Genomic DNA, 228,804 nt, shown 5'->3' on the forward strand with positions numbered 1-228,804 from the left:
TTGATGAAATGCTTGACCTAATTTTATTTAAAATTAATATTGATAGATCTATTTGTGTGGGAACGTACTGATTCACAACAGGACTGGCAATGTTTGGGCAATATTGAGTTGTAGACAAAGCAGAATTATGTTTGGAATATAAGTAGAAGCAGGAATCGAGGGAGTATACCCCGCCCTCAGGGGTCTTAAACTACCAACGATTCTATTAATGACTACATTCACAAAACCAGGATACTACTAAAGCACCCGAGTTGCTTGGATTTGATTTGATTGGGTTCAATTCCCCCTCTTGATGTTATGAAAAATATTGTAACCCGCATTGAGTTACTGGTTTAAAAATGCATCTTATTCCATGCTTGGTGGAGACTGAGGGGTATTGCTGAAGCCTGTAATCACATTTTGTTTCGATGCTATACGTTTCCATTGAGATTATGTTTACTTTGATTCAGGATTCCCTCAGCAGACTGTATTTTTTTATCCCGAAGGTTGTTGATTTTGTTTATTTCTTTAAAGAAAAGAGACACAGTCAAGTCTCTTTGAATATCGACTTTTTCTTACCTTTCCAATTATGTTCTGCTGTTTCTACCTTTTGCGACAAAGGGAATATTTCTCATTATTCCCCATTTGTTATCTTATAGCCGACTATCACCAGTTTGCATTTCTTTCCAGTCATTGTGTCCGCCCCACAGTGTACCTTACCACCTCATCTCAGGTCTTCTAGAGAAACTAGGTGAAAAAGCTGTCACTCAGTTTCCCTGGCGGTATTGTGGTTAGGATTTGGCGTTTTGACCGCGACAGTCTGGGTTTAGTTCCTGGCCCGAGAATGTAGAATTATTGCTCTCAACCAAATTCTGAATGAAACGCAATGATTTCCTCATCAAAATCCGCTCTGCCAGAATCAGTGGAGTAAGCTTTTCGTTTTACATCAGAAATGGAAATGTCACAAATGCAACCGGTCAGGGACAATTGCAGAAACAAAAAGCGAAGGACAATGATAGGCTGCAAAGCGCTGACGATAGAGATGATAAAACAAGATAAGATCTGGGTGGTATTGGGTCAGATTGTGCCGTTTGCACCGACACAAATAACTCTCAGATCTGGATGCAAATCTCCGGCTTACTAACAAAAAAACTGCTCACTGAATTAAGTATCAAACTCTCGAACTTCCAGTGAAGCAAATGCAGTTTTCCCTCATAAAACAATAACTGTGACATTAAGAAAGTGGGATGGGAATTACTCAGTTTAAGCGGTGACACTGCGGGAGGAATAGAGAGCTGGAGTTCAACCATCAAAGCAGCAAAGTTTCAAAACAATCAATTAAGGATCACATGCTCTACACTACTTATCATAGTGCTATAACTATCAGATTGCAATGGTAGGTAAGGAAGCTGACCACCAGAAGCCCAAAAGTCCAATACATTCCATTCGTTCATTAATAACATCAATGTGGACATATCGGCGCTGGACTGGGGTGGGTACTGGAAGAAGTTTCGCAACACGAGGTTAAAGTTTTATTTGAAATCACAAATTTGTGGAGTGCTGCTCCTTCATCAGGTAAAGTATCAATAACATCATTATGTGGAGACGCCAGCGTTGGACAGGGGTAGATACAGTAAGAAGGTCTGATACCAGGATAAAGTACAACAGGTTTGTTTGGAATCACTAGCTTTTGGACTCACCTGATGAAGGAGCTACGTTCCAAAAGCTAGTGATTCCAAACAAACCTGTTGGACTTTAACCTGGTGTTGTAATAACATCACTCGCAGCTCCCATTTCTTAGCTACACCTCCTTACAAACATTGCAACCCAGTTTCCTCAGGATTTGTTCTTGGATTTAGTATTTTCTGGCTTCCGGTCCTCATTTTGAAATTAGATTTGTTTCAATATCCAACGCAGTTGAATTGCAAACCTGACGGACAAATAATGAGAAACAAGTCAATCGGTAACACAAATCCCATGGTGCTCATTTTCAGATTCAGAAGTCAGCTTTTCAATCAAATGAAGAAATGATGCAGTGAAAAGATTTAGAAAGTTGCTGTGACGTTTTGTGATTCAGCTGAGAGGATGTTTCTCCCTTGGCTCCAGCGTCTCGAAATGAGCTCAGGCTCCAGATCATATGACAGCCTTTTAGAACTGAGGAGGCCATTCGGCCCATCGAGTCTGCACCAGCCCTTGGAAAGAGCACCCTACTTCAGCTCACATAAGTCCCCATAAACTAGTGACCCCACCTAACGTTTTTGACCACTGAGGCAATTTAGCATGGCCAATCCAGCTAACATGCACATCTTTGGACTGCACCCGGACGCAGACACAGGGAGGAAGTGCAAACTCCACACAGTCACCCGAAGCTGGAATTTAACCCGGGGCCGGAGAGCTGTGAGGCAGCATTGCCAGTCAAGTCGCTGGTCTGTTATGACAATGTTCTCTGTTGTAAACGGCACATTGAATGCCAGAGTTCCCCACACGTTGTAGCTGCAGCAAAATGCCTGCTCCAGGTGAGGATCGAACTCACAACCTCGGCATAGCTCGCTGTCGTGCAGCGCTAACCGATTGCGCCACTAGAGCACACATACGGAAGTACTTCTTCAACGGTTTGGGAATCCTTTGAATTATGTTCCACAGAGCTCCGTGAATCCTCAGTTCGTGAAGATATTGATGCCTCGGATGGAGATTGTGGGACCCTAAGGGAATGAAGGGTTATCGGGATCGTGTTGGGAATTAGTTTTAAGGTTGGGGATCCGCTGTGATCTTATTAAGTGTCAGAGGAAGCGCAAGGAGGCTTTTGGTCGATTGCAGCTCCTTTATTTATGTTTTATTTAAATGGAATTACAGCAAAGAGAATGGCAAACAGAAAATCTCGAATCTGGTAGTATGGCTAAGTGGTCCAATGATATGGAGATGCCGGCGTTGGACTGGGGTGAGCACAGGAGGAAGTCTTACAACACCAGGTTAAAGTCCAACAGGTTGGTTTCAAATCACTAGCTTTTGGAGCATTGCTCCTTCCTCAGGTGAATGAAGAGGTATGTTCCAGAAACATATATATAGAGACAACAATGCAAGACAATGCTTTGAATGCGAGCATATTTTTTTTAAGCATTTTTATTAAGGTTTTGCAGAATTTTTCATAATAAAACAGTAGTAACAATAATAACAAAACAAACTACAGTGAATATTAACATAGCGTAAAAAGAGAATATACTATAACAATTAAATAGACATTACCCTACGCAGCCCAGTCTTCCCACTCCATCCCAATGAAGCACTCACCCCCCCACCACACACCCCCGCCACCGCACCCCCCCCCCCCCGCCTCCCCCCTACGGATTGCTGCTGCTGACATTTTAATTTTCCCCGAGAAAGTCGATGAACGGCTCCCACCTCCGAGAGAACCCTAGCGTAGACCCTCTTAAGGTAAACTTTATTTTCTCGAGGCTGAGAAACCCAGCCATGTCATTAACCCAAGTCACTATACTCGGGGGCTTCGAGTCCCTGCACATTAATAAAATCCGTCTCCGGGCTACTAGGGAGGCAAAAGCCAAGACGTCGGCCTCTTTCGCCCATTGAACTCTCGGGTCTTCTGACACTCCAAAGATCGCTATCTCTGGAGTCGGCACCACCCGTGTGTTAAGCACCTTGGATATTGCCCTCGCGAGCCCTTGCCAGAACTCTCTAAGCTCCGGGCATGCTCAAAACATGTGGACATGGTTTGCAGGGCTGCCCTTGCACCTCATACGTCTTCTTCCCCAAAAAGCGTGCTCATTCTCGCTGCCGTCATGTGTGCCCGTTGGACCACCTTAAATTGAATTAGACTGAGTCTGGCACATGATGAGGAGGAATTAACCCTGCCCAGGACCTCTGCCCACAGACCAGCTTCCAACTCCTCACCTAGCTCCTCCTCCCACTTGCCCTTGAGCTCCTCCACCGGGGTTTCCTCCATCTCCTGTAGTTCCTGGTAGATCCCCCCCCCCGCCCCCACCCAGGTGCCGGAGACCACCCTGTCCTGTATCCTCAGTGGCGGCAGCGTCAGAAAGGCCACTACCTGTTTTTTCAGGAAGGCTCGTACTTGCAGACATTTAAAGGCGTTTCCTGGCGGCAGATTAAATTGTCCTCGAGCGCCTTCAAACTGGGAAAGCTTCTGTCTATGAACAGATCACCCATCCTTCTGATGCCTGCCCTCTGCCAGCTCTGGAACCCACCATCCATCCTACCCGGGACAAACTTGTGGTTGTTGCATATCAGGGTCTAGACCGACGCTCCCGCCACCTTCTTGTACCTCCTCCACTATCCCCAGATCCGCAGTGTCGCCACCACCACCGGACTTGTGGAGTAACGGGTCAGCGAGAACGGCAAAGGAGTCGTTATCAAAGCTCCCAGACTAGTACCTTTACATGACGCCACCTCCAGCTGCTCCCACGCCGCCGCCCCCACCCCCCCATCGGCCACTTCCTAATCATAGCTATATTAGCTGCCCAGTAGTAGCTGCAAAAGTTCGGCAGCGCCAGCCCCTCCCCCAACTGCGCCCCAACAGCAATCTCCTTACTCGCGGGGTCTTATTCACACACCCAAAGCCCGTAATGATCCTACTCACCCACTTAAAAAGGCCTGAGGGCTGAAGATGGGGAGGCACTGAAAGACAAACAAAAATCTGGGGAGGACAGTCATTTTCATGGTCTGCACCCTCCCTGCCAGTGACAGCGGGAGCATGTCCCACCTTTTAAAGTCCCCTTCCATTTGCTCCACCAACTGGGTCAGGTTGAGCCTGTGCAGGGCATCCCATTTCCTGGCCACCTGTATACTCAGGTAACAAAAACTGTTCTCTACCATCCTGACCGGCAGCACTTTCAGTCTCTCCTCCTGCCCCTTGGCCTGGATCACAAACAACTCGCACTTTCCCATGTTCAATTTGTACCCTGAAAAACTACCAAAATCCCTCAGGATCCGCAGAAACTCCCCCATCCCCTCCACAGGGTTCGAAATGTACAGGAGCAAATCATCCGCGTATAGCGAGACCCGATGTTCCACCCCCCCCCCCCCCCCGGAACCAATCCCCGCCAGTTCCTCGAGGCTCTCAGCGCCATAGCTAGTGGTTATATAGCTAGGGCAAATAGTAATGGGAAGAGGGGACACCCCTGCCTCGTTCCCCAGTGAAGCTCAAAGTACCCCGACTTCAGCCGGTTTGTACATACACATGCTACAGGCACCTGGTACAGCAATTTCACCCAGCCAATAAAGCCCTCACCAAACCCGAACCTCACCAGCGTTTCCCACAGGTACTCCCACTCCACCCAGTCAAAGGCTTTCTCTGCATCCATCGCTGTTACCACTTCCGCCTCCCCTCCCTCTGAGGGCATCATAATAATATTCAAAATTCTCTGGACATTGGTATTGAGTCGTCTGCCTTTAACAAGCCCAGTCTGGTCTTCCTCTATCACCCATGGGACGCAATCCTCAATTCTTGTGGCCAGAATCTTAGCTAGCAATTTGGCATCCACGTTTAAAAGCGAAATCAGCCTGTATGACCCGCAATGTTCCGGGTCCTTCCCTCGTTTAAGAATGAGTGAGATCAAGGCTGTGATATTGTTGGGGGGAGGGTTCCTTTCTCTCTTTTATTTTTCTCAAACAACTCCCAATCCTTTATTCATCTGACTTTGTAAAATGATCAAAATAATAGTGTATTTGCCATCTACAATTTAGAAAAAATTATCTTATTGCATTGTACAATGCCAATATTTTACTTTGCACACACAAGAATGAAAATACTCGCAACCACAGACATTTTGTAAGAACATCTCAAATGGTATCTAAGCCAAGATTAGTGTTTCCAGTCTTACAGAATGGACGTGGATGAAAATTAAGGTCTGCATCACACATCTTACATCTACTTCATTTCACACCTACCACAGTGTGCAGGAATTATTTGTACATTAACACAAAACATATTCTATAATTTTATATTAAAATTTCCTTGCATCAGGCCTCTCTTTTTTTGATTATCAGTGGCCCTACGTTGTCTCCAGTTTCTTAATTGTGTTTGGTGTGAGAACCATCACACATTGGGAAGCGTTTAGATCGCCAGCATCTACAATACACAGCTTTATCTCCCAGGTCTTCCACATCGAATGCATGCACTACATTAGGGGTATCCTTCTGGATGTCTAGATTAACCAATGACTTGCGGCATTTGCCTTCGGAGTATAAAGTTCTGTAGGCGAGGTAACCAACAGCAGCTGCTCCAATGGTCAGTGAAATCGCTGCAGCCCATTCTTTCATAGTAGAGCTGCTCCCCATCACTCTGACTGATTGCGGATTCCCCGCTTTGCTCCTCTCTCCGGCCTCAGTCACAATGTAACAAACTGCACCAGCCGACCGGCCGGCCCACGTAATACGCCGTCCCGGCCACAGCCTTCCAGAGGGCACTGCGCAGTCTCACGGCCGACCCAAGCGTCACGCGGACCCGGGCGGCCTGCACTGCCGGTTCCTTTCTCTCTAGCCTCATTGAAGAGCCTCATCAGGAGTGGGCTCAATATTTCCAAAAATTTCTTATAGAATTCTACATGGTAACCGTCCGGCCTTGGGGCTTTACCCGATTGCATGCCCTCTATACCCTTGACAATCTCCTCCAATTCAATCGGGGCCCCCAGCCCCTCCACCAGGTCTTCTTCCACCTTTGCAAACCTCAACTGGTCCAAAAATTGCCTCATCCCTTCCGCTCCCGTCGGGGGCTCCGACTCGTATAGCTTACTATAGAACTCCTTAAAGATTCCTTTCACCCCCCCCGGATCCAAGACCGTGTTACCCTCCTTATTCTTTACTCCCCCGATTTCCCTGGCCACCTCCCTCTTTCGCAGTTGGTGTGCCAGTATTCTACTCGCTTTCTCCACGCACTCATAGACTGCCCCCCTTGCCTTCCTCATCTGTGCTACCGCTTTCCCTGTGGTCAGCAGTTCAAACTCCACCTGCAGACTCCGCCGCTCCCTCAGTGGCCCCGCCTCAGGGGCCTCCGTGTATCTTCTGTCCACTCGGAGTATCTCCTACACCAGTCGCTCCCTCTCCGCTCTTTCTCGCTTTTCCCTATGGGATCGAATTGAGATGAGTTGCCCTCTGACAACTGCCTTTAGAGCCTCCCAGACCGTTGCCGCTGCTACCTCACCCATAGTATCGTTTGTTTCCAGGTAGTCCTGGATGTTCCTGCTAATCTACCCGCAAATCTCTTCATCCACCAGCAACCCCACATCCAGTCTCCAGAGTGGGCGCTGCCCTCTCTCCTCACTAAGCTGCAGGTCCACACAGTGCGGGGCATGGTCTGAGACTGTGATTGCTGAGTATTCTGTCCCCGCCACCTTTGGGATTAACACCCTGCTCAAGACAAAGAAGTCTATGCGGGAATAAACCTTATGAATGTGGGAGAAAAAAGAGAACTCCTTCGCTCTCGGCCGCGCGAACCTCCAGGGCTCGTAAAAACCTTCAGTTCCTTAGCGACAGCCGATCGCTTACCTGTCCTGGACTTCGACCGGTCCAGCTCGGGGTCAATGACTGTGTTAAAGTCTCCCCCCATGATCAGGTTGTGTGACTAAGTCCGGGATTTTGCCTAGCACGCGTCTCATAAATTCCACATCATCCAAATTTGGAGCGTAGACGTTCACAAACTCCACCCAGACCCCCTCCCACTTTCCACTCACCATTATATACCTACCCCCCTTATCTGCCACAATTCTACCAGCCTCAAATGCCACACCCTTACTGATCAGAAATGCTACCCCCCTGGTCTTCGAATCGAGGCCTGAATGGAATACCTGGCCTACCCATCCCTTTCTAAATCTTGTGTGATCTGCGAGCTTTAAATGTGTCTCCTGAAGCATTGCTACATCTGCCTTTAACCCCTTTAGATGCACGAACACGCGTGTTCTTTTGACCTTCCTATTCAAGCCCCTCACATTCCACATGATCAGCCTGGACGGGGGGTAACCCCCTCCCCCCCCCACCCCCTCCCGCAGACTAGCCATCGCCCTCTTTTGTCCAACCTCGAGCCTGCACCCTTCGCTTCCTCGAGCGCCCGCACAGGAAGCCACCACCCCCAACCCTCAATTGGTACCCCAAAATTGATACCTCCTCTGTCAGCAAAGCAGCATCTCCCCTCCCCTCCCCCTCCCAACAGCCCCACGACCCAAATCCCCCCGCTAAGCACCAGCTGAGCACTTGCTCACCCCCCACTACGCTCCCGAGAGTCAGCTGACCCATGTTGACCCTGGCAGCTCCCGCCCCTGGCGCTGTTCAGACTGTTGCCTCATTGTCCGGACCCCTCTCCCTACATGAATAAACCAATTAAACTACCTCTCCAGCCCCAGTGAGTAGATAGCAATACAAAACGAAAAATAAACAAAAGACACTGACATTGTCCCATGAGGAGACACTTGTTGAACCAAGGCTCCAACTTCCCAAAAAATCGCACTAAGTACAGGGCCCCCTCCCCCCTCCGTATCTCAACTTTGCCAAAAACACTGCACCCTCCAGCCACCACCACAGCCCTTACACGTACCCAACATTGTATGCAATCTTATATTAGAACCGGGACCGTGTTACCGAGCCCCATCGCCGCATTCCACCAAAGCTTAACTGTCCTTTAATGCGAGTCCAGCTTTTCTTGTTTGTCGAATGACCACGCCTTGTCCGCTGTCTCAAAATAGTGATGCCGTTCCTTGTACGTGACCCATAGCCTCGCTGGGTGTAGCATCCCAAATTTCACCCCCTTGCTGAAGAGGGTCGCCTTCACCCGATTGAATCCAGCACGCCTCTTGGCCAGCTCCGCACCCAGGTCCTGGTAGATGCGTATCGCGCTGTTCTCCCACCTGCTGCTCCATTCTTTTTTTGCCCTCCGCAAGACAAGTTCCTTGTCTGAGAAGCAATGTAATCTCACCACCATGGCCCTCGGCGGTTCATTCGCCTTGGGCTTCATTGCGAGGGCTCTGTGCGCCCAGATCCAGGGGTCGAGGGAATACCCCCGTTCCTATCAGCGTCTCCAGCATCTTGGACACAAATGCTCCCGCATCCAACCCCTCCACACCTTTGGGGTGGCCCACAATTCTCAAGTTCTGTCTCCTGAACCTGTTTTCTAGGTCCTTCAGCCTCTCCTGCCACTTCTTGTGGAGGTCATCCTGCGCCTCCACCTTAAGGGCCAATACGACCAACTCGTCCTCATGGTCGGATAGCTTTTTCTCCATCTCCTTAATTGCTTTCCCTTGTGTCGCCTGAGTTGCGATCATTTGGTCTATTGATGCCTTCATCGGAGCCAGTATGTCCTTTTTAAGATCAGCAAAGCAGCCCCTAAGGAACTCCTGTTGCTCCTGTGCCCACTGCGCCCATGCACCCTGGTCTATACCAGCCGCCATGCCGTGCCTCGGCGCATGCTCCGTATGCTTCTGTCTGTTGGGACTTAAACACTTCACCCGGCCACTCCTGGTCCAGCTATCCATACAACAGAGAGGGAATCTTTTTGGCAGTGTTCGCTTCACCAATCTGCCCCAAAACGTCCGTGAAAACTCCTGAGAAAGGTCCGAGAGTCCGTCCCAGACGGGAGCTGCTGAATGCATGACCTACTCCTCCATGGCCGCCACCGGAAGTCTCATCACTGCTTCTTCAATGGCCTTGGCGAGATCTTTTCACAGTTGTTCCCTCTGCTGCTGGAATTCAGCTTTAATAAAGGCCCACAAGTCAGCTTGAAGCCTATAAGCTTGCCGTTCCCCCGCCTGAATGCTGGAAGAGGCTTTTGTCTTTGCTGCAGCTCCAGCCAAATCTTTCACTGTTTCTGCCAGGACTGGTAACCAGGAGACATACCATTCCTGGGGGAAAGTACTCCTCCAACATTCACCTACATCTTTTCATCAAAATTCCACCCCGTATTGATTAAAAAAGAGCTCTTTTCTGTAACCTTGGGCAGGAGCTGCCTTGTGTGTGACCACTTACTCCATGGTCCACACCGGAAGTCCGAATGCGAGCATATGCAGGTAATAAAGATTCGGACCTGAACCCAAAGTTAATCCAGTTGTACAGCTCCTGCTTTTAACAAGTAGAACGAAGAACCACAATTCCAATAACAATTGTTTCGAAGGCAGGGCAGTGCAATTGGGTCAGCTGCTATTTCAGTGCCCACTAGCTCAGCCTGAGATTCGGATTGTGGTTTGGAGCCCCACGTTTGGTGCAGTTTAAACGTTGCTGCTTTCGTGAATGAACTCCAGCTCTCCATTCCTCCCAGAGTGTCACCACTCAAACTTAGTCTTGTCTCCATCCCGCTTTGTTAGTATCAGAGTTACTAGTTTATGAGTGAAAACTGCCTCTGTGTCACGGGAAGTCGGAGTGTTGAATGCTTAATTCAGCAAGATCTCAGGGTCAATGAGCTGCTTGGTACAAACAGACAGTTGGCGAACCCGAGCCTTGAAAGTAGGAACAGGGATTGTAGGGCACAAGGTATTGAGAAGAGATGGAGTTTACAGATACGAAGGTAAAGACACACCAGTATCTTATCTTCCTGGTCCTCCCGGACACTGAATACAGGAATGTGCGCAGTGCCAAATATTCACAGTCACAATCTCCTTCCAGCCTTCTGCACGCTGCTAAGCTTTGTCGTATTTAACGTCTTGCTACAGCTTTTCAGGTTCTGATGAGACCACATCTGGAACATTGTGTGCAGTTTCGGTCTCCACATTGAAGAGACAATGTACTGGCATTGAAGGTGGTTACAGCAAAGGTTCCAGAGATTCCACTCTGGGATGACGGGGTTTTCCTCTGTTAAGGGGCTGAAAAAGTTGCGCTGAAACTCCCTGGAGTTTTGAACACTGGGAGGTGATCTCATGGAAACCCACACAATTTGGAGTGGGTTTGATAGGGTGGACGCTCAGAGATTATTTCCTCTGGTCAGGAATCAAAAATACTGCGGCAGAGTCTCAGGATAAGGGGCTGATCATTTGTGATTGAGATGAGGAGAAATTACTTCACTCAAAGGGTTGTGAATCTTTGAACTTCTCTACACCAGAGGGTTTTGCATGTTCCATCATTGAACACATTTCAGGTTGGGATAGACAAGTCTTTGGTCGATCTGGGAATGATGGTGAGCGGGCTGGAAAATGGAATTGTAACCCAAGATCAGCGAACAGTTAATGTTTCGAGTCCAATTATCAAGTTTAATCGCATATTTGAAATACATATTTTCTTACATGAAATATGTTTCTAATGAATATTCATTGAATAAATAATGTTGGTAACACTGGATAACAGTTGAACCGGTAACACTTGAGAGATATATTTATTGTTGGCCAAGGACCCAATAACAACCCAGAACTGTGAACAATTAGTGCTGATAAAAACAGCAAAGAGTCCGTCCCTGGATGGCCTAGAACCACCAACCTTTGAGTTAACAGCCGAACATGGTGGTCAATTGCACCACAGAGACTGAAACTGCAGAAATTCACAAGATGTCCAAAACCAGGGGGTCACCAAGATCTCCACATATCCCAGCCCAATTCTATTTCTGGAATACCAGATCCAGATCTACATCATGAAATGCCTGATAACAATTCAGTGCAAGTCTATTTGGCTATTTTACCTCCAGTGTTGCTGTGGTGTACAGGTTATTTCCTTTCTCCTAACAGGGGCATGTAGGTGTAATGAATTCATGTCTCTCAGAGAGACTGAACGCAATTGTAGGGAAGGGAATTGACCACCTGAAGCCGAAGTCTCCACTGTTTTCCACTCACCAATACCATTATTCACAGTTGTACCTCCTTCCAACATTGTGATCCTTTTCCCTCAGGATTTGTTCCTGGGTATAATATTTACCAGCTCTTTGCCCTGAATTTGAAATCAGATTCATTTCAATATCCAACATAAATTGAATGCCCAACCTGGCTCTCAAACAATGGGAAACGGGCAGCACGGTGGCGCAGTGGTTAGCACTGCTGCCTCACGGTACTGAGGGCCCGGGTTCGATCGCGGCCCCGGGTCACTGACTGTGTGGCGTTTGCACATTCTCCCCGGTCTGTGTGTGTCTCAGCAGCCCAACACAAAAGATTGGATTGGATTGGTTTATTGTCACGTGTACCGAGGTACAGTGAAAAGTATTTTTCTGCGAGCAGCTCAACAGAGGTTGTTTAGCACAGGGCTAAATCGCTGGCTTTGAAAGCAGACCAAGGCAGGCCAGCAGCACGGTTCAATTTCTGTACCAGCCTCCCCAAACAGGCGCCGGAATGTGGCGACTAGGGGCTTTTCACAGTAACTTCATTTGAAGCCTTCTTGTGACAATAAGTGATTTTCAGATCATTAAGTACATGAGAAGAAAAGGGAATTAAATAAAATACATAATAGGGCAACACAAGGTATACAATGTAACTACATAAGCACTGGCATCGGATGAAGCATACAAGGGTGTAGTGTTAATGACGTCAGTCCATAAGAGGGTCATTTAGGAGTCTGGTGACAGTGGGGAAGAAGCTGTTTTAGGTGGACTGACTACGCTGAATTGCCCCTTAATTGGAAAACAAATAATTGGGTACTCTAAATTTATATTAGAAAAACAAACACTGGGGAACACTCGAGAGCATAAATCCCATGGTACTCATTTTCAGATAGACAACAGTCAGCTTTTCAATCAAGTGAAGAGATTTTACAGTGAAACGATTTAGAACAGGCATTTTCTGGGTTGTGTCTCGGGGTGGGCCACGGGCAGGTGGCGAGAGGATCATTCCCGATCCTGGGAAGAAGTATCGAAAGGCCGTGACTGGCTTTTAAAAATGCCAGCCGCGACCAGCTTCCAAGAATGGCGATTGTCCCGCGCATCCGTGCCCCCTCAGCTGGATCTACCAGTGCGCAGGCCCAGAGGCCAGTGGGGCAGACCACCTCTTCCTGACGTCAGCGTGCTGTGCCAACCAGATTTTCAAAAAATCAATGGAGTCTTTGTCTTGGGTTAGAAGGTTTCTTTGTGATTCGGACACAATGTAAGAGAACAACGGCAGAAGTTTGTCTACTCTACTTTATTGGTAAGAATAATAAGATGTATAATATTGTGGTAGTATGTATTGGGGGTCATGTGGGACTGGAAGCCCTAATGTCATTGGCTGACAGATCCCGGGTCCTGGTTGGCCGTTGACCTCATACTCCGCCCTGAAGGCGAAGTATAAGAAGCCGGTGCCTTCCCCCGCAGGCCAGTTTACTATCGGGCTGCTGGGGAACAGACACGCTTAATAAAGCCTCATCGACTTCACTCTTTTCGTCTCATGGAGTCTTTGTGCGCTACAATTTATTAAGCGTGCCTAAAAAGGACTATGGAGCTCAGGATCATTCCAGAATGCCTGAGGATCAGCCCCCACGCAGTGAATGCGGCAGCAGCCTTCAAACACTGGCAGACTTGCTTCGAGGCCTACCTCAGACCGACCACTGGCCGGGTCTCAGACGAACAAAAACTGCAGGTCCTGCACTCGAGGGTGAGCACGGAGATTTTCACCCTCATTGAAGACACTGACGATTTCCAGACGGCGTTCGCAGCACTGAAAAGTCTCTATGTCCGCCCAGTTAACCAAATCTACGCTCGCTACCAGCTCGCGACGAGACGGCAAGCTCCCGAAGAATCGATGGACGAGTTCTACGCCGCGCTACGCGCGCCTACGGCCCCGACCGCGCGGCAGGCCATTGGGCCCCGTACGTACCCGTCGCGGCAAACCCCCCCCCCCGGACACCCCACAGGCTTGCGCGGCCCAAACGCCGAGTCGCACCGGGGGCGCCCGCTGTTATTTCTGCGGCCAGGCGAACCACCCCCGACAACGCTGTCCGGCCCGCGCAGCCATCTGCAAAAGCTGCGGGAAAAAGGGCCACTATGCGGTGGTGTGCCGATCCCGCGAGGTCGCCGCCGTCCCGGGGCCACAGGGAGCCCTACAGGCAGTCTATGCCTCCCAACCCCCCCAGCACGCCATGTGCGACCGGCAGGCGCAGCCGCTCTGGGTCCCGACCACCGCGGTCCCGAGAGAACTGGGAGCTCTGCACGCCGCCTACGCTCCCCAACCCCCCTCCCCGCAGTCCATGTACGACCCGCCGCCGGCGCTCCCGATTTGGGTGCCGGCCAACACTCTCCACGGAGAGGAATGGGTCTTTCGCGTCCCGAACGCCACCCTCACCCCCGTCCCGCGCCCCACGCCTGACCCGCCGGCTCCGCCGACTTGGGCCCCGACCACCGCTGTCCCCGGTGAGGGAGCTCCGCGCGGTCCTAGCGCTCGCCGCCCCACGCCTGTCCTGCCGGCGCCGCCGACCTGGGCCCTCACCCCCGTCCCGCGCCCCACGCCTGACCCGCCGACCTGGGCCCTCACCCCCGTCCCGCGCCCCACGCCTGTCCCGCCGGCGCCGCCGACCTGGGCCCTCACCCCGCGCCCCACGCCTGTCCCGCCGGCGCCGCCGACCTGGGCCCTCACCCCCGTCCCGCGCCCCACGCCTGACCCGCTGGCGCAACTTACCTGGGCCCCGACCGCCGCTGTCCCCGGTGAGGGAGCTCCTCGCGCTCGCGGCCCCACGACTGACCCGCCGGCGCCGCCGACCTGGGCCCTCACCCCGTCCCGCGCCCCACGCCTGACCCGCCGGCGCAACTTACCTGGGCCCCGACCACCGCTGTCCTCGGCGAGGGAGCTCCGCGCGTTCCTAGCGCCCGCGGCCCTGGCGCTCGCAGAGAGGGAGCTCCGCGCGGTCCTAGCGCCCGAGGCTCTGGCGCTCGCAGAGAGGGAGCTCCACGCGGTCCTAGCGCCCGCGGCCCTGGCGCTCGCAGTGAAGGAACTCCGCGCGGTCCTAGCGCTCCCCAGACCCCCCAGCACACCATGTGCGACCCGCAGACGCCGCCATTTTGGGTCCCGACCACCACGAGGGGAGGAGGGGCGCCGCCATCTTGGACCGCCCCCGACCTGTACGACGCATGGGGGCGGCCATTTTGTCCACCCCCGACGCCATCTTGTGACCCCTCAGCCACGTACGATGTATGGGGGCAGCCATTTTGTCCATCCCCGACGCCATCTTGGACGGCAACAACGGACCACACCCCACTACTACAACCACAGCTCGCTTCGGTTACGCTCGATCAGGCTCGGCCCCGGACTCTCCAGACGACGACGACAACGGTCCTAATTAACGGCCACGAGACGCCATGCCTAGTCGACTCCGGGAGCACGGAAAGTTTTATACACCCCGACACGGTAAGACGCTGTTCCTTAACTACCTACCCCAGCGCACAAAAGATTTGCCTAGCTGCAGGATCCCACTCCGTACAGATCCAGGGATTCTGCAGAGTCACCCTAACGGTACAGGGGAGGGAATTCAAAAACTACAAACTTAACGTCCTTCCCCAACTCTGTGCCCCCACCTTGCTGGGCTTAGACTTCCAATGTAACCTACAGAGCCTTACGTTTAAATTCGGCGGCCCCATACCCCCACTCACTATCTGCGGCCTCGCTACCCTCAAGGTGCAACCCCCGTCCTTGCTTGCGAACCTCACCCCGGATTGCAAACCCGTCGCCACTAGGAGCAGACGGTACAGCGTCCAGGACCGGACCTTCATTCGGTCCGAAGTCCAGCGGCTACTAAAGGAGGGCATAATCCAGGCCAGCAATAGTCCCTGGAGAGCGCAGGTGGTAGTAGTGAAGACAGGGGAGAAACAAAGGATGGTCATTGACTATAGCCAGACCATCAACAGGTACACACAACTAGACGCGTACCCTCTCCCCCGCATATCCGACATGGTCAATCGGATTGCCCAGTATAAAGTCTTCTCCACCGTGGACCTCAAGTCCGCCTACCATCAGCTCCCCATCCGCCCAAGTGACCGCAAGTACACAGCCTTCGAGGCAGACGGGCGATTATACCATTTCCTACGGGTCCCTTTTGGCGTCACAAACGGGGTCTCGGTCTTCCAACGGGAGATGGACCGAATGGTTGATCAACATGGGTTACGGGCCACGTTCCCGTACCTCGACAATGTAACCATCTGCGGCCACGATCAGCAGGACCACGATGCCAACCTCCAAAAATTCCTCCAGACCGCCAAAGCCTTGAACCTCACGTACAACGAGGACAAGTGCGTTTTTAGCACCGATCGGCTAGCCATTCTGGGCTACATAGTGCGCAATGGGATAATAGGCCCCGACCCCGAACGTATGCACGCACTCATGGAATTTCCCCTCCCGCACTGCCCAAAAGCCCTGAAACGCTGCCTGGGGTTCTTTTCGTACTACGCCCAGTGGGTCCCCCAGTACGCAGACAAGGCCCGCCCCCTAATACAGACCACGACCTTCCCTCTGTCGACAGAGGCTTGCCAGGCCTTCAGCCGCATCAAAGCGGACATCGCAAAGGCCACGATGCGTGCCATCGACGAGTCCCTCCCCTTCCAGGTCGAGAGCAACGCCTCCGACGTAGCTCTAGCGGCTGCCCTTAACCAAGCGGGCAGACCCGTGGCCTTTTTCTCCCGAACCCTCCACGCCTCAGAAATCCGCCACTCCTCAGTGGAAAAGGAAGCCCAAGCCATAGTGGAAGCTGTGCGACATTGGAGGCATTACCTGGCCGGCAGGAGATTCACTCTCCTCACTGACCAACGGTCGGTAGCCTTCATGTTCGATAATGCACAGTGGGGCAAGATTAAAAATGACAAGATCTTAAGGTGGAGGATCGAGCTCTCCACCTTTAACTATGAGATCTTGTACCGGCCCGGAAAGCTGAACGAGCCGTCCGATGCCCTATCCCGCGGCACATGTGCCAACGCACAAATTAACCGCCTCCAAACCCTCCACGAGGACCTCTGCCACCCGGGGGTCACTCGGTTTTACCACTTCATCAAGTCCCGCAATCTCCCATACTCTTTAGAAGAGGTCCGTACAGTCACAAGGGACTGCCACATCTGCGCGGAATGCAAGCCGCATTTTTTCAGGCCAGATGGAGCGCACCTGATTAAGGCTTCCCGCCCCTTTGAACGCCTCAGTCTCGATTTCAAAGGGCCCCTCCCCTCCACCGACCGCAACGCATATTTCCTTAATGTAGTGGACGAATACTCCCGCTTCCCTTTTGCCATTCCCTGCTCCGACATGACCGCGGCCACAGTCATTAAAGCCCTGAACAGCATCTTCACGCTGTTCGGTTACTCCGCATACGTCCACAGCGACAGGGGGTCCTCTTTCATGAGTGACGAGCTGCGCCAGTTCCTGCTCAGCAAGGGCATAGCCTCAAGCAGGACGACCAGCTACAACCCCCGGGGGAACGGGCAAGTAGAAAGGGAGAACGGCACGGTCTGGAAGGCCGTCCTACTGGCCCTACGGTCCAGGGATCTCCCAGTTTCACGGTGGCAGGAGGTCCTCCCGGACTCTCTCCATTCCATCCGGTCGTTATTATGTACAAGCACTAATCAAACGCCGCACGAGCGTCTCCTTGTCTTCCCTAGGAGGTCCTCCTCTGGAACGTCGCTGCCAACCTGGCTGGCGGCCCCAGGACCCATCCTGCTCCGAAAGCATGTGCGGGCACATAAGGCGGACCCGTTGGTCGAAAGGGTTCACCTCCTCCACGCAAACCCCCAGTACGCCTACGTGGAGTACCCCGACGGCCGACAGGACACGGTCTCCCTGCGGGATCTGGCGCCCGCCGGCACCACGCACACCCCCCCCCGACACCATCAACCCAACCGCCCCCCTTCCTGCCGCCGCCGCACCCCGCGACCGCCCCCTTCCCAGGAGGATCAGTCCCCCTCCCCTTTGCACCGACAGCTGAAACCGTGCGGCTCCCGGAGGCGACAACGCTGGTACAAGCACCACCACCACCGCCGGGGCCGAGGCGATCGACACGGATGACCAGACCGCCCGACCGACTCGTGGCGTCGATGTAAAACAAAGATGGACTGTTCAATGAACATTTTGTTTTTCCTATACCCTCTGTAAATAGTTGTAACAGGACGATACTGTCCAATACTGTACTACCATGTAACTGTTCTATCCTCCCAGGACCAGCCCTGTAAACCCTTACCACCATACGAAGCATCACCCCGCCGGGTTCATTTTTGACAAGGGGTGAATGTGGTAGTATGTATTGGGGGTCATGTGGGACTGGAAGCCCTAATGTCATTGGCTGACAGATCCCGGGTCCTGGTTGGCCGTTGACCTCATACTCCGCCCTGAAGGCGAAGTATAAGAAGCCGGTGCCTTCCCCCGCAGGCCAGTTTACTATCGGGCTGCTGGGGAACAGACACGCTTAATAAAGCCTCATCGACTTCACTCTTTTCGTCTCATGGAGTCTTTGTGCGCTACAAATATAATATAAGAACACAACACAAGGATCTGTTGCCCATCGGCTCGTCGGGACTCCGGTGTCGACTGCGGCTTCGCGATTCAGCTCCTGGCATCTGCAGCGACTCAGGTCCGAGGTGAAGTCCAGCAAACAAGCAGAATGGCCGCTCAGTTATACAGGAAACTTACTGACTCGTAGCAGGACTGGCAAAGTTTGGGCAATATTTTGTTATAGTCAAAGTGCACAAAGCAAAATTATGCCGGGAATATAAGTAGAAACAGGAGTGCACCAGGAAAAAAAACAAGACAATCATTGGCCCCTTCTCGGCATCATTATGTGACTGGACCATTTTGTATTAAAAAAAAGAAACCAAAATTAGTAAAGGACAATAAGAAAGAGGATTGTGTGATTAATGTTGAGAAGATATTGTGTACCTGTCACTGGGAGAGAACAGGAATGAATTTGTTTCAGAATCTCAGTGATATTGACGACATCGGTTTCGGGAGTTTTCATTGCAATGTTTAAATGTTCACTCCCACATTTTCTTCCCCATGATTAGACCAATCTCCCGGGATTTCAGCCAGGGTACACCGGAGAGCGATGACTAGTGACATCGAAACAAACCTGTTGGACTTTAACCTGGTGTTGTAAGACTTCGTGCTGGGGGATGGGACAGTTCAGGGGAGGTGCTGGGGGAATGGGTTAATTTTGGTCATTGAATAACAACGAGCTGCAAAAAGGGACAGTAATCACGTGATGGAGAAAGCAGAATGAAAGGAATTATCACTGTGAATGCAGCCAGAAGCGCGGCCGAGTGGTCTAAAGCGCAGGATTTAGGTGCCAGTCTGTATGGAGGTGTGGGTTCCAATCCCACCGCTGCCAACATCCCAGCCGACTCTTTACAGCAAATACTTCTGATGGGTTCCAGTTGACTAGTGCCCTGCTGGATTTGGGTGGGTGGATGGAAGAGGAGGAGAGGCAATATACTTTACAGCTTGATAAGGAGTAGGTGGGGCTGAATTCCCTCATGCTCTTCTGTAAGCATTATATGAATAAAACTAACATCATGACAACTGTCGCCATGGCTGAGTGGTGAAGGCGGTAGAATTGAAATCCATTGGGGTCGTGTCGGCGAGAAAATCCGACTGATCGCGCTGCTCAGGGTTACTTCCTCAAGAACTTCATAAAAATTACAATGCAGAAGGAGGCCATTCGGCCCATCGAGTCTACACCGGCCGCTGAAAGTGCACCTCATCTTTTTTAAAAATATATATTTATTCATGTTTTTCAACAAATTTTCAACAACCCCCCCCCCCCCCCCAACAAAAAGAAAGCAACCAGAACACAACAAGTAGAAATACATTGGATTTCCCCCATATACAGTAAACCCCCATATAACAGTAAAAACACAAGTAGGGAAAACCCCCCCACCTTAACCCAAACGCCACCCCAAGAGAAACCCCCCCTCTCCCTGCCCCTGGGCTGCTGCTGCTGCTGACCTCCTCCTAACGCTCCGCGAGATAGGCGGTGGCAACCGTTCCTAGACTGAGGAACCCTTCCACAGACCCTCGCAAGGCAAACTTTATCCTCTCCAGCTTGATGAACCCTGCCATGTCATTGATCCAAGCTTCCACACTAGGGGGCTTCGCATCCTTCCATAGTAGCAAAATCCTCCGCCGGGCTACCAGGGACGCAAAGGCCAGAATACCGGCCTCTTTCGCCTCCTGCACTCCCGGCTCGTCCGATACCCCAAATAGTGCTAATCCCCAGCTCGGCTTGACCCGGGCATTCACCACTCCTCCAAAACCCATCCAGTGCCGGGCACGACCAGAACATATGGAAGTCATTTGCCGGGCTCCTCGAGCACCTCCCACATCTGTCCTCCACCCCAAAGAACCTACTCAACCTCGCGCCTGTCATATGTGCTCTGTGAGTAGCCTTGAACTGTATTAGGCTGAGCCTGGCGCAAGAGGAGGAAGAATTAACCCTACTCAGGGCATCAGCCCACAGACCCTCATCTATCTCCTCCCCAAGCCCCTCCTCCCACTTGCCCTTTAACTCCTCCACCGAGGCTTCCTCCTCTTCCTGCAGCTCCTGATAAATTGCCGAAACCTTGCCTTCTCCAACACATACACCCGAAATCACCCTGTCCTGAATCCCACGTGCCGGAAGCAGCGGGAATTCCCTCGCCTGCCACCTCACAAATGCCCTCACTTCCATGTACCTGAAAGCACTTCCCGGGGGTAACCCAAACTTCTCCTCCAGCGCCCCTAGGCTTGCAAACGTCCCATCGATGAACAGGTCCCCCATTCTTCTAATCCCTGCCCGACGCCAGGTCCGAAACCCCCATCCATCCTTCCCGGGATGAACCAATGGTTCTCCCGAATCGGGGACCAAACTGAGGCCCCCACCTCGCCCCTGTGTCGCCTCCACTGCCCCCAGATCTTCAGCGTCGCCGCCACCACCGGACTCGCGATGTACCTTGTTGGCGAGAGCAGCAGCGGTGCCATCACCAGCACCCTCAGGCTCGTGCCCACACAGGACGTCATCTCTAACCTCGTCCACGCCGCTCCCTCTCCCTCCATTACCCACTTACGGATCATCGCCACATTGGCTGCCCAATAATAGCCACACAAATTCGGCAGTGCCAGCCACCCCATGTCCCTGCTATGCTCCAGAAACACCGTCTTCACCCTCGGGGTCTTATTCGTCCACACAAATCCCATGATGCTCCTGCTTACCCGTTTGAAAAAGGCCTGCGGGATCAAAATGGGAAGGCACTGGAACACAAAAAGAAACCTTGGAAGGACCGTCATTTTTACCGACTGTACCCTACCCGCCAGTGAGAGTGGCAGCATATCCCATCTTTTAAAACCCTCCTCCATCTGCTCCACCAACCGTGTCAAATTGAGCTTGTGCAGGGCTCCCCAGCTCCTAGCTACTTGGATCCCCAGGTACTGAAAGCTCCTTTCCGCCCTCTTCAGCGGTAACTCGTCTATTCCCCTTCCCTGGTCCCCTGAGTGCACCACAAAGAGTTCACTCTTCCCTACGTTGAGTTTATACCCCGAAAAGTCCCCAAACTCCCTAAGGATCCGCATGACCTCTGCTATCCCCTCCACTGGATCCGCAACATACAACAACAGGTCATCGGCATACAATGACACCCGGTATTCCACTCACCCCCAAACTAATCCCCTCCATTTCCTGGACTCCCTCGGTGCCATGGCCAGCGGCTCAATTGCCAGTGCAAACAACAAGGGGGATAAGGGGCACCCATGCCTCATCCCCCGGTACAGCCAAAGGTACTCCGACCTCCGCCGGTTCGTAGCCACACTTGCTACTGGGGCTCTATATAGCAGTCTGACCCAACTGATGAACCCCTCCCCGAACCCAAACCTCTGCAACACTTCCCAAAGATACTCCCACACCACCCGATCAAAGGCTTTCTCCCCGTCCATAGCTGCCACTACCTCCGCTTCCCCCTCCACCAAGGGCATCATAATCACATTGAGGAGCCTCCGCACATTTGTATTTAGCTGCCTACCCTTCACAAATCCCATCTGGTCCTCATGAATCACACTCAGGACACAGTCCTCAATTCTCGTAGCCAGCACCTTCGCCAGCAACTTAGCGTCAACATTGAGGAGCGAGATCGGTCTATACGACCCACATTGCAATGGATCCTTGTCCCGCTTCAAGATCAACGAAATCCGCGCCCTGGACATTGTCGGGGGCAAGGTCCCCTCCTCCCTCGCCTTATTAAAAGTCCTCACTAGCAACGGGCCCAGCAGGTCCACGTATTTCCTATAAAATTCAACCGGGAACCTATCCGGCCCCGGGGCCTTCCCCGCCTGCGTGCTCCCCAATCCTTTAACCAGCTCCTTCAGCCCAATCAGCGCCCCCAAACCAGCAACCTGCTCCTCCTCCACCCTCGGGAACCTCAGCTGATCTAGGAATCGTCGCATCCCCTCCTCCCCGTTGGGGGCTCAGACCTGTACAGATCCCCATAGAAGTCCCTAAATATCTTGTTTATTCTCACCGCACTCCGCACCGTATTCCCCCCTCTATCTCGAACTCCACCAATCTCCCTCGCTGCCTCCCTCTTACGAAGCTGATGTGCCAGCATCCGACTCGCCTTCTCCCCATACTCATAAACCGCCCCTTGCGCTTTCCTCCACTTTCCCCACGGTCATCAGGTCGAATTCTGTCTGGAGGTTCTGTCGCTCCCTAAGTAGCTCCTCCTTGGGGGCCTCTGCATAACTCCTGTCCACCCTTAAAATCTCCCTCACCAACCTCTCCCTCTCCCTCCTCTCTTTCTTCTCCCTATGGGCCCTAATGGAGATTAGCTCTCCCCTGACCACCGCCTTCAACGCCTCCCAGACTACCCCCACCTGCACCTCCCTGTTGTCGTTGGCCTCCAAGTATCTTTCAATACATCCCCGCACCCGCCCGCACACCCCCTCATCCGCCAACAGTCCCACATCAAGGCGCCACAGCAGGCGCTTGTCCCTCTCCTCCCCACCTCCTCCTCCACCCAATGCGGGGCGTGGTCCGAGATGGCTATGGCCGAATATTCCGTTCCCTCCACTTTCGGTATTAGCGCGCTACTCAAAATGAAAAAATCTATCCGGGAGTAGGCTCTATGGACGTGGAAAAGGAAGGAAAATTCCCTGGCCTGCGGCCTGGCAAACCTCAATGGATCCACTCCCCCTATCTGGACCATAAACCCCCTGAGCACCTTGGCTGCAGCCAGCCTCTTACCCATCCTGGACCTAGAACGGTACAGTGCTGTGTCCAGCACCGTAGTAAAGTCCCCCCTCCATTATCAAGCTTCCTACCTCCAGATCCGGAATCCGACATAGCATGCGTTTCATAAATCCGGCATCATCCCAATTCGGGGCATATACATTCACCAGTACCACCTGCACCCCCTGCAACCTAACATTCACCATCCTCCATTATCCGCTACAATATTCAGTGCCTCGAACGGCACCCGCTTCCCCACCAGTATTGCAACCCATCTGTTCTTCGCATTCAGCCCTGAATGGAAGACCTGCCCTACTCATCCCTTTCTCAGCCTAACCTGATCTGCTACCTTCAGATGTGTCTCCTGGAGCATAACCACGTCTGGCTTCAGTCCCTTTAAATGCGCGAACACCAGGGATCTCTTGACCGGCCCGTTCAGGCCCCTCACATTCCAAGTTATCAGCCGGATCAAGGGGCTACTCGCACCCCCCCCCCCCGCCCCCCCCCCCCCGCCCCCCCCCCCGCTGCCGACTAGCCATCTCCTTTTCTAGGCCAGCTACGTGCCCGCGCCTCCCGCACCCTCCAGTCCCCCGCCCCGACCACCTCTGCTACTTCCAGCTCCCCTTTGGCCAATGCAGCACCAACCAAGTTCCCCCCCCTCCCCCCGCTAGATTCTCATCTAGACATTCTGCTTCCCCCATGACATTCCCGTAAGTCAGCTGACTCCTGCTGACCCCGGCCTCTCCCGCCATTCCATCGACCCCCCCGTGTGAGAGCCCCCCGCCTCTTGGCAGTCAGTGTGCGCTCCTCTCCAGCACTGCCCTTCCCCCCGGCCCCGCCCCCATCCTTCCCTAGCACGGGAAAAAGCCCGCGCTTTCCGTCTGAACCGGCCCCGCCCCCTCTGGCGCAGCTCCTTTTTGCGGCCTTACCCCAACTCCCCATCCCCGGGCCTCCACCCCCCCTCTTCCTCCGCGGGGCCCTGCCCCTCCAACACCGACGCCCACACTCTCCCACAGCCCCCACATCAAATCCATTCACCCATCCCCACTCAGCACCAAAACAAACAGAACATTCCCCAAACGCAGTAAACAAAGTAAACACAGTAAATATCCCCCAACGACAAACCCTCAGTTTGAGTCCAACTTTTCAGCTTGGATAAAGTTCCATGCCTCCTCAGGTGTTTCAAAATAGTGGTGCCGATCTCAGAACGTGACCCACAATCGCGCTGGCTGCAGCATCCCGAACTTCACCCCCTTCCGATGGAGAACCGCCTTAGCCCGGTTAAAACCAACTCTCTTCTTAGCCACCTCCGCACTCCAGTCCTGGTAAATACGGATCTCTGTGTTCTCCCACCTGCTGCTCCGTTCTTTTTTGGCCCATCTCAGGACACACTCTCTGTCCATAAAGCGGTGCAACCTCACCACTACAGCCCTTGGCGGCTCGTTGGCTTTCGGTCTCCTTGCCAGGACCCGATGAGCCCCATCCAGCTCCAGGGGCCTCGGGAAAGCTCCCGCGCCCATCAGCAAATTGAGCATCGTGCTCATATATGCCCCGGCATCGGGCCCCTCCACTCCTTCAGGGAGACCCAGAATCCGAAGATTCTTCCTCCTCGACCTATTCTCCAGGTCCTCAAAGTTTTCCTGCCACCTCTTGTGCAGCGCCTCGTGCGCCTCCACCTTCACCGCCAGGCCCAAGATCTCGTCCTCGTTCTCCGAGGCTTTTTGTCGCACCTCCTGGATCGCCGCCCCTTGGGCCTTCTGGGTCTCCACAAGCTTCTCAATCGCCGCCTTCATTGGCGCCAGCATTTCTGTCTTCAGCTCCGCAAAGCAGCATTTAAGGAATTCCTGCTGCTCCTGCATCCACTGCGCCCACGCTGCTTGATCTCCACCCGCCGCCATCTTGCTTTTCCTCCCTCGCACTTTCCGTTGCACCAGGATCACGTTTTTAACCGCTCCACTCCTGGTCCAATCCATATAGTGTCGGGGGAACCTTGCTGTCACCTTCCCACACTGGGAGCCGTCGAACAATTGCCGTTGGGGCACCTCTGAAGAGCCCAAAAGTCCGATCCCGGTGGGAGCTGCTGAACGTGTGACCTACCAAGGCATAGCCGCAGCCAGAAGTCCGAAAGTGCACCTTATCGAAGACGACACCTCCACCCGTAACGCAGCAACCCCACCCAACCGGGCCGCCCAATGGATTTGAACTCTGTCGCCTTCAGCACTCAGCCACGGCTACAGCTGTCATGATGCTAATTTTATTGACATAAAATCAAAGAATGCTCCTGTACAGACTGCAGCCTAAATCCTGCCCCTTAGCCCGATCAGCCACGTTACCATGTCTTATTATCGATTAAATGAAATGAAATGAAATATGAACATTCCTAAAACTCCCAAGTGATTTTCCTGTTTCACTTTCTCTTTCGTTTATTAGCAAGGATTCATCAAATATACAGTCAGAAATGGTACAAAAATTTCAATTGCCCATCCGACCTGGAAAGTCATACTGGGGAGAAACATTTCACTTGCACCCAATGTGAGAAGGAATTCACACAGTTATCCAACCGATTGCCAGTCCAGCAAATTCACACTCGGGAGAGACTATTCACCTGCTCCAAATGTGGGAAGGGAGTCACTCAGTTCTGCTCCCTGCTGTCACACCAACAAGTTCACACTGGGGAGAGGCTGTTCACCGATTACAAACTGGACACTTGCAAAGAATGCAGGGAAAATTGGACAATGCTAAGAAACAAGCAGTGTGGGAAAGGATTCACTACCTCATTCCACCTGCTGAGACATCAGCTAGTACATACTGAGGTGAGACCTTTTCAATGTCCAGACTATGAAACGTACGTTAAATCTTCAGAACCCAATGTTCATAGTATTCAATTGTGAACTTCGAGAGTATCAGTCTCTCTGGTGCAATTGATCACCACGTTCGGCTTTTAACTGAAAGGTTGGTGGTTCGAGACCATCCAGGGACGGGTTTTTTGCTGTTTTCTCCCCATCGGCATTCATTGTTCATAGTTCTGGGTTGTTATTGGGTCCTTGGGCAAAATATCTCTCAAGTGTTACCGGCTCTACTGTTATTCGGTGTAACCAACATTATTTATTCAATGAATATTCATTACAAACATATTACATGCCATAAAATATGTATTTCAAATATGCGATTAAACTTGATAATTGGACTCAAAACCTTAACTGTTGGCTGATTTTGCTGTACAATTCCATTGTCCCAACCGCACCCCTTCATTTTCGAATAGACCAAAAATGTATCTATCCCAACCTGAAATGTGTTCAGTGATGGAACATGCACAACCCTCTGGTGTAGAGAAGTTCAAAGATTCACAACCCTCTGAGTGAAGTAATGTCTCCTCATCCCAGTCACAAATGATCAGCCCCTTATCCTGAGATTCTGCCTACGTGTTTTAGATTCCCTGACCAGTGGAAACAATCTCTCAGCGTCCACCTTATCAAACTTATTCACAATTGTGAGCGTTTCGATGAGATCACCTCCCAGTATTTTAAACTCCAGGGAGTTTCAGCCCAAATTTCTCAGCCCTTAACATAGGAAAACCCTGTCATCCCAGAAAGGAACCTCGTGAACCTTTGCTGTACCACCTCCAATGCAAGTATATTGTCTCTTCAATGTGGAGACCGAAACTGCACACGATATTCCAGATGTGGTCTCATCAGAACCTGAAAAGCTGTAGCAAGACGTTAAATACGACAAAGCTTAGCAATGTGCAGAAGGCTGGAAGGAGATTGTGACTGTAAATATTTGGCACTGCGCACATTCCTTTATCAGTGTCCTGGTGGTGTAGCCATCTGGGATGGCCACGTCCCGATTACAAAATAGACACTTGCAAAGAATGCAGGGAAAATTGGACAATGCTAAGAAACAAGCAGGTGCAAGCTCTGTCTGTTGATTAGAACCTTAAACTCTCAGACAAGACAGAAACTACCAAACAATCTACATACTAATGAGCCATCTCCGGGGACAAAAGGGAAACATTTAGATACAGAATGTTAGGACAGACTCCCCGGCGCCAGAAGAAGCTAAGACAAAGCTGATTGACAGTCACCAGGACACGCCCAGTGATCAGGGAACCACCCCTCTATTGGAGGAAAATCGATACAGATGATTGGGAAATACCCAATTAGTTGAGGCCAAGTTCAAGGCCCGCCCAAAAGAGCGCAAAGCCCTTTTCAGTATAAAAGGTATCACCCAAGGGAGAATCTTCCTCCTGTGGCTTTGGCTCTCACCGAAGAGAGACACCTGCCTAGCAGCTGCACCAGACCAAGTAAGTCCCAAGTCAACGCACGTTACGGGATAGACGCTCCTAGTTGCTACCCTGTAAACAGCTCAATCCAGCAGCCTCAGAACCGAGCCACGGCCATTGTTCCTCTGACTGAGTGGGCACCCGAAGCTAAGTATAGGCTTTAGTAATAGTGGTAGTTTAGTTTGTAGAGTTTATGCATGAGTAGATTTGACTGTGTGTAAATAAACGAGCATTGCTTTTGAACTTACTAACTGGTGTATCGAGTCATTGATCAGTATTCGGTTCTGAACCTTGTGTCGAAAGATATCTGGTGACTCTTGAGCAAACGTGATTAAACAGAATTAACAGCCAACCCAAAGTTAGCAACATTTATTGGCGACATCTGACGGGATTCGACTTAGAAGTGGCCTAAGCACTCCGAGAGAACCCAAAATTTGAATTGAGAATCCAATTGGGAACAGAAAGAAAAACCACAGCGCCAAAACAGTACTGATCAAGCCTCTGGGATTCGGAAGTGTGTTAATGCATGTGTACTAACAGAGATATAAGATAAACCTGAGAGATTTTGTTGCGTAAAACTGTCAGGAGTTTTGCAGGCCGGAAATTAGCGTAAGCCATACCCCTGTTTACATCACAGCTTTATCACCCCCTGTTCCAAATTCAGTAGAGATCCTAGATAGAGAGAATGGCAATGAAGGCAATGGAACGCCTTATGAACCCCCAGGAATTTGGGGTCGCAGCGACCAGTAGAGTAGGACAGTGTCCCGTTTGGGAAGATGAGATCAGGAAATATCTCAAAGGGAAAGGATGGCCCCTTTGGAATGAATTCTGCAATAATGAGGAAACAGGACCCGGGAGTATAGGACATACTTGGTTGGAGAACCTGTCAGAGATCCACAAGAAGAGCTTGGGACAAGCTCACAAGCCGATGGCAATCGTGACCTGTTTGGCACAATTGCGAGGCACAGAGGAGGTCGTTAGGACGCTCCATAGAGAGATAGAGGAGAGAGACAGAAGTAGTGAGGTAGACGTGAGTGAGGTAGAGAAAGAGAATTGAGATCTGAAAGAACAGTTAGCAGCAAGGGACAGAGAGGTGCCAGTCTTGTCTCGCGCATTTGAACAGTTTTCAGGCGCAATATGATGAAGCCTACCAGGACACGCAATGTGCGGTCTTGGTAAGACAAGAAACAGAACAACAAGTTGAGAAATTGCAGAAACAATGCAGTGAGTTAAAAGCAGCCCTACGAGCACTCCATACTTCCACGACGGAACAAAGGCAGAGCTCAGTAGACCACGCAAAATGCCGGAAGCAAATTGCAGAATTGCAATCTCTGCTGTCCGTTCAAAATGGATTTCAGAGTACATTCGGACCCCAATTAGATCAAGAAAATGGCCCCGATTGGCAGGAATTGAACGAGACTGCCCATTGATACGTACATGGGACACGTACGCAGGAAAAACCCCAGAAAAGGAAAGCGCCCCAACCCCCAGCCGAACAGGCAGAACACACTCCCATGAATCCTGTAACCACACACTGTAGGGCCGCAGGAGAAGGAGAAGCAGACTTATTTTACACAACCCCGTTAACCGTGACCCAATTACGGGATGCGTGTGGAAAAATTACACCGTTCATTCCCACTTCAGACCCCCACCAATTTTTCGCGAAAGTCAAACAACAGGCTACCGTGTGCGGCCTGGACGAAAAGGAGCAAGTGAAGCTCACAGTTCTAAGCCTGAACCTTTCAGTTGTAGCAGCCCTTCCCGACCCACAGAATGTAGGAGGAGGCACATTCCAAGAGATGCACACAGCGATCCTTGATGCGATCGGCTTTAACAGAGGAGACCCCGTAGAAGGCCTAAGTAAGTGTAGGCAAAAGAAGACAGAACACTCCACAGCGTTTGCTGGACGTTTGTGCATTCACTTCACTGCAGTTTTTGGAGAGTTAGCTCGCGCCCATTTGTCCCCAGATAATATGGCCAAATGGACCCGAATTCTAGTCTCCCACGCCACAGAAGCAGGACGAAACGCTTGCGCAAATTATGACCCCTCAGATGAGGCCCACAATGAAAAATGGGTTTTGAAGAGATTTTCCCGCCCTTGGAAGTAATCAATTGCAGGCAAAACCGCATTTATAACACCCGATGAAGACCAGGCAGAAATGAACCCAGTTAAAGCACACCAGAACCTCGCATGGGTAAATGAGGGCAGGAACAGCCAACCCCAGCCAAAATCCCAAGAATGTTATAATTGTGGACAGCTAGGACACTTTGCACGAGAGTGCAATGTGCCCGAGAAGCAGCAGAGAAACCAACAGACAGGCACCCTAAACAAGAATAGGGCAAAGCCGATCCATAGCGTTAGCGCCCGTTCAGAGAATGCAGACATGAACGGCACCGACTGACAGTGTTTGGGCTCCCCAACTTGGGTCTGTGACACCCTTTCGGACAAGTCCGGTAGACCGGTAGTAGCAGGCAAAGTTCGGGGACAACCTGTAGAATTTCTTTGGGACACAGGAGGGTCCCGCACCACACTCAATTCCTCCACGATGTTTCAGCGAGACATGTGGCCCACAACAGACACCATTACACTCAGCGGTTTTACAGGCCATTCACAACAGGGACACATCACAGCCCCTATAGCAATACAGATAGGGAACATCACAACCAAGCACCCCGTAGTTTTAGTTGATCTGCCCCAGACAGCAGAACATATCCTTGGGATCGATTTCATGAGCTCCCATAACCTTTCTTTCGACCCAGTGAACAAGTGTGTATGGAAAATGGCAAAGGCAGAACGAGCCCCCGCCATGCTCACAGTAGGAGAATATGTAAATAGGATTAGCTCAGTAGGAGACTTCTGGTTCAACCCTCGAGCCATTAGTGCAGACAAACATGTTAGGGCAGTCCTGCAGGAACATAAAGCAGCATTTGCACAGCACAAGCACGACTGTGGCAGTTTGGCTGGCTTTGTGAACATTACAGGTCCCGACCCCAAACCTCAGAAGCAGTACGGATTTCCCAAGGAAGCAGAGGGAGAAATCTCCAAAGTAATAGAGAGTTTGTTGGATCAAGGCGTACTCAGATCAGTAGCCTCCACAAACAACGCACCGATTTGGCCCGTCAGGAAACCGGATGGATCATGGCGACTGACCATCGATTACCGGGAACTGAACAAAGTAACCCCAGCAGCAGCCCCCACCATAGCCACGACTCCCGAGACCATGCTCAAACAGGGACTCCAGTAAAAATTTCTTTCGGTTTTGTACATTAGTAATGGCTTCTGATCCATTCCATTGGCTAAAGCGTGCCAGTACAAATTCGCCTTTACATTCCAAGGGCAACAATACACGTGGACGTGCCTTCCACAACTCCCCCTCCATTTTCCACCGACAGCTGGCAAATGGTTTCGCAAAATTTTCCCGCCCCGATTGTGTGGTCCAGTATGTAGACGACTTGTTACTACAGACAGACGCAGAGGGAGAGCACATTTTGCTTCTCGCCGAGCTCCTAGCACTCCTAAAAGAAATTGGTTGTAAAGTCAACCTCAAGAAGGCCCAGATTCTGAAAGAAAAAGTGATTTACTTGGGAACAGTGATCACTCATGGTAAACGCGAGATTGAGCACAAGAGAATTGAGTCGATCGTCAAATTGCCCCTTCCCCACAATGTCTCAGCCCTCCGGTCATTTTTAGGACTGGTTGGCTACTGCTGAAACCATATTGACGGTTTTGCCACTAAAGCAGCACCGCTTTCCGAACTTCTGAAGAAGCAGGCACCTTGGGAATGGCTCCCACAGCTTTCAGATGCCGTGGACGCTTTAAAAAGAGCACTCAGCACAGCCCCCGCACTACAGGTCCCAGATCCACATTCCCCGTATGCAATCGAAGTTGCAAGTACCGACCGAACCCTTTCGGCCGTGCTCCTCCAGGAACGCCACAACCAGTTACGCCCCATAGCATACGCCTCACGCATGTTAGGCCCCGTAGACGGCCGACTTAAAGATGGCACAGTCAGAAAAATCCGCGCAGCCCGTTGGACCCTTCTTTTACAGGGACGGGACATCATGGTAAGGAGAACCAAAACCCACACCTTCCTTGCCGATAATTTGCAGTATGCAGGCACCCCTCATGAATGTGAGATCGTCACCACGAAACAGAAGACATGCCCATTTATTCCCAAGACACGCCCCGGGAAAACAGGTAGTACACCCCAGAGACCCCAGCCCACAGACACGTGCGCACCCCTGAAGACTTATGTGGATGGCTCCTCCACAGTGCTAAACGGAGAGAGAATTACCGGTTGCGGTATATATGTAGAGGACGCGCAGGGACGCGCCCTAGAGGAAATTTCCTTAAAGTTGTCAGGACACTTAGGCTCGCAGGCAGCAGAGCTGGCAGCAATTGCATATATTGTAGACCACCCAGACTCGTTTCCGACCCCAGCAGACATCTACTCAGACAGCTTGTATGTCTGTAATAGTTTGACAGAATTCCTACCACTCTGGGAAACAAGAGGATTTGTTTCCGCGGAAGGTAAACCCACCGTCAGCCCCGTTACTCCGCCATATCTTAGAGGCAGCGAAGGATAGGAAATACGGCATAATTAAGGTTCGCAGTCATCACCGTTCTTCCCCCCCCCCCCGGTAACATTAAAGCAGACGCCCTAGCGAAGGCAGGCTTCAGGCATGGTTATTTTTGGAACCCCCCCCCGAAAGCACCCCAGTTCACGCAGTTCAGGTCTCACAAAACAATATTCAGGATTTAGCAAAGGCCCAGAAAGAGGACGAGAAACTCAGGGACGTTTTAAAGGGAACCTTCCCAGCCCCATACGACAAGTTTAAAAACTCAATAACCACACATGACGGTGTGATTTTAAAGGATGGCATTTATATAGTTCCCTGCCAGGACAGGAACCAGATCATTTGTCAGTTCCATGACCATCATGGACACCAAGGAATTGAACCCACCCTAGCCCACCTCAGACCGCTTTGCTGGTGGCCTGATTTGAAACTCGATGTCACACACTACATAGAGAATTGCTTAATCTGTGCCCAGAACAATCCGGACAGATATGTGAAAAAGGCTCAACTTAGTTATACCCGCCCCGTTAATGGACCCTGGACAAATCTCCAGATAGATTATATAGGACCCCTACCCCCGTGCAGAAATGGTTACAATTATGTGTTGGTGATCATAGACACCGTCACAAAATGGGTGGAAGCATTTCCGTCAAGAACTAATACGGCCAAGGCAACGGCTAAAATATTAACACACATCTTTACAAGATGGGGCCTCCCATGCAGTATAGAGTCCGACCAAGGCTCCCATTTCACCGGACGTGTAATGAAAAACGTCCTCACGATTTTCGGCATTAGACAAAAGTTCCATATCGCATACCACCCACAGTCAAGTGGTATTGTAGAACAAATGAATAGAACATTGAAAGCCACCATCAGGAAAATGGTACAGCAGAATAACAGCACCTGGGATTCAGTTCTCCCATTTGCTTTGATGTTTTTAAGAAACACGGTATCGACATCCACAGGTTACACCCTCCACACCCTCATGACCGGACGCCCAATGAAAGGCACTGAGTATTTATTAGGACTGGATTTGGCCAGCCCCGAAGTTACAGCTCTCACGCATGAAAATGCGGTTAAACAACTACTACAGATCATAAAGGCAGCCCAACTCGCCGCAGCAGTGAGACTTGGAACCAGGAAGAAACAGAGCAAGGCTTGTTTCGACAAAACAGTACACGCCGCTGAGTTTACAGTAGGGCAACAAGTTATGCTTTCCCTTTATAACACCAGTTCATTCCTCTCCCTGAAATTTTCCGGACTGTACTCCATTTCGGACAAAGTCAGCTCCTCAGTATACAAAAAACCTATCCCAATGGTAAGTCTGCGTGGTTTCATATAACCCAGCTCAAGGCTAATGGCTCACAGAATAACCACACACACCACATCCTGCTTGCAGCAGCAGCCGATCACGCCCCGCCCACAGATGACTTATTCCTACCCTCCCCCAATCACTCCAGCCCGCCCTCAGACACCACTGCAACTCCACCCCCAGAGGCACGACTCCGCGTCTCCCTTCCCTCAACCACCAGCGAGAGTGACAGTGATAGCGATCACAATGACGATAGCCATAGCACACCAACTTATGACTACACCCCTGCACCAGGCCCCACTCCCAGCGAATCTGAGCATGATTCAAGCGACCCATTTGACATCATCTATATCAAAGCCCCTGACGCAGACCCACCGCCCGACGATTACGGACTGAAGCATAGTAGCTCCAACCATGACACTCGATTCTGGCAACGAGACAATTCGTTCAGGCTCATCCGGAATGATGAGATGGACCCCAATTCGCCCCAAGCAGCTTTAGCACGGTTACTACAGACAAGAGTTTGGCAGCCGGGAGAAGATGATGACTTAGAGTCTGACTCCCACTAAACGAATCCCTTTGCGACGCTGTTCGCTATTGAGCAGTGAGGTGTCCAGATGATGGAGAAAAAAGGAACCAATGGAGAGATACGGTGTCCTTTCTGATGGTACCTGCACCATGTTTGTTGAATGTTTGTTCGTTGGTGTTATCGTTAAGTGTTGTGTGTAAACTGGGAACGTTTTTCACGGCCCCCCGGCTGTTAAAGGTTCAAGTTTGTCCCAGACAATAGTTCAGAGGAACTAATTTGTCTACAGAACACGACTCATAGTTGCTCTCCTAATTCAAGAGGCAGCCCCCCAATGACGACCACATTCTTGCCCGTCCTTGCCAGTTTCTCAGGCAGTGGAGAAACGACATTGGTCCCCGCCATGCCTGAGGACCCCCCTCTGGTCAACTACACTCGGGTAGAGCACAAACGGCATTGATCACCATCCTACTCGGGGATTCCACCCATTTCTTACCCACCGCGGCCCATACGCACCCCATTTTGGCACATTACGTTCGAAATTCTTTTGTTTTGTTTTGGCAACCCTTAGGTTGCTTCCCTAAGCTATTTACATCCTCAAACATTGGGATAGTAAATCACACAGGCTGCGAGACGGCTCGCAGTATGGCAGTATTTTTCTTAGATGTCTAGTCCCAAACACTCGGTTTAAAAAGAAAAATGCGGGAGTCACAGATGGTGACCAATTATAAAGGGAAATTGGCAATAAAGGACAGACAGACGGACATACGAGATCTTAAGCAAGATAATAACAGAAATTATCCGTGTGTTCACAGAACTCCGGAACCTCAGGAACCCCAGAGGAAGACAAAGAAAAAGTCCGACAAAGATGAAGGCAGCCTTCGTGTTCACATGGCTCTTAGCGGGATCCCTTCAGTTGCGCATGGACGCTACACCCCTGCCCCCTACCACACAAACCGTTGAAAGTTGCCACTCAAGTGGATAGAGCTGTGAAGAAGGCCTATGTTGTGCTCGCGTTCATTAACAGAGGGATTGAATTTAAGAGCCGTGAGGTGATGATGCAGCTGTACAAAACTTTGGTAAGGCCACATTTGGAGTACTGTGTACAGTTCTGGTCACCTCATTTTAGGAAGGATGTGGAAGCTTTGGAAAAGGTGCAAAGAAGATTTACCAGGATGTTACCTGGAATGGAGAGTAAGTCTTACGAGGAAAGGTTGAGGGTGCTAGGCCTTTTCTCATTAGAACGGTGAAGGACGAGGGGCAACTTGATAGAGGTTTATAAGATGATCAGGGGAATAGATAGAGTAGACAGTCAGAGACTTTTTCCCTGGGTGGAACAAACTATTACAAGGGGACATAAATTTAAGGTGAAAGGTGGAAGATATAGGAGGGATATCAGAGGTAGGTTCTTTACTCAGAGAGTAGTGGGGGCATGGAATGCACTGCCTGTGGAAGTAGTTGAGTCGGAAACATTAGGGACCTTCAAGCAGCTATTGGATAGGTACATGGATTACGGTAAAATGATATAGTGTAGATTTATTTGTTCTTAAGGGCAGCACGGTAGCATTGTGGATAGCACAATTGCTTCACAGCTCCAGGGTCCCAGGTTCGATTCCGGCTTGGGTCGCTGTCTGTGCGGAGTCTGCGCGTCCTCCCCGTGTCTGCGTGGGTTTCCTCCGGGTGCTCCGGTTTCCTCCCACAGTCCAAAGATGTGCAGGGTAGGTGGATTGGCCATGATAAATTGCCCTTAGTGTCCAAAATTGCCCTTGGTGTTGGGTGGAGGTGTTGAGTTTGGGTAGGGTGCTCTTTCCAAGAGCCGGTGCAGACTCAGGGGGCCGAATGGCCTCCTTCTGCACTGTAAATTCAATGATAATCTATGATTAATCTAGGACAAAGGTTCGGCACAACATTGTGGGCCGAAGGGCCTGTTCTGTGCTGTATTTTCTATGTTCTATGTTCTAAATGACTCTCACTCCTGTAATACACGGAACCCCAAGATAACTAGCCCAGCGACAGCTAGCAATACCTCGACCTGGTGTGATAAGTTTATCACCTGGTACTCACTCTCATATGTAGTCGAAGCACTCTAAGTCCTGGCCGTACTTTGCAGTGTTGTGCAAACGTTGAGAGTCAAGAAATGACAAAAGAGAGCATATCGCTCTCGCACCCTGGTATACAGATTTAAGTCCCCCATTTTCGGATTTCACCAGACCCCCGAACCCATTGGGACGGATTAAAGAGCATCCATTTTGTTTAATGTATACTGTGGAATAAAGAGATGTAAACCTCTGTGTCTGACTGCCAGGCCAGAGAAATTTGTGTGCTGCTATTTTGTACAGTTTAAGATGTCTGGAATATTTTTGGATTGTTTGTATTTTTGGATTGTTTGAATGAGGATAGTTTATTGAGAATAGTTAGAGGTTCCAGTTTTTTATTTTTCTGTAATGTATGTATTAATGTCATAGCGCCCCGTAGAGTTTCATGATAATGAATGTATTTAAAATTGTTTGGCATCTTTGAATTTGTCTATATATGTGTTTCTGGAACATACCTCTTCATTCACCTGAGGAAGGAGCAGCGCTCCGAAAGCTATTGTCATCGAAACAAACCTGTTTGACTTTAGCCTGGTGTTGTAAGACTTCGTACTGTATTTAAAATGGTTTAGGTAAAATTGTGTTGCACAGGATAAGACAGTGTAGAGCCTAAGTATGGGTGCCCCGGCTGGTCAGAGGATGAAGACGACATAGTAATGTGATCCTTAACACTTTGCGTTGAGGATCACAGGGAGGGAGTGTAGCTATCTGGGATGGCCACGTCCCGATTACAAAATGGACACTTGCAAAGAATGCAGGGAAAATTGGACAATGCTAAGAAACAAGCAGGGTCAAGCTCTGTCTGTTGATTAGAACCGTAAACTCTCAGACAGGACAGAAACTACCAAACAATCTACATACCAATGAGCCATCTCCGGGGACAAAAGGGAAACCTTTAGATACACAATGTTTAGGCAGACTCCCCGGTGCCAGAAGAAGCTAAGACAAAGCTGACTGACAGTCACCAGGACACGCCCAGTGGTCAGGGAACCACCCCTCTATTGGAGGAAAATCGATACAGATGATTGGGACACAATTAGTTGAGGCCAAGTTCAAGGCCCGCCTAAAAGAGCGTGAAGCCCTTTTCAGTATAAAAGGTATCACCCAAGGGAGAATCTTCCTCCTTTGGCTTTGGCTCTTCACAAACAAAGACAAAGAACAAAGAAATGTACAGCACAGGAACAGGCCCTTCGGCCCTCCAAGCCCGTGCCGACCATACTGCCCGACTAAACTACAATCTTCTACACTTCCTGGGTCCGTATCCTTCTATTCCCATCCTATTCATATATTTGTCAAGATGCCCCTTAAATGTCCCTATCGTCCCTGCCTCCACTACCTCCTCCGGTAGTGAGTTCCAGGCACCCACTACCCTCTGCGTAAAAAACTTGCCTCGTACATCTACTCTAAACTTTGCCCCTCTCACCTTAAACCTATGCCCCCTAGTAATTGACCCCTCTACCCTGGGGAAAAGCCTCTGACTATCCACTCTGTCTATGCCCCTCATAGTTTTGTATACCTCTATCAGGTCGCCCCTCAACCTCCTTCGTTCCAGTGAGAACAAACCGAGTTTATTCAATCGCTCCTCATAGCTTATGCCCTCCATACCAGGCAACATTCTGGTAAATCTCTTCTGCACCCTCTCTAAAGCCTCCACATCCTTCTGGTAGTGTGGCGACCAGAATTGAACACTATACTCCAAGTGTGGCCTAACTAAGGTTCTATACAGCTGCAACATGACTTGCCAATTCTTATACTCAATGCCCCGGCCAATGAAGGCAAGCATGCCGTATGCCTTCTTGACTACCTTCTCCACCTGTGTAGCCCCTTTCAGTGATCTGTGGACCTGTACTCCTAGATCTCTTTGACTTTCAATACTCCTGAGGGTTCTACCATTCACTGTATATTCCCTACCTGCATTAGCCCTTCCAAAATGCATTACCTCACATTTGTCCAGGTTAAACTCCATCTGCCATCTCTCCGCCCAAGTCTCCAGACAATCTAAATCCTGCTGTATCCTCAGACAGTCCTCATCGCTATCCGCAATTCCACCAACCTTTGTGTCGTCTCCAAAGAGAGACCTGCCTAGCAGCTGCACCAGACCAAGTAAGTCCCAAGTCAACGCATGCTACGAGATAGACACTCCTAGTTGCTACCCTGTAAACAGCTCAACCCAGCAGCCTCAGAACCGAGCAACGGCCATTGTTCCTCTGACTGAGTGGGCACCCGAAGCTAGTAATAGTGGTAGTTTAGTTTGTAGAATTTATGCATGAGTAGATTTGACTGTGTGTAAATAAATGAGCATTGCTTTTGAGCTTACTAACTGGTGTATCGAGTCATTGATCAGTATTCGGTTCTGAACCTTGTGGCGGTGTCGAAAGATACCTGGCGACTCTTTAGCAAACGTGATTAAACAGAGCCAAATTAAGAGCCAGCCAAAAGTTAGCAGCAGTGGACCAGGAAGATGAGATCCTGGTGTGTCTTTACCTTCTCATCTGTAAACACCATCTCTTCTCAATACCTGTGTCCTACACTCCCTGTTCCTGCTTTCGAGGCAAAGCTTGGGTTCGCCAACTGTCTGTTTGTATCAAGCAGCTCATTGACCCTGGGAGCTGGACGGACAGAGGGAGCTGGATAGGCGAGATAGCGACAGAAGCAGAAAGAGATGTGACATGAATGTGAATTTCATGTGTGTCAGTTACTTTCAGTGATTAACATCTGCCGTCTGTTGTCTTGTACGTTTCACAGGAGCCGCAGTGATAAGGTTGGTGGGGTTTGGAAATTGAAATGTATACATGAGCAGCCTGTAGGGCTGGGTTTTGGTGGGCTTTTAACGCCAAAATTCTCGATAACTTGCCGCTGTTGGGTTTGTTTGGGAGGAGAGCCACCTGATGTGCGTCTGCTTAGCACATCGCCGCCACCAGAAGTCGGTTTTATTCTTTCTCCGTGGTTTTTGCAATGCATTTTTGAAAAAGGGGTTACCAGTGTGGGGACCTAATGGAGAACAGTGGAGCTGATAAAGTTCGGGGGATAATTTCTTGCTGTCAATGTATCAATTGACACCCTGGAACTATGAAACAATGAATGCTGACTGGGAGAAAACAGTGAAGTCTCCATCCCGGGATGGTCTTGAGCCATCAACCTCCTGGTTAACAGTTAAGTGCACTGACCAATTGCACCACAGAGAGCAAGACAGAGGTGATATATGAGATTTCCTAAACCAGGATATCAGCGAGTTGAAACTTCAGATTGCTGACACCGGAATGACAATTGTTCTCCATCAATTTTACACTTCCAAAATGTAATAAGGACACAGGAATTCCACACCGAGTAAAATAAGAATCAAACGATATGGATACTACCCGGTAAATCCCTGCCAGATTCATGTTCTGGTCAGTGCCTGACTGGCCGATCTTTTATACATTGGCTAATTGAGATACCCCGCCCCTAGCGGGGAAGCTCGTAATCCGCAATACACACGGGGAAGATAAGCATTCTAACCCTGTAGCTCCGTGTGGATTATTATATACCCCTCCAAAGTCCGAAGACACCCTCGATGAGCGATGAAGTGAAGAAGGGGGAGCAGGCGGAGGTCATTGGTGTCCTTTGGCGCATGGAGCTTATGTGCCAAATCAGTTGGCGTATACTTCACCGGTGAACGGCGTCTGCAGCAGGAATGTCATGGCAGACGATCGTCAGGAGGTGGCTGAACTCTACTGAGTCGGCGCCTGAGGCCTCAGAAGTCTGCCTTTCCATTTCGCAGTCGATGGACAGGTCGGGCATGTCGGCGTCGCAGCAGGCTGGTTCAGCAATGGAGCCGGAGGTTCCAGGGCAGGCTTCTTTCGAGGCACTTCATGAGGGGGTAACCCTCCGTGAGCGAATGTGATCCAGGTGTTGTCACATTAGTTGCCCTGGACCTGAACTTGACGGACAATCCCAGAGAGCCAGTGCGCACTGTCGTTGAAGTTATGAACAAAATCCGTATCATTAGCTGTGAAGTGTCGAAGAGCTTGATGTCAAACTGGGCAAGCCCTTGCAAACCTTGGTTACGGCGCGCACCTTTGTGCCAATGTCCAGGATAATCAAACTCAATCATTCATGATTACCATCTCAGTGGGGACTACCCCAAGTTACTGTGTGCGGCATTGTCCAGTATGAAAATAAAAACCTTGCCAGTCTTGTATCCGCCAGATGTCTGTTTCTTGAACCCGTTTCATGTCTGCATGGCCCGATCTGCCAAACCATTTGATGCTGGATGGTATGGGGGCTGCAGACAAGGCGACTCCTGTTGCTTTTCCCAAAAGCGGCAAATTATTTACTTGTGAGAGAGGCCCCGCTATCGGTCATGTGTACCTCAGGGATTCCGTGGGTGCAAAAAGAAATATGCAATTGCTCAATGGTTACCGGGGACGTTATCAACGCTATTTTGTGGACCTCCAGCCACTTTGACTGGGTGCCCAACAGAATGAGCAACATCAAACCCAAGAAGAGACCGGTGAAATCGGTGTGTATGCAAGCCTGCATCTTAATTTTGGATACTCTCGGATGGCCTTTGTGCAAGTCCTTCAAGACAATAGCCTGTCCCTTTGCTGAGTCAATCCTTGTTCCCCACAGGAGGATATCGTCTTCCGTCAGCCTTGCCAATTTGGAAGAGAAAGCCTTCAACTCCTCTGGTAGCTATTGCTGCTGTGCAGGGTGTACCACCAGATGTCACACTTTGGCAAGCACAGGTTAGGTTTGCATCCAGTGACGCACACACGAGGCAGCGACAGGCAAGGAATCCATGAAATTCAGGACCGCAATCACTTTGTCCGCCATAGTAACAAACTTCCAGACACAGGTGATCAACTTTGCAGCACGACGAAGAACAGACAAAAGAAGCCATCAGACTCCTTATTGAGCTGATGGCTGGTGAGACAAGGGGGGGTTTCATAAGAACTAGGAGCAGGAGTAGGCAGAGCCTGCTCCGCCATTCAATGAGGTCATGACTGATCTTTTGTGGACTCAGCTCCACTTTCCTGCCTGAACACCATCACCCTTTATTCTTCATTAAACTATCTATCTTTATCTTGAAAAGAGGACAATGGGTCTTGATTAAGACAGGAGTATCCTGTCTTTCCCATTAACCAGTTGGGGTCTGGTTAGGAAATGGCCAATGGTGGGTGTATATATATATATATATGACTCAATCTAAGTTTCCCAGTGTAAGAAAGCAGCATAGAACAGATCTTGAGCTATCACCTGAGTTCCCCAGGCACAACCATCGCAAGAAAAAGGACTCTGGGGTTTCGAACCCAGAGAAGACATCAACACTGAGAGGTCAGAGCCTGCCAGCCTCCTTTTCTAAGTGCGGGTAAAACCCAAAGCTCAGCTGTGAGTCTGAGTCATATTTTCTTGAGTAATAAAATTATGAATAAAATTGCATTAAACTGTGAACCTGTTTTATTCCTTGTTCATCTCGCAAATAAGGGTACCTGAGTAAAACGTTTGACTAAGTAAACTGGTCGAACGTATCAGAGGTTTTACATGTACAACAAACCCCACCTAACCTAAGGGACACCAAGGGCAATTTAGCATGCCCAATCAATCTAACACACCGATCTTTGGACTGTGGGGGGAAACAAGAGCACCCGGAGGAAACCCACATAGACAACAGGGAGGAAGTGCAATCTCCACAGTCATCCAAAGCCGGAATTAAACCTGAGTCCCAGGCGTTATGATGGTGCTCGAAAGTGTATTTATAAGCAGCCAATAACAAAGCCCAGTGCTGAATCCTCATATGCTATTGACAGTATTGCCTCTTCTTCACAGAAGAGGCCCAGCAATGGCTTGTTATTGGTGGTGATAAAAAAAAAGGTGACCATAGATATATTGGTGAAACCGCTTTACGCCAGTCCTACTTTTTCCAAATGGGCATATTTTCTTTTTGCCGCAGCCAGCTTCTGGGAGGAAAAAGTGATCGGATGGTCACGGCTGTCGCTCTTCAATGGGACAGAACTGCCCCATGCTATGCAATAAAGCATTACATATGATATATAATGGTTTTGAAGAGTCAGAATGTGCCAGCACCTCCCCCATCCCCCCCAGAAGAGGACACCCGCGGTTTCACCTTTTTAAATGCCACATCCTGGGCCTTGGCCCAAGCCTGGTGCTTCTTCAAGAGCAAATGGAGGAAGGCTGGGACAGTATCCAAAGTTGGAATAAATCACCCACAGTAATTTAGTAGTCCAAGAAAAGAGCGGATTTCTGTGGAGTCTCTCGGAATGGGGGCCATTTTAACTGCCTGCACCTTCTTGGCCGTCTCGGTCCATCTGATATCCCAAATATACTACTTCCTTCGTGTGAAACATGTTGCTCCATATTTGGAGAACCACTTCAACACCGCCTCGAGGTTCTGCAAATGTTCCTGGTCCATGGTACCTGTAACTAACACGTCGTCTAAGTAACCCGCAATGTGCGGCAAACTACGCAGGAGGTTCTCCATGACGTGCTGGAATACTGTGCACACCGAGGATACGCCGAATGGGAGCCGGGTGTACTCATAGAGTCCTGTGTGCGTATTAATCGTGACATACTTCCGTGAGGATTTATCGGGCTGCAGCTGTAGATAAGCATTGCTCATTTCCAATTTTGTGAATGTATAGCCACTGGTCAATGTTGCATACCAAATGCGTGGTAAAGGATAACGATCTAATCTCGAAGCTGTCTTCACCATCAATTTATAATCTCCGCAGAGGCTGACAGTCTTATTCCTTATTCATTATGAGAACCATCGATACCACTCAATCAGTAAAACGCACAGGCAAACTTTCTAAACGCCAAGGTTCGGTCTCAACCTTCTCCACTATTGCGTAGGGAACCGGGTGGGCATGAAAATATCAAGGCTGGGCTTCCATGTCCACCATCCCTTTGATACAGAAAACAGACTGGAAAACCTCTGGAAATTTGCTCAGCACCGTACATAGACTGCCAGACCCCACTTGGAGGATATACTGTCAATCCAACTGCAGTTGGTGCCGCCAATAGACTGCCAGACCCCACTTGGAGGATATACTGTCAATCCAACTGCAGTTGGTGCCGCCAATAGACTGCCAGACCCCACTTGGAGGATATACTGTCAATCCAACTGCAGTTGGTGACGCCAATCAGAGCCCAAAAGGCGAGTGCCCCTAAACGTTCACCCCCACCCCTTGCATGCCACGTTCTGCACTTTCTTGGGACAGGGAGATCTGTAGCACCTGAAAAGTTAGGGAAACTTCACCCAAAGGTTTTTCTGAGTTTCCATATTATTAATGCAGACCAAACGATTGCAGAGCATATCGGACAAAACAGTTCCACCCAAAAAATGCAGCTATCATCCGTAGCCAAGATATGAACTCGGTGATGGACTCACCAGTGGACCCCTCCAGCATATTAAACTGATATCTTTGAATGATTATCGACGGGGTTGGGTTAAAGTGTTGCTCCACAAGTGTCATGAGCTTCTCAAATGATTACGTATCCATTGTCGCCGGGTGGGTGAGACTCAGAATCACTTTGAACGTATGTCAACAGTATGATCGTCTGACACTCGTTCTCTATGATATTGTTGGGTAGGAGTAAATAACATATTCGTTCAGTGAATTGGCTCCAGTCTTCAACACCAGCGTCAATTGCATCTGACCGTGCAAACAGAGGCATGGCAAATCAAAGAAATCCAAGCCTGGCTCCAGAAAATTGGTGAGGTGGCTCAGCTGAGTAGGTTGCAGCGTTGAAAGCAAACCAGTTTACTCCTCATCACCAGTTTAATAAAGACACAGAGAGTCTACACCGAATAAAATAAGAAACAAGGTCTTATTTACACAAACAATATATGCACTACCCAGTAGAGCCCTAACGGGTTTCTGTTCTAGTCAGTGCCTCACTGGCTGACGTTTTATACATTGGTTAATCGAGATAACTTGCACCTAGCGGGGGAACTCATACTCTGCAAGCAGCATGGGGAAGATAAGCATTCCCACCTGTAGGGGGTTATTACACAAAGTAAAGGGTGGGAGATTCATTGTGGATACATGGGTTTAGTCTGATACTATCCTCTTCAGACACATCCATATCACCAGGAACCAGCTCACCTACAACCAATGCCATCTCCCTTCGAGCTTTTTGGTGTCTTGTCTGTTACCAAGTATTCTGATTATCCTGAGTTTGATATTATGTTTGAATTCCAGATGTGCAGTATTGAGAATCCTTTCAATGTCTCAGATCAGTTAATTCCACTATAACGTCAGAGTCAATGTTCCAGCGTCTTAAAAAAGCGAAAGGTACCTTGGTTGTCTCTGCTCAGTCGGACAGTTCATCCATCATTCTCTTGATTTTGGTTCCCAGAGTTTCTAAAAATTCACAAAGCTGGAGATTGGGTTTTCCAGTTTAGTTCATAGGAACAGGAATAGGCCATCTAGCTTGGTTTGATAGAGCAGGTGGGAGAAACTGTTTCCACTGACAAGGATCAGTAACCAGAGGATAGGGATTGAAGATGATTAAAGAAAGACAGATTTGAAATTATGTAGCGCCTTTCCCGATCACTGGACGTCACAATAAAATCATTATTGTAATGCCGGGTTCTGTTTCTATTATTCTCGTGTTCCCTTGAAAATTGACTAATCCCAGCCTCCCACATAAATATAGGGTCATTCAAAAATTAAAACCAAGCTAATTTATTTAATTTTTACTCACAATATTAACATCTGAAAGTGGGCTGCAGTTTATTAACGTCAACAGAAAAAGACCCTAATGAACATGGTCCAGTCCTGGATGTGATTAGCAGCAAATCCAATAACTGTAGTTAGTTGTGAACTCGCTGGTGCCTCAGAAGATGGGATAACTGAGTGAATCCCTTTCCACAAAGGGAGCAGGTGAATGGTCTCTCCCCGGTGTGAATTCGCTGGTGTGTCAGCAAGTTGGATGACCGAGTGAATCCCTTCCCACACTGGGTGCAGATGAACGGTCTCTCCCCACTGTGAAGTCGCTGGTGTTCAGTGAGTTGGGATGACCACCTGAACCCAGTCCCACACTGAGAGCACCTGAATGGTTTCTCGTCAGTGTGAACACGTTGGTGGGATCTAAATTCCCCGGAACTTCTATAGCACTTGCTGCAGTCTGGGCATTTAAAAGGTCTCATATCGGTGTGAACTCGTTGATGGGACATCAGTTCCGAGGAACTTTTGAAGCACTTCCCGCAGTCTGGACATTTAAAAGGTCTCTCCTCAATGTGAACTTGCTGGTGTGTCAGCAGGTGCGAGGATGTAGTGAATCCCTTCGCACACTTGGAGCAGGTGAATGGCCTCTCTCCCGTGTGAACTCGCCGGTGTTTCAGAAGGTCAGACGACTGCGTGAATCCCTTCCCACAGTCAGAGCAGATGAACGGCCTCTCCCCAGTGTGAACTCGCTGGTGTATCACCAGGCTAGACATCTGAGTGAATCGTTTCCCACATTTGGAGCAGATGAACGGCCTCTCCCCAGTGTGAATTCGCTCGTGACTCAACAGGTTAGCCAACTGAGTAAATCCCATCTTGCACTCGGAGCAGGTGAATGGTTTCTCCCCAGTGTGAACTCGCTGGTGCCTCAGTAAGTGAGATGACTTAGTGAATCCCTTCCCACACTCCGAGCAGGTGAATGGTCGTTCTCCAGTGTGAACACGCTGGTGCATCATCAGGGCGGATGACTTAGTGAATCCCTTCCCACACTCGGAGCAGGCGAATGGTCGCTCTCCAGCTTGAACGAGCTGGTGCATCAGTAGGTACGATGACATAGTGAATCCTTTCCCACACTCGGAGCAGGTGAATGGTCTCTCTCCAATGTGACACCGCCTATGAATTTCCAACACTCATGGGTAATTAAATCCCTTCCCACAATCCTCACACACCAACAAATTCTTCACGTTCTGATTATGCTTCAGGTCAGATCAGTCTAGTAATCAGCTGAATCATCGTTCATACACAGAACACCTGTATGGTTTCTCCCCACTGTGAACAGAGCTTTATCCTTCCATTTTCAAAATCTGATGATATTCTGGTGACATGAAATTGGGCGGTTGTCAAGCCTGATGTGATGTTGGATTTCAGTTTTGTGACTGCAAATCCTTCATCTAATCCCCTATGAAATTGACATGAAACAGAAAAAAGAGAGTTAGAGAAATGTCACAAAAACACAAAGGCAGGTTGTGAAATTGAGCTGAATGAATCTGGTAACTTGTGAGGCCGGCACAAGGAAAAAGTGACCAAGAAAACTGGATTGTTGTAAAAACCCAACTGGTTCACGACTATCTTTCAGAGAAGGGATCCAGCCACCCAGTCTTGGTTTACACAAGGCCGGTGCTTCGATGTGAGGAGGGGGAAGGTGGGCAGGGTTAAGACAGATGGGACGAGAAGAGGCGAAGGTAAGGAACTTTATATATCTACAAGCAGACAGAATCTCTCAAACCCTCAACCTCCACCATCTCGGTCGGCACGGTAGCACAGTGGTTAGCACTGTAGCTTCACAGCGCCAGGGTCCTAGGTTTGATTCCTGGGTTGGGTCACATTCTGTGCGGAGTCTGCATGTTCTCCCTGTGTCTGCGTGGGTTTCCTCTGGGTGCTCCGCTTTTCTCCCACAAGTCCTGAACGATGTTTTGTTAGGTGAATTGGACATTCTGAATTCTCCCTCTGTGTACCCGAACAGGTGAAGGAGTGTGGCGATTCGGGGATTTTCACAGTAACTTAATTACAGTGTTAATGTAAGCCTACTTGTGACACGAATAAAGATTAATTAAATTAGAAAGACCAGATTCACATGTGTATATGAACACCATCACCTCGAATTCACACACCGTCCTGACTGGACTGAGATCCAGTCCTGGATGAACAGAAATTGCCTCCATTTAAATACTGGGAACACTGAAGCCACTGTCTTCAGTCCCCGTTACAAACTCCACCCCATGCACTCCGATATCATCCCTCGCCCTTGAAACTGTCTGAGGCTGAACCAAACTTCACAACCATGTTGAAATACTTATTTCTAAATTCAACTTTGCAGGATTGTCAGGGCTGAGTTTGCTGTGGGTGTTTCTGGTGTCTACGTCTATGCCTGGTGGCTAGCCCTGTTTCATATCTTTTTATTCACTTTGGAGCACTTGGATACAACAAAGGGGTTTCCTCCACCATTTCAAAAAACACTAAGAGTCAGCCAGATTGCTTTGGATCTAGAGTCACATGTTCGGCAGGCAAGGTGAGGGCAGCAGATTTTTTTGCTAAATAGCATGGCTGAACCAGATGGCTTTTAATGATCATTAACAATGGTTCCTTGTTCACCATTGGACTTTCAATTTCAAACTTTTATTAAATTCAAATTTCACCTCCTGCCCTAGTGGGATCCAAACCTGGGTCCCAAGAGCATTATCCTGGGTCCCCAGACCATTACCCTGGGTTCACCCCAAGATGACCTACCAACCACATATCGGTGCTATCTCCAAGAATGGGCTTCCATCTGTGTTAGAAAATACTTCTTGATATCCTCATGGATCATACAATCATAGAATCTATAATGCAGAAGGAAGCAATTTGGCCCATTGAGTCTGCACCCGGCCCTTGGAAAGAGCACCCTAGTTACGCCTCCACCCAGTAACCAGTAGTCCCACAGAAACCTTTTGGTCACGAAGGGGCAATTTAGCATGACCAATCCACCAAACCTGCACATCTTTGGACTATGGGAGGAAACTGGAGCACCCGGAGGAAACCCACAGACCCAGGGAGAAAGTGCAAACTCCACACAGTCGCCCGAGGCCGGAACTGAATCCGGGTCCCTGGAGCTGTGAGGCAGCAGTGATAACCACTGTGCCACCGTGCCGCCCACATGGGATGATAGGGATTGTGGGTTTGGAAGGTGATGTCAAAGAAAACTTGGTGAGTTCCTGCAGTGCATCTTATAGGTGGTACACATGGCTGCTGCAGTTCGACAATGGTGGAGGGATGGAATGTTTGTGGAAGAGTAGCAGTCAAGCGGACTGCTTTGTCCTGGATTGTATCAAGCTTCCTGAGAGTTGTTGGAACTGCACTCATCCAGGAAAGTGAAAAATTTCCACTACACTCCTGACTTGTCCTGGTAGATGCTGGACAGGCTTTGGGGAGTCAGGTGAATTACTCACCGTAGGACTCCTATCTTTTGATTGCTCTGGTAGCCACAGTATTTATAAGGCTAGTCCAGTTTAGTTTTTGGTCAATAGTAACTTGAGGATGTTGATAGTGGGAAACTCAGTGATGGTAAAGTCATTGAATGTCATGGGGCATTGGTTAGACCCCCTCTTGTTGGAGATGGTCATTTCCTGCACTTGTGTATTGTGACTGTTTCTTGCCTGCATATTGTACAGGTCTTGCTGCATTTGTAAAATTGAATGAGAAAGATTTTGTTAGGGGAGATCATGTCTTATGATTGCAACAGACTTTTTCAAGGAAGTTACAAGTGGGATTGATGAGGGTAATGCAGTGGCTATCATCCACATTGAGTTCAGTAAGACATTTGACAAGGTCCCACATGGCACACTGATCAGAAAAATGAGATCCCATGGGATACAGGAGAAGGTGGCAGGCTGGATCCAAAATTGGTTCCGTGACAGGAAACAAAGCGTAATGGCCAATGGATGTTTTTGCGAATGGAAAGTGGTTTCCAATGGTGTTCCACAGGGCTCAGAGCTGGGCTCTTGCTGTTTGTTGTATATATTAATGATTTAGACCTAAATGTGGGAGGCATGATTGGAATATTTGTAGATGACATATAAATTGAGCATTTAGCAAATAGTGAAGAGGATAAACATAGACTCCAGAATGTTATCAATGGTTTGGTTGAGTGGACAAAGAAGTGGTGAAGGAATTCAACCCAGAAAAGTGTGAGGCAATAAATTTGGGGAGGGCAAACAAAGCAAAGGAATACTCAATAAACAGGAAGATATTGAGAGGGTTTGAGAGTAAGAAACCTTGAAGTGCAGGTTTACAGGCCTGCATCTGAAATGCTGTAACCTGAGCAGGTGCTGGAAAACGGGAACAAAATTAACGAGTTTCTTATTTCTCTTTTTTGGTCGAAGCAGACCTGATGGGCTGAATGGACCCGTTCTGTACCGTGTCCTTTGTATGATTCCAGATTGAAGAACATTTCCCTCAAAAAATATGGCGGCCACACATGCGCACTGCTAAACATTGCTCACTGGAAACATGGCGGTTCTGAACTCGGGTCTGTAACTGGGGGGGAAAAAAGTTTCCCCGTCCAGTGCAAAGGGGACCCGAGAATTGCTTTTTCGGGAGCCGTAGTTGACACAACATGTTTCCAAAGTCTTTCCGCCCGCCCATCGGATCCATCTCCCTCTCCTCTCCCTTCATTTTACCCACTTACTGAATCCGCATCAGATTAACTTCTCTCCACCGCCATTACTCCCACTGCGCATGCTCCACTCCCAGCCTGGCATGTCACTCCGATTGGCTGGAGGATCAGTCGCTCCCATTCGGTCATCCAGTGCCCTCTCTCCTCCTATTGGTCCAGAGCTGACTTCAATCAGCCAGGTATTGTGACGTTTTACATGGTCATGATGTGGAGATGCCGGCGTTGGAGTCGGGTGGGCACAGTAACAAGTCTCACAACAGGATTATTTAGAATCACTAGCTTTCGGAGCACAGCTCCTTCATCAAGTGCAGACTTCACCAGGTCACCTGATGAAGGAGCTGCGCTCAGAAAGCTAGTGATTCCAAATAAACCTTTTGGACTTTAACCTGGTGTTGGAAGGTTTCAAATGGTGAGAGCAGCCACAGACTCAGCCTGACTTGCTGATTCTTGGTAGCATTTTCTATCCAGCCTGGAAACTTTGTGTTTCAAATTGATACTGCTACAAATCCCACCCCAAAACAGAAAATGTTGGAAACACTCAGGAGGTCACAGTAATTATTGGGATTGTTCGTGTTGTGTATTTTTATTTATCCCAGTGTTCATAGAACCATTGAATGCCTGCAGTGCAGAAGGTGGCTATTCGGCCCATCAAATCTGCACCGACCATATCGCGCTGACCCCACTTAACGTTTAGACACTAAGGGGCAATTTAGAGTGGCCAATCCACCTTACCTGCACATCTTCAGACTGTGGGAGGGAACCAGAGCCCTTAGAGGAAACCCACACAGACACAGAGAACAAATCCATACCGTCGCCTGAGGTCGGAATTGAACCCAGCCTGGTGCTGTGAGACAGCAGTGCTAACCAGTGTGCCACTGTACGCCTATACCCCCCCGCCCCCCCCCCCCCCCCCCCAGACACTCAGAATAAATAAACAGGGAGTAGCTGGAAATTCGCTGCAAGATCGTCTTTGTCTGGAGATCAAATGTCTGTTGTATAATTGTCCCAGGGCTCCTGGGAACTCATCCATCTACTAAACTGTGCTGACTTTAACTGATATATTTTAAACAGGTTTATTTTAAATGCATAACACCTGTCTTAAAGCTCAGGATAGTCACAAAACAAATTAAATCTTCACAGAATAACTTTGATGTTGTGGCCATTTCGGAGACATGGATAGAGCAGGGACAGGAATGGTTGTTGCAGGTGCCGAGGTTTAGATATTTCAGTAAGCTCAGGGAAGGTGGTAAAAGAGGGGGAGGGGTGGCATTGTTAGTCAAGGACAGGATTACGGTGGCAGAAAGGCCGTTTGATGAGGACTCGTCTACTGAGGTAGTATGGACTGAGGTTAGAAACAGAAAAGGAGGTTACCCTGTTAGGGGATTTCTATAGGCCTCCAAAAAGTTCCAGCGATGTAGAGGAAAGGATTGCAAAGATGATTCTGGATAGGAGCGAAACCAACAGGGTAGTTGGTACGGGGGACTTTAGCTTTCCAAATATTGACTGGAAACGCTATAGTTCGAGTACTTTAGATGGGTCCATTTTTGTCCAGTGTATGCAGGATGGTTTCCTGACACAGTATGTAGATAGGCCAACGAAAGGCGAGGCAAATCAGATTTGGTACTGGGTAACGAACCAGGACAGGTGTTAGATTTGGAGGTAAGTGAGCACTTTGGTGATAGTGACCACAATTCGATTACGTTTACTTTAGTGATGGAAAGGGATAGGTATATACCGCAGGGCAAGAGTTATATCTGGGGGAAAGGCAATTATGATGCGATGAGGCAAGACTTAGGATGCATTGGATGGAGAGGAAAACTGCAGGGGATGGGCACAATGGAAATCTGGAGCTTGTTCAAGGAACAGCTACTGCGTGTCCTTGATAAGTATGTACCTGTCAGGCAGGGAGGAAGTGGTCGAGCAAGGGAACCGTGGTTTACTAAAGCAGTCAAAACACTTTTCAAGAGGAAGAAGGAGGATTATGTAAAGGTGAGTCATGAAGGTTCAGTTAGGGTGCTCAAGAGTTACAAGTTAGCTAGGAAGGACCTAAAGAGAGAGCTAAGAAGAGCCAGGAGGGGACACGAGAAGCCTTTGGCAGGTAGGATCAAGGATAACCCTAAAGCTTTCTATAGATATGTCAGGGATAAACGAAGGACTAGGGTAAGAGTCGGGCCAGTCAAGGACAGTATTGGGAAGTTGTGCTTGGAGTCCGAGGAGATAGGAGAGGTGCTAAATGAATATTTTTCATCAGTACTCACACAGGAAAAAGACAATGTTGTCGAGGAGAATACTGAAATTCAGGCTACTAGACGAGAAGGACTTGAGGTTCATAAGGAGGAGGTGTTAGCAATTCTGGAAAGTGAAAACAGATAAGTCCCCTGGGCCGGATGGGATTTATCCTAGGATTCTCTGGGAAGCTAGGGAGGAGATTGCTGAGCCTTTGGTTTTGATCTTTAAGTCATCTTTGTCTACAGGAATAGTGCCAGAAGACTGGATAGCAAATGTTGTCCCCTTGTTCAAGAAGGGGAGTAGAGACAACCCCGGTAACTATAGACCAGTGAGCCTTACTTCTGTTGTGGGCAAAATCTTGGAAAAGTTGATAAGAGATAGGGTGTTTAATCATCTGGAAAGGAATAATTTGATTAGAGCTCGTCCAACACGGTTTTATGAATGATAGGTCGTGCCTCACAAGCCTTGTGGAGTTCTTTAAGGTGACCAAACAGGTGGATGAGGGTAAAGCAGTTGATGTGGTGTATATGGACTCCAGTAAAGCGTTTGATAAGGTTCCCCACGGTAGGCTACTGTAGAAAATACGGAGGCATGGGATTCAGGGAGATTTAGCAGTTTGGATCAGAAATTGGCTAGCTGGAAGAAAACAAAGGGTAGTGGTTGATGGGAAGTGTTCAGACTGGAGTCCAGTTCTTGTGGTGTACCACAAGGATCTGTTTTGGGGCCACTGCTGTTTGTCATTTTTATAAATGACCTGGAGGAGGGCGTAGAATGATGGGTGAGTAACTTTGCAGATGTCACTAAAGTCGGTGGAGTTGTGGACAGTGCGGAAGGATGTTACAAATTACAGAGGGACATAGATAAGCTGCAGCGCTGGGCTGAGACGTGGCAAATGGAGTTTAATGCAGAAAAGTGTGAGGTGATTCATTTTGGAAGGAATAACAGGAAGACAGAGTACTGGGCTAATGGTAAGATTCTTGGCAGTGTGGATGAGCAGAGAAATCTCGGTGTCCATGTACATAGATCCCTGAAAGTTGCCACTCAGGTTGAGAGGGTTGTTCAGAAGGCGTGCGGTGTGTTAGCATTTATTGGTGGAGGGATTGAGTTTCGGAGCCATGAGGTCATGTTGCAGCTGTACAAAACTCTGGTGCGGCCGAGAATTGAGGGGAGATAGATATGACAGATGTCAGAGGTAGGTTCTTTACTCAGAGAGTAGTAAGGGCGTGGATTGCCCTGCCTGCAACAGTAATGGACTCGCCAACACTAAGGACATTCAAATGGTCATTGGATAGACATATGGACGATAAGGGAATAGTGTAGATGGGCTTTAGCGTGGTTTGACAGGTCGGCGCAACATCGAGGGCCGAAGGGCCTGTACTGTGCTGTAATGTTCTATATTCTATAATTACCAGAGTCATTGTCAGACTGGAAACTTAAATCTTAATTTCACTCTCAGTCAGGAACATATCACAGTTTGACATCAATCTCTGATTTGACAACACCCGTTTATAGCATTCACCATTTTTCTTCCTATCTCTTAACACAGCTGTAATGGAGTCTTCTGTTCCTTGTCTCGGAGCTCTGAACCATGGCAGAGTGTGGCTGGGACACATTTCGTACACACCTCAGGATTAACCCAAGCGGGGTGAAGAGACATAAGAAAGACTAAAGTGCTGTTTGTCCCTCTCAGTGTGACAAGGCTGACTTTCTGTTCCTTTCTGAGCTGCAGCCAGCTGATGTCAAACACTCAGATAGGAAAGACAAAAATCGACAATATGTTTAAAACAAAGCTCTTTTTTTTTTTGCACAATGATCCAGAATATTCAACTCCAGCCCAGTTACAGGGGTTATTAAAAACAGCAGAAACAAATCTAGCTGTCTGAATAAACATGGGTCAGTCCTGGATGTGACCAGCAGCAGCTGTAACAGCAAAAACCAATTCCTGCAGTTACTTGTGAACTCACTGGTGTCTCAGTGGGTGAGATGACTGAATGAATATCTGCCCATTCGCAGAGCGGATGAACAGCCTCCCCACAGTGGGAATGTATTTTTGTGTCAGCAGATCCGTTTTAGTTTTAAATCGCTGCTCACGGACAGAACTTTGAGGTTTCTTATCAGTGTGACCAAGTTGTATTGTGGTTAGATGACTGGGGTGAATTCTTTCCACACACGGAACAATGTGAATGCGTTAGTGGACACTTGAGTTCACAGGTTCAGCTGAACCCAGACCCACAATGATAGAACTTGTCAATGTGAATGTTTAAAAAAAATATTTTTAAAAATTAATTCAGAGTACCCAATTCTTTTTTTTTCCGAATTAAGGGCCAATTTAGTGTGGCCAATCCACCTACACTGTACACAGGGAGAATGTGCAAACTCCACATGGATAGTGACCTGGGGCCGGGATCGAACCCGGGTCCTTGGCACTGTGAGGCAGCAGTGCTAACCACTGTGCCACCGTGCAGCTCCATCAATGTGAATATGTTGATATACGTCAGCTCCACAGAACATTTATAACACTTCCCACAATCCAGACATTTAAAAGATCTCCCATCAGTGTGAACTGGCTGATGTGTCAACGGATTGGATAAATCAGTGAATCCCTTCCCACACTATGACTCTATGACATGGAGCAGGTGAATGGCCTCTCCCTGGTGTGAACTCACTGATGTTACAGCAGGATGGACAATTGCCTGGACTTCTTCCTGCAATGAGAGCAGATGAATGAAGTAGAACTGGAGTGAAGGTGCTGGTGAACCATGAGTGAATCTGGGTTTTCAAACCTCTTGTCACAGTCTTAGCATTTAACCCCCCTCTCTCCAGTCTGAACTCGCTGTGTGTGTGGAGGCTGGTTGGAGAAATATGGGAATTCAGCACTCGGGGTAGGTGTGAGTTTGGAGACGGTTTGGTCCAGTGGGCTAATAGCAGGGTCAGAAACAGCAGAGACAGCTGATCGCATTGTCTCAATCTTAGTGACAAAGAAGCTTATTGTTGAAGGTGAGATTGAGGGGACAGGGGAGAGGGACAGCCCATCAAAAGCAACAGTGAAATACAATTACTGCACACATTTGTGAACCTACTGGTGTCTCAGTGAATTGGATGAACAAGTGAATTCCCACATTCGGAGCAGGTGAATGATCTATCTCCAGGGTGAACTGGCTGATGTTTAGTGAGGTCAGGTGATCTCTGAACCCAGTCCTACAGTGAGAGCACCTGAATAGTCCCTTGTCAGTATTTTCTCATTCCTTAGGAGATGTGGATGTCACTGTAAAGTTCAGCTATTATTGTGCAAGCCACAATTTCTCATGAACTGAGTGGTTTGCGTGCCATTTCAGAGGGCATTTAAGAGTCAATTACATTGTTATGGGTCTGGAGTCACATGTAGCACAGACTGGTAAGGATGGATTATTCCCTTCAGGACTTCAGTGAACCAGATGGGTTTTAATGCTAATGGTTCCATAGTCGTTAGACTTTTCTTACCATGTTTTTATGAAATTCCAGAGTATTACCCTGGCTGTCTGGATTACTTACCCAGTGACAATCCCACTACGTCACTGACCTCCATTAAAGTCAACCACATTGCTGTGGGTCTGGAATCAGGAGTAAGCCAGACCAGGTATGAATGGCAGGTTTTCCCTGAAAGGACATCTGTGAATCAGATTTTGTTAACTTAATTTAAATTCTCCAAACTGCCATGAAATTTGAACTCTTGTCCCCAGAACATTATCCTGGGCCACTGGGTTTATAGTCCAGTGCTTTCACTATTATGCCATTGTCTCTGTCACAGTGTGAGCATGTTGATGGGTTGTCAGGTTCCCGGCACTTTTATAGCACCTACCGCAGTCAGGGCATTTAAAAGGTTTCACATCGCTGTGAACTCGCTGGTGTCTCAGCAGGGTGGATGACTGAGTGAATCCCTTCCCACACTGGGAGCAGGTGAAAGGTCTCTCGTCAGTGTGAAGTCGCTGGTGTCTCAGCAGATATCGTGACTGAGTGAATCCCTTCCCACACTCGGAGCAGTTAAATACACTGCCCTTGTTGTGAACTTGCTGGTGTCTCAGCAGGGTGGATGACTGAATGAATCCCTTCCCACACTCTGAACAGGTGAACGGCCTCTCCCCAGTGTGAGTGCGCTGGTGTACAGTGAGGTCACCTGATTGCCTGAACGCAATCCCACAGTGCGAACACTTGAATGGTCTATCATCAGTGTGAGTGCGCTGGTGTACAGTGAGGGCAGACGAAGTCTTGAACCCACTCCCACAGTAGTTGCACATGTACGGTCTCTCGTCGGTGTGAACACGTTGATGGGACATCAGTTCCCTGGAACTTTTACAGCACTTTCCACAATCTGGACATTTAAAAGGTCTCTCATCAGTGTGAACTCGCTTGTGTGACAGCAGCTGAGATGACTGAGTAAATCTCTTCCCACACTTGGGGCAGGTAAACGGTCTCTCCCCAGTGTGAACTCGTTGGTGTTTCAGCAGGTTGGACGACCGAGTGAATCCTTTCCCACACTCGGAGCAAGTGAATGGTCTCTCCCCGGTGTGACTTCTCTGGTGTCTCTGCAAGTTGGATAACTCAGTAAATCCAGTACCGCACAGGGAGCAGGTGAACGGCCTCTCCCCAGTATGAATTCGTTGATGCACAGTGAATTGAGATGATTGCCTGAACCCAGACCCACAGTGAGAGCACTTGAATGGTCTCTCGTCAGTGTGAATACGTTGATGGGAGATCAGTTCCCCGGAGCTTTTATAGCACTTCCCACAGTCTGGACACTGAAAAGGTCTCTCACCACTGTGAACCCGTTGGTGTCTCAGCAGGTGGGATAATTGAGTGAATCCCTTCTCACACTCAGAGCAACTGAACGGCCTTACCCCAGAATGACTACGTTGATGCTTTTCTAGGTCAGATGGGTACTTGAATCTCTTCCCACAATCTGCACATTTCCACCGTTTCTCTTCAGTGTGACTGCATTTATGTTCTGACCAGCCAGATGATTGGTTGAAGCCTTGCCCACACACAGAACACATGTACAGTTTCTCCACACAATGAACAGTTCTTTTTCCTTCCATGTTCAAACGCTTATGATATTCAGATTATGGTAAATTGGCCGACCCTGTCAGATCCAGCGGTGTTGTCAGGTTTCAGTTTACCAACTGCAAATCCTCCCCTGTGAAACTGATTTGAAACAGAAATAAGGGTGTAAGAGAGAAGCCACAAAAACACAAAATGAGGTTGTGAAATTGAGTTGAATGAATCTGGTAATGTGGGAGGCCAGCACTAGGACAAAGTGACCATGGAAGTGAAGGACAGAGATTTCATATATCTATAACACAATAAAACCCTTGATGGAATCGCCCAATTCCCCCTCCCCCACTCCCTAGAAGGATTAGGGTAGCAGGGGAATGTGAGGCACACATTGTCCTGACTTGTCTGAAATCAAGTACTGTTGAAGGAGAAATTCTCTCTACTTGCATATTAGGATGACTGAAAGCCTAGTCTTCAGCCCCCACTACAAACTCTACTCTCTAGCCACTGACTCCATCCGTGGGCAGAATGGTAGCACAGTGGGTTGCACTGTTGCTTCACAGCTCCAGGGTCCCAGGTTCGATTCCTGGCTTGGGTCACTGTCTGTGTGGAGGTTTGCTCCAGGTGCTCTGGTTTCCTAACACACGTCCTGAAGAATGTGCTTGTTAGGTAATTGGACATTCTGAATTCTCCCTCTGTGTGCCTGAACAGGCGCTGGTGATTAGGGGCTTTTCATAGTCACTTCATTGCAGTGTTAATATGAGCCTACTTGTGACAATAAAGATTTATCCCTCTGGGAAACGTGTGATGCTGAAACAAATTATTCACAATTTTGGTGTCACAACTGACCTGAGGATGAGCCTAAAATTCCATATCACATCATCACCTCAGTAACATCACCCGAGTCCCCCCACTCAGCTCAACGGTTGCTGAAACTCTCATCCATTCCTTTGTTAACTCAGACTGAACTATCCTAACACACTCCTAGCTGGCCTCCCACATTCTACCTTCCTATAATGTTGAAGTTATCCAAAACTGCTGTCCATGTGTTCATTCACACCAGGTTTTGTTCACCCATCACCCCATGTTCACTGACCAACAATGGTTTCTGGTTAAATATTGAAATTTTAAAATTCTGATCCTTGTTTTCCCTCCATGATTGTGACTATCCCTATCGCAGTAATTTCACCCAGCCACACACCCTCCAAGATCTCGACACTCTCCTGCCTCTTGAAATTTCCTGATTTTAATCACGATTGGTGAGCATTCTTCGATTTCTCTGGGCCACAAGCTCTGGAATTTCCTCCTTAAACCTCTCTACCTCACTTTCCTCCTCTAAGGTTGCCTTTTTGATCACATGCCCTAATTTGGGAGTTTGGGAGTTTAACCACAGATTTTATCTCCTGATGTGACTCAGTGTCAAATGTTTGTAACATTTCTGTGAAATCACAGAATTTACAGTGCAGAAGGAGGCCATCCGGCACACTGAGTCTGCAGTGGCCCTTGGAAAGAGCACCCTACTTAAGCCCACACCCCGTAACCCCACCGAACCTTTTTGGACACTAAGGCCAATTTAGCACAGCCAATCCAACTAACCTGTACATCTTTGGGCTGAGCAAAGAAACCAGAGCACCTGGAGGAAACCCACGCAGATGCGGGGAGAAAGTGCAAACTCCACACAGACATTCACCCGAGGCCGGAATTGAACCCGGGTCCCTGGAGCTGTGAGGCAGCAGTGCTAACCACTGTGCCACCGTGCTGCCCCAAGTCCTATGACTTGGAAAATTTCATTATGTTCAAGGTACATTGTCAAAGGTACGCTGACTTGAAATATATCGTTATTCTGCCTCACTCTGTCATTGAAGAGACTGAAGAACATTGCCCCCAATTAACACGGAGACTGCACATTCTCTCTGACGTCCACTGCCCCTCATAAAGACGGCGCTTACGCAAATGCCCAGCTGCACATTGTGCGCTGGAAACATGGCAGCCGTTAACTCGGGTCTTAACCATGAAAAACCGACAACTACGCTCAGTGCAACCGGGGGACGGGGAAGTTCGTTTTCGGGGTTTGCCGTTTCAACAACAAGTTTGCAAGACCTCTCCGCTACCCCGCCGGATCCATGGTTCCTTCTTTACGCCTTTTTAACCCACATACCCATTGCATTCCAGTCTCTCCATCACTATTACTCTCACTGCGCATGCTCCACTCCCAGCCCGGCACCGTTCCTCATTCACTCCGATTGGTTGGAGGACCTGCCGTTCATCCAGACCAGACCCCTCTCGTTCTATTGGTCCGGAGCTGCCGTCAATCAGCCGGGCATTGAGACGGGTTGAAATGGTGAGAGCGGCCACAGACTCAGTCTGACTTGCTGATTATTGGCAGCATTTCTCTGTTTGGGAGTTTAACCACAGATTTTATCACAGAATTACAATGCTATTGTAGGCTATTCGGCCCATCGAGTCTGTGCCGGCCCTTTGAAAGAGCGCTCTACTCAAGCCCACACCTTATCCCCGAACCCAGTAACTCCACCCAACCTTCTTGGACACGAAGGGCAATTTAGCATAACCAATTCACCTAACCCACACATCTTTGGACTGTGGGAGGAAATCGGAGCACCAGAGGAAACCCACGTGGACTGTGGGAGGAAACCAGAGCACCCAGAGAAAACCCATGCAGACAAGCTCTGGAATTTCCTCCTTAAACCTCTCTACTTCACTTTCTTCCTTTAAGATAGTCCTTTTGGTCACGAGAACGTGCAGACTCCGCACAGACAGTGGCCCAAGCCTGGAATCGAACCTGGGACCCTGGAGCTGTGAAGCAAGAGTGCTAACCACTGAGCTACCATGCTGCTCTTGAAGCGCTGCCCTCGTGTTCGAGCTCGAGACATCAGTTCCAGACCCTGCTAGTCCGGTTTGGACTGTTTTCTAGCTTTTGGGCTTGGTGCAAGGTTCTGCTGCTCTTCTGTCTGTCTGCTGCCTCTTCGAGCATGTGTTTCTTGCTATATCGGTCTGACTGTGTGGAGACGAAGGAGTGAAGGAAGGAATGATGTGGAGATGCCGGCGTTGGACTGGGGTGAGCACAGTACGAAGTCTTACAACACCAGGTTAAAGTCCAACAGGTTTGTTTCGATGTCACTAGCTTTCGGAGCGCTGCTCCTTCCTCAGGTGAATGAAGAGGTCTGTTCCAGAAACACATATATAGACAAATTCAAAGATGCCAAACAATGCTTGGAATGCGAGCATTAGCAGGTGATTAAATCTTTACAGATCCAGAGATGGGGTAACCCCAGGTTAAAGAGGTGTGAATTATCTCAAGCCAGGACAGTTGGTAGGATTTCGCAGGCCAGATGGTGGGGGATGAATGTAATGTGACATGAATCCCAGGTCCCGGTTGAGGCTGCACTCATGTGTGCGGAACTTGGCTATAAGTTTCTGCTCGGCGATTCTGCGTTGTCGCAGGTCCTGAAGGCCGCCTTGGAGAACGCTTACCCGGAGATCAGAGGCTGAATGCCCTTGACTGCTGAAGTGTTCCCCGACTGGAAGGGAACATTCCTGCCTGGTGATTGTTGCGCGATGTCCGTTCATTCGTTGTCGCAGCGTCTGCATGGTCTCGCCAATGTACCACGCTTCGGGACATCCTTTCCTGCAGCGTATGAGGTAGACAACGTTGGCCGAGTCGCAGGAGTATGTACCGCGTACCTGGTGGGTGGTGTTCTCACGTGTAATAGTGGTATCCATGTCGATGATCTGGCACGTCTTGCAGAGATTGCCTTGACAGGGTTGTCTGTTACGCTCCTCTGTGTACCCAACAGACATCTACAGACGTTGAAAGATGCCATTGTACGAACGGGATATGGCACTCGACTCATCGATCGACAGTTCCAACGCGCCACAGCGAAAAACCGGACCGACCTCCTCAGAAGACAAACATGGGACACAACCGACAGAATACCCTTCGTCGTCCAGTACTTCCCCGGAGCGGAGAAACTATGTCATCTTCTTCACAGCCTTCAACACGTCATTGATGACGATGAACATCTTGCCAAGGTCATCCCCACACCCCCACTACTTGCCTTCAAACAACCGCGCAACCTCAAACGAACCATTGTTTGCAGCAAACTACCCAGTCTTCAGAACAGTGACCACGACACCACACAACCCTGTCATGGCAATCTCTGCAAGACGTGCCAGATCATCGACATGGATACCACTATTACACGTGAGAACACCACCCACCAGGTACGCGGTACATACTCGTGCGACTCGGCCAACGTTGTCTACCTCATACGCAGCAGGAAAGGATGTCCCGAAGCGTGGTACATTGGCGAGACCATGCAGACGCTGCGACAACGAATGAACGGACATCGCGCAACAATCACCAGGCAGGAATGTTCCCTTCCAGTCGGGGAACACTTCAGCAGTCAAGGGCATTCAGCCTCTGATCTCCGGGTAAGCGTTCTCCAAGGCGGCCTTCAGGACCCGCGACAATGCAGAATCGCCGAGCAGAAACTTATAGCCAAGTTCCGCACACATGAGTGCGGCCTCAACCGGGATCTGGGATTCATGTCACATTACATTCATCCCCCACCATCTGGCCTGCGAAATCCTACCAACTGTCCTGGCTTGAGACAATTCACACCTCTTTAACCTGGGGTTACCCCATCTCTGGATCTGTAAAGATTTAATCACCTGCTAATGCTTGCATTCCAAGCATTGTTTGGCATCTTTGAATTTGTCTATATATGTGTTTCTGGAACAGACCTCTTCATTCACCTGAGGAAGGAGCAGCGCTCCGAAAGCTAGTGACATCGAAACAAACCTGTTGGACTTTAACCTGGTGTTGTAAGACTTCGTACTGAAGGAAGGAAGAAAGGGAGAGGCAGATGTGTCGGGGAACACTGATCCAGTGTGACCCCAAAACAACCTTCTGGAGATGCTGCAACTCCCATTTCAAAGCGGAACATGTTGGAAATACTTAGCAGGTGGATTGACTGCTGCTGCCGCCTTTTTCCCATGCCACGGACTTTGGACTGGGAGGTGTCAGGTGACTTGATGCTATGCTGCAGGAGCGGATGGGCAACGGCTCGATTCAGTTGTGCACATCAGGTCATATCAGGATACCTTGTGAACTATTGGTGACCTGTGTTCATGGCTATGTGCTGCTCCCGGTTTGGGAGCTGTGTAAATTGCTGCTGTTTTATGTTGCTACTTGGTTTAATTTTAAGTTTGGTAGTTGTATGGGGTCTGCATATGAGGATATTCATAATATTTTTAGTGTCACAATGTAGACTTAGATTAACACTGCAGTGAAGTTACTGTGAAAATCCCTCATGGCACCTTTTTGGGTACACAGAGGGTGAATTCAGAATGTACAATTCGCCTAACAAGCACATCGTTTGGCACTTGTGGGAGGAAACTGGAGCACCCGGAGGAAACCCATGCAGACACAGAAAGAACGTGCAGATTCCGCACAGACACAGACTACAGCAGGGAGATAAATCACTTGGTTGCATGGTGTACCGAAAATAACCTCTCTCTAAATGTTGGAAAGACCAAGGAAGTGATCATCGACTTGAGGAAGTGTAACACATCACACACTCCTGTCTGCATCAATGGCGCTGAAGTGGAGATGGTCGATAGCTTTAAGTTCCTGGGGGGCACCATCAACAACAGTCTGTCTTGGTCCACTCACGTTGATGCAACAGACAAGAAAGCCCAACAATGTCTCTATTTCCTACGGAAGCTAAATAAATTTGGCATGTATGCATCGACTCTCACAAACTTCTATAGATGTGCGATAGAGAGCATCCTATCCGACAGTATCACAGCTTGGTAGGGCAACTGCTCGGTCCAAGATCGCAAGAAACTGCAGAGTGTGGTGAACTCAGCCCAACGCATTACACATGCTTGCCACCTTCATTGATTCTGTATACACGTCCTGCTGCCTCAGAAAGGCAGACGGCATTGTCAGAGACCCCTCACACCCACGCTTTTCCCTCTTCCAGACTCTTCCGTCAGGCAGAAGATACAGAAGTCTGAAGACCTGCACATCCAGACATAGGAACAGCTTCTTCCCCACAGCTACAAGACTCCTCAACGACTCCCCCTTGGACTGATCTGTTCCCTTTAGGAACACTATTCACGATGCCCAATGCTGCTCTTGCTCATCTATTTGCTTTGTTTGGCCCCTTGTTCGGCACTGTAACTAATCACTGTTTGTCGACGTACCGGTCGAATCTGGGTCCTCGGCACTGTGAGGCAGCAGTGCTAACCACTGCAGCAACATGCCACCAGGGATTCCTTGGTTTTAAAATTAAAGATTGAAATCCACCTCAAAGGTATAAATCCCAGCAACTGTCCAGCCACACTATAAGACCATAAGAAATATGAGCAGAATTAGGTCACTCGGCCCATCGAGTCTGCTCCACGATTCAATCATGGCTGATATTTTCTCATCCCCATTCTCCTGCCTTCTCCCCATAACCCCTGATCCCCTTTGCCTTTATAATACACAAGTTATAAAGGCAAAGGTTAAAAAGAAATAAAAGAAATACACAAAGGAAACCAAGTTAAAACTTGAGGATCCACCCCATAATTAACCGATGTGGATTAATATCGGGAATAGATACCAGCACGTTCTTAATAAATTCCGTGTCATCCCAATTTGGTGCATATACATTGACCAAAACCACTGGCTCGCCCGTTAAAATCCCACAAACGAGTACGTGTTTCCCTCCTGAATCCACCAAAATATTAGCCACTCAAAAGGTCACTCTCCTATTGATCAGCATTGTGGCCCCCCGTGTACAAGCATCAAATCTCGAATGAAACACTTGCCCCTTCCATGCTTTCCGCAGCCTTGTGTGATCCCTAATTCATAAATGGGTCTCCTGTAAAAACAATTATGTCTGCTTTCCAAATTTTAAGGTGGGCAAACACCAAGAGCTTTAACTGGGTCCATTTACTCCCCTCACATTCCATGTAACCAACCTAACCGGGGGCTTCTGGACCCCCCCTCTTTCCTAGGATCAGCCAAATCACTTGTTCCCCGATGTAATCCAATAGGACCCCAGCTTGCACCAGCTCCAGGCTCACCCAAGAATACTGCCACTACGCCCATCAACCAAATCCAAAACAAACAAACCTTTTTTAAAGTGTGCTTCTTGAAGAGATTTTAATTGATAACAGAGTGTACAATATCAACATTAAAAAAGGGATGTTACAGAGTGCGATATTAGAGAAAAAAAAAAACAGCAGAGGGCAAAGACGAAACATACCAAAGGGAGACCCATGAATTCAGGTGGTGCAGATATATGGTTGTGTCCCCTTAAGATAAGCCTATTCCTTCCTTCCACCCCTTCCTCTCTTTTTTCGTTGACTGTTACACTCCCCCCCCCCCCCCCCCCCACCACACACCCCCACCACCCCCCACCCCCACCTTCTGTCCTCTGAGGGAGGCAAAGGATACGGTGGCTGCCCCTACCCCAGAAAGAGCTCTGGCTGATCTGATACCCCAAAGACAACCACTAGTGGACATTGCTCCACCCTCACCCTCAAAACCTTAGACATGGCCTCAAAGAAGGTCATCCAGTAACTGACAAGCCTGGTGCAAGGTCAGAGCATGTGGGTCTGGTTGGCCGGGCTTCCCTGGCACCATTCACATTTGTCCTCCACCTCCGGGTACAGCACACTCATTCTTGTTCTGGTTAAGTGTGCCCTGTGCACCACGTCTAGCTGCGTAAAACAAAGGAATCTTCATCGACAGCAGACTAACCCCACCCCAACCTCTCCGCATCCCAGCCCCACCTCCCCAAACACTAAACAGACAACCCAGCAAAATCCAAAGGTTCCCATCCCACAAGCACAAACAAAGCAAAACCAACAAACCTAGGCTTGGTGCCTTAAAAAACAAAAGACCCTCCTCCCCCTCACACCACCCCACCCCCCAACCCCGCCCAGGTAACCAGCTGCAGCCGTCTCCCCCGCTCCACTCCTGTTAACTATCATAACAGCTCGCAGGGTTGGGTGGCACGGTGGCGCAGTGGATAGTACTGCTGGCTCATGACACCGAGGACCCACTTTAGATGCTGGCCTTGGGTGCAGTTTGCACGTTTCTTTGCAAAGTCATTTATATTCTCTGGTAATAGTCCTTGTCCCTGAAGATAACCCGAAGATGAGCCAGGTACACCACCCAAAATTGCACTTTGTCCTTGGAGGGCGCCTCATGGTCTTATTGAACGCTATCCGCCTTCTTGCCAGCTCTGCCCTAATGTCCTGATATATTCTGATGGGATAGCCCTCCCATCTACATTCTTGAGTGTCCTTCGCACAACTCCTTGTCCAAGTTACCCATGAAATTGCACTACAATCGCCCGTGGTGACTCACCCGATCTGGGCTCCTGCCTCTGATCAGTTGGCCTGGTCCACTACAGGAGGGTTCGGAATGAACCCCTCCCGCCTCAACTTTCCAAACATTCTCGACACATACTCAGTTAGACTTGTACCTGCTAGGCACTCTGGCAGCCCAACAATCCATAAATTCCGGCAGCCGGAGCAATTCTCCATGTCGTCGATCTTGACATTTAATACCCTCTGCCACTCCGTCAGCATCGCCACCTCCGCCTCTAACGAGACAATCCAATCGCTATGATCCGTGAGCGCCTCCTCCACCTTCCTAATTTCATTCGCGTACCTCCAGCCGCTGTTCCACCCTGTCCAAAGTTTCATGAATGGTGCATGGCCTTTGTCATGCCCACAGCCAGCGTTTGCCAGTTTCATGAACTCCCTCGTTAAGAAGTCCACCAACGGTCTTCGGGGTTTCAGACCAGCCAGATCTATTCCTGGGGAGGAGGGCGGACGCCCTTGCCTTTGCCTCCCTGATCGCCTGCCGTAGAATCCTGTTCAGCTGGCAGTCAGCAGCACCACCCAAAGCTGCCGACTGGCTGTCCGACCTCTTGGAATCTCTCCAAATGGAGAAAATTAAATTCGCCACCCAAGGGTCAGATGACGGCTTCCACAGAACGTGGGAGCCATTCATGCAATTGTTCCAGGATCCTGTTTGTGGCCAACGAACTAGCGGAAGAATAACCAGGTAGCCAAGAATCAGGGTAAAGTAGCCAAAGCATGAGAGGGAGAGATAGACCGGGAGAGGGTGGAGGGGGACAGTTAAACCTAAGAGGAAAGAAAGGCGAACCACAGAAAGGGGGGGGGGGTGAGAGGGAAGAGACAGGGAACAAGAGAGGAGAACCAGGGAGGTGGGGGGGTGGCAGGGAAATGAGAGCCGGAAGAAGGCACGGGATACAATAACGAGCTTGGCATCTCCAGGAGCAGGGAACGAGGAGAAGAAAGACGAAAGACGGGAGGAACGGCAGAAGTGAAGGTGAGCGCGAGATCCATCCAGGAGAAGCAAGCGACAACACCAACACCAAACCCATTCGAGTATTGCCCACTGTAACTGTTTCTCCGGCACCCGAATATATATTTACCTCCCCAGCCTACCTATGTGTTGCAAATAATTTTGCCAGGTGTACAGAGTTGCTGCTGGTGAGCTGGGGCACAATACCCTACCAGTTATTCTATTTTATTTTAAAAATGATTTACTATTTTATTTTCTTTGGTATGTTTGGGTGTGCACTTCGCTTCTATATATGTATATATATATATGTTTCTTATCCTGTGTACATACCGGTAAATATACTTTGTTCAAAAACCCAATAAAAAACATTTATAAAAAAAAAGAAGTCCACCAACTTCTTGATCATCCACTGTGGAAGGGAAATTAACATAAACCAAATTCGAAGCATGCTGGGAAATGCTTGACTATAGTTCAACACTGCCTTTGGACTAAAATAAGTAGGTCAGGTAACATAAATGAAAAACTGCTTAATATTCTGGTCTTGGCCTTATCATGAAGCCACATTGTCCTCCGAAAGATAGCGAAATGTGTACTCAAGTTGTTTTTAGCCAAGGGCAAGAACATACGTCCTATGTATTTCATCTTACGTACTTTCCAAGGTCTATTTAATATAAACATGCCTGTTTACTTCAAGTTGTTATTTCTGACTATAAAAAATGCTGTATTCAATCGAATCTCAGAGTGCAGTGCACTGGCTTTTGTAGCTGGAACATTCTCTCCCCGCAGACATGGGGAGAATGTGTAAACTCTCCACGGACAGTGATCCGGGGCTGGGAAAATCCCGGTTTCTTGGCGCCTTGAGGCTGCAAAATTTCCTACAATTCTAACCTTTCCTGGTTTTAAGAAAAGGTCAGGGAGGTGAAGGATGACATTTGTTTCCCCTGCACCCATGCAGCCTGACTTCCTGAGTTTTCCAGCATTTTTTCCTTTCACCGCGGATGTCTGATAGACTTTTGATGGCAACAGAAGGATCTTTTGTTGACCACCCTACTTGGAGCAGTTGTCTCCATAGCTTAATGGTTATAACAGTGATCTTAAACTTTGCTATCAGGTGGAATGTCGGAACGTGATGAGAAACGCTCTTGTTTGGAACAATACATGTAATGTGAGAAAATAGGAGTGGTGATGGTCAAAGAGACTTGGGTGTTTTTGGACAAGAAATGCAAAACATTAACATGGAGGTGCAGCAAACGATTAGGAATTGTTATGGGTGAGGCGTTTTCAGAACCCCAAAATGTATCATGGAGTTCAACCAACCTTCCCCTTTAATGTATTTGTTGCTTTTCCTACCACACGGCTTGTTCCCTAGGTGTGGGATTACAATTATGGATACGTGGGTTTTTAAACACAAAACAATGTTTATTCCATGAACTCAACTTAACATCTTAAATAAACATTGGATCTCTTAACACCCCTTACTTCAAAGATAACTCAGAAAATATTGCAACAGTAAATAATTCCTCCAAATGTTCCTTCAAACTTCCAAGAGACTTAACACCTTTAAACAGAATCACATCACTGTTATGAGTTTAAATCACCCAAATGATCCAGGGATAGTATTTCGTGGCAGAGACCAGCTCACTGCAAACACAGACACTCCCCAAGCTCTTTTCAAACTGCAAAACTAAACACTGCAAAATGGCTGACCTGACCTCAGCTCCACCCACTCTCTGACATCACTGTTTTCTTAAAGGTACATTGCTTAAACATCCATGTCTTAAAGGCGAATGGCAAAGAAGAATAAAGAAGCTTTACTACAATTCTGGCTAGTTTTGTTGAGACCAGGTCCGGAATACTGCGGGCAGATTTGGTCTCCACATTTAAGGATGGATTTACTTGTATTGGAGACAATACAGTGAAGGTTCACTAGATTCCTATGATGAGAGACTGACAAAACTGCGCTGAAATTCTCAGGAGTTTAGAAGAATGAGAAGCGATCTTATTGAAACCTATACAATTCTGAGTGGATTGGATAGGGTGGATGCTGAGAGATTGTTTCCACTGGTCGAGTAATCTTTTAAAAAAAAATTAGAGTACCCAATTCATTTTTTTCCAATTAAGGGGCAATTTAGCGTGGCCAATCCACCTACCCTGCACATCTTTGCATTGTGGGGGCGAAACCCATGCAAACATGGGGAGAATGTGCAAACTCCACATGGACAGTGACCCAGAGCCGGGATCGAACTTGGGACATCGGCGCCATGAGGCAGCAGTGCTAACCACTGCACCCCCGTGCTGCCCCTCTGGTCGGGTAATTTAAAATACGGGGCAGAATCTCAGGATAAGGCTGAATATTAAGGATTGAGAGAGAAATTACTTCACTCAAAGGGTGTCTTTGGAAATCACTACCCCAGACGGTTTGGATGCTCCATCATTGAGCACATAATTTCAGGTTCCGATAAACAGGTTGCTACTCTGCAGAGAATTGATGGATATGTGAAGCAGGTGGGAAAATGGAGATGAAACCCAAGATCAGCTATGATAGTATTGAATGGCGGAGCAGGCTCGAGTAGTCTTCTCCTGCTGCTATTTCTTGTGTTCACAGTAATTCATGTAATAAAAACAGAAAGTTGGACTTCCGGTGGCGGCTATGAGGGAGTGAGTCGCACATTCGGTGGCTCTCACTCTGGCTGGCTTTTTGGACCTGGTTTCCCGACTTTTCGGAACTTTTGAGCGCTAGAAAAGACGGCCACAAAGTTGCTGATTGAAGTGTGCGGAGCTGGATTGAAACAAAGAAGAGCAGAAAGCAGCTAAAGCAGGAAAAGAAGGGACAGAGACAAAATGGTGTGGGAGCTGACCCGGGACCAAAAGTGGCTGACCGGACCACGGACCAGATGATCCAAGCAGCGCTGGACAATATGCTGCAGGTCATAAAAGGAAGTTTTGAAGACATGAAGCGGGATAACTTAGAACCGCTGCAGAAAGTGGAGGAGCAAGTGAACCAAAGGCTAGAGGCCCAGGACAAAAAGGTCAAGGAGCTGGAGCAAGTGGTGGAGGAACAGGCGGATACACAAATGATCGTTGCAATAGAAATAGATGGTTTGAAGGAGCGACAGAGAAGGCTGCTTGACAGAATTGAAGACCTGGAAAACAGAGCCCGCAGACAAAATTTGAGAATTATTGGCCTCCCAGAGGGGGCTGAAAGAGCGGATACCATGACGTTTGTGGCAGACTTGTTGCAGCAGCTGATGGGGGCTAACTCCTTTCCACGACCGCTGGAGCTGGACAGGGCACACAGGGTGCAGGTGAGGCAACCGCAACCGGGGCCACCCCCTAACGTAGTGGTCAGGTTCCACAGGTTCACAGACAAGGAGTGGGTCCTTCAGTGGGCAAAGAGTACGAAGAGCTGTACATGGAACAACAATGTCCTGCGCATTTACCAAGACCTAAGTCAGGAGGTGGCCAGGTGGCGAGCAGCCTTTAAAAGAATTAAAGAGATTTTGTTGAAAAAGCACGTGAAGTTCAGACTGCTTTTCCCGGCGCGGCTTTGGGTCACGCACCAGAGCCAGCATTACTACTTTATGGACCCCGATGAGGCGATGGAGTTCGCAAAGGATCAGGCACTGGTGCCGAACTGAGGGACCATGGGCCAAAGTCAGAGTCTGAGTATTATTGTTTGTGGGACTTCTAGTTTTCTTGGATTGACTTTATATTTTTTGTTGCTTCACAGGTACTTTGTAGTTGCTTTTTTCTGTTTTCGCTGCCTATGTGTACAATGGGCGAGGGGGGGGGGGGGTATCATTTTGCTTTTTCTTTGTGTTTTTCTAATTTTGGAGCTTCCAACGTAACAGAAATTTGGCTGGGAAGCAATGGGGGTTAAAGGTATTGGATGTAGGGGGGTGACGCGGGTACTGTGTTGCTGTGTGTTTTTATTATTAATGCGCAAAGAGGTGATCGGTATCATTCATCTGTTTACACAACTGGAACAGCATTACAGCTGGAGCGGTCTTGGGTCTTTGTTTGATTGCCCTTGTTTTTTTGTTTGACCTCCCTTACTGCAGGGAGACTGCTTGAGCAGGACACATCAGGGGGAGGGGTGTGGGTGGTGGGGGGATGAGCTCGGGAGGACAATGGGAGCGAGACAAGGGGGCGACGGAGGGATGAGTCACTGGGCTAGTGGGAAGCAAGTCAAGGGAGTCATGTGGGGGGGATGCATACAGCCAGTATATGGCAGGGGTCGGGTTACAGAGGGGTGTTGTTACTGGGGGGGGGGGGGGGAAGTTATTTTGCTGACATGTGAGGGATCTAAAGTAGGTAACAGAGTGGAGGTCGGGGGTGGGAGCTGCCAGGAGGCGAACTGGGAGGGGCGTGGCACATGGGCTGGGGGCGGGCCAAGAAGGGGGGTGGTTGATCGGCAAGGGGGCGGGGCAGGTGCCCTCCAACCAGGCTGATCACCTGGAATGTCAGAGGACTAAACGGGCCAGTCAATGCGTGTGTTCGCGCATTTACGGGCTCTAAAGGTGGACGTAATCATGCTGCAGGAGAGGTGGGGGGTGGGGGGTGGGGGGGGGGGGGTGGGGGGGGGGGGGGCGGGGGTTGGCCCATGGAGAGCCAGACGGCCGACGGGAAGGGAATATTCGTTCTACTCGCATGTTCACAAAGTACACTCTAGAATCAATTTTTTCATCATGAGCAGGGACTGTGTAGGCGGGGTAAAAAGTACGGAGTACTTGGCAATATCCATCTCGGATCATGCCCCACACTGGGTTGATCTGCAGGTCTGCAAAGGGAGCTACCAGCATCCGCAATGGAGGTTCGACGTAGGATTGCTAATGGAGGAGGGGTTGTGCGAGAGACTGCGGAAGTGCATGCAGGACTACCTGCAGGTTAATGACATAGAGGAAGTCTCAGCAGTGACCTTGTGGGAGGCGCTGAAGGTGGTGGTAAGGGGGAGCTGATTTCAATTCGGGCCCACAGAGATAGAACAGACAGGGCGGAGATGGACAGACTGGTCAAGGAGATAGGGAATATGCAGAGGCCCCGAGGGAGGACCTACTTAGAGATAGACGGAGACTGCAGGCCGAGCTGGGAGTGTTGTCCACGAGCAAGGCAGTGGAATAACTCAGGAAGGTGTGGTCTATGAGCATGGGGAGAAAGCTAGTAGAATGCTTGCGCAGCAACTCAGGAGGAAGGAGGCAGCCAGAGAAATAGGCATGGTAGTGGATGGTATGGGAAACAGGGTGGATGACCCATCAGGACTGAACAGGGTGTTTTGGGAGTTTTACAGCAAGCTCTATGTCTCGGAACCCCCTGGGGAGCCGGGGGAAATGAAGCATTTCTTAGACGGACTGACCTTCCCAAAAGTGGGTAGGGGGCTGGTAGACGGACTGGGGGCCCCGATCAGAGCTGAGGAAGTACTGGGGGGCTTGAAGGCCATGCAGTCGGGTAAATCCCCGGGGCCGGATGGATACCCAGTGGAGTTCTACAAAAAGTTCCCGGAGATAGTGGGGCCGGTGCTGACTTGGGTATTTAACGAGGCAAGGGACAGAGGGACGCTACCCCAGACGATGTCACAGCCTACCATTTCGCTGATATTAACACGGGATAAAGACCTGGAATCGTGTGGGTCATACAGACCTATCTCCCTGATCAACATCGACGCCACGCTCCTAGCTAAGGTCTTGGCACTTAGAATTGAGGACTGTGTCCCGGAGGTGATCGGGGAAGACCAAACAGGGTTTGTGAAAGGCAGACTGCTGATAGCCAAATTGAGAAGACTACTCAATGTGATCATGATGTCCCCGGAGGGCAGAGAGGTAGAGGCAGTGGTGGCAATGGATGCCGAGAAGGCCTTTGACCGGGTGGAGTGGGACTATTTGTGGGAGGTACTCGGACCGTTTGGGTTCGGGGAGGGCTTTGTTGACTGGATGAGACTATTGTACCAGGCCCCAAAAGCTAATGTGAGGACGAATAGGACAACATCAGAGTACTTTAGACTACACCGGGGGACCAGACAAGGATGCCCACTCTCCCCGTTGCTGTTTGCATTGGCCATAGAGCTGCTGGCGATTGCCCTGAGAACTGCGAGGGGTGGAAGGGAATGATTAGGGGAGGGTGGAACACAGGGTATCGCTCTACACGGACGACCTGCTCCTGTACGTATCGGACCCGCTGGCTGGGATGGACAGTATACTAGGAATATTGAGAGAATTTGGCAGGTTTTCAGGGTACAAACTGAACATGGCTAAGAGTGAGATGTTTGTAGTGCAGGCGAGGGGCCAGGAGAACATTTAGGATGGTCGGAGAAAGTTTCCGATACTTAGGGATTCAGGTGGCACGAGACTGGGTAAGGCTGCATAAGCTAAATTTGACTAGAGTGGTGGAGCAAATGAAGAGTGAGTTCAGGAGATGGGATGCACTCCCACTATCACTTGCGGGGAGAGTGCAGACAGTAAAGATGACAATCCTCCCAAGATTCCTGTTTATTTTTCAGTGCCTCCTGATTTTCATCCCACGGTCCTTCTTCAAAAGGGTCAACAAGATGATTATGGGCTTTGTTTGGGCGGGGAAGTCCCTGCGGGTGAAGAAACCGATGCTTGAGAGGAACTGTAGTGAGGTGGGGGCTGGCGCTGCTGAACCTCAGCAACTACTACTGGGCGGCCAACATAGCCATGGTAAGGAGTTGGATGGTGGGTATGGGGTCTATTTGGGGGCGAGTGGAGGCGGCTTCGTGCAGGGGCACCAGTTTGGCAGCCCTGGTCATGGCCCCCCTACCACTCCCGCCGGCCAGGTACTCCACCAGACCGGTAGTGGTGGCAGCCCTGTGGATCTGGGGCCAGTGGAGGAAGCAGGTAGGGGAGGTGGGAGCATTGGTCTGGCTCCAATATGCGACAACCACCGATTCGCCCCTAGGAGAATGGACGGTGGATTCCGAGCATGGCGGCGGGCGGGGGTGGGAAGGATGGGTGACATGTTCTTGGGAGGGGGGGGGGGGGCGGGGGGGGGGGCGGGCTTCTCGAGCATGAGGGCCTTGGAGGAGAAAGTTGGACTAGTAAGAGGGAATTACTTTCGGTACTTGCAAGTGCGTGACTTCATACATAGACAGGTCCCCTCCTTCCCACGCCTCCTGCCAAATGGGATCCAGGACAGAGTAGTGTCTAGGGGAGAGATAGGAGAGGGGAAAGTCTTGGATATTTACTGTGAACTTATGAAATGGGAAAAGTCCCAGACAGAGGAACTGAAGCTCAAGTGGGAGGAGGAACTCGGCGAGGAGATGGAGGAGGGGGTATGGGTGGAAGTCCTGAGTAGGGTAAATTCAACTGCAACATGTGCTAGGCTCAGCCTGATTCAGTTCAAGGTCGTCCACTGGGCCCACATGACGGTGGCCCGGATGAGTAAATTTTTTGGGGTGGAGGACAAATGCGCGAGGTGTGCGGGAGGGCCAGCGAATCACGTCCACATGTTTTGGGCATGCCCAAAACTTCGGAGATACTGGGCGGGTCGTCATGTCCCAGGTACTGAAAACTAGGGTGGTAATGAGTCCAGTGGTGGCAATATTTGGGGTCTCGGAAGACCCGGGGGACCAGGAGGAGAGGGATGTCGACATCTTGGCCTTTGCTTCCCTGGTAGCCCGCCGACGTATACTGCTGGCATGGAGGGACTCAAAGCCCTCAAAGACCGAAGCATGGCTATCGGACATGTCGAGCTTTTTAGGGCTGGAAAGAAATTAAGTTCACCTTAAGAGGATCTGTATTAGGGTTCGCCCGAAGGTGGCAACCATTCTACAACTTCTTCGCGGGGAATTAAATGTCAGCGGGGCGGGGGCGGGGCGGGGGCGGAGGGTAGATTAGAGTAGAATAGGAGGGATAAATAGGCGGGTACTGGTCATGAGAGAGGAGTGGTCTTTTGCACTATGTTTCTGCTTTGTGTTGATATTTGCACATTACTGTACACTGTAACGGTTTACAATGCCAAAAATACCTCAATAAAATTGTTTATTTAAAAAAAACCAGAAAGTTATGGAAATTCTCAACAGAATTAAGGTTTCGACTCCAATATGATTCCGATTTGACCTTGTAACTGGGTGTGAGTTACAGCATTGTGCTCAACATCGAGACGGGGAATTGAACCAAGCCAGTAAAAGGATTGTATCCAAACAGCTGGGGTGATTATGCATTAAACTTGTTCAGCAAATTTAACTGCCAACTGAAAGGGTGAAGGTTCGACATTACCTCAGAACAAGTAGGCTTCCTCTATTCCTGCTTCTACTTACATTCCCGACATAGTTCTGCTTTGTGTCATTTTGACACAAATAAATATTGGCCGAAGTTTGCCAATCCTGCCTTTATTCAGTACGTTTCTGCACAAATAGGTTTATTAATAATCATTTCAAATAAAATTAGATAAATTTAATGAAACATGGGCATAACATCTAACCTATTAGAAATATCAAGTTCAAAGCAACCGATAGAAATTGATTGTATGATTGCAGATATCGAACTGGGACCCACCATCACACCGCGTGGATCCATTGCCTGTTTAAATGTTGCTCAGTGGAATTTCAATCATCCTCCACTGCTTGGCATATGGCCACTGAATCAATAAGTTGTCAGAACTAAAAAAAAACACACAAATTTCTTCTCGCAACTTTCAAACCTGTTTATATTATCTGTATCATTTATCGTGAAAATTGATTAAGTAAGTGATGGTAGGGATGTGTTCATCCCTTCGGGTGATTAAACCACATTTACACAGGAACACTCACAGACACATAAACTGAGAGTGACAGAGGTATTGAGGAGAGACAAAGCAAGAATGTCACCAATTGGGCTCAGTTTTGTTCCAATTCTCACTGGATATTCGGTGACGTCTTGCTGATGAATGGAAATGATCGAACGAGTAAGTGAATCAGGAAAATCACTCGGGAGTGTTTGCACCCCATTTCACCACCATTAAGACTGAGAAGATGAAGTAATTCTGAGCAGCGGAGCCGGCAGGATTTGAAATCTCGCGGTGATCGCCTCTATCACCTTAACCACTCAGCCACGATTCAGCCGACATAAATGTGCTAATTCATGTAATTCATCTAAAATCAGAGAATGGCTACGCTGTAATTTCTAATGCCTTTATTTCTCCCTCCCCCAAATACTGTCTGCTGTCTCGAACCGATTAAAAGGATTTGCTCAAGTGACTGAAATGCAAATCAGCAACAGGCTGGCAGCGGTGGGATTCGAACCCACGCCTCCATAGAGACTGGAGCCTAAATCCAGCGCCTTAGACCGCTCGGCCACGCTACCACATCGCTCTGCGCTCTTGGTAATTCCTTTCACCGTTTCCAAAATTTCGCTTTCCCCATTATGTGGTCAGTGCACCGTTTGTAAGCCAGCTGCCTATCGACAAAATGTCCCATTCCCCAGCTCCTCCTCTGAAATGTCCCATTTCGCAGCTCCTTCGCTTTCCGTGTACCTTGGCAGAAATCCCGGGAGATTGGTCAGGATAATGTGGGAGTGAACACTTACAAAATAATGTGCAATGAAAACTTCTGATATCCATTCATTAATGCCACTGAGATTTTGAAACGAATCGAGTGCTGTTCTCTTCTCACACAATCCTCCTTCTTATTGGCCTCCTGCTGATTTTAGTTTGTTTTCCTTAATAATAACAATCTTTAAAGTCACAAGAAGCCTTACATTAACACTGCAATGATGTTACTGTGAAAAGCCCCTAGTCGCCATATTCCGGCGCCTGTTCGGGTTCACAGAGGGAGAATTCAAAATGTCTAAATTACCTAACAGCACGTCTTCTGGGACGTGGGGAGGAAGCCGGGAGAGCATGCAGACTCCACACAGACAGTGACCCAACTCGAGCATCAAACCTGGGATTTTGAAGCTGTGAAGCAACAGTGCAACCCACTGTGCTACCGTGCCGCCCACTTCAGTAGCAAGAAGACATCAAAAAGCCAAAACAACATAAGTGGAATGATGATACATGGTATCATTGCCACGTTACCCTATAGCTCAGTGGTAGAGCATTTGACTGCAGATCAAGATTGCCACCTGGATGTGAAGCACACCAGTGCCTGACCGCCCTTCCTAAGAGTGAGGTGCAGAACCTCAGTCGCATGTCCCAGAAGAACTCTACAAGCATTCTCTGAATTCTTCTGACAAAGTCAGGGGAGGGGTCAAAGTGACCAGCCGATACCACAGCATGGAGACAATCAGCTGGTTTATTACGACGCCTGCAAGGCAGCACTCGGAACCATCCTGTCCAGCATTTCAAGTGAGCGGTGGCCTTGGCCTCCAGCTTCTGCCAGTTAGCCGGCCAGGATTCCTCAGCTGGATTCCCAAGTAGAGGATGCTGGTTGTGGTCCAGGTGAGAGCTCCACTGGGAGGAGTCTATCTGCCATGCACCGACCAGGATTCCAGAACACTTGGCCAAGTTGATTGTGGCAGAAGACATAGCAGAGAGCCTGGCACTCTCGCACCCTCTGCAGGTCAGCGGGGTCCATGAACATGAGGACCATGTTATACCTAAAGGCTAACCCCAATGCCCAGACTGCGCAGAGTCTGTCCCAAGAACCTCCTCAGCATGAGTCATGGGAAAGGCTCCACTCAAATGGAATAAAGTTGGCCAGAAAAGGGGCAACCTTGATGCACTCCACCCCCAATGAGAAGAGCACCTTCAGGGATCCATTAACCTTAACAAGACACTGCGGCAGTGTACAGAAGTCGGATCCAGGAGGCAAAGTATATACTGAACCTGAATGCTTGCAGAGTTCCAAATAAAAATTTGTGATCCACCCTTTCGAACGCCTTCTCCTGATTCGGGGGTGGGTGGGGGTTGAAAGGGGGGGGGATGTGTTGGGGTCGGCTTACCTCTGGGGAGGGGGCTTGTTACTGGGGGTGGAGTGAATGTAAGCCCGTTTGTGACTTCAGGAGGAAGGTGTGCGTGAGGCCGGCTTGTTCCAGGAGGAGAGGACATGTGCGTGAGGATGACTTGTCACTGAGAGGGGGGACGGGGGACGGACAGCATGCGCGCTAGGCTGGCTTGTCACTGGAGGGAGGCGCGCGAGGCTGGCTTGTCACTGGAGGGAGGCGCGCGAGGCTGGCTTGTCACTGGAAAGGGGGGGGGAGTGGGCATGCGCGCTAGGCTGGATGGTCACTGGAGGGTGGTGTGCGAGGTTGGTTTGGGAGGGTTTGCCCGTGAGGCCAGCTTGTCACCGGGATGGGGTTAGCACACGCACAAGGCTTTCTTGTCACTATATCCTAATGTGCAATGAACAATGACACTTTAAAGTGCCAAGTTCCACTCAAGCCTCCGTACCAACAAAACTGCTCAGTCACAAAATTATTATATTCACTTTCTGTGGGACTGATAGCAGTGGGTCAATGCCAAACAGGATCCAGGTGAGAATGATCTGATTCATAAGACTAAGGTAGAGTGTTCGGGAACTCCTCCTGAATCTTATTCACATCAAAATATCTGTGAGGAAACACTGGATAGAATGGGATTGTTATATTTGGAACATTGGACTCAAATGGAACATTTGATTGGAGATATAGAAGATTGAGACCGAGATGAGAGTGGATCGGAAGGATCGAGTTGTGAGCAAAGAGATCAATAACCTGGGACATAGATCCAGAAAGAAAGAAATCCTCACAATTATATAGCGTCTTTCACCACCGCCACAATTCCAAAGTGCTTCCCAGTCAATGAAGCCCTTTTGAAGTGAACTCACTGTCGTATTGTAGGAAACGTAGCAACTTCCACAAACAGCAACGTCACAATAAGCAGAGAATCTGTTCTTGTGATGTTGATTGAGGGATAAATATTGGCTAGGACATGGTCCCCTGTTCTCTGTTAAAATAGTAACATGGAACCTTCTATATCCACCTAATAGGGCGGAGGGGACCTCAGTTTATAATCTCAAACAGAGGACAGCGCATTTGCCCATGCAGCACTCTCTCAGTGCTCTGAGGGTGTGTCAGCAGAGATGACAATGGGATTTGGCATCAGGACCTTCTAACATAGCGGATAATGTGTTACTGAATGGGAATGTATTACGGAGTGTTGCATTAATTCTGTTGAGGAATTTATTTCACCCAGAGGTGGGGCATGGAGCTTGACTGAGGGAGAACAAGACCCCATCCCGCCCCCTCATATCATTGGACTAAAGAAAAGAACACTTGGAAAAACAGCTGAGTGCTGTAATATACAGGGTGAGACAGTAAGACCTAGACCGTGGCATTGCACTCGATTGTTCTTTCGCACGGCATAGACCTGAAGGATTGAATGGCAAACTTCTGGTCATTAAGTATTTCTGTTCATTAAGTGAATGGAAATTGCTTATTGTCACAAGTAGGCTTCAATGAGGTTACTGTGAAAAGCCCCTAGTCGCCACATTCTGGCACCTGTTCGGGGAGGCTGGTACGGGAATTGAACCGTGCTGCTGGCCTGCCTTGGTCTGCTTTAAAAGCCAGTGACTTAGCCCAGTGTGCTAGCCCCTAAGTTCAACGCTTAAAACTAATGAGATTTTTACTGTATGATTTGTGTGTGTTTGCAAGAGATGTATTTGTAAATGGTAACGGCGAAGCAGGATGGAGAATTTCAGTGTGGGATAAAGTTAAATGGGTCAAGAGAAGCAACACGTTTCAAATCAGACCAGGACTAGATGACAGATACAGAATTACTTTTCCACTTTAGCTTCTTCACTGGTTCCATTCCCGTTGATTTGACCTTGCATCCTCGTCCTTTTTGTTATGTAATCGCCCACATATTCAATCACAAACTTCTCTTTTTGTTCTTCCCCCATCCCCTTTCGCTGTCTGTAATCGTTCATCTGTTGTAACTCCAATTTTTCCTGCAGATCTGTTGGATGTTCAGTGATCTGAATCATTTACTGTTTCTCTCTGCACAGTCTTGGTCTGACAACTAAGTATTTCCAACATTTTACTTTTTGTGAATTAGAGAGAGCCAGATGGGCACTACTCCATTTCTTGGGTGCTTGACACTGATTTCGGAATTGTAGTGCTGATTATAATAATAGCTTATTGTCACGAATAGGCTTCAATGAGGTTACTGTGAAAAGCCCCTGGTCGCCACTTTCCAGCATCTGTTCAGGGAGACTGGTACGGGAATTAAACCCGAGCTGTTGACGTTGTTCTGTATTACAAGCCAGCGATTTAGTCCACTGTGCTAAACCAGCCCCTGTTTTCTTTACATGTGAAATTGCCCATGTGTTGCTACCTGGCAAAGTTGTCTTTCAATTGTGATGGGGAGATGGTTCCATAGTGGTAATATCAAAGTGGGAAACTCTATCAATATGAAGTTTCTCGAGAAGTAGGTCATGAGACTCATCAACCCCATACTCCCAGAATGCCCTGATCTACTCCAATTTGCATACTGCCACAACTGGTCCACAGCAGAAGCTATCTCCCTGGCCCTACACTCATGCCTGAAGTGTCTCGACAACAAGGACCACATTCATTGACAACAGCTTCACCTTCAACACCATAATCCCAGCCAAGCTCATGTCAAAACACCAAAACGTAGGACCTGACTCCTCCTTCTGCTACTGGATCCTCCACTTCCTGAGCTATAGACCACAATCAGCAAAGATAAACAACAACACCTGCTCCTTGATACTCATTACCAGAACCTCACAAGGCTGCATAATTAGCCCACTACTATACTCTCTATACACACATGGTTGTGTGGCAAAATTTGGGTCCAACTCTGTCTACAAGTTTGCTGATGACACAATAGTACTGGGTTGGATCTCGAACAATGGTGAGTCAGAGTACAGGAAGGAAATAGAGAACCTACTGGAATGGTGTAAAGACAACAATCTCTCCCTCAACATCAGAAAATCTAAGAGCTGATCATTGACTTCAGGAAACGAAGTACCATACACAACACTGTCAGCATCAATGGTGCCAAGGTGGAGACGGTTTACTGCAAATTCCTAAGTTTGCACATCACCAATAATCTGTCCTGGTCCACCTACATTGACGCTACGACCAAGAAAGCACAACAGCACCTATACGTCCTCAGCAAACTAAGGGGATTCAGCATGCCCACATTGACTCTTACCAATTTTTACAGATGCACCATAGAAAGCATCCTATCTGTCTGTATCTCTGCCTGGTATGGCAATTGCTCAGCCCAAGGCCGTAAGAAACTATAAAGAGTCATGAACACAGCCCTCATCAGGTGAACCCGACCTCCCATCCATTGACTCTGTCTACATCTCCGGTTGCCTTGGGAAACCAGGCAACATAATCAAAGACCCTCCCATGTGGGTTATTCTCTCTTCTAACTTCTTCCATCAGGCATGAGATACAAACGTCTGAGAACATGCACTAACAGGTTCAAAAGCAGCTTCTTCCACGTTGTTACCAGACTCCTGAATTACCCTGTTATGGACTGAACTGATCTTTCCACGCATCTTCTCTACTGAGTAGTACTGCATTTCATATGCTTCATCCACAGTCAATGTATTTACATTATGTATCTATCATATGTCCTATATTTTCTATGTATGGAATAATCTGTCTGGACTGTACGCAGAACAATACTGTTCACTGCACCTCATTACATATGGCAATAAACCCAAATTCAAAGTTGGGCAGCACGGTAGCACAAGTGGCTAGCACTGTGGCTTCACAGTGCCAGGGTCCCAGGTTTTATTCCCCGCTGGGTCACTGTCTGTGCGGAGTCTGCATGTTCTCCCCGTGTCTGCGTGGGTTTCCTCCGGTTTCCTCCCACAGTCCAAAGATGTGCAGGTTAGGTGGATTGGCCATGCTAAATTGCCCTTAATGTCCAAAAAGGTTAGGAGGGATTATAGGGATAGGGTGGAAGTGAGGGCTTAAGTGGGTCGGTGCAGACTTGATGGATCGAATGCACTCCTTCTGCACTGTATGTTCTATAAATAACTCTTGTGATAATCCAGTAGCAGAGGTTCAAATCCCAGGATAGTGGCTGATAGAATTAGAACTGAACTTAATTGAATCAGTAAAAGAATGCATTGAAAGTCAGTGTCAGAAATGATGAAAAGAATGTAGATAATTATAATTATTGTTCTTTTGGAATATTAAAACATCCATGTTCAAGTTATTTGATGCACAATCAGCACATTCTTGCTGACAAGGCACAATTCAAATGTCCCCACGTATGGGGGGGAAAATAACATTTATTCACCCACCAGCGGAGATTCCAATGAGTTTGTGTGTTAGTTCACATCGAACTGTTCCATAGAACCCCGACAGTGCAGGAGTGGTTTGTTCAGCTGGTAAATACATTCAGAACAGGAGTGGAGGACCTGTGCACTTTGGTTTATCTGTCCAAAATGCAATTATAAGTCCAGGTCCTATGGCTCCATCGTCATCAGACAAGATACGATAATTAGGTATTCAACAATATCGTCTTCCAATGGCGATGTCACTTCCCAGCATGCTGGACAACAGAAAATGTACCCAACCCGGACTGGAGCCTTTTACGCAGGCGCAGTTGAGTGTTTTGAATCGAACATGCGCAGTATGGTTGCTGCAGCTGCAGGAAAGTGGTGACCTCGACTGAACAAAAAATGAGGAACAGCCGACTGTAGGAGGGTAATGGAGGCGACGGAGAGGGTGGGGAGACTTCATAAATACCCAGTGAAGGGCAAAGGGCCAAAATAGTGATGTACAACGCCCCCGTTTATCACGAATCGGGCGGTAATCCCGGGGCCGCTCCTTCCGCATCCAGTTCCGTATGTTTACAGTGGCAAGGTGCAACAGGGCGCATGCGCGGTAACCCTGCTCCAGCCAGCAGGAGAAAAGGATAGTGTGAATTTCCATCCTGATTTGATTTATTATTGTCACATGTATTAGTATACAGTGAAAGTATTGTTTCTTGCATGTTGTACAAACAATGCATACCGTGCATAGGGAAGGAAGGAGAGACCACAGAATATAATGTTAGTTTTAGCATACTTAATGTTACAGTCAGTCCTGGACTGACACTGATAGAGTCTGGAAACGTCTTTCACAGGGGATTAGCTAGGGAGGATTTACACAGAAAACGCAAACCAAGACAAATATTTGTCTCTTAATTTCTATTCTGGACTGGCGCTGTGTTTTTAGCAATGCTTTTTACTTTACCGTCTCCTTTGCCGATGTGTTCACTTGACTGCATGACTGCTACCCACCCACGAATTATGTGCAGTTGGCTTACCAGCTTTATCTTCCCACAGTATCTTTCATAGTCGGGAATTATTTTTTCTTGCCCTATAGTCCACTTCACTTACGTTTCAAATCTGCACTATATTTATTCCCAAGAACGCATTCTGCACAAGCTGAAAGGTCTACTCTCTCTCCAGAGGAACTCCCCGTCATCCTTCTGACACTGCTTCCAACACCACTCTCTCTTTCTCCTGCCATAAAGGCCCAAGTTTTGTGTATGTCCAGACTGTGTGAGAGGTTCCCTTCCCTGAAGGACTTCAATGAACAACAATCCAGCAACTTTATTGGACACTTTTTGCGAGCGTCGGCCCTACAAATGATCAAATTAATTCAATTCAGTTTCACAACCTGCCTTTATGTGTTTGTAAGTTCTCCCTTTTCTGTTTTCAATCAATTTCACAGGGGATTAGAAGATTGCATTTGCGAAATTGCGAAACATCACATAAGGATTTGACAGTCGCCCAATTTATCCTAATCTGAATGATTTTGAACATGGAAACGAAAAGTACTGTTCACAGTGTGGAGAAACTGTACACCTGTTCTGTGTGTGGTCGATGCTTCAGCCAATCACATGGCCTGTCAGAGCATAAATGCTGTCATACTGCGGTGAAACCATGGAAATGTGCAGATTGTGGAAAGGGATTCAAATCCCCATCAAAACTGGAAATTCATCGACGCACACACACTGGGGAGAGGCCATTTACGTGCTCCAAGTGTGAGAAAGGGTTTACTGATTCCTTCAACCTGTTGACACACCAACGTGTTCATACTGGGGAGAGGCCATTTATCTGCTCCGAGTGTGGGAAGGGATTCACTGATAAGTCGAACCTGTTGAGACACCAACGCATTCACACTGGGGAGAGGCCGTTCATCTGCTCTGAGTGTGGGAAGGGATTCATTCAGTCTTCCTACCTGCTGACACACCAGAGAGTTCACACTGGGGAGAGACCATTCATTTGCTCCAAGTGTGGGAATGGATTCATTAATTCATCTAATCTTATGACACACCAAAGAGTTCACACTGATGAGAGACCTTTTAAATGCCTCGAATGTGGGAAGTCCTATAAAAGTTCCCAGGAACTGATGACCCATCAACGTGTTCACACTGATGACAGACCGTACAGGTGCTCTCACTGTAGCAATGGGTTTAGGAGATCATCTGAGCTCACTCTGCACCAGCGCGTTCACACTGGGGAGAGACCATTCACCTGTTCCAAGTGCAAGAAAAGATTCACCCATTCATCACACCTGCTGAGACACCAGCGAGTTCACAAGTAACTTAATTCAGTGGACTTTGTTGTTCGCTACATTTAATACTGGGCAGAAACATGGCCGATGGAATATAATGTCGGAAAATGTGAAGTTATGCACTTTGGTCGAAAGAGTAAAGGAGCTGAATATTATTTAAATGGAGAAAGACTGCAGAACGCTGTAGCACAGAGGGATCTGGGGGTTCTTGTGCATAAATCTCAAAAAGCTAGCGTGCAAGTTCAGCAGGGAAGGGGGAAGCCAAATTAAATGGTGGTCTTTATTTCTAATGGAATGGAGTATAATAAAGGGATTTTTTTGCTAAAACAATATAAGGCACTAGTTAGATAATACTTGAAATACTGTGAACAGTTTTGGTTCCCTTATCTAAGGAAAGATATATTGGCATTGGAGGCAGTCTAGAGGAGGTTCACTAGCTTGATCCTAGATATCGAGGGATTTTCTTATGAGGAGAGGTTGAGTAGATTGGGTCTGTACTCATTGGAGTTTAGAAGAGTGGGAGGTGACTTTATTGAGACACATACGATTCTCACAGGGCTTGACAGAGTAGATGTTGAGCAGTTGTTCTCCCTTATGGAGCAATTTCTGCTATCAGAGGGTAGTGACTCTGGAATTATTTAATGCATGGGGCTGTAGAGGCGAGGCGGTTAAATATGAAACATGCAGATTTTAATCAGTAGGGGAATCAAGGGTTATGGCAATAAGGTGGGAAAGTTGACGAATTTCATATCAGATCAATCATGAACTCATTGAATGGCGGAGAAGACTTGATGGCCGAATGTCGTACTTTTGTTCCTACGTCTTATGGTCTAACAATGTTCATTAGAGTCTGTTTGTGCTGATAATCAAGTCCAACCCAGTTAGAGGGGTTAATATTCTAATCATAATAAAATAAATTAACTTTGTGTTAAATACAGAGTGTCCTGACTTTTTAATATCTCAAACATTTCCCTCTCCCTGTTTCCTCCATTTTCATCTGGAACGACAAGTGTGAGGAGCTCATGGAGATTCTTTCTCACTAAGATTGAGGCAATCTGATCAGCTGCCTCTGTTGCTTCACTCCTGCTCCGTAGTCTGCCAGGCCAAACTTACTCTAAAGATCTTTCCTACCTCGTGATCAACTCAGATGTATCTTTAGTTTCCCACCTGTCTCTCCCCTTCATACTCTCTCAAAAGCTTATTTTGTCCTTTTGACCTATCCACCCTATTCCCACGAAACTGTTGAATGCCCAGAAGAGTTTTGTAGAAGTAAATTTATGTAGGGGAGAGATGGGGTTCCAGTGGGGAGAGCATTGGAAAATTCAAATCAGGAGGTAACGGAGACAAGGTGAAGATTTCACCCCAAGAAAAGACTTGGCAGCACGGTGGCGCAGTGGATAGCACTGCTGCCTCACGGCGCCGAGGTCCCAGGTTCGATCCCAGCTCTGGGTCACTGTCCGTGTGGAGTTTGCACATTCTCCCTGTGTTTGGGTGGATTTCACCCCCGCAACCCAAAGATGTACAGGGCAAGTGGATTGGCAATGTTAAATTGCCCCTTAATTGGAAAACAATTAATTACGTACTCTAAATTAAGAAAAAGACTTGAGGTGGATGACTTAACAGAAGGAGTGTTAGTGATGGAGAGGTTCTGTAGTCAGCAGTTCAACGCAGGATCAGATCAGAAAGTAATACGGTAATTGTTAATGTTCAGTCTCAGGCCGTGTCCAGGGAGGAGGGATGCAGTCAGTGCAGTGGGGGGCGAGTTGTGGGCATGGGTAGAGGGGGAGGGAGTTGGCCAGGGAGGCACGAGAAGTCAGTGATAACAGATAACTGTAAAATATAAATTTAGACTTGCCTTTAATAACTGACTGCATGCTGATCTCATTTTCAAAACCTTTACTGGATCAACTGACTAAAGTGCCTGATCGAATAAACACTTTTTCATTGACCGGAAACCTATACCTTAAACTATAAAAACAACTGGTTTATTTTCTGTGATACATCACATGCTCCATAACATTACATTTCTTATAGAAAAAAGATCATTTTTTTCCAGCCTCCAGTGGGTCGCTTTCTTTTTACATTTCCAGATGGGTAACTTACCAACTGAGTACATATCTCACTGTGAGAACTATACGGTACAAGGGCTATGTGGTAGCACATTGGTCAGCATTGTTGCTTCACAGCACCAGGAACCTGGGTTCGATTCCCAGCTTGGGCCATTGTCTGTGTGGAGCCTGCACGTTCTCCCCGTGTCTGCATGGGTTTCCTCCGGGTGCTCTGCTTTCCTCCCACAAGCCCTGAAAGACGTGATTGCTGGGTGAATTGGACATTCTAAATTCTCCCTTAGTGTACCCAACCAGGCGCCATAGTGTGGCGATGAGGTGATTTTCACAGTAATATCATTGCATTGTTAATGTAAGCCTACTTGTGACACTAATAAAGATAATTATTATGTCATCCTCCACCCATGAGCAAGGCAAATCTTACAACCTCTTTTAACTACTCATAAACTCAGTATGAATCTGTTTGTGAGCTGCCAGTCTCATTCTCTATGATGAACACCATATTCCATTCTATCGACTTCCTCTTCGCCTTTCCGGTTCTCTTTCTAATCCCTTTTCTCTCATGTACTCACCCATTTCCTCTTGAAAACACTTAAGCTATTTCACCTCACCCATGTTCTGTGAGAGTGAATTCCATATTCTAACCACTCTGAAGTAAAGATATTTCCCCTTATTTACCTGTTAGGTTTATTCGGAAGTGTCTTTTACTCATGGAGGTCTTATGGTGCAGCGGGTATCGTCCCTGCCTCTTAGTCAGAAGCTCTTGGATCGACTCCAACCCCAGGACTTGATGGCCAATGAAGGTGCATTCATATTGCAACCAAACTGGTTGATTGTCAATCTGCAACATACCATTGGCTGGTGATAATAGCCGGAGAAAATTCTGGTCAGCCACACTTGATGTGGACCTGTCCCTTCTGGCTGCCAAAGACAGGGCCCTGGGATGGAATATATGTGTCTTCCGGCATGTATAAGTGAGCCACACTGCGATGCTGACTGAAATTCAGTATATCACAAGCACAATCAGGTATTGTTCAATCATAGAATCTCATCTAATATACCCCAAGATGTTTCAAAGGTTTCTCCAAAACTCTGAATCTTCACCATTTGAATCTTGGGCAGCATGGTGGTGCAGTGGTTAGCACTGCTGCCTCATGGCGCAGAGGTCCTAGGTTTGATCCCAGCTCTGGGTCACTGTTCATGTGGAGTTTGCACATCCTGTTTGCATGGTTTCAACCCAGTCTCTGTGGCGCAATTGGTTAGTGCATTCGGCAGTTAACCGATAGGTTGGTGGTTCAAGACCACCCAGGGACGGTGTTTTCTCAGGCAGCGCTGTAGCATAGTGGTTAGTGCTATGGCTTCTCAGGGACCCAGGTTCGATTCCCGGCTTGGGTCACTGTCTGTGTGGAGTCTGCATGTTCTCCCTGTGTTTGCATGGGTTTCTTCCGGGTGCTCCGGTTTTCTCCCCCAAGTCCCGAAAGATGTGCTATTAGGTAATTTGGATATTCGGAATTCTCTCTTTGCGTACCTGAACACGCGCCGGAATGTGGCGACTAGGGGCTTTGCACAGTAACTTCATTGCAGTGTTATTGTAAGCCTACATGTGACAATAAAGATTATTATTAACTGGAAGGAACAGGATAGCAAGTGTATGTGAACATCATCATATCCAAGATCCCTTCCAAGTCACACACTGTCCTGATTTATCTGACTTCCAGTACTGGATGAGTAGAAATTTTCTATATTTAAATATTGGGAAGATTTAGGCCAATGTCCCCACGACAATATCCACTCCCTAGACATTGATTCCATCCTTCCTCCCAGCAACTGTTATAGGCTGAAACAGACTCTTCACAACCATAATGAAATATTTCATCACAAAATGAGCTCCCAACACATATCTACATCATCACCAAGACCGCCTATTTCTACCTCAGTAACATCGCCCAACTCCAACCCAAACTCAGCTCATCTGCTGCTGAAACTCTCATCCATTCTTTGTTATCTTAATTATCCTAATGCACTCCCGGCCAATCTCCCACAATCAACCATCACCCAAAATACTGCTGCCATGTGCTTACTCACATCGAGTTTCACACTCAGGAGAGACCTTTGAACTGTTCTCCCATCACCCCTGTGCTCACTGACCTACAAAGATCCCAGCTAAGTAATGTCAATGTTTTACATTTCTCATCCTGTCAAATCCCTCAGTGGTCTCACCCCTCCCTATCTCTGTAATCTACTCCAGCCTCACAATCCTCTCTGAGAAATCTTCACTTCCTCCAATCCTGGATTCCTAAAAATTCCCATTTTAGTCGCTCCACCAGTTTGGCCACAACTGCTCCAGGGCTCAGTTTAAAAATAAAAGGTTCAGTCATCTAAGACAGGGATGACTAAATTCTTTTTTCTCTGAGGACCGGAGTCTTTGGAATTCTCCTCCTCAGAAGTTGGTGAAAGCAGACTGCTTGAATAATGTTAAAAACGAGCTCCAGGGCTCGATAAGTTCCTGATAAACAAGGGGATGAAAGGTCATTCGGGATAGATAGTAATTGGGGTTGAGATTACAATCAGAACAGATGATTTTATTGAATGGCGGAGCAGATTCGAGGGGCTGAGTGGCTGAATCCTGCTCCAAATTCATTTGTTGGATCCCACACTGCGTATGTTCCATTCGCAACTCAGCACTCCGCATGTGCAGGCATCTTGTGGAGGGAGGATAGGGCAGATTCTGATACGCTGAGAATGCTGGGACATTTAACAAAATAATTCTTGGCTGAAATAATATTTTGTGATCCGATTATAATTGGATCCAGAGAACCAAGACTACATTGTTAAATCAATTTATATATTAACTAAATGCATGCCCTCCCCACCAAAATTCTGTCCTGGGTTTATTTAACCGCAGAATAAACCCCTGCAGTTAGATGGAAATTTACTGGAATCAAAAACAGGTCGCGTGAACGAGTTATTTTCTCCCCATATATGGAACATTTAAGCCATGTCTTGCCAGTCTGCCCACGTCTAATTCAGTGGGCAGACTGAATAAATCCCTTTGTATGTGTCAAACATTTGAATGGTCTCTCTCCGGTGTGCCTGTGCTGCTTGATCAGTAAATGGGATAACCGAGTGAATCTCATTGCACTTTCAGCGAATAAATGCTCTTTTCACGGTGGGATTTACTCTTGGTTTTCAACTTACACAAGAATCTTAAACGCTTCTGATAATGACTTCCACATTCTTATCACATTCTGGGTAAGTGAAACAAAATACCTTCCCACATTCCAGAGCCCCAAACACTCTTTCCAGGTAACACAGGAAATACTTATACAAACATACACAATAAGAGCAATGCAGGTCATTCGGTCCCTCAAGCCTTGGCCATTCAATAAGATCATGGCTGCTCTGTGTTGAGTTCCACATTCCCATCTACCCCTGATAACCTTTGATTCCCTTCCCTAACAAGAATCTCTTTAGCTCCACATGAAAATAAACATGAAGTAACCCCATCTCCACCGTCTTCTGAGGCAGATAACTCCAAAGTTGCACAAACCTCAGAGGAACAAAATTCTCCTCATCTCTGTCCTAAAAGGGGGACTCATGGCTCCCTAGTTCTGGGCTCAACCACAAGTGGAAACATCATTTCAATGTCCACCTCGTCAAGACCATTCAGCATCTTACATGCCATGGGGTACGGGCCTCTGGCACGGAGTCTGTCCCTGTTGCTCAGAAGGGAAGGGGGGAGAGGAGCAGAGCATTAGTAATTGGGGACTCGATAGTCAGGAGCACAGATAGGAGATTTTGTGGGAGCGTGAGAGACTCACGTTTGGTATGTTACCTCCCAGGTGCAATGGTACGTGATGTCTCGGATCGTGTTTTCCGGGTCCTTAAGGGGGAGGGGGAGCAGCCCCAAGTCGTGGTCCACATTGGCACTAACGACATAGGTAGGAAAGGGGCAAGGATGTCAGGCAGGCTTTCAGGGAGCTAGGATGGAAGCTCAGAACTAGAACAAACAGAGTTGTTATCTCTGGGTTGTTGCCCGTGCCACGTGATAGTGAGATGAGGAATAGGGAAAGAGAGCAATTAAACACGTGGCTACAGGGATGGTGCAGGCGGGAGGGATTCAGATTTCTGGATAACTGGGGCTCTTTCTGGGGACGGTGGGACCTCTACAGACAGGATGGTCTACATCTGAACCTGAGGGGCACAAATATCCTGGGGGGGAGATTTGTTAGTGCTCTTTGGGGGGGTTTAAACTAATGCAGCAGGGGCATGGGAACCTGGATTGTAGTTTTAAGGTAAGGGAGAATGAGAGTATAGAGGTCAGGAGCACAGATTTGACGTCGCAGGAGGGGGCCAGTGTTCAGGTAGGTGGTTTGAAGTGTGTCTACTTCAATGCCAGGAGTATACGAAATAAGGCAGGGGAACTGGCAGCATGGATTGGTACCTGGGACTTCGATGTTGTGGCCATTTCGGAAACATGGATAGAGCAGGGACAGGAATGGATGTTGCAGGTTCCGGGGTTTAGGTGTTTTAGTAAGCTCAGAGAAGGAGGCAAAAGAGGGAGAGGTGTGGCGCTGCTAGTCAAGAGCAGTATTACGGTGGCGGAGAGGATGCTAGATGGGGACTCATCTTCCGAGGTAGTATGGGCTGAGGTTAGAAACAGGAAAGGAGAGGTCACCCTGTTGGGAGTTTTCTATAGGCCTCCAAATAGTTCTAGGGATGGAGAGGAAAGGATGGCGAGGATGATCTTGGATAAGAGCAAAAGTAACAGGGTAGTTATTATGGGAGACTTTAACTTTCCAAATATTGACTGGAAAAGATATAGTTCAAGTACATTAGTGTGCAGGAGGGTTTCCTGACACAATATGTTGACAGGCCAACAAGAGGCGAGGCTACGTTGGATTTGGTTTTGGGTAATGAACCAGGCCAGGTGTTGGATTTGGAGGTAGGAGAGCACTTTGGGGACAGTGACCACAATTCGGTGACGTTTACGTTAATGATGGAAAGGGATAAGTATACACCGCAGGGCAAGATCTATAGCTGGGGAAAGGGCAATTATGATGCCATTAGACGTGACTTGGGGGGGATAGGGTGGAGAAGTAGGCTGCAAGTGTTGGGCACACTGGATAAGTGGAGCTTGTTCAAGGATCAGCTACTGCGTGTTCTTGATAAGTATGTACCGGTCAGGCAGGGAGGAAGGCGTAGAGCGAGGGAACCGTGGTTTACCAAAGAAGTGGAATCTCTTGTTAAGAGGAAGAAGGAGGCCTATGTGAAGATGAGGTGTGAAGTTTCAGTTGGGGCGATGGATAGTTACAAGGTAGCGAGGAAGGATCTAAAGAGAGAGCTAAGACGAGCAAGGAGGGGACATGAGAAGTATTTGGCAGGTAGGATCAAGGAAAACGCAAAAGCTTTCTATAGGTATGTCAGGAATAAGCGAATAACTAGGGAAAGAGTAGGACCAGTCAAGGACAGGGATGGGAAGTTGTGTGTGGAGTCTGAAGAGATAGGCGAGATACTAAATGAATATTTTTCGTCAGTATTCACTCAGGAAAAAGATAATGTTGTGGAGGAGAATGCTGAGACCCAGGCTATTCGAATAGATGGCATTGAGGTACGTAGGGAAGAAGTGTTGGCAATTCTGGACAGGCTGAAAATAGATAAGTCCCCAGGGCCTGATGGGATTTATCCTAGGATTCTCTGGGAGGCCAGGGAAGAGATTGCTGGACCTTTGGCTTTGATTTTTATGTCATCATTGGCTACAGGAATAGTGCCAGAGGACTGGAGGACAGCAAATGTGGTCCCTTTGTTCAAAAAGGGGAGCAGAGACAACCCCGGCAACTATAGACCGGTGAGCCTCACGTCTGTAGTGGGTAAAGTCTTGGAGGGGATTATAAGAGACAAGATGTATAATCATCTAGATAGGAATAATATGATCAGGGATAGTCAGCATGGCTTTGTGAAGGGTAGGTCATGCCTCACAAACCTTATCGCGTTCTTCGAGAAGGTGACTGAACAGGTAGACGAGGGTAGAGCAGTTGATGTGGTGTATATGGATTTCAGTAAAGCGTTTGATAAGGTTCCCACGGTAGGCTATTGCAGAAAATACGGAGGCTGGGGATTGAGGGTGATTTAGAGATGTGGATCAGAAATTGGCTAGCTGAAAGAAGACAGAGGGTGGTGGTTGATGGGAAATGTTCAGAATGGAGTTCAGTTACAAGTGGCGTACCACAAGGATCTGTTCTGGGGCTGTTGCTGTTTCTCATTTTTATCAATGACCTAGAGGAAGGCGCAGAAGGGTGGGTGAGTAAATTTGCAGACGACACTAAAGTCGGTGGTGTTGTCGACAGTGTGGAAGGATGTAGCAGGTTACAGAGGGATATAGATAAGCTGCAGGGCTGGGCTGAGAGGTGGCAAATGGAGTTTAATGTAGAGAAGTGTGAGGTGATTCACTTTGGAAGGAATAACAGGAATGCGGAATATTTGGCTAATGATAAAGTTCTTGGAAGTGTGGATGAACAGAGGGATCTAGGTGTCCATGTACATAGATCCCTGAAAGTTGCCACCCAGGTTGATAGGGTTGTGAAGAAGGCCTATGGATTGTTGGCCTTTATTGGTAGAGGGATTGAGTTCCGGAGTCAGGAGGTCATGTTGCAGCTGTACAAAACGTGGAGGCTTTGAAGCGGGTGCAGAGGAGATTTACCAGGATGTTGCCTGGTATGGAGGGAAAATCTTATGAGGAAAGGCTGATGGACTTGAGGTTGTTTTCGTTGGAGAGAAGAAGGTTAAGAGGAGACTTAATAGAGGCATACAAAATGATCAGGGGGTTAGTTAGGGTGGACAGCGAGAGCCTTCTCCCGCGGATGGAAATGGCTGGCACGAGGGGACATAGCTTTAAACTGAGGGGTAATAGATATAGGACAGAGGTCAGAGGTAGGTTCTTTCCGCAAAGCGTAGTGAAGCCGTGGAATGCCCTACCTGCAACAGTAGTGAACTCGCCAACATTGTGGGCATTTAAGAGTTTATTGGATAAACATATGGATGATAATGGCATAGTGTAGGTTAGATGGCTTTTGTTTCGGTGCAACATCGTGGGCCGAAGGGCCTGTATTGCGCTGTATCGTTCTATGTTCTATACTTCAATCAAGTCACCCTTCACTCTTCTAAACTCTGGTGGAAAGAAGCCCAGCATTTCCACCATTTCCTCATTAGACAATTGGCTCTAGGTAACATAACATAACATGAGGATAAATATAACTTACACTGCTTGCAATTTAATATTGTGTACTTGAAGCTCCAAGTGTGATCTCCACACGGAGGAGAATAAATTCAGATTTGGTGACTGTTTTGTGGAACATCACCATCCAGTATGCGAGTGCGATCCTGGGATTCCAGTATTTGTCTTTAGAATTAGCTGCCCCAGTCCCCAGCAACTGTGATATTAACAAAGTGGGATGGAGCAAGAATCAGTTTGTACGGTGACACTGCTGGAGGTTTGGAGAGCTGGAGTTCACCCATGAAAACAGCAGTTTAAAAACAAAGGCATCTAACATGGGGCTTGAACACAGGACCCTGAGATTCATAGTCTCTTACTCTACATACTGAACTACCTGGGCATGTATGTGCAATGAGACCACATTGCTCATCACAGCGAGATAACTGTGAATGCAATGGTAGAGAAGCATATTGACTTCCAGAAGCTGAAGCGTCCAATGTTCTCCACTCAACCAGCAATGCAGATTCGATAGGCTGAAGAGCTTCTTCTTCACTGTGTTTTCTGCGATTCTGTGAAGCTCATCAACAGCTTCTACTTCTTAGCTTCTCCTCCTTCCAAACGTTGTGGTTCATTTCCCTCAGGATTTGTTCCTGGATGTAATGTCAGCCTAACAGGAAGTGACCATTTTAATTCTGCGATTCTGAGCAGTTTTGATGGTACGGGAGCTCATATTTGAAATGTAATGATACATCGATCGTTAGGCTGCATCAACAAACTTGTCCCTCATAGTTCCATTGACATGGAGAGTAATTTTCAATAACAGCTTCAGTGGATTGAAAAACAGAATTGAGTTGTGCAGACACATTGCAGTTCCAATGAAAGGCTACAAACAGAAATGTAAACTTTGTTCCACTCTTCACAGATACAATCAAATCGGCTGAAAATTCCAGAATTTTCTGTTTTTCTTGCAGATATCAAGCATCTGCATTAAGTTGTTTTTGTTTAAGTGAGAGTGCTGAGAAATGTGGAATTGGTGGCAGAAATCCACGTTTCAGCTGGAAACTGGTGGTGAAAATCACAGTGTGAATAAGATAATCACCAGCTGAAAGTGGAAAAGGATTCACTCGGTCTTCCCATTTACTGATTATAATAGTCACACCGGAGACAGACCATTCAGATACATCAATGGATTCACACTCCGGTCAGATGTGACCTGGGACTCGGGGTTTCCCCAGAGTTCCCACCTGGTAACACTGCAGCTGCGAAGTTTCCAAGGATTGCAGCTTCAATCTGTGCATTCTTACTGACAAGAAATGGTTTCAGTGTGCCTGGGGAAGGAGTCACGTGTTCCCTCCACCTGCTGACACTCCAGCGAGTTCATATCTAACTTCATGTATTTTTCAATTGTTAATTACACCCAGGACGTAAACTACCCTCTGATAAATGAATGGAAGGACTTCCCAACACAGAAGCTCCAAACGCTCAAAGGCACCATTAAACTCAAAATGATGGTTACGATGAAAGTGGCGGTTGGGGAGGCACTAATTCCCCTTCAACCCGCGCTGGAAAAGACGGAGCCGTGTCTGAAGACACGGGAGGCAATGATCAGAGAGCTGGAGAAGGCCGCAATGACTAGAGCGACCGGATCGTGTCACTGGAGATGGAGTTCGCAAGGTTGGTGGTGACGCAAGGGACACAAATGGTTGAGAACCAAGAGAATCGGTTGCACCGCATTGTGGGCCTACCAGAGAGTACCAAGGGCAGGAAACCTACAGCGTACATGGCACAGATTCTGGGCAAACCTGTTGGAGTGGAAAACTTCCTCAAAGGCCCCAGAAGTGGACAGAACCCACAGGTCAGTCCGGTCAAAGCTCAAGGCCGGGAGCAGCCGTGAGCCATCATTACGAAACTGCACTGGTCCCAAGGCCTGGATCCTGAACTGGGCAAGAGACACATGGTCCTATAACTGGGAGGGACACTCGATCTGCATGTGCCAGGACATTGGGGCAGACCTGGCCAAGCAGAATTCAACACAGCCAAGGTGGCCCTTTACAAGAACAATGTACGGTTCGGACTGCTGTACCCCACCAAGCTCTGGGTGCCTTTTCAGGATAGGGAATACTACTTCACTGCACTAGCAGAAGCAGACGGATTTGTGCACTAGCGCATCTGGGAAGGCAACAATATCAGCAGTGAATCAGACTTCTTGTCTCAACGGTTAAAAAAAAGAGAGACTATTTTCTCAGAACTTATCTGCCCAGTGTTCGATCTGACGATGGGTGAAAGGAGGGGGGGAGAGCAGTAGGTCGCAGAAGGGGATGACGAGGGAGAAGCGGGAAGAGATCTTCAATAGTCGAGGGAAGGTGTAAATCCGGGAGCGGGGGGAGCACCCCAGTAGCTGGTGAGCTGGCACAGGCAAGTATGAATGATAGGAGGGCCGTGGCACAACTCCTGATGGTGACAGAGTGCTTGGCAGCTGGGGGTAGGAAAACTCATGATGGGGGGAGGGGGTGAAGTAGCGGGCAAATCAGAGGCAGGACAGCTGGCGGGGGAAGCATAGAAGAGAATAGGGAGGGGGAAGGGGTGGGCAGACAGGCCCAGGGGTATAGTCGAGGGGTAGGGGGTGGAGGGGAAGAAGATTGGCTATGACAAAATCAAGGGAACCTAAAACAACCATTTTGGAGGGCCCGCACCAAAGGGAAACCTGGAGTTCAGGAGTGCATTCACATGGCATACAGAATGATGGTGGCTATCCTGGTTGACACCTGGACAAAGGGAAATCCCAGAGCGCAGGGGCACAGCCATCTGGGGAGTATGGTGACCATGACCATATTGGATGGCCCCCAAACAAAGGGAAATCCCAGAGTGCAGGGGCGCATCCACAAGTTAAGTATGATTGACCGTGCAGGAGAGGGGGGAGTGGTGGCACGGAAACCCCCATCTGGATAGTCACCTGGAACATCAGGGGGCTTAACAGCCCGGTGACAAGACCCAGAGCTTCACCCATCTGAAAAGTCTTCCTCCAGGAGACCCACCTGAGGGAGAATGAATTACTCTGGGTAAGAAAGGGCTGGGTGGGAGAGACTTACCATTTGTGCTACAGGATGAGGGCTCGGGGTGGGGTGGCCATACTGTTCAATAAAAGGACTGTGTTTAAAGTGACGTGGACGGTTATGGACCAAGGGGGACAATGTATCATGGTTGTGGTGTCCAGGAAGGGGAACCAGTGGTCCCTGTAAACGTGTATGCTCCCAACTGGGATGACACAGAATTCCTGAAGAAAATTATGGCGGAAATGCTGACATAGGCACATATTTTTTTCTTCTTTTAAAAAAAATAAATTTAGAGTATCCAATTATATTTTTTCCAATTAAGGGGCAATTTAGCATGGCCAATTCACCTATCCTGCACATCTTTGGGTTGTGGGGTGAAACCCACACAGACACGGGGAGAAGACACAGAAACATATTGACTCATCATGGGGGATGAGTCACTGCATAGAGGACCCACGGATAGATAGATCAAACCCCAAGTTGGGGGAAAAAAAAATCAAACATGGCAAAGGAATTGAATGTTTTCATGGAACAGATGGCGGCAGTGGATCCATGGAGGTTCACATACCCAGGGCAGAAGGAGTTCTTCTTCTGCCAGGTACACAGGGTATATACAAGGATTGATTTCTTTGCAGTGGGGAAAGTGGTGATTCCAGGGGTAGTAGGAGCGGAGTACTCCATAATCCTAATTACCGAACACGCTCCAAACGATGTGAATGTGAGGCTAGAAGCTCAGAAACAGCTTGTGGGGGTACAGCTTAGTGGTAGAGCATTTGACTGCAGATCAAGAGGTCTCTGGTTCGAGTCCAGATGCTCCCTGTGCTCTTTGGCTGTCATTTCTCCTTCATTGCAACAGTTAAAAAAATTCTCACCGTATCTTCGCATGCAGACACCGTCTGGAAAACACTATGAGACGTCATCGGCTGCTTGAACGTAAAGTCGATTCTGTTTTAGGGGGGAGCTGGCAAGGTGGATACAGAACTGGCTAGGTCATAGAAGGCAGAGAGTAGCAATGGAAGGATGCTTTTCTAATTGGAGGGCTGTGACCAGTGGTGTTCCACAGGGATCAGTGCTGGGACCTTTGCTCTTTGTAGTATATATAAATGATTTGGAGGAAAATGTAACTGGTCTGATTAGTAAGTTTGCAGACGACACAAAGGTTGGTGGAATTGCGGATAGCGATGAGGACTGTCAGAGGATACAGCAGGATTTAGATTGTTTGGAGACTTGGGCGGAGAGATGGCAGATGGAGTTTAATCCGGACAAATGTGAGGTAATGCATTTTGGAAGGTCTAATGCAGGTAGGGAATATACAGTGAATGGTAGAACCCTCAAGAGTATTGAAAGTCAAAGAGTTCTAGGAGTACAGGTCCACAGGTCATTGAAAGGGGCAACACAGGTGGAGAAGGTAGTCAAGAAGGCATACGGCATGCTTGCCTTCATTGGCCGGGGCATTGAGTATAAGAATTGGCAAGTCATGTTGCAGCTGTATAGAACCTTAGTTAGGCCACACTTGGAGTATAGTGTTCAATTCTGGTCGCCACACTACCAGAAGGATGTGGAGGCTTTAGAGAGGGTGCAGAAGAGATTTACCTGAATGTTGCCTGGTATGGAGGGCATTAGCTATGAGGAGCGGTTGAATAAACTCGGTTTGTTCTCACTGGAACGAAGGAGGTTGAGGGGAGACCTGATAGAGGTCTACAATATTATGAGGGGCATAGACAGAGTGGATAGTCAGAGGCTTTTCCCCAGGGTAGAGGGGTCAATTACTAGGGGGCATAGGTTTAAGGTGAGAGGGGCAAGGTTTAGAGTAGATGTACGAGGCAAGTTTTTTACGCAGAGGGTAGTGGGTGCCTGGAACTCGCTACCGGAGGAGGTGGTGGAAGCAGGGACGATAGTGACATTTAAGGGGCATCTTGACAAATACATGAATAGGATGGGAATAGAGGGATACGGACCCAGGAAGTGTAGAAGATTGTAGTTTAGTCGGGCAGCATGGTCGGCACGGCTTGGAGGGCCGAAGGGCCTGTTCCTGTGCTGTACATTTCTTTGTTCTTTGTTAGAGACGGACAGGGCACAACATCTTCCATGGAGGCTGGACACGTCCCTCCTGGCCGTTAAACCATTCTGCGAACGGATATCAGAGGCCATAGATGGATACTCTACTAACAACCAGAATGGGGAGGTCACACCCTCCACGTTCTGGGAGGCACTGATAAGAGGAGAAATTATTGCGTACACAACACACAAAGATAGGAAGGAGAGGATGGAGCGGTAACAGCTGGATGACTCCATACTGGAGGTGGTTCGGCGGTGCTCCTCCACCCTGACTGTGGAACTACTGGTGGAGAGAAAAAAGGTACAGATGGACTTTGACCTGCTCTCCACTGGGAACACAGTGCACTGGCACCGCCAGACACGGGGACCTTTTATGGGCATGGAGACAAAGCCAGTCGCCTGCTGGCTCACCAGCTGAGAAAGCAGGCAGCTACAAGGGAAATAGCACAGGTTAGGGATGGTAGTGGTAAGCTAGTCACCACATAAGAAATGGTCAACAAAGCCTTTGCAACCTTCTACGGGAGCTGTACACCGCTGGGCCACCGGCGGGGAACTCGGGGATGATGCAGTTCCTTGGCGGACTGGATATGCCGGTTGTGGGGAAGAAAAGAGACCGGGCCTGGGAGCAGCATTAGAACTGGGAGAAGTCATAGAGTATGAATTCCATGCAGGCAGGGAAGGCATCGTGGCCATATAGATTCCAGGTGGACTTCTACAAAGAATTCACACCAGCACTCTCCCCGCACCTGTGGGAGATGTTCAAAGACTCACTATTAAGGGCACCCTGCCAACAACACTGGAACAAACCTCAATATCACTGATCCCCAAAAAGGACAAAGACCCGGCTGAGTGCAGGTCCTTCAAGCCAAACTCACTACTCAACCTAGACACAAAGATCCTGGCAAGGGCCCTGGCGAGGTAGCTAGACAGCTACTTGCCAGAGGTATCATAGAATTTACAGTGCAGAAGGAGGCTATTTGGCCCATCGGGTCTGCACCGGCCTTTGGAAAGAGCACCCTACTTAAGCCCACACCTCCCGCCCTATTCCCGCAACCCAGTAACCTCACCAAACCTTTTTTGGGGGGACACTAAGGGCAATTTAGCATGGCCAATCCACCTAACCTACACATCTTTGGACTGTGGGAGGAAACTGGAGCACCTAGAAGGAGCCCACGCAGACACGGGGAGAATGTGCAGACTCCGCACAGACAGTGACCCAAGCCGGGAATCAAACCTGGGACCCTGGAGCTGTGAAGCAACGGTGCCAACCACTGTGCTACCATGCCAGTAGTCAGGTAAGATCAGATAGGCTTTGTCAAGGACAGGCAGCTAACTTCAAACATCAGGTGCCTGCTAAATGAGATACTGACCCTATCCGGGGAGAGAACACAAGAAGTGATCATCACCCTGGACACAAAAAATGCCTTCGCCAGTCAAATGGAAGTACCTCATAGAGGTACTGGAACGGTTTGGATTTGGACCAGGGTTCACATCCTGGGTGAAACTACTGTACAACGCTCCCATGGCGAGAATATGGACAAACACCACCAGCTATAAATACTTTCGACTGCACAGAGGCATGAGACAAGGATGTCCATCATCCCCACTGCTGTTTACTCTGGCAATCGAGCCATTGGCGATTGCCCTCAGAATGGCGAAGGGATGGAGAGGTATCCAATGGGTGGACAGAGAGCATGGAGTCTCACTCTACATGGATGACTTGCTCCTCTACATTTCGAATCCCCAGAACACCATGAAAGGGATAGTGAAACTCGTCAAGCAGTTCAGAGCCTTCTCGAGTTACAAGCTGAATCTGAGTAAGAGTGAGATCTTCCCTGTGGACCCACTGGGTGATGGACACACCTGCGGAGGACCGCCGTCCAAGCTGGCCCCAAATAAATTCCACTACCGGGAGATCCAAATAGTCCATGTGTGATGAACGGTTACTGTACCCTTATCATCATGTAAGGTGATGTCCCATTTGAGACCGGGCTTGGAACCCTGGGGGAGTCCGCCCACATGGGAGCTGTATATAAGGGGCCGCCTTCTGGGCGGCACCCAGTAAGCACCCGTCTCGGCACCAGGCTAGTTCTTAGCTTATTAAAGCCTTCTTTACCGTTTACTCTCTAAGTGTCGTTATTGAGGGTACAACACCATGACTGGAAACGGATCAGGAAATGAAACCTGACAAGTCTGGTGGAGGAAATCAAAATGCAGAAAGGGCCCAATCCCACTCTCCCTTGCAAGGAGACAACAAATGATCAAAATGAACGCACTGCCCATGTTCTTCTTCATGTTTAGACCCTCTTGATCTACATGCCCAAGGTTTTTTCAACAGTTGACAAATTAATCATGATGTTTGTGTGTGTATTTGTGGGGGGTGGGGACCTAAGGACCCAAAAGAAGATCCGAAAGAGGAAAAGAAACATGGGAGGCCTGGCCCTGCTGAACCTACAGTTTTACCACTGCGGAAAGAGTGAGGGTATGGGTGAAGGAACCAGGAGCAGTGGTTGAAGATGGAGTAGAGTTCCTGCATAGGGATGTCCCTCCAAGCCCGAGCCACGGGAGATTTCCCATCTCCCCCAGCCAAACACTCGAGGAGTCTCCACCGGACAGCAGCCACACTCTGGACATAGTACCAAATGAGGCAGCACTTCAGCCACACCAAAATGTACATCATGGCCCCCATCTGAAACTACCACAGGTTTACTCCCACAATAATGGACAATAGTGTAGTGACCATGGGGGAACTCATGGAGAGGAAGACAATTGCCTGTAAATAATATGTACTGATTACTATTTGTCTTTTTTATTTTCTGTTTCTGTACTGTTCTGTAATATGTAACTTATGAATCGTGAAATATAAGATGTGAAAACCCAATACAAACATTTTTTTTAAATTACAGCAAGGATAGAGACGTAAACATAGAATCATATAAATTGGAGCAACAGGAGGAGGCAATTCGGCCCTTCGAGCCTGCTCTGCCATTCATTGTGATAATAGCTGATGATCCATTCAATTGCCTAATTTCACGTTCCCCCCATATCTTTTGATCCCCTTTTCCCTAATCTAACTGCTCCTTGAAAACAAATGTTTATTCCTCAACCACTTCCTGTGGGAACGAATACCACAGGTTCACCACTCTCTGGGTGAAGAAATTTCTCCTTTTCTGTCCTAAATGGTCTACCCTGTATCCTCAGACTGCGACCCTTGGTTCTCGACACACCCATGAACGGGAACATTCTTCCTGCATCTACAGTGTCTCGTCCTGTTAGAATTTTATAGGTTTCCAAGAGATCCCCCCTCATTCTTCTGAACTCCAGGGAATACAATCCTGATTCAATCTCTCCTCATTCGTCAGTCCCGCCAGCAGTCTGGGAACTGCATCCTGCCCCAGTAAGCGTCACTGTGAAGCAGTCTGGGCACGACGTCTTGCCGGTCAGCATCACAGTGAAGCAGTATGGGAACGGCGTCCAGCCGCAGTTTGTGTCATCGTGAAGCAGTCTGGGAACGGTGCCCTGCCCCAGTCAGCGTCACAGTGATGAATTCTGGGAAGAAGAAAATGGGCAGCAGGGTCGCATAGTGGTTAGCACAGTTGCTTCACAGCTCCAGGGTCCCAGGTTCGATTCCTGGCATGGGTCACGTTTTGTGTGGAGTCTGCACATTCTTCCCGTGTCTGTGTGGGTTTCCTCTGGGTGCTCCGGTTTCCTCCCACAGTCCAAAGATGTGCAGGTTAGGTAGATTGGCTATGCTAAATTGCCCTTACTGTTCAAAAAGGTTGGGTGGAGTTACTGGGTTATGGGGATAGGGTGAAGGTGTGGCCTTGGGTAGGGTGCTCCTTCCAAGGGCCGGTGCAGACTCGATGGGCTGAATAGCCTCCTTCTGCACTGTAAATTCTATGATAAGTACCTCTATGATCCCAGGATTCAGTCTGGTAAACCTTTGCTGCACTCCCTCTGGAGCACGAACATCCTTCCTCAGATAAGGAGTCAAAACTGCACACAATATTCCAGATGTGGCCTCACTAAGGCCTTGTATAAAAATGTAATCTTTATTAGTAAAACAGGTAGGCTTGCATTAAGACTGCAATGAAGTTACTGTGAAAATCCTCTAATCGCCACTTTACTGTGCTTGTTTAGGTATACTGTGGAAGAATTCTGAATGCCCAATTCACCTAACAATTGCATTTGCCTGTACTCTAATCTTCTCGTAATGAAGGCCAGCATGCCATTTGCCTTCTTTTGCGCCTGCTGTACCTGCATGCTTATTTTCAGTGACTGGTGTACGAGGACACTGAAGTCTCGTTTCACATTCCCCACTCCTAATTTATAATTTATGGCCATTCAGATAATAGTTCGCCTTCTTGTTTTTGCTACCAAAGTGGATAACCTCGCATTTATCCAAATTATACTGTACCTGCTATTAATTCGTCCCTTCACTTAACTTGTCCAAATGACACTGAAGGATCTCTGCATCCTCCTCACAGCTCACCCTCCCACCCAACTTGGTGTCACCTGCAAATTTGGAGATATTACATTTTGTGCCCTTATCTAAATCATGAATATGTTTTGTGAACAGCTGGGGTCCTAGCACCAATTCCTGCGGTACCCCACTAGTCACTGCCTGCCAATTTGAAAAAGACCAGCGGGAGATAGAGGAGCAGATATGTAGGCAGACTTTGGAAAGGTGTAAAAGCAACAGAGTTTTTTGGTCAGTGTTTATAGGGCCCCTTGACAAATACATGAATAGGACTGGAATAGAGGGTTAAGGACCCTGGAAGACCATAAGGTTTTAGGTTAGATGGGACAGCATGGTTGGCGCAGGCTTGGACGGCCAAAGGACCAGTTCCTGTGCTGTATTTTTCTTTGTTCTTTGACCCGTAAATTCCTACTCTTTGTTTCCTGTCTGCCAACCAGTTTTCTATGCATCTCAATACACTACTCCTAATCCCATGCACTTTAATTTACACATTAACCTCTGATGCGGGACTTCGTCAAAAGCTCAAATATGGCACATCCAGTGTCTCCCCTTCGTCAACTCTACTGGTTACCTCCTCAAAGAATTCCAGTAGATTTGACAAGCATGGTTTCCCCTTCATAAATCCATGCTGTCTCTGTCCGATCCTGCCACTGTTTTTTAAGTGCTCAGCCATAAAATCTTTGATAATGGATGCTAAAGTTTCCCCACAACCGACATCAGGCTTACTGGTCTATAATTCCATTTTCTCTCTAGCTCCCTTTTTAAATAGTGGAATTACATTAGCTACAGTCCAAGCTGCATGAACTGTTCCGGAGTCTATAAAATTCTGGACCTTCTTCAACGTAACTTGCCCTTTCTGGACCTCTGGAAATCTTATTGAGGAAAGACTCATAATCCCCATCACCATCTTCGCCAATTACCAGGATTCCCTGTTTGTCTGTTTTCTGTCAGATTGTCTATCAATTGTTCTCTGTAATATGTCAATGCCATTGTACACTCCTGGCTTCATTTAGGAACCTCTCCATTCACATTTAACCGAGACTGTAGTTCCTCAAGCCTATGAACTCGACTATTGTGATCCCACTCCTAACACCACTTGTAAAATTTAGCTCTGGGAGTCCGGGATTACCCGAAAAGGGCGTCTGAGCTCAGAAGGGATTTGAAAGTAGTTTATTGAGAAGCAACCTTTTAAATATGATACAGAAGCTAAATGGACAGAAAACACTCAACCCGTGGCAGGTGAGAACGGTTTACCGGTCCCGGAGGACAAGCGGATGGAGGATGCAGAGTGAGAACTTGTCTCCGTATCTGATGGCGGCGAATCTCCTGAGCAGGCAGGATGACTGAGTGAATCCTCTCCTACGCTCTGAGAATGGTTAACTGGTGTGAGCCAGAGTGTGGGTGTTGGGCTGAAGCCAGTATGGATCACTTCAAAATCTCTTTACTCTCACAAGCCTGTTTTAATAGACTGTTGGTTCACGTACGGGTCATGAGATCCAATCATTTCAGGGTTAGAAATGTCTTGTTTCAGGGCCTGTGCTAGAGACATGTCCTTGGCAAACATACAAAGCCTGTCCTGTGTTTATCAGTGTGGTAGTCTGTGTAGAAGTATTACGGTACCTAGTAATGCTGGAACCCCATTGGTAGATAATGTATGTTTGCATTGGTCAAGCTGTATGGTAGCTCCCCCTGCAAGGCAGGGTATAAAAGCCCGTGCCACCCCAGCAGCTTTCTTTCTGTACCTGAGCTGCTGGGGGAAACATCTAGCTTATTAAAGCCTTCAGTTGGATTACAACCTCGCTTTAGTCGTCATTGATCGTGCATCAATCAGCCAACCAGTTGCTATGGAAGCTTTCTTCAAAGGACAGGGATAGTCGATACATTTGTGGAGATTTTAAAAGATTAGACAGTGTTTTCGGACAGTCCATTACTTGGATTGAATTTATCTCCAATCCGGTGCCAAGGTGATTTCTGTACCAGGCGGGAGGGGTAACATTTGGGAACTCTTGATTCTCCACCAATTCCCATTCTCCATGGGCTGGATTCTCCGCCCCACCAGATTTCTGTTACACCCCGCCAGCAGCCGGTCAATGGGGTTTCCCATTGTGGGGCAGCCCCACTTCGTTGGGAAACCCTCGGTCTGCCGGCAAAATGGAGCATCCCGCCGGCGGAGAATCCAGCCCCTTGTTTCTGTTGGATAATGGGAGGTTTTACCATGTGAGATGTGTAAGTCAGTAAGAATTGTCAGCAAGGATTAATCAGCACTTTCTAATTGGAAATGTTAATCAGTGGAGCCTCTCAGACACTGAATTGTAGAGTTTGTACCAAAGATCAATTTAGGATTGAAGTAAAAGTTCAGAATCTTGTTGTAAACTAATTTCTGATGAGAGTTCCTGAATTGAGGAAAGATCAAAGACAGCGGTTCTTAAAGGAACACTGCAACCCTGAGAACATAGTCAGCTATAGATCCAGAACATTAAACTCCAGCTCAGTTACAGGGATTATTAACATCAACAGAAACAAACCCCAACTGTCAGAATGACCATGCTTCAGTCCTGGATGTGATTAACAGCAGCATCCAATCCCTGCTGTCACCTGTGAACTTGCTGTTGTCTCAGCAGTTGGGATGCCCATGAGAATTGTTCCCCACACTCACAGCAGGTGAACAGTCACTCTCCAGTATGAATTCGCTGATGTGCAGTCAGGTGGCCTGAAGACCTGAATCCACTTCCACAGGAAGTACAGTCCCTCCTCAGTGTGAACTCGCTGATGATTCAGCAGGTTGGATGATTGAGTGACTCCCTTCTCACACTCTGAGCAGGTGAATAGCCTCTCTCCAGTGTGAACTCGCTGGTATGTGAGCAGGCGGGCTGACTGAGTGAATCCCTTCCCACACTCTGAGCAGGTGAATGATTCTTCCCCGTGTGAATGCACTGTTGTCTCATCAGGTTAGATACCCAAATGAATCTTTTCCCACACTGGGAGCAGGTGAACGGCCTCGCCCCAGTGTGAGTGCACCGATTAATTACCAGCCAGGATGCACAATTAAATCCTTTCCCACAGTCCCCACATTTCCACTGTGTCCCCATGGTGCCGGCGTCTTTATGCCCCTTAAAGTTGGATGATCAATTGAATCCTCATCCACACCAAGAACAGGTGTACAGTTCTCCCCACTGGAACACTCTCACTCTGGTGTGTGTTTGTGTCTTGGTGTTTTTCCATTCAGGCTGATGTTTGAAATCTTCTCCCACACACCGAACATTTCTCCTTCCACATTCAAAGACAATGAAACTCAAATACTAATGAATCGAGTGACTCGGTCCGATCTTGATGTGATGTTTCATTTGAGTTTCCGATCTGCAAATCCTAGCCTTCTAATTCTCTGTAAAAGGAGTTTACAAAAGTCACCACAGTCAGCACAGGACAGAAATTCAGAACAGACAATTCTAGTTTCTATGGGGCATTTTGTCCTCTCTTATTCCCCCAAAGCTGTAAATCCCTGGCCCGCACACTCCCTCCTCCCTGTACTGAAATAGAATCATAGAAGTTTACAGCATGGAAACAGGCCCTTCGGCCCAACCAGTCCATGCCGCCCAGTTTTTACCATTAAGCTAGTCCCAGTTGCCCGCACTTGGCCCATAACCCTCTATATCCATCTTACCCATGTAACTATCTAAATGCTTTTTTAAAGACACAATTGTACCCGCCTCTACTACTACCTCTGGCAGCACATTCCAGACACTCACTGCCCTCTGAGTGAAGAAATTGCCCCTCTGGGCCCTTCTGAATCTCTCCCCTCTCACCTTAAACCTATGCCCTCTAGATTTAGACTCCCCTACCTTTGGGAAAAGATGTTGACTATCTACCTTATCTATGCCCCTCATTATTTTATAGACCTCTATAAGATCACCCCTAAGCCTCCTACGCTCCAGGGAAAAAAGTCCCAGTCTATCCAGCCTCTCCTTATAACTCGAACCATCAAGTCCCGGTAACATCCTAGTAAATCTTTTCTGCACTCTTTCTAGTTTAATAATATCCTTTCTATAATAGGGTGACCAGAACTGCACACAGTATTCCAAGTGTGGCCGTACCAATGTCTTGTACAACTTCAACAAGACGTTCCAACTCCTGTATTCAATGTTCTGACCAAATGAAACCAAGCATGCCAAATGCCTTCTTCACCACCCTGTCCACCTGCGACTCCACCTTCAAGGAGCTATGAACCTGTACTCCGAAATCCAAATAAAGTTTTGGACAATTATTTTTGTATCTTTTTAACAAAATTCTGCCACAAGAGATAACGATATGTTTGATTATTCGCTTCAGTCATTACTCGTGACAAAACATTAATCTGAAACCCCCTGACTGACCGTACGGAATGGCAGATGTCAACCTTGTGTCCAAAGGTCGCTGTGTGGAGATTTAATGAGCGTTGGTGAAGGTGGTTTCTCCAAATCTTCCAGGAGTTCCTTCCTTCGTTCTCTCCCCATCTAACTAAGCTAAATCTGGGATCAGTCTCATGGTCCATTCTGGGTTTCTTCCGGATGACTAATTAACTCTAATTAAATATTGAGAAGACTGAAGACACAGTTTTTCAGTCCCTGCTCCAATCTCCATTCACTAGATCCCTGGGAACACTCGGAGATGAAGTCAGTCTGTTCACAATCTCAGTGTCAGTTGATCCTAAAATAAGTTTCTGAGTTCATCTCTGTATTATCACTAAGATCTCCTGTTTGTGCTTGTCCTGAGAGTGAGTGACATGGTGGCACTGTGGTTAGCACTGCTACCTCACAGCACCAGGGGTCTGGGTTCAATTCTAGCCTTGAAGAGTTTCTGTGTGGAGTTTGCACATTCTACCTGTCTTTCCGTGGGTTTTCTATGGGTGCTCCGGTTTCCTCCCACAGTCCAAAGATGTGTGGGTGAGATGGATTGACAATGCTAAATTGCCCCTTAGTGTCGAAGGGTGTGCAGGTTAGGTTATGGGATAGGAAGGTGTGGATGGGGGAGTGGACCTGGGTCGAGTGCTCTTTCAGAGGATCGGTGCAGACTCAATGTACTGAATGGCCTCCTTCTGTACTGCAGTGATTCTATAAATGAGTCAAAAAGCTTTGACAGCCGTTTCCTTTTTCAAGTTCAAATCATAAAATCACTACAGTGCGCCTTTTGGCCCATCGAGTCTGCAGCGACAATGTGAATGATCCCGCCTAAACTTTTTGGACATTGTCTCCATCCACAGATACGCTGAGTATTTCCAGCAATCTTCTGCTTTAATATCTGCTTCTGATTTGCACCTTAGATAAACTGATGTTTATTCTCGCCTGTCTGCACTTGTCTATGCTGTCAAATCTTAAACAATCAGGTTATCCTTCTCTCTCCTTACCGGAGAAAAAATTTGAGCATGTCCAATCTTTCCTAAGGGGAGTAATCTTTTTTTTTGAAAATCTATTTATTCAAATGTTTCAACAAATTTTCAACAACCCCCCCCCCCCCCCCCCCCCCGCAACAAGAAAAAGAAACAAAAACACAACATGCAAAAATTATACATTGGATTTCCCCCATACAATAACCCCCAATATAACAGTATAAAACGACGAGTCAGAATACAGGCGGGTGATAGAGAACCTAGTGGAGTGGTGTAGCGACAACAATCTCTCCCTCAATGCCAGCAAAACTAAAGAGCTAGTCATTGACTTCAGGAAGCAAAGTACTGTACACACCCCTGTCAGCATCAATGGGGCCGAGGTGGAGATGGTTAGCAGTTTCAAATTCCTAGGGGTGCACATCTCCAAAAATCTGTCATGGTCCACCCACGTCGACGCTACCACCAAGAAAGCACAACTTCCTCAGGAAACTAAGGAAATTCGGCATGTCCACATTAACCCTTACCAACTTTTACAGATGCACCATAGAAAACATCCTATCGGGCTGCATCACAGCCTGGTATGGCAACTGCTCGGCCCAGGACCGCAAGAAATTTCAGTGAGTCGTGAACACCGCCCAGTCCATCACACAAACCTGCCTCCCATCCATTGACTCCATCTACACCTCCCGCTGCCTGGGGAAAGCGGGCAGCATAATCAAAGTTCCCTCCCACCCGGCTTACTCACTCTTCCAACTTCTTCCATCGAGCAGGAGATACAGAAGTCTGAGAACACCCACGACAGACTCAAAAACAGCTTCTTCCCCACTGTCACCAGACTCCTAAATGACCCTCTTATGCACTGACCTCATTAACACTACACCCTGTATGCTTCGTCCAATGCCAGTGCTTATGTAGTTACATTGTATGTGTTGTGTTGCCCTATTATGTATTTTCTTTTCTTCCCTTTTCTTCCCATGTATTTAATGATCTGTTGAGCTGCTCGCAGAAAAATACTTTTCACTGTACCTCGGTACACGTGACAATAAACAAATCTAATCCAACACAAATTGGGGAAACCCCCAACCTTAACCCAAACACCACCCTAAAAGAAACCCCCCTCCCCCCCCCCCCCCCCCCCGGGCTGCTGCTGCTGACCTCCTACTAACGCTCCGCGAGATAGTCTAGGAACGGTTGCCACCGCCTAGAAAACCCTTGCACAGACCCTCGCAAGGCAAACTTTATCCCCTCCAGCTTGATGAACCCTGCCATGTCATTGATCCAAGCTTCCACAATAGGGGGTTTTGCATCTTTCCACAGTAACAAAATCCTCCGCCGGGCTACCAGGGACGCAAAGGCCAGAGTACCAGCCTCTTTCGCCTCCTACACTCCCGGCTCGTCCGATATCCCAAATAATGCTAATCCCCAGCTCAGCTTGACCCGGGCGTCCACCACCTTGGACATAGTCCTCGCAAAACCCCTCCAAAGCCCATCCAGCGCCGGGAATGACCAGAACATATGGACGTGATTTGCTGGGCTCCCCGAGCACCTCCCACATCTGTCCTCCACCCCAAAGAACCTACTCAACCGCGCCCCTGTCATATGCGTTCTTGAGTAACTTTAAACTGTATTAGGCTGAGCCTGGCGCAAGAGGAGGAAGAATTAACCCTACTCAGGGCATCAGCCCACAGACCCTTATCTATCTCCTCCCCAAGTCCTCCTCCCACTGGCCCTTTAACTCCTCCACCGAGGCCTCCTCCTCTTCCTGGAGCTCCTGGTAAATCGTCGAAACCTTGCCCTCTCCAACCCATACACCCGAAATCACCCTGTCCTGAATCCCACGTGCCAGAAGCAGCGGGAATTCCCTCACCTGCCGTCTCACAAACGCCCTCACTTCCATGTACCTGAAAGCGTTTCCCGGGGGTAGCCCAAACTTCTCCTCCAGCGCCCCTAGGCTCGCAAACGTCCCATCGATGAACAGGTCCCCCCATTCTTCTGATCCCTGCCTGATGCCAGTTCCGAAACCCCCCATCCATCCTTCCCAGGATGAACCGATGATTCTCCCGAATCGGGGACCAAACCGAGGCTCCCACCTCGCCCCTATGTCGCCTCCACTGCCCCCAGATCCTCAGCGTCGCCACCACCACCGGACCCGTGGTGTACCTTGTCGGCGAGAGCGGCAGCGGTGCCGTCACCAGCGCCCTCAGGCTTGTGCCCACACAGGACGCCATCTCTAGCCTCTTCCACGTCGCCCCCTCTATTACTCACTTTCGGATCATCACCACATTGGCTGCCCAATAATAGCCACACAGATTCAGCACGCCAGCGCCCCCCTGTCCCTGCTACGCTCCAGAAACACCCTCTTCACCCTCGGGGTCTTATTCGACCACACAAATCCCATGATGCTCCTGCTTACCCATTTGAAAAAGGCCTTGGGGATCAAAATGGGAAGGCACTGGAACACAAAGAGAAACCTCGGAAGGACCGTCATTTTGACCGACTGCACCCTACCCGCTAGTGAGTGGCAGCATAGCCCATCTTTTAAAATCCTCCTCCATATGTTCCACCAACCGCGTCAAATTGAGCTCATGCAGGGCCCCCCAACCCCTAGCTATTTGGATCCCCAGGTACAGAAAGCTCCTTTGTGGTAGCTCGTCTATCCCCCTTCCCTGGTCCCCTGAATGCACCACAAATAGCTCACTCTTCCCTACGTTGAGTTTATACCCCGAAAAGTCCCCAAACTCCCTCAGGATCTGCATGACCTCCGCCATCCCCTCCACGGGATTCGCAACATACAACAGGTCATCGGCATACAACGACACCCGGTGTTCCAGATCTTCAATGTTGCCTCCACCACCGGACTCGTGGTGCACCTTGTCGGCGAGAGCGGCAGCGGTGCCGTCACCAGCGCCCTCGGGCTCGTGCCCCTGCAGGACGCCATCTCCAACTTCTTCCACGCCGCCCCCTCTCCCTCTATTACCCACTGACGGATCATCGCCACGTTGGCTGCCCAATAGTAGCCGCACAGATTCGGCAGCGCCAGCCCACCCCTGACCCTGCTACGCTCCAGAAACACCCTCTTTACCCTCGGGGTCTTATTTGCCCACACGAAACCCATGATGCTCCTACCTACCCGTTTAAAAAAGGCCTTGGGGATCAAAATGGGAAGGCACTGGAACACAAAGAGAGACCTCGGTGGACCATCATTTTGACCGACTGCACCCTACCCGCTAGTGAGTGGCAGCATAGCCCATCTTTTAAAATCCTCCTCCATCTGTTCCACCAACCGCGTCAAATTGAGCTCATGCAGGGCCCCCCAACTCCTAGCTATTTGGATCCCCAGGTACAGAAAGCTCCTTTGCGGTAGCTCGTCTATCCCCCTTCCCTGGTCCCCTGAATGCACCACAAATAGCTCACTCTTCCCTACGTTGAGTTTATACCCCAAAAAGTCCCCAAACTCCCTCAGGATCTGCATGACCTCCGCCATCCCCTCCACTGGATTTGCAACATACAACAGGTCATCGGCATACAACGACACCCGGTGTTCCTCTCCCCACCGAACCAATCCCCTCCATTTCCTGGACTCCTCAGTGCCATGGCCAGCGGCTCAATTGCCAGTGCAAACAGCAAGGGGGATAAGGGACACCCATGCCTCATCCCCCGGTACAGCCGAAAGTACTCCGACCTCTGTCGGTTCGTAGCCACACTCGCCCACAGGGGCTCTTTTCTAGCAGCCTGATCCAACTGATGAACTCCTCCCCAAACCCAAACCTCCGCAACACTTCCCAAAGATACTCCCACTCTACCCGATCAAAGGCCTTCTACGCGTCCATAGCTGCCACTACCTCCGAGGGCATCATAATCACATTGAGGAGCCTCCGCGCATTAGTATTTAGCTGCCTACCTTCACAAATCCCATCTGGTCCTCATGAATCACCCCCGGGACACAGTCCTCAATTCTCGTAGCCAGCATCTTCGCCAGCAGCTTATCATCAACACTGAGGAGCGAGATCGGTCTATATGACCCACATCGAAATGGATCTTTGTCCCGTTTCAAAATCAAAGAAATCAGCGCCCTGGACATTGTCGGGGGCAAGGTCCCCTCCTCCCTTGCCTTATTAAAAGTCCTCACGAGCAACGGGCCCAGCAGGTCCACGTATTTCCTATAAAATTCAACCGGGAACCCATCCGGCCCCGGGGCCTTCCCCGCCTACGTGCTCCCCAATCCTTTAACCAGCTCCTCCAGCCCAATCAGCGCCCCCAAACCAGCCACCTGCTCCTCCTCCACCCTCAGGAACCTCAGCTGATCTAGGAATCGTCGCATCCCCTCGTCCCCCGCTGGGGGCTCAGACCTGTACAGATCCCCATAAAAGTCCCTAAATACCTTGTTTATTCTCACCGCACTCCGCACCGTATTCCCCCCTCTATCCCTAACTCCACCAATCTCCCTCGCTGCTTCCCTCTTACGAAGCTGATGTGGCAGCATCCGACTCGCCTTCTCCACTGTGCCTCTGCTTTCCCCGTGGTCATCAGGTTGAATTTCATCTGGAGATTCCGCCGCTCCCCAAGTAGTTCCTCCTCGGGGGCCTCTGCATAACTCCTGTCCACCTTTAAAATCTCCCCCACCAACCTCTCCCTCCTCCCTAAGGGCCCTAATGGAGATTAGCTCTCCCCTGACTACCGCCTTCAATGCCTCCCAGACTACCCCCACCTGCACCTCCCCGTTGTTGTTGGCCTCCAAGTATCTTTCAATACATCCCCGCACCCGCCCGCACACCCCCACACCCGTCAACAGTCCCACATCGAGGCGCCACAGCGGGCGCTGGTGCCGCTCCTCCCCCAACTCCAGCTCCCCCCAATGCGGGGCGTGGTCCGAGATGGCTATGGCCGAATATTCCGTTCCCTCCACTTTCAGGATTAGCGCCCGACTCAAGATGAAAAAATCTATCCGGGAGTAGGCTCTACGGACGTGGTAAAAAAAGGCAAATTCCTTGGCCAGCGGCCTGGCAAACCTCCATGGCTCCACTCCCCTTATCTGGTCCATAAACCCCCTGAGCACCTTGGCCGCAGCCGGCCTCTTACCCGTCCTGGACCGAGAGCAGTCCAGTGCTGGGTCCAGCACCGTGTTGAAGTCCCCCACCATCCCAATTCGGGGCATATAGGTTCACCAGTACCACCCGCACCCCCTGCAACCTACCACTCACCATCACATATCGACCTCCATTATCCGCTACAATATTCAGTGCCTCAGACGACACCCGCTTCCCCACCAGTATTGCAACCCCTCTGTTCTTCGCATCCAGCCCTGAATGAAAGACCTGCCCTACCCATCCCTTTCTCAGCCTAACCTGATCTGCCACCTTCAGATGCGTCTCCTGGAGCATAACCACGTCTGCCTTCAGTCCCTTTAAGTGCGCGAACACCCAGGCCCTCTTGACCGGCCTGTTCAGGCCCCACACGTTCCAAGTTATCAGCCGGATCAAGGGGCTACTCGCCCCCCCCCCTGCTGACTTGCCATCTCCTTTTCTAGGCCAGCCACGTGCCCGCGCCTCCCGCACCCTCGTCCCCCAGGCGGCGGAGCCCCGCCCCGACTACCTCTCCTACTTCCAGCTCCCCTTTGGCCAATGCAGCAGCATCCCAGTTCCCACCCCCCCCCCCTCCCTCCCACCCCCCCCCCCTCCGCCCCACTAGATCCACATCTAGCCATTTTGCTCCCCCCATGACACTCCCGTAATCAGCTGACTCCTGCTGACCCCGGCCTCTCCCACCATTCCATCGACCCCCCCCCAGTGTGAGAATCCCCCCACCCCTTGGCAATCAGTCTGCGCTCCTCTCCAGCACCGCCATTCCCCCCGGCCCTGCCCCCATCTTCCCTCACACGGGAAAAAGCCCGCACTTTCCGTCTGAGCCGGCCCCGCCCCCTCTGGCGCAGCTCCTTTTTTGTGGCCTTACCTCAAGTCCCCAACCCCAGGCCTCCAGACCCCCCCTTCCTCTGCGGGGCCCTGCCCCTCCAACACTAATGCCTACACTCTCCCACAGCCCCCACATCAAATCCATTCACCCATCCCACCCAGCACCAAAACAAAAAGAACATTCCCCAAACACAGTAAACACCCCCCCACGACAAACCCTCAGTTTGAGTCCAACTTTTCAGACTGGATAAAGTTCCATGCCTCATCTGGCGTTTCAAAATAGTGGTGCCGATCTTGGAACGTGACCCACAACTGCGCTGGCTGCAGCATCCCGAACCTCACCCCCTTCCGATGGTAACCGCCTTAGCCCGGTTAGAACAAGCTCTCTTCTTAGCCACCTCCGCACTCGTCCTGGTAGATTCGGATCTCTGTGTTCTCCTACCTGCTGCTCCGTTCTTTTTTGGCCCATCTCAGGACGCACTCTCTGCCCATAAAGCGGTGGAACCTCACCACTACAGTCCTTGGCGGCTCGTTGGCTTTGGGTCTCCTTGCCAGGACCCGATGAGCCACATCCAGCTCCAGGGGCCTCGGGAAAGCTCCTGCGCCCATCAGCGAATTGAGCATCGTGCTCATATATGCCCCGGCATCGGGCCCCTCCACTCCTTCGGGGAGACCCAGAATCCGAAGATTCTTCCTCCTCGACCTATTCTCCAGGTCCTCAAATTTTCCCTGCCACCTCTTGTGCAGCGCCTCGTGCATCTCCACCTTCACCGCCAGGCCCAAGATCTCGTTCTCCGAGGCTTTTTCCCGGATCGCCACCCCTTGGGTCTTCTGGGTCTCCACAAGCTTCTCAATCGACGCCTTCATTGGCGCCAGCATTTCTGACTTCAGCTCCGCAAAGCAGTGTTTGAGGAATTCCTGCTGCTCCTGCGACCACTGCGCCCACGCTGCTTGGTCTCCACCCGCCGCCATCTCGCTTCTCCTCCCTCACTTTCCGCTGCACCAGAATCACTTTCTTAACCGCTCCACTCCTGGTCTAATCCATACAGTACCGCGGGAACCTTGCTGTCACCTTCCCACACTGGGAGCCGTCGAACAATTGCTGTTGGGGCCCTTCTAAAGAACCCAAATGTCCGTTCCTGGTGGGAGCTGCCGAACGTGCGACCTACCTTGGCAGAGCCGCAACCGGAAGTCTAAGGGGCGTAATCTGAGAGTTTGTCCTCGCTCTTGTTTCTCTTTCTCTAAAAAAAAAATTAATCCAAAGGCTAGGCCAGCATTTATTGCCCATCCCTAATTGCCTTTGAGAAGGCAGTGATAAACTGCCTTCTTCAGCCCCTGCTGTCCATGGGGTGTATGTATTGTCTGATTTCATTCCTTCCTGCAGACTTTGTAGTAGCTTCATACATTTCAAAGGGCATTTAATTCCAGATTTTTATTGAATTCAAATTTCAGCATCTGCGATGGCGGGATTCAAACCCAGGTCTCCAGAGTGTTACCCTGGGTCTCTGGACTAGTTAGTCGAGTGACAATACCACAACGCCACAGCCTCCCCTTAGGTCCACAGATTGCAACCCTGTGTCTCTGGATTACTGATCCAGTGACAATACTTCTGCCTCCTCACAGGTTGTTGCATCTACTCCAGTCTTTCTAGGTGCAGAGATCTGAACAATTTGAGCAGCAAATTCACTAATCACCCCAAATGCCTGTCTGTTGCAATATTTCTGTCTTTTTTCCCATTAGTGAAGAAAATTGGTTGTAATGAGCAGACCCAGTGAACCAATCTGTGACACTATGGAACAGCTACAAAGTAATCACTTCCTCTCACTCCCTTTCCGGGAGCAGGAGAGAGAGAGGGAGCCGGAGCGCAGCGAGTGCAGCTTGGAAATCAGGTAGGTGTTTAAACTTGCCCCCCGGTTCCAGCGGCCGTCATTTTTCGGAGCGGGAGAGAGAGAGGGAGCCGGAGCGCAGCGAGTGCAGCTTGCAAATCAGGTAGGTGTTTAAACTTGCCCCCAGGTGCCAGCGGCCTTCATTCTTCGGAGCGGTAGAGAGAGAGGGAGCCGGAGCGCAGCGAGTGCAGCTTGGGATTCAGGTACGTGTTTAAACTTGCCCCCAGGTTCCAGCGGCCTTCATTTCCGGGAGCGGGAGAGAGAGAGGGAGCCGGAGCGCAGCTTGGGATTCAGGTAGGTGTTTTAACTTGGCCCCAGGTTCCAGCGGCCTTCATTTTTCGGAAAGGGAGGGAGCCGGAGCGCAGCGAGTGCAGCTTGGAAATCAGGTAGGTGTTTAAACTTGCCCCAGGTTCCAGCGGCCTTCATTATTCGGAGCGGGAGAGAGAGAGGGAGCCGGAGCGCAGCTTGGGATTCAGGTACGTGTTTAAACTTGTGCCCAGGTTCCAGCGACCTTCATTTCCGGGAGCGGGAGAGAGAGAGAGGGAGCCGGAGCGCAGCGGGTGCAGCTTCGGAATCAGGTAGGTGCTTAAGTGTTTGATTTTTACCTCCATTTAAGTTGGGCGGTTGGACACTACACTTGTAGTGTCTCCACCCTTCCACCTCCTCTAACCTAAGGGGGTGAGTGAATATCAGGTAAGCTCTCTCTTTTCTTTTTCTTTTATCCGCAAGTTATAGCTTCAGATTTTCGGCGGGGGCAGTGGCCAGGGGTCTGTCGGAAAGTTAAGTAGCTGGGAGAAATTTAACTCTTCCTGGGTTGGTAAGTATTGTGATTGGTAAGTAAAATCCTTATTCCTTTCACTTATTCATTATTTGATATTATATTTGTAATCAGTTAAGGTAAAGTGTAAAAATGGCAGGAGATCCCAGACCTGTGTTATGCTCCTCGTGCTCAATGTGGGAGTTCAGGGACGCGGCCGATGCTCCTGACTCCTTCATGTGCGGGAAGTGCGTCCAGCTGCAGCTCCTGTTAGACCGCATGACGTCTCTGGAGCTGCGGATGGACTCACTTTGGAACATCCGCGATGCTGAGGAGGTCGTGGAGAGCACGTTCAGTGAGTTGGTCACACCGCAGATTAGGGTTGGTGAGGGAGACAGGGAATGGGTGACCAAAATTCAGAGAAAGAGCAGGAAGGCAGTGCAGGTTTCCTCTGCGGTCATCTCCCTCCAAAACAGGTATACCGTTTTGGAAACTGTTGGGGGAGGTGACTCATCAGGGGAAGGCCGTAGTAGCCAGGCTCATGGCACCGGAGCTGGCTCTGCTGCACAGAAGGGCGGGAAAAAGACTGACAGGGTGAGAGTCACAGGGGATTCAATCGTAAGGGGAGTAGATGGGCGTTTCTGCAGTCGAAAACGAGACTCCCGAATGGTATGTTCCCTCCCGGGTGCACGGGTCAGGGATGTCTCAGATCGGCTGCAGGACATACTGAAGGGGGAGGGTGAACAGCCAGTTGTCGTGGTGCATATAGGCACCAACGATATAGGTACAAAACAGGATGAGGTCCTACAATCAGAATTTAGGGAGTTAGGAGATAAGTTAAAAAGGAGGACCTCAAAAGGTAGTAATCTCAGGATTGCTACTAGTGCCACGAGATAGCCAGAGAAGAAATTCAAGAATAGTCAGAATTAATGTGTGGCTTGAGAGATGGTGCACGAGGGAGGGATTCAGATTTTTGGGACATTGGAACCAGTTCTGGGGGCGGTGGGACCATTACAAATCGGATGGTCTACACCTGGGCAGGACTGGAACCAATGTCCTCGGGGGTGCTTTTGCTAACACTGTTGGGGAGGTTTTAAACTAATGTGGCAGGGGGATGGGAACCAGATTAGGAAGTTAGAGGTCAGTAAAGAGGCAGCAACTAAAGCCAGTAAGGTACTAGATAATAAATTCAATGTGACTAAGGGGAAGAATAGACAGGGAAGAGATGATGAACGCAAAGGGACAGGTGGTATGAGGTGCATTTGTTTCAATGCGAGAAGTGTAGCAGGTAAGGCAGATGAACTTAGGGCTTGTATTAGCACCTGGGAATATGATGTTATTGGTATTACGGAGACTTGGTTGAGGGAAGGGCAAGACTGGCAACTAAATATCCCAGGGTATAGATGCTTCAGGAGGGATAGAGAGAGAGGTAAAAGGAGTGAAGGAGTTGCATTACTGGTCAGAGATGATATCACAGCTATGATTAAGGAGGGCACGATGGAGGATTCGAACAATGAGGCAATATGGGTAGAGCTAAGAAATAGGAAGGGTGCTGTAACATTGTTGGGACTTTACTACAGGCCTCCCAAAAGCGAGCATGAAGTAGAGGTACAAATATGTAGACAGATTATAGAAAAATGTAGGTGCAATAGGGTGGTCGTGATGGGAGATTGTAACTTCCCCAGCATTGAATGGGACTCAAGTAGTATTGGAGGCGTAGATGGAGCAGAATTTGTAAGGAGCATCCAGGAGAGTTTTTTAGAGCAGTATGTAAATAGTCCAACTCGGGAAGGGGCCATACTGGACCTGGTATTGGGGAATGATCCCAGCCAGGTGGTTGAAGTTTCAGTCGGTGATCACTTTGGGAATAGCGATCACAATTCCGTAAGTTTTAGAATACTCATAGACAAAGACGAGAGTGGTCCTAAAGAAAGAGTGCTAAATTGGGGAAAGGCCAAGTATAACAAAATTCGGCACGAGCTAGGGAATGTGGATTAGGAGCAGCTCTTTAAGGGTAAATCCACAGTTGAAATGTGGGAGTCTTTTAAGGAAAGGTTGATTAGAGTGCAGGACAGACATGTCCCTGTGAAAATGAGGGATAGAAATGGCAAGATTAGGGAACCATGGATGACGGGTGGAATTGTGAGACTAGCTAAGATGAAAAAGGAAGCATAAATAAAATCTAGGCGACTTAAATCTGATGAAGCTTTGGAGGACTATCGGGAAAGTAGGACAAATCTCAAACGCAAAATAAAGAGGGCTAAAAGGGGTCATGAAATATCTTTGTCTAACAGGGTTAAGGAAAATCACAAAGCCTTTTATTCGTATATAAGGAGCAAGAGGGTAACTAGAGAAAGGATTGGCCCACTCAAGGACAAAGGAGGAAAGTGATGCGTGGAGTCAGAGAAAATGGGTGAGATTCTTAATGAGTACTTTGCATCGGTATTCACCGAGGAGAGGGACATGACGGATGTTGAGGTTAGGGATAGATGTTTGATTACTCTAGATCAAGTCGGCATAAGGAGGGGGGATGTGTTGGGTATTCTAAAAGGCATTAAGGTGGACGTCCCCAGGTCCGGATGGGATCTATCCCAGGTTACGGAGGGAAGTGAGAGGGTAAATAGGTGGGGCCTTAACAGATATCTTTGCAGCAACCTTGAGCACGGGTAAGGTCCCGGAGGACTGGAGAATTGCTAATGTTGTCCCTTTGTTTAAGAAGGGTAGCAGGGATAATCCAGGGAATTATAGACCTGTGAGCTTGACGTCAGTGATAGGCAAACTGTTGGAGAAGATACTGAGGGATAGGATCTATTCACGTTTGGAAGAAAATAGACTTATTAGTGATAGGCAGCATGGTTTTGTGCAGGGAAGGACATGTCTTACAAACCTAATAGAATTCTTTGAGGACGTGACAATGTTAATTGATGAGGGAAAGGCTGTAGATGTCATATACATGGACTTCAGTAAGGCGTTTGATAAAGTTTCCCATGTAAGGTTGGTGGAAAGAATGAAGGTGGGGTTCAGGGTGTACTAGCTAGGTGGATAAAGAACTGGCTGGGCAACAGGAGACAGCGAGTAGTGGTGGAAGGGAGTGTCTCAAAATGGAGAAAGGTGACTAGTGGTGTTCCACAGGGATCCGTGCTCGGACCACTGTTGTTTGTGATATACATAAATGATCTGGACAAAGGTATTGGTGGCCTGATTAGCAAGTTTGCAGATGATTCTAAGATTGGTGGAGTTGCAGATAGCGAGGAGGACTGTCAGAGAATACAGCAAAATATAAATAGATTGGAGAGTTGGGCAGAGAAATGGCAGATGGAGTTCAATCCAGGCAAATGAGGTGTGATGCATTTTGGAAGATCTAATTCAAGAACGGACTATACGGTCAATGGAAGAGTCCTGGGGAAAATTGATGGAGAGATATCTGGGAGTTCAGGTCCATTGTACCCTGAGGTCGATAGAGTGGTCAAGGAGGCATACAGCATGCTTGCCTTCATCGGACGGGGTATTGAGTACAAGAGTCGGCAGGTCATGTTACAGTTGTATAGGACTTTGGTTAGGCCACATTTGGAATACTGCGTGCAGTTCTGGTCGCCACATTACCAGAAGGATGTGGATGCTTTAGAGAGGGTGCAGAGGCGGTTCACCAGGATGTTGCCTGGTATGGAGGGTGGTAGCTATGAAGAAAGGTTGAGTAGATTAGGATTGTTTTCGTTGGAAAGACGGAGGTTGAGTGGGGACCTGATTGAGGTCTACAAAATTATGAGAGGTATGGACAGGGTGGATAGCAACAAGCTTTTTCCAAGAGTGGGAGTGTAAATTACAAGGGGTCACGATTTCACGGTGAGAGGGGGAAAGTTTAAGGGAGATGTGCGTGGAAAGTTTTTTACGCAGAGGGTGGTGGGTGCCTGGAACGCTTTGCCAGCGGAGGTGGGAGAGGCGGGCACAATAGCATCATTTAAGATGCATCTAGACAGATATATGAACGGACAGGGAACAGAAGGAAGTAGATCCTTGGAAAATAGGTGACAGGTTTAGATAAAGGATCTGGATCGGCGCAGGCTGGGAGGGCCGAAGGGACTGTTCCTGTGCTGTAATTTTCTTTGCTCTTACAGTGAAACGGTGGCGGTTTCACTATAAATCTGTTAACTGTGATATTCAGAATAAGGTGTCAGAGAAAGACTGAAAGACTGGATTGCAACATGTTGACAGCTATGTGATTGAACTGACCCAATGGCAGATTCCTGCTCCCATCTCACGTGTTCCTATTAAATGGAATGTTGTCCTTTATTGCAAGGGAATGGAAGAAAAAGTTGGGATGTTTGGCTGCAGATGTACAGGGCCTTAGTGAGACTACAGCTGGAAAACTCTGCTCAGTTTTGGTCTTCTTATTTAAGCAAGGATGGAACTGTGTCAAAAGCAGTTCAGAGAAGGTTTCTGCAACTGGGATGGCTCGGGAGGTTATCTTACGAGAAAAGGTTGGATAGGCTGGGCCTATGTCCATTGATGATTAGAAGATTAAAAGGCGATCTTACTGAAACACATAAGATCCTGAGGGAACTTGACAATGTGGATGCTGAAAGAACATTTCCCCTTGTGGCAGACTAGAAATAGGAGACACAGTTGAAAACTAAGGGTCGGTTTAGACTCGATTTAACATTGAGATGAGGGGAACCTTTTACCCTCAGCGAATCATTTGTTTGGAGCTCTCTCAGGGATGGCTGGAGGCAAGGTGAATTAATATTCTGAAGCCAGATGCAGATTCTCAATTAATGAGGGACTCAAAGGGTATGGGGGGGTGGGTATGATTGTGGAGTTGAGGTCACAATGGCATCAGGCATTATCTTTTTGATTGGGAGAGCAGGCTCGAGGGGCTGAATGGCCTACTCCTGCTCCACTTTGGAAGTTCAATGCCACGAGCTAAATAGAAAACAAATTTATTTGACTTCGTCCAGAATTACTTCCCCACAGCTACTAGACTCCTCAACGGCTCTCCCTCGGACTGATCTGTTCCCTATAAGAACACTCTTCACAATGCTCTATGCTGCTCTTGCTCAAGTATTTGCTTTGTTTGGCCCGTTGTTCTGCACTGTAACCGATCACTGTTTGTTGATGTATAATTTGTCGATGTACTTGATTATTCGTTTTTGTCTACTTTGTATGTATTGTGTATGTTCCCTTGGCTGCAGGAAAATACTTTTCACTGTACTTCGGTACATGTGACAATAAGTCAAATCAAATCAAATGAAATTACTGAGCTTTATCAACAATAGCAGAAACAGACCAATGTTCAGTTCTGGAGGTGATTGACAGAAATACACAATCACTGTAGTTAATTGTGAACACTTTGATGTTTCAGGAGGTTGGATGACCGAGCGAATCTCTTCCCACACTCAGTGCAGGTGACTGGCCTCTTCCCAGTGTGAATCCGCTGGTGTTTCAGCAGGTTGGATGACCGAGTAAATTTCTTCCCACACTTGGAGCAGATGAACGGTCTCTCCCCAGTGTGAATTCGTTGGTGTACAGTGAGTTCAGATGATCGCTTGAACCCAGTTGCACAGTGAGAGCACCTGAACGGTCTCTCGTCAGTGTGGACACGTTGATGGAACATCAGCGCTCCAGAACTTTTAAAACACTTCCCACAGTCTGGGCAGTTAAAAGGTCTCTCCTCAGTGTGAACACGTTGATGGCACTTTAGATCCCTGGACCTTTTATAGCACTTCTCACACTCTGAACATTTAAAAGGTCTCTCGTCTGTGTGAACTTTCTGGTGTTTCAGCACATAGGACAAGTGACTGAATTTCTTCCCACACTCAGAACAGGTGAACGGCTTCTCCCGAGAGTGAACTCGCTGATGTTTCAGCAGGTCGGATGACTGAGTGAATCTCTTGCCACATTCGGAGCAGGTGAACGGCCTCTCCCCAGTGTGCACCCTCTGATGTTTCAGCAGGTCGGATGACTGAGTGAATCCCTTCCCACACTTGGAGCAGGCGAATGGTCTCTCGCCAGTGTGACTGCGCCGATGTGCTTCCAGTTCAGACGGGTAATTGAATCCTTTTCCACAATCCCCGCATTTCCACGGTTTCTCCCCGGTGTGACTGTGTTTATGTTTTGACAGACCAGATGATTGGCTGAAGCCTCGCCCACAAACAGAACACTTGTACGGTTTCTCCCCACGGTGAAGGGTGCTTTTTCCTTCCATGTTCCAAGTCTGATGATATTACCAGAAACTGGCGTTTCTATCAGGTCCTGTTATGATGTTTGTTTTCAGTTTGACGATTGCAAATCCTCCCCTTCCAATCCCCTGTGAAATTGATTTAAAACAGGAAATGCGAGTGAGAGAGAACCCACAAAAACACAAAGGCAGGTTGTGAAATTGAGTTGAATGAATCTGGTAATTTGTGGGGCCGGCGCTAGGAAAAGGTGATAATAAAATCTGCTGGATTGTTGTCAAAACCCAACTGGTTCACTAATGTCCTTTAGGGAAGGGAACCTGACACCTAGTCTGGACCTACTGCAAGACTGGGGCTTTGATGTGAGGAGGGGGAAGGTGGGCCGGGTTAAGAGAGGTGGGAGAAGAGGCAAAGGAGATTAATTTTATATATCTACAACCAGTCAGAATCTTCCAAAGACTTAATCTGCAGCATCTAGAAAGACGGGATTCGCAGATGTATGTGAACATCATCATCTCCAAGTCACACACCATCCTGACTGGACTGAGATCCAGTCCTGGGTTAACAGAAATCTCCGCCATTTAAATACTGGGAAGACTGAGCCAATGTCTTTAATCCCCGCTACAAACTCCACCCCATGCACTCTGACACCACCCCCCCTCCCTGGAAACTGTCTGAGGCTAAAACAGACTGCTCATAATCGTGGTGAAATATTTGTTTTTATTTCAACTTTGCAGCATTGACAGGCTGAGTTTGCCGTTGTCGTTCCCAGTGTCTATGTCAATCCCTGGTGGCCTGGCCCAATTCATTTCTTTTTATTGACTTTGATCACGAAGAGGCATTTCAGAAAGTCATGATGGAGAGATACTTGAAACAAACCTGTTGGGACTTTAACCTGATGTTATAAGACTTCTTGCTGTATTTCAGAAAGCATTTAAGAGTCAACCAGATTGCTGCGGATCTGGAGTCAAATGTTGGCCATTCAAGATGCGGACGGCAGATGTTTTCCCCCTAAACAGCATGAATGAGCCAGATGTTTTTTTATGATAATTAACAATGGTTCCTTATTCACCATCAGACTTTCAATTTCAGACATTTATTAAATTCAAATTCTACCGTTGTATCTTTGTTCTTTACACATGTTAAGGATGGGTATAGAGGGATACGGCACAAGGAAGTGCTGAGCATTTTGGCAAAGGTTGGTATCAGTTTAGCTCACTGGGCTAAATCGCTGGCTTTTAAAGCAGAGCAAGGCAGGCCAGCAGCACGGTACAATTCCCGTACCAGCCTCCCCGAACAGGCGCCGGAATGTGGCGACTAGGGGCTTTTCACAGTAACTTCATTGAAGCCTACTCGTGACAATAAGCGATTTTCATGACCGGTACAGGCTTGTTCCTGTGCTGTATTGTTCTTTACGCCGCCTGCCATGGTGAAATTCAAATCTGGGTCACCAGAGCATTACCCTGGATGCCGAAAGCATTACCCTGGGTCGCCAGAGCATTACCCTGGGTCATTGAAGAATCAAAGAATTCCTACAGTGCAGGAGACCATTTGGTCCATCAAGTCTGCACCGACCATCTGAAAGAGCACCCTACCTAGGCCAATGCCCCCGCCCTATCCCCGTAAGCAACCCTAACCTGCGTATCTTTGGATATTATGGGGAAATTTAGCATGGCCAATCCCTGTAACCTGCACATATCTTTGGACTGTGGGAGGAAATAGAGCACCAGGAGGAAACCCATGCAGACATGAGGAGGAAGTGCAAACTCCACACAGACAGATTGAACTCGGGTCCATGGCGCTGTGAGGAAACAGTGTTAGCCACAGTGCCACCGTTGCTGCCCAGTGCCCTGGGTCTCCAGAGAATCAAACCTGGTACACAGACCATCAACCTGGTCTGCGGAACATTTCCCCGGGTCGCCGGAGAATTCCCTCGGGTCACTGGAGCATTCCTCCGGGTCGCCGGAGCACCCCCCTGGGATGCCGGAGCATCACCGCAGGTCTGCGGAGCATCATCCTGTGTCTCCAGGACATCACCCTGGCTCCCCGAAAAATCCCCCTGGGTGGCTGGAGCATTCCTCTGAGTCACTGGAGCATTTCCCTGGGTCGCTGGAGCTTTCCCCTGGCTTGGTGGCGCATTCCACTGGGTCCCCAGAGCATTACCATGGGTCTCCTGAGCATTATCCTGGCATCCCCAGAGCATCATCCTGGCTCCCCAGACTATCACTGTGGGCAGCCAGAGCTTTACCCTGGATCTCACCCCAAGATGACCTACCAACCACATATCTGTGCCATTTCCAAGAATGGTATTCATCTAAGTTAGAAAATACTTCTTGATATCTTCGTGGATATTTTCAAAATGTTAAAAACTTGACCAAGAGTTTTTATAATGGCTGAATCTAGGTCTGTTTGTGACTCCTTAACAAAAGGAACTATCCAGGAATAACAAACAAACTCACATCTCACACTGAAGAGACATTTTGATTCTGGAATCTGGAAGCCATGTGAAACACAAATGTTCTCTGTGGCCTCTGCACTTTAAATCTTTCTGTTCTCTGTCTATTGCTGTATGAATGCAAAGCGTGCAACTTCGAGATCTTCTTAAAGTGTTTTCAGTGTGTGTAAACAAACTAACCCATTGAGTTCATTCAATCTCGAGGGATTATGAAATACGCCACTGCTATGAGGAGGAATCAAATCAAAAACATCTTTCGGTTTATGGGAAGAGAAATCAGTGTGGTTAAAATTAACATCCCTCCTGTCCCTAACATATCAACATCGTCCTGGTTTACCCCATATTTCAGAAACTATCATGCATTTCATGTTCACTTGCAACAAGTCTTGTTCACCCATCACACCTGTGCTCACTGACCTACAAAAGAACCGTGGTCAGAAGCACCAAAAATTTTTAATTCTCATTCCTGTTTCCTTCCATGGTTGTGACAATCCCTATCTCAGTAATCTCCTGTAGTCATGCACGCTCTGAGATCTCTAAAGACATGGGAACATAGGAATTAGGAGCAGAAGGAGGCAATTCAGCCTTTAGAGCCTACTCCGCCATTCAATCAGATCATGGCTGATCTCTTCCTGGTCTCCTCCCTGCCTGTTCCCCAGATCCCTTTAAACCATTTTTGAAACAAGAAATATATCTATCTCCTTCTTGAAACCATTTAATGATTCAGAGTCCACTGCACTATGGGGCAGCAAGTTCCACAAATTCACCACACTCGGCGAGAAAGTAGTTCCTCCTCATCTCAGTTTTAAATCTACTGTCTCTCAACCTATGTAGAGTCATAGAATCCCTATAGTGCAGAAGGAGGCAATTTGGCACATCGAGTCTGCACTGATCTTATGAAAGACCACCCTACCTAGGCCCAATCCCCCAGCCTTCTCCAGTAATTCCATCCTAAGGGGCAATTTAGCATGGCCAATCCACCTAACCTTCACATCTTTGGACTGTGGGTGGAAACCGGAGGACCCGGAGTAAACCCACGCAGGCACGGGGAGAATGCACAAACTCCACAGTTACCCGAGGTCAGAATTGAACCCAGGTCCCTGGCACTGTGAGGCAGCAGGACTAACCATTGTGCTACCATGCCGCCACAGTGATCATAACTCACTGGAGTTATGATCACTGTTTGCAAAATGCTCCCCCATTGATTCTTCAACCACTTGCCCAGCTTTGTTACAAAAGGTTAAGTCCATCTGTGACCTCTCATTCTGGATTGCCCCACAAGGGGGAACATTTGGTCTATGTTTACATTATCAATCCCTCTTAGTATTTTCTACACCTCGATCATATCCCCTCTTATTCTTCTAAACTCCAGCAAGTATAAGTCCACTGTTCAATCTGTCCTCATAGGTCAAACTTTTCATCTCCTGAATCAATCTGGTGAACCTCCTCTGAACTGCCTCCAATGCCACCACATCCTTCCTCAATTAAGGAGACCAAACTGGACACAATACTCCAGATTTGGCCTGTAACACCCTATATATTTGCAACAACACCTCTCTACTCTTATACTCCATCCAATTCCAGCCTCTGGAACATTCCTGATTTTAATTGCTCCACCATTAATGACCGTTCTTTCAGTTGCCTGGGCTACAAGTTCTGGAATTTCCTCCTTAAAACTCTCACCTCACTTTCCTCCCTTAAGATTCTCCTTAAAACCTCCCTCCCTCTTTGAGCAAGCTTTTGGTCACATGCGCAAATATCTCCTTATGGGGCTTAATGTCAATTGTAAGAATTCATTTTATAGAATTTACAGTGCAGAAGGAGGCCATTTGGCCCATCGAATCTGCACCGGCTCTTGGAAAGAGCACCCTACCCAAGCCCACACATCCACCCTATCCCCGTAACCCAACCGAACCTTTCTGGACACTAACGGCAATTTAGCATGGCCAATCCACCTAACCTGCACATCTTTTGACTGTGGGGGGAAACTGGAGCACCTGGAGGAAACCCACGCAGACACGGGGAGAATGTGCATACTCCACACAGTGACCCAAGCCGGGAATCGAACCTGGGAGCCTGAAGCTGTGAAGCAACTGTGCTGTCCACTGTGCTACCGTGCCGCCCTCTTTTGCCTCCACCCAATTCATGGGATGTAGGCATTACTGCCTAACCAGCATGATTGCCCATCCCTAGTTTCCCTTCAGAAGGTAATGGTGGGCTGCTTTCTTGATTCTCTGCAGTGCTTGAGCTGTAGGTACACCCTAAGTGCTATTAGGGAGAGACATCCAGCATATTGACCCAGCCTCAGTGAAGGAACAGTGATATATTTCCAAATCAGGATAGAGAGTGACTTGAAGGAAGTGTCCCGGAGGGGATGCTCCCAAGTATTTGCTGCTCCTACCCTTCTAGACGGTAGTGGTCATGTGCTTGGAAGGTGCTGCTTAAGGAAACTTGGTGGATTCCTGAAGTGCATCTCGTAGATGGAACTCACTGTTGCCACTGTTTGTCGATGGATTGAAAGTTTGTGGAAACAGGCTGCTTTGTCCTGGATTATGTCAAGCTTCTTGAGTATTGTTGGAGCTGCACTCATCCAGGGAAGTGGAGATAATTCCCATACACTCTTGACTTGTGCCTTGTCGATGTTGGATGGACTTTGGGGAGTCAGATGGTGAGTTACTCGCTGCAGAGCTCCTCGCCTTTGACCTGCTCTGGTAGCCTTATAGAGCTAGTCCATTGCAGTTTCTGGTAAATAGTAGGATGTTAATTGGAGGACCAAGCAATGATACTGTCATTGAAAATCAAGGGGCAATGGTTAGATCCTCTCTTGCTGGGGATGGTCACTGCCTGTCACTTGTGTGGCGCGATGATACTCGTCACTTGTCAGCCTAAGCCTGGATACTGTCCGGGTCTTGCTCTATTTGGAACATTTTTGTAAAATCACCTGGAAAGTTTTCTTATGTTAAAGGCACAGTATAAATACAAGTTGTCACTGACTTGGACAGGCTCATTAATAGGGCATTGTAATTCAAAGTGTGAAGCAGTTTGATGGACAAGTTATTCTCATTCTGCGATTGAACGAGAATGGTTCCACACGGATTTCAGAAGAGTCATTTGACAAGGTCCCACATGGCAGACGAGTCAGCAAAATGAGATCCCGTGGGATACAGGGGAACGGGGCAGGTTGGATCCAAAATTGTCTCAGTGACAGGAACAAAGGGTAATTAATGGTCGATGGATGTGATTGAGCATGGAAAACAATTTCCAGTGGTGTTCCACAGGAATCAGTGTTGGGCCATTGCTGTTTGTTGTATATGTTAATAATTCAAACTTAAACATGGGAGGCATAATTGGAAAATTTGCAGATAACATATAAATTGGTCATATAGTGGATAGTGAAGAGGATAGATAGCTGTCAACTCCAGAATTATATCAAGGTTTGGTTGAGTGGACAGAGAAGTGATCAATGGAATTCAATCTGGAAAAGTGTGAAGTAATAAAGTTAGGGAGTGCTAACAAAGCAAGGGAAAACTCAACTCTATTGAGAGGGGTTTGAGGAAGTGAGAAACTGTGGGAGTGAATGAAATCCCGGGCAGCACGGTAGCATAGTGGTTAGCACAATTGTTTCACAGCTCCAGGATACCAGATTTGATTCCCGGCTTCGGTCACTGCCTGTGCGGAGTCTGCACGTTCTCCCCGTGTATGCGTGGGTTTGCTCTGGTTTTCTCCCACAGTCCAAAGATGTGGATTGGCCATGCTAAATTGCCCTTCGTGTCCAAAGTTGCCCTTAGTGTTGGGTGGGGTTACTGGGTTAAGGGGATAGGGTGCTCTTTCCAAGAGCCGGTGCAGACTCGATGGACCGAATGGCCTCCTTCTGCACTGTACAATCTGTGATTCTGTGAACACAGGTTTGCATTTGGATGCTGCAACCTGACCAGGAGCTAGAAAATAGGATAAAATGAATGGCTAGTTTCCTACTTCTCTTTTTTGGTCGGAGCAGATCTGATGAGCTGGATGGCCTCTTTCTGCACCATAACCTTTCTGAAATGATTCTGAAAGATTAAAGAACATTGCCCCATATAAATATGGCGACTGTGTAGACAGCATATTGCTCCGTACAAAGATGGCCGCCGCGCATGCGGCCTGCTGCATCACGTTCGCTGGAAACATGGCCGCTGCGAACTCGGGTCTCTAATTCGGAAAAACTGTAGCCCCGCCTCCCGTAAACGGAGAACTGGCAAGTTCTTTTTCGGGGTTTGCTGTTTATAAATGTGTGTACGAAACCTCTCCGCTCACCTATCGGATCCATAACCCTCTCCATTCTGCCATTCCACCCACGCACCAATTCCTCATCAGATCAACATCTCTTCCTCGCCTTCTTCCCACTACGCATACTCCACGACAGCCCGGCCCATCATTCACTCTGATTGCTTGGAGGACCAGCCGCTCCCGCTCGGTCCTCCAGTCGAGCCCCCTCTGTTCCTATAGGTCCAGAGCTGCCGTCAATCAACCTGGCATTGTGACGATTTCACAATGGACACAGGCTCAGCCTGACTTGCTGATTATTGGCAGCATGACGGGGGGGGGGGTTCACACTTATTTCCCTCGTGCACGGCTTTTCACCTTTACTTTAATTGAGGAAGTTTCTGCTTCAAGTTCTGCCTGGAAATTTTGGTGTTTCAAATTGGAAGAATTTAGAGATTTAATGGGAGACAACTGAGGACATTCAACATAGAACAATATGAGGTGATGCATTTCATCAGCAAATAAAGTTAAAATATCTACTAAATAACGAAGATGTATAAATTTCCGAGGAACTTAAGGGGAAGGAGATAAACGATTCTGTGATGTGGAGATGCTGGCGTTGGACTGGGGTGGGTACAGTAAGAAGTCTTACACCAGGTTAAAGTCCATCAGGTTTGTCACAATATACATGAATAATCTGGAGGAATAACTGAAGACACGGTTGCTAATTTTTGCGAAGTGTGCAGATGATACAAAGATCTGTAGAGGGGCAGGTAGTATTTAGGAAGCAGGTGGGCTTCAGAAGGACTTGGACAGGCCCGGAGAGTGAGCAAAGAAGTGGCAGATGGAGTACAATGTGGAAAAGTGTGAGGTTATGCACTTTGGAAGGAGAAAAGGAGGCATAGACTATTTTCTAAATGAGAAGATGCTTAGGAAATCAGAAGCACAAAGGGACTTGGGAGTCCTTGTTTTCGATTCTATTAAAGTTAATGTGCAGGTTCAGTCAGCAGTTCGGAAGGCAAATGCAATGTTAGCATTCATGTCAAGAGGGCTAGAATACAAGACCAGGGATGTGCTTCTGAGGCTATATAAGGCTCTGGTCAGACCCCATTTGGAGTATTGTGAGCAGTTTTGGGCCCCGTACCTAAGGAAGGATGTGCCGGCCTTGGAAAGGGTCCAGAGGAGGTTCCCAAGAATGATCCCTGGAATGAAGAGCTTGTATGAGGAACAGTTGAGGATTCTGGGTCTGTACTGGTTGGAGTTTAAAAGGATGAGGGGAGATCTTATTGAAACTTGGAGGATACTGCGTGGTCTGGATAGAGTGGACATGGAGAGAATGTTTTCACTTGTAGGAAAAACTAGAAGCAGAGGACACAATCTCAGACTAAAGGGACAATCCTTTAAAACAGAGATGAGGAGAAATTTCATCAGCCAGAGGGTGGTGAATCTGTGGAACTCTTTGCCGCAGAAGGCTGTGGAGGCCAAATCACTGAGTGTCTTTAAAACAGTGATAGATAGGTTTTTGATTAATAAGGGGATCAGGGGTTATGGGGAGAAGGCAGGAGAATGGGAATGAGAAAAATATCAGCCATGATTGAATGGCGGAGCAGATTTGATGGGCCGAGTGCCTTAATTCTGCTCCTATGTCTTATGGTCTCAAATCACTAGCTTTCGGAGCACAACTCCTTCCTCAGGCCTGAGGAAGGAGGTGCACTCCTAAAGCTAGTGATTTGAAACAAACCTGTTGACTTTAACCTGGTGTTGTAAGACTTCTTACTATAAAAGATTCTAGTCAACATCTTGTCTTATTAATCAGCTGGTTCCAGACTTCAGTATCAGCAACTTAAGAACTTTATTAATAATTAATATCCGCTGATTAGGAGAATGGTTCCTTCGGAACTGCAGTAATGTCATAAAGCAGCATCATCCAGCAGAGGGCAGTAGAGCAGAGCTGCTGATTGGCTGTTGCAGGGAAAATTTGCATCAGTGCATTGCGGTCACTGCATCCAGAAAGTGTACCTGAGCAAGACACCCTAGGTGTTCAAGTGAAGGCAAGCATCCAGCAGAGGGCAGTAGAGCAGAGCTGCTGATTGGCTGTTGCGGGGAAAATTTGCATCTTGATGGTGGTTTGTGGAGGAGCTGTTGTCAAGTGACAGTTAAATCCGAAACACTTCAGTGTTTCCCTCCCTCCCTACCTCCTCCAACCAAAATAAAAAAGATAATCACTGTAAGGATCCCAGCTGAGAAAAGATCAAGACGGAGACTCGAGGGCAGGTAGAAGTAGAAAGAAGTTGAACCATGACATCACAGCCTGCAGCTAAGTGATTGGCTGGTGACTGGTAAGTAGTTTTTCTTTTCCCTGAGGTGTTATTGTGCAGGGCGCAGTGGTTGCTGAGTGAGTGCTTGCTGAGAAGGGGAGTAAATTTAAAAAAAACTTACTGTTGGGAGTTTCCAGCTGAATCCGGTCGGAGTAAGGACAGAGTGACTGCTGGGTAAGTAGTAAAGATTGAAATTGTTTGCGCAGGCCCATAACAGCTGATTGCTGTTCTCGTGTAGGGCGCAGTGGTTGCTGGTTAAGTGTTTTATTTTTACCTGTATTTAAGTTGGGCAGTTTCTAAACCCAAGACACTACACTTGTAGTGTCCCCCACCCTTCCACCTCCTTTAACCTAAGGGGTAGAGTGAATAACAGGTAAGCTCTTTCTTTTTCTTTTTTTATCTAGAGGGGATGGCAGGGAAGGCAGTGCAATGTTCCTCCTGCAGGATGTTTGAGTTGAGGGACGACGTCAGTGTCCCTGCTAATTTCACCTGTGGGAAGTGCACCAATCTCCAGCTCCTCAGAAACCACGTTAGGGAGCTGGAGCTGGATGAACTTCGGATCATTCAGGAGGCAGAGGTGGTCGTGGATAGTAGCTTCAGGGGCGTAGTTACTCCGAAGAATCAAGGTAGATGGGTGACGGTGAAAGGGGCTGAGAGGGAGCGGTCAGTGCAGGGATCCTCTGTGGTCATTCCCCTCAGTAACAAGTATACCGTTTTGGATACTGTTGAGGGGGAACGACCTACCAGGAGTAAGCCACGGTGAACGGATCTCCATCACTGAGTCCGTCCCTGTGGCTCAGAAGGGAAGGAGGGAGAGCAATAGTTATTGGGGACTCGATAGTTAGAGGGAAAGATAGACGGTTCTGTGGCAGCGAACGAGACTCATGGATGGTATGTTGCCTCCCGTGTGTCAGGGTCCGTGACGTCTCGGAACGTGTTTTCAGCATCCTTAAAGGGGAGGGGCAGCAGTCACAAGTCGTGGTACACATCGGTACCAACGACATAGGTAAGAGAAGGGACAGGGATTTAAAACAGGAATTTAGGGAGCTAGGGTGGAAGCTGAGAGCCAGGACAAACCATGTTGTCATCTCTGGTTTGTTGCCGGTGCCACGTGCTAGTGAGGTGAGGAACAGGGAGAGAGTTCAGATAAACACGTGGCTGCAGGGATGGTGGAGGAGGGAGGGTTTCAGGTACGTGGATAATTGTAGCACATTCTGGGGAAGGTGGGACCTGTACATACAGAACTGTTTGCACCTGAACCAGAGGGGCACCAATATCCTGGGAGGGAAATTTGCTACGGCTCTTCGGGGGGGGGGGTTTAAACTAATTTGTCAGGGGGCTGGGAAAACGAGCTGTGTTCCAGAAGCCAGTGTCGAAAGTAGTGAGGTACTGAGGAGAGTATCAAGGTCGCAGGAGTGTACCGGCAGACAGAAAGGTGGGTTGAAGTGTGACTACTTCAATGCAAGGAGCATCCGGAATAAGGTAGGTGAATTTGGAGTGTGGATTGGCACTTGGAGACTACGATGTTGTGGCCATTACAGAGACATGGTTAGAAAAGGGACAGGAATGGTTGTTGCAAGTTCCGGGGTATAGATATTTCAGTAAGAGTAGGGAAGGTGGTAAAAGAGGTGGAGGAGTAGCATTGTTAATCAAGGATAGTTTAACGGCTGCAGAAAGGCAGTTTGAAGGGGATCTGCCTACTGAGGTAATATGGGCCGAAGTTAGAAATAGGAAAGGAACGCCACATTGTTAGGAGTTTTCTATAGGCCCCCAAATAGTAATCGAGATGTGGAGGAAGAAATTGCAAAACAGATTATGGATAGGTGTGGAGGTCTCAGGGTTGTTGTCATGGGTGACTTTAACATTCCAAATATTGATTGGAACCTCTATAGGTCGAACAGTTCGGATGGGGCAGTTTTTGTACAGTGTGTGCAGGAGGGTTTCCTGACACAATATGTGGATAGGCCGACAAGAGGGGGGGCCACATTGGATTTGGTACTGGGTAATGAACCGGGCCAAGTGTTAGATTTGTTTGTGGGAGAGCACTTTGGAGATAGTGACCACAATTCGGGGTCTTTCACTATTGCAATGGAGAGGGATAGGGCCATATGGCAGGGCAAGGTTTATAATTGGGGGAGGAGTAATTATGATGCGATTAGGCAAGAATTAGGGAGCATAAGATGGGAACAGAAACTGTCAGGGAAAGGCACAAATGAAAAGTGGAGCTTGTTCAAGGAACAAATACTGCGTGTCCTTGATAGGCATGCCCCTGTCAGGCAGGGAGGAAGTGGCTGTGTGAGGGAACCATGGTTCACAAAAGAGGTTGAATGTCTTGTCAAGAGGAAAACGGAAGAGTATGTAAGGATGAGAAAACAAGGTTCAGTAGGGTCGCTTGAGGGTTATAAGGTTGCAAGGAATGAGCTGAAAAAAGGGCTTAGGAGAGCTAGGAGGGGGCATGAGAAGTCCTTGGCGGGTCGGGTCATGGAAAACGCCAAGGCTTTTTACTTTTATGTGAGAAATAAAAGAATGACCAGGGTGAGGGTAGGGCGGTCAAGGACAGTAGTGGGAACTTGTGCATGGAGTCAGAAGAAATAGGAGAGGCGTTGAATGAATACTTTTCTTCAGTGTTCACAAAGGAGAGGGACCATGTTTTTGAGGATGAGAGTGTGATTCAGGCGGATAGGCTGGAGGAAGTAGATGTTGTGAGGAAGGATGTATTAGCAATTTTGAAAATCTGAGGGGCGACAAGTCCCCTGGGCCAGATGGGATATACCCAAGGATTCTTTGGGAGGCAAAGGATGAGATTGCAGAGCCTTTGTCTTTGATCTTTGGGTCCTCGCTGCCCACGGGGATAGTGCCAGAGGACTGGAGAGTGGCGAATGTTATTCCTCTGTTCAAGAAAGGGAATAGGAATGACCCTGGTAATTCTAGGCCAGTTAGTCTTACTTCGGTGGTCGGGAAGATAATGGAAAAGGTCCTGAAGGATAGGACTTATGACCATTTGGAAAGATGCAGCTTAATCCGGGATAGTCAACATGGCTTCGTGAAGGGTAGGTCTTGCCTCACAAATTTGATTGAATTCTTTGAGGAGGTAACTAAGTGTGTAGATGAAGGTAGAGCAGTTGATGTCGTATACATGGATTTTAGTAAGGCGTTTGATAAGGTTCCCCATGGTCAGCCCATGAAGAAAGTAAGGAGGTGTGGGACAGAGGGAAATTTGGCCAATTGGATAAGTAACTGGCTATCACATAGAAGACAGAGAGTGGTGGTGGATGGAAAATTTTCAGACTGGAGACCAGTTACCAGCGGTGTACCACAGGAATCAGTGCTGGGTCCTCTGCTATTTGTGATTTTTATCAATGAATTGGAGGAGTGGGCTGAAGGGTGGGTCAGTAAATTTGCTGATGACCCCAAGATTGGTGGAGTAGTGGATGAGGGGAGGGCTGTTGTAGGCTGCAAAGAGACATTGATAGGATGCAGAGCTGGGCCAAAAAATGGCAGATGGAGTTTAACCCTGATAAGTGCAAGGTTTTTCATTTTGGTAGAAAAAATTTGAATGCGGATTACAAGGTCAACGGCAGGGTTCTGAGAAATGTGGAGGAACAGAGAGATCTTGGGGTTCATGTCGACAGATCTCTGAAGGTTGCCACTCAAGTGGATAGAGCCGTGAAGAAGGCTTATAGTGTGTTCGCGTTTATTAACAGGGGGCTTGAGTTTAAGAGCCGCGGGGTTATGCTGAAACTATAGATGACCCTGGTGAGACCACATTTGGAGTATTGTGTGCAGTTCTGGTCACCTTATTATAGGAAGGATGTGGAAGCATTGGAAAGGGTGCAAAGGAGATTTACCAGGATGCTGCCTGGTTTGCAGGATAGGTCTCATGAGGAAAGGTTGAGGGATCTAGGGCTTTTCTCTTTGGAGCGGAGGAGGATGAGAGGCGACTTAATAGAGTTTTATAAGATAATGAGGGGGATAGATAGTGTGGACGTTCAGAGACTATTTCCTCGGGTGGATGTAGCTGTTACAAGTGGGCATAACTGTAAGATTCAGGGTGGGAGATATAGGAGGGATGTCCGAGGTAGGTTCTTTACTCCGAGAGTGGTTAGGGTGTGGAATGGACTGCCTGCTGTGATAGTGGAGTCGGACACTTTCGGAACTTTCAAGCGATTATTGGATGGGCACATGGAGCACACCAGAATGACAGGGAGTGGGATAGCTTGATCTTGGTTTCGGACAATGCTCGGCACAACATCAAGGGCCAAAGGGCCTGTTCTGTGCTGTCCTGTTCTATGTTCTATCCAGCCCATCTGGTCCTCTCGCTGTCCTTTCAATGATGGAAAACTGGGACATCCTGTGTGCAGCCACATCCAACCTGTTCACAGAGAATTCCAGGGTGGAAAACTGGGCCATCCTTTCTCCAAATACACGCCATTCTGCTCACATTGAGAATCCCAGAATTTGGGAGTGCAAACAGCGTGGAGAGGGATGTTCGAGATGGGGTTAATAGTTTACATGGATGGTGGGGGTCAAAAATCTGTTTTTGAGGAGGGGGCAATTATGGTTGATTTAACAGATAGGGGAGAGTGCCTGAATTGTTAACAATATCAGTGAACATGGGGAATTTGGGCGACCAGAGGTTTGGTGGGAATAGTGTCAATGAACCAGGAGGTGGCTCTCATGGACAAAATTGGCACTGACGGTATGAGGGAAGTTGGATTTAAAGATGGGGAGGTAGATTACATTGTGTATTTATTGTATGTCCTATGTTTTTTATGTATTGAATGATCTGTCTGTACTGCACACAGAACAATACTTTTCACAGTGCCTCGGCACACGTGACAATAAGTCCAAATGGAAACTGGAAAAAGATGTGGGTTCGGAGCTCGGAGAAGGGGCAACATTAGAGACATTTTGACCGAGGACCTAGGTTCGATCCCCGGTCACTGTCCGTGTGGAATTCGCATATTTTCCCCGTGTCTGCATGGGTCTCACCCCCACAACCCAAAGATGTGCAGAGTAGGTGGATTGGCCTCATGAAATTGTCCCATTATTTGAAAAGAAAATTGACCCGGTGGGCTTGTGGAAGGGAGGTTAGCAGCAGAGGCAGCTGATCAGATTGTCCCAATCTTAGTGGCAAAGAAGATCTATGGGCTCCTCACACTTGTTGTTGGAGGTGAGGATGGTAGAGACAGCAGGAGAAGGAATGCCCTTCGAAATGAGCTAACTTGTGTTGGAGATATTAAAAAGATTGAACACAGGCAACATGGTGGTGCAGTGGCTAGCATTGCTGCCTTATGGCGCCGAGGTCCCAGGTTCAATCCTGGCTCTGAGTCACTGTCCCTGTGGAGTTTGCACATTCGCCCCGTGTTTGCTTACGTTTCGCCCCCACAACCCAAAGACGTGCAGGTTAGGTGGATTGGTCACGCAATTTAGCCCTTTAATTGGAAAAACTGACGTGGGTACTCTAAATTTATTAAAAAAGAAGATCGAACACTCCTTGTTTAACCCAAAGGTGATATACTTTACCGTTTTCCAGAATATTAACCTGAAGACTGGGAAGAAACAGATCCCAATGAACATGGTTGAGTTCTGGCTGTGATTAACAGAAAAACACAATCACTGTAGTTAGTTGTGAACTTGCTGCTGTCTCAGCAGGTTAGATGACTGAGTGAATCCCTCTCCACATTGGGAGCAGGTGTTGCTAACTTTTGCCTTAGTTTAATTGCTCTGTTTTATCACCTTTGCTCTTGAGTCGCCAGGTATCTTTATGATACCGCCACGTGGTTCAAGTCCGAGTACTGAATAATAATCCAATACACCGCTTAGTAAGATTTAAATCAAAGCACATTTATTATACACAATAATTGCTACTCATGCACAAATTCTACGTCTAAGCTACTTCTACAGCTAACAGGCCAATACTTAACTTGGAACTGGCCCACCAGGTCAGGGAAACGAATGGCCTTTTGTTCGGGTTCTGAGCCTGTGGGATTCGAAGTTGGTACAGATTGGTAGCTAGGAGCGCCTATCTCGTAGCGAGCGTTGAAGTAAGACTTACTGGATGTCGGCGGCGGCTGGACCGGTCACTGTCAAGGGTTGGTTCGCGTTGCTGAGTGACCCGGTCAAGAAGTACGATTTGAACTTGGGCTTAATTCTTATAGTCCCCAGGGGCTTCCCGCCTTTCAGGGCGGACCCTGTACCTGGTTCCAAGTGATTGGACTTTGTCCCAATCACTTGGTTCGATTTTCTCCAATGCTGGAACGGTTCCCTGATCGATGGGCGGTCTTGAGGTGGTCGTTCACCTCCCTTTGTGTCGGCTTCTGCTGGCGCTGAAGAGTCTGGTTTTGCTTTGTGTGTCTAAATGTTGCTCATTGTTCCCGGGGATTGCTCATTAGTATGCAGATGGCTGGTGTTTTGTTATGCTGATGGTTGCTGGTATCGATCTTGTCTGGCCTTTCCAGAGGTAAATACACACTCAACCTGCAGCTGCTCGTTTGTGTCCTGTTGGTTGACTTTCCCATCAGCCTTTGCCATTCGCCATTTTACATCGGGAGTTAGCCATTTTACATCGGGAGTTAGCCATTTTAAATCGGGAGTTAGCCATTTTAACTGGCTACACAGGTGATTAGATTCCCCCAGTGTGAATTCACTCGTATACAGTGAGGTTAGATGATTAGTGGAACCCAGTCCCACAGTGAGAGCATTTGAATAGTCTCTCTTCTGTGTGAACATGTTGAAAGGTTATCAGTTCTCTGGAACCTCTAAACACTTCCTGCAGTGCAGGGTTTCTTAAACTTGCATCGGGGGGCCCCCGGCCAGTCCACAAATGCTCTCCAGGGGTTCTGTGGAACTGGCAGCTACCATGTGACCAGCAAATTTAAAAAGAATTCATTTATGGGATGTGGTTGTCGCTGGTTAGGAGAGCATTTTTTGCCCATCCCTAGTTGCCCTTCAGAAGGTGGTGGTGAGTTGCCTTCTTGAACTGTTGCAGTCCTTGAGGTGCAGGTATACCCACTGTGCTGTTAGGGAGGGAGTTCCAGGATTTTGATCCAGTGAGAGTAAGGAACGCCGATGAATTTCCAAGTCAGGGTGGTGAGTGACTTGGAGGGGAACCTCCAGGTGGTGGGGTTCCCAGGTATCCGCTGTTCATGTCCTTCTAGATGGTAGTGGTCGTGGGTTTGGAAGGTGCTGTCTAAGGAACCTTGGTGAGTTACTGCAGTGCATCTTGTAGGTGGTACACACGCCGGTGGTGGAGGGTTTGAATGGTTGTGGAAGGAATAGCAATCAAGTGGGCTGCCTTGTCCTTGATGGTGTTGAGCTTCTTGAGTGTTGTTGGAGCTGCACTCATCCAGGCAGGTGGAGAGTATTCCATTACAATCCTGACTTGTGCCTTGCAGATGGTGGACAGGCTTTGGGGGATCAGGAGGTGAGTTACTTGCCATAGGATTCCTAACCTTTGACCTGCTCTAGTAGCCACTGTATTAGTATGGCTAGTCCAGTTCATTTTCTGAACAATGTAGAACATCTCCAGGATATAGATTGTGGGGGATTCCGCGATGGTAATGCCATTGAATGTCAAGGGGAGATGGTTGGATCCTCTTGTTGTCGGAGATGGTCATTGCCTGGCACTTGTGTGGCGTGAATATAACTTGTCACTTGTGAGCCCGAGCCGTGATGTTGCCCAGGACTTGCTGCATTTGGACATGGACTGCTTCATTATCTGAGGAGTCGCACAAATGGTGCTGAACATTGTGCAGTCAGCCGCAAACATTTCCATTTCTGACCTTATGGTGGAAGCAAGGTCATTAAGGAAGCAGCTGAAGATGGTTGGGCCTAGGACACTACTCTGAGGAACTCCTGCAGTGATGTCCTGTTGCTGAGATGATTGACCTCCAACCACCTCAACCATCTTCCTGTCTGCCAGGTATGACTCCAACCAATGGAGAGATTTCCCCCTGATTCCCATTTACTCCAGTTTAGTTAGGGCTCCTTGATGCCATACTCGGTCAAATGCTGCCTTGATGTCAAGGGCAGTCACTCACACCTCTGGCATTCAGCATTTTTGTCCATGTTTGTACCATGTTAATGAGCTCAGGAGCTGAGTGACCCTGGCGACACCCAAACTGAGCATCCGTGAGCAGGTTATTGCTGAGTAAGTGCCACTTGATAGCACTGTTGATGACTCCTTCTATCACTTTGCTGATTATGGATAGTAGACTATTAGGGCAATAATTGGCTAGGTTGCATTTGGCCTGTTTCATGTGTACAGGACACACCTGGGAAATTTTCCACATTGCTGGATAGATGCCAGTGTTACAGCTGTCCTGGAACAGCATGGCGAGTGGGTGGCATGTTCTGGGGCACAAGTCTTCAGTACTATGCCAGTTCATACAAAAAGTTTAAAAGGTATTATTTGAGAAAAGAATAGCACAATCAGTGCAAGGCCCCGTGTAACACTCAATGCTCCAAGAGGCCTTGCTCTGATAAGCCCATTTGATCTCACTGTGGCTGTGCAAAAGGCCTGTGGTAAGCAGGAGGATCGTGGTGAAGAAAGGAGGTGTGATGGGGCCTCAGAGTGAGCGCGCTATTGTTGGATGCACAGCTGGATCTCGGGGCGAGTAGGTCGGTCTCAGAGTAAGCAGGCGGGCCTCGCAGTGAGCAGGCCGTCCGTCAAGTCTGTGCGTGTGAGAGAGTGTGTGTGCGAGAGAGAGTGTGTGAGAGAGAGACTGGATGGCGGCTTGCTGTTTCTGCGCTGCAGCGGAGGTGTTCCGAGGAGTGGCGGCCTGTAGTCCCGCCACCTGCGGCCCGAACCCAGCCGCCCGCGACCTGCACCCCGCCACCCGAACCCCGCCGCCTGCAGCCTGTCGCCTGCGGGCCGAACCCTGCCGCCTGCAGCCTGATTTGCAGTGTTGCGCTGCATGGAAGGAGGAGCGGGAGGAGGGAGGAGAGCCGGAGCTGGTGTGTCTCTGGGAATGGCGGAGTGTGATCGGACTCGGGCCGAGGACGGAAGGCCTACCGGGCGTTCTTTTGTTCAAGATGGCGCCCCGTCGCCTGCAGCTTCAGGTAAATTGATGGTGACCAATGTAGCCACTTAAAATGGCCAACTCCCAATTTTAAATGGTGAACGGCAAAGTCTGATGGGAAAGTCAGCCAACAGGACAAAAACGAGCAGCTGCAGGTTGGCTGTGTATTTACCTCTGGGAAGGCCAGACAAGATCCATACCAGCAACCATCAGCATAACAAAACACCAGCCATCTGCATACTAATGAGCAATCCCCGGGAACAATAAGCAACATTTAGACACACAAAGCAAAACCAGACTCTTCGGCGCCAGCAGCAGCCGACACAAAAGGAGGTGAACGACCACCTCAAGACCGCCCATCGATCAGGGAACCGCTCCAGTATTGGAGAAAATCAAACCAAGTGATTGGGACAAAGTCCAATCACTTAGGACCAGGTACATGGTCCGCCCCGAAAGGCGGGAAGCCCCTGGGGACGATAAGAATTGAGCCCCAAGTTCAAGGCGCTCTCTTCCACCACTTCCAGCTCTTCTTCTTCGGCTCGCTTTCAGCTCTTCCAGCTCTCGTCACTCTTCAGCAGCCGATCGAACCTGTAAGTCTTACTTCAACGCTCGCTACGAGATAGGCGCTTAGCTACCAACCTGTACCAACTTCGAATCCCGCAGGCTCAGAACCCGAACGAAAGGCCATTTGTTTCCCTGACCTGGTGGGCCAGTTCCAAGTTAAGTATAGGCCTGTTAGTTGCAGAAGTAGCTTAAACGTAGAATTTGTGCACGGGTAGTGATTACTCTGTATAATAAATGTGCTTTGATTTAAATCTTACTAATCGGTGTATTGGATTATTGATCATTACTCAGACTTGAACCACGTGGCGGTATCATAAAGATACCTGGCGACTCAAGAGCAAAGGTGATAAAACAGAGCAATTAAACTAAGGCAAAGTTAGCAACATTATTTGGCGACCCAAATTTGAAGAGCAGCATTCGGGCAGCATGGTAGCATTGTGGATAACACAATTGCTTCACAGCTCCAGGGTCCCAGGTTCGATTCCGGCTTGGGTCACTGTCTGTGCGGAGTCTGCACATCCTCCCCGTGTGTGCGTGGGCGTCCTCCGGGTGCTCCGGTTTCCTCCCACAGTTCAAAGATGTGCAGGTTAGGTGGATTGGCCATGATAAATTGCCCTTAGTGTCCAAAATTGCCCTTAGTGTTGGGTTGGGTTATGGGGATAGGGTGGAGATGTTGACCTTGGGTAGGGTGCTCTTTCCAAGAGTTGGTGCAGACTCGATGGGCCGAATGGCCTCCTTCTGCACTGTAAATTCTATGATAATCTATGACTCTGGTGGGACCCGATCTAGAAGTGGAAAACCACTCCGGGAGAACCCAGAATTTGAATTAGAGATCCAATTGGAAACAGAAAACCACAAGTGTTCAAGCAGTTCTGATCAGTACTCATAATTCGGAAGCATGCGTAACTAACAGGGCGATAAGGTAAAACTGATAGATTTTTTGTTGCGACAAAACTGTCGGAAGTTTGTATATCGGAAAGTAGCGAAAGCCATACCCGTATTTACAGCACCACCTTAATACCCCTGTCCCAAATTTGAAGAGCAGCATTCGGATTAATACCCCTGTCCCAAATTTGAAGAGCAGCATTCGGATAGGAAAGATGCCAATGCAGGCAATGCAGTGCCGAATGAACCCAGAGGAATTTGCGGTTGCAGCGACCAGCAGCAGTAGAGTGGGACAATGTCCCATTGGGAGGAAGAGATCAGGAAATATCTCAAAGGGAAAGGATGGCCCCTTTGGAATGAATTCTGTGACAACGAGGAATCAGGTCCCGAGAGTATAGGACATACTTGGTGGGAGAACCTGAGCGAGATCCACAAAAAGAGCTTAGGGAAAGCTCGCAAGCCGATGGCAATCGTATCCTGCTTGGCACAATTGCGAGGCACAGAGGAGGTCATGAGGACGCTCCGGAAAGAAGTTGAGGGCATACATCGAATGAGTAAGGTCGATGTAAGCACGGTAGAAAAGGAGAATTTGGAATTGAGAAGGAAGTTGGCAGCAAAAGATGTAGAGGTGCAGGATTCCAAAAGGGCACACGAGTCTTGTCTGGCGCACTTAAGCAGCTTCCAGTCTCAATACGAAAAGGCCTATCAGGACACGCAACGTGCAGCCCTGGTACGAGAAGAATCGGAAAAACAGGTAGAGGCATTACAAAAACAGTGTAGTGACCTAAAGGCAGCATTAAGAGCACTCCATGCTGCCACCACAGAACAAAGACAAAGCACGCTAGATCAAGCAAAGTGCCGGAAGCAGATTGCAGAGCTGCAATCGCTGCTTTCAATTCAGAAACGTTTCCAAGAAACCCTTGGAGAAAAATTAGATCAGGGAGACGGCCCTGATTGGGAAGAATTGAATGAAACAGCACAGAGATATGTTCAGGGAACATGTGCGCAGGGAAAGCCACAAAAGAGGAAAGTGCCCCAACCCCCCACAGAGCAGATAGTTCAGGCTCCAATGAACCCAGTAACCACCCACCGCACAGCCACATCGCACGATGAGGAATTTCTATACTCCACCCCCTTAAAAGTGACCCAATTACGGGACGCGTGCGATAAGATCACACCGTTCCTCCCCACCTCAGACCCCCACCATTTCTTTGCCATAGTTAAGCATCAGGCGACCATGTACGGCCTGGATGAGCGAGAGCATGTAAAGCTCACAGTTTTAAGTTTAGACCCTTCAGTAGCAGCAGCCCTTCCCGACCCACAGAATGTAGGAGGAGACACCCTTGCAGAAATGCATACTGCGATCCTGGATGCGATCGGGTATAACCGGGGTGACCCCGTAGATGGCCTCAACAAATGTAGGCAAAAGAAATCCGAGCACCCCACAGCGTTTGCTGGACGCCTGTGGATCCACTTTGCAGCAGTCTTTGGAGACTTAGACCGTGCCCATTTGTCCCCAGACAACATGGCCAAATGGACCCGCACCCTTATCTCCCATGCCACAGAAACAGGACAGAAAGCCTGCATGAGTTATTATCCCTCAGAGGAGGCCCATAACGAGAAGTGGGTAGTGAAAAGATTGTCCCGCGCTTGGGAGCAATCTGTTCAAAGTAAACCCGCAGTTAAGAATACCGAGGAAAAGCAGACTGGCGCAGATATGCAGGCAGTAAAAACCCACCAGAACCCCGCATGGGTGAATGAGGGAAAGAACAGCCCCCCACCCAAGTCACAAGAGTGTTACACCTGCGGACAGTTGGGAGACTTCGCAAGAGAGTGCAATGCCCCTAAAAAGCCACAGAGAGCCCAGCAGACGGGCACTCTGATTAAGAAGAAGACAGAGCCCATTCATAGCGTTAGCGCCCGTTCAGATCAGACGGACTTGACCGGAACGGACTGACGGTGTACGGGCTCCCCCAGTTGGGTCTGCGACACCCTTTGGGATAGGTCCGGATGACCGGTAGTTGCAGCGAGAATTCGGGGACAGCCCATCGAATTTCTCTGGGATACAGGAGGGTCCCGCACCACAATAAATTCCTCCACCATGTTCCAAAAAGACACGTGGCCCACTACAGCCACGATCACCCTCAGCGGCTTTACAGGCCACTCACAGCAGGGACACATCACAGCCCCTGTACACATTCAAATCGGTAACATCACTACCAAGCACCCCGTAGTTTTAGTTGACCTGCCCCACACAGCAGAGCACATTCTGGGAATCGATTTCATGAATTCCCATAATCTTTCATTCGATCCAGTCAACCAGTGTGTCTGGAAGATGGCAAAATCGGCAAGAGCCCCCGCAACGCTCAACATAGGAGAGTACGCGAACAACATTAGCGCCGTAGGTGAATTTTGGTTCAACCCGACCACGCTTAGTACGGACAAACAGGTTAGGGCAGTTCTGCAAAAGAACAGGGCAGCATTCGCGACCCACAAGCACGACTGTGGACGGATGACTGGTTCAGTACAAATAACAAGACCTGTCCCTAGACCCCAAAAACTGTATGGATTTCCCCAAGAGGCAGAGGGAGAAATCTCCAAGGTAATAGAAAGCTTATTAGAGCAGGGCGTACTTCGATCAGTAGCCTCCACTAATAATGCCCCGATTTGGCCAGTGAGAAAGCCCGATAGATCATGGCGACTGACTATCGATTACCGGGAACTCAACAAAATCACCCCCGCAGCAGCCCCCACAGTAGCAACAAGTCCCGAGACCATGCTCAAGCAGGGACTCAATTCCCGCTACTTCACGGTTTTGGACATCAGTAATGGATTCTGGTCCATTCCATTGGCAAATGTGTGCCAGTACAAATTTGCCTTCTGTAGCGCACAATGACTTACGCGAGACGAGAAGCGATGAAGTCGATCTAGGCTTTATTAAGCGAGACTTGTCCCCAGCAGCTCAGCAACAGAATGAGGCCGCGGGGAGAAGCTCGAGCTCTTCTAGTCCGCCTTCAGGGCGGAGCCAGAAGTCGGCAGATCCAACCAGGCCCCGGGACCTGTCAGCCAATAGCCTCTCGGCTTCACAGGTACCACATTACCCCTAATACATACCACCACACCTTCACCTTTAGCACAGCAGTGCACGTGGACATGCCTGCCACAAGGCTTCCACAACTCCCCCTCCATTTTCCACCGACAGCTGGCAAATGGTTTAGCCAAATTCTCTCGCCCCGACTGTCTGGTTCAGTATGTAGACGACGTACTACTGCAGACAGACACCAAGGCAGAGCACATTGAGCTTCTGTCCGAACTCCTGGAACTCTTACACTCAATCGGTTGTAAAGTCAACCCCAAAAAGGCCCAGAAGAAAAAGTGATATATTTGGGTACAATTATCACGCACGGTAAACGCGAGATCGAGCATAAAAGGATTGACTCGATTGCCAAATTGCCCCTTGCCCAGAACGTTTCAGCCCTCCGGTCATTTTTAGGGCTGGTTGGCTACTGCCGAAACCACATTGACGGTTTCGCCAGCAAGGCAGCACCCCTCTCAGACCTCCTAAAGAAAGGAGCCCCCTGGGAATGGCTTCCGCAGCATACGGATGCTGTGGACTCTTTAAAACAGGCACTCATAGCAGCCCTCGCACTACAAGTTCCAGACCCGCTTTCCCCTTACGCCACAGAGGTAGCGACCAGAGACCACACCCTTTCGGCCGTGCTCCTCCAGGAACGGCACGACCAGTTCAGGCCCGTAGCTTACGCCTCCAGAATTTTAGATGCTGTGGAACAGGGATTTTCAGCCTGTGAGAGGCACCTGCCGCAGTATTTTGGGCAGTGCAGTATTTTTCATATATTACCGGACTGAACCCCATCACAATTCTCCCCGAACACACCCCCACCCAACCTTTACTGGACAGACGACTCAAGGACGGTACAGTAAGCCAGATTAGAGCAGCGAGATGGACCCTTCTCTTGCAGGGACGGGACATCACTATTAAAAGGACAAAGACGCATACCTATTTAGCCGACAACTTACATTACCCCGGAACCCCCCATGAATGCGAAATTATCTCTCTACATCACGACACAGGCCCCTTTATTGCTAAAACACCCCCCAGACAGATAGGTAGTTCAACCCAGAGCCCCCAGCACACAGACACATGTGAGCCCATAAAGATCTATGTGGATGGATCTTCCACAGTCTTGGATGGACATCAGGGAATCGATCCCACTACAGCCCATCTCAAGCAGCTTTGTTGGTGGCCGAATTTAAAGGATGATGTAAACCATTACATCGAGAATTGTCTTGTCTGTGCCCAGAATAATCCAGACAGATATACCAAAAAGGCTCAACTCAGCCACACCCGACCTGTTAATGGCCCCTGGACTAACCTCCAGATTGATTTTATAGGACCATTGACCCCTTGCAGGAATGGCTATAAATATGTACTTGTGGTAATTGACACATTTATGAAATGGGTGGAAGCATTCCCAGCCCGCACAAACACGGCAAAAACCACAGCCAAGATTTTGACCCACCACCCCCGCAGCATTGAATCTGGCCAAGGTTCCCATTTTACGGGACGTGTCATGCAGAACGTCCTCACGATATTTGGCATCACCCAAAAATTCCACATAGCATACCACCCACAGTCGAGTGGTATCGTGGAGCGCATGAATCGGACCCTAAAATCCACCCTCAGGAAAATGATCCAGCAGAACAACACCACTTGGGACTCAGTCCTTCCTTTCGCGCTGATGTTTTTGCGTAACACAATTTCTACTTCCACAGGTTACACCCCACACACCCTCATGACCGGACGCCCCTTGAAAGGCACAGAATATTTATTAGGTTTAGAGTTGACCAGCCCCGAAGTGACGGCCCTCACACATGAGAAAGCAGTACAGCAATTAGTTGAAAATGTTAAAACGGCTCAGCTCGCAGCCGCAGTAAAATTGGGCATCAGAAAGAAACAGAGCAAGGCTTGTTTCGCCAAGATGTGGAGATGCTGGCGTTGGACTGGGGTGAGCACAGTACGAAGTCTTACAACACCAGGTTAAAGTCCAACAGGTTTGTTTCGATGTCACTAGCTTTCGGAGCGCTGCTCCTTCCTCAGATTCACCTGAGGAAGGAGCAGCGCTCCGAAAGCTAGTGACATCGAAACAAACCTGTTGGACTTTAACCTGGTGTTGTAAGACTTCGTACTGTTTCGCCAAGACAGTGCATGCGACTGAGTACAGGATAGGACAGCAAGTTATGCTCTCTGTATATAAACCCAGCACATTCCTGTCACCAAAATACTCGGGTCCGTACTCCATTGCGGATAAAGTAAGCCCTTCCGTATATAAGATAAAATATCCCAACGATAGGACTGCGTGGTTCCATATAAACCAGCTGAAGGCATATGGAACACAGTCGGACCACGCACACCACGTCATGCTCGACGCAGCACACCACACCCCGCCCACAGCCAACGTAACCCTACCATCCCCCAACACGTCCAGCCCAGCCATGGACTCGACCTCGACTCCACCCCCGAAATATACACTCCGCCCCGGAACGCCCACAGACTGCAGCAGCAGAAACAGCGACTGTGACTCGGACGATAGCCACAGCACGCCTCCCTACTATCCCCATGCAACAGGACCCACACCCAGCGATTCCGACTACGATCCAAGTGATCCCTTCATGATCACTTTCCTAAACAAACCCCACCACAGACCACCGAACTACACCGACAACCCCGATTTTGTCCCCACACAACTAGACACCAACTATTGGCACCGTGATAACTCGTTCCGACTCGTCCGCAACGACGAGAGCGACCCCACCTCACACCATGCAGCCCTTTCAGCCCTGATCCACTCCAGAGTTTGGCACACGGGAGACGAGTGCGACCTTGGGTCTGACTCCCAAACCGAGAACCCCTTTGCGACCCTGTTCGCAACCGAGAACTGAGGTGTCCAGATGATGTTTTAAAGGAACCGCTTGGGAGAAGTGGTGTCCATTCTGATGGAACCTGCCGCATGTTTTATGTTGTTTGTACGTTTGTTAAGTGTTGTTTGTCAGACTGGAAAAAAAAAATTTTCATTGTCCGCACGCCTTTTCAGCAGAAACCTCTGAGGACTTGCCTACAGAGACTCACTATTGCCAGACACTAGTTCAGCGGAACTAGCTTGTCTGCAGAGACTGGTTAAGGAACCAGACGCCCGTTCGTAACTGCCCTTCTGGTTCGAAGGTATAACCACTACGGCAGCCTCACCACGATGACTACATTTCTTGCCCGTTCTTGTCGGTTGCTCAGGCAGTGGAGAAACGGCTTGGGACCCGCCCTGCCTGGGAACCCCCCCTCTGGTCAACTACGCTCGGGTAGGAGAGACACCGCATTGGTAGCCGTCCTACCCGGGGACTCCATCCAACTCTTACCCGTCGCGGCCCATACGCACCTCATTTTGGCACTTTCAGTTCAAAAAGTTTTGTTTGTTTCAAGTAACCCTTAGGTTGCCAACCACATGCTATTTACATCCTCAAACATTTGGATGGTAAATTGCGCAGTCTGCGAGACGGCTCGCAGTGGTTCATTATTGGGAAGTGTGTCTTGTCCTAAAATTCGATTTTGGGAAAAAAAAAAATGAGGGAGTCACACATAGTGACCAATTATAAAGGGAGTAATTGGCACGACAGGACAGACACACTATCGTACGAGATATCAAACAAAGATAGTTACAGACAGTATGCTTGTTTCCACAGAAGCTCCAGGACCGGAGAAGAGAAGAAAGAAAAGGGAAGAGAAGAGCCATGAGGGGCAGCACGGTAGCATGGTGGTTAGCACAATTGCTTCACAGCTCCAGGGTCCCAGGGTCGATTCCCCGCTGGGTCACTGTCTGTGCGGAGTCTGCACGTTCTCCCCGTGTCTGCGTGGGTTTCCTCCGGGTGCTCCGGTTTCCTCCCACAGTCCAAAGATGTGCAGGTTAGGTGGATTGGTCATGTTAAAATTGCCCTTAGTGTCTAAAATTGCCCTTAGTGTTGGGTCGGGTTACTGGGTTATGGGGATAGGGTGGGGTGTGAGCTTGGGTCGGGTGCTCTTTCAAAGAGCCGGTGCAGACTCGATGGGCCGAGTGGCCTCCTTCTACACTGTAAATTCTATGACTTCCTTCACATGGATCAGCATCATCTTTATGGACATTTGGTTGCGTGTGAACGCGAACCCCATGACTTCAAGCCCCCCAGCCGCTAATGTTTCACTTCCCCACAGTACCCAGAGCCCAGTCACCAGCGACACCACATCTTGGTGTGCCAGGTTTATAACCTGATACTCCCTGTCCTATGAAATGAAAAATGAAATGAAGTGAAAATCGCTTATTGTCACACGTAGGCTTCAAATGAAGTTACTGTGAAAAGCCCCGAGTCGCCACATTCCGGCGCCTGTTCGGGGAGGCTGTTACGGGAATTGAACCGTGCTGCTGACCTGCCTTGGTCTGCTTCCAAAGCCAGCGATTTAGCCCTGTGCTGAACAGCCATAATAGAAACCTTACTGGTATTAGCGATACTCTACTGCATAGTGCAGACTATGCATCTACGGAAATGGCGAAGGAGAGCCTACCGCGCACGAACCCTGGTATATAGGATCAGATCCCCTATTTTCGGATACGACCAGACCCCGACCCCCGCGATCTATAATAAAGAGCAGTCACTTGCGTTTATTGTAAATAAAGAAATGTAAAGAACTGTTCATGACCAAATTGTACGATCCTGAGCTTGACTGCCAAGCTAGGAAAACTGTGTATTAACTGCTATGATTTTGTTTGTATGGTTGAGGAAGTTAGGATAATGAAATGTTTAAGTGAGTGTAGTGTATTAAGAATAGTTAGAGGTTCCCAGATTATTGTTTTGTAATACATGTCCCTGTTTGACATAGCGCCCTTAGAATTCTCAGCTAAAAAACTTTTTACATAGCTATGGTCAGTGCAGAGGCCATGAAGGAAGTGCTCCCCCCCCCCCCCCAGGTCAGGGAATGGAAAGCAACACAGTTGTGTGATCCTTCACGCTTCGCGTTAGGATCACAAGGAGGGAATGTAGCCACTTAAAATGGACAACTCCCGATTTAAAATGGCGAACGGCAAAGGCTGATGGGAAAGTCAGCCAACAGGACAAAAATGAGCAGCTGCAGGTTGGCTGTGTATTTACCTCTGGAAAGGCCAGACAAGATCCATACCAGCAACCATCAGCATAACAAAACACCAGCCATCTGCATACTAATGAGCAATCCCCAGGAACAATAAGCAACATTTAGACACACAAAGCAAAACCAGACTCTTCGGCGCCAGCAGAAGCCTACACAAAAGGAGGTGAACGACCACCTCAGGACCGCCCATCGATCAGGGAACCGTTCCAGCATTGGAGAAAATCGAACCAAGTGATTGGGACAAAGTCCAATCACTTGGAACCAGGTACATGGTCCGCCCCGAAAGGCGGGAAGCCCCTGGGGACTATAAGAATTGAGCCCCAAGTTCAAGGCGCTCTCTTCCACCGCTTCCAGCTCTTCTTCTTTGGCTCGCTTCCAGCTCTTCCAGCTCTCGTCACTCTTCAGCAGCCGATCGAACCTGTAAGTCTTACTTCAACGCTCGCTACGAGATAGGCGCTCCTAGCTACCAACCTGTACCAACTTCGAATCCCGCAGGCTCAGAACCCGAACAAAAGGCCATTTGTTTCCCTGACCTGGTGGGCCAGTTCCAAGTTAAGTATAGGCCTGTTAGTTGTAGAAGTAGCTTAAACGTAGAATTTGTGCATGGGTAGTGATTACTCTGTATAATAAACGTTCTTTGATTTAAATCTTACTAATCGGTGTATTGGATTATGGACCATTATTCGGACTTTAACCATGTGGCGGTATAAAGATACCTGGCGACTCAAGAGCAAAGGTGATAAAACAGAGCAATTAAACTAAGGCAAAGTTAGGAACACCTGCTGCTGCTCCTGGAGGCTTCGGGGCTTGGCCTCTTGAACTGTTCAAGTTGATTTTGGGATTCTGGCACATTTTTTACTGACCTTCGTTTGTTTTGAAGCGGCTATCTGGGGTTTCTTCCCTGGGCATCGCCATATCACCGGTTGGCCATTTTGTGGATTATTAGTGGACTTTTCAAGCTGCACTGGTGTGTCCGCGAGTTTTGGACTTTTCAAGATGTACTGGTATGTTAACAAGTTTTGGACTTTTCTACCTGTGCTGGCATGTCAACGAGTTTTGGACTTTTTAAGATGTACTGGTGTGTCAACGAGTTTTGTATCAGATACTGTTTTGTTGTACTAGGACTGTCTCTTTTTGTTTTTTTACCTTGTACTTGTTGTCTCAGTCCATGGTGTTAAACTGCTCTGCTTGCCGGTTGGGCAGGTTACCACGGTGCTGTGAAGGAGGGCCCCTCTCTCCTCTGCCACTCCCGGATGTGTATCTTTCTGGTGGTCTGTGCTCTTCGAGGCAGAGCCTCTCCTCCGATGTGAGGCTACCGGGCCGATGTGGGGGGAGAGCGGGGGGGGGGGGGGGGGGGGGGGGGGGGTGCGATAAACAGCACTAGGACTGCTTTTTGGAATATTGTGTTGATTTATTACTGTTGTTTCTGTCCATATTGTTCAGCTGCTCTGCTTACAAATGGTCCCTTGCCCGTTGGGCAGGTTACCACAGTTCCGTGAAAGAAGGACCCTCTCTCCTCTGCCATGCCCAGGTGTGTATCTTTCCAGGGTTTGTGCTCCTTGCGGAGGGAGCCTCTCCTCTGATGTGAGGCTACCGGCGGGGGGGGGGGGCTGACGGATGAAGTAGCCGCTTGCTCGTTTTCTGGCTAGCGGCCTGGAACTGTTTCTTTGGTTTTAACTGGGACCCCTTCGGGGGGGAAAAACAGGGGGTGCTTGTGTAACATACATGAGTGGCTTTTGGTATTAATAGATGTTTCTTCCTTTTGACGTGCTACTGTTTTTTTTGTTATTTTTGACTGTACCGTTTTTTATATGTCGATGAATTGGTTTTGTCATTTAACTGTTCAAATGTATTGAGGCCTTGTGACTGTTGTACTTATGTGACTGTCAAATGTATTGTGGCCCTGTGCCTTGTTACAGTTTTACTCGTGTGACTGTCGGAATGTTACCACAATAAATATTGAGAGATGGGTGAGTGTGTGAGAGATGGTTGGGTCTGTGTGTGAAAAATGAATCAGTGTGTGTGCGCGAGAGAAGTGTGTGTGGAAGAGGTGTGTGTGCGAGGGAGAGAGTGAGATGCGTGTGTGAGGGAGAGAGATAAGTGTGTGTATATGTGTGTGCAAGAGGGTTGAGTGTGTGTGAGAGGGAGGGTCGAGTGTGTGCGAGGGAGCGGGTGAATGTGTGCGAGAGAGGGGTGCGTGTGTGCGAGAGGGGTGTGTGTGTACGAGAGAGGGGGGGTGTGTGTGTGCGAGAGAGGGGTGTGTGTATGCGAGAGAGGGGTGTGTGTGTGTGAGAGAGGGGTGAGTGTGTGCGAGAGAGGGGCGAGTGTGTGCGAGAGAGGGGCGAGTGTGTGCGAGAGAGGGGCGAGTGTGTGCGAGAGAGGGGCGAGTGTGTGCGAGAGAGGGGCGAGTGTGTGCGAGAGAGGGGTGAGTGTGTGTGAGAGAGGTGTGAGTGTGTGGGACATGGGGGGTGAGTGAGTGGGAAAGAGGGGAGTAAGTGAGTGGGGGAGAGAGGTGATGTGTGTGAGAGAGGGGTGCGTCTGTGTGAGAGAAGAGTGAATGTCTGTGCGAGAGGGTTGAGTATGTGTGCGCATGTGTGGTGCATATGTGCGCGAGAGGGATGAGTGTGTAAGAGAGATGAGTGTGTAAGAGAGATGTGTGTTAGAGAGAGCGATGAATATGAGTTAAGTGTGTGAGAGAGGTGATTCTGTGTGAGGGGGATGAATGTGCGAGAGAGTTGGGTGTCTGTGCAACAGTGGTGACTGTGTGTGCGAGAGGGGTGAGTGTGTGAGAGGGACAAGTGTGTAAAAGAGGTGTGTGTTAGAGAGAGAACAGTGAGAGAGATGTAAGTGTGTGTGAGAGGGGTGAGTCTGCGAGAGGGTTGAGTGTTTGTACAACAGTGGTGACTGTGTGTGAGAGGGGCGAGTGTGCGTGAAAGGAGCGATTGAGAGGGGTGAATGTGAGAGAGGGTGTGTGAGAGATGTGAGAGAGGGTGTGTGAGAGATGTGAGTCTTTGTGATAAGAATGGGGTGAGTGTGTGTGACGCTTGAGTGCATCTGTGTGAGAGAAAGACGGGGTGATTGTGTGAGAGGGGAGTGTGTGATGTAGGTTTGAGTGTGTGAGAGAGGGATGAGTGGGAGCGAGGGGTGAGTGTGTGTTAGAGGGGGGTGAGTGTGTGCGGTGAGTAACAGAGAGGGGTGAGTGTGAACAAGGTTTGAGTGAGAAAGGGGGTGAGTGTGTGAGCGCAGAGTGGGAGAGCGAGGGTGTGAGTGTGTGAGGTCGAGAGGTGTGAGGGAGGGGTGAGTGTGCGTGAGAGGGGTGAGTGTGCGTGAGAGGGGTGAGTGTGCGTGAGAGGCGTATGCATGAGAGATGTGTGAATCAGGTGAGTGTGTGAGAGAAATGTGAGTGGGGTGAGGGTGTGTGCGAGAGGGTTCAGAGTGTGTGAGGGAGAGAGATGTGTGTGTGAGGGAGAGAGGTGTGTAAGTGTGTGTGACAGAGAGAGATATGTAAGTGTGTGTGTGAGCAAGAGAGGTGTGTGTGAGGGAGAGAGATGTGTGTGTATGCATGAGGGAGATTGATATGTGTGTGTGAGGGAGAGAGATGTGTGTGAGGGAGAGAGATGTGTGTGAAGGAGAGAGATACTTACATGTATGTGTGTGTGAGGGAGAGACATACTTGTGTGTGTGGGGGAGAGATACTTGTGTGTGTGTGAGGGAGATATACTTTGTGTGTGTGTGTGGGGGGGGGAGAGATACTTGTATGTGTGTGAGGGAGAGATGTGTGGGTGTGAGGGATAGAGATGCATGTGTGTGTAAGGGAGAGAGATCTGTGTGTGTGGGTGTGGGTGTGAGAGAGATACGTGTGTGTGAGAGAGATGTGTGTGTGTGTGAGAGAGATATGTGTGTGTGGTGCGTGGGAGATAGGTGTGTGTGTGAAGGAGAGACAGATGTGTGTGAAGAAGAGAGATGCGTGTGTGAGGAAGAGAGATGTGTGTGTGAGGGAGAGAGATGTGTGTGTGTGAGGGAGAGAGATGTGTGTGTGTATGAGGGAGAGATTGTGTGTGTGAGGGAGAGTGATCTGTGTGAGGGAGAGAGATATGTGTGTGTGTGAGGGAAAGAGATACTTGTGTGTGGAGAGAGATATGTGTGGGTGGTGTGTGGGAGATAGGTGTGTGCGAAGGAGAGACGTGTGTGAAGAAGCGAGGTGTGTGTGTGGGAGAGCGATGTGTGTGTGTGAGGGAGAGAGTTGTGTGTGTGAGGGAGAGAGTTGTGTGTGTGAGGGAGAGAGGTGTGCGTGTGTGAGGGAGAGAGATGTGTGTGTGCGAGGGAGAGAGGTGTGTAAGTGTGTGTGACAGAGAGAGATATGTAAGTGTGTGTGTGAGCAAGAGAGGTGTGTGTGAGGGAGAGACAGGTGTGTGTGTATGAATGAGGGAGATTGATATGTGTGTGTGAGGGAGAGAGATGTGTGTGAGGGTGAGAGATGTATGTGAGGGAGAGAGATACTTACATATCTGTGTGTGTGAGGGAGAGAGATATTCGTGTGTGTAAGGGAGAGAGATACCTGTGTGTGGAGCGAGATATGTGTGTGTGGTGTGTGGGAGATAGGTGTGTGTGAGGGAGAGACATGTGTGTGAAGAAGCGAGGTGTGTGTGTGGGAGAGCGATGTGTCTGTGTGTGTGTGAGGGCGAGAGGTGTGTGTGTGAGGGAGAGAGGTGTGCGTGAATGAGAGAGGTATGTGTGCGAGGGTGAGAGATGTGTAAGTGTGTGTGACGGAGAGAGATGTGTAAGTGTGTGTGATGGAGGGAGATGTGTAAGTGTGTGTGCGAGCAAGCGAGGTGTGTGTGTGAGGGAGAGAGATGTGTGTGTATGCATGAGGGAGATTGATATGTGTGTGTGAGGGAGAGAGATGTGTGTGAAGGAGAGAGATACTTACATGTATGTGTGTGTGAGGGAGAGACATACTTGTGTGTGTGAGGGAGAGATACTTGTGTGTGTGTGAGGGAGATATACTTTGTGTGTGTGTGTGTGGGGGGGGGGAGAGATACTTGTATGTGTGTGAGGGAGAGATGTGTGGGCGTGAGGGATAGAGATGCATGAGTGTGTAAGGGAGAGAGATGTGTGGGTGTGGGTGTGAGAGAGATACGTGTGTGTGAGAGAGATGTGTGTGTGTGTGAGAGAGATATGTGTGTGTGGTGCGTGGGAGATAGGTGTGTGTGTGAAGGAGAGACAGATGTGTGTGAAGAAGAGATGCGTGTGTGAGGAAGAGAGATGTGTGTGTGAGGGAGAGAGATGTGTGTGTGTGAGGGAGAGAGATGTGTGTGTGTGTGAGGGAGAGATTGTGTGTGTGAGGGAGAGATTGTGTGTGTGAGAGAGAGTGATGTGGGTGTGAGGAAGAGAGATGTGGGTGTGAGGGAGAATGATGTGTGTGAGGGAGAGTGATGTGTCTGTGTGAGGGAGAGAGATGTGTCTGTGTGTGAGGGAGAGAGATGTGTCTGTGTGTGAGGGAGAGAGATGTGTCTGTGTGTGAGGGAGAGATGTGTGTGTGTGAGGAAGAGATATACATGTGTGTGTGAGGGAGAGAGATATGTGTGAGTGTGTGTATGAGAGCGATACGTGTGTGGGAGATAGGTGTGTGTGTGAAGGAGAGACAGATGTGTGTGTGTGAGGAAGAGAGGTGTGTCTGTGTGAGGCAGAGATGTGTGTGTGAGGGAGAGAGATTGTGTGTGTGTGTGAGGGCGAAAGATATGTGTGTGTGTGAGGGAGAGAGATACTTGTGTGTGTGAGGGAGAAAGATATGTGTGTGTGTGAGGGAAAGAGATACTTGTGTGTGAGGGAGAAAGATATGTATGTGTGTATGAGGGAGAGATACGTGTGTGTGCAAGAGAGAGAGAGATACGTGTGTGTGTGTGAGGGAGAGAGATACTTGTGTGTGTGAGGGAGAAAGATATGTGTGTGTATGAGGAGAGATACGTGTGTGAGGCAGAGAGATACTTGTGTGTGTGAGGGAGAAAGATATGTGCGTGTATGAGGGAGAGGTATGTGTGTGCATGAGGGACAGAGATAATTGTGTCGGTGTGAGGGAGAAATAAGTGTGTGAGAGATATACTTTGTGTGTGAGAGAGAGAGAGATACTTGTGTGTGTGAGGGAGGGAGATACTTGTGTGTGAGGGAGGGAAATACTTGTATGTGTGTGTGAGGGAGAGATGTGCGTGTGTGTAAGGGAGTGAGATACGTATGTGTGTAAGTGTGTGTGAGAAAGATATGTGTGTGTGGGAGATAGGTGTGTGTGAAGGAGAGACAGATGTGTGTGAGGAAGACATCTGTCTGTGTGAGGGAGAGAGGTGTGTGTGAGGGAGAGAGGTGTGTGTGAGGGAGAGGTGTGTGTGTGTGTAAGGGAGAGAGATGTGTGTGAGGGAGAGTGATTTGAGTGAGGGAGAGTGATTTGTGAGAGGGAGAGTGATGTGTGTGAGGGAGAGCGATGTGTGTGAGGGAGTGTGTGAGGGAGAGTGATGTGTGTGAGGGAGAGAGATGTGTGTGTGAGGTGAGGAATTGAGCAAACGAATGTGATATAAAATAGTTAGTTCAAATATTAGTTACAATAATGTAGATGTGAGCCAGTCTGATAGTAGTGAGTTCACAAACAAAGGACAAAGGGATTCAGAAAGCATGGCAAAGATGGGGAAAAGGATGCTGGGTAACAAGAAGCCCAGAGTTAAGGAATGCGAAGTGAGCCAATCAGGATATATGGCCAGGTCAGGAGGTGTATAGGATGACCTATGAGACTCCTGTACGTGAAACTTGATGCCATTTGAATGAGATTTGTAAAGATTTCTTGGTCTCCGATCTCACTCGGTTCTGGAGTTCCAGGAGACAGTTTGTGTGTTCTGAATCTCTGTGGAGTGAGTCAGCCTTGCAAGTTGGTTAAAAATAAATAATACTATACCTACAAATCCGTCTCGAGTTTTATTGAGGCCAGACTGACGGGTAAAGAATTCAATATTGTCATTTGGTGCCGAAACCCGGGATTTCTCCAGACGGTCACCGGCCAGCTGCGAAGTCAGAATTAGATTGATGTTCGACAAGGAAAGTGGAAATGGGCCCACAATGTGTGCAGCTGGAAAATGACCACATTGATTTTCCCCTCTTCTCATGGTCTGATTGGTCTGGTCACTCGCGGTTGGTACGGAACGATCGTCTCGACAAAATCAAAGTTCAGTCTGGGGATTAGAAAATTAAAAATTCACCCGATGTAGGTGCGACTGAGGGTTAAAAAAAAACTGATGGGATATCATAAGATTGATAGTTCAGTTTTGAGTTGATTTTGGAATTGATGGGACATCGGAAAGACGGTTTAATTCCACGTGTGTGTGTTTTGGAATTGATGGGACTTTGGAAAGACGGTTTAATTCCACGTGTGTGTGTTTTGGAATTGATGGGACGTCGGAAAGACGGTTTAATTCCACGTGTGTGTGTTTTGGAATTGATGGGACATCGGAAAGACGGTTCACTCCCATGAGTGTTTCGGAAACTATAGTTGATTAAGCTAAAATTGTATCCTTGGACTGCAGTGGCGATAAACACAGTCTTGAGGAGTAGTTAGGGATTATGGGGAATTGCTTGGATAACACGAGTGATCCAGGCAGTTCATTGCAAATATTATGCGATATTTATCCAGATAAAGCGAGGGATTTTAGGAAAATGTCAGCAACTTTAAGGAAGAAATTGGGTGACGAATGGCCACTAGGGGGCACTAAAGATCTGGACATAATTAAGAAAATTCAGGGTGAAATCTGGAAAAAGAGCCAAAGTATGAAAGCCAAAGAGTTAATTGGATTATGGAGACAATATTGTCAAGAGGAGAGGGATAAGATCATGTTATCAAGTTGGCAAGAAAATGCCCTTAAAATGGGGATTCCAATTAGTGAAGGGAGGAACCAGAAAACTCTGGAGATCTTGAAAAAGGAGTGTGCATTCAAAAAACGTGCAAGTAAAGAGAGGGAGACACCTAGCGGGGCAGACTCGCGTAAAAAAATAGGCTATGTTGTTCAATGGCTGGCCTTGCATTGACAGAGGCAGATGATGACCTAGAGAATTGGACCATGTTGGGTAGAGTCCCGAGTGCACCAGTAGCATTGTCTGCACTAATTCCAGAACCACCAGGGTATCATAATTTATACCCAGTCACTGCTCCCCAGATTCAAATCATGCCAGCCTCTCCAGTCCCTTCGGTTGATAGTTTGAGTCCTATTTCTGCACCTTCACCGTCTGTTAGAGACGGGGAGCTCTGTTCCACAAGCCCAGTTAGCTCTAGGACCCGATCTCGGACAATGAGAGAGGGGCCTGATCCTATCCAGAAACAATTACGCATATCACCTAGATCCCTTAAGACCGATATGGTAGGACAGAAAAATATGAGAACAAAGAAAGAGGACGGGAATAGTTCTGAGGAGCCGGAGCTCCCCCTATCGGAAGGCAAGGACGTCAAAGTCTTTGAAGAGCCAGAGGAATTCGCTAAAGCGCCTCCTAGTGAGACTCTTGAGACAGTTGCTGATTAGGAAAATACCCAACCCTGATGCTGCAACAGCAGCAGCCCAGCCCACGATAGATGTTTATTTCCCATAGAGACCCAGTGAGATGATGGCTATTCTGGCTGCAATCCCAGACAGGAAGAAATCTCCTGTTGCTTTCGTGGACGATCTGAGAACTACCATCTCAGTTTATCAAGCTGATTCAAGGGACCTCTGGGCCCTAGTCCAGCAGGTTTTTAATCCCAGCAGAGTACCGCAGTCATCTCAACCACTTGAATTATGCTAGCCACGCCGCACTTCAGCAAGCCCATGCTTTGGACGATGATAGACGGGCACAAATCCTGAATGCGTTGAATGCCACATTTCAAAAGCCCATAGACATCTCTGCGATCTTAGACCTCAAACCTAAAAAGACTGAGGAGCCAGAGGAATTTCTGGAACATTTTAATGAAATCTACCGTGGGCAGTCAGGCGACTTGCTGTACCAAAATGGTCAGAATTCCCCTCAATATTGTGCTATGTTAATGCATTGCCTACCACCTTCCGTGGCTACTGCCGTGAAATGTAATAACATGAATTGGACAGAGAACGACCCTTCCCAGATGGCCGGGGCAGTCAGATTTTATTGGAAGGAGGGTGTAGGCCAGGAAGGAGGCTCAGTTACAAATATTTAAGACTGCGTATGTAATGAAAAAGGATGATCTGAGACCCCAACCAGCGGCAGATACAGTGGCATACCAGCTGGAACCCCAATATTGTGACCTTGGGTGAGTGGGTCAACACTGGGGAGGATATCAAACCCACCCAAATGGACCCTCAGCCCCTCTTTATGGCCCCCCTGAGGGGCCATTGGTCCACTGGGAAAAGAGGACGGGGCAGATATAGAGGGAACAATACATGTTTTAATTGTGGCTGTATAGATCACTGGCATTAGGAATGCCCCTTTAAAAGACGGGCAGCAGAAGGAGACTACCAGACCCAAAGGAGGGGGTACCCACCAAGGGGAGGACAGACGAGGTACACCGACTTCTCCCAGGCAAATCCTTTCCCAACACAAGATTGACGAGCTAATTTAGTCATAAGGACTCTCCAATCGGATAGGGAACCTATTTTTTCTCTGCAGATAGGAGATCAACATTTGTAATCGACACTGGAGCAGCCATGTCTTCGGTGCAATCAGAACTTCGACTACCACTATCCGACCACACCCAGCATTTGTCGGGGCTCCAAGGACAGGTGTGTGAGTATCCTATTTCTGAACCTGTGACAGTCACTTCTGAGAATAAGTCTAAAGATCATCAGTTTGTGGTGACTACTGGATTGGACTGTAACTTGTTGGCCCGAGGTTTGCTGTGTATCTTCCAGCTACAGCTAGAGTGCGGAGATGAAGGGGTAACAGTTCAATCATGGATGATGAGACAACAGTGCTATTTTTCTATCACACCCCAGTGGTGGGCGTTAGACATTGAACATTCACTGCACCACGTTACCCTGGCCTATGACAGAACCGGACATAACAGGGAGTTGGAGGACAAATACCGGCCGGTAATTGGGACCGAATGGCCAGTCACGACTACAGCCACAGTCACGGGAAAAGAAGGTACAGCCGATTTTGTAACAATACCACCACATTTATGGCCACAGTCAGCTTCTGTAGGCCCCCATATTACACGTCAGGTCCACGACCAGTACCATGCCAAGGATCTGGGGCCTATGGTAAGGAGGGCAGTGGATCATTCAGACCCAACAGAGTACGCACTTCAGATCGCCGGGCAAATATTTATACTGACTCACGATACGCCTTCGGGGTAGTTCAAGACTTCAAACAGCTCTGGAAGAATAGGGGATTCCATACCTCGGCCGGCACGGAAATATCCCATCTGGGTTTAGTTAATGACCTACTGCAGGCCCTCCTTATGCCCGTGCATATTTCCGTCATTAAATGCGCTGCCCAGACAAACGGTAAGACCCCAGTTGACGTTGGTAATGAACGAGCAGATTGTGCAGCGCGGACAGCCGCGCAAATTCAGCAAGTGATGGTGCCTAAAATGTTTAGTCAGACTAAACGTTCTGCAATAAATAGGTCTGCCTCTGACAAGCCAGTGCCAACCATCCAAGACGTCATAAGGTTACAGGAGGACGCTCCTGAGAGTGATAAACAAATGTGGAAACGGTTAGGTTGTACATATGATTCTGTTTCTTCTTTATGGACCACGCCAGCACATCAGACTTGTATGTCTGATGTACTGGCTTTATGGGTCATCGAATGTGTACACTTTGCAACTCATTGTGTGGCTCGGGGGACTAGTGATTTGTTGCTGGACACTTGGTGGCACCCTAAAATGCAGGGGCTGGCCCAGAGTATCAGTAATCGGTGTTTGATTTGTCAGCAGTATAACACTGGCAAAGGTATCCCTTGTGGTATGGGGCAAACCCCGATGCCCAGTGGTCCCTTTGAGACGCTCCAAATGGATTACATTGAGTTGGAAAGGTGTCAATGTTATAAATATGTTTTGGTCATTGTGGATGTGTTCAGCAGATGGGTTGAAGTGTATCCGACTACCGATAATAAAGCTGCTACTGTGGTTAAAATTCTGATGCTGGAAATCATTCCCCGGTACGGCATACCAGCTCAGTTAAGTTCTGATAACTGGCCTCATTTTATTGGACGGATTAACAAGGAGTTCTGCTCCCAGTTGGGCATACGCCAGCAGTTACACTGTGCGTACAGACCGCAGGCGGCCGGGTTGGTTGAGAGACACAATCAGACCCTCAAAACTAAATTGCCTAAATTAAGAGCAGACACGGGACTGACATGGCTTAAGTTGCTCCCCGTTGACCTCTTCCAGCTGCGGGTTACACCTGCGGGACCGGCCTGACTCTCTCCTGCCGAGATCCTTTATGGCAGGCCCCTTAGAACTCCCTGGAAGACTTCCGGTTGCGGCCATGCCTGACTAGGTCGCACGTTCGGCATCTCCCACCGGGAACGGACTTTAGGGCTCTCTAGAGGGGCCCCAACGGCACTTGTTCGACGGCTTCCAATGTGGGAAGGTGACAGCAAGGTCCCCCCAACAGTATATGGATTGGACCAGGAGTGGAGCGGTGAAAAAAGGGATCTTGGAACAGCGAAAAGTGAGAGGGAGAAAAAGCAAGATGGCGACGGGTGGAGACCAAGCAGCATGGGCGCAGTGGTCGCAGGAGCAGCAGGAGTTTCTTAAACGTTGCTTTGAGGAGCTGAAGACAGAAATGCTGGCGCCAATGAAGGCGGCGATGGAGAAGTTAGTGGAGACCCAGAGGGCCCAGGGGGCGATGATCCGGGAGGTGTGGCAGAAAGCCTCGGAGAACGAGGATGAGATCTTGGGCCTGGCGGTAAAGGTGGAGGCACACGAGGCGCTGCATAAGAGGTGGGCGGAAAGATTTGAGGACCTGGAGAATAGGTCGAGGAGGAAGAATCTTCGGATTCTGGGTCTCCCTGGAGTTGAGGGGCCCGATACCGGGGCATATGTGAGCCAGATGCTCAATTCGCTGATGGGCGCGGGAGCCTTCCCGAGCCCCCTGGAGCTAGATGGGGCTCATCGGGTCCTGGCAAGGAGACCCAAGGCCAACGAGCCGCCAAGGGCTGTAGTGGTGAGGTTTCACCGCTTTATGGATAGAGAGTGTGTCTTGAGATGGGCCAAGAAAGAGCGGAGCAGCAGGTGGGAGAACACGGAGATCCGAATCTACCAGGACTGGAGTGCAGAGGTGGCCAAGAAGAGAGCTGGCTTTAATCGGGCCAAGGTGGTGCTCCATCAGAAGGGGGTAAAGTTCGGTATGCTGCAGCCAGCGCGATTGTGGGTCACATTCCAAGATCGGCACCACTATTTCGAAACGCCTGAGGAGGTTTGGAGCTTTATACAAACTGAAAAGTTGGACTCAAATTGAGGGTCTGTGGTCGTGGGGGGGATGTCTGCTGTATATATGGTTTTAACTACGTGTAGGGAATGTTCCCTTGGTTGGGTGCTGGATGGGGATGGGTGAAGGGATTTGATGGGGAGACTGTGGGAGCCGGTGTTGGAGGGAGGGGAGGCCGGGGATGGGGGAATTGAGATAAGGACGCAAAAGGAGCTGCACCAGAGGGCGCGGGGCTGGCTCAGGAAAGCGCGGACTTTTTCCCGTGCTAGGGAAGGACGGCAGTGGGGGTCGGAGGAGCGCACACTGACTGCTAGGGAGGAGGGGGAGGCCCCAAATTCCCACACTGGGGGGGTTGATGGGAAGGCGGGAGAGGCCGGGGTCAGCAGAGTTACGGGAGTGCTATGGGGGGAGCAAAAGAGCTAGATATGGATCTAACGGGGGTAGGGGGTGGGGTATAGGGTTGCCGCTGCATTGGCCAATGGGGAACTGGAAATAGGAGAGGTGGTCGGGGTGGGGATCCGCCGTCTGGGGGACTGGAGGGTGCGGGAGGCGCGGGCACGTGACTGGCCTAGAAAAGGAGATGGCTAGTCGGCAGGGGGGGGGCGGGTGGGGGTGAGAAGCCCCCCAATCCGGCTGATAGCTTGGAATGTGAGGGGCCTGAATGGGCCGGTTAAGAGGGCCCGAGTGTTTGCGCACTTAAAGGGACTGAAGGCAGACGTGGTCATGCTTCAGGAGACACATTTGAAGGTGGCAGACCAGGTCAGGTTGAGAAAGGGATGGGTAGGACAGGTATTCCATTCGGGGCTGGATGCGAAGAACAGAGGGGTCGCAATACTGGTGGGGAAGCGGGTGTCGTTTGAGGCCAAGAATATTGTAGTGGATAATGGAGGTCGATACGTGATGGTGAGCGGTAGGTTGCAAGGGGTGTGGGTGGTACTGGTAAACGTACACACCCCAAACTGGGATGATGCCGGATTTATTAAGCGCATGCTGGGTCGGATTCCGTACCTGGAGGCAGGAAGCTTGATAATGGGGGGGGGGGGGGGATTTTTCAACACGGTGCTGGATCCAGCATTAGATCGCTCCAGATCCAAGATGGGGAAGAGGCCAGCTGCGGCCAAGGTGCTTAGGGGGTTTATGGACCAGATGGGGGGAGTGGATCCATGGAGGTTTGCTAGGCCCCTGGCCAGGGAATTCTCATTCTTTTCACATGTACATAGAGCCTACTCACGGATAGATTTTTTTTGTTTTGATAAGGCGCTAATCCCGAAAGTGGAAGGAACGGAGTATTCGGCCATAGCCATCTCAGACCACGCCCCGCATGGGTGGAGCTGGAGTTAGGAGAGGAGAGGGGCCAGCGCCCGCTGTGGCGTCTTGATGTGGGATTACTGGCAGATGAGGTGTACGGGGGTGCATTGAGATATACTTGGAGGCCAATGACAGCGGAGAGGTGCAGGTGGGGGTAGTCTGGGAGGCGTTGAAGGCGGTGGTCAGGAGAGAGTTAATCTCCATTAGGGCCCACAGGGAGAAGAGAGAGGGCAGGGAGAGGGAGAGGTTGGTGGGGGAGATCTTAAGGGTGGACAGGAGATATGCAGAGGCCCCCGAGGAGGGACTACTTAGGGAGCGGCGAAGCCTCCAGACGGAGTTTGACCTGTTGACCACAGGGAAAGCAGAGGCACAGTGGAGGAGAGCACAGAGGGCGACGTACGAGTATGGGGAGAAGGCGAGCCGGATGCTGGCACACCAGCTCCGTAAGAGCAGCGAGGGAGCTAGGTGGAGTTAAGGATAGCAGGGGGAATACGGTGCGGAGTGCGGTGAGAGTAAATGAGGTATTGAAGGACTTCTATGAGGAGCTGAACAGATCTGAGCCCCCAGCGGGGGAAGAGGGGATGCGACAATTTTTGGATCAACTGAGGTTCCCGAGGGTGGAGGAGCAGGAGGTGGCTGGTTTAGGGACGCCAATTGGGTTGGAGGAACATGCAGGCGGGGAAGGCCCCGGGGCCAGATGGGTTCCCGGTCGAGTTTTATCGGAAATATGTGGACCCGTTGTTAGTGAGGACTTTCAATGAAGCAAGGGAGAGGGGGACCCTGCCCCCGACAATGTCCAGGGCGCTGATCTTGCTGATTCTGAAGCGGGAGAAGGACCCGCTGCAATGTGGGTCGTATAGACTGATCTCGCTCCTCAATGTAGATGCTAAGTTCCTGGCAAAAGTGCTGGCTATGAGAATTGAGGACTGTGTCCCTGGGGTGATTTAGGAGGACCAGATGGGATTTGTAAAGGGCAGGCAGCTAAACATTAATGTGCGGAGGCTCCTCAACGTGAAAAAGATAGATGCCTTTCTAAAGAATAAAAGGATTCGGAGATATGGTGTACGGGCCGGAGAGTGGAGCTGAGTCCACAAAGATCAGCCATGATCTCATTAAATGGCGGAGCAGGCTCGAGGGGCCAGATGGCCTACTCCTGTTCCTAGTTCTTATGTATTATGATGCCATCGTTGGAGGGAGAGGCAGAGGTAGTGGCAGCTATGGACGCGGAGAAGGCCTTGGACCGGGTGGAGTGGGAGTATCTTTGGGAAGTGTTGCGGAGGTTTGGGTTCGGGGAGGGGTTTATCAGTTGGGTCAGGCTCCTATATAGAGCCCCGGTGGCGAGTGTGGCTACGAATCGGCGGAGGTCGGAGCACTTTTGGCTGTACCAAGAGATGAGGCATGGTCCCTTGTTCCCCTGGTTGTTTTCATTGGCAATTGAGCCTTTGGCCATGGCACTAAGGGAGTCCAGGAAATGGAGGGGGTTGGTCCGAGGGGGAGATGAACATCGGGTGTCGCTGTATGCGGACGACCTGTTGCTGCATGTGGCGGATCCAGTGGAGGGGATGGTGGAGGTCATGCGGATCCTAAGGGAGTTTGGGGACTTCTCGGGCTATAAGCTCAACGTAGGGAAAAGTGAGCTCTTTGTGGTGCATCCAGGGGACCAGGGAAGGGGGATAGACGACCTACCATTGAAGAGGGCGGAAAGGAACTTTCGGTACTTGGGGATCCAGGTGGCTGGGAGCTGAGGGGCCCTGCACAAGCTCAACTTGACGCGGTTGGTGGAGCAGATGGAGGAGGATTTCAAAAGATGGGATGTGCTGCCACTCTCGCAAGCGGTCAGGGTACAGTCGGTTAAAATGATGGTCCACCGAGGTCTCTCTTTGTGTTCTGGTGCCTTCCCATTGTGATTACCAAGGCCTTTTTTAAACAGGTAGGTAGGAGCATCATGGGTTTCGTGTGGGCAAATAAGACCCCGAGGGTAAAGAGGGTGTTTCTGGAGCGTAGCAGGGTCGGGAGGGCTGGCGCTGCCGAATCTGTGCGGCTACTATTGGGCAGCCAACGTGGCGATGATCCGTCAGTGGGTAATAGAGGGAGAGGGGGCAGCGTGGAAGAGGTTGGAGATGGCGTCCTGCAGGGGCACGAGCCCGAGGGCGCTGGTGACGGCACCGCTGCCGCTCTCGCCGACAAGGTACACCACGAGTCCGGTGGTGGAGGCAACATTGAAGATCTGGGGGCAGTGGAGACGGCATAGGGACGAGATGCGAGCCTAGGGGCGCTGGAGGAGAAGTTTGGGTTACCCCCGGGAAATGCGTTCAGGTATATGCAAGTGAGGGCATTTGTGAGGCGGCAGGTGAGGGAATTCCCGTTGCTCCCGGCACAGAGGATTCAGGACAGGGTGTATGGGTCGGAGAAGGCAAGGTTTTGGCGATCTATCAAGAGATGAAAGAAGAGGAGGTGGTTTCGGTAGAGGAGCTAAAGGGCAAGTGGGAGGAGGAGCTTGGGGAGGAGATTGATGAGGGTCTGTGGGCTGATGCCCTGAGTAGGGTTAATTCTTCCTCCTCTTGCGCCAGGCTCAGCCTAATACAATTCAAGGTTGTTCACAGAGCGCATATGACAGGGGCGAGGATGAGTAGCTTCTTTGGGGTGGAGGACAGGTGTGGGAGCTGCTCGGGGAGTCCGGCAAATCACGTCCACATGTTCAGGTCGTGCCCGGCACTGGAGGGGTTTTGGAGGGGTCTTGCGAGGACTATGTCCAAGGTGGTAAAAGTCCAGGTCAAGCCGAGTTGGGGTTTGGCATTATTTGGGGTAACGGACGAGCCGGGAGTGCAGGAGGCGAAAGAGGCCGGTATCCTGGCCTTTGCGTCCCTGGTAGCCCGGCGGAGGATCTTGTTATTATGGAAGGATGCGAAGCCCCCCAGTGTGGAAGCCTGGATAAATGACATGGCAGAGTTCATTAGGCTGGAGAGGATAAAGTTTGCCTTACGAGGGTCTGTGCAGGGGTTCTTCAGGCGGTAGCAACCGTTCCTAGACTATCTCGTGGAGCGCTAGTAGGTCAGCAGCAGCAGCAACCCGGGGGGGGGGGTATTTGGGCGGGTGGGGGTTTCCCCAAGGGTACTTTTGAATGTTAATATATGCGGGAGAAACCCAATGTATAAGTAGTTTATTATTTTTGATTGTGATGTTTGTGTTCCTTTTGTTATGGGGGGGGGCATGTTTGTTAAAAATTTGAATAAACATATTTTTTTTAAAAAGAACTCCCTGGAATCTGCATGTTCCCAGACTGGTTCAGTTTCACCATATGACTGAAGAAATGACTACCTATGTTCTAGCCCTCACTAAGGCCCTCAAGGAGCTTCATGGCCAGGTCCGCGCGACTCACCCGTCATTGTCCCCATTACATAGCTCGCTTTCAGTGCAGCCTGGTCATGGTCAAAAATTGGACTCGGAAAGGGTCGAAGCTACGATGGGAGGGGCCCTTCCAAGTTCTCCTTACTACCCCGACTGCAGTTAAAGTGGAGGGGCGGAGTGCTTGGGTCCACCTCCACCTCTGTAAAAAGGTCGGTCACTAACCTGCCTCCCTTCCTCAGCGCTGTTTTACAGGTATGGAGCATGATGGGGTGGCTACGCACCGCCTGTGTAATCTTCGGCCTCGCCTCGCTTGGAGTGACATCGGCGACGGAAATGGAAAAGGGAAATATCATCTACATCTGTAACCCCAACCAAACTACAAGGACGTCTCACTTATGCAGAGGTGACGTTCTTCGCTGCCCCCATATACGAGGACATGGTATCGACTCATGGAAGGTCATCAGGTTAACGGACAATGCAGGACTCATGAAGCAATTGCACTGGTTCCGTCGATGGGAAAGGAACATTGCATGGACATTGCCTTGTTTTTGGAGTACATGTAAATTTGATTTTAGGTGTGTTAAGATTGGTGCCATAAAGGTAGTCAGACCGTGCGGAGAGGGTAGGAAGAGGTTGTGAGAGGGACTAGAAAGAGGACAGAGCGTGTGAGAAGGGGAGTCCAACTAGAACGTAGGTTATCAGGAGATATACTTAATTCATTTAGGACCCAGAATGAGGGAAACCTGGGCAGTATGAATCTCTTCTACCAGATCTACCACCGCTTGTATGGCCAGGGATGGGTTGTCTGCTACCCGAACCCCGCATTGGTGTCTAGGTTATTTTCTGTTTCACCGCTTTGGGGCACTCCCCAAACGGTGGTTCATTGTCAGTGTTCCGAGCCACCGCCCAAGCAAGTCACTCTTCCTTCCGATACGGGTTCAGCTCCACCGGCTATTTGGCTTCCCCTTCCTCGGGATAATTCCCACTCACAGTATGATAAGCTGCTTGGGATAACTGGGGATTCGGAGGTTGGAAGGACTAGTTGATAAATATGGCCATGTATTTAGCAGTGGCACTCGGCTGCATCTTTGTGGGCCTGGCCATTCTTAAATGCGTGATGGGTAAAATGCAGGGTGCACTGGAACAGATAGACGCCCCTAAAGTCTTGGCTGTTAGGATCCACGGGGGTGCAGCAGATGACGGGGTGCTGCAAGAGGAATTGGAAATGCAGCGACGAATCTTCTTAGATGAGGGGCCGTAGCTACGGATTGGACCAATAGGTTATCATGAAATGATAAAAGGAGGGATTGAGGAATTGAACAAACGAATGTGATATAAAATAGTTAGTTCAAATATTAGTTACAATAATGTAGATGTGAGCCAGTCTGACAGTAGTGAGTTCACAAAGGACAAAGTGATTCAGAAAGCATGGCAAGGAAGGGGAAAAGGATGCTGGGTAACAAGAGGCCCAGGGTTAAGGAATGCGAAGTGAGCCAATCAGGATATATGGCCAGGTCAGGAGGTGTATAGGATGACCCATGAGAATCTTGTACGTGAAACTTGATGCCATTTGAATGAAATTTGTAAAGATTTCTTTGTCTCCGATCTCACTCGGTTCTGGAGCTCCAGGAGACCGCTTGTGTGTTCTGAATCTCTGTGGAGCGAGTCAGCCTTGCAAGTTGGTTAAAAATGAATAATACTGTGTGTGAGGGAGAGTGGTGTGTGTGAGGGAGAGTGATGTGTGTGTAAGGGAGAGAGGTGTGTGTGTGAGGGAGAGAGGTGTGTCTGAAGGAGAGAGAGGTGTGTGTGTGTGAGGGAGAGAGATGTGTGTATGAGGGAGAGAGGTGTGTGAGAGGGAGAGAGGTATGAGTGTGTGAGGGAGAGTGATGTGTGTGAGGGAGAGTGATGTGTCTGTGTGTGAGGGAGAAACATATGTGTGCGCATGAGGGAGAGGTATGTGTGTGCATGAGGGAGAGAGATACTTGTGTCTGTGTGAGGGAGAGAGATAAGTGTGTGTGAGAGATATACTTGTGAGTAAGAGAGAGAGATATATTTGTGTGTGTGTGTGAGAGAGAGATACTTGTGTGAGGGAGGGAGATATTTGTGTGTGTGAGGCAGGGAGAGACTTGTGTGTGTGGGGGAGAGATACTTGTGTGTGTATGTGTGTGTGCATGAGGGAGAGAGATAAGTGTGTGAGAGATATACTTGTAAGAGAGAGAGATATATTTGTGTGTGTGTGAGAGAGAGAAATACGTGTGTGTGAGGGAGAGATGTGTGCGTGTGTGAGGAAGAGATATACATGTGCGTGTGAGGGAGAGAGATGTGTGTGTGTGAGGGAGAGAGATGTGAGTGTGTGGGAGATAGGTGTGTGTGAAGGAGAGACAGATGTGTGTGAAGGAGAGACAAATGTGTGTGAGGAAGAGAGATGTGTGTGCGTGGGAGAGCGATGTGTATGTGTGTGAGGGAGATAGGTGTGCGTGTGAGGGAGAGGGATGTGTGTGTGATGGAGAGAGGGGTGTGTGTGAGGGAGAGATCCATGTGTGTTTGGGAGACTGATGTGTGTGAGGGAGATACGCGTGTGGGAGGTAGGTGTGTGTGTGAAGGAGAGAGATGGGTGTGAAGGAGAGATGGGTGTGTGAGGGAGAGAGATAATTTGTGTGTGAGGGAGAGATAAGTGTGTACGTGAGGGAGAGAGATACTTGTGTCTGTGTGAGGGAGAGAGATAAGTATGTGTGAGAGATATACTTGTGAGTGAGAGAGAGAGATATACTTGTGTGTGTGAGAGAGTGATACTTGTGTGTGAGGGAGGGAGATACTTGTGTGTGTGAGGGAGAGAGATACTTGTGTGTGTGTGTGTGAGGGAGAGATGTGCATGTGTATAAGGGAGATAGATGTGTGCGTGTGTGTGTGAGAGAGATAAGTGTGCGGGAGATAGGTGTGTGTATGAAGGGGAGACAGATGTGTGTGAGGAAGGGAGAAGTGTGTGGGAGAGCGTTGTGTCTGTGTGTCTGTGAGGAAGAGAGGTGTGTCTGTGTGAGCAAGAGAGGTGTGTGTGCGAAGGAGGGAGGTGTGTTGGTGCGTGTGTGTGAGGGGGAGAGGGATGTGTGAGGGAGAGAGTTGCGTGTGTGTGAGGGAGAGAGATGTGTGTGTGTGAGGGAGAGAGATGTGTGTGAAGGAGAGTGATGTGTGTGAGGGAGAGTGATGTGTGTGACGGAGAGAGATGTGTGTGAGGGAGAGATCTGTGTGTGTGTGAGGGAGAGATGTGTGTGTGTGAGGAAGAGATATATATGTGTGTGTGAGGGAGAGAGATGTGTGTGTGAGGGAGAGAGATGTGTGTGAGGGAGAGAGATGTGTGTGTGAGGGAGAGAGATGTGTGTGAGGGAGAAAGATATGGGTGTGTGTATGAGGGAGAGATATGTGTGTGTGTGAGGGAGAGAGATACGTGTGTGCATGAGGGAGTTACGTGTGTGTGTGAGGGGAGAGGTACATGTGTGTGTGACGGAGAGAGATAATTGTGTCTGTGAGGGAGGGAGATACTTGTGTGTGTGAGGGAGAGAGATACTTGTGTGTGTGAGGGAGAGATGTGCATGTGTATAAGGGAGAGAGATGTGTGCGTGTGTGTGTGAGAGAGATACGTGTGTGGGAGATAGGTGTGTGTATGAAGAAGAGACAGATGTGTGTGAGGAAGGGAGATGTGTGTGGGAGAGCGTTGTGTCTATGTGTGTGTGTGAGGGAGAGAGGTGTGTCTGTGAGGAAGAGAGGTGTGTCTGTGTGAGCAAGAGAGGTGTGTGTGTGTGAAGTAGGGAGGTGTGTCGGTGCGTGTGTGTGAGGGGGTGAGGGGTGTGTGAGGGAGAGAGTTGTGTGTGTGTGAGGGAGAGAGATGTGTGTGTGAGGGAGAGTGATGTGTGTGAAGGAGAGTGATGTGTGTGAGGGAGAGTGATGTGTGTGACGGAGAGAGATGTGTGTGACGGAGAGAGATGTGTGTGACGGAGAGAGATGTGTGTGAGGGAGAGATCTGTGTGTGTGTGAGGGAGAGATTGTGTGTGTGAGGAAGAGATATATATGTGTGTGTGAGGGAGAGAGATGTGTGTGTGAGGGAGAGAAATGTGTGTGTGAGGGAGAGAGATGTGTGTGAGAGAGAAAGATATGGGTGTGTGTATGAGGGAGAGATACGTGTGTGAGGGAGAGAGATACGTGTGTGCATGAGGGAGTTACGTGTGTGTGTGTGTGTGTGAGGGGAGAGGTACATGTGTGTGTGACGGAGAGAGATAATTGTGTCTGTGAGGGAGGGAGATACTTGTGTGTGTGAGGGAGAGTTACTTGTGTGTGAGGGATAGAGATACTTGTGTGCGAGGGAGAGAGGTATGTGTGTGTGGTGTGTGGGAGAAAGGTGTATGTGTGAAGGAGAGAGATGCGTGTGCGTGAAGGAGATGTGTGTGTGTGAGGGAGAGAGATTTGTCTGTTTGTGAGGGAGAGGTGTGTGAGTGTGTGAGGGATAGAGGTGTGTGTGTGAGGGGGAGAGGTGTGTGTGAGGGAGAGAGATACTTGTGCGCGTGTGGGAGAGTGATGTGTGTATGAGGGAGAGAGGTGTGTGTGAAGGAGAGGTGTGTGAGAGGAAGAGAGGTGTGTGAGAGGAAGAGTGAGGTGTGAGAGGGAGAGAGATGTGTGAGAGGGAGAGAGATACTTGTGTGCGTGTGGGAGAGTGAAGTGTGGGTGTGTGTGAGGGAGAGAAGTGTGTGTGAAGGAGAGGTGTGTGAGAGGAAGAGCGATGTGTGAGAGGGAGAGAGGTGTGAGAGGGAGAGAGGTGTGAGAGGGAGAGAGGTATGAGAGGGAGAAAGGTGTGTGAGGGAGAGAGAGGTGTGAAAGGGAGGTGTGAGAGGGAGAGAGATGTGTGAGGGAGAGAGATGTGCGAGGAAGAGAGATGCGTGAGGGAGAGAGATGTGTGAGAGATGTGTGTGAGGGTGAGAGATGTGTGTGTGAGGGAGAGATACTTTGTGTGTGTGTGTGTGTGAGGTAGAGAGATACATGTGAGTGTGTGAGGGAGAGAGATACGTGTGTGTGAGGGAGAGAGATACGTGTGTGTGAGGGAGAGAGATACGTGTGTGTGAGGGAGAGAGATACGTGTGTGTGAGGGAGAGAGATACGTGTGTGTAAGGGAGAGAGATGTGTGTGTGTGTGTGAGGGAGAGAGATGAGTGTGTGTGAGGGAGAGAGATTCTTGTGTGTGTGAGGGAGAGAGATGTGTGTGTGTGTGAGGGAGAGAGATACTTGTGTGTATGAGAGAGATATGTGTGTGTGTATGTGTGTGAGGAAATAGTTGTGTATGTGTGTGAGGGAGATACTTGTGTATGTGTAAGGGAGTATGTGTGAGGAAGATACTTGTGTATGTGTGAGGGAGAGAGATGAGTGTGTGTGAGGGAGAGAGATGAGTGTGTGTGAGGGAGAGAGATGAGTGTGTGTGAGGGAGAGAGGTGTGTGTATGTGAAGGAGAGAGGTGTGTGTGAAGGAGAGAGAGCTGTGTGCATAAAGGAAATGTGTGTTTGTGTGAGAGAGATGTGTGTGTAAGTGTGTGAGGGAGCGAGATGTGTGTGTGAGGGAGCGAGATGTGTGTGTGAGGGAGATGGGTGTGTGAGAGGGAGAAGTGTGTGTGAGGGAGAGGTGTGTGTGAGGGAGAGAGGTGTGTGTGAGGGAGAGGTGTGTGTGAGGGAGAGGTTGTGTGTGAGGGAGAGAGGTGTGTGTGAGGGAGAGAGGTGTGTGTGAGGGAGAGAGGTGTGTGTGAGGGAGAGAGGTGTGTGTGAGGGAGAGAGGTGTGTGAGGGAGACAGGTGTGTGAGGGAGACAGAGGTGTGGGAGAGAGGTGGGTGTGTGGGAGAGAGGTGTGTGAGGGAGAGAGGTGTGTGTGAGGGATAGTGATGTGCGTGTGTGAGGGAGAGAGATTGTGTGTGAGGGAGAGAGATGTGTGTGTGAGGGAGAGAGATGAGTGCGTGAGGGAAGGAGAGATACTTGTGAGTGTGAGGGAAGGAGAGATACTTGAGTGTGAGGGGGAAAGATATGTGTGTGTGTATATGAGGGAGGGATACGTGCGTGTGAGGGAGAGATACATGTGTGCATGAGGGAGATTGGTACTTGTGACTGTGTGAGGGAGAGAGATACCCGTGTGTGAGCGATATATTTGTGTGCAAGAGAGAGAGATATCCTTGTGTGTGAGACAGATATTTGGGTGTGAGAGGGAGAGATGTGTGTGTGAGGGAGAGAGTTACCGGTGCGTCAGGGAGAGAGATACGTGTGTGTGTGTGTGTGTGTGTGGTGTCTGGGAGAAAGATGTATGTGTGAAGGAGAGAGAGATGTGCGTGCATGAAGGAGAGGTGTGTGTGTGAGGGAGAGAGATGTGTGTGTGAGGGAGAGAGGTGTGTGTGTGTGAGGGAGAGATGAGTGTGAGAGAGATCTGTGTGAGGGAGAAGTGTGTGTGAGGGAGAAGTGTGTGTGAGGGAGAGAGGTGTGTGTGAGGGAGAGAGAAGTGTGTGTGAGGGGGAGAGGTGTGTGTGAGGGAGAGAGATACTTTGTGTGTGTGTGAGTGAAAGAGTTCCTTGCGTGTGTGTGTGAGGGAGAGAGATAATTGAGTGTGTGTGTGTAAGGGAGAGAGATACTTGTATGTGGGTGTGGTGTTTGGGAGAGTGGTGTGTCTGTGAAGGAGAGAGAGATGTATGTGTGAGGAAGAGAGATGTGTGTGTGGGAGAGATATGTATCTGTGTGTGTGTCTGAGGGAGAGATTGTGTGTGAGGGAGGGAGGTGTGTCTGTGTGCGTGAGGGAGAAAGATGTGTGTGAGAGAGATGTGTGTGAGGGTGAGAGATGTGTGTGTGAGGGAGAGAGGTACTTGTGTGTGTGAGGGTGAGATATGTGTGTGTGAATGCGAGGTAGATAGTTTTGTATGTGTGTGAGGGAGAGAGATGTGTGTGTGAGGGAGAGAGATGTGTATTTGTGAGGGAGAGAGATGTGTGTGTGTGTGTGAGGGAGATGAGGTGTGTGAGGGAGAGAGGCGAGTGTGTGAGGGAGTGAGGTGTGTGTGTGTGTGTGTGAGGGAGAGTGTGTGCGAGGGGGAGAGGTGTGTATGTGAGGGAGATTCTTGTGTGTGTGTGTGAGGGAGAGAGGTGTGTGTGAGGGCGAGAGATTCTTGTGTGTGCGTGTGAGGGAGAGAGGGGTGTGTGAGGGAGAGAGGTGTGTGTGTGAGGGAGAGAGGTGTGTGTGTGTGAGGGAGAGAGGTGTGTGTGTGTGAGGGAGAGAGATGTGTGTGAGGGAGAGGTGTGTGTGAGGGAGAGAGGTGTGTATGTGAGGTAGATAGTTTTGTATGTGTGTGAGGGAGAGAGATGAGTGTGTGTGAGGTAGAGCGATGAGTGTGTGTGAGGGAGGTAGAGATACTCGTGTATGTGAGGGAGAAAGATATGTGTGTGTATGAGGGAGGGATACGTGTGTGTGAGGGAGAGAGATTCGTGTGTGTGAGAGATATATTTGTGTGCAAGAGAGAGAGATATCCTTGTGTGCGAGTGAGATATTTGGGTGTGAGACAGAGAGATGTGTGTGTGTGAGGGAGTGAGATACCTGTGTGTGAGGGAGAGATACGTGTGTGTGTGTGTGGTGTCTGGGAGAAAGGTGTATGTGTGAAGGAGAGAGAGATGTGTGTGCATGAAGGAGATGTATGTGTGTGTGTGTGAGGGAGAGAGATGTGTTGGATAGGGTGGACAGTGAGAGCCTTTTTCCTCGGATGGTGATGTCTAGCACGAGGGGACATAGCTTTAAATTGAGAGGAGATAGATATAAGACAGACGTCAGAGGTAGGTTCTTTACTCAGAGAGTAGTAAGGGTGTGGAATGCCCTGCCTGCAACAGTAGTGGACTCGCCAACACTAAGGGTATTCAAATGGTCATTGGATAGACATATGGACGATAAGGGAATAGTGTAAATGGGCTTTAGAGTGGTTACACAGGTTGGCGCCGCATCGAGGGCTGAAGGGTCTGTACTGCGCTGCAATGTTCTATGTGTGTGTTTGTGTGAGGGAGAGAGATGTGTCTGTGTGAGGGAGAGAGATGTGCATGTGAGGGAGAGAGGTGTGTGTGTGTGTGGGAGAGAGGCGTGTGTGAGGGACAGAGATGTGTATTTGTGAGGGAGAGAGATGTGTGTGTGTGTGAGGGAGATGAGGTGTGTGTGAGGGAGAGAGGCGAGTGTGTGAGGGAGTGAGGTGTGTGTGTGTGTGAGGGAGAGTGTGTGCGAGGGAGAGAGGTGTGTGTGAGGGAGGGAGATTCCTGTGTGTGCGTGTGAGGGAGGGGTGTGTGAGGGAGGGAGTGAGGTGTGTGTGTGTGTGTGAGGGAGAGAGGTGTGTGTGTGTGAGGGAGAGAGGTGTGTGTGTGAGGGAGAGAGGTGTGTGTGTGTGTGAGGGAGAGGTGTGTGTGTGAGGGAGAGAGGTGTGTGTGTGAGGGAGAGAGGTGTGTGTGTGAGGGAGAGAGGTGTGTGTGTGAGGGAGAGAGGTTGTGTGCGAGGGGGAGAGAGGTGTGTGTGAGGGAGGGAGAGGTGTGTGAGGGAGAGTGTGTGCGAGGGGGAGAGGTGTGTATGTGAGGGAGATTCTTGTGTGTGTGTGTGTGTGAGGGAGAGAGGTGTGTGTGAGGGCGGGAGATTCTTGTGTGCGTGTGAGGGAGAGGGGTGTGTGTGTGAGGGAGAGAGGTGTGTGTGAGGGAGAGAGGTGTGTGAGGGAGAGGTGTGTGTGAGGGAGAGAGGTGTGTGTGTGTGTGAGGGAGAGAGGTGTGTGTGTGAGGGAGAGAGGAGCGTGTGTGAGGGAGTGTGTGCGATGGGGAGAGGTGTGTATGTGAGGGAGATTCTTGTGTGTGTGTGTGTGTGAGGGAGAGAGGTGTGTGTGAGGGAGGGAGATTCTTGTGTGTGCGTGTGAGGGAGAGGGGTGTGTGAGGGAGGGAGTGAGGTGTGTGTGTGTGAGAGAGGTGTGTGTGTGAGGGAGAGAGGTTTGTGTGTGAGGGAGAGGTGTGTGTGTGAGGGAGAGAGGTGTGTGTGAGGGAGAGAGGTGTGTGAGGGAGAGGTGTGTGTGAGGGAGAGAGGTGTGTGTGTGTGTGAGGGAGAGAGGTGTGTGTGTGAGGGAGAGAGGAGCGTGTGTGAGGGAGTGTGTGCGATGGGGAGAGGTGTGTATGTGAGGGAGATTCTTGTGTGTGTGTGTGTGTGAGGGAGAGAGGTGTGTGTGAGGGAGGGAGATTCTTGTGTGTGCGTGTGAGGGAGAGGGGTGTGTGAGGGAGGGAGTGAGGTGTGTGTGTGTGAGGGAGAGAGGTGTGTGTGAGGGAGAGAGGTTTGTGTGTGTGAGGGAGAGAGGTGTGTGTGTGAGGGAGAGAGGTGTGTGTGTGTGAGGGAGAGAGGTGTGTGTGTGAGGGAGAGAGGTGTGTGTGTGAGGGAGAGAGGTGTGTGTGTGAGGGAGAGAGGTGTGTGTGTGAGGGAGAGGTGTGTGTGTGAGGGAGAGAGGTGTGTGTGAGGGAGAGAGGTGTGTGTGAGGGAGAGAGGTGTGTGTGAGGGAGAGAGGTGTGCGAGGGAGAGAGGTGTGCGAGGGAGAGGTGTATGTGAGGGAGAGAGGTGTATGTGAGGGAGAGAGGTGTGTGTGAGGGAGAGAGGTGTGTGTGAGGGAGAGAGGTGTGTGTGAGGGAGAGAGGTGTGTGCGAGGGAGAGAGGTGTGTGCGAGGGAGAGAGGTGTGCGAGGGAGAGAGCTGTGTGATTGTGGGAGTATTGGATGTGTGTGAGGGAGAGAGATACGTGTCTGGCTGTGTGAGGGAGAGAGGTGTGTTTGTGAGGGAGAGAGGTGTGTGTGAGGGTGAGATGTGTGTGAGGGAGAGAGATGTATGTGAGGGAGAGGTGTGTGAGGAAGAGGTGTGTGTGAGGAAGAGGTGTGTGTGAGGGAGAGAGATGTGTGTGTGAGAGAGAGAGGTGTGTGTGTGAGGGAGAGAGGTGTGTGTGTGAGGGAGAGAGGTGTGTGTGTGAGGGAGAGAGGTGTGTGTGAGGGGGAGAGGTGTGTGTGAGGGAGAGAGGTGTGTGTGAGGGAGAGTGAGGTGAGTGTGTGGGTGAGGGAGGGAGACGTGTGTGAGGAAGAGGTGTGAGGGAGAGAGAGGTGTGTGAGGGAGAGGTGTGCGAGGGGGAGAGGTGTGTATGTGAGGGAGATTCTTGTGTGTGTGTGTGAGGGAGAGAGGTGTGTGTGAGGGAGGGAAATTCTTGTGTGTGCGTGTGAGGGAGAGAGGGGTGTGTGAGGGAGAGAGGTGTGTGTGTGAGGGAGAGAGGTGTGTGTGTGTGAGGGAGAGAGGTGTGTGTGTGTGAGGGAGAGAGATGTGTGTGAGGGAGAGGTGTGTGTGAGGGAGAGAGGTGTGTGTGTGTATGTGAGGTAGATAGTTTTGTATGTGTGTGAGGGAGAGAGATGAGTGTGTGTGAGGTAGAGCGATGAGTGTGTGTGAGGGAGGTAGAGATACTCATGATTGTGAGGGAGAAAGATATGTGTGTGTATGAGGGAGGGATACGTGTGTGTGAGGGAGAGAGATACGTGTGTGTGAGAGATATATTTGTGTGCAAGAGAGAGAGATATCCTTGTGTGCGAGTGAGATATTTGGGTGTGAGACAGAGAGATGTGTGTGTGTGAGGGAGTGAGATACCTGTGTGTGAGGGAGAGATACGTGTGTGTGTGGTGTCTGGGAGAAAGGTGTATGTGTGAAGGAGAGAGAGATGTGTGTGCATGAAGGAGATGTATGTGTGTGTGTGTGAGGGAGAGAGATGTGTTGGATAGGGTGGACAGTGAGAGCCTTTTTCCTCGGATGGTGATGTCTAGCACGAGGGGACATAGCTTTAAATTGAGAGGAGATAGATATAAGACAGACGTCAGAGGTAGGTTCTTTACTCAGAGAGTAGTAAGGGTGTGGAATGCCCTGCCTGCAACAGTAGTGGACTCGCCAACACTAAGGGTATTCAAATGGTCATTGGATAGACATATGGACGATAAGGGAATAGTGTAAATGGGCTTTAGAGTGGTTACACAGGTTGGCGCCGCATCGAGGGCTGAAGGGTCTGTACTGCGCTGTAATGTTCTATGTGTGTGTTTGTGTGAGGGAGAGAGATGTGTCTGTGTGAGGGAGAGAGATGTGCATGTGAGGGAGAGAGGTGTGTGTGTGTGTGGGAGAGAGGCGTGTGTGAGGGACAGAGATGTGTATTTGTGAGGGAGAGAGATGTGTGTGTGTGTGAGGGAGATGAGGTGTGTGTGAGGGAGAGAGGCGAGTGTGTGAGGGAGTGAGGTGTGTGTGTGTGTGTGAGGGAGAGTGTGTGCGAGGGAGAGAGGTGTGTGTGAGGGAGGGAGATTCCTGTGTGTGCGTGTGAGGGAGAGAGGGGTGTGTGAGGGAGGGAGGGAGGTGTGTGTGTGTGTGTGAGGGAGAGAGGTGTGTGTGTGTGAGGGAGAGAGGTGTGTGTGAGGGAGAGAGGTGTGTGTGTGTGTGAGGGAGAGGTGTGTGTGTGAGGGAGAGAGGTGTGTGTGTGAGGGAGAGAGGTGTGTGTGAGGGAGAGAGGTGTGTGTGTGAGGGAGAGAGGTTGTGTGCGAGGGGGAGAGAGGTGTGTGTGAGGGAGAGAGGAGTGTGTGAGGGAGAGTGAGGTGAGTGTGTGGGTGAGGGAGGGAGATGTGTGTGAGGGAGGGAGAGGTGTGTGAGGGAGAGTGTGTGCGAGGGGGAGAGGTGTGTATGTGAGGGAGATTCTTGTGTGTGTGTGTGTGTGAGGGAGAGAGGTGTGTGTGAGGGCGGGAGATTCTTGTGTGCGTGTGAGGGAGAGGGGTGTGTGAGGGAGGGAGTGAGGTGTGTGTGTGTGAGAGAGGTGTGTGTGAGGGAGAGAGGTTTGTGTGTGAGGGAGAGAGGTGTGTGTGTGAGGGAGAGAGGTGTGTGTGTGAGGGAGAGAGGTGTGTGAGGGAGAGGTGTGTGTGAGGGAGAGAGGTGTGTGTGTGAGGGAGAGAGGAGCGTGTGTGAGGGAGTGTGTGCAATGGGGAGAGGTGTGTATGTGAGGGAGATTCTTGTGTGTGTGTGTGTGTGAGGGAGAGAGGTGTGTGTGAGGGAGGGAGATTCTTGTGTGTGAGTGTGAGGGAGAGAGGGGTGTGTGAGGGAGGGAGTGAGGTGTGTGTGTGTGAGGGAGAGAGGTGTGTGTGAGGGAGAGAGGTGTGTGTGTGAGGGAGAGAGGTGTGTGTGTGAGGGAGAGAGGTGTGTGTGTGTGAGGGAGAGAGGTGTGTGTGTGAGGGAGAGAGGTGTGTGTGTGAGGGAGAGAGGTGTGTGTGTGAGGGAGAGAGGTGTGTGTGTGAGGGAGAGGTGTGTGTGTGAGGGAGAGAGGTGTGTGTGAGGGAGAGAGGTGTGTGTGAGGGAGAGAGGTGTGTGTGAGGGAGTGAGGTGTGTGTGAGGGAGAGAGGTGTGTGTGAGGGAGAGAGGTGTGCGAGGGAGAGAGGTGTGCGAGGGAGAGAGGTGTATGTGAGGGAGAGAGGTGTGTGTGAGGGAGAGAGGTGTGTGCGAGGGAGAGAGGTGTGCGAGGGAGAGAGCTGTGTGAATGTGGGAGTATTGGATGTGTGTGAGGGAGAGAGATACGTGTCTGGCTGTGTGAGGGAGAGAGGTGTGTTTGTGAGGGAGAGAGGTGTGTGTGAGGGTGAGATGTGTGTGAGGGAGAGAGATGTATGTGAGGGAGAGGTGTGTGAGGAAGAGGTGTGTGTGAGGAAGAGGTGTGTGTGAGGGAGAGAGATGTGTGTGTGAGGGAGAGAGGTGTGTGTGTGAGGGAGAGAGGTGTGTGTGTGTGAGGGAGAGAGGTGTGTGTGTGAGGGAGAGAGGTGTGTGTGAGGGAGAGAGGTGTGTGTGAGGGAGAGAGGTTGTGTGTGAGGGGGAGAGAGGTGTGTGTGAGGGAGAGAGGTGTGTGTGAGGGAGAGTGAGGTGAGTGTGTGGGTGAGGGAGGGAGATGTGTGTGAGGGAGGAAGAGGTGTGAGGGAGAGAGAGGTGTGTGAGGGAGAGGTGTGAGAGGGAGAGAGAGGTGTGCGAGGGAGAGGTGTGCGAGGGAGAGAGGTGTGCGAGGGAGAGAGAGGTGTGCGAGGGAGAGAGAGGTGTACGAGGGAGAGAGGTGTGTGAGGGAGAGAGGTGTGTGTGTGTGAGGGGGAGGGAGGTGTGTGTGTGTGAGGGAGAGAGGGGGATATACTTGTGTGTGTGAGAGATGGGTGTGTGAGAGAGGTGTGTATGTGAAGGAGAGAGATTTGTGTGTGGGTGTGTGGGAGAGAGAGGTGGGTGTGATGGAGAGAGATGTGTGTGTGAGGGAGAGGTGTGTGTGTGAGGGAGAGAGGTGTGTGTGTGAGGGAGAGAGGTGTGTGTGTGAGGGAGAGAGGTTGTGTGTGAGGGGGAGAGAGGTGTGTGTGAGGGAGAGAGAGGTGTGTGTGAGGGAGAGTGAGGTGAGTGTGTGGGTGAGGGAGGGAGATGTGTGTGAGGGACGGAGAGGTGTGTGAGGGAGAGTAAGTGCGAGGGGGAGAGGTGTGTATGTGAGGGAGATTCTTGTGTGTGTGTGTGTGAGGGAGAGAGGTGTGTGTGAGGGAGGGAGATTCTTGTGTGTGCGTGTGAGGGAGAGAGGGGTGTGTGAGGGAGGGAGTGAGGTGTGTGTGTGTGAGGAAGAGAGGTGTGTGTGTGAGGGAGAGAGGTGTGTGTGTGTGAGGGAGAGAGGTGTGTGTGTGTGAGGGAGAGAGGTGTGTGTGTGTGAGGGAGAGAGGTGTGTGTGAGGGAGAGGTGTGTGTGAGGGAGAGAGGTGTGTGTGTGAGGGAGAGAGGAGCGTGTGTGAGGGAGTGTGTGCGATGGGGAGAGGTGTGTATGTGAGGGAGATTCTTGTGTGTGTGTGTGTGAGGGAGAGAGGTGTGTGTGAGGGAGGGAGATTCTTGTGTGTGCGTGTGAGGGAGAGAGGGGTGTGTGAGGGAGGGAGTGAGGTGTGTGTGAGGGAGAGAGGTGTGTGTGTGTGTGAGAGAGGTGTGTGTGTGTGAGGGAGAGAGGTGTGTGTGTGTGAGGGAGAGAGGTGTGTGTGAGGGAGAGAGGTGTATGTGTGAGAGAGAGAGGTGTGTGTGAGGGAGAGGTGTGTGTGTGAGGGAGAGAGGTGTGTGTGAGGGAGTGAGGTGTGTGTGAGGGAGAGAGGTGTGTGTGTGAGGGAGAGAGGTGTGTGTGAGGGAGAGAGGTGTGTGCGAGGGAGAGAGGTGTGCGAGGGAGAGAGGTGTGCAAGGGAGAGAGGTGTGCGAGGGAGAGAGGTGTGCGAGGGAGAGAGCTGTGTGATTGTGGGAGTATTGGATGTGTGTGAGGGAGAGAGATACGTGTCTGGCTGTGTGAGGGAGAGAGGTGTGTTTGTGAGGGAGAGAGGTGTATGTTAGGGTGAGGTGTATGTGAGGGTGAGGTGTGTGTGAGGGAGAGAGATGTATGTGAGGGAGAGGTGTGTGAGGAAGAGGTGTGTGTGAGGGAGAGAGATGTATGTGAGGGAGAGGTGTGTGAGGAAGAGGTGTGTGTGAGGGAGAGAGAGGTGTGTGTGAGGGAGAGAGGTGTGTGTGTGAGGGAGAGAGGTGTGTGTGTGAGGGAGAGAGGTGTCTGTGAGGGAGAGAGGTGTGTGTAAGGGAGAGAGGTGTGTGTGAGGGAGAGAGGTTGTGTGTGAGAGGGAGAGGTGTGCGAGGGAGAGGTGTGTGAGGGAGAGGTGTGCGAGGGAGAGAGGTGTGCGAGGGAGAGAGAGGTGTGCGAGGGAGAGGTGTGCGAGGGAGAGAGGTGTGTGAGGGAGAGGTGTGTGTGTGTGAGGGAGAGAGGTGTGTGTGTGAGGGAGAGAGGTGTGTGTGTGAGGGAGAGAGGTGTGTGTGTGTGAGGGAGAGAGATGTGTGTGAGGGAGAGGTGTGTGTGAGGGAGAGAGGTGTGTGTGTGTATGTGAGGTAGATAGTTTTGTATGTGTGTGAGGGAGAGAGATGAGTGTGTGTGAGGTAGAGCGATGAGTGTGTGTGAGGGAGGTAGAGATACTCGTGTATGTGAGGGAGAAAGATATGTGTGTGTATGAGGGAGGGATACGTGTGTGTGAGGGAGAGAGATACGTGTGTGTGAGAGATATATTTGTGTGCAAGAGAGAGAGATATCCTTGTGTGCGAGTGAGATATTTGGGTGTGAGACAGAGAGATGTGTGTGTGTGAGGGAGTGAGATACCTGTGTGTGAGGGAGAGATACGTGTGTGTGTGTGTGGTGTCTGGGAGAAAGGTGTATGTGTGAAGGAGAGAGAGATGTGTGTGCATGAAGGAGATGTATGTGTGTGTGTGTGAGGGAGAGAGATGTGTTGGATAGGGTGGACAGTGAGAGCCTTTTTCCTCGGATGGTGATGTCTAGCACGAGGGGACATAGCTTTAAATTGAGAGGAGATAGATATAAGACAGACGTCAGAGGTAGGTTCTTTACTCAGAGAGTAGTAAGGGTGTGGAATGCCCTGCCTGCAACAGTAGTGGACTCGCCAACACTAAGGGTATTCAAATGGTCATTGGATAGACATATGGACGATAAGGGAATAGTGTAAATGGGCTTTAGAGTGGTTACACAGGTTGGCGCCGCATCGAGGGCTGAAGGGTCTGTACTGCGCTGCAATGTTCTATGTGTGTGTTTGTGTGAGGGAGAGAGATGTGTCTGTGTGAGGGAGAGAGATGTGCATGTGAGGGAGAGAGGTGTGTGTGTGTGTGGGAGAGAGGCGTGTGTGAGGGACAGAGATGTGTATTTGTGAGGGAGAGAGATGTGTGTGTGTGTGAGGGAGATGAGGTGTGTGTGAGGGAGAGAGGCGAGTGTGTGAGGGAGTGAGGTGTGTGTGTGTGTGTGAGGGAGAGTGTGTGCGAGGGAGAGAGGTGTGTGTGAGGGAGGGAGATTCCTGTGTGTGCGTGTGAGGGAGGGGTGTGTGAGGGAGGGAGTGAGGTGTGTGTGTGTGTGTGAGGGAGAGAGGTGTGTGTGTGTGAGGGAGAGAGGTGTGTGTGTGAGGGAGAGAGGTGTGTGTGTGTGTGAGGGAGAGGTGTGTGTGTGAGGGAGAGAGGTGTGTGTGTGAGGGAGAGAGGTGTGTGTGTGAGGGAGAGAGGTGTGTGTGTGAGGGAGAGAGGTTGTGTGCGAGGGGGAGAGAGGTGTGTGTGAGGGAGAGAGGAGTGTGTGAGGGAGAGTGAGGTGAGTGTGTGGGTGAGGGAGGGAGATGTGTGTGAGGGAGGGAGAGGTGTGTGAGGGAGAGTGTGTGCGAGGGGGAGAGGTGTGTATGTGAGGGAGATTCTTGTGTGTGTGTGTGTGTGAGGGAGAGAGGTGTGTGTGAGGGCGGGAGATTCTTGTGTGCGTGTGAGGGAGAGGGGTGTGTGAGGGAGGGAGTGAGGTGTGTGTGTGTGAGAGAGGTGTGTGTGTGAGGGAGAGAGGTTTGTGTGTGAGGGAGAGAGGTGTGTGTGAGGGAGAGAGGTGTGTGAGGGAGAGGTGTGTGTGAGGGAGAGAGGTGTGCGTGTGTGTGAGAGAGAGGTGTGTGTGTGAGGGAGAGAGGAGCGTGTGTGAGGGAGTGTGTGCGATGGGGAGAGGTGTGTATGTGAGGGAGATTATTGTGTGTGTGTGTGTGTGAGGGAGAGAGGTGTGTGTGAGGGAGGGAGATTCTTGTGTGTGCGTGTGAGGGAGAGAGGGGTGTGTGAGGGAGGGAGTGAGGTGTGTGTGTGTGAGGGAGAGAGGTGTGTGTGAGGGAGAGAGGTTGTGTGTGAGGGAGAGAGGTGTGTGTGTGAGGGAGAGAGGTGTGTGTGTGAGGGAGAGAGGTGTGTGTGTGTGAGGGAGAGAGGTGTGTGTGAGGGAGAGAGGTGTGTGTGAGGGAGTGAGGTGTGTGTGAGGGAGAGAGGTGTGTGTGACGGAGAGAGGTGTGCGAGGGAGAGAGGTGTGCGAGGGAGAGAGGTGTGCGAGGGAGAGAGGTGTATGTGAGGGAGAGAGGTGTGTGTGAGGGAGAGAGGTGTGTGTGAGGGAGAGAGGTGTGTGTGAGGGAGAGAGGTGTGTGCGAGGGAGAGAGGTGTGTGCGAGGGAGAGAGGTGTGTGCGAGGGAGAGAGGTGTGCGAGGGAGAGAGCTGTGTGATTGTGGGAGTATTGGATGTGTGTGAGGGAGAGAGATACGTGTCTGGCTGTGTGAGGGAGAGAGGTGTGTTTGTGAGGGAGAGAGGTGTGTGTGAGGGTGAGATGTGTGTGAGGGAGAGAGATGTATGTGAGGGAGAGGTGTGAGGAAGAGGTGTGTGTGAGGAAGAGGTGTGTGTGAGGGAGAAAGATGTGTGTGTGAGGGAGAGAGGTGTGTGTGTGAGGGAGAGAGGTGTGTGTGTGAGGGAGAGAGGTGTGTGTGAGGGAGAGAGGTGTGTGTGAGGGAGAGAGGTTGTGTGTGAAGGGGAGAGAGGTGTGTGTGAGGGAGAGAGGTGTGTGTGAGGGAGAGTGAGGTGAGTGTGTGGGTGAGGGAGGGAGATGTGTGTGAGGGAGGAAGAGGTGTGAGGGAGAGAGAGGTGTGTGAGGGAGAGGTGTGAGAGGGAGAAAGAGGTGTGCGAGGGAGAGGTGTGCGAGGGAGAGGTGTGCGAGGGAGAGAGAGGTGTGCGAGGGAGAGAGAGGTGTGCGAGGGAGAGAGAGGTGTGCGAGGGAGAGAGGTGTGTGAGGGAGAGAGGTGTGTGAGGGAGAGAGGTGTGTGTGTGTGAGGGAGAGAGGGAGATATACTTGTGTGTGTGAGAGATGGGTGTGTGTGAGAGAGATGTGTCAGTGTGAGAGAGGTGTGTATGTGAAGGAGAGAGATTTGTGTGTGGGTGTGTGGGAGAGAGAGGTGGGTGTGATGGAGAGAGATGTGTGTGTGAGGGAGAGGTGTGTGTGTGAGGGAGAGAGGTGTGTGTGTGAGGGAGAGAGGTGTGTGTGTGAGGGAGAGAGGTGTGTGTGTGAGGGAGAGAGGTGTGTGTGTGAGGGAGAGAGGTTGTGTGTGAGGGGGAGAGAGGTGTGTGTGAGGGAGAGAGAGGTGTGTGTGAGGGAGAGTGAGGTGAGTGTGTGGGTGAGGGAGGGAGATGTGTGTGAGGGACGGAGAGGTGTGTGAGGGAGAGTAAGTGCGAGGGGGAGAGGTGTGTATGTGAGGGAGATTCTTGTGTGTGTGTGTGTGAGGGAGAGAGGTGTGTGTGAGGGAGGGAGATTCTTGTGTGTGCGTGTGAGGGAGAGAGGGGTGTGTGAGGGAGGGAGTGAGGTGTGTGTGTGTGAGGAAGAGAGGTGTGTGTGTGAGGGAGAGAGGTGTGTGTGTGAGGGAGAGAGGTGTGTGAGGGAGGGGTGTGTGTGAGGGAGAGAGGTGTGTGTGTGTGAGGGAGAGAGGTGTGTGTGTGAGGGAGAGAGGAGCGTGTGTGAGGGAGTGTGTGCGATGGGGAGAGGTGTGTATGTGAGGGAGATTCTTGTGTGTGTGTGTGTGAGGGAGAGAGGGGTGTGTGAGGGAGGGAGTGAGGTGTGTGTGAGGGAGAGAGGTGTGTGTGTGTGAGGGAGAGAGGTGTGTGTGTGTGAGGGAGAGAGGTGTGTGTGTGTGAGGGAGAGAGGTGTGTGTGAGGGAGAGAGGTGTATGTGTGAGGGAGAGAGGTGTGTGTGAGGGAGAGGTGTGTGTGTGAGGGAGAGAGGTGTGTGTGAGGGAGTGAGGTGTGTGTGTGAGGGAGAGAGGTGTGTGTGTGTGAGGGAGAGAGGTGTGTGTGAGGGAGAGAGGTGTGTGCGAGGGAGAGGTGTGTGCGAGAGAGGTGTGCGAGGGAGAGAGGTGTGCGAGGGAGAGAGGTGTGCGAGGGAGAGAGGTGTGCGAGGGAGAGAGGTGTGCGAGGGAGAGAGGTGTGCGAGGGAGAGAGCTGTGTGATTGTGGGAGTATTGGATGTGTGTGAGGGAGAGAGATACGTGTCTGGCTGTGTGAGGGAGAGAGGTGTGTTTGTGAGGGAGAGAGGTGTATGTGAGGGTGAGGTGTATGTGAGGGTGAGGTGTGTGTGAGGGAGAGAGATGTATGTGAGGGAGAGGTGTGTGAGGAAGAGGTGTGTGTGAGGGAGAGAGAGGTGTGTGTGAGGGAGAGAGGTGTGTGTGTGAGGGAGAGAGGTGTGTGTGTGAGGGAGAGAGGTGTGTGTGAGGGAGAGAGGTGTGTGTAAGGGAGAGAGGTGTGTGTGAGGGAGAGAGGTTGTGTGTGAGGGAGAGAGAGGTGTGTGAGGGAGAGGTGTGTGAGGGAGAGGTGTGAGAGGGAGAGGTGTGCGAGGGAGAGGTGTGCGAGGGAGAGAGGTGTGCGAGGGAGAGAGAGGTGTGCGAGGGAGAGAGAGGTGTGCGAGGGAGAGAGAGGTGTGCGAGGGAGAGAGGTGTGTGAGGGAGAGGTGTGTGTGTGTGAGGGAGAGAGGTGTGTGTGTGATGGAGAGAGGTGTGTGTGTGAGGGAGAGAGGTTGTGTGTGAGGGGGAGAGAGTTGTGTGTGGGGGAGAGAGGTGTGTGTGAGGGAGAGAGGTGTGTGTGAGGGAGAGTGAGGTGAGTGTGGGTGAGGGAGGGAGATGTGTGTGAGGGAGGGAGAGGTGTGTGAGGGAGAGTGTGTGCGAGGGGGAGAGGTGTGTATGTGAGGGAGATTCTTGTGTGTGTGTGTGTGTGAGGGGGAAAGGTGTGTGTGAGGGAGGGAGGTTCTTGTGTGTGCATGTGAGGGAGAGAGGGGTGTGTGAGGGAGGAAGTGAGGTGTGTGTGTGTGAGGGAGAGAGGTGTGTGTGTGAGGAAGAGAGGTGTGTGTGTGAGGGAGAGAGGTGTGTGTGTGTGTGTGTGTGTGAGGGAGAGAGGTGTGTGAGGGAGAGGTGTGTGTGAGGGAGAGGTGTGTGTGAGGGAGAGAGGTGTGTGTGTGAGGGAGAGAGGTGTGTGTGTGAGGGAGAGAGGAGCGTGTGTGAGGGAGTGTGTGCGATGGGGAGAGGTGTGTATGTGAGGGAGATTCTTGTGTGTGTGTGTGTGTGTGAGGGAGAGAGGTGTGTGTGAGGGAGGGAGATTCTTGTGTGTGCGTGTGAGGGAGAGAGGGGTGTGTGAGGGAGGGAGTGAGGTGTGTGTGTGTGAGGGAGAGAGGTGTGTGTGAGGGAGAGGTGTGTGTGTGAGGGAGAGAGGTGTGTGTGTGTGAGGGAGAGAGGTGTGTGTGTGAGGGAGAGAGGTGTGTGTGTGAGGGAGAGAGGTGTGTGTGTGTGTGGAGAGAGGTGTGTGTGAGGGAGAGAGGTGTGTGTGTGAGGGAGAGAGGTGTGTGTGTGAGGGAGAGGTGTGTGTGTGAGGGAGAGAGGTGTGTGTGTGAGGGAGAGAGGTGTGTGTGTGAGGGAGAGAGGTGTGTGTGTGTGTGAAGGAGAGAGGTGTGTGTGAGGGAGAGAGGTGTGTGTGTGAGGGAGAGAGGTGTGTGTGTGAGGGAGGGAGGTTCTTGTGTGTGCATGTGAGGGAGAGAGGGGTGTGTGAGGGAGGAAGTGAGGTGTGTGTGTGTGAGGGAGAGAGGTGTGTGTGTGTGAGGAAGAGAGGTGTGTGTGTGAGGGAGAGAGGTGTGTGTGTGTGTGTGTGTGTGAGGGAGAGAGGTGTGTGAGGGAGAGGTGTGTGTGAGGGAGAGGTGTGTGTGAGGGAGAGAGGTGTGTGTGTGAGGGAGAGAGGTGTGTGTGTGAGGGAGAGGGGAGTGTGTGCGATGGGGAGAGGTGTGTATGTGAGGGAGATTCTTGTGTGTGTGTGTGTGAGGGAGAGAGGTGTGTGTGAGGGAGGGAGATTCTTGTGTGTGCGTGTGAGGGAGAGAGGGGTGTGTGAGGGAGGGAGTGAGGTGTGTGTGTGAGGGAGAGAGGTGTGTGTGAGGGAGAGGTGTGTGTGTGAGGGAGAGAGGTGTGTGTGTGTGGGGGAGAGAGGTGTGTGTGTGAGGGAGAGAGGTGTGTGTGTGAGGGAGAGAGGTGTGTGTGTGTGTGAAGGAGAGAGGTGTGTGTGAGGGAGAGAGGTGTGTGTGTGAGGGAGAGAGGTGTGTGTGTGAGGGAGAGGTGTGTGTGTGAGGGAGAGAGGTGTGTGTGTGAGGGAGAGAGGTGTGTGTGTGAGGGAGAGAGGTGTGTGTGTGAGGGAGAGAGGTGTGTGTGAGGGAGAGAGGTGTGTGCGAGGGAGAGAGGTGTGTGCGAGGGAGAGAGGTGTGCGAGGGAGAGAGCTGTGTGATTGTGGGAGTATTGGATGTGTGTGAGGGAGAGAGATACGTGTCTGGCTGTGTGAGGGAGAGAGGTGTGTTTGTGAGGGAGAGAGGTGTGTGTGAGGGTGAGGTGTGTGTGAGGGAGAGAGATGTATGTGAGGGAGAGGTGTGTGAGGAAGAGGTGTGTGTGAGGGAGCGAGATGTGTGTGTGAGGGAGAGAGGTGTGTGTGTGAGGGAGAGAGGTGTGTGTGAGGGAGAGAGGTGTGTGTGAGGGAGAGAGGTGTGTGTGAGGGAGAGAGGTGTGTGTGAGGGAGAGTGAGGTGAGTGTGTGGGTGAGGGAGGGAGATGTGTGTGAGGGAGGGAGAGGTGTGTGAGGGAGAGAGAGGTGTGTGAGGGAGAGTTGTGAGAGGGAGAGTTGTGAGAGGGAGAGGTGTGCGAGGGAGAGGTGTGCGAGGGAGAGGTGTGCGAGGGAGAGAGGTGTGCGAGGGAGAGAGGTGTGCGAGGGAGAGAGGTGTGCGAGGGAGAGAGGTGTGCGAGGGAGAGAGGTGTGCGAGGGAGAGAGAGGTGTGCGAGGGAGAGAGGTGTGTGTGTGTGAGGGGGAGAGAGGTGTGTGTGTGAGGGAGAGAGGGAGATATACTTGTGTGTGTGAGAGATGGGTGTGTGTGAGAGATGTGTCAGTGTGAGAGAGAGAGGTGTGTGTGTGAAGGAGAGATTTGTGTGTGGGTGTGAGCGAGAGAGAGGTGGGTGTGTGTGAGGGAGAGGTGCGTGTGAAGGACAGAGATGAGTGTGAGGGACAGAGGTGCATGTGAGGGAGAGAGGTGCGTGCTAGGGAGAGAGGTGCGTGTCAGGGAGAGAGGTGTGCGTGTGAGGGAGAGAGGTGTGCGTGTGAGGGAGAGAGGTGTGCATGTGAGGGAGAGAGGTGTGTATGTGTGAGAGGGAGGGGTGTGTGTGTGAGGGAGTGCTGTGTTTGAGGGAGGGGTGTGTGTGAGGGAGGGGTGTGTCTGTGTGTGAGGGAGGGGTGTGTGTGAGGGAGGGGTATGTGTGTGAGGGAGGGGTATGTGTATGAGGGAGGGGTGTGTGTGAGGGAGAGGTGTGTGTGTGAGGAGGGGTGTGTGTGAGGGAGGGGTGTGTGTGTGAGGAGGGGTGTGTGTGAGGGAGGGGTGTGTGTGTGTGAGGGAGGGGTGTGTGTGTGTGAGGGAGATGTGTGTGTGTGAGGGATGGGTGTGTGTGAGGGATGGGTGTGTGTGAGGGAGGGGTGTGTGTGTGAGGAGGGGTGTGTGTGAGGGAGGGGTGTGTGTGTGTGAGGGAGATGTGTGTGTGAGGGATGGGTGTGTGAGGGATGGGTGTGTGTGAGGGAGGGGTGTGTGTGTGTGATGGAGGGAGGTGTATGTGTGAGGGTGGGGTGTGTGTGTGTGTGAGGGAGGGGTGTGTGTGAGGGTGGGGTGTGTGTGTGTGTGAGGGAGGGGTGTGTGTGAGGGAGGGGTGTGTGTGTGTGTGTGTGAGTGATGGAGGGAGGTGTGTGTGTGAGGGTGGGGTGTGTGAGGGAGGGAGGGGTGTGTGTGTGAGGGAGGGGTGTGTGTGTGAGGGAGGTGTGTGTGTGAGGGAGGGGTGTGTGTGTGTGTGAGGGAGGTGTGTGTGAGGGAGGTGTGTGTGTGTGAGGGAGGTGTGTGTGTGTGTGAGGGAGGGGTGTGTGTGTGAGGGAGGTGTGTGTGTGTGTGTGAGGGAGGGGTGTGTGTGTGAGGGAGAGATATGTGTGTGTGAGAGATAGAGAGATGCACCTCTGTCCAGTATGAGAATCAAATTTCCCCATCATTCCTCCCATTAAAAATTACAAACGATCAAAATCAAGTATTTTTTTAAGAAGAGAAAGTTTTAATTCTTACCAGGTTAGCCACTCCCAATGTGGGTACTACAGTCTGTGGTTAATATTACTGGGCCAGGAAGGTGGGCGCCTGGGGGCTGGCTGAAGAGGCGTGGGACGCGGCTGGAGGCTAGCCTAAGGTTTATGGTTGATCGGCAGTGGAGGGAGGTGGGGTGCCACCCCGCCAGGCTGATCACATGGAACGTGAGAGGGCTGAATGTGCCGGTCAAGAGGACCCTCGTGTTTGCGCATCTTAAGAGTTTAAAGGCGGATGTGGCAATGCTACAGGAGACACACCTGTGGATGGTGGATCAGACTAGGCTGAGGAAGGGATGGGTGGGGCAAGTATTTCATTCGGGGCGAGACTCTAAAACCAGGGTGTAGCAATTTTGATCAATAAGCGGGTGTCATTTGAAGTGAGAAGCTTAGTGATAGACTCGGTGGGTCGGTACGTTATGGTGAGTGCGAAGCTGGAGGGGATGCCGGTGGTATTAGTGAACGTCTATGCACCAAACCGGAATGACGCTTAGTTTGTGAGGCGGGTGTTGGGAAAGATTCCCGACCTGGACTCACATAGGCTGATCACTGGGGGTACGGCGGGGGGGGGGGGGGGGGGGAAACGGACGACGACTTTAATACAGTTGTACATCCGAGGTTGGATCGGTTGACTTCGAGGACAGGGAGGGTGCCAGCTGTGGCAAAGGAGCTAAAGGGGTTTATGGAACAAATGGGAGGGGTAGATACGTGGACATTTGGACGACCGAGGTCGAATGAGTTTTCTTTTTTCCCCCCATGTACACAGTGTACTCGTGGATCAACTTTTTCTTTTTGGATAGGGCTTTCCTGGCGGGGGTTATAGGCGCTGAGTACTTGCCGATTGTAGTGTCGGACCATGCCTGACACTGGGTGGATTTACGGGTGAGAAAGGAGGGGGGGTCAACGCCCGCACTGGAATTAGATGTAGGACTGTTAGCAGATGAGGAGCTGTGTGTGCGTGTGAGGGAGGCCATCCAGCACTATGTGGAGATAAATAACACGGGGGAGGTTTCGGCAGCATGATGCAATAGTTAGGGGGGAGTTGATTTTGGTACGGGCTCATAGGGAGAAGGTGGAACAGGTGGAAATGGACAGGCTGGTTAGGGAGATTCTCCAGGTGGACAGGAGGGACTAGGAGGCCCCAGAGGCGGGGCTGTTGAAGGAGCGGCAGAAGTTGCACATGGAGTTTGGTCTGCTGTCCACAGATAAGGCGGTGGGGCAGTTGAGGACGGCGAGAGGAGCGTTGTATGAGTTTGGGGAGAAGGCCAGTAGGAAATGGGAGGCAGCTCAGGAAACGGGAGGCAGCTATGGAGATGGGAAGGGTGAAGGATAGAGGGGGGAACACGATCTTGGACCCAGCGGCGGTGTTCAAGGAATTTTATAGTTGGCTGTATGTGTTGGAGGCCCCAGCTGGGGTGGAGGGGATGAGGCGATTTTTGGTGGGTTTGGAGTTTCCGAAGGTGGAGGAAGCGTTGGTGGAGGTTCTGGGAGCCCCGATCGGGCTCGTTGATGTAGTGACGGGATTGGAGGCCATGCAGTCGCGCATGGCCATGGAGTCGGGCAAGGCCCCTGGGCTGGATGGATACCCAGTGGAATTTTATAAGAGGTTTTCTGGGATGCTGGGGCCGTTGCTGATGAGGGCATTTAACGAGGCTAGGGAGCGAGGTGTTCTTCCCCCAATAATGTCATGGGCTTCGATCTCATTTATTCTGAAGCGGAAGAAGGACCCGGAAAAATGCGGGTCATATAGTCTTTACTGAATATAGACTCCAAATTGCTGGCCAAGATTTGGGCCTCGAGAATAGAGGATTGTGTTCCAGGACTGATTGGGGAAGATCAGACGGCGTTTGTAAAAGGGAGGCAGTTAACGGCCAACGTTATAAGGCTATTGAATGTTATCACAATACCCTCCGAGGGTAGGGTCGTGGAGGTATGGACACGGAAAAGGCCTTTGACCGGGTTGCGTGGAAGCATTTGTGGGGCGTCCTGGGGAGGTTCGGGTTTGGGCAGGGCTTTGTAGACCGGGTCCGGTTGTTGTACCAGGTACAGGTGTCGAGTGTGCGGACGAACCGAGCGTGCTCGGAATATTTTAGGCTGCACCACAAGGTAGGGATGTCCACTCTCCCCATTGTTGTTTTACTTGGCTATAGAGCCATTGGCAATGGCGCTGAGAGCGTCAAATGACTAGAAGGGGTTAGTCCGGCAGGGTGGGGTGGAGCACAGGGTCTTGTTATGTGCGGACGACCTACTCCTGTATATTTCGGACCCGTCGGGGGGGATGGGAGAGATTATGTGGATCCTAGTGGAATTTGGCCGGTTCTTGGGGTACAAATTGAATATGGGTAAAAGTGAGGCCCTTATGATCCAGGCGAGGCGGCAGGAGAGGAGTTTGGAGGAGTTGCCGTTTAAAGTGGTGAGAGGGAGTTTTGGATACTTGGGAATTCAGGTGGCACGGGGATGGGAGCAGCTATATAAATTAAATCTAGGCAAATGAAGGAGGACTTTCGGAGGTGGGACATGCTCCCGTTGTCACTGGTGTGGAAGGTACAGACTGTAAAGATGACGGATCACCCGAGATTTTTCCAGTGTCTCGCTATTTTTATCCCAAAAGCTTTTTTTTGAAGCGGGTGAATGCGGTGATCTCTGGGTTTGAGTTTGGGCGGACGAAACCCCACGAGTAAGGAAGGTGCTATTGGAGCAGGGGCGGGGGGGGTTGGCTTTACCAAACTTTAGGAATTATTACTGGCCCATGATCAGGAAGTGGGTGAGGGGTCGGTGTGGGAGTGGGTGGAAGCATGTAGGCGCATAAGCTTAGGGGCATTAGTAACGACATCTCTGCCATTCTCACCAGCTCGGTACTCCACAAGCCCGGTGGTGGTGGCAGCTCAGAGAATTTGGGGGCAATGGCTGAAGCACATGGGAATGGAAGGAGCGTCGGTGTGGGCTCCTATTTGTGGGAACCACAGGTTTGTGCCGGAGAGGTTGGATGGGGGTTTCGGAGGTGGCAGAGAGCACGGATTGAGAGGCTGGGGGATCTGTTTATCAATGGGAGCTTTCCTGGTTTGGAGGATGTGGAGGAGGAGTTTGAACTGCCGGGAGGGAATGGGTTTCGGTATCTGCAGGTGAGGTACTTTGTACGAAGGCAGGTTTCGACCTTTCCCCTTCTACCGCCCCAGGATACAGGATAAGGTAGTTTCGAAAATGGGGGTGGGGGTGGGGAATGTCTCGGAAATTTATAAAGAGCTTATGGAGTGGGAGGGAACCCAGATAGGGGAGGTAAAGCGTAAGTGGGAAGATGAGTTGAGTAAGGAACTAGAGGCAGGTCTGTGGGAGGATGCTCTTGAGTAGAGTCACCACGTCCTCATCGTGTGCCAGGCTCAGCCTGATACAATTCAAGGTGGTCCATCGGGCACACTTGACGGTGGCCTGGATGAGCAGGTATTTTGAAGGGGTGGAGGACAGCTGTGTGTGGCGTGCGGGAGGGCCCGCAAACCACGTCCACATGTTTTGGGGACTCTGGCCAGGGTGGCACCAAGTCCAGAGATGGCGATTTTTGGAGTGTCAGAAGACCCGGGAGTCATGGGGGCGAGAGAGGCTGACATTTTGGCCTTTGCCTCCTTGGTAGCCCGGAGACGGATCCAATTAGCGCGGATGGACTCGGAGCCCCGGAAATCAGGGGTATGGGTTAGTGACCTGGACGGGTTTCTCAGGCTTGAGAAAATCAAGTTCGCCTTAAGAGGATCAACATTGGGGTTCGTCCGGAGGCGGCAGCCGTTTATCGACTTCTTCGGGGAAAACTAAATTGTTAGCAGATACAATAGGAGGGGGGCGGGGTTAGGGAACGTGGGGGTGGGATAGGTGAAGATAGTTTAGTTTCGGTGGGACCAGTGAGGAGGAGGGACTGGGGAATTGTGTGTATGTTGGCTGAGTATGGTTGTTGGTTTGGGGGGGAGGGGGGGGGTTATTTACTGAGTTATATTTACATTTGTATTTGTTGTTATAAAATCATAAATGCCTTAGTAAAATGTTACAAAAAATATATTACTGGGCCAGGGGAGGGTGGCTTGGCCAGTGGTTAATGTGAGGAGACCATGTAGCAGGCAAATGTATTTGTGACTGTGAGCCTCTTCCGAATTCCTCATATATTCATAGATTTGGCTAGAAAATACTTTTTTACATTTGATTTCTGTGATCACACCTATTTTGTGGCAAAAAAGGGTTCAACATTATTATAGAATCGGTACAGAAGGAAGAAATTCAGCCCATCGAGCCTGTACCGGCCGTCTGAAAAGCACCCTACCTCAGCCCACCTCCTCACTCTTTCCTTCTAACCCCAGCTAACCTTAGGACACCAAGGGACAATTGATCCTGGTCAATCCACCTAACTTGCACACCTTTAGACTGTGGAAGGAAACCGCAGCACCCGGAGGAAGACATGGGGAGAACATACAAAGTCCACAGTGACAGTCACCAAGGCCGGAATCGAGCCCAGCCTCTGGAGCTGCAAAGCAGCAGTGCTAACCACTGTGCCACCCCGAGAATATTTGGGGTTCCCCAATGCTCGTGGCAGGTCACTCGTGGTTCCATGGCTCGAAATGTTTTGGTACGCCTGACTTGGTGAATCCCTTTCCACACAGTCTGAGCAGGTGAACAGCCTCTCCCCTGTGTGACTGCACTTCTGCACTGTGAGACAAAATGATTGCCTGAATCCAGTCCCTTGGTGAGAGCACCCGAATGGTCTCTTGTCAGTGTGAACACATTGATGGGACACAGCTCACCAGAACCTTTAAAACGCTTCCCGCGGGCCCGCACGGTGGCACAGTGGTGAGCACTGCTGCCTCAGAGCACCGAGGTCCCAGGTTTGATCCCGCCCTGGGTCAGTGTCCGTGTGGAGTTTGCACATTCTCCCCGTGTCTGCGTGGGTCTCACCCCCACAACCCCAAAAGATGTGCAGGGTCGGTGGATTGACCATGCTAAATTGCCCCTTAATTGGAAAAAAATAATTGGATACTCCAAATTTATAAAAGAAAAACACTTCCCGCAGTCTGGGCATTTGAATGGTTTCTCCTCAGTGTGAGCTCGCTGGAACCTCAGAAGGGTGGATGGCTCAGTCACTTCCTCCACTCAGAGCAGGTGAATGGTCTCTCCCAGTGTGAATTTGCTGGTGAACAGTGAGATTAGATGATGACTTGAACCCAGTCCCACACTGAGAGCACATGAACAGTCTCTCATCACTGTGAACTCGCTGGTGTCTCAGCCGGTTGGATGAGGTAGTGAATCTTTTCCCACAAATGGAACAGGTGAACGGTCTCTCCCCAGTGTGAATTCGCTGGTGTTCAGCGAGTTGAGATGAATGCCTGAACCTAGTCCCACAGTGAGAGCACCTAAATGGTCTCTCACCAGTGTGAACACGTTCATGGATCATCAGCTCCCCGGAACTTTTATAGCACTTTCCACAGTCTGGGCATTTAAAGGGTCTCTCGTCATTGTGAACTCGCTGGTGCCTCAGCAGGTGGGATAAATGAATAAATGGCTTTCCACACACAGAGCAGGTGAACAGCCTCTCCTTGGTGTGACTGCGCCGATGAGCTTCCAGTTCATTCTGATAATGAAATCCCTTCCCACAGTCCCCACATTTCCACGGTTTCTCCCTGTTGTGACTGCATTTGTGCTCTGACAGGTGAGATGATTGGCTGAACACTCGTCCACACAGAGAACACGTGTACAGTTTCTCCCCACTGTGAACGGTGCTTTTTCCTTCCATCTTCAAAATCTGATGATATTCAGGTTATGATAAATTGGATGACTCCTGACGTGATGTTTGGTTTCAGTTTCCTGACTGCAAATCTTCCTCTTCTACACCCTGTGAAACTGAGTTAAAACAGAAAAAAAAGGAGTGAGAGAGAAATCACAAAAACACAAGGGCAGGTTGTGAAATTGAGCTGAAGGGTGTGAAGGAATAAAGGCCAAATAATACCGAATTAGTGCAGGAATATTAGATTGAAGCTATTTCCGGGTAATCATACAGCAAAACATATTTTAACAGGGGCAAAGCTAATTTGCAAGAGCAGCAACCAAGGTGAATTTACTCATGCAAAATACACATCTATAAAATGGTTTCTGTTGTGACATTAGCATGTACGTTACAAAATGAGCTCCGATAAGTAAAACCGCGAAACAAAATACTCAGCCCCGATTTTTATTTTCTTACTCAACGCCGATACTTTAACTCAGCAATATTGAAAATAAGACTGTCACAGGAAGTCCAGTTTTCAGGAATAAATTCAAAATAACATTTTGTCGAAATTGAACAGGCACCCTCTTTGTAATCGGTGGTCCTTCCACCAAATATTGGGTGCTAATTAAGGGTGATCTGTTACTGATCAAATAAGCATCTTCCATGCTACCAGTAACGAAACAACCCAAAATGTATTATAAATATCTCAACTCCAAACTCCAATGTTTAGCTTTGTTGGTGGATTCAGTTCTCGTAGATCGACTTCAGAACTGGTCTGATGGTACTGAATCTCACATTGTCAGAGTTTAAGTGAATATTACTTTAATATTTGATGGATATACTTACTTACTCTGAGAATTCTTATATCTGTAACAAGTAAAGTTGAAATGTTAGATTCTCATTTCGAAGTAATGATGGGTTTCTGGATTTATTTATCTTTGCAAATTATACTCTTTGTATAATCACCAGATCACAAGTTTTCTTACTGTAATAAATTCTTTAAAAGTTATTCTTAAAACATAAATTGTCTCACCAGGTCTTTAATATCAAACACCCAGTGTATCTAAAACCTCTTCTCCTGATGTTGGAGGAATATTTACTGAGGTCTTTAACCTGGACATTTGTAATATTCAGGAAAAGTACAATTGAGCTAAAATATGGTTGCAATTCATCAGGAGGAGGGTAAAGCTCTTGGTTGGTTTACTTAGTTGAGCTGGTGGCTGGTTGGATTCAATGGGCCCAAGTATGTGTTGTTCAACCCAAAGAGAAACTGCTGGAAAATCTCAGCGGGTCAGGCAACATCTGTAGGGAGAGAAAAGAGCTGACGTTTCGAGTCCAGATGACCCTTTGTCAAAGCTGTTGTTGAGTCCAGCTCCCTATGGCCCAAGTTAAGAATAATTAATCAAGAGATACATCTTGATTAGCTCTAAAAATATGGAGCTCGGATTGTAAAACATCACAAGGGAACCTGCCAGCCAGTCTGGGCCTGCACATGACTCTGGATCCCATGGAAGCAGAGAGAGAATCAGAGAGAGCTAAGAAAGGCAGGGGGTGAAGGAGAAAGATTTCATGGGCGGGATTCTCCAAGCCTCCGCGCCGAAATCGTACTTGGCGTGGGGGCGGAGAATGGGGCGTCAGACCCGCGATCGGGGACCGGAGATGCGCCGCCAGTCGTGCTCACGGTTGACGCGGTGCCGGTCGGGGGCCATTGAAAGATTCTCCGCTGACAACTGGCCGAGTTCACTCATGGTTCCACCCGGCGGGAGCTCGGAGTGGCGGCTGTGGACGGCCAGGCTCGCGATTGGCGGGTGCTATATGGGGGGGGGGGGCCTATATTGTCGGGGCCGGCCCGCTGTGTGGGTCAACCATGTTGCGCGGACCCGCGGCCGTAAATGCAGGGCCCCGTATCGGCAGCCGGAGCTGCGAGGACTACTCCACGAAAGTCCAGAGTGATTCGACCCCGTTTTCCCACGGGCCTGGGGACATGGCCCCATTATCAGAGAATTCCGCCCCATATTTCGACCACACAACCAGAACTATGACAAAATCTCCCAAATGCTCAACCACTTTGGCGAACCTTTCAGTAGCCATTGTACGTGAACACCATGACATCCAACTTCCCCTCCAAGTCACACACCGTCCTCCTCTGGCATCCAGTACAAAGAACAAAGAACAAAGAAATGTACAGCACAGGAACAGGCCCTTCGGCCCTCCAAGCCCGTGCCGACCATACTGCCCGACTAAACTACAATCTTCTACACTTCCTGGGTCCGTATCCTTCTATTCCCATCCTATTCATATATTTGTCAAGATGCCCCTTAAATGTCCCTATCGTCCCTGCTTCCACTACCTCCTCCGGTAGCGAGTTCCAGGCACCCACTACCCTCTGCGTAAAAAACTTGCCTCGTACATCTACTCTAAACCTTGCCCCTCTCACCTTAAACCTATGCCCCCTAGTAATTGACCCCTCTACCCTGGGGAAAAACCTCTGACTATCCAAAAGTACTGGATGAACAGAAATTTCCTCTATTTAAGTATTGAAAGTTTGAAGCCATTGTCTTCCGACCCCACGAGTAACTCCACTCCAAAACCATTGACTCCATCCCTCACCCCGGTAACTGTCTGAGGCTAAAGCAGACTGTTCACAATGTTGATGACATATTTTACCCTGAGATGAGCTTCCAACAACACATCAGCATCATCAGCAAGAACACCTATTTCCTCCTCAGTAACATCACCTGACTCCATCTCAGTCTCAACTCATCTCCTGCTGAAACTGTCATCCATTAATTTGTTACCTCTGGACATAACTATTGTTTTAAACAATATTTTACTTCAAATTTTTCATTGATAACGTACAAAATATTCAAACCATTCCAACAAATTTGATATGATTACAAAAACAAAAATAACCCAACACCAACTGTTCCAACCTAACCCAGCCCTATACCAAGAGTAACCCCTCCCAATACGCCCTCCTAAAAGAATCCTACCAAACTGACCCCCCCCTCCCCCCAACAGATGACGGTAACCAGCTCCTTAAAAAAGGTAATGAACGCCCGCCATCTTGAGTAAAACACATATATCGATCCTCTCATAGTATACTTTATCTTCTCCAGACGCAGAAAATCCACCAAGACCCCTAACCAAGTCGAAGCTGTCGGTGACACCAGGGACCTCCACCTGAGCAACACCCGCCTCCGGACTATTAGAAAGGTGAAGGCCAAACATCTGCCTTCTTCCCTTTCTTCAGCACCAGCAAGTCTGAAACTCCAAGAATGACCACCAACGGGCAGAACTCCACCTTAAAGTCTAGAATCCCTAATACTATTTCGAAAAAAGAAACCCAAAAATAAGCAAGCCTGGGCAAGTCCAAAACATATGCATATGATTCGCTAGTCCCCTAGAACATCTCTCACCCCCTGGTAGAACACACTCATATGCGGCCTAGTCAAGTACACCACCTTAAATTGTATCAAAACATAACCTGGCACATGAGGTTCCTATGCAGAGCTTCACTCCACACCCCCCCCCCCACCCCACCCCCGCTCCAAGACCATCCCTACCTGTGTTCTCCCACTTCCTTTTTACTTCTTCCAAAGAAGCCCACTCTGTTGTCAACAGCTGCCCATAAATGTCTGAGATCCTTCCGTCCCCTAGCTCATCCAAACAGAACCCTATCCAAAAGCAAAGGCGCTGGCACCAGGGGAAATCGAAGGAAGTTCTTTACCCACAAAGACTTGCACCTTCAGATATCTAAATGCATTCCTTCTTTGAAGTCGTAACTTCTCCGAAATCTCTTCTAACTCTGCAAACCTAGCCTCTAAAAACAGGGGCGTCATTCTCCGACCCCCCGCCGGGTTGGAGAATCGCCGGGGGCTGCTGTGAATCCCGCCCCCGCCGGTTGCCGAAGTCTCCGGCACCGGATATTCGGCGGGGGCGAGAATCGGGCCGCGCCGTTTGGCGGGCCCACCCGCTGGATTCTCCGGCCCGGATGGGCCGAAGTCCCGCCGATAAATTGCCTGTCCCGCCGGCGTGGATTAAACCACCTTTTGAACGGCGGGACAAGGCGGCGTGGGCGGGCTCCAGGGTCCTGGGGGGGGGGGGGGGCGCGGGGCGATCTGACCCCGGGGGGTGCCCCCACGGTGGCCTGGCCCGCGATTGGGGCCCACCGATCTGCGGACGGGCCTGTGCCGTGGGGGCACTCTTTCCCTTCCGCCTCCGCCACGGTCTCCACCATGGCGGAGGCGTAAGAGACTCCCTCCACTGCGCATGCGTGGGAAACTGTCAGCGGCTGCTGACGCTTCCGCACATGCGCCGCCCCGAGATTTCAATTCCGCGCCAGCTGGCGGGGCAACAAAGGCCGTTTCCGCCAGCTGGCGGGGCGGAAATTCCTCCAGCGTCGGCCTAGCCCCTCAATGTTGGGGCTCGGCCCCCAAAGATGCGGAGCATTCCGGACCTCTGGGGCGGCGCGATGCCCGTCTGATTGGCGCCGTTTTGGGCGCCAGTCGGCGGACATCGCGCCGTTTCGGGGGAATTTCGCCCCAGGTCTCTGAACCTCTCTGACCCTTCCCTCTCACATGTCCTGAATGTGGAATCTGGACTAGATGGCACAAAATTATGCTTCCTAAAGATCGGCATCAACTAACCAAACTTAAATGCTGTCTAAATTGGTTCCAAATTCTCAAAGTGGCTATTACCACTGGGCTTGATGAAAAAATCTTACCAGGGACATTGGGAGAGGGGCGGTAACAAGAGCCCTCAAGCTTGTTCCTCTATAAGAATCCTCCTCCATCTGCACCCATAGAGTCCGGATTCCTTAAACCACCTCCGTATCTTATCAATGTCTGCTGCTCAGCAATAACACAGCTGATTAGGTCGTGCCAACTCCACCTCCCCCCCCCCCCTCCCCACCGCCGCTCCCGGCTATGTATGCCTCTGTAAAGAAGCCCGAAGGGAACAAAAGTACAGATTAACTTACTGACCCTACCAAAGAAAGCCTTGGGAAGAAACAGTGGGACACACTGGAACAAAAAACTTCGAAGAATATTCATTTTCACTGTCTGGACTCTTCCCACCAAAGTCGAAGGGAGGGCATCCCACCTCTTCAAATCAGTCTTCACCCCATCAACCAGCCTGGCAATGTTAAGTTTATGGAGCGAGGCCCAATCATGAGCTACTTGAATTCCCAGATACTGGTAACTAGTCCTGGCTGGACAAAATGGTAGCCTCCCCAGATCAGGTCCACTCCCGGGGAGATTCACCGGAAAACAAATAACTTTTGCCAAGAATTAACATATACCCCGAGAAGGAACCAAACTTCCTGAGCAACTCCATTATCTCCTCCACATTGGAGAGAGGGTTCTTAATGTACAATAACAAATTGTCCACATTCAGGGACACCCTCTGCTCTCTCCCTTCCCGTTCTATCCCCCCCCACTTAGAAGATGATCTAAACGCAATGGACAGCGGCTCGATGACTAATGCAAACAGCAGCGGGGATAACGGGCACCCCTGCCTCATATCCCTGTTCAATCGAAAATACCCCGAGCTCAGGGCATTGGTGCAGAACCCTACACATGAGCCTAACCCAGCATATAAAATTACAGCCCAAAACCAAATCACTGCATAACATCAAAAAGGTAATTCCACTCAACCCGATCAAACGTTTTCTCCACGTCCATCGAGATAATCACCTTTGGCTCGGCCAGAGGAGGGTGACAGCGCCACATTCAAGAGTCACCTTGTGTTGCCTGACAGTTAACAAACCCTGCCTGCTCCTGTGAAACCACCCCTGGCAGACAAGGCTCCAGGCGAGTTGCTGGCACCTTAGGCAACAGTTTTGCATCAATATTTAACAGAGAGATAGGTCAGTATGATCCACACTCCTCTGGATTCTAGTCCTTTTTCAAGTTCAAGGACATCAATCCCTGCGCCAGGGTGGCCAGCTGTACCCCCCGAGACAACATCTCCAACATAAGCGGGAACCAGCAGCCCTCCGGAAACTGTTCATAAAACCTGCCAGGGAATCAATCTGGACCCGGTGCCTTACCCGTCTCCATTTGACGAATACAGCTCAAAATCTCCTGTCCAATCAGTGCCTCCAGTTCCTCCCTTCGATCCCACTTTACCTCCGGAATAGTCAACCAATCTAAAAATGGCACCATTGTCGATTCCTCCTCCAGCGGCTACGACTGATCTAGTAAACGGTCGCAAACACCTGACTGACCTTCTCTGGGGCAGAAACCAACCAAACAACCCCCATCCAAGTCTCTGATCTGAACTATCTCCCAGCTGCCTCAGCTTGTGAGCTTATAAGCAGCTGACCTTACCCGTACCTTTTTAAAAACTTGCCTTACAGGAAAAGCGGCCTTCAGTTTTTCAGCGGTAGCAGCGAGAGCAGTAACCAGGGGGCTGTCAGGAAGGTAAGTTTCCCTTTTTAAAAACTTACCTTACAGGAGCGGTGAGAGGGAGGAGCTGAGTGGGAGCGGTCGAATTGCGCTCTGGGAAGGTGAGTGAACTGATATATTTGGGCAGCGGCTGAATCCGAGACACTACACGTCTAGTGTCTCCCACCCGCCCTCCTCCTCTAACCAAAACAAAAACAGTGGTGTGTTGATAAGGTAAGGTTTTTCTATTTCTATTTAGCGTGTGATTGGTAACAATTTTTCTTTTGTTTTTTTCATTTATCTAGTATTTGATATTATAGTTGGACTAAGTTAAGCTTACGAGGAAAAATGGCAGGAGATCTCAGACCCGTGTTATGTTCCTCTTGCTCAATGTGGGAGCTCAGGGACGTGGCTGATGTCCCTGACTTCTTCACGTGCAGGAGGTGTGTCCAGCTGCAGCTCTTGTTAGACCGCATCATGGCTCTGGAGCTGCGGATGGACTCACTTTGGAGCATCCGCGATGCTGAGGTCGTGGATACCGCATTTAGCGAATTGGTCACAGCGCAGATTAGGATTGCTGAGGGAGAAAGGGAATGGGTGACCAAAAGGCAGAGAAAAAGCAGGAAGGCAGTGCAGGTGTCCCCTGTGGTCAGCTCCCTCCAAAACAGGTATACTGTTTTGGATACTGTTGGGGTAGATTGTTCACCAGGAGAAGGCAGTAATAGCCAGGTTCATGGCACCGTAGCTGGCTCTGCTGCACAGAAGGGCAGGAAAAAGAGTGGAAGGGCTATAATCATAGGGGATTCAATTGTAAGGGGAGTAGATAAGCGGTTCTGTGGTCGGAAATGAGACTCCCGAATGGTATGTTGCCTTCCAGGTGCGCGGATCAGTGGGCAGCACGGTAGCATTGTGGATAGCACAATTGCTTCACAGCTCCAGGTTCGATTCCGGCTTGGGTCATTGTCTGTGCTGAGTCTGCACATCCTCCCCGTGTGTGCGTGGGTTTCCTCCGGGTGCTCCGGTTTCCTCCCAGAGTCCAAAGATGTGCAGATTAGGTGGATTGGCCATGATAAATTGCCCTTCGTGTCCAAAATTGCCCTTAGTGTTGGGTGGGGTTAATGGGTTATGGGGGATAGGGTGGAGGTGTTGACCTTGGGTAGGGTGCTCTTTCCACGAGCCGGTGCAGACTCGATGGGTCGAATGGCCTTCTTCTGCACTGTAAATTCTATGAAAAATCAGGGATGTCTCAGATAGGCTGCAGAACATTCTGAAGGCGGAGGGTAAACAGCCAGTTGTCGTGGTGCATATAGGCACCAATGATATAGGTAAAAAATGGGATGAGGTCCTACAAGCAGAATTTAGGGAGTTAGGAGCCAAGTTAAAAAGTCGGACCTCAGAGGTAGTAATCTCAGGATTGCTACCAGTGCCACGTGGTAGTCAGAGTAGAAATGAAAGAATAGGCAGGATGAATGCGTGGCTTGATAGTGCAGGAGGGGTTCAGATTTTTGGGACATTGGGACTGGTTCTGGGGGAGGTGGGACTACTACAAATTGGATGGTCTTCACCTGGGCTGGACTGGAACCAATGGCCTTGGGGGTGCTTTTGCTAACACTGTTGGGGAGGGTTTAAACTAATGTGGCAGGGGGATGGGAACCAAAAGAGGAGGTTAGTGGACAGTAAGGAGGCAGTAACTAAAGCCTGTAAGGAACTAGATCATGAAGTCAGCGTGACTAAGGGGAAGAGTAGGCAGGGAGCAGATGATGAACGCAAAGGGACTGGTGGTCTGAGGTGCATTTGTTTTAAAGCAAGAAGTTTAGTAGGTAAGGCAGATGAACTTCGGGTTTGGATTAGTACCTGGGAGTATGATGTAATTGCTATTACTGAGACTTGGTTGAGGGAAGGGCACAATTGGTAACTAAATATCCCAGGTTATCGATGCTTCAGGCGGGATAGAGACGGAGGTAAAAGGGCTGGAGGAGTTGCATTACTGGTCAGAGAGGATATCACAGCAGTGCTGAAGGAGGGCATTATGGAGGACTCGAGCAGTGAGGCGATATGGGCAGAGCTCAGAAATGGGAAGGGTGCGGTAACAATGTTGGGGCTGTACTACAGACCTCCCAACAGCGAGCGTGAGATAGAGGTACAAATATGTAAACAGATTATGGAAAGATGTAGCAGCAACAGGGTGATAGGAGATTTTAATTTTCCCAACATTGACTGGGATACACTTAGTATCAGAGGTCTAGATGGAGCAGAATTTGTAAGGAGCATCCAGGAGGGTTTTCTAGAGCAGTATGTAAATAGTCCAACTCAGGAAAGGGTCATACTGGATCTGGAGTTGGGGAATGAGCCCGGCCAGGTGGTTGAAGTTTCAGTAGGGGATTACTTTGGGAATAGTGATCACAATTCCGCAAGTTTTAGAATACTCATGGACAAAGACGAGAGTGCTCCAAAATGAAGAGTGCTTAATTAGGGGAAGGCCAACTATACCAAAATTCAGCAGGAGCTGGGGAATGTGGATTAGGAGAAGCTCTTTGAAGGTAAATCCACATTTGATATGTGGGAGGCTTTTAAAGAGAGGTTGATTAGAGTGCAGGACAGTCATGTCCCTGTGAAAATGAGGGATAGAAGTGGCAAGATTAGGGAACCATGGATGACAGGTGAAATTGTGAGACTAACTAAGAAGAAAAAGAAGCATACATAAGGTTTAGGCGACTGAAGACAGACGAAGCTTTGGAAGAATATCGGGAATGTAGGACCAATCTGAAATGAGGAATCAAGAGGGCTAAAAGGGGTCATGAAATATCTTTAGCAAACAGGGTTAAGGAAAATCCCAAAGCCTTTTATTCATATATAAGGAGCAAGAGGAATTAGAGAAAGGATTGGCCCACTCAAGGACAAAGGAGGAAAGTTATGCGTGCAGTCAGAGAAAATGGGTGAGATTCTTACTGAGTACTTTGCATCGGTATTCACCAAGGAGAGGGACATGACGGATGTTGAGGTTAGGGATAGATGTTTGATTACTCTAGATCAAGTCGGCATAAGGAGGGGGGATGTGTTGGGTATTCTAAAAGGCATTAAGGTGGACGTCCCCAGGTCCGGATGGGATCTATCCCAGGTTACTGAGGGAAGTGAGAGGGGAAATAGCTGGGGCCTTAATAGATATCTTTGCAGCATCCTTGAACATGGGTGAAGTACCGGAGAACTGGAGAATTGCTAATGTTGTCCCCTTGTTTAAGAAGGGTAGCAGGGATAGTCCAGGTAATTATAGACCTGTGAGCCTGAAGTCAGTGGTAGGGAAGCTGCTGGAGAAGATACTGAGGGATAGGATCTATTCCCATTTGGAAGATAATGGGCTTATCAGTGATAAGAACATAAGAACTAGAAGCAGGAGTAGGCCACCTGGCCCCTCGAGCCTGCTCCACCATTCAATGAGATCATGGCTGATCTTTTGTGGACTCAGCTCCACTTTCCGACCCGAACACCATAACCCTTAATCCCTTTATTCTTCAAAAAACTATCTATTTTTATCTTAAAAACATTTAATGAAGGAGCCTCTACTGCTTCACTGGGCAAGGAATTCCACAGATTCACAACTCTTTGGGTGAAGATGTTCCTCCTAAACTCAGTCCTAAATCTACTTCCCCTTATTTTGAAGCTGTGCCCCCTAGTTCTGATTTCACCCGACAGTGGAAACAACCTGCCCGCATCTATCCTATCTATTCCCTTCATAATTTTATATGTTTCTTTTAGGTCCCCCCTCATCCTCCTAAATTCCAACGAGTACAGTCCCAGTCTACTCAACCTCTCCTCGTAATCCAACCCCTTCAGCTCTGGGATTAACCTAGTGAATCTCCTCTGCACACCCTCCAGTGCCAGTATGTCCTTTCTCAAGTAAGGAGACCAAAACTGAACACAATACTCCAGGTGTGGTCTCACTAACACCTTATACAATTGCAGCATAACCTCCCTAGTCTTAAACTCCATCCCCCTAGCAATGAAGGACAAAATTCCATAACCTCCCTAGTCTTAAACTCCATCCCTCTAGCAATGAAGGACAAAATTCCATTTGCCTTCTTAATCACCTGTTGCACCTGTAAACCAACTTTTTGCGACTCATGCACTAGCACACCCAGGTCTCTCTTCACAGCAGCATGTTTTAATATTTTATCATTTAAATAATAATCCCTTTTGCTGTAATTTCTACCAAAATGAATAACCTCACATTTGTCAACATTGTATTCCATCTGCCAGACCCTAGCCCATTCACTTAGCCTATCCAAATCCCTCTGCAGACTTCCAGTATCTTCTGCACTTTTTGCTTTACCACTTATCTTTGTGTCGTCTGCAAACTTGGACACATTGCCTTTGGTCCCCAACTCCAAATCATCTATGTAAATTGTGAACAGTTGTGGGCCCAACACTGATCCCTGAGGGACACCACTAGCTACTGATTGCCAACCAGAGAAACACCCATTAATCCCCACTCTTTGCTTTCTATTAATTAACTAATCCTCTATCCATGCTACTACTTTCCCCTTAATGCCATGCATCTTTATCTTATGCAGCAACCTTTTGTGTGGCACCTTGTCAAAGGCTTTCTGGAAAACCAGATATACCACATCCATTGGCTCCCCGTTATCTACCGCACTGGTAATGTCCTCAAAAAATTCCACTAAATTAGTTAGGCACGACCTGCCCTTTATGAACCTATGCTGCGTCTGCCCAATGGGACAATTTCCATCCAGATGCCTCGCTATTTCTTCCTTGATGATAGATTCCAGCATCTTCCCTACTACCGAAGTTAAGCTCACTGGCCTATAATTACCCGCTTTCTGCCTACCTCCTTTTTGAAACAGTGGTGTCACGTCTGCTAATTTCCAATCCGCCGGGACCACCCCAGAGTCTAGTGAATTTTGGTAAATTATCACTGGTCCATTTGCAATTTCCCTAGCCATCTCTTTTAGCACTCTGGGATGCATTCCATCAGGGCCAGGAGACTTGTCTACCTTTAGCCCCATTAGCTTGCCCATCACTACCTCCTTGGTGATAACAATCCTCTCAAGGTCCTCACCTGTCATAGCCTCATTTCCATCAGTCACTGGCATGTTATTTGTGTCTTCCACTGTGAAGACCGACCCAAAAAACCTGTTCAGTTCCTCAGCCATTTCCTCATCTCCCATTATTAAATCTCCCTTCTCATCCTCTAAAGGACAAATATTTACCGTAGCCACTCTTTTTTGTTTTATATATTTGTAGAAACTTTTACTATCTGTTTTTATATTCTGAGCAAGTTTACTCTCATAATCTATCTTACTCTTACCAATGGATGTGATAGGCAACATGGTTTTGTGCAGGGTGCATGTTGTACCAACTTAATAGAATTCTTTGAGGAAGTGACAAAGTTGATTGATGAGGGAAGGGCTGCAGATGTCATACACATGGACTTCAGTAAGGCGTTTGATAACGTTCCCCATGGTAGGCTGATGGAGAAAGTGGAATCTCATGGGGTCCAGGGTGTACTAGCTAGATGGATAAAGAACTGGCTGGGCAACAGGAGACAGAGAGTATTAGTGGAAGGGAGTTTCTCAAAATGGAGAACTGTGACCAGTGATGTTCCACAGGGATCCGTGCTGGGACCACTGTTGTTTGTGATATACATAAATGATCTGGAGGAAGGTATAGGTGGTCTGATTAGCAAGTTTGCAGATGACACTAAGATTGGTGGAGTAGCAGATAGTGAAGGGGACTGTCAGAGAATACAGCAGAATATAGATAGATTGGAGAGTTGGGTGGAGAAATGGCAGATGGAGTTCAATCAGGGCAAATGCGAGGTGATGCATTTTGGAAGATCCAATTCAAGAGCGAACTATACGGTAAATGAAAAAGCCCTGGGGAAAATTGATGTACAGAGAGATCTGGCTGTTCAGGTCCATTGTAACCTGAAGGTGGCTGCGAGGGCGATAGAGAGGTCAAGAAGGCATACGGCATGCTTTCATTCATCGGAAGGGGTATTGAATGCAAGAGTTGGCAGGTGATGTTACAGTTCTATAAGACTTTGGTTCGGGCACATTTGGGGTATTGCGTACAGTTCTGGTCACCACATTACCAAAAGGATGTGGATGCTTTGGAGAGGGTGCAGAGGAGGTTCACCAGGATGTTGCCTGGTATGGAGGACGCTAGCTATGAAGAGAGGTTGAGTAGATTAGGACTATTTTCATTAGAAAAACGGAGGTTGAGGGGGACCTCATTGAGGTCTACAAAATCATGAGAGGTATAGACAGGGTGGATAGCAAGAAGCTTTTTCCCCAAGTGGGGGACTCAATTACTAGAGGTCACAAGTTCAAAGTGAGGGGAAAAGTTTCAGGGAGATATACGTGGAAAGTTCTTTATGCAGAGGGTGGTGGGTGCCTGGAACACATTGCCGGCGAAGGTGGAAGAGGCAGACATGATAGCGTCATTTAAGATGTATCTAGACAGGTACATGAATGGGCAGGGAGCAGAGCGATACAGATCCTTAAAAAATAGGCGACAGTTTTAGATAGAGGATCTGGATCGGCGCAGGCTTGGAGGGCCGAAGTTCCTGTGGTGTAATTTTTCTTTTTTCTTATCTCCATACTCATAAAACGTCTCCCTCATGCGACAAAGCTGGCTCAGTGTCTTCCCTGTCGCCAACAACTCAAAGTCCATCTGTAACTTCCTTCTCTTTGCCAAAGTCTCCAGCGTTGATACTCGAATATTGGCGGTCCATCTCCGGAGTAGAATCCACCAGCCTCTGCCTCCCAACCCTCCCAGATTTATCCCTATGTGACTTATATGAACTTATCTCCCAACGAATACACATTGTCAATGCTTCCCAGAGCTTGGAGGGCGAAACCTCTGCATCCTTATTCAACTTCATGTATTCCCTAAAGGCAAAGGATATCCGCTCGCTAAAAGCCTTCCCCGCAAGCAATGCCATGTCCAACCTTCATGGAGAGCAGCCTAGCTCCAACAACAGATTCACATAACGTGGGTCATGGTCCGATATTACTATCGCCGAGTATGTCTCATAAGATATAGGAGCAAAATTAGGTCCATCGAGTATGAACCAGGCTTCAACTCCACTATGCTGCTCACTCTCCATAATCCTTCAACCCATTACTAATTAACAATCTGTATAAATCTTTCTTAAATTTCCTCTGTCCCAGCATCCACCAGAGTCTGGGGTAACGAATTCCAGAGATTCACAACCATTTGGGATTAGTAGTATCGCTTCACCTTCCGTTTTAAATTTGCTATCTCTCATTCTAAGACTATGCCTCTTTCTAGAATGCCCCACAAGAAGAGGCATCCACTCCATGTCTACTTTGTCCATACCTTTTATCATCATGTATACTTCAATTTGATCTCCCCATATTCTTCTATAATCATGAGGTCATCCAATACCCTGCTGTCCGTGTGTTTACTTACATCAAGTCTTGTTCACCTACCACAACTGTGCTCACAGCTACAAAGGCTCTCTGATCAGAATCTTCACCATTGTAAAACTCTCATTTTTGTTTTCCTCCATAGCTGTGACCATCCCTATCTCTGTAATCTCCACCAGCCACACTCTCTACAAGACCTCTACAGTCATTTAATTCCGGCCTCCTGAACATTGCTGATTTTAATCGCCCCAGCAGTGCTGAACATTCTTTCATTTGCCTGGGTCACAAGCTCTTGAATTTCCTCCTTTTCAAAAAGAAATTCCAATTAAGGGACAATTTTCACATGGCCAATTCACCTACCCTGCACATATTTGGGTTATGGGTGTGAGACCCACGCAGACATGTGCAAACTTCAAACAGACAGTGACCGGGGCCAGTATCGAACCCGAGTCCTCAGCACCGTGAGGCAGCAGTGCTAGCCACCGTGCCACCCCCAGAATTTCCTCCTTAAACCGCTGCACCTCACTTCCCTCCTTTAAGATGCTCCTTGAACCAATTCTCTCTTATACCAAGCTTTGGTCACTTGCCCCCAGGAGTTGAACCCGGGTCCCTGGTGCTGTGAGGCAGCAATGTCACTGTGTCACCGTGAACATCTGGTATGACTGGCATGTGGCAGTTTCTCCCACCCTCGCCGTGTGCGTCAAAGGTCAGGCTTTTTGTTAAGCCCCCACGTGTCTTGCCTTCTACAGCACCATCCAGGGCCTTAAGTTGTCGCAGCCAATGACAGACTTTCCGAAGCAGAGCGGCTGAGGGCCGGAGGGGACCACAGTTCATCTGAGAGACAGCAACAGCTCCCACTCCCTGCCCTCTTACCTCCAGCGCAGGGCAGCAGCCCCTCAGTCCTGGAGCCGGGTGTGTCAGCCAAGACTCCGACCATCACCGCCAGAAAGCCACATCTCTGCTTCAGGGTGGGGGTGAGGGATATTGGCCATGGAGAGCTCTCGGAGAAGGGTCAGTGAAGGCTCCACGGGCAGAATAGCCCCCCTTTGGTGCTGTAAAAGGACACGTTTTGAGCAATGAATCCCAGTTCCCCGATGTGCAAAGGGGGCTCTGTGGGTTATAAAATGTGGTTGCGGGGAGGGAGATATTCCGGACACTTGTGGTCATGGGCCAAGCTGGGCCGCAAAATGGCAGATGGAGTTTAACCCTTCTAAGTGCGAGGTGATTCATTTTGGTAGAAAAAATTTGAATGCGGATTACAGGGGTAAACGGCAGGGTTCTGAGGAATGTGGAGGAACAGAGAGATCTTGGGGTTCATGTCCAGAGATCTCTGAAGGTTGCCACTCAAGTGGATAGAGCCGTGAAGAAGGTCTATAGTGTGTTAGCGTTTATTAACAGGGGGCTTGAGTTTAAGAGCCGCGGGGTTACGCTGCAACTATACATGACCCTGGTGAGACCACATTTGGAATATTGTGTGCAGTTCTGGTCACCTCATTATAGGAAGTATATGGAAGCATTGGTAAGGGTGCAAAGGAAATTTACCAGGATGCTGCCTGGTTTGCAGGATAGGTCTTATGAGGAAAGGTTGAGGGAGCTAAGTTTTCTCTTTGGAGCGGAGGAGGATGAGAGGCGACTTAATAGAGGTTTATAATAATGAGGGGGATAGATAGTGTGGACCTTCAGAGACTATTTCCTCAGGTGGATGTAGCTGTTACAAGGGGGCATAACTATAAGATTCAGGGTGGGAGATATAGGAGGGATGTCCAAGGTAGGTTCTTTACTCAGAGAGTGGTTAGGGTGTGGAATGGACTGCCTGCTGTGATAGTGGAGTCGAACACTTTAAGAACTTTCAAGCGGTTATTGGATAGGCACATGGAGCACACCAGAATGTCAGGGAGTGGGATAGCTTGATCTTGGTTTCGGACAAACATCGAGGGCCGAAGGGCCTGTTCTGTGCTGTACGGTTCTATGTTCTAATAGGTCCTTATGTGGCTCAGTGTCAACTGGAACTGTAACAATTCTGTGAAATGACTTGGAAATGTTCAAAAGGTACTATATATGCAAATTATTGTCACTGATTTGGACAAATATCGTTGTTTTGCCTTATCAATAAGACATTGTAACTCAAAGTGTGAAGCAGTTTGATGGACAAGTTGTTCCCATTGTCATTGAAAACTTGGAGAACGTTGCCCCCAATAAAAATGGCGACAGCGCAGACGCTGTACTTTACAGCACCCTCACAAATATGGCGTCTGCGCATGCGTCTATCTGCACATTCACCCCTAGAAAAATGGCGGCCGTTAACTCGGATAAATTTTGAGCTCCGCTCAGCACAACCGGTGGGCAGAGAAGTACTTTTTCGGAGTTTACACAAGATGTTTACAAAGCATCTCCGACCATCCAGCCGCTAGATGCATCGCCCCCTCCGCCCCGCCATTATCCCCGTTTACCTTTTGCAGACATGCGAAACAAACATCCTACCATCGCCATTACTCACACTGCGCATGCTTCATTTCCAGCCCGTCCCCGTACTCACTCCGATTGGTTGAATGTCGAGCCAGCCCCTGTCTTCCTATTGGTCTAGTGATGCCGTCAATCGCACGGAAGGGAAGGAAACAACAGAAGCAGCTGATCGGATTGTCTCAACCTTCGTGACAAAGCAGCTCCATCAGCTCCTCAAACATATTGGAAGTTAGGATGGAGGAGACGGGAGGGAGAGTCCTTCAAAATAAACTATCTTGTGTTATCGAGATTATAAAGTCAGGACACTGTATTTAACTCAAAGGAGTGACTTGAATTTATCGAGAACATTAATACCTATTTTGGGCTGGGGTTTAGAATCAGCAGAAACAGATCCCAATAAACATGGTTCAGCCCTGGATGTGATTAACAGCGAAATCCAATCACTGTAGTAACTTGTGAAGTTACTGGCATTTCAATAGGTGTGATGGGTGATTGAATTCCTTCGAACTCTGGTCTCTTCCCAGTGTCAACATAGATTTCATAGAATTTACAGTGCAGAAGGAGGCCATTCGGCCTATCAAATCTGTACCGGCTCTTGGAAAGAGCAGCCTACCCAAGGTCAACACCTCCCCCCATCCCCATAACCCAGTAACCCCACCCAACACTAAGGGCAATTTTGGACACTTAAGGGCAATTTAACATGGCCAATCCACCTAACCTGCACATCTTTGGACTGTGGGAGGAAACCGGAGCGCCCGGAGGAAACCCACGCACACACGGGGAGAACATGCAGACTCCGCACAGACAGTGACCCAAGCCGGGAATCGAACCTGGGACCCTGGAGCTGTGAAGAAATTGTGCTAACCACTATGCTACCGTGCTGCCCGCACACACATGTTGGTGTGTCAGCAGGTGGGAAGTTGGAATGAATCCCTTCCTGCACGCGGAGCAGGTGGTGGCCTCTCACAGTTGAGAGAATACCTTCCCTCATTGAGAACAGGTGAAAAGATTCTACCCAGTGTGAGCTTGCTGGGGTACAGTGAGATGACAAGATTGCCTGAACCCAGGACCACACTGAGAACATCTGAACGGTCTCTCGTCAGTGTGGACATGTTGATGAGTCACCAGGTTCCCGGCGCTTTCAAAGCACTTCCTGCAGTCTTGACATTTAAGTGGTGTCTCAGGAGTGTGAACTCGCTGGTGGGTCAGCAGTTGTGATGACTGAATGAATTCCTTCCATTTATGAGCGGCACGGTAACATAGTGGTTAGCACTGTTGCTTCACAGCTCCAGGGTCCCAGGTTCGATTCCTGGTTTCCTCCCACAGTCCAAAGATGTGCAGGTTAGGTGGATTGCCCATGCTAAATTGCCCTTAGTGTCCAGAAAGGTTATGTGGGGTTGCTTGTTTACAGGGATGGGGTGAAGGTATAGGCTTGGGTGGGGTGCCCTTTCCAGGGGCCGGTGCAGACTCGATGGGCCAAAAGGCCTCCTTCTGCACTCTAAATTCTATGATTCAACACTCGGAGCAGGTGAATGGCCTCTCTATGTTTGACAGCACCAATGTTTTTCCAACACTGATGGCTAAATGAATCTCTTTCTACAATCCAAGCATTTCCACTGTTTCTCCTCAGTGTGACTACATTGATGGTTTGACAGTCTGGATGATTGGCTCAAGTCTTTTCCACACACAGGAAATATGTATGGTTTCTCCCCGCTCTCTTTGGTGCTTTTTCCTTCCATGTCCAAAATACAATGATATTCAGGTTACGATAAATTGGCTGACCCTGTCAGATCCTGATGTGTTGTTTGGTTTCAGTTTCCCGACTGCAAATCTTCCCCATCTAATATCTTGTGAAATTGATTTAAAGTAGAAAAAAGGGGGTGAGAGAGAAACCATAAAAACGCAAAGGCAGTTTGTGAAATGGAACTGAATGAATCTGGTCATTTGTGGAGCCAATTCATGGAAAACGTGACCATGAAAGCTGCTGTATTGTTGTAAAAACTCAACCCATTTACTAATGACCTTCATGGAAGGGAATCTGACACCCAGTCTGCATCTAAAGAAGACCCTGGTCTCTATTAGAACTCAAGAAATAAGAACATGAGAAGACTTAACATCCAGCCTTCTTTGCTATTCAATACAAAATTAGCTGATCTTGGTCGTCAACCATTCTTCCCGGCACCCTGAGACTCTCCCTTCCATCTGTCCTTCTCAGCCTGACATATACTCTTGCAACACCAGGTTAAAGTCCAACAGGTTTGTTTCGAATCACTAGCTTTCGAAGCGAGCTCCTTCCTCAGGTGATCGTTGGTGGGGAGGGGTGCAGCTAAGTGTGGAGGAGGGAGGGGGGTCATGGGGGTTGGGCGGGGGCAGAGGTGAAACAGACCAATGGATGGATACGTATTCAGATCCACAGTAAAGGGGTCATACCAGCTCGACAGATATGGAGCCTCCCACAGGGAACTGAGCACAGGACTAAAAGTTCTAAATTGAGATGAATGGTCGCAATTACTCACATCTGAAACTATTTCATTGTTTTCAAAGTTTAAAGCCCCTGGTGGAGCCTGCAGCTGGAAAGATATCAGAAGCTCTAGAGTCAGAGAAAAATCTCGCAGTTGAGGAAATCCCTGGGGGCCAGGGGTGATGTCACCGTACAATTGTCGGCGTGTGATGATGTCACCAACACGTGAGGATTCTTTTGCAGCCAGTCCGGATGACATGATCAGTCGAACACCTCGTTACTTTAACATGTTTATTTCTCGGCCGGGGCTAAAACCACTGTACCTCTTGAGAGTTACACCAGCAAGCCAAAGTCAATACATCTAACAACAGTTCTTATACAGTTTTTGGCTCATTTATGAGGGCAGCTGCCTCGCATTCCTATCTGTGCTCGCAGCTCAATTATAATTCAGCCCCCCTCAATTATAATTATCTTTAAGCCTAGTGCACCCATTCCCATTCGTTACTGCAATTTGTCTGGTTCAAAAACAAGTGATACATTTTGCTACCAGAAGCCTGTCTTGACATTTCTTCACACAAAGCTTTATCTAACATTTTGTTTTTCCCATAAAGTTCCAATCCATCTTGAGCCAAACTTTCATTTATCGATCATCAGCCAAACTCTCACACGGAGGCAGAACATCTGGATCTGTGCAAATCAGTGATCACCACACATTATGGAGGGCTTTGAAGGGGCGCAGAAGAGATTTACCAGAATTGTTGAGGAATGATGGATTTTAGCTGTAAGGTTAGATTGGAGAAACTGGAGTTCTTCTTCGAGCAAAGAAGATTGAGGGGAGATTTGATAAAAATTAACAAGCCTATTATAGATAAGATAGGTAAAGAAAAGCTGTTTCCATAAACTGATCATAGAACGTATTGCCATCTAAAATGGCCGCCCGCAAAGGATAATGGGAATTATGGTCAGGTTGGGACACAGATGGTACACAACCCCTGTGTATTGTGCAGAGGGAAACCAGACCTAACTGAAACTCACACCTGTTAAAATGTCAATCACCGATTTCCCCAGGACAATGGGACACAGATCGAAACATCGCAGCAGACTCGGGGGTGCCTATTTACCTTATATGGTAGCATACGTTGGACAATAGCAGCTTGGACCCGCCCAAGCCGCCCCTAATTGGCCAGAATCGATTAGGGTGATCAAAACCCTATCGATCCATTGGATCCCAAGTTGGGACCACCCAAAAGAGCGTGAAAAATCAGGGGATAAGAAGAACTGCGCAACTAGTATTCGGTCTCTTTTGGGACCGGCCTCTGCTCCGACCAACTGCAGCATATCAACCAGCCAAGCTCAAGGACCTGTGATTGCTACCTGAAGGACGAGCAGCAGCCGAGACGAACCTGAAGACTTCCAGCCGACACACGAGAGGATCCAGATAAAGGCCTTATCTAACCTGCACAGAGCCGGTCACTTGGAAGTTTAGTAAAGGTCATTTTAGTTGTTAGTTGTAGTTTAATAAGTAGCCGTGTGTAGATTATTATGCATAGAACCAAGCCTGTGTTTAATAAACAACAATAATTGAACTAACATCCTGGTTGTGTGGTCATTTGTCCAATACAAGGAGCGTACTCGTGCCGGATATTCAGATAAAAGAGCAACAAAGGATTTCAGACACAGATTTTGATCTTGAATCAGAGATAGGAAATTGATGTGAAGAAGAAACATCTGGGTTTGTGCAAACCAGTGAACACCACACATTATAATAATCTTTTTAAAATATAAATTTAGAGTAGCCAATTATTTTTCTTTTCTTCCCAAGTGAGGGGCAATTTAGTGTGGCCAATCCACCTAACCAGCACATCTTTGGGTTGTGAGGATGAAACCCACGCAGACGTGCGGAGAATGTGCAAACTTCACACTTAATAATAATAACCTTTGTTATTGTTACAAGTAGGCTTACATTAACACTGCAATGAAGTTACTGTGAAAAGCCCCCAGTCGCCACACTCCGGCGCCTGTTTGGGAACACTGAATGTCCGATTCACCTAATAAGCATGTCTTTTGGGATTTGTGGGAGGAACCAGAGCACCTGGAGGAAACCCACACAGACATGGGGAGAACGTGTAGACTCCACACGGACAGTGACCCAAGCTGGAATCGAACCTGGGACCCTGACACGGTGAAGCAACAATGCTAACCACTGTGCTACCGTGCCATCCATTATGGAGGATGAGAGGGTCCTGAGGTTTATATCAGTTTATTAATGATGGGGGAGCCCAGCATATTGGTGCAAAATATAATGCTGAAGCAATTGCGACAATCTTTAACCAAACATGCCGAGTGGATGGTCCATCTTGGTCCCCTCTGCAGGTTCCCGACACCACAGGTGTCCAATCTTCAGCAAATTCTTTTTTAAAAATAAACATTTTATTGAGGTGTTTTTGGTTTTGCAACAACGACAAATTAAACAATAAACATAGTGCAAAAAGCCTGCTTCCTCCCTTACAGGTCCCATCTTTATTAACCACCTACTCTAAACTAAACTAACCCCCTCCCCCTTCTGCTGATGATTGATTTTCTGCAAAGAAGTCGACGAACGGTTGCCAATTCCGTGCAAACCCTAACAGTGACCTCCTCAAGGCGAACTTGGTTTTCTCCAAACAGAGAAAGCAGGCCATGTCAGTAAGCAAGGTTTCTGACTTCCGGGGCTTTGAGTCCCTCCATGCTAATATATCCATCTCTGGGCTACCAGGGAAGCAAAGGCCAGAATGTCTGCCTCTTTCTCCTGGATTCTCAGATCTTGCGACAGCCCGAAAATCGCTACCTCCGGACTCGGTGCCACTCTTGTTTTTAAAACCGTGGACATGATGTCTGCAAACCCCTGCTGGAATCCCCTGAGCTTTGGGCATGTCCAAAACATGTGGACATGGTTCGCTGCCACCCCTCCCCCCCCCCCCCCCCCCCCCCCCCCTCCGCACATCTTGCACACCTGTCTGCTACACCTGTTCACCAAGGCCACTGTCATGTGAGCCTGGTGAACGACCTTGAACTGTATCAGGCTGAGCCTGGCGCATATTGTGGACGCGTTAACTCTACTCAACGCATCCGCCCAGAGACCATCCTCTATCTCTCCTCCTAACTCCTCTTCCCATTTGCGTTTCAGCTCCTCAGTCTGCATGTCCTCTGACCCCATGAGCTCCTTATAGATGTTGGAGTTCTTCCCTTCTCCCACCACACTCTGGAAACTACCCTATCCTGAATCCCCCTTGGTGGTAGGAGCAGGAAGGTTGAGACCTGTCTACGTAGAAAGTCCCGCACCTCAGGTACTTAAATCTGTTTCCCCTCGCCAATACAAATTTCTCCTCCAGCTCCCTTAAGATAGGAAAGCTCCCTTCTGTAAACATATCCCCCATCCTCTTAATTCCTGCCCTTTGCCATCTCTGAAAGCCCCCGTCCATCCTTCCTGGGGCAAACCTGTGGTTATTACAGATCGGGGAACAAACCGATGCTCCCTCCACTCCCACATGTTCCTCCATTGCCCACAGACTCTCAGGGCTGCCATCACCATGGGGCTGGTGGAGTACTGTGCTGGCGGGAACAGCAGAGGCGCTGTTATCAACGCCCCCAAGCTAGTGCCCTTACATGAAGCTGACTCTATACTCTCCCATGCCGACCCTCCCCCACCACCCACTTCCTGATCATGGCTATATTCGCCGCCCAATAATAGTTACTGAAGTTTGGCAGCACCAGCCTGCCCTCTCCCCAGCTCCACTCAATCATTCCCTTTTTTTACTTGCTCCCCGCGCCCACTCATGAAAAAGCACGTGATAACTTTGTTCACCCTTTTAAAAATGATCCGCGGAATAAAGATGGGAAGACACTGGAACACAAACAGGAATCTCGGAAGGACCGTCATCTTCACCGTCTGGACCCACCCAGCTAGTGACAATGCGAGCGTGTCCCACCTCCGAAAATCGTGTTTTATTTGGTCCAACAGACGGGCGAGATTAAGTTTGTGTAACCGTTCCCATCCTCGCGCCACTTGGATGCCTAGATACCTAAAACTTCCCCTTACCACTCTAAACGGCAGTTCCCCCAGTCGCCTCTCCTGTCCCCTTGCCTGGATCGCAAACATCTCGCTTTTCCCCATATTTAGTTTGTATCCCAAAAATCGGCCAAATTCCCCCAGAATCCTCATGATTTCTTCCATCCCCTCCACTGGGTCCGATACATACAGGAGCAGGTCGTCTGCATAAAGTGAGACTCTATGTTCCACTCCCACCCCCCCGGATGAACCCCTTCCAATCCCTTGAGGCTCTCAGCACAATTGCCAACGGCTCTATAGCTAGAGCAAACAACAATGGGGAGAGGGGGCACCCCTGTCTCATCCCCTGATGTAGCCTAAAATAGCCTGATGTCACCCTATTCGTCCGTACACTCACCACAGGAGCCTGATACAGCAAACTGACCCAGTCAATAAAGCCCCGTCCAAATCCGAACCATCCCAGTACCTCCTACAGATATTCCCATTCTACTCGATTAAAAGCCTTCTCTGTGGCCATTGCGACCACTACCTCCACCTCCCTACCTTCTGGGGGTATCATGATCGCATTTAGCAACCTTCTTACATTGGACACCAACTGCCTTCCCTTAATGAACCCCATCTGGTCCTCCCCAATCACATCCGGAACACAGTCTTCAATCCTAGAGGACAAAATTTTGGCCAGCAGTTTAGCATCCACATTCAATAGGGATATCGGCCTGTAGGACCCACACAGCTCCGGATTCTTATCCTGCTTCAGAATCAGCGAGATTGTGGCCTGTGACATCGTCGGGAGAAGCACCCCTCTCTCCCTTGCCTCATTGAATGTTCTCATCAACAGCGGCCGCAATATCCCAGTGAACCTTTTATAGAACTCCGCTGGGTACCCGTCCGGCCCTGGGGCTTTATCCGACTGCATGGCCTTCAGACCCTCCGCTATCTCTTCGATCCCGATTGGGGGCCCCAGCCCTTCTACCAGCTCCCCGTCCACCTTCGGGAAATTCAGCCCCCCTAGGAAGTACCTCATCCCCTCTGGCCCCGTGGGGGTTCCGACCTATACAGCCTCCTATAAAACTCCTTAAACACCTTATTCACCCCTGCTGAGTCTCCCACCAGGTCCCCGTCTCCATCCTTTACTTTCCCAATCTCCCTGGCTGCCTCCCTCTTTCTAAGCTGCTGTGCAAGCATTCTGCTGGCCTTCTCTCCATGCTCATAAATCTCCCCCCTCGCCTTTCTCAGCTGCTCCACTGCCTTCCCAGTGGTTAACAAGTCGAACTCCACCTGTAGCCTCCGTCATTGCCGTAGAAGCCCTACCTCTGGTGTCTCCACATACCTCCTGTCTTCCTGTAGTATCTCCTTTACCAGTCGGTCCGTCTCTATCCTGTCTACCTTCTCTCTGTGGGCCCGTATCGAGATCAGCTCCCCTTTAACCACTGCCTTCAATGCCTCCCAGACCACCGCTGCCAGAATTTCCCCCGTGTCATTAACCTCCAGGTAATTCTGAATACATTTCCTCAACTGCCCGCTCACCTCCTCGTCCGCTAAAAGCCCCACGTCTAACCTCCAGTGTGGGCGCTGATTGCTGTCTTTACTAACCTGTAGGTCAACCCAATGCGGGGCATGGTCTGAGATCAATCTTCAGCAAATTCAATTCATCCCACATGATGGCATGAAACGACTGAAGGAATTGGATACTGAACAGGCATTATCCCAGCAATTCTACTGAAGACTTGTGCTCCAGAACTTGCCACACACCTAGCCAAGCTGTTTCAGCACAGCTACAACACTGGCATTCACCCAACTTTGTGCAAAATTGCCCAGGTATGTACCCTAAACAAAAAGCAGGACAAATACAACCCAGTCAATTACTGCCCTTTCAGTCTACTCCCGATTAACCTGAAGGGGTAATCTACAGCGTTAGCAAGCTGCACTTGCTTAGCCACAACCTGTTCACTGGCACTCAGTTTGGGTTCCACCAGGATCACTCAACTCCTAAGCTAATTGCCGCCTTTGTTCAAACATGGATAAAAGAGGTAAAATTCAGAGATGATATTGACTGCTTTGACATCAAGGCAGCATTTGACTAGTTGCAGAATCAAGGCGCTCTAGCAAAACTGGAATAAATGGGAATCAGTTAAAAACAAACTCTCCACTGCTTGGAGTGATAATTATCACAAAGGTAAATGGTTCTCGTTGTTGGAGGTTTGTCATCTCAGCTCAAGGCATTCACTGTAGGGATTCCTCATTGCAGTGTCCAAGGCCCAACCATCTGGAAGGACAAGGTCAGTAGATATCCGGAACACAACCATGTGGATGTTCTCCTCAAAGCCACTCGCCATCCTGACCAGGAAACATACTGGCATACTTTGACTGTCACTGGGTCAAAATTAGGAACTCCCTCCCTAATAGTACTGTGGATGCTGCTGCGCCACGTGGACTGCAGTGGTTCAAGAAGGCAGCATATCACAAACTTCTTGAAGGCAAGTTGTGATGGGCAATGAAGACATTTTACACAGTGAGTGATAATGACCTGAACTATACTAATACTGAAGAGGCTGATGATAACCAGGTCCTCATGAATTGAGTGACTGTCAGATTTTGGTGATGTGTAGTTTGCAAAAGCTCCTCTTCTATCCCCCTATAAATGGAGTTTACAAAAATAATAATTGATAATTCTATCCTGTCAGTCCAGGATAGAAATTAAGAGACAAACATTTCTCTTGGTTTTAGTGTTCAGTGTGTAAATCCCCCCTCCCCCTCCACCCTCTCCCCCTCCCCTTATACGTTTTCAGGTCATTGTAGGATCTCAAACGCTTCTGATAATTAATTCTACATTTTCAACCGTTTACAATGAAAGAAAAGGAGGTGCTGTAAATCTGAAATAAAAATGGAAAATATTGGAATTTCTGGCAGATCTGGTAGTTTCTGTAGAGAGATATTGTCTATTGTCGGTAGAGTGTTAAACATAGTTTACATTTCAGGCCTTTGTATTTCGATCAGAATTACACTGCATCAGTGCACAGACCTGAAAAGGTAACTCTCACTCTCATTCCATAGATGCTCCTCAATGTGCTCAGCATCCCCACTGTTTTCTGCGCTTAACTCTGGTTAAAAAGGTTGCTCTTGAATTATACTTTTTCTTCAATTTTATTAGTCATTTGGAAAGGCGCCTCAAGAAAGACCATAAAAGAGCAGTGAAATACAAGCAAAATACTGGAAATCTGAAATAAGATAAATAGAGTTCAAGTGGATTTTGTCAAAGGGAAGGCCATGGAAATCATTGGACTCTGCTCGAGTGAGTGCTGTGGCAAGCGTCATGCAATACCATTGATAAGAAATGGGCAGAGTATCTACCTATTTGAGTGGGAAAGTGAATTGTGAAGTGGCAATAAGGAGGTTACAAAGGGGTTATGTGAGTGAGCAAATATCTGGCAAATTCTGTATAATGTTGGAAATTGTGAAATTGGCAGAGCTCGGAGGTGCAGACGGATCTGGGTGTCCTAGTACATGAATCACGAAAGGCTGGTATACAAATGTAGCGAGTGATTAGGAAAGTGAATAGAATGTTATAATTTATTATAAGTGAAATTCATTACAAAAATAAGAGGTTATGCTTCAATTGTACAGGACTTTGGTCAGATCACATTTGGAGTATTGTGTACAGTATCGATTTTCATATTTAAAGAAATATGAGAAGAAGATGGTTAACGAGAATAATAGCAGGAATTGATGGGTTGTCTCATAAGGAAATGTTGGAGAGATTAGGTTTGTATCCACTAGAGTTTTAACGAGTAAGAGGCAACTTTAACAGTACGTTTTAGATCAAAGATTTTAAAATCTTTTTATTGGCATTTCTTATATTTGTAAACAATTGTATATATACATCACATTTTTCTTATCCGTGTTAATTTACTTTATTGTATGGAGTGGTTTATTTTGTCTTTCATTTAATTGACCCTATATACATTCCGTCGCCCTCTGGATCAGTCTATGGTCCCTCCTACCCTCCCCAACCACCCCTTTGGCTTCGGCTGTGTTTTGCTTTTATTTTCGGGAAAGGGGAAGGTATCCCCTCCCTCCTCTTCTCTTCTTTTGTTGTTTTTCCACCTTTCATCCGCCTCCCCCCCCCCCCCCCCCCCCACCCCCCCCTCCCCTCTCCCCCTCCCTCACCGCAGTCCTTTGGTTCCCCATCTATTTTGTCTTTTTATTCTTAACTTACTCCTCGTTGCTGGCCTCGAACAGGTTTTGGAACTGGCCGACAAACTGCCCCCAAGTATCCAGGAAGCCTAGGATGGCATATTTAATCTTCTCCACCTTGATTCACGTATGGGGACATCCATATCTTCTGTATGTCAGAGCTCTCAATCTCTCACCATTTTGATAATAAGCTTATTTTTTTTTATTCTTCCTGCCAAAATGGACAATTTCACTTTTCCCACATTATACTCAATTTGACAGATTTTTTGCCCACTGACTTCACCTCTCGATATCCCTTTGTAGCCTCCTCATGTCCTGTTCACTGTTTACTTTGCTACCTCAATAGGCATCGCTATGGAGAGGATTTGTCCTCTCGTTAGGGAATCTAAAACTATTGTTATGGGCGAGGCGTTTTCAGAATCCCAAAATGTATCATGGAGTTCAACCAACCGCTCCCTTTAATGGATTTGTTGCTTTTCCTAGCACACGGCTTTTTCCCTAGGGGTGGTATTACAATTATGGACACGTGCGTTTTCAAACACAAAACACTGTTTATTCCATGAACTCAACTTAACATCTTAAATAAACATTGGACCTCTTAACACCCCTTACTTCAGAGATAACTCAGAAAATATTGCAACAGTAAATAACTCCTTAAAATGTTCCTTCAAACTTCCAAGAGACTTAACACCTTTAAACAGTATCAAATCAGGTTAAAGTATATATATTTTTTCTGTAGAATGGCAGAGATATATTAGCTTGATTTCAGCTCGAGCACCTTGCTTTCTTCTTGCAGCTCTCTGGACACACACGGACACCCACCCACTGCTTTTTAAACTGGAACTAAAAACCTGCAAAACCAAACTGCAAAATGGCTGATCTGAGCTGAGCTCCACCCACTCTATGGCATCACTGTTTTCTTAAAGGTACAAGGTACATTGCTTAAACATCCATGTCTTAAAGGCACTCTCGCATGACACCTCCCCCCAAGAAAAAAAAATAAACCATCAACTTCAAGATGGTTTCATTTTTCACTTTTGCACCATCCACTAAGAAATGTACACAGTAAATATACCTTTTCATTTTTTAACAAAAACAACACATGCAAACAGGTATAATAATATAGTCCATTTTTCTTTGTTCTTCTTCCTCCAACCGAAATCTTTCTCGATTGACAGTCTCTTTGAACAAAGTCTCTGCACGATCCATCCATTCCTCTACTCCTCGGCATTTCTCTTCAGAATCAGATAATTTAGTTCAACCACAGAGCCCCTTGCAATTCTTCAATACAGGACCATTGGTGATCACAGCTTTCAGGCAGTGAAATGCCTGTTGAAAGTCCGCTGTCCATTGAAGTTTTTTTTGTTTCTTTAGCAAGTCCATCAGTGGAGTAATCACGCCACAAATCTTTTGCACAAAGGTTCGATCAAATTCATTCATGTTAAGAGATTGCATTGCCTCCCTTCGTCTTGAGGGTATCGGAAACTCCTCAAGGAAAGTGATTCGGGCTTCTCCAAATTCACTTTCGGCTAGGTTAATCACCAAACCCGCCACCAGAAGTCGATTGAAGAACTCCATACGATGTTTTAAATGTTCTTTCCTTGTCTGGAAGTTGGAAATAAAAGCAGATTGTCCCACTTTCTCCATGCAATCCTTCAATGGTGGGACAGGATAAGAGTCCGTTCTTGTAACTGCATTCACCTTTTTATAGTCCACACACAACCGTTGGGTACCGTCTTGTTTATGTACCATCACTATGGGCGAGCTCCATTGGATGCAACCCACTTCAATTATGCCATTTTTAAGCATACTCTCAACCTCTTTGTTAACCTGTGCCAATTTTAAAGGGTTAAGTCTATATGGATGTTGTTTGATTGGAACAGCATTTCCCACATCTCCATAATGTATAGCCATTTTAGTACTTCCCAATTTATCTCTACAAACATGCCCATGTGATATCAATAACTCTTTCAGGTCATTTCGTTTTTCATCTGGAAGGTAACTTAACAATTCATTCCAATTTTTCAGAACATCCTCATTTTCCAATTTAATTTGAGGTATGTCAAATTCACAGTCATCTGGATTTGGTTGGTCACTTTGAGTTGAAATGAAATGAAAATCGCTTATTGTCACAAGTAGGCTTCAAATGAAGTTACTGTGAAAAGCCCCTAGTCGCCACATTCAGGCGCCTGTTCGGGGAGGCTGGTACGGGAATTTGAATCATTAAAACCTTATTTTTTTCTCCTTCCCTTTCAAAGTACCTTTTAAGCATATTCACATGACACATTCGGTGAGTCTTCCTTCTATCTGGTGTTTTTACCACATAATTCACCTCACTTAATTTCCTTTCAATCTGATACGGTCCACAAAACCTAGCTTTTAAAAGCTCCCCTACCACTGGTAACAACACTAAAACTTTATCCCCACTGGCAAAACTACAAACTTTGGATTTCTTGTTGGCTACCCGTTTCATCACATTTTGTGCAACTTTCAAATGTTGTCTAGCCAATTCACCTGCTCTATTTAATCGTTCCCTAACATTTGACCCATAATCCAATAGTGTAATTTCCGATTTCTCACCCACCAATTTTTCCTGAATCAATTTAAGTGGTCCTCTTACCTCATGACCAAAAATTAGTTCAAAAGGACTAAATTTGGTAGACTCATTAGGTGCATCCCTAATTGCAAACAATACGAATGGGATTCCTTTATCCCAATCCTCTGGATAATCTTGACAATACGCCCTCAACATTGTCTTTAATGTCTGATGCCACCTTTCTAACGCTCCCTGCGATTCTGGATGGTACGCAGTTGATTTAAATTGTTTTAACTTCTTTGAATAACTTTGAAGTACAATTCGTTCCTTGATCCGATTGAATTTCTGTGGGTAGTCCATATCTAGTAAAGAATTTAAGTAACTCCTCCACAATCCTTTTAGCTGTAATATTATGTACTGGAATGGCCTCTAGAAACCTAGTAGACACATCCATTACAGTCAAAAGATATTGATTCCCACTTTTTGATTTAGGAAACGGTCCTACACAATCGATTCGGACCCTTGTAAAAGGTTCCTCAAATGCTGGAATGGGTATTAAGGGTGCTGGTTTTATCGCTGCTTGAGGTTTCCCTATCACTTGACATGAATGACATGATTGACAAAATTTAACTACATCTTTATGTAGTCCAGGCCAATAAAAATGTTTCTGGATTTAACTTGAGTTTTCCTTATTCCCAAAAGACCTCCCACTGGTACCTCATGTCAACTCGCAACACCTCCTTTCTATACCCCACCGGCAACACTACTTGATGAACTTCTGCCCACTTTTCATCCGCCTGCATATGTACAGGTCTCCATTTTCTCACCAAGACATCATTTTTACGGTAATAACACTCTGGTATACTCTCAGATTCCTCTTCAGTATATGCTTTCTGATATATCCGTTTTATTTCTACATCTTTCTGTTGTAACTCCGCCAATTTTCCTGAACTAAAAATATCTGCCTCATCCTCCACCTGTTGTTGTTCTTTTTCAACCATCTGATCAAAAATCGTTTCTGATAATTGCACTTCAACTTCATCTTCACTCTTTGATTTCTCCTCTTGTCTTAACCTGTGACTTTGCGACCTTGTTACTACACAATCCGGAACAATCCCAGGATATTCGTCCTTCAACACTTCAGTTGACTGATTTTCCACTGGCTTATCAACCACAGTAGGCATCACTCCCACCTGCAATCCAGCTATATCATTACCCAAGATAAACTGTATTCCTGCACAAGATAGTTTATCTATTACTCCTACTACCATTTCACCACTCTTCACTGGACTTTCCAACCTTACCTTATATAATGGAACGCTACTCCTCTCACCCTGAATTCCACATATCACCACCTTTTCTGGCAACATTCTTCCCAAACTACATAATTTCTCATCTCTTACCATTAAAGATTGACTAGCCCCTGTATCTCTTAAAATTGTGACTTCTTTACCTGCTCCTCCTGATACACATGAGTAAACTTTACCCACACAAGTAAATTCTTTAAATACATCTGGCACCTTCTTAACAATTACTTCTTGAAAAGGCTGTCCAATCATTTTCACCCCTTTCACTTCCCTTGGGCCTTCCTTTACCACTCTAACAAATCCCACTGTCTTATCCTGTTTTACCACATCAGCCTTCCCAGTGCTTTTCTTCAACCACCAACACTGTGACTTTACATGGCCTAGTTTCTTACAGTGAAAACATTTGAAACTTTTCATTTCTTTTCCACCCTCCTGGATTTATTTTTCAATCTGAGGTACACTTTCTTTATTGTCCCCCATCAGATCACCTTTACCTTTTCCACTTGAGTATTTCTCATGTCCCCAGTTTCTATCCCTCACCATCTGAAACTGATGTCAGAAACCAATCTTTGATTTATGAACTAATTCATAATCATCTGCCATTTCCGCTGCTAATCTCGCAGTTTTAACCCTCTGTTCTTCCACATGAGTTCTCACTACATCAGGAATTGAATTTTTAAACTCCTCCAAAAGTATAATTTCTCTGAGAGCTTCATACGTTTGGTCTATTTTCAAAGCCCTTATCCACCTATCAAAATTACTCTGTTTGAGCCTTTCAAACTCCATGTATGTTTGACCAAATTCTTTCCTTAAATTTCTAAACCTTTGTCTGTAAGCTTCAGGCACTAGCTCATATGCATTTAAGATGGATTTCTTCACCTCCTCATACGTTCCAGATACCTCCTCCGGTAGTGATGCAAACACTTCACTAGCTCTACATACCAGCTTTCTTTGAATCAGTAACACCCACATGTCATGTGGCCATTTCATTTGTTTAGCTACCTTCTCAAATGAAATGAAAAAGGCTTCCACTTCCTTCTCGTCAAACCTTGGCAATGCTTGGACATATTTAAATAGGTTCTCACCACGTCCCCGACTATGACGCTCTGTCTCATTATCCTCATCCATCTGTACGTTCCCCTTTACGTCTGCCAATTTTAACTGATTGTCATGTTTCATGGCCATTTTCTGAAGTTCAAACTCCCTCTCTTTATCTTTTTCCCTGATCTGTATCTCTATTTCTTATTCTTTTTGTTCTGCTAGGGCTATTCTTTCTTTTCTCCTTTCTTCTCTCTCCTTTTCTTATTCCTCTCTCTCTCTTTCTCTTTCCTCTCATATGCCAGCCGCTTTAATTCTTTCTCATGTTCCATTTGTTTAATTTGCAACTGAATGTTTGCCATTTCCAATGAGTCAAACTCTATCTCAGGCAACTTTAGATGCTTAAACACCGTCATAATTACCTCATCTTTTTGCATTGATCAGGTAATGTTAACTGCAATGTTCTTGCCAAATCTAACAGTATGAGTTTTGTTTCTGTCCGTAAAGTACTACGTGTGACATTCTCCACCCCCAAAAACTTCTGAGCCTCTGAAAGAACCATTGTTCACAACACTCTCCCCACTTAAACTAAAACACCACACCGGAAAAGCAACAATCCTTCACTGTCTTTAAGTTCACAAAAGCCAATCCAATAGATAGACTTTTATCCCCCTCGAGCCCCCAATTGTTATGGGCGACGTGTTTTCAGAACCCCAAAATGTATCATGGAGTTCAATCAACCTCTCCCTTTAATGAATTTGTTGCGACTTCCGGGTGCGGCTATGCAGAGCTAGGTCGCATATTCGGCAGCTCCTGCTTGGAACGGACTTTTGGGCTCTTTTACAGGGCCCCCACGGCATTTGTTTGACATTTCCCGGTGTGGGAAGAAGGCGGCAATATTCCCCCGACAGTGTCCCCCAGGAAGGGTATGTCTCTTGGTTGCCAGACACACGCAGAAACAGTGAAAGATTTGGCTGCAACTACAGGATAAACAGGGCCTCTTCCAGCATGCAGGCGGGGGAAGGGCAAGCTTAAAGCTGCAAGCTGACCTGAGGGCCTGTATCAAAAGTGAATTCTAGCAGCAGAGGGAACAACTGTGAAAAGATCTACCAAGGCCACTGAAGGGACTTCCGGTTGCGGTGATGCCTAGCTAGCCGCATGC

The 228,804-nt window shown here is 49.0% G+C and overlaps 5 protein-coding genes, 1 long non-coding RNA gene and 2 other non-coding genes across 12 annotated transcripts; 3 read left to right on the forward strand and 5 right to left on the reverse strand.

Annotated features, from left to right (window-relative positions):
* Positions 1 to 44,493: 44,493 nt before the first annotated feature.
* On the reverse strand, positions 44,494 to 49,267 carry LOC140420814 (uncharacterized). The gene is made up of 2 exons (XM_072504867.1): positions 49,212 to 49,267; positions 44,494 to 45,947 (listed from the first exon to the last, which is right to left on the reverse strand). The coding sequence occupies exon 2, from the start codon at positions 45,601 to 45,603 to the stop codon at positions 44,638 to 44,640; it is 966 nt and encodes a 321-aa protein (XP_072360968.1). The 5' UTR covers positions 45,604 to 45,947; positions 49,212 to 49,267; the 3' UTR covers positions 44,494 to 44,637.
* Positions 49,268 to 52,563: 3,296 nt separating this feature from the next.
* On the reverse strand, positions 52,564 to 58,651 carry LOC140420818 (uncharacterized). Its single transcript, XM_072504870.1, has 2 exons — positions 58,615 to 58,651; positions 52,564 to 56,606 (listed from the first exon to the last, which is right to left on the reverse strand). Exon 2 carries the CDS (start codon positions 56,498 to 56,500, stop codon positions 55,193 to 55,195), a length of 1,308 nt encoding a protein of 435 aa, XP_072360971.1. The 5' UTR covers positions 56,501 to 56,606; positions 58,615 to 58,651; the 3' UTR covers positions 52,564 to 55,192.
* Positions 58,652 to 75,028: 16,377 nt separating this feature from the next.
* On the reverse strand, positions 75,029 to 75,110 carry trnal-uag (transfer RNA leucine (anticodon UAG)). Its single transcript has one exon. It is a non-coding gene; the product is annotated as a tRNA-Leu (tRNA).
* A 6,231-nt stretch (positions 75,111 to 81,341) lies between these two features.
* LOC140420821 (uncharacterized) lies at positions 81,342 to 84,215 on the forward strand. 2 transcript variants are annotated; one of them, XM_072504877.1, is made up of 2 exons: positions 81,342 to 81,422; positions 82,437 to 84,215. In XM_072504877.1, exon 2 carries the CDS (start codon positions 82,515 to 82,517, stop codon positions 83,310 to 83,312), a length of 798 nt encoding a protein of 265 aa, XP_072360978.1. In that variant the 5' UTR covers positions 81,342 to 81,422; positions 82,437 to 82,514; the 3' UTR covers positions 83,313 to 84,215. The 2 variants fall into 2 exon arrangements, with proteins under 2 accessions (XP_072360978.1, XP_072360979.1); XM_072504878.1 differs by having other exon boundaries at positions 81,393 to 81,443.
* A 12,146-nt stretch (positions 84,216 to 96,361) lies between these two features.
* Positions 96,362 to 96,433, forward strand: trnac-gca (transfer RNA cysteine (anticodon GCA)). The gene has a single exon. It is a non-coding gene; the product is annotated as a tRNA-Cys (tRNA).
* Positions 96,434 to 104,849: 8,416 nt separating this feature from the next.
* Positions 104,850 to 129,191, reverse strand: LOC140420819 (uncharacterized). Of its 4 annotated transcripts, none has more exons than XR_011946597.1 (3): positions 128,988 to 129,191; positions 123,119 to 123,250; positions 104,850 to 105,534 (listed from the first exon to the last, which is right to left on the reverse strand). XR_011946597.1 is itself a non-coding variant. In XM_072504872.1 (3 exons), exon 3 carries the CDS (start codon positions 122,266 to 122,268, stop codon positions 121,399 to 121,401), a length of 870 nt encoding a protein of 289 aa, XP_072360973.1. In that variant the 5' UTR covers positions 122,269 to 122,370; positions 123,119 to 123,250; positions 128,988 to 129,191; the 3' UTR covers positions 121,307 to 121,398. The 4 variants fall into 4 exon arrangements, 3 of the variants coding, with proteins under 3 accessions (XP_072360973.1, XP_072360974.1, XP_072360972.1); XM_072504872.1 differs by lacking the exon at positions 104,850 to 105,534 and adding an exon at positions 121,307 to 122,370; XM_072504873.1 differs by lacking the exons at positions 104,850 to 105,534; positions 128,988 to 129,191 and adding exons at positions 121,307 to 122,370; positions 128,670 to 128,967.
* Positions 129,192 to 129,319: 128 nt separating this feature from the next.
* On the forward strand, positions 129,320 to 216,109 carry LOC140420823 (uncharacterized). Its single transcript, XR_011946598.1, has 2 exons — positions 129,320 to 129,437; positions 214,603 to 216,109. It is a non-coding gene; the product is annotated as an uncharacterized lncRNA (long non-coding RNA).
* LOC140420822 (uncharacterized) lies at positions 190,645 to 212,099 on the reverse strand. Its single transcript, XM_072504879.1, has 2 exons — positions 212,046 to 212,099; positions 190,645 to 195,931 (listed from the first exon to the last, which is right to left on the reverse strand). Exon 2 carries the CDS (start codon positions 195,822 to 195,824, stop codon positions 195,168 to 195,170), a length of 657 nt encoding a protein of 218 aa, XP_072360980.1. The 5' UTR covers positions 195,825 to 195,931; positions 212,046 to 212,099; the 3' UTR covers positions 190,645 to 195,167.
* Positions 216,110 to 228,804: the final 12,695 nt, after the last annotated feature.

Source organism: Scyliorhinus torazame, chromosome 5, assembly GCF_047496885.1.
Source record: "Scyliorhinus torazame isolate Kashiwa2021f chromosome 5, sScyTor2.1, whole genome shotgun sequence".
NCBI classification, from domain to species: domain Eukaryota; kingdom Metazoa; phylum Chordata; class Chondrichthyes; order Carcharhiniformes; family Scyliorhinidae; genus Scyliorhinus; species Scyliorhinus torazame.

Coding starts and splice junctions, on each gene's coding strand:
- LOC140420814 (XM_072504867.1), bottom strand. CDS start 45,603: ATGTCATCGTACCTACTGATGCACCAGCTCGTTCAAGCTGGAGAGCGA.
- LOC140420822 (XM_072504879.1), bottom strand. CDS start 195,824: ATGGAAGGAAAAAGCACCGTTCACAGTGGGGAGAAACTGTACACGTGT.
- LOC140420821 (XM_072504877.1), top strand. CDS start 82,515: ATGATTTTGAACATGGAAACGAAAAGTACTGTTCACAGTGTGGAGAAA.
- LOC140420818 (XM_072504870.1), bottom strand. CDS start 56,500: ATGGAAGGAAAAAGAACTGTTCATTGTGTGGAGAAACTGTACATGTGT.
- LOC140420819 (XM_072504871.1), bottom strand. CDS start 122,268: ATGGAAGGAAAAAGCACCCTTCACCGTGGGGAGAAACCGTACAAGTGT.